The following is a 212,450-nucleotide window of genomic DNA, read 5'->3' on the forward strand; positions in this document are numbered from 1 at the left end:
TTTAAATTATTCTTGATTTTAATATGGTTAGGGATTTTACATTAGAACACACACACACATATATAGAAATGATCCAATATACAATCCTATACTTTGTTAAAATTTGAAAAAAGGTTATTAAATCACGTGATTTTGTAGTATAATAATATTAAATTAATCATATGATTTAAAAGCTTTTCTAAAGTTTCAGGATCAAGTCAGCACTATATACATAAATATTCTATTTTTGAAGATGCGGTTTTGTGACGCAAATCGACGTAGACTGATTTTTCTGATACTCATTTCATCAGCGGATTTGAACCGTATGTACACAAATTTGTTCTCATTATCACCGTTGGTTAATGGCTAATGGAGCATATATATAAAGTTGAAGTACAGACATTTGTATTTAAGAATAAAAATAAAAATAAAAAATGAACAGAGGTAGGTAGTCACTGATGATAAAGATATACAAAGTTCAAGAATCAAAATATATACCGTCCAGTTGCTACAAAGTCAGATGCATGCTCTCTCTCTTCTCTCTCTCTATGTGTCCAATTGGCCCATGGTTTGGTGCTTTCTACACTTGTTTCCACCATGCATTTACTTGTAAAATCTCTCTCGACTGTTGTTTCACGAATTGCAGCACTTGATTGTGGAAAAAAAAGGGCTTTATTATTACTTTTTATATTTAATTAGATTGAAATATGTTCCAAACTTTTATGACAAAATGAAGGGAGTCTGCTGTTTCTCTCTATCAGCTGGATGAAAGCACAGTATTAAGTTGATCAGTTGAATGTGAGTAAAACACTATTAATTAACCAAAACCCTAGGGTTACAAGAGCTTCGGATAAATTTCAAATAAAATCCTTTCCTAAAATTATTATTATTATTTTTGTATGGGTTTTCTCTCTACATATTTTCTGTAATTTCATTTTATGAAGAGTAAACTGTTAAGTGGCTGCATGCCTGATCTCATAAAGAAGAATCCTCATGACATTTTCGTATACCTCCTCGTTATTCTAAATAAACTTATTAATTAAATCCGGCCTCCCACCCACCATAAATTAAAATTAAGTTTCGTTTGATCATCATGATATATATTTTCGATGCTCAATCAAATGCACTAAAGCTTTACACGTTATAACGACAATCTTCTGTATATTCGTTTGAACTGATGATTGAAAAGAAAGTGTATATATATAGACAATTATAACGTACGGAGTCTTCTTGTCTTTGAATTTTTGCATCAATTATAACAAATTCATGTCATGCTGATCCATTTGTATAAAATATTTAATTTAATTTGCATCTTCATTTGTGATGTTTCTTTATACGCTTATGTCTTTATTTTTGTCTTCTGCAGGAGCAGTGTTCTTAAATATGAATACCAATCTGCAGGCTTACTCGTCACATGGATCCCATTTACATTGGCGTGTATTTATTTGTTCATTGCATCAGTATGGCTATTAATTATATTATCCACTTATTGTTGTAACATCTGAAATCAACTGAAATACGTAATAAGAGCAAAAATTTCGTGAATGGCTAAAATCATTTCCCCAAATCATGTTCCAGAGATGACGTGAAAATTTGTTTTTTTGTGGATAACTGTTGATCGATGTGTATGGGTCATCTCAGATCAGTGATGACTGATGAACAATTGATTTATTATTATAAATTATAAACATTTCTGTTCTTTCTCTTTCAGTAAGCATAAGCTATGTTGACATATGTTGATATTATTCCGACAACAAAACAAATAATGCGTTTCATTCATATCTTTATTATATATATATATATATTGATATATTAAGACGATTAGATATGTTTATAATTAAAGATTTCGAAGTAATGTAAGATGAATCTTTTACTACATAAAAAGAACTATGATTTTTCTTGTTGCGTTGATTTAACTGACTTTTCTTTTCTTTTTTTTTTTAACTTTTTTCAAAGAAATAAAATAAACAAACGACATATGATAGATGAAACTTTTTATCATGTCAAATAATAAAAGTAACCACGTCAAATCTGCATATTTATCAAACAATACTAGTCATTGGGGATTGTGAAAACCTGCAGACTCTGGCCTCAGTATAGACCAAACCAGGCTTGCAAAAGTACCCTTTGCTTGGGCTACAATGTCTATCTTCTGAACAAATACACTGCCCCTCCAAGGCACATCCATCGAATTTAGCAGCTTCGGTTCCAAACAATATCTCATCAGACCATTCGCTGGAGAACATATTTTGTGGATCCATTTGATTCTTCGCAGCAAGAAACCTGCTAAAGTTTGCATACTTTTGCTGCACATTCAGGAATGCCAATTTCCTATTCTTAGCCCAATGTGGCCTTGCCCCATACTTGAAGAATGCCATTTGCTCAACTTCTTCCCACACATCTTGATTCAATCTTGGGGTTGAAGCGTCATCGGCCCGATAATAGTTATAATCAACAACTATTGAATCCTCAGATTGCCCTAGATATGCACTTGAAGCTTTGATGAAACGTATCAAGAACCCATTGTAACTATCAACCCCGCAAAAATTTTCCGGTTTAAGGTCTCTCAGCTTCTTTACGTCTCTGATGAAATCTTTAAACTTGTTAGCAGGAAATATTGCAGTTGTTTCGTAAAAGAAGAGGCCATTGATTCTGGGATCCCACGCACAAGAGGTGTCAACTCTTCTTGAGTATAAACAAGCACCTGAAGTTTGCAATTTTCCTTGGCGACCCACTATAGGATAGCCTGTGAAGATTAGAGCATTGTTCTTGAATCCATTTGCTATTAGTTTCTTGAACCCCAGAACCGTAGCTGCTAGTGTGCACTTGCCATTTGCATTTTTGGCTGTCTCCAATGCTTTCTCTGCATTTTCATGATCAAATTAACAGCCAGCACATACACTATATATCAACTTTAATTAAGAGTTCTCCAGTACATTCACACATTTTAAAATGTAGGTCCCTTATAAATAGCCAAATTGATCTATCCTTAAATCTAAATTATAAAACATACATACAAAGGAAAAATTTTAATATTAATTTAAACATAAAATAGGTGCACCACATTATTATCTGTGCACCTATTCAATAAAATTTGGACACTTATACATGCACTTTAGAAATAGATCAATCATGAAACTAAGAAAAAAGAATTTTAGGTCACATGGGTTGACTTGATTAGGTAGTATTATTGAGACAATCTCATGTAAGATAAGCTATTACTTGTGACAGACGTTCCATATCATCTATATATGTGCTCATTTGATAAAATTTGAAGCTTACATATATATTTAAAAAGCGACTAATCATAGGGTAACTAAATTGAATGGTTCAATTTAGACCATCAGACTCTCTTGTACACTGTAAGATATTAAACAGAAGATGAATACTGGAACTTACCTGCAGCCCTAGTTGATTTGGAGATCAAAATAGAAGTGTCTTGAAAGCCAATGAAGTCATTTACTCCATCACCACGTGTATTTAAAGTAACTCTGTCGTCATATCTGTAAACAGCTGTACGTCTAGATGGGTACCACGTGATGTCCCCAAATTCATGTTTCTTTGCATGGTCCATGAATATATCTTCAATGTGAGCATCATCTGTGAAATTAAATGTTATGCTTCTTTTGAATCCCGGTTCCAGTGAGAGCTTTACCTGTAATTTGTTTCACATGCATATTTATTCAATCAATAAATCCACTAGGCAGTATTAATCATAACCATGTTCATTGATTCCTTTTTTTTTTTTTTTTTAACTTGGAAGCAAAGGTGTGTTTTTTAAAAAGCAAACTTTGAACACATGACATTGACTTTCAAAAAAAAAAAAGAAAAAGAAAAGAAAAAAGTATATTTGTAATTGTGGACATTGGTTGATTCCACTTTTAGAATGGTAATTAATTATCCTTTTGCCGGGTTATGCCTCATTTTGATTATTTACTCCCCATATTTTAAACATAATTTGGAAGGTAGGGATACTCCTATTATTAGTTACTTTTTTAAGTGGAAAAAAATAAAAATAAAAAGCCTAACATTCAATGAGGAATGATAAACATTTTGATCATTGCTCACTGTTTTTTTATTTTTAAAAATAACATTTAAATGGTAGAAGGACGGACAAAATATTTTAACATTATTTAAAAAATATAGGACAATATTGTATAAAAAAATTAATTCATTAAATGATAATTTATCCCTTTATAAAGCAACTATAATTATCTATACAATCCATAAAAACAGTATATTATAGTATCATCGTCAAATCCAAAACATAACACAACAAAAAATTTGTAAAAAAAAAAATAATAACTGACCTCAGAGATGACACCTAACAACCCCAACGAAACTTTTGCTGCATCAAGAAGAGGATCGTTAGCTTCAATTCTGATAATCTTGGCATACCCTTCGCTTTCTTTCGCCGGAACAACAAGACTCAGCCCAATAACGTGATCATGAACAGCCCCTCCTTTTCCCCACCACGAGCTTCCATGTGCCCCCGTACTTATCACTCCTCCAACGCTCACACCTTCCCAGTACGGCGCTGCCACTATGCTTAAATTCTCTTCTTCCACTCTATCAATCAATTGCCGCAACGGCACGCCGGCGTCTGCAGTCACGGTCAAATTGGCTACATCGATGTCAATATTGGAATCAAGCTTAGCTGTGCTTATGAGTAACGTGCTTTGTGACTGCGAACAAGGGCAGGCCAGTTTTGGTATTGTGTGCGAGAATTTGCTTACTGTTTTGACCTTAAGCTTGTTTTTATTTGCATGCGCCACGGCCAAACGGAGCTCCTCTTCGGTTGTTGGGTACGTTACATTTGAAACATGGCAATCTTTTCTGTCACCCCATGCACCGTACGCGTTTTTAAGGATGCAGCCGCCGGTTTGGTTGCATTGAACCGGCGGGGGCGGCGGCATGGCCTCGATCGTTGATAGTGAGCCCCATGTGATCACTACGTGCACGACGCCTATGAGGTTCCAGAAATAATTCATCTAGATATCTTTTGCTTTGGACTGTACGTGTTGGTTGTTGAGTTAGATGAATGGAAATTTATGAGACCATGTGTGAAGGCAGCAATGCTTTGAAGCCAAAAATGAGAGTTGCTTTGAACTCTAGAACAAGCTATTGGGGGCCTTGCGAACGACAATAATATTATTTATTTATTTATTTATGATAGTTATGTGTCATGATTGTTGATTTTTAGTGAATGTTTGTTCACATTGTAAAAGATTTACTTATACAAAATCAAATAAGTGGCCGAAACGAGTGGTGGGTTTCGAGAATTACATGCAACTCTTGTTTTTAATGTTGGGGCGGCGATAAAAAAGATTTGAACCAAAATTTCAGAGATCTGCAAAACGAAGCCAGCTAATGGTATCAATATCTCTAATATATCATGATTCTCAATATAATCAAGCCAGCTAATTATACCAATTCATTGTCAAAAGAGTTCTTTATTTGACTTTCAATCAATTAACATAACATAATAACAGCAGAGATACGCAAAAGCAATTTCTGTAATCAAAATTTTTGTATTAAATGGCAGATTATACACAAACATATATATAGTTATTGTTCTTTATAATTTGAATTTTCTATGATTTTATTTGGATTTTCTGCTGTCGTCGGTGCCTCCGAAAAAGACTCATTAGATCCTTACCATACAGAAATACAAAAAGTTCTAGGTGACAACATTACCACCATGTGTTAGCACGTAATGTTACCAAATTACATTCCACCACTTACATATTTATAGATCATTAATTTTAGAATAATGTAATTGAGTGGCCATTATGATGCCACATGAGACCTTTTCAATACCAATATGTTAATGTGATGCTTTCACCAATAATTAAAAAAAAAAGTTACAATTTATATTATACAAAAACAAAAATGACATTAAACAACAAAGAAGTTTTCGATCCTGCCATTCGATTTTTAAAATGTTAAGAAAAATTAAATAAATTTTAAATGATAACACATTTGAAAGGTCGGAGCACAGCATAGGCTCAAGACGAGGTCCGTGTTGCTTTGAGCAGATATTGTTATTGAATATGATGGATTATGCCTGATGCATGCAAGAATCAATGAAAATGACCCAAAAACATAATACATTGAGAAATTATCATACATAGAAATAACATTTTATTCTTAGTAGATAATTTATTTGAAGCACTATAATATGGACAAGAGTAATGATACAAATAATATTATATAAATTGATGTGACATATTATCATTGGTTGAATTAAATACACGATAGAATTCACGTGATTTATTTATATTTTTTTTAAGAAGTTAAATTTCAAAAACCAATAAAAAAATTTTAAAATTTTGGAATGACATTAAAATCTTTAATTAAACAAATAAAATAATGTATGAATAACATAACAAACTTATTAATGATATTATAATCAAGCAATAATATTTTGTAAATTTTGAAGCGGTCCAACAAGCTTGTTATTAAGCACGGCGCGACACAAATAGACTTGGCAAAATCCGGGTCCGGTCCGGGTTTTGGTGTTGCCCGGGACCGGACCGGATGAGAGAAATGCAAGCCCGGACCCGGGTTAAAACCCGGTTTTTCCGGGTGCGGTCCGGGCTTGAGCCCGGCACCTTCCGGGTCCGGGTTTTGATCCGGGTTTTTAAAACCCGCATGTGATAACTTCAATTTTTTTTCAATTTTTTTCTTTAATTTTTTTTTTCATTTCTCTAACAATGTAAATTTTAAAAAAGAAAATAATCAAATAAACTCATTCAATCTCAAACTTTAAAAAAGAAAATAGTCAAATACAAACATATAACACATTAACAATGCAAATTTTGCACAAATGATAAATAAAAATTATTTCAATCTACTTTCTAATACCTAAATTCATCTAATTTCTAACTTAAACTCATTCAATCTATATATAAAATAAATAAATTAAATTCAACAACACAATAAATTTAAATAACATCTAACATATCATAAATTCATAATTATATATTTATATATAATATATTTATTTTTTAAATTTATTAAAAAACCGGGTCCGGTCCGGGTTCCGGGTTTTTTGTGTTGAACCCGGACCCGGGCCCGGAAATGTCCGGGTTTGAGAATTTCAAACCCGGATCCGGTTTTTATATGCATGCGGTCCGGGTTTTGCCCGGACCGGATTGGCCGGGTCCGGGCCGGGTCCGGTCCGGGTGGGCTTTTTTGACACCCCTAGACACAAAGTTAAAAATGTTTTTAGGTCAATATAACCAAATTATTTTAATATTTTCATCTAAATTTTGGTGTGGTGATTCTCATTTATTGGATAATCAAATTATTTTTCTTGTAAAAATGATTAAGATTAAGATGATATTTATAAAATGTATCAAATGTTTATCATTATTAGCAAGAGTAGTTATTTTCTTTTCTCCTAGGCAATTTAAATGGTTTTCTAGGGCCCCGCTACTAATGAATATCCCTAATGTACGATAAACTCATTTTTTAAAAATTAAAACAATGAAAATGAATTCCTAAATTTAGATGATTAAGATTAAGATAATATTTATAAAATGTATCAAATATTTATCATTATTAGCAAGAGTTGCTATTTTCTCCTAGGCAGCTTAAATGGTTGTCTAAGGCCCCGCTACTGATGAATGTCCCTAATGTATGATAAACTCATTTTTTTAAAATTAAAACAATGAAAATGAATTCTTAAATTTAGAGTCAACTCAATTATTATTTTATATTCATTTATTGTATTATTGCATTACAACTATTTTTCCCTAAATGAACTACCCATTTCCTACAAAAATACCTATTTAACATTATAATTCATTGTTTTACTCCAAAAATATCTCAAATTAAAGTTAAAATTAATATTCTTGATCCCACAAAATCTCTATCTACTGTAAATTAATACGTTACAATTAAAACTTTATATATTTCTTTTGAACCTCTAACTTATTCGTTAATAAGTTTACTCCAAAAACAAAAGCACCATACACGTTCAACGCTTTTTTGTGCTTTTGGGGGGGGCGGGCGGGCGGGGGGATCTACATTAATGGTTTTCTCTACTTACTACTTACCAGCAAAAAAAAAAATTATTTCTCTACTGTTCATGATTGGTGGTAATTAAAGTCAAGGTTAATTTTAGGGTTTATTTTTCTCCGTCAATTGTTTAATTTATTCTTATTTTAAAAAAATCAAGTATTCGTAGGTTGTTATCTCTTAATTTTTTAACATGATGGAGTTTTAAATACTCTATTTCAAAAAAAAAATTAAACAGATTAACTATAGTATCGATTAAGATATATTAGTGAAATTCATAATATAAAAGTTATACATATAAAAAAGTTAGAAAAAATTATTTAAAATTAAAAATTTATTATGAAATTAATACATATATTTTTCACCAAATTTTTAAGAAGGTTTAACCTAAAATAATTTGCCCTAAGGCCCGCCTAAATTTGATTGAACTGCCCCTGTCTGTTAGCTGCAAGTGGACCAACAAAAATAATGCAATTGGGTCTCATCACTTCATCGTATGGTCCATCTCACTTTTTTTTTTTTTTTTTTGTAAGAGTAAAGCTTCTAACACTTATTTAAAACTCCTATTTTGATTATTAAAAAAAAAAGGTTACAGGAAAACACGAAAGATTATAATAAAATTTAATTAAATATTAATTTTTTATAATAAGATAAGAGGATTGATGATTTGCAAGTATAATTTTTTTTTAATTTAATTAAACTCATATTTATCTTATTATATTAAAAAAATTCTTATTCATTCCGTTTGTGTAATTTCTCTAGCAATAGAATTATGATTACAAAGGTGAGGTCTTATAAGAATTTTAAATGGGTGTGGAAAGCACTTCTCTCCTTATTAATTCGGCCGATTATGAATCATCATCTTCTTCTCGGGCCCATCAGGCGTCTCCAGTCAGGCTCAGGCAGTCACCGAAATCCTACAAGGCTACAACGATTTGCCCTGCGAATGTCGAACCCCACCACAGGTGAGTCTGTTACGCAACGACAGTTTCTTCAGAGTTCAGACCCACTCCTTTCAATTTTCAAATTTAAATGTCATTGGTGACTTTGATACATTAATAATCTTTTTTCTTGTAAATTGGACCTAGAGCAATAATTTGCTTTTTTTTTTTTGATTTAATGGTGATAATTATGAAGCATGTACTAAAAAGTAATAGAAATTATTATTCGTATACCATAAATTATTTTATTATTAAAAATATTATAATATTTTAAGAGTATATTAATCATTCACTTAAGTTGACAAAAATTACTTACCGACCACTAATTCGTCAGCTACCATTTGTAAGTAGTGACATCATAAGGATAATTTTATTTTTTTAAGATAGAAAAAACTTCTATAAAAAATAATATATTGTCTGCATAAAAACAACATGTCGTCCTATAAATAACTATAAAAACGACATGTCGTTTTTACACTATTATGTCATTTCACTTATGTGAAATTGAAACAAACATAAACTTCTTTCATGAGATAGTGACAATATTTATAAAATGTCCAGATTAATTTAGTTTATAGGAATTCTTTTTTCTGTTGTTTGGAGTTATACTTTATTTTACTTGAAATTCTTATTAAGTTAATGTATTATTGTAATATTTGTTTAATAGAGTAAATTTAAAATATATAAATGATAATTTTTCAAAAAGTAATAATAAGTTTATCAACATAAAAACATAAATAATAACATAACATTGTCTTAATTTTGATAATTTATAAGAGCCCACACAATAATATACGGTCATTAATCATCAACTACGAATCACAGCCGTTCATCTCATCCTGTGTCGTATCTGGTTGTCCGTACTCCTTAAGCGACTTCAGTAACTGGGTCCCTTTCCTCCTCCCTCGAGGAGTACAATTCCCTTGCAACGCCAGCTCAACTGCACGTGCCACCTCCTCCGGCGGTGCTGCCACCACTAGTTGATCGCCTCCGCCGTAAATCACGGCAAGAACGCTAATCGCATACTCCTTCCCCCTCCCCGCCATCTGCCCCATCATCGTGACCATCACGGGAACCGCGAGCGCATGCGCACGCGTCTCCTCCGCCCCTTCAGCCACCGTGCACATCAGCTCAAGCGCCGCCAACGCTCTCTCCCCCGCGGCCCCGTCCAGCTCCGCCACCACCTCAATAACCGCCCCAACGGCCCCCGCCTCCACCGCAACGCGGCGGTTGCTCTCCGCCAAGCATAGCGCTAGTAGAATTTTCGTCGCCGGTTTTGCCCCCGCTTTGTTTTTCAGATTACCAACCACACCGCGCATCAGCTCTGGCTGGCAAGCTTGATCCGACGGCGGGTTGGGTAAGAGCGAGCGTTCGAGTAAATATAGGGCGGCGAGCCGGTCGGAGTCTGAGCCGGAGCTGAGCTGGAGCTCGGCTAGGTGGAAGAGCTCTTGGAGGCTGGTGAAGGGAATGGGAGGTGGTAAAGGTTTAGGCGGGAGGTCAGGTTCGGGTTTCGGGTCGGTTCGGAACCGTGGGTGGAGTGGGGAAGTTGGGAGAGGGAATTTCCATTGGGTGAAGCTTTGGGAGGTGGACGAAGACGAAGACGAGGATTCTGGTTGATGTGGTGGCGGTGGAGGTGGAGGAGGAGGCGGAGGCGGAGGCGGGGGTTCTTCGGGAGTGAGAGGGAGAGGAGGGGAGTGTGAGTTGGTCGGGCTGAGTACGGATTGAGTGCAGTGGCAAAAGAAGCCACAAGAGAAAAGGGGACGTGGCTGGGTTTTGAGCTTCGGGTGGTGACTTTTCATTTGCTTGCCAGATCATTAAAATTATGGAGGTGAAATCTGAGGAGGAGGAGGATATTGTGCGTTTGAAGGTAGGTTAAGGTTATGCGTATGGGGTGCTCGTGACTCTGAAGATGCTGGTGACTGCAGGGTCCTTCAGTGAGACAGTACTACTGCCACTGCAGCAGTTGTTCGTTACAATAATAATTTAAATGGGTTTCATTTTCAATCAATGAAACATGATGTCCCATCCTGCATTCCTCCTCCTGCTGTACCAAGTTGATAATGATGGAGAGGCGATTATAGGCTGGCCACCGAGTAAAATTTACCCGCCGTGACACTGTAACTGTTACTCCAGAATGGCATTAGACTTACATGGCCGGTGGCCCAGTGTCGCAGTCGGGAAGATTGATTGATTGATACTCGCTTTTGAGGCAGCAGCTCATTTTAGTTGTCATGTTTGGCTGTCTGTATACATAATCCTCTGCTTCAGTTTTTAACTTTTCATTGAATTCATAAGGCTCTTAATTATTTTCGACTCATTGGTAATGGCTAGAATGATAGCATTGTTAGCCGAATTAACAGCATCATCAAATTCAAACCATTGCTTTAACAAGTAGGAACTGGCGGATCTAAAATAAATACTGCTTTTAGTCTTTGCAAAGCCAGATTTACAAAAGATTGAGGAAAAGACCTCTGGATTTAAATATTCCATTCCGAAGCTTGTGACCAAAAAAATTGCCTTTTCGAGTAAAATTGCTACAGTTTAAGATAACTTACAAGTCAGGAGTAAATCATCTGATCTAAATCAATTAAAGACCAACGTATGCCCCAAAAAAATAAAAAAGTTAGGGTACAAGGTTTGCTAGTAGTTGCTACAATTGAAACTATCTCACCTCCATTTCTCGCGAAGCTCTTTCTTCTCGGACAAAACCCATGTCACAAAGATCGCCGCAACAAGTGCAACTATTGTAAGGAGAAGTAGGGCATAACTAAAATCCTCTGTGAGTGAATCATAGGTTCTTGAGGGGGCTAGTCGAGTGTAGAAGAGATCCACACCATATGCAAAAACGAGCGTGGTTGATTCCAGCTTGGCAGGCACCGTCAGTATGCCTCGAAGACCTTCCACCTTGAGGGAATGTGTGACATAAGACTGCAGCAGCAATTATGAATCAATATGGATTAACAATCAGTGTTTTGTTGTACCAATCAGCATGTGCAGAATCATGTTATAAGAAGCAAAATTAGCATATCCTTGCAAGCAAAAACCAAACTTCAAAAACTTCCCTACACTTGATGCACGGACAACCGCTTGGTATGTGGTACATTTTCATACATATGATTTGATTCCATTGGATTGGTGCACACACCCCCAATGTACCATACTCTCAATGAAGAATAATTACTAACCTAATTGGGTATTTTCCTAACAAAATAACATGCTGAAGCAAAAAAATATGACGAGCAGGATGACAAACTCAAAAGTAACACAGCCAATCGTAAGCTCCAATTAAACACTCCCCACAGCTTGCAAATGCATCGCAAGGTTCAAGAATTGGTAAACATAGCATACCACAGTTCATTAAAGCAGCAGTGTATTAACTGTCATAACTGCTTCAGAAAAGAATATTGAATCAATAATCTCAAAGAGCTTGATAGTTGATGGGGTAGAACAATATGGCAACTGACCTGAGGAATGATTGGCAATGAATCTGCAAGAGGTATAATTCCTTCTTCTTTCTCAGCTTGAGTAGGGTTAATTGATCGGCGAGGATCCAGGAAACGCTTATCAAGTGCCAGAACCTATAAGATAGTTCAGAAAAGAAACGGAGCATCATTTCAAATATATCTATCAATCTTTGCAAAACAAAATAACAGCAAAAAAGTCTAATTATGTATTGAAAAAACAAAAAAAACCAACAACACAGAAAAATCTGGTTTTGCTAAAAAACTTAACTAACCTGATCACCAATTGTACCAATGAGAAGCTGCTTTGAGGTTATACCCTTGGCAGTTGATGTTACTGCAACTGCTTTCACTGAATGGGTGAAAAAGTAAGTCTGAGACTTAGTAGTAATCTCTGGTCGTGAATATGAAGAAACAGGTGCAGTAAGATTATGCTTCCCAAGAACAAGCTTCAAAACATCTTTGTTTTCCTGTGAGAATACTCAGTTAAAAAAAAGATGAATTCATACAATCAAAGATAACAAAAATGCTATAAGATTAAAGTTCATAGGCATACCGCCCTAGACTGGTCATAAATCTCAGTGACTGACATCTCATATCTGTGGGCTCTAAGATTGAAGTAGTGGTACACAACCCAGTTTTCACTCAAAACCTACACCCCAAAGAAAAAACAATTGAACCAATAAATCGTATACATATGAACAGGTAAATCAGAAAACAGGCAGCGAACTCACAGCATGGACAGGACCCTGTGCCCCATGATGAGTCATACGGTGCAATATTCGACCAGTTATAGTATCTATAAGATATACAACCAGCCATGCCTCGTCTGGATCAGCAGATCCAATATGACCACTGGCTTTTGGAGCAACAGTTGCTACGAAAAGCAAGTTTTTCGATATATATTTATACATTACATCCTGCTCTGATGTAACCTTTGCTTGAGTATGTACAACCTGGAGAACACGAAAATGGCGTTGGCATTTGCACATTTGACAAGAAAACCTTAAAACAAATAAAACAGTTTTAGACAATATACCTCATTCTGCTTTCTTGAAACAGCTGCAATGATCTTTTCTGACTCCATTGGAAATATAATTGACCACAAAACCCTGGTTTCAAAGCAGAAATCATCCAAAACCTCACCAGCGCATTTACTCTTTACTGCATGCCCTTTGATAATGCCATTATCAGCCTCAACAGAGTACCAGTATATATTTGAAAACTCTTGCTGAAAAATACTTATGGCTTCAGATGTTTTCGGGTATAAATGAATCCGCCTGTCATCATCCACCAGTAGGTGTAGACGCTGTTCAGTTGAATCTGTGAACGGCAGTGGCATAACTTGTACTGCCGAATGAACAAGATCGAATGAATTAAGCTCCTTTCCAGTGTAAGTATCAACAAAAGAAAGTATAGCTGGTGCTTTTGAACTAACTCCGCAGCGGCCAACGACAAGAACAGATGGATTCTCATCCATTGCATGATGATGAGGTGTCTGCCACTGATACAGATTCAGCTCAGTTGGAGAATCACATGCTTCTGACTTATGCAACAAGAGAGACCAAACAACCCGTCCATCTCCACTGTGTAAGGCAAAAATTTTCCTAGCTTTAGTGAGCACTATCAGCAACTTTCTAAAACCATTGTGGTCTCGGGTCATTTTGCTCTTCTCAGAACTTTTCAACCTAATAGCTTGTATGGCTGCCACATCCTCAGGGCTTGCAAGCATTAAGGTCCCCTTAAGCTTCAGCATGTGTCCCTTAGAACGACAGAAGAATGTCAAAATCCAAATGCAGAAGGAAATCAAGTCAAAGATATGCATGTTCAATTGGACTGAAGCATGACAGCAGTAAATGTATTATATTTGAAAATTGGACTGAAGCATGACAGCAGTAAGTGTATTATATTTGAAGACAATGATACTGCAAAGCCACTCTTCCAACCAGTTTATGCTTTACCAAGAAGACACATATTGTAGTAAGAATTTTGTCTGCTCCATACTACAATAAATTATGTGATGGCACGGAAATGGTGTACTTATCTTTGAATTGACTGAACAAATTAAAGATCAGATATGAAAACTATTAATTAACAATTTATTTAGAGTAAATGTAATCGGTGCTTCCTTTACCAACATGATCTCAATTTACCATTTCCAGAAACTCATACCTTAAGCCATTCAAAGAGGCTATGCTCCACTTTCGCAACTGATACACCTTCCTTCTCCACGGGGAGCTCTGATGTTGTCACATCTATTATTGAGGCAAGAGCATCTTCCCTATTCCAGACAATCTTACCTTGTTGCACCAGCAAAAGTGAATGATCTTCCATGACAATCAAAGCCCTAAATCCATGAGACCTGTCTGTCCTGAGGTAATTGTTTATGAAGACCTTATGGACAAGCCCTCTTTGGTGATCCATTTCAATGCTTTCTTGAACCAAATTATTGTTCCAGTCCTGACCAGGCTTCACTGTAATGTCAACCTTACTGCCTCCATGTTCAACCACAGCAAATGCTTCTTTACCCTCAGAGAATACAAGAGCATCACTAACAACTGTTTCATGATCAACTTTATGCACAACTTCCAACTTGTCTTCACTGGTCAGTCTTATAAATAGTTTGTAGTTATTGATCTTTACAGTAAACATTCCTGTCAGTGATGAAGGTAATATCTCCACCATCCCCGAAGAATCCTCACCAAGGTTTGATAAGTGTGTTTCTTGAAAGGCAATTTTCCTATTCTTAAAGCTTACTGTTACCAAAATTGACCGCGTGGTATCTAGAGTCACAAGTGTGTCACTTGAAACTAATGCAACATCTCCGACAAAACCACCAGAAAAGGCAGCAGTTTCATGATTCAGCAACTCCCCATTCATAGCATTGATTTGATATGCATGAAACTGAGAAGAACCAGCATATCCTACCACATATATTTGATCACTTTCATCAAGCTGAATTACCTGCTGAACCTCTACACTGCAAAAAGAGAGACCACAATGTATCAATAGCTCTCCGATGTTAAGAAAGTTTGACTAGAAAATAAATTTTTGATAGACAATATTCCAAATTAGACAAACCTTTCAGCTGCAAAATCCCTGGTCCAAAGAATTTCACCATCAATGCTTGAAACAGCATGGAGACACCCTTTACTGGAAACAAGGATCAGACTGTCCTTGTCAACTTTCAAATTTGTCTGCATAATGCAGCTTCAGTTAACCACATATTTAGTCAAAAATTGGCATGAATTGCTATAAAAGTCACAGAGCTGTGTAAATTACCCTGAGGAAGATTCAAGAGAATGAAAGGGAATTTCAAAAAGGGAGGAAATCAAGATAATATGAAAGGTGAAGCAAGACCAGTCCAATATAAGAGCTTTCTGTGATGTGGATAGTATGTAATTTTGTAAATGAAAAAATGATTTCAATTCAAGTTTGGAATTTTTTCTTTAAAAAGAGAGAGAGAGAGAGAGGTTAAAAACAAAACCACAAGCAGAAATTTGAAAGGTGTTCAATGTAGAATATTCCAGTTAATGTAACATGTCACTAGATGTTATTACTCACTGGCACCAATAACAACGGCTTTGAGTGCTTTGAACCCCGAAGAAAAGATTCCCACACCATCTGCCCATCAGGAAGATTCCATGCTCTTAAAGTACTTCCATCCGATGAAAGTGTGATGACATCTGAAAGAATTGAAAGAAACATTCAAGAATACTTCATCAATATATCTCGACTGGCCCCTTCTCTACTTAATGCCAAAAAGGGAAAAATATATGTACATATTCAAGGCTAACGAAATTCAAAAAGGTTAAAAAGGCCAATTACATATGATTATGTTTGTACTATGTAACCGAGTAAAATAAATGGGCACAAGACGGCAATTTCAGTATCATTGTCATTCGAAAAAGAACAAAAACATTTACTATTACGCGGATAATGCCTTATGTTGTCATTAAAAGAAATCCGGCATTAACCGACTAACTATGAGCACAAAAATCAAATTGTATCGACAGTTAATTACCATAAAACAAGAGTAGCAAACATAGATTTATTTTAAGCACATGATAAAAGCAATAATTCCACGTGCCATTACTCACATTTACCCAATGCGATATCAATTCCGTCAACAACATCATTGATCCCAAGAACATGTCTCCAAACTGCACAGCACCAGCCAATCCAATTTCGTTATTGTTAAAACTCAAAAAACACCTCGGTTACAACTCCATTCACGCATCACCAATTAACTCAAATACAATCAGAGGAGGAAAATAAACTAACAAATTTCTCCATGGCGAAGATCGAGCGACGCTATAACGTTCTCTTCAGTGGACACAACCACACGCTTTCTTCCGGTCTTTTGTGTGTGAAACACAGCGTGCTTCACTTTTCCGATGTACTGTTGATGCCTAAATTGATTATTATTGAAAAAAACAAAGAACAAATCAAAACGTCAACGTTTCATCGTTATACGCAATCGTTGAATAAATTTAATAAATAAACGGAGAAGAATTGATAGCTTACCAATCCATGAGACCGACTTGATCTTCGTAAAGCGATAAGCTAGGGATTGTACATGATGATAAAAATAGTAGAGTTAAAATTATGAACCTAATCGCCATGTTTGATGGCAATTGCTAATCTCTCTCTGCGTCTCCAGTGACGAGAGACGGATCTGAGAACACGAGGTGTTTAGTTTGTTATTATTTGAATCTGTAAGAAGAACCTGTGAGTGAACTGTGTTTCCTTTACATCAAAGCCGGCTTCTGGTTAAAAAATTAATAATAATTAAAACTTTAAAAAAAATTAATTCAACTTCTGAGATATTATAATAACCTCCCCTTATGTTTTGATAAACATCACTTATGGTCCAAGTTTCTGCAACGCAACTGAATACAAGCTATTGTTAGTTTGTTAAATAATTTGAATTTTGCTAATGATTCTTGAGAATTTATTCATTTGGGCTTACAAAGGAAACTTTTTTTTTTGTAATGTTAAGAATTCGTTTTTTGGGCTCTTTTTCCTTTTTATGGAAAAATTTAAGATTTTTGAGTTATTATTTTACAAAAAAAAGACGCGCACACACACATATATTTAGACTTTTATACCTAAAAAAAAAAGTGAGCCCAACATTAGTTTATTCATACTATGATAATATGGTAACCTAACATATTTTTGTATGAAACTCGTGTTCGTGCTGTCTATCCTACCACCTAATTTATATATTTTCATGAATGCAACATTCTTTATATGTAGCATTTTATATTCTTTTATAAATGTAGCATTCTTTATGAGTGTAGCGTTCTTTTTGAATTTTTGCTTTTTACAAAATAAGTTATTGTATTATTTCACCGTTCATAACAAAATCAGAAAACTATACATAACAGAAAGAAAATAACAAAAGCATATACAATTAATTGTGATAATTGCATAACTGTTACACAATTACCATTCCCTAATACTTTTTCCAATTATAAGGAAAAAAAAAATTATACTTTTTTTGAATACCTATATAAGAAAAGTATAAATTGTCCCACGTATTTTCATTAAACGTCAACATTATTTCATCAGTCATTATCAATTATAAAACGTATCTTTCATAGATTGCGTTGTATATAAAGGAAAATAAATAAACTCATCATCAGTAGAAGTGGCAACATTAGTGCCATCCAATGACACATTTGTACACTAATGACGAAATTTGACCAAATCAGTATGAGTATAATTCCCAACAATTGTAAATTGAGTCAAAACGTGGCGTTTGCTTTTTTGGTACAAATTTTATGTCGCCTCATCATTACAATCTTGGCTAATTTTGCTTTTTGTGGAAAGTGATTGAACACCAAAATTAAGCCTAATTATTCAAGCAAAATTACAAAATTAATAAATTTAATTATAGTTATTTTTAACGGAGGGAGATTATTAAATAGAGGTGGCCGTGCCGCACAGGTCTCAAAATCTCAACCATTGACCTCGGTTGTATACAAAATTCCATGAAACTGCCGGTGTCATAATCATCCAGACATAAAGCAAAACAAAAATCTACTGTTTTTTTTCTCTGTGTTGTTCGATTTATTGTATGTAAATGGAAGAGACTTTGGTAGTGTTATGAACTGTCACTTTCTCCATATATATATATATATTTTTATTTGTACGCTACTCAAAGACTCGATTTTAGATTCCAATACACTTTTCGAGCTCCTATATTTTTCGCTAGATTTGACAAAAGTTTCTGCCAAACTTTATGGGAAGATAGATCCCCAAACGGCGGCGTTTCTTCTAGGGGACAACACTGCGCTGTAGGTTCTGTCTCGTCCGTGCTGCTTTGCTCACAACGTTAAAAACCCATATGCAGTGCCCGGTAATATGTCTACGCATTTCGTTTGAAGTGGGATCTTTTGAGTGTTTTGCTCCAGAGTCTCGTCGTTTGGTTGATTTGAAGTAGCATTGATGGGTTTGTTTCTAAGTTCACCGTGAATTAAGTAAAAAACTTGACTGTAAGTTCTTCGATTCTTTACACATTGTTAAGATGAGGAGAAATTTGCATTTTTTGAGTATGAGCTTGTTCGAGATTTTGTAGTTATGGAATGCCATTGCATAGTTTTGATTTGATTAATTTATTAAGATAGTGAGAGATATTGAGTATTGAGATTGAATTGGATTTTGTTATAATGGCATCTATTAGACGGACCATGTCTCCAGTTCCGAGAGCAGGAACTTTCTTAAATGGGGAAGCTTGTCAAGTTGCTTCTCCTTTATCCAAGTCTTCATCGTGTACTCAGAACCACCCAGCATCCTCGGGTGGACTGCTATCTTATCTACACAGTTCGTTGGACTCTCAAGCTTTGATTTTTGGTGTTTCATCGCCAAGATCTTCGAGGCCTCTTGAGAGGGCAAGACCAAAGGCTCAAGTTTGGCGGAGAGCTCTATTTCATTTCTTGATTTGTTTTGTGGTTGGGGTGTTCATTGGACTCACACCTTTTGTTTCAATGAATTTGTCAACAAATCTCATGTCAAAGCAACAGGCACTCACCTTTGAGATGGTTTATGCTTTTGGCAATTCTCAAACATATGATGGTATGGCAAGAAACGTAACTGTAGATAATGACGGTATCAAGAATAATGCCACATTAGAGTCACAAGCAGAGATACGTGAATTAAGAGATGTGCTCTCGGATGATTACTCTGCTAACCAGTCACTTCCCCAAGATTCAGATTTGGTATCTCGGAAACTTATCATAATTGTGACCCCGACAGATGCTCAACCATTTCAAGCTTATTATCTAAACCGTTTGGCGCACACTTTAAGAATGGTCCAACCTCCTCTATTGTGGATAGTTGTAGAAATGACATCCCAATCTGAGGAAACTGCTGATGTACTTAGGAGAACAGGGGTTATGTACAGGCACCTTGTATGCAAAAAAAATTTAACTGATGTGAAGGATACAAGAGTCCACCAGAGGAATGTGGCACTGTCTCACATTGAAAATCACCATCTGGATGGGATTGTCTACTTTGCGGATGAAAATAACATCTATTTAACTGATCTTTTTGAGGAACTAAGACAGATCAGGTATGCTGATTTTTACTTGTCAGTGATGGTTAACTGTCTTTGGATTGATTGACTTTAACCTTCAATATAATCATTATTGTTATTGGTAGGTGAAATAATTTTAGAGCTACAATATCTTGGTTCTATATTAATTAGATTCTATAATATGAATACTCAGCTCTAGTGGCAAATCTATCTGAACTCGTTCGACATGTTTGTTTGATTTATAAGTTATCAGAAATGATATGAGTCTTTCCTTTTCATATTCTTCTAATTAATCATGTGTTGTCCACATGTTTCAAAGCCATGGGTCCCTTTTTTGTTTTGTTTTGTTTTTGTTTATGTCTTTTTCTGTCTTTTTTTTTTTATATATATATCTTTATTTTGGCATGGTTCCTAGCTAAGCACACTCCGCTTACGGCACTTGCTTATTGGTTTTAGGTTCTACAGCAATGATATGACAGATGGATTGTTAGTGTGCTTTCAACGCATACACTAGTAATAAATATATTTTCCTCTGTACATCATTTATTTTGGACTTGCAGGCGGTTTGGAACATGGACAGTGGCCAAACTATCAGAAAACAAAATGGATACAATCTTGGAGGGCCCTATTTGTAATGGAACTCGAGTCATTGGATGGCATGTAAATGAACCAAGAGAGAGATTCCGGAGATTCCACGCTGAAATGTCGGGATTCGCCTTCAACAGTACAATACTCTGGGATCCAAAGCGATGGCATCGACCAACCCTTGAACCTATTAGGCAGGTCGTTACAGTCAAGGATGGTTTCCAAGTTAGTGTCTCTTCATTCATCTTTGGCTGCTCATCATCCTCATTGTTTTCGGTAAAATGACACCATTTAATGAGACAAATAAAAAGAGATCAAGCTATAATGATAGACGAGTATTATGTTAAAGCAACAATATCCTTTTTATTACAAGTAATTTATCAAGAAACTCAATAACTTGCTACGACAGTTTCTGGCTCACCAGTTTGATGTCTGTGGCATGAATTAATTCACTAATGACTTAGATTTTATAAGAGGTAACAGATTTCCTTAAAAGGAAAGTTGTGGCCAATTATTCAGTATCATTTCTGTTAATAAACTTTTATCTTGCACTCATCTTTGCGGAAATGAAAAGAGGCAGGGAGTGAGTATATTTCCAAACAATTCTGTTTTTGGAAAGTTGATGAGCTTATCTCCTTAGCTTATTAGTCAGTAGTGTCTAGAAGCTAGAGTGAAACTTTTCCTTCCATGAAAGGAAATATTTAGATTACGGTATCTTTGTAGGCTCTGAAGGGCTACTCTGACACATGTCGCTCTACTTACAGCACCCTTTGGATTGACTCAACTAGTAAGTTAATTAGTTTCATATACAGGCGAGCACATTTGTTGAACAGATAGTGGAAGATGAGAGCCAAATGGAGGGTTTGCTGGAGGAGTGCTCCAGAATCATGGCATGGCTTCTTCCTCTTGAGTCTTCTAATGCCTTCTATCCTCAGAAATGGTTCTTGAAGAATAATCTTGATGTCATGGCCCCACTTGCAAGAAGTTCTTGATGTGAAAGGGATCAATTGAGTGGTAAATGGCAAATTCTTCGACTTTTTTTTTTTTTTTTTGGTTTCTGTTTACTATTACACTATTCTCGAGTAGTTGAATTTCATAATTGTTCATATATTTTCGTTTCCTAGATGTTTAATTGCCAAATGGAAACAAGAAATACTTCATGGACATGTCTATTTATATGCTATATCCCCTATTGCCACCTCTGTGGATTTGCATGTTGATTGCCTTTTAGTTTGTTCTGTAGGAGGAATCAATTGAGAAGCACAGTCATAGCACTGATGATCCAGGTAGTCGTTACAATGTACAACTTACCCCATATTTATGCAGATGCCTTGCTGAGATGTCGCGTTGATGTCAACATTTGGCTAGTTCATTTTCCTTCTTTGCCAAAACATCTGAAAGTGTTTGCAGAAAAAGCACACACATATTTCAGTACAGTTGCAAGGGTGATAGATCCTCTGCATTGACTGGTTTGTTTGAACAAATGAATTTTTGCAGAAGGATAGGGTGGTCGAACTGCAAACCGTCCCCAATTGTAACTTTGCATGGAAACTGTGTAATTGTTCAGTGCCGTCTCATTTTCTTGGTTTTAGCTGTTACTTTGTGTAAAACTGAAAGCGATTTAACCATTTATTTGGTGCTCTCAAGTGTTTACTTAGTAAATACGTATGCTGTCGCGGATGTGTCTTGGCAATGTATAGTGATAAGATTTTAAATCTTCATCAATAACCACAGAATTAGACTAATAATAAGACAGCATGTGTGTCTTGGCAATGTCCTGGCTTGCTCGAGCAACAATCCTGAAATTGCTAATACTAATAAGACATCTCCTTTCCGCGGTTAAGACCGTGTTAGCTACATTGCTTTACTTAGCTTTGACACATGATTATTTTGGTTCCTCTAGTCGTGGCACTGAACTCAAGCCTCAAGTCAAAAGTTTCATTCGCTAGCGATGCCCCATTGAAGAAAATGACACCAGTCGTACTGCATAACCCCTACTTTGAGAGACCAAAATTTGCCCTTAAAATAGTAGGGCCGTTATAAATTTGTCAAAATAACATGATGATAAAAGGTTAACAAAACACCCACTTGAGCGTCGATATGTCCGAGTGGTTAAGGAGACAGACTCGAAATCTGTTGGGCTTTGCCTGCGCAGGTTCGAATCCTGCTGTCGACGTCTTTTTTCTTTTTTTCATTTCCTTCACAGATTCTAATTCTTTGCATAGAATGAGGGCATGCATGTTACTTTATTCTCTTCTCTCCTTCCCATCGAAGTACTTTGATTCTCCACTCCAAGTTAACTAAGCAAAGCGTTTTAATTTCTCTGGTTAAGAAATTGATCATGGCACGGACACCAGCCACCAACTTAGACTTAATTCTTCTGGCGTTTCTTCATGGCACATTCATCGCGTGCGCTCTTCTCGTGGTTGTGCTCCTCCTCTTGATTGCCATGTTATTATCATTCTCTCTGTCAGTCGTCTCCATCGTTGTCATTGATTTGTACAGCCTCTCTTATTCGACACTTTCTTCCTATTTTCAAACCCTGGCGGCCAATCTTGAACTGGGTTTTGTTTTAATTCTCTGCGTGCTGACGAGTCAAGCCATTGCTGTTGTCTCCGCAGCACAGCCATGGTATCAGCGTACGACCTCCAATATTAAAGTAAAGGCCCGACGAGCCATGACCCGCTTCGATGCTCTGCTGCTGGTCATCACTCAACGATGTTGAACCTCTTCGATCGGTTCACGTAGCTTCTCCGTGCTGCCATCAGCTGCAGGTCGCGAGCTCTTTCAACAAAATTGGGAACCAACTGTTATCATTTTCTCTTATGTAACTAACTCTGTATACTTCATTTCTAATACTAATATATTTGCAGGCAAACCACTCCTATTTCGCTTGGTAATAGAATTAGCACGGATAATCGAAATATTTGTCTCTTTTTTACATTTGTTTTCTTCTTACAATGAAAAATGATTTCTCTTAGATGGTTTTAACATAGGGGCGAAGATTGTTGCAGCCCAGTAAATAAAAATAAAAATCTATAGATTTGAGAAAAAGAAGAAAAAAGATTTCTCAATAGTAAAGTTAAATTGTTAGAATAGACCTAAATAAAATGATGTGAAGGGGATGCTTGCCAATCAACTAATGAGTGATTTAGTAATTTACTAAGGGCTCGGATCAGGAGAATTAAAAATACCTTTGAAAAGTTAAAAAATAATTTTGTAAAAACCACTACATCCAAAAATAAATTTTGAAAATTAAGAAATGAGTAACTTTTTAAAAAAATTAATTTTAGATTAATTATAATTTCATATATATCTTCATATTATAAAAAAATTATATATAAATAAATTTTATTTGGTATTATGTTCATTTCAGTCATTTGTATCTTTACAGCAATTTAATAATAAGATTTATCAAACATATACAACTGTTTTTACATCTCAAAATACTTTTAAAAATAAATTTTATCAACCATTTAACTGATTTTCTTCATATATGATTATTTATACAGAATAGTTATAAACAATTATTTTAAAAGATATAACATTACAAAATTGACCCTAAGTTGGAAAAAAGAGAAAAGGAAAAAAATCTTTACAAATAAATGCATGAAATGTCATTTATATATTCAGAATATAAATTGTCTTCATAAAAGTTATAGGACTTGTCATTTAAAAATTCACTAAATAGATGACGTATTGTAAAATTTACAAAACACGTGTGACATGTGGTTCAATAAAATGATAACATGTTGTGCGTGTCTTGCTTCGGGGTGAAAAATGAATGACTTGTCGTTTAACACTTAAACATGTTGATGAAAAATAGAACATTTTAATGAATGTGTATGAAATATTGTTTATAATTGAGCATATCCATAACATCCTCCTCTCAGCTTATTTTTCAAAATAACGATTGAATTATTTTTAAAAATTTTAGTTTAATTATTTTGCATTGGTAAATAATAAATTGGTGTATATATAATACTAAATAATTTAAATTATTTATAGAAATATTTTTATGATACCAATTAAATATAACATTGTTACTTTGTATTTAGATTATTTGATAGATAAAAATAACTAAGTACCTAAATTTAATTTAATTTAATGAATGAAAAATATTCATAAAAAATAATGGAGATAAATAATGTTAATTTGAAGAAAGTAAAAAGATAAGAATAATAATAGCCTACTAGTGTACTGTGTTATCACGGGTTAGAGAGATTGGTAATCATATTAATTATTAAATTTTATTTAGATACGGGTGAAAATTAACTTTTAGATAGAGATATTTTAGACAATATCGTTTAATGATATAATTCAGACTTTTTAAATTAAGAAAAGAGTTAAAAAAAATTGATTTAATAACTTAATGACTGAAAAATATTATTAAGTTGAAAAAACAAAAAGACTTAATAAATTAACTGATTGAAATTAAGTGAAAAAAAAATAGCCCCTTACTATTTTTTACTATGGTTAGTAAGTATGAAAACCTAAAGATAAAATAAATAATTACTTAATGAATAATGATATTTGTAACAACATAAGTATGAAAAATAACACAAAAGTAAATTGTCTTAGAGTAATTTTTTTTTCCTTTTGTCTTATAACAAATTTTCTTTTATCTTCTAACCATAGTAAGTAATCTTTTATACTAATTTTTATATACTTAATAATCACCGTACTCTTTTGAGTGGCTTGCATTTCGAACTTTGGAGAGCAACGGTTTATTAAAAACAAAGTCGGTAGACTTTCAGTGCACACAACCCGGCCCGTATTTGAATGTCGGGTACTGTTCCCGCCACTTAATTATTGACAGATCAGTTAAGGGACCCACTCCCGCAATCGAGTCGAAAACGGGCACGGAGCAAATAGCATCGTCTTCTTTGTGAGGTTGCTCGTCGTCCACGTGACGCCACCTCTGAAGTCTGAACCGATCCACTCGTTTGACACTTGCTTCAATTGCCGCCCGAAATGAAATTCCCTTCTATCTCAATGTGTGTGTAAATATGTTTTTAAGTATTAGATTTGTTATAGAATAAACAGAACCTAATTACTGGGTAAAGAAATAAACACATACGCACTAGCAGCAGCGTACCCGCGGGTTTTTCACTTCACATTTCTCTGTTTTCAGATGGAATCAAATCTTTACTTCTCACAAAACTTAGGGTTCCGAACTGTAGAGCACCCCGACTCTACTCTTAGACCCTTGCTTTATACAAAACGCCGTCATTTCAACAGAGTGTTGGTGTTGGCTTCTTCAGCTCAAACTGTGGGCGGAGTCTCTGTCAATCCTGTTTATAAGCCAACGCCACGCAATCGAGAGCTTCGAACTCCTCACAGCGGGTCATTTTTTTTACCTCACTCTTATTAATTTTCTTTTATATATATATAGTTTAAATTAACTAAAGGCATGTAGTTTTGGAGGAGGTTACGTATTTGATCAATTGAACAATTAGGAACTGGTTTGTTAAAATGTTTTATTTAATTAAAGTTTTATGTGCTTTGATGAATACTTGAATCAGGTACCATTTTGATGGGAGTACTCGTAGGTTTTTTGAGGGTTGGTATTTTAGGGTCTCAATTCCAGAGCGAAAGCAAAGCTTTTGCATTATTTATTCGGTGGAGAATCCTGCATTTAAGAAAAAATTATCGTCATTGGAAGTTGCACAGCATGGACCTAGATTTACAGGAGTTGGGGTTCAAATTCTTGGCGCCGATGACAAGTATATGTGCCATTACTCTGAAGAGTCTTCAAACTTTTGGGGAAGTAAGTTTCTGCCCTTTTTAATGTTTATGTTGAAGAATGGTTGTGCATGACTTGCTATGATTTGAACCAGGGCTTACATTGGATGTAGCTCACCGGTATAGCATTTGGGTTGATGCCGAAGGACTAATCACATTGGTTTCTTATCATCAAAACAATCATTTTACCATAAGTCATTGTGGTCAGTGTTTACTTAACATGTTGTTTGTCCATAGGTAGGCACGAGCTGATGCTGGGGAATACTTTCAGAGCTGATAAAGGTTCACAGCCTCCAACTAAGGAGGTTCCTCCTCAGGTTAACAACATACATTACCCCATTCTGTTCTTTCAACTGCAATGTCAAGACCATTTTCATTTCGCCCTCGTTTTCCTTTTAAATAACCATTTTTGTGTGCAACTGACATTATGCAATTCTCCTGGTATGATTATGATTTATTAAACCCTTATTTGGGATACTAAATGATTTTGATTGCTATATGTGCTGGAAGTTTGCCAAATATATGATATTCATATATGTGATCTGTGGGTTGCTGATAATGTAATGATTCTCCTCGTCTGATTATTATGTGTTGGCCCTTGTTCCTCTCTTGCTTTCTTCTCCATCAAATGAGATTAATTTCTTCACAGTGAAAAGAACACACAGGAAGTGTTGTCGTTCATTGTGTGTTTGCAGGTTAGGGGGTCTTATCTGCTTTTACATGGTTTCTCTTGGCAGGAATTTAAAAGAAGAGTGTCGGAAGGTTTTCAAGTCACCCCACTGTGGCACCAAGGTTGTATTCATGATGATGGAAGGTAACTTCTCCAGTTACACATATCCCATGTTTTTGAAATCTTGTACTAGATCTTTATGATGGCATGTGCTTTTAAGATACAGTCCCTTGTAAACTTCCTGTCAAAAATATAACTTGTATAGTTTTTCTTTATACTTCCCTTTTAGCATGAATCTTTTTTTTTTCTCCACCAGGGTAAATCCCTTCTTCACGCTTCTGAAATCTTGTACTAGATCTTCATGGTGGCATGTATTCTTAAGATACAGGCTCTTGTAAAATTCCTGTCAAAAAATTTACACCTTACAAGCACGAGTCCTTTTTCTCCACCAGGGCAAATCATCCCTTCTTCTGTTATCAGTCCAGTTTTACTTTGACATGACTTTGATTCTGACTACAGGACAAATTTTGCTGAAACTGTGAAATCTGCACGTTGGGAATACAGTACTCGGCCTGTTTATGGATGGGGTAATGTTGGGTCAAAACAAAATTCAACAGCAGGCTGGCTAGCAGCTTTTCCAGTATTCGAACCACATTGGCAAATATGCATGGCAGGCGGACTTTCAACAGGCATTATTGTCTCCTCCTTTTTTTAAACTTATAGATTCTATTAATTGGTTTATTTTCCTGCTTTTAATGATGATTTTGTTAATTTTGGGTTTTAAAAAAAGTAGTAATATAATTGTTAACATATCATTATTTTTCCCAAGCAAACACATTTTGCTGGGTCTTTTATGTACTTTTCCTTAGCTGAAATTTAGAATGGCTTGTATTAGAAATCTCTGTGCTGTGGGATTTGTCTCCAGATTTGACTTTGAATAACAGGTTGGATAGAGTGGGATGGCGAAAGGTTTGAATTTCAAGATGCTCCTTCATATTCAGAAAAGAATTGGGGTGGAGCCTTCCCTAGAAAGTGGTTTTGGGTATGTTTTAGCTCACTATGTGTTAATGTGGTAATGTTAAACTTAGAAACTAATTGAATCATTAGTCACAAGTTTCACCCTTGCATTTTTCTTTTCCGCCTGATAGGATCATTTGAAATTGTGGTTAAGGAGGGCAGGAGGTTTTCAAGCTATTCTGTAACTGATATAACAAGAGACAACAAGAACACTTAGAAGTCCTTTATTATAAGATATATTTTCCATGCATAAGATAACTTTCTTTCTTTTTGTTACCCACGTGCAATTGCAGTGTTTTTTTAGTTAGCCATACCTTCCTCACATGGAAGCCCAATTAGGTTGTTAATTGGGTGAAACCTATTTTTATTTGGTAGATTCACAGTGATAGATTTGTAGATGGATTGCTTAACTACCCGTGTGTTATAATTCTAATTGCCTATGCGATTCTTCAGGTCCAGTGTAATGTCTTTGAAGGTGCCACTGGAGAGGTTGCTCTGACAGCAGGTGGTGGGTTGAGGCAACTACCTGTATTGGACAGCTTTGAAAATGCTGCAATGGTAATTTCCTTGGCAATTTCTGTACCTTTCTTTCTTTGATGCTGTCTATTTATTGTATTCTGAATACGTACGGTCTCCCCTAAGAAGAAGCTAAGGAGCATACATGATATATAAGCACAAACATACGTTTTGATGTGTTAACATTAATGTGGCTGACCTGACTTAATAGTTTACCATACTGTCAAGGGGACTTAGGTGCCTGAACTTAGGTTTGTTGTCAAATTGTAGTTAACTTTGCCTTGATATATTCGGAGCCAGTCATCTGTTCAGTCTCCAACAAGTAGGGACCAATTTCTTCCACACGTATGTTAACATCTTCACTGTGCAGATTGGAATACACTATGATGGAATTTTATATGAGTTTGTGCCATGGAATGGTGTGGTAAGTTGGGAGATTTCGCAATGGGGTTACTGGTACTTTGCTGCTGAGAACCAGACACATATGGTAATTTTATCTCTTGCCTATGTGTTCTTCCTTCTTATATAATTGTCCCAAAGATGACAATACAAACCTATTTTTGGTAGTAGTCTTCCTATGAATTGAGCCTCAGTCTTGATTTAGACAAGTTTATTTATTTATTATTGTCTGTCAGGTTGAGCTAAAGGCAACAACAAAGTATCCAGGCACAACATTGCGTGCTCCAACTTCGGAAGCTGGCCTCGCTCCAGCTTGTAAAGATACTTGTTTTGGTGAGCTAACATTGCAACTATGGGAACGAAGATATGATGGCACCAAGGGAAAGGTGTGTTCTGCTTTCATAGGATTTGGTCTTTGAAATGCAACTTCTTTTCGGCTTATTTTGCAATTCTCTTGTTTAAAACTGTAGATGATATTGGACGTTACAAGTGACATGGCGGCATTAGAAGTTGGAGGAGGACCATGGTTCAATACTTGGAAAGCTAAGACTGCTACACCAGAGCTTCTTAGACGCACTCTTAATGTTCCTGTTGACGTGGACGGCTTGTTTGGTTTTGTTCCGTTCTTTAAACCCCCTGGTCTGTAGCCTGATTCCCGGAGGAGCATTTTGTAAAGCATCTATAGGAGAATGTAATAACAACCATCGCTTAAAATTACAATATAGCAGAATTTCTATTAGGAAAGATGAAGATGAGTATACTATTACAAACCATCAAAGCGCTGGTCCTATAGTGCATTTGACGTACTTGCTATTACTTAAAAAGAGTTCTCAGAGTCCTAGTTATGTGCATGCTACAAACAATTTTAGACTTTGTGGAGAAATGGGGAACTAACATTCCTCCTCCATGCCGTCCTTATCATCGAACGCAGTACCGACTCGTCCTTTAAAAGGACCATAAGCCTTGCAGCAAGCAAGATAATATAAAAAATTAGCCATGCTCAAAGCTGTGAGAAGCCAGTAATAGTAATCATAATGACCCTTGTTGATATTACTAGGAATCCAGCCTCCATTTCCTCCTCTTTTGGTAATATCATCGACTGCATTCATGATCAAACTCGCTACCAAGTTTGCCGCTGACAACCCCGCTCCCGAAAGCGTGGAGGCTATGCTAGACATGCTTTTAGGCAACTCGGTGTAGTAGAACTCCGTCTGCCCAATCATGTTGAAAGCCATGGCCAAGCCGCTGAGCACGAGATAAGGTAGTTGCCACATTGCTGACATTTGCACCACAGCTCGCAGGTCATCTGAAATTCCTTCATTGATTGCAATACTACGGCGAGCGGCCTCTACGATTGCCCATGCTGTCATTGATGCAGTGGAGAAAAGCAGTCCAATCCCCATCCTCAGTTTCAAGCTTAGTTGACAAGGTTTTCCTTTGATTTTTGATGCTAAAGGGAGAACGGCACGATCATAGAGACCGATCCATATGGTCAGAGTTAAAATCGCAAATATATTGAAGGAGCCAGATGGGATCTCAAAGTTGGGAGTAACGTGTCGGTCCATGGAACTTGCCTGGAGCACCAGAAATGAACTTTGGCTGATGGTCACAGCAATCATTATTCCAGTAGACCATATAGGAATTACCTTGATCAATGCTTTTAACTCCTCTACCTGTTCTACGGTACAAAGACTGTTTGGATTTGAGGCTCTTCCATCTGGAGTCAAGTCTTGCTCAGGATGTTTCGCCATGCAAGCTTTGTTCAAAAACCTGGAAACGCATGGCAGCAAATGAGTTGTAGTGTATTATTATATCATTCATTTTCAATAACATCTCGTAGCACTAGATACCTTAAATTTTCACTTGGCATGAGACGCATTGATCCTTTCCCGTGATGGTACATTTCTTCCGTGGCTTGAGTAGGTAACTTTGTCCGTCGATTTTTAAACGATGCCACAAGGACTTGGGTTAATCCGGGTAGCAAGCTCGTGTTAGCTTTCGACTTGACATAAAAGGGAGAAGCCAGAAAAAAAGAAAGAGCTGATAACAGCATTATCACAGCAGGAACTCCAAACCCTACCTTCCAACCCAAGTTATCTTGAATGTAAACAATACAAGTCACGGCAACGATAGATGAAGCGGAGACAAAAACATAGTACCAGCTGAAGTAACTCTGTAAGGCACCTTTACTTTTGGTGCCGTCTCCCTTGTCCAACTGTTCAGCACCAAAGGCTAAAGAGGAAGACCGTATGCCCCCGCTTCCGAGTGACATGAGGCCAAAAGCAAAATACAAGGGCATCAATTGAGACCATGTAGCGGATTCACAACCGTTTCTTAGTTGGTCACAAGCTGGAGGCTTCGCCCCGGGTAGAATTGTAGTCGACCATAGCAAAACCATCCCCTGTTAAGTGTTAATTAGACATTTAGGCTTTCTTTAGTATAGTTTTTCAAATAGAGTTTTTATAAATAGAACTTATAACCAAAAAAAAAAAATTAATTATTTAGTTGTTAATGAAAACTTTTATTAAATATTATAAAATTATTTTAATAGATAAATTTTTTAAAATTATGTTATGAAAATAATGAAATAAAATTATTAAATGAGTAAAAGATATTCTAAACATTATAACATTTAAGAAAAACTTTCAACCAATAAAAACTCAAATTTTATTAATAGAGGCAAAATAATTTATTTAATTTTTAAATTTTGATAAGAATTTATAAAATTAAATAAGTACTTATGATTATTAGATAAGTTATATAAAAAAAAATCACTTATTCCTTTATCTAAATGTTAATCTAACGTACATCAGTAATCTAATCCAATTAAGTGAGTCTTGGGAGTCTAAGAAGGTCAATCCTCTTAAGTAGATGGCACGATTTTGAGCTAGGGGTCCTCGCTAGGTGTGACTACTTGCACACTTCCAGTTAGAAGTGGTTTTGATACCATTTTCAATTAATTTTCTTTTTTATTTTTTGGTGTAATTGCACCTGTCAATAAAAAAGGATTATAATAAAATTTTGATAGCTACTATTCTTTTAATCCTCTTAGTTGATAGCTACCTGATGGAAAAATCCAATAAGTGCGATAATTAATAATTGATATAAGCATAAATATCTAACTATGACAACTTCTGTATTAATTGATGGGAAAAAAACGTAGGCCTTGGACCAATGGGAAGAGAAAGAAAGCAACAAAAGAAACTCAAAGAAAGAGATTGAAAAAGGAAGGTCCACTTGCACATACACACAACACAAGGCAAGATGAGGCCACCAAATACGGATAGTAATGCTAACGTGCAAGTAAGTAGGGAAAGTGATAGATATCGGACTACGGATTACCAACCAAAAGGCAAGTGAAGCAACCGAAGCCGATCATCCGGTAGCGTCCGACGTAAGAATCGGCAAGCAATGCGCCAACAATCGGCAGAAAATTGGTAGCAGCCGTCCAGATGAAGATTATGTTCGTTGCTGCAGTTGTTTCCATGTTGTATTCTCTGCAGAGGTAGAGTATCATGTTTGGCGTGAACCCAACAGTCGCCATCCTCTCAAATGCTTCATTTGCTGTCCCCCGTCAGACACAGATTAGCAAACAAGTTAACATGCATATGTAGTTGTTTGTGGGAACAAATTAAACTTTATTTACTCACCAATGATGAAAGGCAAGGTTCTGAGGCCACCCTTTGGGTTCTTGTTGATCAAGAGTGGTTCTGTGATCATGTTGCTGCTCTTTGATTTGCTTGCAAGTTCCTTTCTTTCTTTCTTTTCTTTCTTTCTGAGTAGGGAGCAGAGATAATCTGCCGTGACAATTAATTCATATCTAGGTCTAGTAGGTAGATATTAATTTATTCTGAAAATGATAGTCAGTCTGCGCCTAGGCCAACCCCCCCACCCCCCCCCCCCCCCCCCCCCCCCGCCCCCCTCAATGGAGTGCTAAAAAAACGTCGTTGTTAACTTCAACCCCTTTTATTTTTCTAAAAAAAAACAGAAAGAAAGTGAAAAAACGATGTCCATCGAAATGAAACCTTATCCGAGACTCTGGAAATAATTATCCCATGCTTTCATTTTCCTAATCTTTTCAAATTTACTCCATAAGTGATAATAATTAGTGTGTTGAAGTTGAATACAATAAACAATCTAACAGTAATAATAGTGTTGAGTTTGTCTTTGCGTACGTGGAGGTATATTCGGAGAGAATCCGAATTATTGGGTAGAGATCAGCTTTGGCACTCAAAACGAGGTGCGAGTGGGAAATGCTGTTTAAGGGTCCATTCGTGGAGAGCACTGACAAAAAAGTTGAACATGGATGATGTCATGCATATGATCTCATGAAAAATATTATTATATTAACGGTAATCGGAAGATTAAAAAATACTGGTAATGCGGCGTAATCACCAACGATAAAGGAAACCCTCAGTTTCAAATGCTCCCCGTTAAAATTTCTGAAAAAGTGAGCTAATTTCGCAATTACTTTGTAAAAATTGATATGTCCATTTTTCTGCCATCTTCTTCCACAAACAATCAGTACTTCAGCTTAGATCTTGAGGTTAGAATAGTAATTATGACCAAAAAAATTGTAAACCAACAGGGGTGTTGTTAAAACTTAAAAAACCCCCCCCAAAAAAAAAATGGGGGAAATATATATCCCCATTTTATGAGTAAATTAACAAACAACATTTATTACTTTTGAACTTATTTAGAATTGAGGTTGGGCAGCTGTGGTTTAAAAGTTACAGTACTGAAATATTTGGTAAAAATTAACTATTGTACTTTGGAAGCTGTATTGATATAAGTTTTTATTTGTATGATAAAACAAAATCTATTATATTTTTATTAATTTTATTAAAATTATTATTTAAAAATTATATTTACTGTATACTATTTATTTTTGTTTCATTATTACAATTTTTTTTTCATAGTTTAAAAGATACACAAAACCTTTTTCTATTTGTCTGAAAAACTAAGCCTCTTATTATATTTTATTGAAACTAGACTGGAATAGAAAGAAAATTTTGAGTCTACACGACGACTAGAACTTGCAACCCCAATTTTATTAATGTAAGGCAAGGACTTGGTGGCGAGCATTATGTAAATTGAATACTAAGATGTTTCGGTCGCTAAATAATTTTAACTAGCTAGGGTTATTTAGTGAAGGAATTTATCAAAATTTGTGGGGAAACAACTGTCTTCTTTTATTTCTTCGCGTTGAAGGAGACTGTGTCTTCGGAGAAAAAGCATGGGGTACCCGTAATAGCTAGAGAGAATGAGAGGTTCGACGGTGGGAGATGCCGACAAGCATGGGGAGAGCACCGGCTGTGATAATATATTATAACATTTTTTTTTTGTTTTTTCACTGAGAAAATTATTAGGTAGGCCCCCAAGCGACACCCACCAAACTCCAATTTGAGCACAAATAAAAGCACGTTGTTAATTTGAACCTTCTTTATATCTCAGCCAAAGAATGCTGTCCCTTGAAAAACTTATCCCAACAAAACAATCAATTGCTCCATTTTCCAACATTTGGAATAGAGATCGGCGATCGGTAACGCCCGTTGCGAATTTGTCATTACCAAATCCACACTTGTAAAAAAATTTAATCAAACTCACTCACAATCCGCAGCTTGCGATAGGTTTTTATTTATTTAAAAAAAAATCCACCCGCTATGGGTTTTAACGATTACTAAATTCACCAGCAACCATCAACAAATTTTTTTAACAGATTTTTTTCATTTAAAATCACAAATATTAAAAAAATACTTTTAATAGTACATAAAAACATAAATTATATAATTCAAACTATAAACTTATAACAATAAACTAAAAAATCTGCATACAATACTCAATTGTATATTTTATCAATGTAAATAAGAAATTAAAATTTCAACATTAAAATGAATACACATAATATATTAATCTAAAACAAAATATTTCTATTGTAGGCAAATCATCATTACTAATATCAATACCTTACTATATCTTTTAATCAACATACAAGTATTATCAACAACATTAACAAGTAAATTAAAAAAAATGAAAACTCAACTTTAATAAGCAATCATCAAGTTCAAATCATTAAATCAACTTAAAATAAAATATAGTAATATTAAACTTGAAAATTATAAAATTTCTATTTATTAAAAAATTATTTTGTGTGTGTACATGCGCGCGTGTGTGTACGTTGCAATGTGATAGGTTAAGTTTAGAAATTAGAAACTCTAACTAACACATATTTATGATTAAATTTTTTATGTAATTTTTGTTATTAAAATTAATAGCATAAATAATTAAAATAATGAATGTGGGTTAGTGGATGCTTACACGGAGTATTCATGAGATATTTTATTGATACCAAACCCACCAATAACTTATAGTAAATTTAAATTTAAAATATCAAACTCGCCACTAATCTACAAAATTACCCACAACAGATGGGTTTGAGCGAATTTACTGATTCACGGTTAATTTCGCTATCCCTACTTTGGAATTGACCCATAAACGGTTGTCGAAGACAATAAACAAATTTAATAGCTAAAGTGGGAAATGCTAACTGATTAACATGCATACGTGGAGAGCACTGCTAATAGAAAAGTAGAAGATGCTACTAATTAAATAATAAATAATTTTTGGCCCAGGAATTATGCTACCATTTAAATAAGGCTAACACTAAGTTACGTGTAACATAACATACATTCAAAAAGAGAAAATATCTATTGGTACCCCTAAACTTAATGGAAACCACATTAATAGAATTAAAAGAAATACTTTTAAATCTCAAAGAAGAAATAAAGGATATAAAACAAGAAATAGGAAAAATAAAGATAGAAATATCTGTAATACAGATGAGCCAAAAGAAAAATAAAAAGGTAGAAAAATTTGAATTATTAAAATCAGGAATAATTGGAATAAGTTTTAAGAAACCCTTACAAAAACCACAAACGGGAAGCTATGATGATTGATTTATAAAAACTCAATATCCGAGAATATTAGAAGAAACAAAAAAAATAAAAGCAGAATTAAAAAATAAAGAAAAGGGAAAAGAAAAATTGGAAATAAAAGAAACAACTCCCAGTGATTCAGATTAATGGAAGATACATTAGAAGAATTAACTGAAAAATTTAGTGATATAAACCTTAGTGATCTAGAAGATTTTGAAAAAGAATACTGTATAAAAATGAATACAGCTGGAGGTCCAGAGATGAAACCTAATGTTGGAGAACCAAGTCATAGATACGAAACAAACAAAAAGAAGAATAGACCATTTTTTGAATATTATCCACCTATTAAAAATACTCCTTGGAAAAAGGAATATCAACCTAATAATGATAAGCTAACACCAATAAGCAATGCAGGAACATTTTTAGATTTAGACTGTAAAATGGATCCCCGAAAAGCTTTAGTAGAATGAGGGATGCAAATGAAGTTATTTTTTATATTTAATGGTTCTAAAGATGATTGGAGTGTAGAATCTGAAGAAGAAAAAATAAATATATTTGCTGATATTTTAATAGCAAGCTTCACAGGGAATGTATTCAATTGGTGGAAAGGACTAAGTGAATATACATAAAAATTAATAAAAGATTCAACTAAAATAGCACTACGCAGAGATAGAGTATTAGGAATTGAAAGAATAATTGAATATATTGCTAGTGAATTCTTAGGGGAAGACTGGCTACAGAATTCTGAAAATGAAGCAAAAAATGACAAATTAGAAGCAAGGATGAAATTAATAAATCTAACAATCTGTAATATGTGTTTTGTAAAAGAATATACCTGTGAATTTAATAAATATTATTATACTCAATTTATGAGTCATGAAGATCAAAATATTTATAAAACTTTATATTATTCCAAACTACCATATCCCTGGAATGGATATTTTATTAATGAATATGAAAAATACAGTACTATTAATAATAGACTCCCAGATACATTAGGATCTAGAATAAGATTTTTAAATACAAGATTAAGTGAAATATGTATTCAAAGAGGTTTAATGAAAAAGAGTAAAAATATAGGGAAAATATATTGTGAAAAGACATAAATGCCAACCTAATGGGGATGTTATACACCTTATAAACAAAAAAGGAAGTTATATAAAAAAGAGAAAAAATATAAAAAATACTGAAATTTTAAAAGAAAATACAGAAAACCAGAAAGGAAGTATTATAAAAGAAAGTATAAAAATCAAAGAAAAATACTAGATAAATTTAAATGTAAATGTTGGAATTGCGGAGAAATGAGACATATTAGTACAGACTGCACACAAAAAAAAGTTAGACTCTTAATAGAAGATTTTGAAAATGTAAGAAATGATTTAGAAGAAATAAGTGATTTATCAGATTATGAAGGAAAAGAAGTTTATATGGAAATAGAATCAAAAGATGAATAAAAATAAAGAAGAAATTATAGAGAAAGAAGAAATTGAAATTGAAGAAAATAAAAGTGGACATAGTCTTGTTGCCACTTTTAATAAGGAAAAATATAATAAACTTTTGAAAATAAATATGGAAAAACCAGAATATGGAATAATACATCGGCTTAGAGATATATTCAAAAGAAAACGAATAGTATTGCATGAATACTATGAATAAGAAAAAGCTGTAACAATCACACAAGCTGAAGGAAATATTAGATTTAGTTTAATAAATAAAAAGTCCATAGATTTAGCATTAAGGAAAATAAAAAATGAATCAACAAAAGAAAAGATTCAATATGTATATCTGGCAGAAATTCCAATCCTAATAAAATCTCTTTTTAAGGAAGGAATAGATAGTCTCATAGTCTTATCACTACATGACCAAAGATTTACTGATCCTAGTATAGGACATTTAGGAACAATAGAAGGAAATTTATGCTATACCAAATTATTATTTATCTGTCACCCTAGATATTGTGTGCACATAAAAGATAAAAATATAGATGAGACACTAAGTTTACACTTTAAACTATTAAAAAAGAACCTAATGAAAGAAGGAAATAGATTAATGATAATACATTACTCTGCATTATATAGCTTTTGTAACTTAAATTACGGAGAAATATATGGAAATAAACCTTATATAGAAATAAATAAAGAATGTGAAGACATAACAACGTTTATAGAACCTACAATCCAAGACTACAAAATCCCTATAAGTTATGAATTAAGTATAGATGATAGAAAATAATTTTTAGATACTAATAATGAAAACTCCATCATACCTATAAGCTTTGCAGGAAGAACTTTAGTTAGAGAAAGTTCATCTAGAAGATTAAGTACCGATAAACAAATAGTGAAATCCATAACAACTAATAATGTAATAAAAATACTTGGACAATATTTTAATGGAATGGATTATACAACAAAAATACCTATATTAGTAGACACTGGTACGAGTCATAATTATATGAATCACACTAAAAATAAAGGACTCTTGGTAAAAGAAAAAGAAATCCCGTATGAATATACTGATTTCAATGGTAATAAACATATTTGTAAACAAGAAGTCAAAGTCCCTATAATTATAGAAGGATTTAGGATAATAGTATCTTGTTACATAGACTCCTTCATGACTACAGATCCAGAAAAACATATAGTACTAGGAAATAGCTTTTTAAATGATTTAGAATATTATAAAATTGAAAAGCATAAAATAACCCTACAAATAGAAGGACGAAAGATAATATGTGAAACATGTTAAAACAAGCTTATATAAAATACCCTATGGCCGTCTATATACAAATAAATATAACAGAAAAAGATATAGATACATGTGCCTTAATAGACACTGGTAGTGAAATAACAATTATGAAATCCTTTTTATCCAATCAATGGAAATCAAATGGAAAATTAAAAATTATTGGAATAACAGGAGATAAACAACGAGTAAATCAATCTTTACTAAATTTTGAAATATTATTAGGAAGTAAAATCGTACGTATTAATTAAATATTCCAATATAACCAAATGGATTGTGATATACTCTTAGGAAATGATTTTATACAACAGTTCCAATATTATCAACAAACAACCTATAAGATCACCCTAAAAACACCTTGCAATCATATTTTTCGTATACCTCGAGAATTTAAACCTTACAGAGTTCAGCCAGCTCAGCGTGGTGATAAGTTTATTTATGAAAAATATTATTTAATCCAAAAAGGACAAAGTTATAATATACAATTAGAAACAATAAAGTCACAACTTGAACAAGTTTATAAAGATAACCCATTAGCATTATGGAAACCAGACCACCCTAGAGCACAAATAGAATTGATTGAAAATAGGATAATAAGACTTAAACCTATGATGTACACCGAAGAAGACAGAGAAGAATTTAAAATCCAAATAAAAGAGTTATTAAATCTAAAATTAATTAGAACTAGTAATAGTCCACACAATAGCCCAGCCTTTATGGTTAGGAAAAGAGCAGAACAAGTAAGAGGAAAAGCAAGAATGGTAATAAATTATACGGAACTAAATCAATATACAAAATTTGATGGATATTTCCTCCCAAATAAATAAGTATTAATAAATCTTGTAAAGAATAAAACATATTATTCAAAATTTAATTGTAAATCAGGATTTTAGCAAATAAAAATGGAAAAACATAGTATTCCTTATACAGCTTTTAGCACCCTACAAGGACATTATGAATGGTTAGTAATGCCCTTTGGACTAAAAAATGCCCCTCAAATTTTCCAAAGCCGAATGGATAAAATATTTAGAGATTATAAATATATCATAGTTTATGTTGATGATATATTAATTGCCTCAGAAACATTAGAAGACCATAGAAACCATTTAAAAGAATTTGTTAATGTATGTATTAGAGAAGGAATAGTGCTATCAGAAAGAAAAGCAGTCATAGAACACAAGAAAATAGAATTTTTAGGAATGATTCTTGATAAAAAAAAAGGAATAAGACTTCAGAGTCATATAGGCAGAAAGATTATAGAATTCCCAAATAAATTGGAAAATAAACAACAACTACAAAAATTTTTAGGATGTTTAAATTATGCAGAAGGATTTATAAAAGACTTAGCAAAAAAGAGAAATATACTTCAAAAATTATTAAGGAAAAATAATACTAGAGGATGGAGTGAAGAACATACGGAAACTGTAAAAAATCTAAAAGAAGAATGTAAAAACCTTCCAGCATTAAGAATACCAGAAGAAAATGATAAGTTAATAATACAAACTGATGCATCTGATTTATATTGGGGAGCAATACTTAAAACTGATATAAATGAAATATGTCGGTATACAAGTGGAACATTTAATCAGGCTCAAGTTAATTACCTTGTTCATGAAAAAGAACTCCTTGGTATATATAAAGGAATAAAAAAGTTCTCATTATTCCTACTCCAAAAACAGTTTATTGTAGAAACAGATAATTTCCAAGTAAGTTCACTTATTAGTAGAATTTTACCAAATGAACCCCAATACAGGAGATTACATAGATGGCAAGCTTATTTATCTTATTATAATTTTAAAATTATACATATAAAAGGAACTAACAATTTCCTTGCAGATTTTTTAAGCAGGAACATAGAATTTGGAGAATGAATACAGAAGTAAATAAAACCATATCTGTAATAAATACATAAATACAAAACCTCAAAGCTGAAGCATTTAACATGCTCGATGTCATAAATTACGTGAAGGAAGCCGCAGAGGCTCATGCGAAGGGAATACATTTGTTGGAGTCGTATATAAACGACCTAACAAAAATGCTTTCAATAAACACTAGCCCAATAAATATAGGAAGCAGTAGTGGACCACTCCCACAACAAGAACCAGTCTCTAACCCATCATTTAGCCGAACCATATCCATAGAAATCGAATCACCAAAATCAACTTCTTCAAAAAAGTTCATCAAAATAAACAATACTCCCTCAGAAGAAGAAAAACCTTCTCCTCTAGATCCAAGAGAAGAAGAGTATAAACAGTTTTCTACTTGGATATATTATACTTGTTCCCATAACAATACCATTTTTAAAGCCCCAGGAAAAAAAATATACCCCAGAATGATAGCCATAAAAGGATCAGATCCTCTCCTCGTTGGAAAAATAGCAAAATACGGATACCTAGATTTAGTATATCCAGACACAGACCTAAGAGAAATAGCCAGTTTAGATGAGTTATTAGTCAAAGAAGTTTCTAAATTTGCCCAAAAAAGATCCATATACCATCAAAATATTGAATACCAAGCATATTATATGATTTCAGTAGGACATATTTCAAAAAATTTCCAACTGGAAGTAGGAACTGAATATACAAATGTTCCCCAAATAACCAGTACATGGATCAGAACTCGTAGAGCTCGAGGAATCAAAGCCATATGGAGTATTGCCAAGGACCTTTATAAAAGGAATTATAGAATAATTATCCGTTTTCAAAATTACATCCTTGTTACTTCAGAAGATAGTCATACACCCTCAAACATCCTTTTGGCATTCATCAACGAAATAAGCACCATGAGATTCCCAAGTAGTAGTGAAACTCTACAACAAGCTTATCAGCTCATGGAGAAAAAGATGCCCGACAGATAAAAGCTCGTGGCAGACATGATAAAAAGAAGATGCCCGAAAAATAAAAGCTAGTGGCAGACATGATAAAAAGAAGATGCCCGATAGATAGAAGCCTGTGACAGATAAGAAGAGACACATGGCTGGCAACAGAAAAAAGGAGAACTCGTGTCAAATATTTTAATAATGTCAATGATGTAAGCAATGACGTTAATGTAGAAATGATGTAAGCACTAATGTCATAGACCAATAATGTAAAAATCCCCGACAAAGATGCCCGACAGATAAAAGCTCGTGGCAGACATGATAAAAAGAAGATGCCCGACAGATAGAAGCCTGTGGCAGATAAGAAGAGACACATGGCTGGCAACAGAAAAAAGGAGAACTCGTGTCAAATATTTTAATAATGCCAATGATGTAAGCAATGACGTTAATGTAGAAATGATGTAAGCACTAACGTCATAGACCAATAATGTAAAACTTTTCTCTTATAAATAAGAAAAGAAAAAAATAAAGCGAGACCGATCTCGCAAACATTCCACATAATTCAAAAACTCTCTCAATAATGAATCTCTAAACACCTATTGCTCAAACTCCTAAATCAGAACATCATCGATCAAAAAACAAACATCATCAGAGAAAAAGAAGAGAAACCTAAATCTATCTAATACTTCTTTACTAAAACGATCAAAATCCACACAGTAAAGCCATCTGAGTCCACAGATCTCGTTGAGGCAGGAGGCCGTTGAGGGAACAGGACAACCAGGCTGAAGGTCACTGGAAGGAGATCAGAAGAGAAAGAAGGAAAGATATTTTAGGTAATAATACTCAACTTTTATCTCTTGGTGGAGGTTGTTGATGGAATGATTTATGGAGGAAAAGCAAATTCTTAATCATGGAACAAACTTTTAATTTATAACATGAATCACAGATTTTATTTAGGAGAATCTAAAAAATATATGATAAATCCAACTACAAAAATAACATATAATGAATACATGATGATAATAGATTTTAATTTTGGATCATTTAAACAGAGCTCGTATTTGTTTAGTAAACAAGAACTTGTTAGGACAGAAGACTTACTAGCAGTAGATTCACTTAAATTACCCCATGAAATAAAAAGAAAAATTATAAACGATATTGAAATAGATAACTTAAAACATAATATAATTATGTTAACAATAGAAGAAGGACTAGATATAGCAAAAGCCTATTTAGAGCAAAAAATTTATAAAGCTGAACCTTCATATATCTATGATTCAGATAACGGAGAATTTGAAATATAACCTCAGAAGTATGAAAAGTATATCGGCTGAAAACCTCTTCGGGTTGCGGGCTACTGGTCCAAAGTGCTACTTTTGATAGTTGTACCTAGAGGTAAAACAACGCCACGTACTTTTCCATAAAAAATTAAAGTACATAAAAACATATTCATAAGACATACTGGATATACACAGATCTGTTAATCATATATATATTAGTTTGTTAAATTAATAATAAAATTTGTACTGCACTCTTAATTTAATTTTAAGCATTGAATTTTATTGTAAATAAAGTATAATATATCTGTGTTTTGTTGAGAATTTGTTATAAACCTGTAATTTTGTTTGTTTTGTTTTTTATACACGGTACACCCGAAAATGGTATCAGAGCCAGTACACTAAAGATAAAACATGGATCCTATACAAGGAATAGTTAACAGTTTATATACACTAAAGGTATATAATAAAGAAGAAATAAAAAATTTGATAAAAGCATTAAAAACTGATAAAAATAATATAAGAAATATAGAACTTGAATTAACCGAGGAACTTAGAGAAAGATTTATAGACACAACAGGTGGTGAAATTTTAATAGAAAAGAAAATGAAATTTATAGATAAACTTATAAACTTTTTAATATATTGGTATAAAACATAAACATTATGAATCAGCAGGCTGTTAATACAATACAAGGACTGGCAAGTTGTATAGATAATTTACTCTTAGGATGGGAAAATACAGTAAATGCATATATAAATTTGATAAACCAGAAAATAGATTTGTTAGAGGATGAAATGATAGGATTGATAAATTTAGGACCAAACATTTATTCCGAATTTATGGACTTATACGAATTTGATAATCATTTATTATTACTTAAAGAAATAAATAAAACTCTAGAAAGAGTAAAAAATAGATGTATAAGAGATGGAAGAAGACAAATGCATCCATAACTATAAAATTTAGAAATAGGTAAAATTAAAAGGATCCATATGAAATTAGCCAAGAAGAATAAAACAAAAATTGTAAGATACATTATATGTAACTTAGGGATTCCTTTAAATAATAATTAATTTGTGGCCACAGAATATTATTATAATAATGGTAATAAAAAAATAGGGGTGGGAAAAAAATCAGTTTTTACAAAAAAAAAAAAAATCGAATCAAACTAGTAATTCAGTTCGATTTAAGAAATTAACAAAGATTGATCGGTTCATTAAAAAATGAAAATAAAAAAAAATCACAAAACACAAAGAATTTTATGGTTTTAAAATAAAAGAAAAACGAACTAAACTGAGAACCAAATCACTTCGGTATGGCTCAGTTTAGTTTCGTTTATATATTTGAATTTAAATAAAAATTGATCATTTTGGTTCTATTCAGAACTGAACCATATCGAATTGATCAGTGCCCCACTTTAATTAAAAGGTGTTTTCCTTTGAAAGGATTAAATATTAGAAACTTAAAAGATTAAGCGCTAGCAAAATGTCATTATAGTAGGGTTGATGCCAAGTTGTTATCTTGAAAAAAAAATAAAGCCAAAAAAAAATAAATGCTGAGTTTTTAAATCTCAAGTCTTATCCATTAGATGGGGAGCCTACTCGGTGGAATGTAGGAAGTTAATGCTGTTAATTGAATAATAATTAATTTGAGGCTTTAGAATTATTTTATTATAATAACAACTGTAATCAAATGGTTTTTTTTTAAGGATTAAATATTAGTAAATAGAAAGACTAATTGTATTAGTAAATAATCTGTCATTAGTGGGGGTGATGCCGAGTTCAGAATAAAACAAGAAAACAAATGCTGAGTTTTTAAATCTTAACCATTTGATGTGGAGTTTACTTTGAGGAATGTAGGAATTTAATATTATAAAAGGAATTTGATTTTTTTTCCAAGTGTTTTTATTTTATTTTAGATTCAACATACTCATCTAAAATGATTTGGGAATGAAAATATAAATTTTAACCTTTTCTTCGTATTATTTAAAGTTAGGGGGCCAAATTAAATTTTTTATTAGGGGAAAAATAAATTTTTAGTTGAAATAAAAAAAAAAGTTTCAGAATCAGATTGTCCTCGTTGCTCCCTATGTGACTCCGTCATTAAATATAAAGCATAAGTTTTTATTTGGACATGTAACCCAACGGTATTCATATATTGAGTCCAATTATCTTAGAACTGCTCTAAGGTAGAGCACCCATTCGTAACCATATAATTAAAGTTATAACGTATATTTTAGTATCTATCACTCTGCGTGTTTGACTATGATTCATGCTCTATCTTAGAACAGCTCCAAGATAATCATGGCCTCATATATTTGACATATATTTAGAGAATGAGTTTGATCTTCATAGGGTTTATTTTCTTTAAATAAAGATGAATTTCTCCGTACATATTAAGTAGACCTCTGTGCTGCCTGTAATATAAATGTCTGAACGTAAAATCTCAAAAGATTTCAGATCGCACAGAACGGATTTTGAAAGAAAAAAAAAAAAAAAAGAGGAAACAACATTTAGATCCCACTACTACTGTTATGTTTTTTAGTCGAAGGTGGTGATGATACCTTGAGAAGCACGAAGGTATATTTGGAATCTGCAGTAAACAAACATGCCAATCAACTATCGTTAGCGTTCTCCTCCAGAAGCAAACACTTCTTTCTGGGCTTTTCAGTTCCTTGACTGAATGTTATTAACCAAAAGGAGCATGTGATTTTTCATATACTTGTTCGATGTATTTCCTTAGATCTCAACGAACCAACAGGCAAGGTGGTAATAGTGTTTCCCAACTTACAAAAATCTTTTGGGCTTAAATGGTTTTTATTTATCTATTCAGTCATCCAAGTTAGCAGGTAGAGTATTAAAGAATCCCCCCATATGGCATATCTTGTAAAAGTAAAAAAAAAACACATTTTAACATTAATGCACAAAAGATGGTACGTTTCCATATGAAAACGATAAGAGAAATATTACTATTTTTATTTTTTATTTTATTTTTAATTGTGGGTCCTTGGTCTGAATGGGTAGGCGAGTACCGTCAATATGTATATTATTCTCAGGTATTTTTATTTTTTAATTATATATTCAGGATTGTATAACGTTGTAAATTATAATTGAAAAATCAGTTTATAATATTGTTAAAACAGTGTTTAAAAATGAAAATACAGTTTTTAAAACAGTATTTAAAATTTTATTAAAACTATATTAAAAATTCAGTTTTTAAAAATGAAAATACCGTAGAATAATATACATATTGACTGTACCCACCTACCCATTGAGACTAAAGACCCACAATTAAAAAGAAAATAATATATATATATATATACACCGTATATTAAATTTGTGTCTTTTTCATTTGTTAGTGACATTTTCACTTTAACAAAGTGTGATGCCTTTATTAAAAAATGACTATATATGAGGTATGTTTAACAGACATACTTTTAAATACAAGTTTAAAAATAATTTTTCAACCATTAGATTAGATTAAAATGAAGGGTCAAAATTAAACGACACGTCATTAATTTCATTAATATTTTTCTCTCTCCTCTCTTTAATGTTTAATTCTCTTTCTTCTTTTCTCTCTCCTATAAATTCGCAAATGAAATAATTAAAATCACCAAAATTATTTTACTTACATAATTTGGTTAGTACTAACATCCACAATTATTGGGGTTCCCCCGATTAATTTGTTCATTTTAAATGGTTATGATCGCTGATGATAAATGAAAAATGTTGATCCATTTGAGGGCTAACAATGACACAATACTTGTTGCCTCGGCTACATTCTTACGTGCATTCCTTAACATGGTTCCTGTTATCGCATTTCTATTGGCTTCGTCGTTTGGGTAAGTATGGCAAGTATAGTCCTTCTGCTTTTGTTTAGACTAAAATTCCAATCCTCTCATAAAACTGGCAGCCTTGAGAAAGTGAACATGAACAGCTTGGCTGGGGCTTGGGAGGACTAAGGTATTACGCACAGTTGGCCCCTATATGGCTGATACAGTGCGCGACGGGCCGCGGTACAGCAGATCAAAATTATATATATATATATATATAGAGAGAGAGAGAGAGACGATTAGTCTTAAACAAGTAGAGGTTTATCTCCTTCATGTGTATATTGACATGTATGCAGTTGCAGATCGGAGTAAACTGAAATCTGAGTACCAGACGGAGCAAAGAGTTTGTTTGAACTTAGAATGAATTAGTTGTTCGACCTATTGTCGATTAACAAATTATCATCATTGAGTCAGATGATGACCTTGGAATGACTAGTATCCTAGCAGGAAGACTGGAAGAGTTGCTGATATGTCAGATGAGTCATCAAGATGAATAAGGAATCATGGGACTGTCCTTCCAAGGGCCATTTGATATGAGCCATTCGATTGAAAGGCTTGTTGCCTTAAGATTTAAGTTTACAGCCGCTGAATAGTTCAAACATTGTCCTGTATTCTGAAGTGCAGCATTGAAAACAGTTCTGCTGTGCATTTTACACGTTTCTCTACATTTATTAGTCCAAGAAGATTAAAGCTTTTCATTTCTGAACTTTATGCCATTTAATGGCATTGTAAGTTGGGAGATTTTTAAATAGGCCGGGGTTACAGCAACGATTATGATGGCACCAAGGATAAAAGAGAATTGCAAGTAGGAAGGTTAAAGATAAAGTCAACTGACTAAACACACACACACACACACACACAAAATTGATTACAAAACATAACAATGCTGGTCCTATTTGCATTTACTCAGTGAGTTTGGGCTCATCCTATTTGTATTTGAACTTACTATAATTTTAGACATTGTCGAGCAATTGTGATTCATGAACTAACATTCCTCCTCCTTGCCGTCCTTTTCATCTAAGGCCTCACTCGCTTCTTCTCTGCATGGACCATAAGCCTTGCAGCAAGCAAGAAAATATATAAAACTAGCCATGTTTAACCCGGCAAGAAGCCAGTAATAGTAATCATAACGACCCTTGTTGATGTTGCTGGGAATCCAGCCCTCCTTTCCTCCTCTTTTTGTAATCTCATCGACTGCATTCATTATAAAACTCGCTACCAAGCTTGCCACTGACATCCCCAATCCGTGAAGTGCGGAGGCTATGCTAGACATGCTTCTCGGCAATTCAGAGTAATAGAACTCAATCTGCCCAATCATGTTGAAAGCCATGGCCAAGCCGCTGAGCACATGATAAGGTAGTACCCACATTGCTGACATTTTAACCACAGCTCGCGGGTCATCTGAAATTCCTTCGTTGATTGCAATGTTGCGGCGAACAGTCTCTGTAATTGCCCATGCTGCCATTGATGCAGTAGAGAAAAGCAGTCCTATCCCCATCCTCTGTTTCAACCTTAGTTGGCACGGTTTTCCTCTGATTTTTGATGCTATAGGTTGAAGGATACGATCATAGAAACCGATCCATAATATTACAGTGATAATCGTAAATATTCCGAATGAGCCCGATGGGATTTCAAAGTTGGGAGTAATGTGTCGGTCCATGGTGCTTGCCTGGAGCACTGGAAATGAACTTTGGCTGATGGTCACAGCAATCATTATCCCAGTAGACCATAGAGGAATTACCTTGATCAATGCTTTTAACTCCTCTACTTGATCAACTGTACAAAGACTCCATGGATTTGAGGCTCTTCTATCTGGAGTCGAGTCTTGTCCAGGATGTTTGATTATACAAGCTTTGTTCAAACACCTAGACAGAAGAAGGGAAAAAAAAGAAAAAAATTGCATGTAAGAATCCTAATTGATTATCTCATTCATTATCAGCAGCACCTGAAAACAACTGATACCTTAAATTCTCACTGGGAACGAGAAGCATTGATCCCTTTCTGGGATGGTACATTTCTTCGGTGGTCTGAGATGATAATTTTATATGTCGATTCTTATATGAGGCCACAAGGACTTGAATTAGTCCAGTTAGCAAACTTGTGTTAGCCTTCGACTGGACATAAAAGGGAGAAGCCAGAAAGAAAGAAAGAGCTGATAACAACGATATCACAGCAGGAACTCCAAACCCTACCTTCCAACCCAAGTTATCTTGAATGTAAACAATACAAGTTACGGCAACCATAGATGAAGCCAAGACAGAAACATAGTACCAGCTGAAGTAACTCTGTAAGGCACCTTTACTTTTGTTTTCGTCTCCCTTCTCCAACTGTTCAGCACCAAAGGCTAAAGAGGAAGACCGTATGCCACCGCCTCCAAGTGACATGAGCCCAAGAGCTGAATACAAGAGCATCAACTGAGACCATGTAGCGGATTCACAATCGCTTCTTAGTTGGTCACAAGCCGGAGGCTGTGCTTGGGATAAAATTGTTGTCAGCCATAACAGAACCACCCCCTGTTAAGTGTTAATCAAACATTTAGTCCTTTTAATCTTTATTCATGTTAATTTGTTAACATACACCAGCTACCTAGTCCAATACTCTTATCAGTTAATATCGAACCCTTGATACTGTAAGGATCTTAGTTCAGGATAGGTTTGGCAAAACCCCGACGCCCGGACTCGGCCTGGATGTAATTTTTAGATGCCCGGGTCGGGTTTTAATTCGGGTACCCGGATTTTATATTTTTTAGTATTATATGTGTATTTTTTTTATTTTTTTGATAATTTTATAAGTTTTAAATTTATTTTAATAAAATTTGACATAAAAATATAAACTTTAAGTGTTTAAAATTTTATATATGTATAATAAATGAGTCAAATAAATATAAATATTTAAAATAATATATATTTTATTATTTTTTTAATAAAATTCAGATTTCGGGTTTATCAAGTGATGCTCAAAACCAGTCCGGCTTCATACCCGAGCCTAGTAATACCCAGCCCACAACGCCTAGGTCCGGACCGGGCGGGTATTTTTGCCACCCTTAGTCCAAGAGTCAAGTGGGTGACGGGCAGAGTACGTAATTGCAGCAGACCATAAGAAAGAATTAAAGTAGTATTTTAATAACGATTAATCAACAAAGCATAATTTAATTAAAGTTGATAGCTACTTGGTGCTATATTACAATGAAGGCAATAAACATAAATTTTACCGCCCCAAATATCTGTCTTATTGAGGATAAGCACATTGAGGGGGTAGGCCTATTGACAAAAACTTAGGAAAGATACGAACAAAAAAACAAAAAACAAAAATGATCCTATTATACAAATAATCATTTCTAGATACAGACGTTATTATTTTTTAAAATATAAATTGGGTGTTTGATAATATTAAATTGTAAAAAATCATTCTACAAGATTATATTGTAAAAAGCTTTAATAATACTTTAAAAGCTCGAATACTTTTATAATATTGTAAAATTTTGAATCTATATTTAAAAAAAATACCAACACCCATAATAAAGAAAGACACGTTATACAAAAATTTATAATCTTTAGGCTAACATCACATCATGGGCCACTAAAATTGAAAGCGCAAGCATGGATGTGAACCGAGAAGGAGAAAGATCACCATACCAAAAGGCAAGTGATGCAACCGAAGCCGATCATTGGGTACCGACCCACACAAGAATCGGCAAGAAATGCCCCAATAATCGGGAGAAAATTAGTAGCAGCTGTCCAGATGAGGAGTACGTTTGTTCCCGCGGTTGTTTCCATGTTGTACTCTCCGCACAGATACAGTATCATGTTTGGCATCAGCCCCATGCTCGCCATCCTCTCAAATGCTTCATTTGCTGTCCACAAAAATTATTCAAAAGAAGGGGAAGAAAAAACACACACACTGTCACTATGGATCAATTAAAGTGTAAGGACATGCATGCATATAGTATACATATTTAGCAAAAATAATTTTTTTTTTTTTTAAAAAAGGGAATGTTTATGTGGGTTTAAATTAAATGAAATACTTACCTATGATGAAAGGCAAGGTTCTGAGGCCACCCTTTGGGTTTTTGTTGATCAAGAGTGGCTCTGTTATCATGTTCTTTTCCTCTGAATGAGTTCCCATTTTGATTCTTTTTTTTTTTTTTTTGGTGTTTGCTTGACTCAGAGAGAAATAATAAGTACTAGTGAGTAGTGAGAGAGTTTTGGCAGTAGTCACCGAAAATGGGAAATGCTAACGTGCATGCGGACGGCACTTACAGAAGAAAGTGAAAGCATATCGGTGATGTTACTGATTTAATAATGAATAATTGAATATGCTTGCGCATGGGGAAAATATCTTCTAATAATAATAATAGCGGTAATAAAAAAGATTAGGAAACAATCTGTGATTAGATGATGAGATGGGGGTGATTTGGGTTGTTAACCGTTAAACGTGGAAGTTATACTGTGGAAAGTGGGAAGTTACATGAAAAAAAAAAAAAAAGTGAAAAAAATCCTAGTGTAGTTGAATAGTTTTCAAGTAAGTTTATTTAGTTGGTTACTGAGTTCGAATGTTAAAAAAATAAAAGATCAAAAATTGAATTTGTACTTTACCGATCCTCTTTATTTTTTTTTAAAAAAGAGAAAAATGGAATAAATGGGATAGAATATTTTTATCCCATAGTTTATGTGGATTCGACACCTTTTAAAAAAAATTATATAACAATTTTACATTATATTTTAAAATAAAGAAAAAATCTGTTCATTATTTGAAATTATTAAAAATAATATAAATTTATTATAATTTGTTTTTTTAAAGTGGGGTGAGTTTACAGTGTCCAAAAATCATCACCCAACATAAAATGAGGAAATAACAATTAGGTCCCTCTAATTTTTGTATTATTCTAGTAAATAATACATTTGGTGTGTTTGTATGAAACATGCTCTTGGTGTCTTGGTAAATGTTACCACACCATTAGCGAAGGAGCCAGTGATTTAACTTACCGGGGCAACTTTCAACGACAATAATTATGTATGATTTCTTTTTTTTTTTTTTTCAATATGTTAGATACAAATGTTCTCAAAGGGTAATTTTTAGAGGGGCAAATTGGTCACTAACTTTAGGATTTATGGGGCAGTGGCTAGAAAGCATTAATTAAAAATGGTGACGTTATTTAAACTCATAAATTCTTCAATAAACCTATTTATTTAATACACACATTACTAAAATTCAAACAATGACATTTTATTTTATAAACCTCTCATAATTTCTAATTAACCATAATTAAATGTTCATTCTCTCGATTTTCATTTTCGTTAAATAAAAAAATCTTATGCAATAATCAAATGAATACTTCTTCTTTCTCTATCATTCTTCACAGCAACATAAAAATCAAACACCAAAATGTTTTTTCCTTCCTTCATTATTTTTATTACTTTCTGTAAATTCGATCTAAACTTGAAAATAAAGAAGACAAAAAATCACTATGAACTAAAAAGGAATTTTCTACATTGATTGCATACTCCCATTGAATCATTAGATAGATATAGTTTCTTTTAGTTTTTTTTTTTCTTTTCTTTCGCACTAATTTTTGGAAAATGAGTTTTATTCCTCTTTTTTTCACTAATAACCTGAATTTAGGTTTTATTAAATTTTTCCAAGATGGATGTTTCCCTTAGATGTGAAAGTTCGAACCCCCTATACCCATTGTTTAAAGGATTCAAACCTTAATCATCCTAAAATCCTTAATGTATATTTATACAAGTTACTCTATGATGCCTTAATTTTTATACGACATCAATAATCTAACAATTCTGTATCATTATTTTTCAATCAATGGTTCACAATATTTATATTAAACAAAGGTAAATTACTTAATAGTTATTCTAAAAGGTTTCTTTACTGAGGTGGATAATTTTTATAAAGTAATTGTAACCACCCTTGTAGTTTGAAATAATTTCACTTGAATAGCATGTTTTATTTAGAAATCATTTTTCAACCCTCTTTTTAATTTGCAATGCTATGTATGTAAGATATGATATCTAATATATTATCTAACCCAAATTAAATATATAAATTGTAAGTGTAAAATTTATATACTGTGTAATATTAATAAAGAACATAACTAATTACATTCATTTAAATGAATGTCATAAATTATTAAAAGTGAATATACAAAAAGCATACCATTACTTTATTAAAAAAAAAAAAGTCAAGAAGAAGAAGAAGAGAGAGGAAGAGAAAAAGATTTGGCTTGAAAGCCTAAACAAATCACAAAAAACAATAAATTACACCAATCAAAACTTGGTGTTTGAATTTCAATTTTTTTTAATTGATTTCTCTTATTCATGGATACGACAAACAAAAATAATTCTAGCTTTGCAGTCATCAACACATATGAAGATAAGAACAAGACAAATTAAAGAAGAACTAACGAGAAAGAAACCAATAATGGAAAAGAAAGGTGCAAACATATTATAGGTTTGTTGGATTATTTTTGTGGAATATTTTTGCGGGTGTAAAAAGAAACAAAGTAATTAATCGAATAGAAGTGTTTGTGAAGGGCCAATTTGGCGTTTGAAAGAATGTTCAAAGTAAAATTTGATTATCTAAATTTTATTAATGAATGGTTAAAGTAAATGAATCCTAAATTATTTTTAGAGTTCAAATAAACCTACCTTCAAAGAAATATTATATAAAAAAAATCTCTGTTCATTTTCATTTTCACTTTCATTACAAAAATATGATTTGGGCTATTTTAACTTAAAATTTTGTCACAAAAGAGCTATTAATCTCTTACAATCTAATGGTTAATATTGAAAATCAAAGTAATATTTTGAACTTAAATCATTCACCATTGAATTACGTGAAATAATACTTTAATTTTTGTACAAAAAATTTAAGTTAAAATAGAATAGCTCTTCCTTAAAAATATATGTCCAAGTCATCATGTAATTATATGCACATATATTTTTTAAATATGGTTGTTGATTAAAAAACTTCTCGCTAACTCTTGACTTATATAATATCATTAATATTATAAATCAAATAATTTATTACACAATGCTTTCTATGATCATTAATGTTTAAGCATTAATGATTTTGCTATTTTATTCGTACAATATAAAACTTTTATAAGACTTAAGGAATATCTTTGCCTAAAGTATTGTTGAAACAGTTAAGTACATTTATTTCAATGTTATTTTTCTTTTTCAAATTAATGAAAAAACTAAAAAAAAAACTACATTTATCTGCAATCAAAAGATTATATGTTACTTTTTAATTAATTATTTATTTATCAAAACACTCAGGTCAGGTCCACAGGCTTAAACAATCCTATTATTAATATTGTAAAAACTCATGCAACATCATCGAGAAATTCTATTTATACATTTTAATTTCATGGGAATCATTAAAAAAGATGGATTTAAAAGATAAATTGTGCATATATTAAATAAATGAAAATTATAGTGATTTATCATGTATCTATTAGTAATTTCGTCCGATTGGTGTATTTGTAATATAAATTTTTAATAAATTATGGGTTTGGTGAGTATATTTATGGTTTCAAATAGCCACGTCTTAAACTAAAATGTCATAATTTTTTAATTCAGAATTTGCCCTGCCCCTGCTTACCAATTGGCATGTGTCGGCTTCTTCCTCTATAAAGTTTTATCATTACGTTACATACAAGTCTTGTAAAAATATTACGAAGAACCCAAGTCATATATATAAATAAAAAGTGAATCGAGATTGCTAAATGGAGATGGAGAAGAATGAGCACGAAAAAACAGAAATCAAAGAAAAAACCTCTACAGAAAGGAGAAGCGTGATATCATGAATTGTTTGAAGAAAAGACAAGAAACAATGCGGGTTCTATTAAGTTGTTATTTTGTGACAGTTGAATTAGTCCAAAAAATAGTTAAGAGTGGTTGAGATAGTTCAATAAGTTGTTAGTATAGGAAATAATCTTAGTCCTAAAAATAATTAAAGAGTTAGTTGAGTTTAAGTTTCAATAAGTTGTTGGTGTAGGCACTAGCCTCAGTCCTAAAATTGGTTAAAGAGTTGTTGAGTTTAAAGTTCAATAAGTTGTTAGGACAGGAACTAATCTTAGTAAACGTTAATTTGTTATGATTTTCCTCCTCAATAGTGATATATGTATAAAAAATAGCACACTACCCAAAAAAAAAACTATGAGACAAAATAAAAATTCATCATAATATAGAATTTTTTAATTTAGTATATATTTTATATTTAATTTTTTGTTATTTTCAATACATAAATATTCATGCAAGGGTTCAGTTATGTTGAAACTATTTTACGGTGAAATACTGTTGATAGTCGCACGATTATAAATATAAATATTAAATCTGTACTTACTAATATAATCTGACAGTCATCGTTATTACTCAACGACGAAGTAGCTCCACCGTAGTGATTGCCTCTGTGAAAAGATACATAACTAGCCAGCAGGACTGCAGGAGTTGCTGGAGTCATAATCATATTCATATATGATACCGCATGCAAATCTGGCTGTTGCTGCAACCGTTGCACCGCACTACATATTTTTTTCTGTATTCGACAAAACCCGTTCGATGTTAGATTGTTTCAATCTAACGGCTGACATTATTTCTTGGGTCACTTACATCCACTGGTAACTTCAATTTTTAGAGAGAGCCTCTAATCTCATATTCTCATTCAACACATTTTTGGTTCTGCAATTTCTATCAATCCAAAATTACTGTTTCGAAATCAATTTCTCATACTATTCTTCCATTACCCATTCTCGGTTCTATCGCTTTCAATTGATAGGAGTGCTTGAGCAAAGTTGTTCCTAACCCTTAAATAATTTCTAACCAGTGTATCGATCGATTCATTTCTACTTTAATCGACCATTATGTTGTTACCAAATACCCTGGCGTTGTTATCATAATGTTTACCTTTTCCTTATGCTTCCGGGAAGGCAAATTAGAATGAAGGCAAAATGTGACAAGCAAGTCGCGACGGAGCGGTCGGAGTAGGAGAGAGGCTCATTGGAACTGTCAGTTTGTCAGCAACGAAATACCTAACTTGCACATTTTGTTACACCTACCCATATTTAATAATTAATTTCTTCTTCTTTTAATATCATTGAGGATAGATGTGAAGATAAATAAATTTATTTGAAATGATATTTTTATTAAAAAAAGAAATAAAGGGGGAAGCTAAAGCAAAATCGGTTGTGAGTTTTATCTAATTGAGATGGTAAAATCTTTTTTATTATGCTATATGAAAATAAGATATAGAAGCATTTAAGAAAAAGGTTAGTTAAGGTGTTATTGAAACAAATTTTATTAAAATAATTAAATCAACTTTTTATTTAATAAATGTTTTTAGATTCAGTATTCAACAACTTGAAAATGGTACAAATCTCGTCAACGACCATGATAATATTATCTCAAAAATATTGACATAAAAATATCGTTGAATACTAATATCCCAAAAATACCGTTGTAAGGATATTATTGTAAAAAAAAAGAAAAATTAAGGGTAGGAACGTAATATATTTAATAATAGGGGCGTCGTAAAGTATGTTTTAAATTAGGGTGAGGCTATTTGAAGCCACTAAATTACTCATTAAACTCATTTACTAAATAAACCCACATTTAAATTTTAACATTTTAAATTTTACTCAATAAACCTATATAAATACCCAATACACTCTTCTTAAACCCTTTTTTTTTATAATAATACTATTTTTACTTATTAAACCCATTAAATTCATTTATAAACCCTTAATAAATGTTTCTTTTTTTCCCATTAAACTGAAGATTTTCTTTATGAATATGATTCTAAAAAAATAGTTACAACACATATTCATCTTTTTTTTTTTTCAAAAAGAAGTTTATTACAGCACAATTAGTAACTACTAGACCTTTTTCAACCTATTTTACACCATTTAACAATGTCTCAACCTTTGATTCAAGATGAAAATTATACAAATTCTTCATGGAGGCAACAAACAAACAATATCTATCATTGCTTGTGCAGTAATCACCAACATAAAAAAGAATTGCTTTATGGCAAAAATAAGAATCGCTTTATGGCTGTATACAACACTATTTGTCTTTTTTTTGTAATTACTCATTACTCTTGTTGTCACACTCCAGTTTTTAGAAATTCAAAAATGATCAATGTTGCCGACTATTGCTTAAAATGTGTAAATACAATCTCTTCAATAGAAATATATGACATTTTATGTACTTTAAATTTCCATTTATTTAAGATCCCTTAGGCTCTGAAAAAGGCATGTCAATGGCAGAAGATACTGGATTCTTCAGAGTCATGTAGGCTTTCTTGTAATTTGGCCTAGCAACCAAGAGACCCTCTCTTTTTTCCTTCTTCCCCTGCATATTCAGCGTTCTTACCTTCTCAATATTTCACTGCAACTTTTGATGGCGACAGGGGCTGAAGTGCATAGAAGTGGTTTAGAGAAGTTTTTCAACAACACTACTTGTCATTGATTGTTGCCCACTGTCAAACGAAAACAAAGATGTAACCACCAACTTTATTATCCTAAATCTAATCACATGAGCCTAATTAACAAAAATATGTAGTTTGGAAGAAAAATCATGTCTCTAGTTGATTAGGGTTTGACAAAAATATGATTAGGGTTTAACAAAATTATGCTGAATGTAAAGATGGGTTCAAAGAGTAAAAATTATCTTTTTTTTTCCTTTTTTTACTAGATTTTAATGTCCATAATTGTAATATTATTTAAGGGTATTTTAATATTTTTTTTAAATGGGTTTAATGAGTAGTTTAGTGGGTTCAAATAGCCACATCCTTTAAATTTTAAAATATAGGGATTAACGTGGATTTCTACCATTTTAACTAAATTCAATTGTAACCACTACAATTCATGATTTAAACAAAAATATCAATGTAAAATAATTTTATAATAAATAAATGTTGTTGTTTATAGATAAATAATAGTTTTTAATTTTAAACTGTAAATTGATCTATTTTTTAGTTCGATTCGATTTTGAACCGCATCGAGTGAGAACCAATTAATTTTTAAATTTCTAAACTATTCAGTTTTTTGTCTTAGAATCAAACCAAACTGAATTGATTAATTTCAGTTCGATTTGGCTTTACCAAAGTAAATGCTCACCCCTATCAAAAATAAAGAAAAGAAAATAAATTAGACAAAAAAAAACTTCTTGGAACTGACCCAAATTTTTTTCTAGTAAAAGCAAAAGAAATTAAAAGTCAAAGAAATGAAAAAAATAAGGGAAAGAAAATAAAAAAAATACACTTTAGTGGCTTAATAACTTTCTTAGACTTTAATAAAGTTGAAGATCCTGAATTAAAATATTTATTTATTTATATATATATATATATATATATATATATATACTTTTATATCCATCCAAGGTTTTTGAGTCATTGACCAGTCTCTAACAACTACCATATTTAAAAATTTACTACATGTTATTGTCAAATTCAACACAGTTTCCTCATCTCTCCTTCTGTGTGTCAAAATTCATATTTTTAAATGATTTTATCTTTGGAATTAATATAGTTATTTTACATATCATTTATTGAGTTTTTCTCATTTTATTTTTTAAGTTGAGAATTCAAACCATCATAGATATCCCGTTGCCGAGTCAGGAGGTAAGAATATAGTTTGAGTTTTCTTTAAATGATTATTATGCAGTTTTGATGTTTGATATGTGTTTCAGATTTTAGAAGTAGGATGGATTAAATTATGAATTTTTGCATACTTTCAATACATGTGAATGAGCTTCTAGCCTTCTATCATAATTTCGCAAATGTCTACCGATGAAGCAGGTCAAATAATGTCAGCTACGATTTTGGAATCGGGTACTTTTGGCAACACCGACTCTAGTATACGCAGTACAATTTTTTCTATCAAAATACACAATTTTCATGTGGCGCAATTCTAGTCAATCTAATCAATAGTGTAAGGACATGTCAATTTGTACATAAAAATTTTATACAAAAGTTTATATTTTTATTATTTTTGTAGAGTTAAACACTTGTTATCCTAAATATAGAGAGAGTAAACTCATGAATTTTTACTTAAAAAGAAAAAAAAATCGAGAAATTTGGTTGAAGTAGAATGTATTTGTGAATAAGTTGCTGTGTGAAATTTGATAATTTTGATGGCGATTTGTGTCAAATTGTATTGATAATTTGTACTAACAATAAAATGATCAAGCAGTGAAAGTGAGTGCAAATATGTGAGCTCGGCAAGTGAGAAAAAAAAGTCATTGTTCAGTTGCAGCCCAAATATTGTTTAACTCCAGTGATTTGCTATATATAGACATTGGTTATAAAGTGTTCAAAGTTCATTAATGAAAGAAAGCAGAGTTTGTGTTTGGTAAACGAGAAAATTAAAATGAAAGAGAAAGAAAATATTGATAAACTGAAAACTTTATTCTTTTTATTTATCAATCAACGTATTTACACATTTATATAACAAGTATCAATTCCTTGTTAATGATTTGTTACACATGCACGTAGTGGCTCTTATAACCAAAATAACAGATAGAGCCACGTCAGCTAGCTAGCTATAACAAACTGAGCCAGGGAGCTAATCTGCTACAGTACAACACACATTAACAATCAGGTGCTCACTTCCTCTGCTTCATCACAATTAATCAGATTCACTATCAACTAGAGAAATAAGAATCAAAGAATTTCCTCTCAAACTCTCTCCGGTGTCTTGGCAAACAAACAGAGACCGAGTTATCAAACATTTGATAAATTTCACAGCCAATCGATACGACCTCGGAGAGCAGCTTTTGCTAAAACTCGCGTGGTTTCTTGAAAACTTGCTTCGGATATAAAACTTTGAGTATTCAGAGACGCTCTCGTTATTCCCAATAAGATAGCTCGATAACAGATCACTTCTTTATATCATGTACACGAGACTAGCTATCATTTGTGAAATTATGTTACACGAATCACCCCTCCTCATCCGTGCCATCCTTCTCACCTAACGGTTTACTGACAAGTCCCTTACAAGGACCATAAGCCTTGCAGCACTCAAGAAAATATATAAAATTAGCCATGTTCAAACCAGCAAGAAGCCAGTAGTAGTAATCATAATGACCCTTGTTGATGTTGCTAGGAATCCAGCCCCCGTTTCCTCCTCTCTTTGTAATATCATCGACTGTGTTCATTACAAAACTCGCTACCAAGCTCGCCACTGACATCCCCACTCCAAGAAGTGTGGAAGCTATGCTAGACATGCTTTTAGGCAATTCAATGTAATAGAATTCTGTCTGCCCAATCGCGTTGAAAGCTGCAGCCAATCCGCAGAGCACGAGATAAGGTAACAGCCACATTGCCGACATTTTCACCACACCTCGCGGGTCATCTGAAATGCCCTCACTGATTGCAGTTTCGCGGCGAATACCCTCTACAATTGCCCATGCTGCCATTGATGCAGTACAACAAAGTAATCCAATCCCCAGTCTCTGTTTCACGGTTAATTGACACGGTTTTCCTTTGATTTTCGAAGCTAAAGGCAGAAGGATACGATCGTAGAAACCAATCCATAATGTTACGGTGATAACTGGAAATATAATGAAGGAGCCTGAAGGGATTTCGAAGTTAGGAGAAATGTGTCGGTCCATGGAGCTTGCCTGGAGTACAAGAAATGAACTCTGACTCATGGTCCCGGCAAGAATTATTCCTGTAGACCACATTGGAATTATCTTGATCAATGCTTTTAACTCCTCCACTTGATCAACCGTACGAAGACTCCAGGGCATTGTGGTCGAGTCTTCTTCGGGATGCCTGATCGATGATACAAGCTGTTGGAAAGTTAAGATTTGCAACTGTAAAGTGTGTTTGGGAACTAAGAAAATGAAAAGAATACTTTGAAGTTTTATTTCATATAATTCTTGATTACAAACCAAAGTAAATCAATATTAGCTTATATACAAAAACTAGAATAAGAGAGCTAAACTTATTAAGTAAGCTTAACTACAAAACAGAATGAAAAGCATGCTACAACAAACTTGCTGAGCTGGCAAAGCTTCTTAACAGACTCTGCTGATTTCTGCTTTGACTCACACGTGCTGACTGAGCTGATCCTTTGACTGCAGCATGAGCTTCCTTAACAGCCCCCCTCAAACTCAAGGGGCATGTTTGCACATTGAGTTTGGCTCGAAAATAATTGAAATGGATAAAAGTGAGTGGCTTAATCAAGATGTCTGCAATCTGTTCTTCACTGGGAATGTATCTGATTTCCAGTTCTTTGGCTAAGACTTTATCTCTAATGAAGTGCATGTCTAATTCAATATGTTTTGTTCTTGAATGATAGACAGGATTCTTAGCTAGTTCTATTGCACTGACATTATCACACCAGATCATAGGAAGGGAGGAACATTCAATACCAAGTTCATCAAACAGTGACTGAATCCATGAGATTTCTGCACTTGCAGCTGCAAGGGCTCTGTACTCACTCTCTGCACTGGACCTAGCAACCACTGACTGTTTCTTGGATGACCAAGATATCAAGTTACTTCCCAAATAAATGCAATAAGCACCTGTTGATTTCCTGTCATCAATGTCACAAGCCCAATCTGCATCAGTGTAACCTGAGAGCTTCATTTCTCCTTCTGTGGAAAACTTTAAACCAAAATCTTCAGTCTCCTTTAGATATCTAAGAACTCTTTTGCATGCAAGGATATGTTGAAGTGTAGGTGATGACACATACTGACTTAGCTTGTGTACTGCATAAGCTATTTCTGGTCTTGTTAGGACTAAATACTGCAACCCTCCAACAAGACTTCTGTAACCAGTAGGATCTTCAACATACTGACCCAAATGACTCTTAGCTTCTTTCTGGAGCTTTACTCCTGTCACCATTGGAGTGTCACACCCTTTACACTCTAACATATCAGCTTTACTCAACAGATCCCTGATATATTTTCTCTGAGACAGGTAAATATTATCTACAGCATAAGAGACTTCTATACCAAGAAAATACGACAGTTTCCCCAAGTCTTTCAGAGCAAACACTTGACTGAATTCCAAAATAAATTGCTCCAGCTCAGCACTATTAGGACCTGTGATCAGTATATCATCAACATATATCAAAACAAAAATTATTGAGCCCTGTTTTCCTTTACAGAACAAGGATGTATCAGCTCTTGATTTTCTGAATCCCCACTTGATAACTAGACTATCTCTCAACTTATCATACCAAGCTCTTGGAGCTTGTTTTAAGCCATATAAAGCCTTCTTAAGTTTGCAGACATAGCTAGGCTTCTGCAGATCAACAAACCCCTCAGGCTGACACATATAAACATCTTCTGTCAACTCCCCATTTAAGAATGCATTATTTACATCCACTTGCCTAATTGTCCATTTATGCATTGCAGCTAAACTCAACATAATTCTCACTGTAGAAGATTTCACAACAGGACTGAATGTTTCAAAATAATCTACACCCTCTGTTTGTTGAAAACCTTTTGCAACTAACCGAGCTTTATACTTAGCTATGCTTCCATCACTGTTTTGTTTGACTCTAAACACCCACTTATTGCCTACAACTTTGTGTTCAGATGAAGATGGAACTAATAACCAAGTCTCATTCCTGATTAGAGCCTCATACTCATCACTCATGGCTTGATGCCAGTTCTTATCACTGAGAGCTTCTTGGACTGTATCAGGTTCTTTATTGACTAAAGCTGCTGTATATAATTTTGGCTTGAAGATACCAGATTTGGATCTGGTAATCATTTGGTGAAAAGGTTTCTGAGTCTGGTTTGTGTTTAAGGCATCAGGGATAGTAATTTGTGGCTCAAACTGTTGTTGGGAAGTTATGTGAGGTGGTGAAGTTTCTATTAAAGAATGATTAGGTATCTCATGATGTAAAATATTTGTATGTAAAGATGATGAAGATACCTGTTCACTGCTTGCTGAGTCTGCTGAGAAATTTTCTTCAAGACTGCTATCAGAGGTAGAAAGTGTTGATAGATGAAAGATTTGTTGCTGAGTGAAAGATGACACAGGAATTTCAGATGAGGATGTATTTTTAGAAGAAAAGTTGTTGTTGGTCAGATAAGGAAATGTAGTTTCATCAAAGATCACATGTCTAAGTATATGAACCTTTCCTGAACTTGTCAAACACTTGTAACCTTTATGAGATGGGCTGTATCCAATAAAGATGCATTTTCTTGTATGAAAATCAAACTTATGCTTGTTAAAATCCCTCAAATATGGATAACAAAGGCAACCAAAACATTTTAAGAAGCTGTAATCTGGTTTGTGTTTAAATAATTTCTCATAAGGAGACACAAACTTTAGCACAGGGGTAGGCAATCTATTTATATGATAAACTGCAGTGTGAATAGCATCCCACCAAAACCTAAAGGGCAGATCAGCTTGAGCTAATAATGTCAATCCCAATTCTACTATATGTCTATGCTTTCTCTCAACCAAACCATTCTGATGGTGAGTATATGGACATGAATGTCGAAATATGATCCCATTTTGATTCAAGAAATCAGTGAACACTCTATATTCTTCCCCCCAGTCAGATTGCAACATCTTGACTTTAGCACTGAACTGGTTTTCTACTTGGAGTTTAAAAAGTTTAAAGACTGCAAAAGCATCTGACTTAAGCTTGAGAGGGTAAATCCAAGTGTATCTACTGTAGTCATCCACAAAACTGATATAATATTTGTACCCATTCCTAGAAACAGTAGGTGAAGGCCCCCAAATGTCAGTATATACCAGTTCCAGAACTTGTGTACTTTTAGTTTCAGTAATGGGAAAATGTTGTTTATGAGTCTTTCCTAATTGACAAGCATCACAGAGAGAAGATGAAAGAGTTTTAGAAGAGACTTTAAATTGCTTACAAGACTTAAGCAAATGCATCAATATTGCTGAATTTGGATGACCAAACCTTCTATGCAATAAGGTCAGATCATCAGGTTTTTGATTACAACCATTTGAGAATGAGTTATTACAAGTTGTAGTAAAAGCACTACAATTTTGATGAACAGAAGAAACATTTGAAATTGACAGCATAGAAACTGGCTTATTTATCTGAGATTGTGACAGATGAGATGTAGGGGAGGAAGACTGAGACTTAGGTTTCAATAGCAGCTTGTAGAGACCTTTCTCAGCAGAACCCTGCAGAAGAACCTGTCCCTTCATGTCCTTTACAAAACAAAAATTTCCACAGAATTCAACAGAGAGAGGATTATCAGAGGTGAGTTTAGAAATGCTTAACAAATTTTTAGTTATTGAAGGAACAAATAACATGTCTTTAAGTGCTATAACAGGATGTGAAGAATGACAGTTTGAAACTCTAAATGATAAGAAAGCATGTCCAACATGATAGATAGATAACCCTTTACCATTTCCAATGATGAGCTGATCATTACCTTTATACTCCTCTCTGAGCTGCAGATTTTCCATATTATTTGTTAAATGGTGAGTAGCTCCACTATCCAAATACCAGCCATCATCAGCAACTCCTTCAAAATTTGCCATATATGCAGCTCCAGAATTGTAAGCATCACCTCCAGAATAAGGATAAGCTCCAGAAGTAGGATGAAAGTTTGGTGGCATATAGTTGAAACAATCATATTCTTCACAGCTGGGATGTGAATTGAAACTCTCAAAATTAGCAAAGTATGCAGATCTTGGCCCTTTTCCTTTATTAAAATTTCTTGGGGTAGGAGTATAGTCTTCTATAAATCTATGCCAGCAGATGTCAGCTGTATGACCAGCTTTGAAACAGATCTGACAAGTGGTTTCTTCCATAGCTCCAGTAGATCCTGTTGATCCATTCATTCCAACAAAACCATTTCTAGTGAATGGAGACATATTTCTTGGTGATTGAGAAGAAAAATTATGAGCACTATTTTGACCAGGAAACTGTCCTCTGCCATTTCCACCCCTGAAGTTTCCATTAAACACTCTTTGTGGACCAAAATTTCCTCTTCCAAATCCATGAGTTCTATTACCAATATTGCCAAAACTACCACCAAAATATCCACCTCTTCTGAAATTACCTCTAGCTTGACCATAGAAAGCTCTAGGATAACATGTGTTAGCATAAGCATAGTTTGCATTAAACATATTCTTATCATCCTGTTCTTGTTCAAGCCTGGTTTCATGTGTTAACAACAATGCATAAGCATCATCAAATTCCATTTTAGAACCAGTTATGAAGGTTGCTATATCACGATAGCCTGATCCTAATCCATTCAGTATTGTTAACATCAGATCTTTCTCTGTTATTGGACTACCAGCACTAGTGAGTTTATCAGCAATGGATTTCATCTTAATACAGTAATCTTCAATGCTTAATGCCTCTTTCTTTATTGTATTCAACTCATATCTAAGCTGAAGTACTCTAGCTTCAAATTGAACTCCAAACTTCTTTTCTAAGGTTTTCCATGCATCAAACGAGCTTACACAATTAATAACAAGACTAAGATTACCTTCATTGATTGCTGATAACAGCCATCCAAGTAAGGTTTGATCCTGTGACCTCCAATTTTGATATTCTGGATTATCGATTTCTTGAGCAGATCCATCAGCTCTAGCGAGTAGTAACTTTTCTTCTGGTGCTGGTTTGGTTCCATCTATGAAGCCTTCCAATCGATTTCCTCTGATCGATGCTAGCACTTGTGATCGCCAAAGCAGATAATTGGATCTATCTAACTTGATCGGAGTGTTGAATGAAAAATTGATCTGACTTATATTTGCTGTTGTTATATTTCTGGAATTCATTTGTTGATTACTAGAGCTTGCTCTGTTTGGCTCTGATACCATGTTTGAAAGTTAAGATTTGCAACTGTAAAGTGTGTTTGGGAACTAAGAAAATGAAAAGAATACTTTGAAGTTTTATTTCATATAATTCTTGATTACAAACCAAAGTAAATCAATATTAGCTTATATACAAAAACTAGAATAAGAGAGCTAAACTTATTAAGTAAGCTTAACGACAAAACAGAATGAAAAGCATGCTACAACAAACTTGCTGAGCTGGCAAAGCTTCTTAACAGACTCTGCTGATTTCTGCTTTGACTCACACGTGCTGACTGAGCTGATCCTTTGACTGCAGCATGAGCTTCCTTAACACAAGCTTTGTTCAAATACCTGGAAATTAAAGAAAATTTAGGTTAGAAATGCACAAAAGAGTTGTGTATTACAAAGTAAATTATTTCACTCACTTTTTAGTAGCACCTCAAAGCAACTGGTACCTTAAATTTTCACTTGGCACGAGAAGCATCGATCCTTTTCTCTTATGGTACATTTCTTCTGTTGCTTGAGATGACAACTTCATATTTCGATTTTTATACGAGGCCACAATGACTTGAATTAATCCAGATATCAAGCTTGTGTTAGCTTTCGGCTTGACATAAAAAGGAGAGGCCGTGAAGAAAGAAAGAGCCGATAACAACATTATCACAGCAGGAATTCCAAACCCTACCTTCTAACCCAAGTTATCTTGAATATAAACAATAAAAGTTGCAGAAAGCATGGAACCAGCGGCGATTGAGACATAATACCAGCTAAAGTAGCTCTGCAAGGCACCTGCATTTTTGGCGCCGTTTCCCTTGTCCAATTGATCGGCACCAAAAACTAAAGAGGATGCCCGTATGCTGCCGCCTCCAAGTGACATGAGACCAAAAGCCGAATACAAAAGCATCAATTGGGACGCTGTAGCGGATTCACAACCGCTTCTCATTTGGTCACAAACAGGAGGCTTTGCTTGTGGGAAAATTGCCGTAAACCACAAAAGAACCATCCCCCGGTATACGACAGCAACACGTCTAATCGATCATTTATTCCTTTAATCTATATTTTATATAAGGATTTTGTATAATTTGGAAGTGAAAGATTACCAAAAGGCTAATGATGCATCCGAAACCGATCATCGGGTACCGACCCATACAAGAATCGGCAAGAAAGGCCCCAAGAATCGGGACAAAATTAGTCGCAGCTGTCCAGATGAAGAGTACGTTTGTTGCTGCAGTTGTTTCCATGTTATATTCTCTACACAGATACAGTATCATGTTTGGCATCAGTCCGTTACTCGCCATGTTCTCAAATGCTTCGTTCGTTGTCCAAGAGGAGAACCCCAAAAAAAAAAACAAAAGAATAATAATAATAATATAATTGATCAAAGAATATAAAAACACTTATGCACAGATAGAAGTGGGTATTGGAGGCTAGCTTATAATTACCAATGATGAAAGGCAAGGTTCCATTTGATTCTTCACTCTCTGTTTGTAGAGACTAGAGACTAGAGACTATTATATATTCGGACTTCGGAGTGATAAGTGCTAACATGTGGTTATCTCTGATACAAAGTTAAAGATTGATGCTACCAATTAACTAATCAAACGTGGAGCTTACGAAGAAACCTGTCTTATCACTTTTTGCCAAATTTTAGCCTAGCGGAAAGGCAGCAGCACTCACGATTATGCGAGATGCGGTTCCAGTATATGGCGACTCTAGTGATATTCGATTTGCCTACTTATCTCAGCAGCAGTCCCTTTCTATTTAAAATCTATTTATTTCTGAAATTACTTTTATTAAAAAAAAATAGTGATTTTTTTATTTTTTATTTTTATATAAACTTCTTTCTCATTTGCTCTCCCTCTCTTATGTTGGATGATTAATTTGATCAAAGAAAGAGGATTAATTAGCCCCTGCCAGTGGTCCTCATTATTGTGTCCAACTCCTAGGTATGCCGATTTGTCACTCAAGATGTACAGCATAGAGAGCTCTTGGAATACTAAAAACATATGACCTTCGTCTGATTAGAAGAAAATGACAGGGAAAAAAGAAAAGAAAAGAAGAATGATGAAGGCAATGCAGTCAAGGTGGAAGTGAGAGGTTCCCAGATGACAGATTTGCCGCAATTCATTCCTAATCCAGGAAATTTAGAAGAGAGCAAATAAGAAAGATTAGGGAAAAGAAGGTTTAATTGTTTTCTAATGAAGGTAATTTGGGAAATAAATGCAGTTAACTAGAAAAAAAAGGCTGATGAGATTTAAAAAGAAGGGGACAACAAATATCGCCACTTCAGACAAATTAATTTGTTTTTGGGCTTTTTAATACATGATGTTGGGCCAAAGAACAGCCCAAGTGGCCCATTTATAAAACGACACCGACCTCCGTAAGACGGTTAACATGCTGCCTGAAGCCCATTTAATTTGGAATCACAAGAGTTCCCCCAGTGGCCGATTATCTTCAGCTTTAATCTGCCCCTCAAACCCTAGAAAATAGAAAGAAGTAGAACCAGAAATACCACTAGATAGCCCTGTCATTTAGATAAATCTTTATAAGGTTTTGTTCCTTTCTTAATTTCACTTCTGCTCTAGTCTTTGAGAAATTAAATCAAGAATCATGGACCCAGAAATCGCGAAGACGCAAGAAGAACGACGACGAATGGAGCAAGAGCTCGCATCACTTACCTCTCTGACCTTCGATCGCGATCTCTACGGCGGGACCGACCGCGATGCTTACGTCAGTTCGATTCCTGTCAACGACGAGGACGATGCCAATGTCGACTCCATGGATTCTGAGGTTGCTCGGAAACTCGCGTCTTACACGGCCCCCAAGTCCCTCTTAAATGAGATGCCACGTGGAGGCGACGACGATGGTAGTAATGATAACTTAGGGTTTAAGAAGCCGGGCAGGATTATTGACCGTGAGGATGAGTATAGGAGACGGAGGTTGCAGCGCGTGATTTCGCCGGAGAGGCATGACGCGTTTGCAGCGGGGGAGAAGACGCCTGATCCGAGTGTGAGGACTTATGTTGAAGTGATGAGAGAGCAAGCTCATATGAGAGAGAGGGAGGAAACTTTGAAACAGATTGCTCAGAAGAAGAAGGAAGAGGAAGAAGCTGCCAAAGCTGAAAGTGGGTCCAAAAGAAGGAATAGGTGGGATCAGTCCCAGGATGAGGCCGTTCCAGCACCTGCCAAGAAGGCTAAACCAGAAGCAGCCTCATCGGATTGGGACTTACCGGATTCGACACCAGGTGTGAGTGGTCGATGGGACGCAACTCCCACGCCTGGAAGAGTGTCTGATGCGACTCCGTCTGCTGGGAGACGAAACAGATGGGATGAGACACCGACACCTGGAAGGGTGGCTGATTCGGATGGTACCCCAGCCGGGGGTGTCACTCCGGGGGCCACTCCTGCTGGTATGACTTGGGACGCTACTCCTAAAGGCTTAGCCACGCCTACGCCAAAGCGGCAGCGTTCTAGGTGGGATGAGACCCCTGCCACCATGGGCAGTGCCACCCCTATGGCTGGAGCCACGCCTGCGGCTGCTTATACTCCTGGTGTCACTCCTGTGGGTGCAGTTGACGTGGCAACTCCAACGCCCAGTGCTATTAATCTTCGTGGAGCACTTACGCCTGAGCAATATAATTTAATGAGATGGGAGAAGGATATTGAAGAAAGAAACCGGCCGTTAACTGATGAAGAGCTTGATGCTATGTTTCCTCAAGAAGGGTATAAGATTTTGGATCCACCACCATCCTATGTGCCAATAAGGACTCCAGCCAGGAAATTGTTAGCAACTCCTACACCATTAGGGACACCGCTGTACCAAATTCCTGAGGAGAATCGTGGGCAGCAGTTTGATGTGCCTAAAGAGGCGCCTGGCGGCTTGCCGTTTATGAAGCCGGAGGATTATCAGTACTTTGGGGCTTTGCTGAATGAGGATGAGGAGGAGGAGTTGTCGCCGGATGAGCAGAAAGAGAGAAAGATTATGAAGCTTTTGTTGAAGGTTAAGAATGGCACTCCTCCACAGAGGAAGACTGCTTTGAGACAGCTTACTGACAAGGCAAGAGAGTTTGGTGCAGGTCCGTTGTTTAATCGTATTCTACCTTTACTTATGCAACCCACTTTAGAAGATCAGGAGAGGCATCTTTTGGTTAAGGTTATTGATAGGGTGCTGTATAAGTTAGATGAGTTGGTCAGGCCTTATGTGCATAAGATTCTTGTCGTTATTGAGCCTTTGTTGATTGATGAGGACTATTATGCCCGTGTGGAGGGAAGAGAAATTATATCCAATCTGAGTAAGGCTGCGGGGTTGGCAACAATGATTGCTGCTATGCGTCCAGATATTGATAATATTGATGAGTATGTTAGGAACACAACTGCTAGGGCTTTCAGTGTTGTTGCTTCGGCTCTTGGGATTCCTGCTCTGTTACCCTTTTTGAAAGCCGTTTGCCAAAGTAAGAAATCTTGGCAAGCACGACACACTGGAATTAAGATTGTTCAGCAGATTGCTATCTTGATTGGCTGTGCTGTCCTTCCGCATCTTAGGTCTCTTGTGGAGATTATAGAACATGGTCTTAATGATGAAAATCAGAAGGTCAGGACGATTACGGCCTTGTCTCTAGCTGCTCTTGCCGAGGCGGCTGCCCCATATGGTATTGAGAGCTTTGACTCAGTCTTGAAGCCATTGTGGAAGGGTATCAGGTCCCACCGTGGTAAGGTCTTGGCTGCATTTTTGAAGGCTATTGGTTTTATCATTCCTCTTATGGATGCACTGTATGCCAGCTACTATACTAAGGAAGTCATGTTTATTCTAATTCGTGAGTTCCAGTCTCCTGATGAAGAAATGAAGAAAATTGTGTTGAAAGTTGTGAAGCAGTGTGTGAGTACTGAGGGTGTGGAAGCGGATTATATTCGAAGTGATATTCTTCCAGAGTTCTTTCGCAATTTCTGGGTTAGAAGGATGGCTTTAGATAGGAGAAATTATAAGCAGCTTGTGGAGACTACTGTGGAGATTGCAAACAAGGTTGGTGTTGCTGATATAGTAGGGAGAATTGTTGAGGATCTGAAAGATGAGAGTGAACCTTACAGGCGAATGGTTATGGAAACAATTGAGAAGGTGGTTGCAAACTTGGGCGCATCTGATATTGATGCTAGGTTGGAAGAGCTCCTTATTGATGGAATTCTGTATGCCTTCCAAGAGCAGACCAGTGATGATGCCAATGTGATGCTTAATGGTTTTGGTGCAGTTGTAAATTCTCTTGGGCAGAGAGTGAAACCTTACCTTCCGCAGATTTGTGGTACCATAAAGTGGCGTTTGAATAACAAAAGTGCTAAGGTGAGGCAGCAGGCAGCTGATCTTATTTCAAGGATTGCTGTGGTAATGAAGCAGTGCCACGAGGAGCAATTGATGGGTCACCTTGGTGTTGTATTGTACGAGTACTTGGGAGAAGAATATCCTGAAGTTCTGGGTTCAATTTTGGGAGCCCTGAAGGCCATTGTTAATGTTATTGGTATGACAAAGATGACCCCACCTATCAAGGATTTGCTTCCTAGATTGACTCCAATTTTGAAGAATAGACATGAGAAAGTCCAGGAGAACTGCATTGATCTTGTTGGTCGGATTGCTGATCGTGGAGCTGAGTTTGTGCCTGCTAGAGAGTGGATGAGGATTTGCTTTGAGCTTCTTGAGATGCTTAAAGCCCACAAGAAGGGTATTCGACGAGCTACTGTGAACACATTTGGGTACATTGCTAAAGCCATTGGGCCACAAGATGTGCTGGCTACTCTTTTGAACAATCTCAAGGTTCAGGAACGTCAAAACCGTGTTTGCACGACCGTGGCAATTGCAATTGTTGCTGAAACATGTTCACCTTTCACCGTTTTGCCAGCCCTAATGAACGAGTACCGTGTGCCAGAGCTTAATGTGCAGAATGGTGTTTTGAAGTCTCTCTCCTTCCTTTTCGAGTATATAGGTGAAATGGGCAAAGACTATATCTATGCAGTGACTCCATTGCTTGAAGATGCCCTGATGGATAGAGATTTGGTTCATAGGCAGACTGCAGCTTCTGCAGTTAAGCACATGGCTTTGGGAGTTGCTGGTTTGGGTTGTGAGGATGCTCTCGTTCACTTGCTGAACTATGTATGGCCTAACATTTTTGAGACTTCCCCTCACGTAATAAATGCAGTCATGGAAGCTATTGAAGGGATGAGGGTTGCCCTGGGTGCTGCTGTTGTGCTAAACTACTGCCTACAGGGGCTTTTCCATCCTGCAAGGAAGGTTAGAGAAGTGTACTGGAAGATTTACAACTCACTGTATATTGGTGCACAAGACGCACTTGTGGCGGCTTATCCTACCCTGGCTGATGAGCAGAGTAACGTATATAGCAGGCCCGAGTTAATGATGTTTGTCTGAAGGGCAATGTGTCTTATGGATTTTTAAGAGCTCATATGTTGGCTTATTTGTAGTTTGTTTAGTTTCCATATCTTACTTTCTAGTCTGAACAGCTGCATTCTTCGATTCCATAATAGCATGTTAGATCGTATCAAATGAAAGCATGGAGTGATGTAATTTCAAATGCCGTCAAAAGGGCACTGAGATCAAAGAACATCAGTCTTGATTTCAGTTAGTTTGCTTTTGATGCAATTTTACTTAAATCTGTTATTGTTTCTTACTACATTGAAAATAAATTGCGCCGTCTTGCTTCCTCTAAATCAATGTAACCGTCTTGATACCCCGTGATTTTTCAAAAAGGCAATCGTGAAATGAGAACTACGAGGTCACGTTAATCTCATTAGATTTTTCATAAATGACAAAAGCCTCCTCACTTTTCTGGAATCTCTAATTTCCCCCCCTTTGCCCCGCTCGTTTTGTCTCTACCAGCAGTGTTCTTCAAAATTACAAAACTTACCCCGCGCTTTCTTCCGTCTTCCCGATTCCTCTCTAACAATCCTCTGTCCATCTAAAATCCTCAGACAGAAACCCTAATTCCTCTCTCAAAATTTCAAGCCAATTTAGATTTTCAGATCAAAGAGAGAAAGAGATGGAGAGAATTATTGGAGTGAAGTATAAGTTAGGTCGCAAAATTGGGAGCGGATCATTTGGTGAAATATTTCTTGGTGCGTATGTAAATTTCTAATTTTTCCACAATCAATGAATATCCATTGGACGATGCTGATACTTTTTCGTTCATTATTTGAAAATTTGTTTCAGCGAGCCACGTCGACACCAATGAAATTGTGGCGGTCAAGATTGTAAGTATGAACAACACAATGGGTTGTGTTAATGTAAATTTTCAAATATTTTACCGCTATTAACCGTTTTATTCTAATTCATAAATGTTTAATTTTGCCGAATTATGCATGCTATTTTATTTTGGATAAAGAGAAATGTATAGTCGTTTTGGAGAAGTTGGATATTGGCTACATTTGTTTTTTCCATTTGGTTCACAGGAAAACAGCGGGACAAAACATCCGCAACTGCTTTATGAAGCCAAGGTTTATAAGATTCTTCAAGGAGGAAGTAAGATAAGACTAGTGGTTTTCCATGTTGACCATGTTATTATTCATGCTTTAACTATCATTTTTTCTTCTACTTTAGGTGGTATTCCGAATATTAAGTGGTATGGTGTAGACGGGGAGGACAATGTTCTCGTACTTGACCTGCTGGGTCCAAGTCTTGAAGATTTATTTGTCTACTGCAGGAGGAAGTTTTCCTTGAAAACTGTCCTGATGTTGGCTGATCAAATGGTATTTAGCTAATATATTCATCATTGCTATCAGTGATTTTTATTTTATTTTATAGGTAATCTATCTTTGACAATTTTTTTGTACATTTTAGTATCGTAGAAAGCGAGATAAAACTTTTTTTCTATTAAAGTTAGATGAAGAGGAGAATAAGAAATAAACGAAAAACAAGGCAAGTATACTGGGGTACTTGAATTTATTGGATTTACTTAATTGCAGATTGCAAGAATAGAATACGTACATTCTAGAGGGTTTCTGCATAGAGACATCAAACCTGATAACTTTCTCATGGGTCTTGGTAGGAAAGCAAATCAGGTAATGATTCTTCCTTGAGGTCCTTCTATATTATCTTAATTACACATGTATTCTATTATCTCCTTTTTTTTCTCTCCTTCTTTATCTGTTATCATTAGGTCTACATTATTGATTTTGGACTTGCAAAAAAGTATCGGGACCCCACAACAAACCGGCATATTCCTTACAGGTATGAATTCAATTACCAAGTTCCTGTGAAATAGTTGGTGGTCTTAGCTTTTAGCTCTTTCTTCTGCATTTTTCTTGTTAATTTAAATATTCATGCCATAATAGGCTAAATATTCTTTGTTTTCCTTCCCTTTATAAATGCATACAGGGAGAACAAAAACTTAACAGGGACTGCTCGTTACGCAAGTTGTAATACGCATCTAGGAATTGGTAAGTAGAGATATTTCTTATTCTGTTTTCATATATTTGATAGATCCCTGTGGCATTTCTAATTTTCTGCTTTGTCTCTCCAGAGCAAAGCCGTCGGGATGATTTAGAGTCTCTTGGCTATGTTCTGTTGTATTTTTTACGAGGAAGGTATGCACTTCTGCATTCATTGCTGTTCCAGTACCAGGAATCCTATCTATTTGTTTCTACCACTGTGATTTAATTAGCTTTGAAGGATTGCGATGTTATAACTGGAATGTGATTCGGACTGTATGACACTAGTTGAATGATTTCTGCATTTAGCCTCCCTTGGCAGGGTCTAAAAGCTGCCACAAAAAAGCAAAAGTATGACAAAATATGTGAGAAGAAGGTATCAACACCTATTGAGGTATGTTGGTTTTTATTTCTGGTTGCAATTCGAGAACTCATATTACTTATTAATAAGATTTTAAACTCTACATTTTCTTTCCTTGAAACTGATCTTTTTTCTTCCAAATTCGCTCAGCAATAATCATCTAGTTGTTATATTCATCAACTCATCAGCTTTAAAATTTATATAAATGTCAAAAAATGCAATAACATGAAGTGATTCCAATAATATTAACAGCTAATGGGTAATATTTTTCACCTTTTTTTCTTTGGAAATGTTGTGTGATTCTTTCTCGAATAAAACTTTATTTGTATTATTAAGAGCAATGTCCCTTTTACGTTGTTATACTCTGAACTGCAATGGTTTCTGGCAATTCTTTTCCTCTACATAGACTTGTGCAATTTCCCATGTGACATCTCATTTATTTCTTCCAGGTCCTTTGCAAGTCTCATCCTGCGGAATTTGCATCTTATTTCCATTATTGCCAATCTTTAACCTTTGACCAGCGGCCTGATTATGGATTCTTGAAGCGTTTGTTCCGTGACTTGTTTTCTCGAGAAGGTAGTCTGCTACTTCAATTTATCATGTCTTATTGTTCTCTTCATTCAATCACTTTTCAAACGAATATTATAAACATAAAAAAAGTTTTTCATTTCAATGTATGTGGAGGAATATGATACATCACTGATGACTTGATGTGTTATACAAATTAATTGACCTTCTTTATATTGCCTTTCTTTCTTTCTTTTTTTTTTTTTTTTTTTGAGAAGCCTCATTGATCTCATTGGAATGGGGCTTCATGCAATTTGAAGCTCAAACTTATTTCCCTTATACATTGTGCTTCAAGAGGATGGTTTTTTATCTAATTGAGTATAAAAGAATTCAACTTGAGTTCCACCTAGGCTGGAGCTAGACCTTTCTTTGTACATATTGAGCAAGCATGTAAATAGTGTTGATGAAAAGTTGAAAACTGAAGCATATGTGGTTATTTTAGTATTTTTTCCTTTTATATATTAGCATAAATATCTTTAGTCATGACCTTGTAGTTACCTAACATCAAGGTACAAATACAAAACCCGAGTTCAACTTAGGCTGTCAGGAGCTTTCTATATACATGTTCAGTGAGTTTGCAAATAATGTTGATGAAAATTGGAGAATTCGTGGTTGTGTTAGCTCTTTTGTCTTCTATACATTAGCATAGATATATATTTTCGTGTTCTTGTAGACCTTTTTAGACTTTATTTCATAGCTCATTGCCATAGATACACTTTTGATTTGTATATTATTCCCATATCTGGCAGGATATGATTTTGATTTTGTGTTTGACTGGACCATTCTCAAGTACCAGCAGACACAAAAGACGAAGTCACAGGTTCTTTAATCTTTTATTATTTCCATTATGATCTGTTTATTAGTTTCCAATCAATTACCTTCTAAGACTTGTATGGATGGATAGCATTCCATCCAAGTTTCTATGATGTTTTCTTCTTAACCCTCTCCTTTTTGTTTTCCCTTTTTAAAAAAAAAAATGATTTTGGATCATTGATAGATGCATAGATCAGACGAAGCATTTATTTAAATCAAGTTGCACTTGCTTGTGTTCTCATGTGATTTTGTTCTTTGCACATGGATTTCTTCAGGATTTGCTGCCAGCTTCTAGAGTGACTAACAGTCGGGTAATGCCAATGCGCACTGATAAGCTTAAAGGTAAGCTTTGGGGTTACTTTGTTAATGGGTCATTTATTTTTCCAATTGGTACTCGCAAAATGCCAATTACTGATCATGATTAACAAAATAAAGATATGAGACTCTTCAATCACGATGAACAAAATAAAGATCGGAGACCCTTCAATTGATCACTTGCTTAAAATTTTATCTCCATTACGCTGGAGTAATTTGCATGTTCTATTTGACAATGATGATGCCCCTAACTGACTAGACCATTGCTTCACTAGGATTTCCCCTGCAGCATAAACCAAACCAATCCAAAACCTAAAGACAACATCTAAAATAAAATTCATTTGTGTAATTCTGGATGTGGGGTTTGATGTGGGGTTTGATGTGAAAAGATTATTTCCTACCTTTGTCCATTAATTTGTATTCATTTCAGTATGGATATAATTTGTTATGTAATTTTTATATTTGGCCGGTATGCATTAATTCTAGGTGACTAAATGCTCTTTTATAAACCACACTATGCCTTATGTTCATTTTTGGATTTTAGGAGTCAATGACGCTTCTTGTTCAGCAGAGGTTCTGGAGTGCAGAGGATCATATAATCGCACTCGCCCAGATGCAGATATGCAGCATAGGCCATCAGTAGCTGAGAAAATGAGTTCTGATCATCATTTTGGGAAACATGTAAGTCATATAGGACAAAGATCTCCACCTAACCTTAATTTTTGGAAGCTAGAATGCATCTTGACATGTGGCATTTATATTATTTTACAGTATTAAGATATATTTTGCATTATATTTTCCCTCATGCTGTGAAAGTCATTGTTTAATAGTGATTTAAAGAAAATTTATTTGAAGATTGTTGTTTGAGGTGATCTTTTTTTCGGTTTTATATTTGAATGAACCAGGAGTTGCTTATAAAGTAGATTAGCCTAAGTCAAAACATTGTTTTTTGATAGTTATCAAGAAAAAAATGATAGAAAACTGAGTAAAATAAGTCTTTGGAATGCCACATGTCATGAGAAGCTTAAAATAAAAGCCTAGGAAAAAGGAGGTTAGGAGAGGATCTAAGTCCAAGTCATAGTACACTGTAGTCATATCATGGTTCATTCGCTTCTACTCTTTACCCTCTCCAACTACTTAGAATCTGCCTATTTGTTTGCATAATATTTTCTTTATGGGTGTGTAAAAGTTTTGTTGTTATTCAGTATCACAGTATAACTGTTCAATGTAAATAACACCAAATGTTATGATTGTTGCAGAGTATGGGCAATGCATCAATTCCGTCTGCTTCATTTGTTCTGCCCAGTACCTTCAATCGAAATTTTCAGAAACCCGAGGGACCAGATGAAGCTGCAAATATTGGTCGTGGACATGGGAATAAAACCGGTGCTTCAAGCAGTTGGATGCCATTGTAACAATGAATTTCTTCTTCTGAACTAGGTATTGGAACTTTACATCTTGCTGAGCAATTCTATGTGTTTCTGTTGTGCTGACATTCTTATTGCCAATGGTTAAGTTCCATTTTGGCTGTAAACTCTGTTATTCATTCATCATTTACTAAGGCTTGCAAGGTATATTTCCAGCTGCAGGTTTTGAAGGAATCTGGAAAATCTATGTTGCAAGTGTCAGGAAGTTTGGCTAGCTTGAATTCTTTGCCGCAAGATTTGCTGGATCATATGATGTAATTTTTTATAAGGTGACTACAAGCACAAGCAGATTGGATGCTGCCATGATCTGGCCCATCAAACCGTGGTTTCATTTATTCAATGGGTTATATGTAGAGTGTTTCTTCCATTCTCATGTTAATCAATGATAAGAAGTCTTTTGTGTTACATGCTGTTCTTGATAAACTGTCTTATCCAATTCAGGATTCTCTAACTCTCATATTGTTGCTTTATGGCTTTTGAAATAAAATCTTGGATGTTTACCTGGATCAGTTTGAATCTAGGTACCCACGTCCTTCAGAATTTGAAAAAAGGACTAATCTAGTGTCTCAGGTACCAGATTATCTTTCTTATGGATTTTTTCACTATTATTGTTATACTGGATAATGAAGAGATGTCTTCTGTTCTGGGCATTATTTACGAGATTTGATATTATATGATACAGATTTTTTGTGAGTGAAGGGTTTAATTGATGAATGAGAAGAGTCACCAGAGTTATTAATGTGAAATCAAGATGGCCTGTAAGCCACCATGTTTACTTGGTGTCTGGATGTAGGGAACCTTATGTTGTAAATACTTTCAGGTATTGCTGTCCTATGCTTTGTTCTTCTTCTTATTGGTATTGCACCTGTGGCATTGTTGTTTTTGTAATAATCAGAAATATGTTACTTGCCATTGTGGAGCATTTAACTGAAAATTGCTCGTCATTTCCCAAAAAATAAAAATAAAAATAAAAATAAAAATACTTGTTTTATTCAACTGATCTTTGCTTGCTTGGTAGATCACTGATTATTAATGAGTATCTTGTGGCCGTATAACTTGTTATTAATTGGAAAGTTTGATCTTTGAAATTGGATGGGATAGATTTCTGATTATTGAGGACATGCAATCCTATGCTCGGTAAAGGTGGTAATTGGTATTCAGGCCTTGATCCTCAAATTCCAGAACACCAGAACTCCAATGGGTTGTTATCTGTTCTGCTTTGTGTTACAGATTTTCTTGGTTTAATTTGACAATTGAAAAACAGTTTGTAACAAGAAGAGGGCGTCTTGTCAATGTAGTGACTTTTTGGGACGAGAAGTTCATTCCTTTCAATTGTAAAGAAGTGTCAGATCCATGTTATTCTGTATTTTGGGAATACTGGTTATGGGAAGTTGTCAATGAAGCCACAGTTGTTATTTGGTAATTGATTCATGTTAGTTTAGTGTAACTTTTAGGGAAAACTGGGTATTGGCAAGTTGTCAATAAACCCTTGACTTCTGTTGATGTTTCATAACACCAAATGAGAAAGGTTTGTGCAAGAAACACTCTTATCGGTTTGAATTGAAGAGCATTTTGATAATGAATGTCTTTTTCTGTTTGTTACCCAGTGTTCATGTTCAGTTTAATTTGCATTAAGCATGATCTGATTTTTCTCTATTTATGAGTTTGCTGCTCATACGAGTCGATGTTTGTCAGTGTTGCAGGGTCAAAGAACTCATAAAAAGAGGCAACAAACAGCTAAGGCATCCAGAGACACTAAATCAAAGCTTATCACGTGCCTTGGCTCTTTGTAGAAGCTTCAGCTTCAAGGAGATTGCTGAAGTAGATCACTGAAGCCATAGTATACTTGCCCTGAGTTACCACTTGGGGACTGGAGAAAAGCCGGCAAGTTTTGATATTACTCCATCTGTTGCAGATCAAGAGGTTACCTTTTTGAACCCCTTTTTGCGCTGTTGGCCTCAGTCAATTCTTTCTGCTTAGCAAAGATGAGAAAACCCTCAAGTTCACACTTGGAAGACAACCTGTGTTATTAGATACCACTGGTCATGGGACATAGTGACTAAAGGTTTTTAATATATCCACATTAAATGCTGATTCACAGTACTCTGGTTGAACGAGTTGTAAGAGACTACCAGAGCCAAGGGGTGTAGTCATCAACGGAATCAGGGATTAATGATGGAGAAATGAAAAATTAAAAGTGACAAAAGAAAAATGGAAAAAAAGATAACAAAATGGTAACTAGCTTTCTATTCTTATTGGGTTGCAGTCTTAGCTTCTGAATAGCATTAAGATTCCTTTCAGCTCAGGTATTTGTGTGTGGATCTATATATAATTGATTAATTTCTCCAATAAAGGATTACTGGAGTTCGTCGATCTCTTATCTTCCAAGCTATCTTTTTTAAGGCGTTAACTACAATGCAGGATGATTTGTGTTCGACTTTGTTATGTTTGTAGTACTTGGCTTTCATGCTGTTGCAGCCCTATTTTCTTAATCTTCATGTATATTATAAGTTGGGGTGGATTCCAGGTACATATATTTATAGAATGACTCAGAAATTTAATTGATACTTGTTCGGAAATTTACTCCCACAAACGACATTTTACTATTCTGGAAAGAGAAAAGAGCCTCAATAGGGGCTGGGGTCTCGAATTGGAGTCTTCAGTCTCCACTTTTCTCTGAACGTCGGATGAACGTTCACGGTGAACCCAATTGTTCGAGCACTAAGCAATGGGTGTAAAAACTTAAACGTTTGAGAATCTTGAGTACGTCTTTGGTGCATTTTGTTGGTAATCATGGCAAAGTGTTATAATAATACACACACCGCTAGTGGAGGGGTGCAGCACATTATGAGCAGACAAGATTTTTTTCTTTTTCTTTGATAAGACTTTGCAGGAGCTTATAAAAATTGTTAATTTTGTTGATGGCCAAGCCAAGCCAACTTATAAAATTATACAAGTCATTATAACTATCGATCGTCGTCTTTCTAGAATCTAGCCTTTGTAAGCTTATAATATTGAGGTAATCAACCTCGGAAGTCTATAAGCTCATCTTTAAGGACTTGGGTTAACTCAATCATTTCATGATTAAATATCTTCAACTGGACTGTGGAAATGGGATCTAGTAGTAAAGATTTGGAGTGCACTCCTTCGGAGGACGATAAAAGAGTTGACGCGAAAAAGACTTTCACTAGAAAAATTCTTCGGAGGCTTTGATTTTCGAGTCCCATGGGGTCATCTCAAAGGAAAACGCTATAAGTGTCCATAAAGAAGAAAGAAGGACTACTCAGTCTCCGTCTCCAGAGGCTTTTTATTCTCGGTGTCCCCCAACAACAGATTTCAATTGAGTGCTATAAAACGCACTAGCGATCATATGTGGCTCCTCAAAGAATTAAATTGCCAATTCTGTTGTAATATTTATCCTCATTTACCATTTAAAAGTTGGGTAAATAGGGATAAATTGATGAAAAAAAAAAAAGAAATTCTTAATGATAAATGAGGATAAACTGATATTTTTATATCTTGTTTTGCGGAGAGTGGAAGTGGGAAGCTTCGCAAATTGCATTTCTTTTTGGTAACTAGTAAAAACTGGCAAAGACCAAAACAGGGCGTTTTGTGGGACAGAGGTGAGCTTCAAAACTTGCCATTGCTTCAGTCTTTTGCATATTTCTTCTGTGCGTACATGTCCCATCTTTTAATGCTTTTTTTTTTTTGACCTTTTTTTTTTCATTAAAAAAAAAAAATCATGAAAAGACGAAAACAAGGGAAAATTTTGAAGCCCTTTAGCTAAAGGTGCAATAATGCAAAGTTAAACTGGAGCTGTACCAACTGCATGCATTGCCAAGACTTCTGACCAAACTCTGCAATCACTCGGAATCAGAAACATGATAAACGTCTTTTCTGGGAAAGAAAATTAAAAATATAAATATATTTTCTCTCATATTTTTCAGAGCACTTAGTGAAAATTCTCTTAAACAGTGTGTCGTGTAGTGAATGGCCCTGAGGATATGCAGCGAGGGCCCCGTGTTCTCGCTTTAGACAGTGTTAATGGTGACAAAGGAGAATCAAAATCATGATGATCCCGCCGCTCAAAAAAGTGGCCTTCAGCACCTTTATGTATAAAGCGCAAATGAAAGCAAAACCAACGCTACATTCTCTGCTTAGTCGAGGACAAAGATAAAAGTCTAAACTGGCTTTAATAAGGGATATTTCCTGTATCATGTTCTTTTCTTTAAATGAATATAATCTAAATCTATCTACAAGCGAGAGTGAGATTCAAGTCCTCAGAATTCTTGTACCGCACCGAAATGTAACTTCACTTTTTTATTTTATTTTATTATTATTTTTTAACATGGACTCATGGAGCTTTCCAGGTTAAATACCGAACTGTTTCTTCTGCTTCGGCAACTCTTTATTGCGTGTTTTGAGATTCCAACTCAACCGAGAGAAAGTTGGGGCAGTTTGAAAGTAAGCTTTTGTGTGATTGTAAGCTTCATCTTTTAAAGAGATTCTTAATAGACTAGAAGAGCAAACTTGAACTAATTTATATGATGTTTTGGTGTTAGCAGTGAGCTCATGCATGATGAAAAGCTCATCGCAAAAGCTGGAAAATATAGACGAAAATGGTCCTGCAAAGTGGCTGCCGTTATCATGTGCTCCACCTGAAACTCCTACAGAGTCCATGGAGTTCCTGGCAAGATCATGGAGCCTCTCGGCTATGGAGCTCTCCACAGCTCTATCAACCACTCATGTATCTTTAAACAGTCTTGACATTGACAAGACACCTCCGTCTTCTGACGTTGAGGCTTGTGGTGCAAGCTCCACAGTCTTGACAGAATCTGTAAGACTAAGACCCATTATGTTCTTCTTCCTGTATTTCAACTTGTTTTTGGTGTTATTCTTGCACGTCTAATACCAAAGATTGTAAAAGCAGCTTGCTTCACATCAGCAGGTAGCTAATGAGGGTAGCGCTCCAATTTCTCCCAGAGACAGTGAAGAAATGAGGGTATCTTGTCTCCTACGCTTTCTTTCTTTGTGCAAGCAGCATGCATTTGCTTGGTAATAAGTTAATCATTAGCATACTCTGTACAGGAAATCTTTGTACTTCACCAAGCACTCCACCCAGAATTCCTTTCCAGTCAACCGCTGCTCAAAAATGGGGTATCTCATCCAACATTATCTTGCTCATCAATTAGCCCATCATCTTAGTAATCCTCATATGTCTCTGTGCTCTCCGGCAGCTATACAAGAGTATAATGAGAGGGCGAACAATGGGCAGATGGTTAAAAGATCAGAAGGAGAGGAAGAAGCAGGAGATCAGAGCCCATAACGCTCAACTACACGCAGCTGTATCTGTGGTGGGGGTTGCTGCTGCCATTGCAGCAATCACTGCCGCCACTACAACCTCACAAGAAATGACAACCGTCCAACAGAAGTCATCTTGCAAAACATCAGCTGCAGTTGCATCAGCAGCAGCTTTGGTAGCATCTCATTGCATCGAGATTGCAGAGGACATGGGGGCTGATCATGATCAAATCCTAACTGTTGTCAACTCAGCAGTTAATGCAAGGACTAACGGGGATATCATGACCCTAACCGCTGGGGCAGCAACAGGTATAAAAATACTTCTTCAGTTGCTTCTAAAGACTTTCTAATTCAATCAATCTAAAGTTGACCAAATAGAAAAAGAATGCTCATTCTCGCTGCAGAAAAGTGCAGCTTCGGAGGGACACCTCTGAAACTTTAAAATGAATTCTTAAATGGTTTTAGAGCACTGTCTAATTAATCAGACGCTTGTTTATGCAGCCTTACGAGGAGCTGCAACCTTAAGAGCAAGGCTGCAGAAAGGGTATGGGATGACAACCATTTCTTTGGCCGAGGAAAAGGGGCATGAAGGCAAAGAATCAAACATTTCAGCAGCATTGAATCTTGTCTCCAAAGGGGGAGAACTTCTCAAACGCACAAGGAAGGGTATACATCCACTAAGATACTAAATTTGCAACCTCATATATTGTAATAATATTTAAAAAACTTATTAACTAAATTATTGTAAAATGTGGTTGGCAGGAGCTTTACACTGGAAGCAAGTTTCTTTCAACATTAATTCAAATCTGCAAGTAAGATTAAGAAGATACCAACAGATCTATGCAATGATATTTAGAGAACTTAAGAAATGAATGTGATGACAGCCAAATCCGACTGAAATTAGGAGCTTTCTATCTAGATTTCACCATGAAGCATTTCTTTCTTTCTTTCTTTCTTTCTTTGTGAATAATATTACTATTTTTCACTAACAAAATGATTTCAATTTTCAAAAAAACAGGTGGTAGCCAAACTGAAAAGCAAGCACATGGCAGGAGCATTCACAAAAAAGAAAAAGTGTAAGCTAAGTCTTATAGCGAATAATTGAACAATTACCCATGCATCTTGTTGATTCAGCTCATCAACAACTTAAGAATTGTTGTCGTTGCAGGTATAGTCTCTGCAGTCATATGTGACATCCCAAGATGGCCTCCAAGGGAGAGTGAAGACGACAGCGAGCAGAGAGCTTACTTTGGGATAAAAACAGCTGATAGGGTAATTGAATTTGAGTGCAGAAACAAAGGTGACAAACAGATGTGGGTTGAGGGAATCCAGCATATTTTGAATTGCTGTGCCAACTTAAGATAATTCTGAGACAAAAGCTAATATTTGGATGGAAGATTATGTTTTGAATCTTGCATACCTGTTGAATTGAATGTGTTTCAGAACTATTGTGCACATATTGACTAAAAGGTAAGAATATACTTACAACAATCTATTACAGAAAGAATTCTATGAATTGGGATTAGTAGCATTCTGTCATGGGGGATTATAAAAATAGAAAGTCTAGCAGAAGGAACTTTCTAATAGACAAAATTATCATGAATCCTTTTAGATTCAACAAGTGGTGTGGGTGCTACAATGATGTCTTGGTCATTCTAGCTCCTTGAGAAAGTCAAGATTATCGACAAAGACCTGCAGGGTGGGGAGAGAAAAATGTAAGCGAAATGAAATATGCAAGATCACATACTGTAAATAAACATAACCTCCAAAACATGTGTTGCTTAAGCTATTGTATCACTATTTCTGCATAAACTTCCAGAATTTCAAGTTCTACAGTTATGGGTTGACACTAAAGTCTAGCACCGTCTATTTATATTGAAACCAATAACAAGAAATCCAGATTAGTTTAGAGTCAGCATAAAGTTTCCAATGAGAAATTCATCAGTGAGACAAAAAACAATTTATGCTAGATTCAAGAAACTAGTTAGTCTGCAAGAAAATTCCTCTACAGACTTGTCTCTATACCACAATATAAGTTTCTTCTCATTACAGTTCCTTTCCTGAATACGACATATCCTTAATCTTCAAAGCACTAATATGCTCAGAGTCATAGTATTTATACATCTCAGTTACTGAATCCTTTTTACTATGAACTCCTAAAAGATCTGAAGGGGAAAAAGAGCCAGATATAAGAAGCCATACAGATTTCCAGCCATCAGGATCCAAGCAAGCAGTAATCTTTGTGTTGATACCAGGCAGGGGCCCAGGTTCACGGGTAATCTTTCCACCACTCAGTTTGATTGCTTCAGCTGTCTTGTAAACATCATCTGTGCCTATTGCAATCTGTTAAAATTTAAAAACTCAGTCTCCCTATAATAATGGTCAAGAAAAACTTTTTAAGGGTCCGAAATGGATTCTGATTAAAACAAGCGAAGTTACCAAGAATTACACGCACACTGCTCGAATTCAAATAGTAAAATACAGCAGTAAATGGTGAAGGAAGAATTTACCTGAGCGTAACCATTTCCTTTGTCATATTCTGTGACTCCATGGTTATATGTCAGTTCCAGCACAGCATTTTTATCTTCAGGACCATAGCCCATCACAGCTATTGTATACTGAAAAGAAAGCACAGAAAAAATCAAACAGATCACCAACTTGTGCACAGCACCTAGAAATGAAGAGATGAAAAGCAGTAATGCTCTTTTTCTGATACGAATTTCTCACGTCAAGAATGCTGAGACTGGGAGCAAGGTTATTGGAAAATGAGGTAATTATTAAAACAGCTATATCATTTTGTCACAGAACTAAATTCCTTGGTTTCAAATAATTAGCTTTATGTATTTAAAAATCATTTACTAACTCAGAGATGACATCAAATTACACAAAAATTATACCTAAAGCAGCCAAGGAATTAGTCTGAATAAAGAAACAAAGGACTGCATCCTAAATCAGGAACTAAGAAACATACTAATACTGAGTCCATCAAAATCAAACAAATCCAAATACATAGAGCATCAGTAACAAATAATTGTGGAAATGAAAGATGTTATATAAGATTCATGTTTTGCAACATCCCTTTATGTCAGCAATAAGCATTGGTCATGATTCATGAAGAGAACAATGCAGTGGGATCAACATATGTACATTTATTCTTATGATAAAGAAACATCTACAGACTAGACAGCTATTGAAGTTTGTTAGGGGGCAGTAGATATGAATTTACCTTGTAATCAGGGTTATCTCTTTTCCGCAGAAGTTCCATGCCAAAAGCCTTTAAGTATGCACGAAACCATGAAGAGAACACCAAGCAATTTACAGTGAAAGGAGATTAATAAGCAGCTAAAACTTTGAACTTTTAATGACAATTTATATGACTGTATTATAAGGAATACTGCTCACCTTCTTGTAGAAATTTATAGCACGATCAAGATCACCCACTCTAAGCATTACTTGACATAGGGGCTCAGGTGTTGGCCCTCTCTCCAAAAGCTCAAACTTGTAACCATCTGGATCTTCAATAAAAGCAATGACGGTATTGCCACCTTTAACAGGACCAGGTTCCCTGGTCACTTTTCCCCCTTTTGCCTTTACAAGATCTACTGTTTTTGCAACCTACACAACAATGTTTGAAATACAGAACTGCAGTATAAAGAAGCATGTATCATATTAAGAAGAGGAAAACTCACATCCTCCACTGCAATGCCAAAATGGCCAAATCCAGTTCCGATGTCATATTTATCGACTCCATAGTCTGCGAAAGTATCACCAAATTAAAATACTGAAAAAAATAAAACAAAAGACTACCATAAAGTTTGCTCACTTTCATTGTCAGACAGGATTCACTTGAACATTAAGACACTGACATCGAAAGATTACTTCCCCCACCCCCACCCCCTTCCTTGCTGAGAAGATTACTTACTGTAAGTAAGTTCAACAACAAAATGGGAATCTTCAGGTCCATATCCAAGAAATGCATTGGTGTATCTATCTTCTGGTATGTCACGTTTTCTTAACAGCTTCATCCCCAAGCATTCAGTGTAAAATCTGCAATATCCACAACCTAATGAACTATTTCTATTCTTCATAAATCCAACATCAGGAAACAGTAAATACTGAAATATAGAATTAAAGCAAGTCGCCATACTTAATAGTTTTATCCAAATCTCCTACACGATAAACAACATGAAGCATTCTTCTCTTATCACTTTTAACCCAATCTAACACATTTTGCTCAGTAACAGTGTTGCTTGTTGGTGCCATATTCCCAGACGTGCTGGCTTCTATTGTACTTCCTTCTGCTCTCAACAACTTCAATGCTTTTGCACCAAAAAAATGTGACTGTGGGATAGCTACACAACCACATAAAGTTCATTAGCAGAGAAGAAAAAATCCAATTTGACACCTTCAATTAACGAATATGTAAAGCAGAAATCAGTGGCAGTCAGCAGGTTTGATTTTCTGATCACCTAAACAATAATACAAGGAATAAAAACTCCTATACAACCTATACAAAAACTCATGTGACAATGTCGTATTATTGCAACATGTCCTACACTATTAATTTTCTTTGACTCTTTTCAAAATGTGACACATATCGCTTATCAACACTGCCAAATCAGTTTCTATAAGAGCTTGCATTCATATTACATTGCCACAAAAACCAAGACCACAAATTTGCCATACTAGAGAGTACTAAACATTAACTAATTTAATTTCTTGTAATTCTATGAACTACTTGTTCTCAAACAATTCTGCACATACCTTGCACTGGTTGCTACTGATTAATAAAAATGCAATTTTGAAACGATAATTAGTCATTAAATGAGAACCCGTTCCTACTACATACATTTTCAAATGCAAAGACAAAAACCCCAAAAGATAAAATCCAAAACTACAAGAAACAATATGACAAGCCATAAAAATAACCAAAATGGGAAACATGGGCATTTTCACTAAAGGGTTATAAGCATGGAAAATAAGATAAAAGAAGTGCGGGGTGCTTACCAGCACCGAGCTGAAAGAGAGCGAGTCTCCGAGAAGTACTGTAACAGTAAGAGATGTTGTTACCGCCATCATTGTTAACGCAGAAAGGAGATAATTTCAATGAGGATTGTGAAGGAAGAGAAGTTTTATTGTACGTGGAAACTGTGAGAGAAGAAGGTGAAGCAATTGGTAATGTTCTCAGCATTTTCTTTGCCTCTCGTGAGTGTCTCTCTCTGTGCCTGAGGTTTATTTGCTTCCTTTGATTCAGTTTATCATCAGGTGTCAATCTGTCAAATGCCATTGGATGATGCAATATGCGTGATTGGATCTCTAATGGGCTGTATGAAAATATCTTATTGGGCTATTGGGCCCATACAACGAAACTATTAGTCTACTAGGCCCATTTATCTATAATAACTGAACCTCTTATTTTACAATGACGCAATCTCTTTATTCTTAAAACAAGTCGAATTTACTTGAGTTGATACAAACCTAGTAATGTACAAGGAGGGAATCGAACACTTACACCAACCCACTAATATGGAAAAAGAGGTTATTTATTATTTGACTATTAGATATTTAAGATGATTTCTTTCAAAAAAAATATGTAAGATCCTCTTATTATGAATTTTAATCTACAATCACAGTCAGATAAAAGTGATTTTTTTTTTAATTTAAACCACGAGGTGGTTCTAAGTGGACCACAACTGTGGGAGGTACATTTAAGCTCGTACCACAACCCATATTAATCCCCGCTCGCACCAGGTCAGCCCGTAAGGAATAAAGTGCTCGCCAAAGTGGTGACTTCATACGAGAGCGAGGCTTGAACTCCCTACCTCTCTTAAGGAGTGAGAGTGCTGAACCACTCACACTAACTAACTTTGGTTTAAAAATAATTTTTTATACTAACACTTTAAATTTAATTTAAAAATTAAGTAAAAATTTAAAAAAACTACAATCTTTTGCTAAGATTTTATCTATTGGACTATAGGTCTTCCGTAATGCAATTTATATTGTGTATGTTCTTGTTGTTGTTGTTATATATATATATATATATAACTAAACATCGTTTTTTTTTGGCGGGGGGGGGATGGTAAATTATTTCCATTTCCACACATGAGTAGAGGTTCAAATTCTTTATGTAGATTTATTTCAATTATTTGGAGATAAGTTTGGTTTATTACGCAACTAGATACTTACATTGCTTCATAACAAATCTGTTTTAATAGAGTCCTGATAAATTTGTCGTCAGATATGTAATATCTATGTTATTCTATGAAAATATAATGATGAGTTGAATTAGATCATAAAAAATTATACAGTATGTAAGTAATATTTTATGAGATTTTATATTAATGATATATCATTTCTTATATTGGATTATAAAATTTTATAATTTGTGAAGTTTTTGCAATATTTAAACATAGCAATATTCTTTCGATTGAATTCTTATTTAAATATCTTAGCTGTATTGTATCCTATTTAAAAAAATAAATTATAACATTATTCACGAATGAATATCGCAATAGTTAAAGACAGAGTATTTTAATATATTTAATTTAGCAATGTAACATTGCTCTTCAATCACTTTTATTGTTGTCGGATTATCTGGTGACCCGAATTCTAATGGGCTGAAAATATCAAAGCGAATATGGGTAGCAATCAGCTTCTAAATTTGAGACTGTTTGAGTTCTATAGATTGACCCGAACCCAAAATAATTTAAGTGAATAGAAGAACGTTTACTACTTTCACAACTTCTATAACAGCCATTAGTTCAACAGAAATTAATACTACTTTAAAAATACCTTTTTTTTTTCAACATCAAATATAATTCATCATCAACAGATTACCTGCGTTTTAATAAATGTCTATCAAGCTCCCAATTGAATCGAATTTTTTTTTAAAAATTCGTTTAAAAAGCATAGCAGCGACCAACCGGTGAAAGCTTCGTTTCAATTGGCAATAATTGAAAGAGTCAAATATGGTGGTGGCAGATAATAATGTAAAAGAGCTAATTGAAGATATTTATTCGGTGAAGCGTAAAATTACAGTAGACCGAATGAGGCTACTGTAAAATATTTTGAAAAAATAATCCTAATTTTTATCGGTATTTAATGTATTATGCACTGCGTAATTGTTAATTAAGGACATTTCTATTTGCTTCAAAGAAAAAAAAAATAATTGCAGTTAGGACGTAATTAATCAAAATAGAAAACCCATGTCTTTATTCGATTAAAAGTAATAATGCAGGGGTCATATGTTATTATCCATAAATAAGCAATTATGGATCCGAGCATCTGTGAGTGAGTACAAAGAATAAATCAGCCAATCGAGCGATTGGAACGTGCATGACTTTGCTTTAAAACTCATTAAATAGTATTCTCTTTTGTCTTCTAAAATTATTGTGTCATACACTATGCACTATAGGGTGGATTCATCATGAACTAGAAAACAAAAGTGCCCACTACTTTCTTACAACGATCAAATAATTCATGAACGATATCTTTTTTTTTTTAATTTTAATGTTCTTCCCTCTTGTTCATCACGAAAGGATTTGAAAAGTAACATAAAGAAAATGAATAAATCATCAATCATCATAGCTCACTATTTTTCGAACGTCAAACTTATTTTTATAAAAGTTGAGCTCAAGTCTAAAGACAAGGTCGAGTTCATTGTAACAAGCATCATTTCAATCTAATTGACCCCCTTTTTTTAATTATAATTTAAAGAGAGTAAAAATAAAAACAGTTTTAAGTATGCAAGAGTCATTTAGATGTTAAGGTTTAGCTCTAATAGTAAGAAATTGTTTTCTTAAAATTTAGGTCTTGAGTTCGATTTTCAATAATCATTTTTGGCTTAGTTCAATTAATTTTTTTAATTTAATTCTCCTATAATATAAATTCAAATAACCAACTAAATAAAGTTATTTAAAAATTACTCGATCATACGAAATTTGGGTTGAATCTACCTCACTCTTAATAGTAGAAAAATAATTAATTTTATTTGAGATTAATGGTTTGACTCTGTCGCAGTCTTAAACTTGGAAAAATGATTAAATTTTATATGGGATGAGATGGAAGGTGGGTGAATATTTTTAAAAACATATCGAGCTCGAGGTTTAGTCAATAACAAAATAATTTGCCGAAACCCTAGCTCGTATTGATCACCTCAATACTCCATAGATATATATACATATACTTAATTTGTTGAGGAACATGATTAAGAATGTGGGCATGGCTACAATAACAACATACACTTCCATCTAAAATTAATCGCGTTCACTGAATTTTCAAGTTGTGTAAAGAGAATCTTTTGCTGGATTAGCCACTATTTTAAAGTCAAATGGACATAAAACATGTACAAAAAAGTTATCCTGGACAGAGGAAATGACAGAGACAACACTAAAGTCCACACTCAAAAGGCCAAGAACACATTCATTTGAATATGACAATTTCTTTAACATCAATTTATATACATCACAAGTTGAAGTATCAAACCCACTCAGCATATCACAAGCAATCAACCATTAATTGATCGGCTAGCGTTTGTACGTAAAAGCATACACGGTGAATGATTAAACCCAAACTATCCACTTTAAAATGGAAAATAAAAGGCGAAAAGAATGAGGAGGAGAAGATTCACAAAGGGTTCGTGCGGCTTGAGTAATTGACCAACAAGTATGACATTTCTATGATCCACGAACGTATTGACAGCTTTTGTTTGTGGCGATCCATTGACATAATTATTGAAGGAGGTTTTATTTTCAATGATTATTTTCTTCCCAATTTAGGGTGTTTGGTTGTTGAGAAAGGTGAAAAGAAAATGTAAGGAAGTAAAGGAGTTAAAAGAGAAAATTATAGAAAACTCTAAAGAAAATTTTATTTGATATGATCATTTACTAAAATGAGTCGTATTAATTTATAGATACAAATTAAATTTAAAGATATCATCCCGTTAATTTATCATAATAAAAAAGTTCACTAATACTACGATGATACCTTCAATAGAATTAAGTTATTAGTAATAGTTGTCATATTTACTCATGAATTATTTACAACATCTTACAACAACCATTATCTTTTAGATTATGTGTATATTACGTAGCCTATTTCAAATAAAAAAAATTAAATTCTTAACCGTAATATTTTCATTCCTAATGTTGATGTAAAATTCATTTATTTAATGATTGATTTCATATATTCTAAACAAATTATTTATTGCTTCATCCCACCTTTACTAGAGATTGGAGAAGTTGAGATACAACTTGAGAAATGTCATTCAAATTTTCACTCCTACAAGTATCTATAAGGAATATCAAGATTAAGATCAATTCATGAGAGGGCCGGCCATACATTTGTTTCTTTATTCACTCTTTTAAATTCCTCGACATATATATATATATATATATTGATTCTTTAATTTTAATTTGGGCAGATACATAGACTTTATCGCAATTGACTCGACGACTGACGTGCATAGCCACGGTTTGCAAAATGATTAATAATATATATAAATTAAAGTTAATATAAAATACCTTAAACATTGCAACTAGTGAGAGGTGACAATAATAAAGACCAATATATCGCCATTTACATTCACAGCTTAACTAATTATTGTACTTAAATTTTGATTTTATATAAACTGACGTTCTTGGACAACCATAGCATACCTAATTTATGCATTCACGGCGCGCGCGCGCGCGTGTATACATGCATGCGGCTTTCCTATTGCGTATTTTTACCATATATCTAAATTAATTTCCAAGACAAGTGTTTCAAATAACACTCATTTTTTATTTATTCATTATTTGTCCGGATCCACCTGTTACATTCAAGTCAACTACTATCATGTATCCAAGTATTATTTTTGGCCCAAAAAAAAAAAAATAAATTATATATATATTACATGCTAAGCTTTTTTTTTTTTTTTTTTTTAACCTTTCTCAAGATTTAAACTCAAAAACTCAGGTATCCAATTAAATATAAATAATTTTAAAACGATTTTACGAAACATGCTAAACTAAGTATAAATAAGTTTTAAGTACAGAAATGTAGTTCATAAATGGTTATAAATATAACACTATAAGGTTCGTTCTAGCCAAGCCAAACCAAGATAGCTGAACATTCGTTCTAGGCAATTAATCGCAGATTAGATACTTATAGTCTCCGAATAATCGTCCGGCGATCATGGCAAAAATAGCCCTAGGGAGCCACCGAGAGGCCACGCAGCCCGACTGCATTAAGGCCCTCGTCGTTGAGTTCATCACCACCTTCCTTTTTGTTTTCGTCGGAGTTGGATCTGCCATGGCTGCAGGTACTCATAATTTATTAGTTTCATTATGTTAAAAAAACTTGCTTCGAAGAAACACGTATAATTATGAGCTTTCTATTGTATGTTTCAATATTTCAACGGACAGATAAGCTAGTGGGAAATGCTCTAGTGGGATTGTTCTTTGTGGCCGTGGCTCATGCTTTTGTGGTGGCCGTCATGATCTCCGCCGGCCACATTTCCGGTGGTCACCTTAACCCGGCAGTTACTCTTGGCCTCCTTTTCGGTGGCCACATCACCTTCTTCCGATCCATCCTTTATTGGATTGATCAATTGTTAGCTTCTTCAGCAGCTTGTTTTCTCCTCAGTTATCTCACTGGTGGATTGGTAAGTCCAAAATATACTTAAACAAGATTTTATTTTTTATCAGTATACTTAAAAGATTTTAAATTAAGAGCCAGTGATAAGATTGTTTCATAATCTAATAGGATGCAAGCAAGTTAAGTGGGAACAAGTGGGCTTTTGGTCATTGTACACAACTTTTCAGTGGTTCTATTTTTTAATTTCTTCTTTGCTTTGTTCAGAGTACACCAGTCCACACTCTGGCTAGCGGCGTAGGCTATTTTCAAGGGATCATATGGGAGATTATTCTGACATTCTCCTTGCTATTCACCGTCTATGCCACTATCGTGGACCCCAAGAAGGGATCAATTGATGGGCTTGGCCCATTACTTACTGGGTTTGTGGTGGGGGCAAACATCTTGGCTGGTGGACCTTTCTCCGGCGCCTCAATGAACCCGGCACGATCCTTCGGACCGGCTTTGGTAAGCGGAGACTGGACCGATCATTGGGTTTACTGGGTTGGGCCTCTCATTGGAGGTGGGCTTGCTGGGTTCATTTATGAACATTTCTTCATCGTCAGGTCTCATGTTCCCATTCCGTACGAGGAAGCCAGATTTTAATTAACTAACCGAATCCAATGGCGTGATGGACCACGGTGTTATCTGTGGGTCACTATTTTGTTAAATTAAGTGAATGATGTACCACGTGTGTCTTATGTGTATGAATACTGTAATATTACAAGCTGCTGTTTCTCTCTTGATGTACTTTTAGTCTCGGTGCAGGTCTTGTTAATTGATCCGAGAACTTTTTTGGCTGCTCTGTTCTAATTTTGTGATTAATCTCCCTCTCCCCAAAAGTTGATTAGATGAAATTGCACTTGATCTTCTAATAGCCCGTTTGGGAGTGTGGTAAGGTAGTTGAGCTGTCAAAGTCCAACTACTAAGGTGTTTGGTAACGCTTGTACCTGAGTTTTGACAGTTTAGCAAATTTTTTTTTTCCAATTTCTACTCTACAGTTGTAGTTTTTACTCCACAGCAGCTGTAACTTAAAAGCTACAGCACCTCACTCCCAAACACATTCTAAATCGATCAACTGCAGGAACCTTCGTAAGGAGCAAGAAGAAAGACGTGACCTTTTAGAAGTGGCATTACATATTCATAATCAGGACAATGAAATTCTTTAATTACAAAAGAAAAAAATGGATAATGAAATTCCTTTGCATCTTTGTAGGTTATATAGCCAATGTGTTTAGTAAACACGTACAGTTTAATTTTGACAGTACGTCTTATTATTTTATATGATTAATTAAAAGCATAATACATTATATTTAGTATTTCAATTTTTAGTTACAACATCTAAATAACCATGGAGCCTAAATTTGCATTTTGGTAGAGTTAGATAGAGCTTCAGAAATCTAATTAGAAATATGCCAATTTGTAAATTATAAGCAATTTGTGAATCAAAATATTAAATCGGTTAGGTTTCAAAATTGAATTGCTCTAACATAGGGGTATTGATGGGCCAACCAAGCATATTGGAGCCGTACTTCGTAAATAACAGAAAATTAATATCAATTCAAGCATGCATTAACAATGTACTCAATTTTAGCTATTAAGAGCCACCAAAGACAGAGATGCCATAATGCCCTAACAAATTGGGGATAATGAGCTGCAACTAACAGTACCATTTCCGTATATTTTTATAAGTAACTAAGATTTTTTTCTTTCTTTAAAAAAAAAAAGCTAAAGATATTGAATGAAGACAGAATAAATTATAACATAGTATTGTGTAATCGTTTTTTTTACATTCATTATATGTTGTTACAGTTAATTCTGTCTTCCTTTTATTTACTCTTTACGTTTAAATTGTTATAATAGTATTCTCAAAAACATAGAGAGGTGAACAAAATTCAAATCAATTTTTTTAATCATCTATCTCTGTTAGGATTTCTTTTCTTTAAAAAGTAATTAAGATATTTTTTTTTTAATTTACAAATATAAATGGGTGGACAAAGTCTACATTAATTTTGTCTTCGGAATTCAAACTTAAGTAACTGGCCAAATAAAACTAGTTGAAAATTAAGCAAGGTCACTAATAACAACTTATTAATTATAAGTAATTAAGATAAATCAAAGATTTAAATGGAGTACTTCAAATAAGCTGAGCAAATAAATGAAACTCAGTTGTTCAATTTTTACAAAGACGTAGCTAATTGGCGAGGAACTGAACTAGATAATGATCGTATTGATTTATTGAAAATAATTACTGGCTTTCATCTTCTTCTCAACCCATGAAGGAGACAACACAGGACTCATCTCGTAGTCCATTTTTGTAGTGGTCGTCTTCGAGTTACTGTGATAGTCGGAATAATCCAAGCACATTGTTTTCTCCTGATCAGGCATAACCTTAACTCTCCATACTTTAAAAGTTTGATCTAAACTTGAACTATAAACTAAAAACCCCATAACAACTTTCTCCATTTCCAAGCTAGCAGCCAAGCACCTCACAGGCCCTCTATGCCCATCTAACACCGCAAGACATTCATGGTAGCAACCTCCTTCAGCTCTCCTCCAAACCCTAATCGTTGTATCCTCTGAGCCGCTGAATATCAACTTCTCAATAGCCACTAAGCACAGAACCGCAAAACGATGGCCTTGTAAGAACCCTCCATGGTTAAATCCACCAGACATTTTGTCTTTCTCCCAAAAGTTTATCGAACCATCTGAAGAACCTGAGTAGAGGAAATAATTGTCGAAAAATGAGCTTAATGCTAAGGCGTTAACTGAGGATTGCTGGAATTTTAGCGTCATTGTGAGCGTATGAGAATTTTCTCTGTACACACGCCTCCATATTTTCACCGACCCATCAGAAGAGCAAGTGAAAACAAACCCATCATCTTGGTTCACTACTATTGCATTGACATTACTTTCATGTGCAACAAATGAGTCGACACATGTACATCTTTTGTCCAAAACCCTCCAAGCTTTCACTGTTTTGTCAAACGAGCCGGTGTATAAGAGCCCCTCTGCGTGGTAAAATGCCATGCAAGATACGCAATCTCTGTGTTGTTGTTGGGTGTTTGATTTGGAGAAGGAAAGAAATGAGCTTCTTCTGGGCAAGGTTGTGACCTTTTTGGTTCGAAAATTGTCCGAAACCGTGAAGTTCCAAATTCGTATTTTGCAATCCTTATTTGTGGTGAAAAGCATGTTATCGTGAGCTAAAATGGCACGAACTTCTCCATGCCTTGCCTTGATGAAGCCACGCTCAACGCAGTCCGGTTGCCTCCATACACGAATACGGGTACTACTGGAGCCAGTGAAGACCATGCCCTTGGCGACTGCGATTGAGTAGATGTTGCCTTCGTGGCGATGAAGCGAGGCAATGCAGCTGTAGAGGATGGAAGGTGATGGGGTTTGTAGAGGAGAAAGCGTCCATGGTGACTCCGGGCTAGGTGGGGGCAATAGCGACACCATGGAAGTACTAGAAGGCCTTGGAGGGCTGAGTACAAGGTCTTGCTCGCACATTTCTTGATGGCTTCTGGTAGAAAGACGAGCGGGTGATTGGATTGAGTTTCTTTCTTCATCCATGAAGCCAAAGAGACTTTTCCTATTGCCATAGAATTCCATGGCAGTTGAGACGAAGAAAAATTCAAAATTAGGAGAATTATGTAGCAAAGCTAGAGTGATGTGTTTAGGCTAGTATAAAATTTCTATATTATAGATTAATTTATATGAAAATTGATTGGATGGATGGTGTCTTTAAGAACACATTGATGCGGTTAGGTTGGCCAGTTATGTAATTGAGAACTCAAATTTGATATGTTGTTTGTTAATTTGCCACATTTAAGGACACACCAGGAATGGAAATGAAAGCTAGCTGCACGGATTTTTTTTTTCATCATAATGTTCCATCAACTACATCACAGTGAGGCAAAACTGATTACGTTACAATTAAAATATCAAGTTTATTTCGTTACTGATTCTATAGTTCTCATTCGTGATTTCTAGTTTATGATATATATATTTCTATAGTATTGTAAAATAAATTTGAGATATCAACAACAATAAAACCTTTGGGGTATAATGAAAAATCAACAATGACAACTTGGTAATATAATAAAAACAGTCAGAGATTTTAATTGGAGAGCTAGAGCTGCTGTTGTATCATCTGTAGATATAATCAAACGCGTAACATATTAACTAGCACATGTGAATCGTCAACAAAATTTTATAAGTTTTAACCCAACAACCTTCTTAAATCTGCATGTGATCAAAATCAGACAGGTTATACTTGGCATAGCAGCAAAGGCACAGCAATCATTAGCGGAAATATTCCATGTGAATTTGTGAAATGTGATTATCAATATACTTACGATACGAAATAACAGATACATAGGGACCATTTTTACGAGTAATTGGTGTATTTTTTCTATAATTATATACATTGTGTTGTAACTACATTTCTATTTTCTAACTAGAAGCTGATTATCTGTATTTAGTACTTGTTTTTGAAACAATTTGATGGTTCCTATGTTGTATGGGTAAAATAATCAAATCTCAATGAATTGAGTGGATCAAAAGACAACGTGAAAACAAAATGTAACCACGTACATGTGTGGAGGTTCTTGGATTCTATATTTATCTCAAGAACAACACTTGGTTGTTGGTATTCTATAAATAGCTAGATAGTGTTACTCTAGGAATAAAAGAGTGAAGGTGCTAAATTGAGGGGGAAAAAAAATGGAGGGTCACATTGATGATGGTGGTTATGGATTAAGTGCAGAATTGATCAGGAAGATCAGCTTCGTGCTTTGTTTAGGGACACTACTTGTGAGCTAATAATAAATTTTAGCTAACCTGCAACTGGGGTGGGTGTAGGCTGATTTGAATTCGGAACAACAGCAAAAGTCTGAGAAATTATGTTTTTACTAATGCTAACCAATTGGGCTCTCAGCAGAGCAAGGTCAGCCCAATAAATAAATAAAGAAAATCGATTAGAGAATTTTTCAAGGGAAATTAAAAAAAAAAAAAAAAAAGGAAGACTCGATGAGTTATGAATGAAGTCAGGTCGTTCGTCATCAAGACTCAAGAGTCAGGTTACGGGCGAATAGCTGTATTTTTCTGACTTTCTTGTTCAATAATATTCAGTTGGGGCCTACTCTTGCTGGTACTCGTAGGCTAGTAGCTTCGTACGCCACGTTTCTTTATTAATTTCATCAGTCCGTAAAAGGTAGTTTCTCATATTCATTCTCGGATGGTGACTGGTGCATTCTTTAATTTAATTATATGAAAATGATATGATGAACCTGGCCTGGGAAATTAAAGGATAAATATGCAAAAGCGTAATCATCTTTAACCAACTATTAGAGGGAGACGATACTTCGACGGGATAATGGAATTAATTATCTCTAGAAAGACGAAAATTCTAAAAATCAAAGAGCAAGTTTCTTATAAGTTTCGGGCTAATTTTTGCTCATATTTCAACATTCATCAAATTCCGAACATTATTTTCGTAACTCATGAAATTGAGGACATTTCGTTAATGCAGCCGTCAAAAGTTAGCAATTAAAGGATAGAATCAGAAATTCGTTTTTTTTTCCTTCCCTTCTCTTTTTCTTTTTTCTTTCTTTTTTTTTTTCCATTTTTTCAAAGGCCAAAATAAAAAAGGAAAGAAAGAAACTTTACATAATTTTAGTTTAAGGGATAATTCCAAGTCGAGGACACTGTTTTTTTTTTTTTTTGGGAGGGGGCAATAGTGAAATTGAGGACATTTTGCTAAGCCGCGTTGCGTCGTCCATCTTCTCCAAGTCCACGACTCCATGTAGCTCCGAGTTTATGGAGCCATTGCAAAAATCTTAAGGCCATTTTTTATTTTGAAGTTGAACAATTGTAATTTAATTAAAAGTTATAGTATTAAATTATTATTTTTTATATAAGTATTAAAATATTTGGTAAACACTAATTAACTTAAAAGTTAAGTTGATTTAATCTTCCATTTATATAAGGAAAAGCTTATAATATTTTATTATTTTTATCAAAATTATTATTCAAAAAATCATATTTACTACACATAATTAACTCTTATTTCATAGTTATTGTCTTTTTCCATAATAACTATAACTCTACAGCAACTCAATATCGAACAACGCCTAACTAGTACAACGACGCAGCATTGTTGCTGCTCCCCCTGCGATTCACAAAGACTTTTGCTGCCGCTACCAGTACCATCCAAATGCCCAACCTTTTAAAGATTTAGTAATGAATGCTATTATACCTATATTTTTACCAACCTCGAGCCCATAATCCAAATCTATAACATATTCTAATCTAAAGAGGAATGAATAGTATAAGTCGTAATCCTCGTCAACTTGAATTTAGCGAGATAATAGATAAGTTTTCCTAATTCAATTATACTCTTGATTATCTCTCTTATATAAAGAGGTCACCACCCAAAAATACAGATATCAAAGTTATACATTTGATATCTTGTCACTCTCGATATTTGACTTCATCATTAGAGTATTTATGCCGATAATACCCCCGACCACCATTGATGGGTCTATTGTTTTTCAGGATTTCGACTATCGAAGTTTTTATTCTAAAGATACCAAGCTCTCTCATGTCCTATTCCCCAAGTAAACGAATTTTTTCTCAACTCCTATTGCCGATGCAAATTTTGGTACCAATTAGAGAAGCGACCTAAAAATTTTCTGTGTCTGCTGATTTTACTAAGAATGGACAAAAAGCTAGTTCCGATAAGTTTTGCAGGGCGAAAGGTAAATCTGAAAATTTTGTACTGGCTTTATTCTTAATGAGGATTAAAAATCCAGGTTGAAATTCTTCCCCATTGCAAACCTAAAAGTTTCCTGGTTTTTTATGCTTCAAAGATTTTAATTTTAATTTGATTTATTTTTCTAAGTTGAGCTCATGACAAATGATTCATAATGAGTCCGCTCTGGCTGATGTTTAGGTCTGCATTTCTTTTAAAACAATAATTGAGTTAAGATTGGGCTTCCATTTTTATTTTTGTGTTGATTTTTCTAATCATGTTGAGTTGGGGTTGACAATCTCTAACTCGTTTCTATCCTTGGACACGACAAGATTATTATGTATGTTCATAAATTTATATTTTAACATGAATAAATACGACCGATTTGACTCCCTCACACAATTAGGGAGGATTACTTTATTTAACTCATTAATCATGAAATCCAATTTGTTTAACCTCAGTCTAAATTTAATTTGAAAATTGAAATACAATACCACCTAAAAACAAATTGAACAATAAAGTAACAAATCAAAACTCTTTTACATCAGCGATAACTACAAAACAGCCTCAACTACACTTCTAAAAGTTAAAAAGAAATAAAACTGTAAAAATAATTTTTTAAAAAATAGATTTGTGTCGCTAACTGGTTGATTTGACATGAATAAAAATGATTAATCATGTGTCACAAATAAAAAAGTGGGTTAAAGAGAATTCAAAACCTGAATACGCTAAAATTGTTATATGGTTAAAGCAAATACAATATGATTATTATTCATGTCAAATGTTTTCTACCTAAGTCATTGAAGGCATTTATATACAATCAGTTAATAGTTTTTTTTTTCATTTAAAAGTTAAGGGTGAACAAATAACATATGTGGCCGCACAATGTGAATGGTATCTCTCAATAATATTCAAGTCTGAAAAAAAAAGTTTGAAATTTTATTATAAGTGGCTCTATTGACACCCCTATTACTTTTATAAAATTTTTATTTTTTATTTTTATTTATTTATCCTTAATTAAGGCATAATCTCTTTCTTATCTAGAACAATTCACACCCTATTTAGATATATCTTCTATGTAATTGTAAAACTTGCATTTGAAAAAATAAAAAATAAAAAAGCTAGCTAATCCTTAATTTTGCATATCCTTATTATAGCCATATTTTTTTTTCAATATTCCCATTTAAGAGAGTGGAAAGTGGAAACCATTAAACTTTCGTATGTTTGGTGTATTTTCAAATTTTAAGAAACTAAATAAAGAAACAATATGAGGTTTTGTTTTTAAAGAAAACAAGCAATAAAAAAAATGGTGGTAGATAAAAAAACCAAATACTTGGAGACAGTGTACAGAGTTTGAGATCTTAGAGATAGAGAGAAAAAAAAAGTTAGAGTGAGAAAGATAAAGAAATATACTATTTGATTGAAAAATTAGGGTCCGCCTATATTGCAACAGTTGCAGTATACAACAACTTTTGTTTTTTATATTTGATTACACTACACTACTTTATATTTTCTATAAAATTCAATAGGCACTAAAAGTTACAGACTTTTACATATAAGTTCATTTTTAGGATAAAATGGCATTTGAAAAGAATTTTAATTTATTATTATTATTATATAAGATTATTGCTATTAAAATTTATTATTTTATTTATTTTAATTATTATTATTTATGTATATTACTGTCATTATTATTATTAAAATTTATTACTTTTATTATTTTAATTGTTATTATACCGTAATTAATTCATTATTATTAATATTTATCTTGTTATGATTAAAATTATTGTTATTTTTAAAATATATTAACTTTATTATTTTAATTATTATTATTTATTGTTGTCATTATTTTTATTAATAATATTATTAAAATACTAACTAGGCAACCCAAGAGGGAGGTGAATTGAGATTTTAAAAATTATGCAATACAATTCGCATAACAAATCAATGTAACGCCTTAATGGAATAGAGAACAATAAATTCAATCATGCACAATATTAAAAGAGTAAGGGAAGAGAAAACAAACATAAGAATGTTTACGTGGTTCGGCAATCCCCTCCTACGTCCACACCTCCAAGCTCACCCGCTTGAGGATTTCACTATCCAAGTCTCCTAAGGCTTTAAGTTTTTACAATTGACTTTCAAGATGTCAATGAACCTTTACAATCAAGAGATTATCTCCCCAATCTCTTCACCCCAAGTGTTTCTCACACTTGTACACTCACAATTTGATGAGAAATAAAAATTACAACAATAAAACTCTCTTTAAGAGTGGATATACAAATGATAGTTCAATGAAGATTTAATCTATGATGATTTTCAAATTTGAAGCTCAATATAAGTTGTGTGCACTTGTTTATGCTTGCAAAGATTACCAAAAATGAATTGGATTTGAGTTTATCTAGTTTGAACTCAAAAACTAGTCGTTATGCACATTTTGGTGATAACCGGTTTACCGTTTATGAAATCCGGTTAGCTACTTTTATGTTACTGTTACAATAAAAATTTGAATTTCAGAATATCTGGCATGCCGCTTTTTATATCCGATTATCCGCTTTTGAAATCCGGTTAGTTGCTTTCGAAATCCAGATAGCCGCTTTCATTCCAGAAGCTTACTGCCCAAAATCTGGCTACCCGTTTGTCACATCCGGTTAACCGCTTGCTACAGTAACCGGTACAGTGCACTATTTTTCAAAATTACAGTTTGATCCTAAAATTTTATAAAACTATATTATGACCCAAAATATTATATTATTTTGTAAATAGGTCCAATTTCAGAATCTCTAAACAATGCTTGCTATTCCTAAAACTTTATGAAATTATGATATAGCCAAAAATGCTATAAAAATTTTTCAACAAGTCCTCCAAAATTTCAAGTAATACTTGTTGATTTCAAAGTTTTCAAAACTCTTTCAATTAAATCATAAACTTGAAAAACAACTAATTTCATAAATCATTTTTCCATTAAATATAAAACCTTTATAATGTAAAAATGATGATTTATTTAAAATGTATAAAAAATAATTTGAGCTTAAAAGATTAATCATTCTTAATCTTGTTTGTTATCATCAAAATCAACATTATGGAAACATATATATTAACAATTATTATTAAAACTTATTAATAATTTTTATTATTTTTATTATTATCATTATTATTATTATTATTATTATTATTATTATTTCAGTTAATTTTGTTGTTGTTGTTATTATTATTATTGTTAAATTTTATTAATTTTTTAATTAACATTATTGTCATAATTATTATTTTTAGTTATTATTATTATTATTATTATTATTGTTTTAGTTATAATATATACAAATAATATTAGGGACACAATTAATAAAGGGTATTTTAATAACTTATAATAGTCTATTTCAATTATAAAATAAAGTAAACACATCAATGGGAATGTTGTTCATTCCGATTCCGATTCCTACAACTCAAGTAAATAACTTATTCTGATTCAAATTTTTTATTACGATTCTAGCTCATTTCGATTCTTATTTAATAAATGCACAATTAGAATGTGTTTGGAACATAATATTGTATATTGTTATAATATTGTTCACATTAATATATTGCTTACCTATGTTTGGAAGTTCTGAAAGATAGATTGTGGTCAATTATATAATTCACTACAATGTGCTAACTTTTGCCTTAATTGAAACATTAAATATATTTAAATTATATTTTTATTTTTACTATAATAATTATAATATTAAAAATAAATTATTTTATAATATGATTTTATTATATCATATTATATTAATAATTAATATAAAAATAATAATTAAATATAATTAATAATAAATTTAAATAATGAGAGTAGATCCAGAAATGATAGTAATAATTAAATAGTTATGAAATATTTGTGAATTTGTGAAATAAATAAACTTATTTATCTTTCTGAAGTTAGGACGCAAACATAAGCTTTATTTTATATATAAGGGGTTGTGGCTCTTATAAACAAGTATTGAATCATGCATTATAATTGCTTAATATCAATAATAAAAGTCCTCTTAAAATTTCCTTCTTTCTTATTCATATCGTTTAACAACTAAGTCAATAAATAAAATAATAATAATTATATTTTTTCCTAACATTTCAGAAAACAAGAGGATTGCAATGAAAATAACCTAAATAAATACATCCCTGCCGTTGGAGTTGTTTTTGTCATTCTTACCTTGGATCTAATGGTTAAATTACAAAATGACAAAAATAGTGGTATGTTGCAACTGTTGCAACATAGGCGGCCCCGAAAAATTAATGTGCATTTTCGAAAATACTCTTAAAAGTGATTTTTTTAAAGGATTTTTTGGGGGTGCTAATTGCAATGCTCTTTTTATTATTCCGGTTCACTGTTGACCATATGTATAGATATATGTAGGACCAGAAGATTCATAAAATTGATATGTAAAATATTACTTTCCGAGGAAATTAAGATGACCCCTAAATTAATACGTGTGCAATCATGGAGAAATTTCATGGTGCCTACACTTTGTGGAAAAACAAAGCCTCCTGTCTCGCTATATCTTCTCTCACATCAATCTTTATATACATCTCTCCATAGCAGCCTCTCCAATTACTATTGCCTTTAGCCATTAATCTAAACATGGAAATCGAAGCCATTAATCCATACATGGAAAGACACCTCTTTGAAACCATTCTTAGAGGAGACACACAAGCATTTCTTAGTCTCATTCAGCAAGATGAAGCTAAAATCAAGCAAACTGTTCCAGGATCTTTGAACACAATCCTTCACTTAACAGCTCGTTTTGGGCACGAAGAGTTGGCCTCAGAGATTTTGAAGCTGTGTCCGGAAATGGTGGCGGCGGAGAATGAAAAAATGGAGACTCCATTGCATGAGGCATGTAGAGAAGGGAGGCTAAACTTTGTGAAGCTGTTTGTGGGGATTGATCCTTCGGTTATTTATAAGTTGAATAGAGACAACGAGAGTGTGCTTTATGTGGCCTGTGAGAGAGGGAGGCTTGATGTTGCGAAGCAGTTGTTGAATTATTCATCGCTTTTGATATTGGAGGTCGATGGATTGACTACTTCTCTTCATGTTTCAGCTATGGCTGGCCATTTAGGTAACTTTAATATTCGCTATCTGCTAAAGCTTGGTAAAATGGTAATGGTAGCTTCTGCAAATTTTGAGAATTTGTGCTATTTATATTTGGCAGTTCCGCACACCAAAGTTGACCGGTTAATTACTAGTCACTGAATAATGACAAGATAATAGTTGTGGGTGTCACTGTATTATTATAATTAAGTCACAAAATCTTAATAATGAGTTAGCTGCTAATTATATAAGTTACAAATACTACTTCACCGTAGGAAAATAGTTGAGCCTAAATTGAAGAGGACTATGACATAGGTAAAGGACTCTTTCGTTTGATTTGGTGATTAGCAGTCAATTTAAGCATCACCGACAGTTTTGCTGCCTGCTCTTTTAATTTAATAGAATATATTAGCGGCTTTTATAAACGTAGTTGACAACCCTAATAAGTACTGTAACATTTGGGGATCCAACAAATTTATTTTTAGAACCTGTCAAACCAATTAATTAAATTAATTAGTAGTTAAAATAAATAATCATATACATAACATATAGAAAGTGGTGTCATCAGTCCATCACTACTACGTCAACACATTACCAGTCACTAATGCCTAGTTGCAATTCAAAATCATAATAATTAATTTTATTCATGGTTTATATATATGGTGAAATGTATTTGGATGGTGGAGTGCTGATGCGATGGTGATGACTCCATCCAACGAAATGATTTAGAAGTTTCTGAACTTTCTTGGTTCAAGTGGCCATGACTGAGTTGTAGGATGCATGTTGCAGATATTGTGAAGGAACTTCTAGAGGCGCGTCAGGAATTCGCATGGAAAAAGGACTTGAATGGGCACACGCCTTTGCACCTGTCCTGCAGCAAAGGCCATCTAGAAATAACCCGAGAGCTGCTAAAGCTGGACCCTGACCTCTCTTCTTTGCCAGACAACGAAGGTCGAACACCACTCCACTGGGCTGCGATTAAAGGCCGAATCAACATTATTGATGAGATACTTTCACTGAACCTCCAGTCAGCTGAGATGAGAACCATACATGGCGAGACAGTTCTCCATCTTACTGTGAAAAATAATCAGTATGAAGCCGTTAAGTACTTGATGGAGACTCTGAACATCACAAAACTGGCCAACATGCCAGATAATGATGGCAACACAATATTGCATCTTGCAACTGCTGGAAAGCTTACTACGGTAAGTTCTTTACGTGTTGATTCTCTTCATTAGTTCTCTTAGGCATTTTTACCCATTGCTGATTTGGGCTAGCCATATTTCGTTGAAGATTAAACTAATTTTCCCTTCCTTTGAGACAGATGGTCATCTACTTACTGAAGCTTGGCGTGGATGTAAATGCAATAAACAGAAAGGGTTACACTGCTCTTGACGTAGTGGAGTCTGATGCAAGTAATTCAGGTGCTCTTCAAATTGTACCTGCATTAGAAGAAGCAGGGGCTAGGAGATGTGACCAGTTGCCCCCAATGTCGCCACACGATATTCAACCCATAGGCGACACTAGCCCAATCAGCGCACAATCTTCAATACCAAGAAGGGCTCCCCGAGAATCTCCATCTCGACATCACCGCCGTCGCAACCGTCGTCGCCGAGAAAAGCAGATTGAGCTCCAAACCGAGGGTTTAAGAAATGCGCGCAAGACCATTATAATTGTAGCGGTTTTGATTGCTACGGTTACGTTTGCTGCTGGCATAAACCCACCTGGGGGCTTTAACCAAGTTAGTGGGAAAAGCCTTGTGGGTAAGCAAACTTCCTTTAAAGTCTTCATGGTTTGCAACATTGTGGCATTGTTCCTGTCACTAGGCATAGTCATCTTCCTAGTCAGCATTATCCCTTTTCAGCGAAAATCAATGATGCAACTATTGGTGGTGACACATAGAGTGATGTGGCTGTCCGTGTCATTTTTGGCGGCAGCCTATATTGCCGCCATATGGACTATTTTGCCACGTGGGAGAGGGATGGTTTGGGTATCTGCGGCAGTGGTGTCTCTTGGGGGAGGGTTCACATTGGCCATTTTCACAGGCCTGGGGGTATTGTTAGCAAGGCATTGGCTTAGAAAATGGGAATGGAGGAAAATGAAAGAGAAAAATAGAAGCCCTAACAGTAGCATTAGCAGGGTTGAAGAGCTGCGGATGATGAAGAAAACCAGTCACGAATCTAGTAATTCGGATCTTGATAGCTCTGATCAAGGAGGTTACCATTTGTATTAGATTTTACAGATTTACATAGCTTTCTGAAATATTTGTATCATTGATGTTATTAATTAGAATATTGGGTAGTCTAATGGACTTTTCATTTCGTTGACGGTCGTTTGTGGAAATTTTTTTAATCTCCCCATAAAGTTTTAAAGCCGTTTGCTGGGGTGAAACAGAGTGCTCTGCTTCTTGAAGGGTGGGTCTCCGGAGGCTGTTCAATAGTTAAAAAGTTGTAATAACTTTTTACGAGATTTTGAATCTGACGGCTTTGATTCTCCTTTCGCTCAACAGTGAAGTATAAGAAAATTTGAGTCGGCTGTGCTTAATGCTTATTGTTGGGCTTCGACATATTTGGGAACTGGGGCTTGTCGTCTTATTCTCACTTAGTTATACAGAAGTCACAAGAGTAGAGATTAAATGGGGAATGATGGATTTTGCTCTAGAAATAAGAAAACATAGGGGAATCACTCTTTGTAAGTGGTAAATTATTTTTTTTAGGTGAACATTTTTTTATTATTTTGGAGGCTTAACAGCTCCTTTTGGGCTTAAACATTGATGTTGTGTTAATATAATATTCAATAAGAAAAAGAATAAATTGCAGATAATTAAGCATATGTAAGAAATTTCTTAAGGAACTTTAAAAAATTGCATGAAAAAATATATTCTTACAGGATGCTTCTAAATATTATAGCAAAGCAAATTGCGTTCAAGGACTCTGATAATTTGGCAAGGAGCTTTTAAATGCACACACTGATGGACAAATATAATATTGCTATTTGCATGCCCTTTAGGCCTCCGGTTTAGTTTTGGAACAACTTCTATTTGTCAACTCTTTTGTCTCTCAAATGGTTATTAACCCCAAAAGAAAGAGAAAAAATTGTTGTTGTTCTCGTCTCAATTGTGAACAGTGACTCCAATGGTCAAGAGATATTAAAATTATGGTTATGGCTGTGTTGGAGTAAATTTACGGTAGAGTATGAATCTCAACCACACACATAAAATAATAAATAATAAATAATTCATTATAACCTTAATCGTGTAGTTACGAAGAAGTGTTATACCTTAGAGCAACTCCAATGTAGCCAAACCCTAAAATTATTTATTTTTTGGAGAAATTTAAAAAGACCCTACTGCTAGTGCCTATGCAATCACAGAGAAATTTCGTAATCTGTTGGAAATTAAAACAAAGCCTTGCTGTCTCTTTATCATTAAATATTTAAATTCCCCTCTTATCAAGCCAATTCCTCGTAGCTTGCTAGCTGCAACTTCAGTTATTGACAAATGGACGAACGCCTGTTTGAGACCATACTCAAAGGGGACGTACCAAATTTTCTGAATCTGGTTCATGAAGATGAAGCAATAATCAAGCAAACTGTTCCAGGATCTTCGAACACAATCCTACACTTAGCATCTCGTTATGAGCACGAAGAGTTGGCGTTGGAGATTTTGAAGCTGTGTCCGGAGATGTTGGCGGCACCCAATGACAAATTTGAGACTCCAGTGCATGAAGCATGAAGAGAAGGGAGGCTACACATTGTGCGGTTCTTTCTGGAGACTGATTCTTGGGTGGTCCATATGATGAATAGAAACAAGGAGAGTGCGCTTTATGTGGCGTATGAGAGAGGGAGGCATGATGTTGTCAAGCAGCTGCTCAACTATCCATCGGTGTCGCTGCTCGAGATGGATGATGGATTGACCACTTCTCTTCATGTTGCAGCTTCAGCAGGGCATTTAGGTACTTTTGCTAACTTGGTGGTGGGTACTTGTTAGGTTTAATAATTTGTATTTTAATACCAAATTTTGACCAATAATAAATCTAAGGGTGGGCCTATATATCTTCCCACGCATTACACTCCTTCACTTTGCCCCCAATTCTTTCTTCAAAATAATAAAGAATCCTAAGGGAGGCATAATGACGATAGAAACAAGGGTAAAATCGTATAATGTTATAGTGTTAATTGAAAAATGATGCTGATTTCGGTTTAAATATTAATACTCTTTTTTCTTTGGATATATTTGAAGAGTATATAGTTTTAATTCAACACTGTTGATATAAGACCTCTTCAATTCATATAAAATTATTTGTTTTTCATTACACATAATATTTCATATATTGGGTCTAGGAATGAAAATTTGGGTGGTCAATAATGAAAAGACTTAAAAAATGGAGATTTTTGAGGGAGGGGAAGCCACGTACTAAACAACATTATATTTAGGCAAACTCTATCTTACATGCATGTAAGATACATGCCTCTCACATAAATAGTGTATATGTGGGACCCACACACTATTCATGTGAGAGGCATGTATCTTATATTTATACCGCAATCATTTACCATTTAAGAAGACGTTGTCCGCAACAATTTTGAGAAAATATGCTTACTATCAAGATGCGTGAAAAGTATTCTATACAAGCATCTATAAACTTCTTTCTCAAGTATGTTACATGATTGTGATCTAAAACGTGAAACAATCCTTCAATCAAACACCATGTAAAGCTAAATTAAGCATAAATTAAACACGACTACTGTTGAAAAGTCATGCACGTGACATTGAAATTCAAAATGAATGCAAAATTTCAAATGGCTACCAAACATTTGAAGAAAAAATGGAAAGTTGGCAAATTTGTCAAATTTGCCAAATGGACACCATTGACTATTGGCTTAGGTTATGTGGAATAGTAAAGGGGTTAGTGTAATAGTACAATTATTTTCCCTATAAATAGATAACACTTCTTCCATTCTAAATCATCCCAAAATTGTTAAGCTTATAAGTTTCTAAGCTTTTGAGAGAAGTGAGAGAAGTGTGTCTGGAGAATTTATCTTTCCTGCAGAGTGTGAGAGTACTGGGTATATTTGGGTTTCTGGAAAGTGAGATTCGTTACTCAAATATTGTATTCTATTAATTGTTAAATAAACAATTATTCTTTCTTACCTTCGTGGATGTAGGTTTAATTACCAACCACGTAAATTCTTGTGTCCTTTATTTTTCAGTAATTATTTGGTGCGCTTGATTCAGCATTCCGCGCACAACAAGTGGTATCAGAGCCGACAGTTCGTACTTGGGGGGATACAGTACTGTTCACATATACGGTACTGTTCACGTATACGGTACTATTCACGAATACGGTGGAGACAGTCATTTGTACTTGGGAGACAGTCTATTGTAAGTAGTGTGTATTTTTGCATGTCTAGGAAAGTTCTGTCAAAAAAGGCGATAAGAGTCTAAGGATTCTGATTTTTAATTGGGATCGAGTTCCCGTCCAGTTTCCTGGGAACTTTCCTGGTGCATTTATTCACGCGAAATTAACATCATAAAGGCTGTTTTTCAAGTGGAAATAGTTCGTTGAGAAAAATAGTAGAATGTGAAACTTCCAGAATTGGGGAGAGATCTACTGAGACTATTTCAGGAGACACTTCAGGTGGGAGGCGAGATTTGTCAAATCACTATTCAGCACCTGTTATAGGAGGCTAGAAGATCGATGTTGAAAAGTTTGATGGGAAAATCAACTTCGGCATGTGGAGGCGCGAAGTTATGGATGCCTTTATTCAAATCGATCTCGATGTTGTTTTGAAAAATAAAAGACACTTGTATGATAAAGAAATTTGGGATCGTATGAACGAGAAAGCCTGTGGTCAGATCAGATCTTGTTTGACCAAGGAGGTGAAATACTTGGTGAAAGATGAGGAGTGTGCAGTGACTTTGTGGCGTACATTGGAAGAGAAGTACCTGGTGAAAAGTCCTGAAAATCATCTTCATGCAATGAGCCAAGTATATGGCTTTCGAATGAAGTCTGGGGTGTCAATGCACGATCATGTTTCAAGATTTGAAAAGTTACTTGCTGATTTGAAGAATCTTGATGAAGATATTAAAGATGAAGTCAAGGCTATGATTCTGTTACACTCACTACCAGAGGAATATAGCCATTTTGTGACTACTTTGATATATGGGAAGAGTGTGATCGTCTTTAAAGATGTTTGCACAGCATTGACTAGTTTGGAGATTCGGAATAATGATAAAAATTCTGAACGAGCATCGTCTGAAGTTTTGGTGAGCAGAGATTGAGCGATGGAGAAATAAAATAAGCGTGGTGGAAAGAATTCTCGATCCAAATCGAGAAGCAGAAATATAGCTCGAGATGAGTGTGCCTTTTGTCATGAAAAGGGCCATTAGAGAAAAAATTATCCAAAGGCTCAAAAGAGAGATGGGAAGAAACCAGCAGCAGCAAATATGGCACGGAAAGATGAGAACTCTGATTATTCACTAAGTATTACTCCTGCAGCATACGTGGCTAGTTCAAGTGAGTGGATACTTGATACTGGAGCAACCTATCATTTGTGTCCTATTAAGGAATGGTTTACGGATTTTCGTAATCTGAAATCCGGTGCAGTTATGATGGGGAATAATCAACATTGTCGCACAATGGGGATAGGAACAATTCGGCTCAAAATGTTTGATGGAATGGTCAGAGAACTCAAAGAGGTTAGATTTGTTCCAGAGATAAAGAAAAATCTAATTTTTGTGGGTGCTTTGGAAGCTAAAGGTTGCAAAGTTACCATTGAAGATGGCACAATGAAGTTTACACATGGGGTTATGGTGATTCTGCAAGAGGTTCGGCGTCACAATCTGTACTATTTGAAGGGAGGTACAACTGATGAAGCAAATATTGTTGAGGCGCACAGTGACACCACCAAGCTATGGCATGTACGACTGGGACATGCAGGAGAGAAGTCTTTACAAATTCTGATGAGGCATGGACTCTTAAAAGGTACCAAAACCTGTAAATTAAATTTCTGTGAGCATTGTGTAGTAGGCAAGAAAACAAGGGTCAAGTTTGGTACAGCTAATCACGATACTCGTGAGATCGTTGAATATGTTCATAGTGATGTATGGGGACCAACTAAGACTACATCAATTGGTGGAAGCCATTATTTTGTTATATTTGTTGATGATTTCTCTAGACGTGTGTGGGTGTACACCATGCGAGTAAAGGATGAGGTTCTAGAGATTTTCGTGAAATGAAAGAAATTGGTGGAGACTCAAACTAGCAAAAAGATCAAAGTATTACGATCTGATAATGGGGGTGAATATACTTCTGATTCATTCTTGCAAGTATGCCAGAACGAGGGTATTAAAAGACATTTCATGGTGAGACATACTCCGCAACAGAACGGTGTGGCTGAGCGTATGAATCGTACTTTACTAGAGAAGGTACGGTGTATATTATCTAATGCTGGTTTAGATAAAAAGTTTTGGGCTGAAACTGTGAGCTACGCAAGTCACTTGGTAAATCGGTTACCTTCTGCTGCAATTGGAGGTAAAACTCCTATGGAAATGTGGTCTGGAAAGCATGCACAAGACTATGATTCCCTTCGTGTATTCGGGTGTCCAGCTTATTATCATGTCAAAGATGGTAAACTGGATCCTCGTGCTAGAAAATCTATCTTTGTGGGATTCAAAGGTGGAGTAAAGGGCTTCAAGCTTTGGGATCTCGAAGACAAAAAGTTTGTGTGTAGCAGAGATGTCACATTTGATGAAGTTTCAATGATAAAAGCTTCAAGTTCTCAGCAGGTGGAGAACAATACCACAGAGGTATTGCAGTGGATGGAGTTTGATGCAACTCCATATGTACCAGTTAGTTCTACATCAATGAATGGTTCAACTATGGATGTGACACCTAGAGTTGAAGAAGAGGTTGTTTCTTCTGATGTCCCACAAAATGAAGAAACAATTGATGATGTAGATAATGATGATTTTATAGCAACAAGGAGGCCAAAAAGAGAGATAAAGAAATCCGGATGGCTTACTAAAAATATGGTGGTAGCCTATGCACTTCCAGTTATTGATGATGACATCCCCAACACTTTCGGTGAAGCATTACGCAGTAGTGAAAGTGATCAGTGGAAGCTAGCCATGGAGGAAGAGATGAAATCTCTCCTTCAAAACCAAACTTGGGAACTTGTAAAGTTACCAAAGGGGAAAAGGGCTATTGGCAATAAATGGGTCTACACCAAAAAGCAAGGATCTCCGAATCAAACAACTCCTCGATACAAGGCAAGGCTCGTGGCAAAATGTTTTACTCAAAAGGAAGGTATTGACTACAATGAAGTTTTCTCTCCAGTTGTAAAACATACTTTCATTCGTATCCTACTTGCCTTAGTTGCAGAATATGTGTTAGAGTTGGCTCAGTTGGATGTTAAGACAGCGTTCTTACATGGAGATTTGGAGGAGAAAATCTATACGATTCAGCCTTGTGGTTTCAGAGTTGCTGGAAAGGAGAATCATGTGTGTAGGTTGATTAAATCTTTGTACGGACTGAAGCAATCGCCAAGGCAGTGGTACAAAAGATTTGATCAATTTATACGATGGCAGAAATTCACCAGAAGTGAACACGATCATTGTGTTTACTTTAGAAGACTACCAGATAAAGCTTTCATCTATTTGCTACTCTATGTCGATGATATGCTTATAGTTTCGAAGAATATAGATGAGATCGAAAGATTAAAGAAGCAGCTGGCTTCTGAGTTCGAGATGAAAGACTTGGGTGATGTATAGAGAATACTTGGGATGGAGATTTGTAGAGACAAGAAGAATGGGAGCGTATGGTTGACTCAAAAGTCTTTTTTGAAGAAAGTGCTAGAAAGATTCGGTATGGATGACAAAACTAAACCGGTATGTACACCTCTAGCTCCTCATTTCAAATTAGGCTCTTCTTCATGTCCTAAATCTCAAGAGAAGCGCGATTACATGGCTCGTGTTCCATATGCTAGTGCTGTAGGTAGTCTTATGTATGCTATGGTATGTACAAGGCCCGATATATCTCAAGCAGTAAGCATGGTTAGTAGATACATGCACGATCCGGGTAAAAGTCACTGGCTTACAGTAAAGTGGATTCTTCGATATCTGTATGGGACAGTTGATGTTGGGTTATTGTTCAAGAAGGATTGTGGTCAACAATGTGTTGGGTATTGTGATTCTGATTTCGCTGGAGACCTTGACAAGCGAAGATCAACAACGGGCTACGTATTCACATTGGGTGGAGGTCCGGTTAGCTGGAGGTCAATTTTGCAATCGACAATTGCTCTGTCCACTACGGAAGCAAAGTACATGGCAGCAACTGAAGCTGTAAAGGAAGTTATCTGGTTGAAAGGCTTGTTAGGTGATTTGGGAGTAATCCAGGAGAACATTACGGTCTTCTGTGATAATCAAAGTGCGATATTCCTTGGGAAGAATCAAACATATCACGCTCGGACGAAGCACATAGATGTGAAATATCATTATGTGAGAGAGATTATCGAGAGCGGTGTTGTGTTGTTGAGAAAGATCGATACCAAAGATAATCCATCAGATATGTTGACGAATGTAGTTTCTGGAGTTAAGTTTCAACATTGCTTGAAATTAATTCAAATCCTTCGATTGTGTTAAAGATATGTCCTTCGGGAATTTTGAACTACGGTTGGCTTGATCCCAAATTTTGGGTACGTAGGCAGTCAAAACGACACAGCCATTCTGGATCCTTATTGAAGGATCACTTTGGGGATGAGGGTTTGTTGGTAGTCGGCTCAGATTTGGACAAATTTTCGCCGAGGTGGAGAATTGTTGAAAAGTCATGCACGCGACATTGAAATTCAAAATGAATGCAAAATTTCAAATGGCTACCAAACATTTGAAGAAAAAATGGAAAGTTGGCAAATTTGTCAAATTTGCCAAATGGACACCATTGACTATTGGCTTAGGTTAGGTGAAATAGTAAAGGGGTTGGTGTAATAGTGCCATTATTTTTCCTATAAATAGATGGCACTTATTCCATTCTAAATCATCCCAAAATTGTTAAGCTTATAAGTTTCTAAGCTTTTGAGAGAAGTGAGAGTCGTGTGTCTGGGAAATTTATCTTTACTGCAGAGTGTGAGAGTACTGGGTATATTTGGGTTTCTAGGAAGTGAGATTCGTTACTCAAATATTGTATTATATTAATTATTAAATAAACAATTATTCTTTTTTACCTTCGTGGATGTAGGTTTAATTACCGAACCACGTAAATTCTTATATCCTTTATTTTTCAGTAATTATTTGGTGCGCTTGATTCCGCATTCCGCGCACAACAACTACACCATAGAAAGAGTCATTCCCTTTGTTAAACATATACCAATTTAGGCGTCACCAACGTTATTTAGCTGTTGTTATACCGTTTTGATATCCGCGTCAACGTCAAAATTTGGCATCTTGGCATTTCTAGTAGCCATGACCGTGTTCCTATCATGCATACCTTGTAGAAATTGTGAACGAACTTCTAGAGGCGCGGCCAGAATTCACATGGAAAAAAGACCCCAACGGCCGTACACCGTTGCACCTGTGTAGCAGCAAAGGCCATCTAGAGATAACCGGAGAGCTGCTAAAGATGGATCCTGACCTTTCTTCTTCGCAGGACAATGAACGTGATCAAAATCTGCATGTGAATCGTCAAACAAATTTTAAAAGTTTTAACCCAACAACCTTCTTAAATCTGCGTGTGATCAAAATCAGACAGTTTATACTTGTAGCAAAGGCATAGCAATATCATTCGCGGAAATATTCCATGTGAATTTGCGAAATGCGATTATCAGCACTTACGATACGAAATAACAGATACATAGGGACCATTTTTACTAGTAATTTTTGTACTCTTTCTATAATTATATACACTGTGTTATGACTTGTGTTTAACTAAAGTTTTCTAATTAACCTGGGAATCTCAGACTTAATTGATTAAAGGTTGGGGTGCGTTGGTTTACGACGACATAAAAAATAAGGGAAAAAAGAGCATTTTACTTTTACAATAGTGTAACTACATTTCTAACTAGAAGCAGATTATATGTATTTAGTGTTTGTTTTTAAAACAATTTGATGGTTCCTATGTTGTATGGGTAAAATAATCAAATCTCAATGAATTGAGTGGATCAAAAGACAACATAAAAACGTTATGTAACCACGTACATGTGTAGAGGTTCTTGGATTCTATATTTATCTCAAGAACAACACTTGGTTGTTGATATTCTATAAATAGCTAGATAATGTTACTGTAGGAATAAAAGAGTGAAGATGCTAAATTGAAAAAAAAAAAAAAAATGGAGGGTATGCATTAAGTGCAAATTGATCAGGAAGGTCAGCTTCGTGCTTTGCTTAGGGATACTGCTTGTGAGCTAATAATGAATTTTAGCTGACCTGCAGCTGGGGTAGGTATAGGCTGATTTGATTTCGGAACGACAACAAAGGTCTGAGAAATTATGCTTTTTCTAATGCCAACAAATTGGGCTCGAAGCAGAGCAAGGTCAGCCCAATAAATAAATAAAGAAAATGGATAGAGAATTTTTTCAAGGGAAATTAAAAAAAAAAAAAAAGACTCGATGAGTTATGAAGTCAGGTCGTTCGTCACCAAGATTCAGGTTACGGGCGAATGGCGTAGCTGTATTTTTCTGACTTTCTTGTTCAATAATATTCACTCGGGGCCTACTCTTGCTACGACTTGTAGGCCAGTTCCTACGTACACCCCGTTTCTTTAGTAATTTAATAAGTCCGCAAAGGTAGTTTCTCATATTCATTCTCGGATGGTGACTGGTGCATTCTCTAATTTAATTATATGAAAATGACATGATGAGCCTAGGAAAGATAAATACGCAAAAGCGTAATCATCTTCAACTAACTATTAGAGGGAGACGATATTTCGATGGGATAGCGGAATTAATTGCCTCCAGAAAGATGGCAATTCTAAAAATCAAAGAGTAAGTTTCTTATAAGTTTCAGGTTAATTTTTGCACGAGGATACATGTTTCAACATTCATCAAATTCCGAACATTATTTTCGTTAGTCATGAAATTAAGGACATTTCGATATATATATATTCCCTTCTCTTTTTCATTTTTCCAATGGCCAAAAAAGAAAAAAAAAAGAAAAAAAGAAACTTTACATAATTTTAGTTTAAGGGTTAATTCCAAGTCGAGGACCCTTTTTTTTTCATCATTTGTCGAATTGAAGACATTTCGCTAAATGGTGTCGTTCATCTTCTCTAAGTCCATGACTTCACAGTGGCTCCGAGTTTGTGGAGTCATAGCAAAAATCTTAAAGTCATATTTGGTTTTAAATTTGAGCAATTGTAATTTAATTAAAAGTTACAGTATTAAAGTATATGATAAGCATTAGTTGGCTTATAAGTTAAGTTAATTTAATTTACTATTTGTATAATAAAAAGCTTGTAAATATTGGTCCCGATCTTATTTAGAATTTTAAAGTGATGGAAATTTTGATAAAACTTTAAAATTATGGTGTTTAAGAAATTTGAAACTTAAAGACCATGCGGTTTATATCTTTTCTTAAACTTTTTTGCACTTTAAAATTCTAAATTAGAGTATATGTATGTATGTACGTATGTGTGTGTGTGTATATATATATATATATATATTTTCTCTTCATTGTCATTATTACTAAGGATGACAAATGATTCCTAACGAGTCAGCTCTGCATGGTGTTTAGGTCTGCATTTCTTTTAAAACACTAATTGAGTTCAAATTGGGCTTCCATTTTTATTTTTGTGTTGATTTTTCCAATCGCGTTGGTTTCGGGTTGACAATCTCTAACTCATTTCTGTCATTAGACATACACGACGTGATTATTATATATGTTTTATATTTTAACCTGAATCATTACAACTAATTTGACTACCTTACAATATTAGAGAGGATTACTTTATTTAACCCATTAATCATTGGATCCAATTCGTTTAACACCAATCTAAATTTAATTTAACAAGTGAAATACAATACCACCTAAAAACAAATTGAACAATAAAATAACAAATAAAAACTCTTTTACATCAGCGATTACTACAAAACAGTCTTAACTACACTTTCAAAAGTTAAACAAGAAATAAAACTATAAAAAATAATTTTTTTAAATAGTTTTGTGTCGTTAACTGGTTGATTTGACATGAATAAAAATGGTGAATCATGAGTCACAAATAAAAAAGTGGCTTAAAGAGATTTCAAAACCTGAATACGCTAAACTTATAATTAACTAGTTGAAGCAAATACAATATGATTGCTATCCATGTCAAATGTTTTCAATCTGAGTCATTGAAGGCATTTATATACAATCAGTTAATAGATTTTTTTTTTCATTTTAAAAGTTAAGAGTGAACAAAAAACATATGTGGCCGCACAATGTGAATGGTGTCTCTCAAGAATATTCAAGTCTGAAATTTTATTATACGTGGTGCTATTGACACCCATAATACTTTATAAAATTATTTTTATTTATTTTTATTTATTTATCCTTAACTAAGGCATAATCTCTTTCTTATCTAAAACTATTTACACCCCATTTAGATATATCTTCTCTGTGATTGTAAAACTTGCATTTGTAAAAAATAAAATAAAAAAGCTAGCTCCTTAATTTTGCATATCCTTATTATAGCCATATTTATTTTCAATATTCCCATTTAAGAGAGTGGAAACCATTAAACTTGTGTATGTTTGGTGAATTTTCAAATCTTAAGAAACTAAATAAAGAAACAATATTAGGTTTTGTTTATAAAGAAAACAAGCAACAAAAAAGATGGTGGTAGATAAAAAACCAAATACTTGTAAATAGTGTACAGAGTTTGAGATCTTAGATATAGAGAGAGAAAAAGAGTTAGAGTGAGAAAGACAAAGAAATATATTATTTGATTGAAAAATTAATGTGCATTTTCGAAAATACCCTTAAAAGTGATTTTTCTGAGGATTTTTAGGGTGCTAATTGCACTACTCTTTTTGTTATTCCGGTTCACTATTGACTATATTATAAATGTAGGACTAGAGATATGTAAAATATTACTTTCTAACGAAATTTGTAACATCCTAGGCAAATTCCACATCGGTAAGGCACGATAGAGATGCTGAGTTTATAAGGGGTGATCCATACCTTAATTGGCAAGACACATTTTGGTGTGTATGGATGCCTTGGAAACAAAACCATGCGGGTCTTATTAAGGCCCAAAGCAGACAATATCTTGCCAGGTTTAGGTTGGGTCATGACATTATGGTATCAAAGCAGCTCCTCGTATTCTCTTGAGCGAAATGTAACATCCTAGGTGAATCCCACATCGGCAAAACATGAGAGAGATGCTGATTTTATAAGGGGTGATCCACACCTTAATTGGCAAGACGCGTTTTGGGATGTATGGACACCTTGAAAACAAAACCATGCAGCTTTTGTTAAGGCCCAAAGTGGATGATATCTTGTCAGGTTTAGGTTGGATCATGACAAAATTAAGATGACTCCTAAATTAAAACGTGTGCAATCATGGAGAAATTTCATGGTGCCTCCTCTCATTTGTTCGCGTCTCAATTGCGAACAGTGACTCAGTAGTCAAGCCTGAAATTTTGATTTTTCCTGTTTAGATATTAAAGTTATTTGTTTTTCGGAGAAATCTAAAAAGACCCCACTACTAGTGCCTATGCAATGACAGGGAAATTTCGTAGTCTGTCGAAGTCAAAACAAAGCCTTGCTGTCTCTTTATAATTAAATATTTAAATTCTCCTCTCATCAACCCAATTCCCGGTAGCTCGCTAGCTGCAACTTCTGTTATTGAGAAATGGACGAACGCCTCTTTGAGACCGTACTCAAAGGGGAGACACCAAATTTTCTGAATCTGGTTCAAAAAGATGAGGAAATAATCAAACAAACTGTTCCTGGATCTTTGAACACAGTCCTACACTTAGCAGCACGTTATGGGCACGAAGAGTTGGCGTTGGAGATTTTGAAGTTGTGTCCAGAGATGTTGGCGGCAACGAATGAAAAATTGGAGACTCCAGTGCATGAAGCATGCAGAGAAGGGAGGCTACACATTGTGAGGCTCTTTCTGGAGACTGATTCTTGGGTGGTTCACAAGATGAATAGAAACAAGGAGAGTGCGCTTTATGTGGCGTGTGAGAGAGGGAGGCTTGATGTTGTCAAGCAGCTGCTCAACTATCCATCGGTGTCGCTGCTCGAGATGGATGATGGATTGACCACTTCTCTTCATGTTGCAGCTTCAGCTGGGCATTTAGGTACTTTTGCTAACTTCGTGGTGGTAACTGTTAGGTTTAATAATTTGTATTTTTATACCAAAGTTTGACCAAATAAATCTAACGGTGGGCCTCTATGTCTTCTCACGTGTTACTCTTCTTCAATCTCCACTCTCTTTCCCCCTCCCCCCCGCCCCCCCCCCCCCCCCCCTCCAAAAAAAAAGAGTCCTAAGGGAGACATAATCGCAATAGAAATAATGGTAAAATCGTATAATGTTGTTAGTGTTAAATGAAAAAGAATGCTGATTTCTAACTTAATCCTATAACCCTATATGATTTTATAGTTGTTTGTTGTTAGCGTGTTAGAATCTTCGATTTAAATATCAATACTCTTTTTCCTTTGGATGTGTTTTAAAGAGTACATAGTTTTAATTCAACATTATTTGATATAAGACCTCTTCAATTCATATTTTTGTTTTTCATTACACAAAGAAAATTTTTCTTACCACAGTATAAGTTTTACACAATATTATACATAATATTTCTTGTATTGGAGTGAGGAATGAAAATTTAGGTTTCAATATTGAAAAGACTTAAAAAATGGAGGAGATTTTTTATGGGGAGGGGAAGCCGCTGTACTAAACAACATTATACTATGATCATTTACCATTTCAGAAGTCGTTGTCCACAACAATTTTAAGAAAATATACTTACTACAAAGATACGTGAAAAGTCTTCTATACAGGCATCCATAAACTTCTCTTTTAACTTCCAAGTATGTTACATGATAGTGATCTAAAATATGAAACGATCCTTTAATCAAACACCATATAAAGCTAAATTAAGTAAAAATTGAACACGATTAAAACATAGAAAGAGTCATTCCCTTTGTTAAACAGTTATCAATTTAGGCATCACCGACGTTATTTAGCTGTTGTTGTACCGTATTGATATCCGCATCGCCGTCAAAATTTGGCATCTTGGCTTTTCTAGTAGCCATGACCGAGTTCCTATCATGCATACCTTGTAGAAATTGTGAACGAACTTCTAGAGGCGCGGCCAGAATTCACATGGAAAAAAGACCCCAACGGCCGTACACCGTTGACCCTGTGTAGCAGCAAAGGCCATCTAGAGATAACCAGAGAGCTGCTAAAGATGGATCCTGACCTTTCTTCTTCGCAAGACAATGAAGGTCGAACACCACTGCATTGGGCTACCATCAAAGGCAGGGTAAACATTATTGACGAAATACTCTCTGTGAACCTTGAGTCCTCTGAGATTAGAACATTACACGGAGAGACAGTTCTGCATCTTGGAGTCAAGAACAATCAATATGAAGCCGTAAAGCACTTGATGGAGACTTTGAACACCACAAAACTTGTGAACACGCCAGATAATGATGGCAACACAATCTTACATCTCGCAACTGCCGGAAAGTTTACTAGTGTAAGTTCTTAGTTCTAGCCGTATTTCATTAATTTGGCATTCAGGTCGACTCTATAGCTGAAATTAATGTTTTCTTTTTCTTTTTTCTCCTCTCTCTCTTTTGCTTCCCTCTGTCTTTTGGCTTGACGTAGATGGTCATATACTTACTGAAGCTTGGCGTACAAGTAAATGCAATAAATCGGAATGGTTTCACTGCTCTAGATATAGTTGAGCGTGATGCAAGTAATAGAGATGCTTTTCTAATAGTATCCGCATTACAAGAAGCAGGAGCTAAGAATTGTGATCAGTTGCCACCAGTGTCCCCAGATATTCAAATTCAACCCCTAGATGATACCAGCCAGAGCATAAGATTTTCAATGCCTAAAAAAGTACCTAAATCTTCGTCCGGAAATCACCCCCACTGGCACCTAAGTAACCTGGAAAAGCAGATTGAAGTCGAAAAGGAGGGTTTAAGAAATGCACGTAAAACAATTATTGTTGTGGCAGTTTTAATAGCCACAGTGACGTTTGCAGCTGGCATAAATCCCCCAGGGGGATATAACCAAGTTACTGGGAAAAGCATTGTGGGTAAGCAAATCTCCTTTAAGGTGTTCATGGTCTGCAACATCTTGGCATTGTTCCTGTCCCTAGGCATAGTGATTTTACTAGTTAGCAATATTCATGTTGGACGAAAATCACTAATGAAATTATTGGCGGTGATGCACAAATTGATGTGGCTGTCTATATCATTAATGGCGGCAGCTTATGTTGCTGCCTTATGGACAATTATGCCACATGGGAGAGGGATGGTTTGGGAGTTGGTGGTTTTAGTTTCCGTAGGGGGAGTGTGCACATTGGCCATATTTGCAGGGCTGATGGCATTGTCAGTGAGGCATTTGCTTAGAATAAGGAAATCAAGGAAAATCTTAGATAAATATGGAATCCCTGATAGTAGCACTAGCCTGGTTGCAGAGAGGCAGATGATGCAGAAAGAGAGCTACGAATCTAGTGATTCGGAATTTGATAACTCTTACGAAGCAGTTTACGCTCTGTACTAGATGTATAAGGGATGTACTGGGATTCAGTGACTTCTCGAGCATTGCTAACTTACGTATCGTTAATATTATCAGATAGCATGCTGGGTAGTCCAGTCCCGTGCACTTTTCAGTCTTTTATGTATTTTAATGTAAGTTATAGCAAAAATGAAAGCCATTTTGTACGGTATCAGTTACGAGTTACAAATGCTACCAAAGGGTACATGACCGCAGTTAAGTACCTGGCACTAATCCATTTTGAAAACAGAGTGCTCTCTTTCTGCAAGGTTGGATTGGATCCAATTCCCAACTGGGAATGTGAATAACAGCTCGGGACTATTTATCCACAAGCACGCATGACCACCTCTCTCCATGTTGCAGCTTCAACTGGGCATTTAGGTACTTTTTGCTAACTTGGTGGTGGTACTTGTTAGGTTTAATAATTTGTATTTTTAAACCGTGATAAGAATCAATTTCAAATCAACCACAATCAAGACAATGACAGCAAGGCAATCATGAACTCTACAAAAGGAAGGAATAAATTTTCCAGCTAAAGGCTTACCAAGTTCAAGACTTAACAACAATGGCTAGTATTAGTTTTAGCCTAAACTTTCTCAAATCACAATCTTCGTGGATATAATAGGAAATTCTCCTATGTCAAGTCCTAACATAGTTCTAAAATACCTCCTTATCATTGTATAAATTGTATAGGATCATCTAAAGAAAAGAAGTGAAGAAGAAATAATATTTTCCTTCAGCTATTTAATCTATATCAAATTATCTTTTATGGTATCAGAGCAGATGGCTGAAAATTTTGCAGAACCAAAACTCACCATTCAATCCTTTCATCAATGTGCCAGTCATGTTTCTATTAAACTCACATCAAATAATTATCTTCTATGGAAGTCTCAAGTCCTTCCTTTAATCAAAAGCCCTGAGATGGAGCATCATATTGCAAAAGACAAGACTCCAACGAAGATGGTTACACAAGATGGGAAAGAAATAATAAATCTGGAATTTATCCAATGGATGAATAATGATGGATTATTGATGACATGGCTTAGAGGGATGATGGTTGAAGATGTTCTGAGCTTGATTGTAGAAGGCCAAACCGCTTGTGAAGTATGGCTCTCCATTGAAGAGCAGATGCTTCCAACCACCAAGGAACAAGAATCTTGGTTGAAGGATAGCCTCTACTCCCTTAAAAAGGGAAATACCAAGCTCGAAGAATTTCTTAAGAAATTCAAATCATTGTGCGACAACTTGACAGCAATTGAGAAACCAATTTCTGATGAAGACAAAGTCTTCCAACTTACACAATCAGGCCTAAGTACGCGGATTTCAAGACTGCCATGCTAACTAAGCCTCCATATCCAACTTTAAAGCACTTCATCCTTGCCCTTCAGAATCATGAACAAACCATAATGGTACAAAAACAAGAAGATGTTACGCTTGTTAATCAAAATCAGGCGTTCTTTGGTGCTAGAGGAAGGGGAAGAAACCAAAGAGGAGGTAGAAACGGTGGTCGTGGATGAGGTTTTGTGCAAAATGGTGGGGGCCCAAACAAAAATGGAAGCCATTCATATCAAAACGAAAACAAAGTCATTAATTCTCGAAAAAGACAAACTGCCTCAAATGCTCAAACTGCTCCAAAAAGCATTGCCAACCATCAAGAAAAAGAAGACATAATTATTTGCCAAATATGTGGAAAAAAGGCCCACAGTGCTGCTGTATGTTGGAGCCGATATGAATATTTGGATCAAGAAGAAGTGCCACAAGCCCTTGCTGCGATGAACTTCAATAAATCAAACAATCAACATTTGTATGTGGACTTGGGGGCTTCTGCACACATGGTCAATGATCCAGGTAAACTCGACAAAATTTTTATTATAAAGGCCATGATAAGATTTTTGTAAGTAACAGACAAAAACTTGATATATAACATATTGGAAACATTTCTATAAAAACTAAATATGGCCCTTTAGTACTAAAAGATGTACTTGTTGTCCCTCAATTGAAAAAGAATTTACTCTCTGTGGCCCAACTTACTAATGATTTTCCTTGTTCTCTTGAATTTGATGCTAACGGCTTTATTGTTAAGAATAAACAGAACAAGGTGCTGGCGAAAGGCAGTAGAAGCAGCAATCTCTAAGTTTTGGAGGAAAGCAATTAGAAAGCATTAAATGCATTAAAAGGAAATTTTAATACAATAGAACTTTGGTACAAACGGCTTGGACATCCAAGTCTTGAAGTTTTACGTATTTTAAAATCAAGGAAGGAGATCAACTTTTTTAGTTTGAATAAAATACCTAGTATTTGTGCTTCATGTCAATTAGGAAAAAGTTGTAAACTTCTATTTAATTTGTCTAATAAAATATCAGAATTTCCATTACAAAAAGTTCATTGTGATTTATGGGGTCTTGCCCTAGTTAATTCCAATCAAAACTTTAGATTTTATGTGCTTTCATTGATTTTTTTTTTTTTTTGTTTTGACCACGAGGTATCCTGGGGAGGGCCCCAACTGTGGGAGGCACCTTTAAGCCCGTACCACAACCCAGACTAGAAGTCTCCGCTCGAACCAAGAGGCACAGGTTCTCCCAACAAAGGCGACTTCCCTACGACTCGAACTGGGGAGCAAAACCAGTCAAGCCACTTAAGGGGACTCCATTGCCAGTGGAGCCAACACTTTGTTGGTTTATATGCTTTCATTGATGATTGCACTAGATTCTCATGACAAAACTTGTGAACACGCCAGATAATGATGGCAACACCATCTTGCATCTCGCAACTTCCGGAAAGTTTACTAGTGTAAGTTCTTAGTTCTAGCCGTATTTCATTGAAGAATTTGGCATTCAGGTCGACTCTATAGCTGAAATTAATGTTTTCTTTTTCTTTTTTCTCATCTCTCTCTTTTGCTTCCCTCTGTCTTTTGGCTTGACGTAGATGGTCATATATTTACTGAAGCTTGGCGTACAAGTAAATGCAATAAATCGAAATGGTTTCACTGCTCTAGATATAGTTGAGCGTGATGCAAGTAATAGAGATGCTTTTCTAATTGTATCCGCATTACAAGAAGCAAGAGCTAAGAATTGTGATCAGTTGCCACCAGTGTCCCCAGATATTCAAATTCAACCCCTAGATGATACCAGCCAGAGCATAAGATTTTCAATGCCTAAAAAAGTACCTAAATCTTCGTCCGGAAATCACCCCCACTGGCACCTAAGTAACCTGGAAAAGCAGATCGAAGTCGAAAAGGAGGATTTAAGAAATGCACTTAAAACAATTATAGTTGTGGCAGTTTTAATAGCCACAGTGACGTTTGCAGCTGGCATAAATGTTGAAAAAATAGCATAACATGCTATTTTGAGGGCACATTTTGAGTGGGTCCCACTTAACGAAAGTGAAAAATATTGTGAGATTCGAATTCTACTCCGTTCATACTTCAAAAGTATAATATTATTTTCTCAAAATGATGCTTGGGTGAATGAGAAATTGTTTCTCAAAGTTCACCCTCGAAGTTGGAAATTTGAAAGGAAATGAGACTTATCCCACATGGAAAAAAGAAGGCTAGGAATTAGTGTTTAAATATAAACATTTAACCATGCATGGGTAAGAATTATAAGGATGGAGGCTCTCTCCACACGCGCGTGCATAAGGGGGGTGCGAATCCAAGACCGATTTGGTTGAACTCGTGTGCGCCCACGCGTCCTGCGTACACGAATGTCAGCCCAAAATCATCCATACAAGCTAGGCCCATTTTTAATTCCTTTTGAATTTTTTTATTGTAACAGTTCATGTGAATTCAAAGAATTAGTAACAGCTTTTACAATTATTCACGTTTTTTTTAATTCAATTTTGAAATCAATTCATTAAATTGATTTGGCTGTTATAACAATTAAATAAAACATATTGAATTCGGAAATTCAATACAAATGAGCTGTTAGATCCTCACATGATTATAAAAAGCATCTCCTCTTCTGTTTTTAGGACACCTGAAAAAACCAGCACAAAGCACACTTATTTTTTCCTTCATCCTTCTTCGTCTTTCTCTAATCGAGTTCGCTGTTGTGGTTCGCCGGAATTTCCAGCATGTGCTTGACTGGAAAATCGTACCCGTTGCAGCCTGGGAAACAGATACCAGCAGACCTTAAGCACTCCGAAGAGGTGGTAAATCTGTTTTAAGAAGATTGTCTTGTGTAGGCCTCGGGTTCCATTTATTTTTATCGTTTTGGTTTCATCTCTCTTCTGATTTTGCTTTCTGTTATTTCATTTGAAATTTCTAAAAGCTGGTTTTCGTTGGTTAGCTACTGTTTAATTTGTTATCTCACTGGTTTGTTTTTCATACAATAAATCCCCCGGGGGGATATGAGCAGGACACTGGGAAAAGCATTATGGGTAAGCAGACATCCTTTAAGGTGTTCATGGTCTGCAACATCTTGTCATTGTTCCTGTCCCTAGGCATAGTGATTTTACTAGTTAGCAATATTCCTGTTGGACGAAAATCGCTAATGAAATTATTGGCAATGATGCACAAATTGATGTGGCTGTCGATATCATTAATGGCGGCAGCTTATATTGCTGCCTTGTGGACAATTTTGCCACATGGGAGAGGGATGGTCTGGGTATTGGTGGTTTTAGTTTCCGTAGGGGGTGTGTGCACATTGGCCATATTTACAGGCCTGATGGTATTGTCAGTGAGGCATTTGCTTAGAATAAGGAAATCAAGGAAAATCTTAGATAAATATAGAAGCCCTGATAGGAGCATTACCCTGATTGCAGGGACGCAGATGATGCAGAAAGAGAGGTACAAATCTAGTGATTCGGAATTTGATAACTCTTACGGAGCAGGTTACCATCTGTACTAGAGAACAAGGGATATACAGGGATTCTGTCACTTCTTGAGCATTGCTAACTTACGTAGCCTTAATATTATCAGATAGCACACTGGGTAGTCCAGTCCCGTGCACTTTTCAGTCTTTTATGTATTTTAATGTAAGTTAATGCAAAAATGAAAGCCATTTTGTACGGTATCAGTTACGAGTTACAAATGTCACCAAAGGGTACAGCCCTGCAGGTAAGTACCTGGCACTAATCCATTTCGAAAACAGAGTGCTCTCTTTCTGCAAGGTCGAATTGGATCCAATTCCCAACTGGGAATGTGGATGACAGCTCCGGACTATTTATCCACAAGCACGCATGTACACATGAAATAAACAGGAATATCAGTGCACTTACCCCCATAAAAATGGTGTATGGATTCTCTCTCTGATGAGGACAAGAATCGATGACGGCATTACGATTAGAAATTAATTTAAAATACATATTATAGCTTATTTAATAGAACAATCAATGGAAAACTGACAGAAAATCATAACTGTAGATGATGCTAGTTGAGAGCAACAAGTATTTGCTTTCTTTAGTAGCGTAAAGTCGGATAATAGAACAAACAACTTGTAAAGATTTTGGAAACGCATAATTGAAGACTAAATAAGTAACTCGGAAATGCATGCAACATGTCTCCAAAAATTTGCTTGGAATACAATTCGGAGTCATTGTCAGCGTCACAATCACACGTTCAGATCTTGTCTTTTGTGCTCTAATTCCTGGAAGTTTCTTTCTCGACCGGAAAACCACTGAACCGTTCTCTGCACCATTGGCAACCAAACCCTCCTTAGCCTCTCCTCCTTTCTACTTTCGTCCCCAGCTGAAGTTTCTCTAATTTTTTTACTTATATTGAATTCTCTAAACCTTGCAAAGTTGGTGATCTCAGACATTGATCTCTTCTCTGTACCATTTAAAAGTTTCGATGAATTTTCATCATTATAATAGGAAGAGCTAATGCTTGAACCTGAGACTGAGTGACTTTTTTCAATTCCACTGAACCTGGACTCATATAATCTCTTCCTCTCTATATCTTCTTTGATCTTGACCATATTATCATTCACGGAGAAAACATTATCAAATCTTCCACTCTTGGAATTCGAAGGTAAGAATCTATTGATTGACATAACACTGAGCATTTCTGAGTTCAAGGACAATAAGTCCGAGGAGTTAACATCACTCCATCGGTTCTTGATAACAACATCAGCCACAATGATCTTGTGCTTGAACTTGTGAAGGAGTTTTTGGTCACCATAACTTCTATTACCTCCTTCAATTAGCAGCTCTTCTTGTTTCTTATTTAGCTCAATCTTTCGAAAGCTGCTTCTGAGGTTAAACCTTGAAGAGCCTTGATGGCTTTGCTCTCTTTGGACGAAAATTTCAAGATTTGGTTCCTCTGTTAGATTTGATGGGATCCTCAAGAATCTCAAGCTGTTCGAGTAAGAGAAGCTTCCGCGGTCTCTCCCGTCGAACTTGTACCTGCAGAGAGGGCAGCTAGCGTGACCTTCAAGCCACTGATCAATGCAGCTCATGTGAAATGCATGCCTACATTTGGGCAATAATCGGAGAATTTCAGTATCTTCAAATTTTGATAAGTAAACAGCACACTCCAGGCCTTCTTTGGATCCCCGCAGTGAAGCAAACCTAAAAAGTGGAAGTGACTCAATCACTGCTTTATCAATACCGGAAAACCTAGATCTTGAACGTACAAGTTCCTGAAGATTTCGATGATGGGGATCGCCGTCGGCAAAATTTGAATGGTTTGATTGACAGAATTTTGCGTAGGCAAGTACAAGAAATAACAAAGAGAACGCAATTGAGAGGACCCCAATAACTACTGCAATATTCGGGTGGAGTGGATGGAGAGAATCTGGCTCAGAATTTGATGTTTCTTGAGCTTTAACATGAAAGAAAAAGCAAAAAAATATCACAATAAGCACACAAAATTGACTCATGCCTAAATGATCACACTTCGTGCTTGAAACTTCTGTTGAATTTCTACACTTCTCTATTGAAGATCCTGCACAAAATTAACTATATGTTAACAATAAACAATATTACAAAAGGGTTTGTCAACATATGCACTCACCGATTTTTTTAAATTTGTTTTTTAAACTTCCAATTGGTCCCCAGAAAGGGATCTTTCTGTTTGTCCTAAATAGATAGATAAACAATGCTGACCTGTAATCTTTATATTCAATTTTTCATATCAAATAGTTTATTTAAATTTAAAGGACTATTTGTCCTGTAAGAACGAAAGATTCTTTAAGCTTCTTTTGTGCTTTACATCAGCTCTTTTAACCGAACCTTATCCCCTGTGCCTAAAATTAGTCCACAAACATGGTGCCTTGTTTGCGAATGGAGGGTTGAAAGTTTTCAGGAAAAAGTTACAAGACTTTCCAAGCCTTGCAGGCCAAATATCGTTGAATCCTTAATTAATTGGTGTAAAATTTTTTGTTGGTTTGAATGACTTGAGTCATTTTCTTTGTCAATGGACAATGTTGTCTTCCTTGAGAAAAAAGTTTGTTATTATTAGCATAAAAGATTCCGAGAACAGAAATACGTTAGTAATTTCATGGCAATCAGGTTGTGAACATGCGGCAAGTAACAAGAAAAATTCAGGACGGCTTGGTTTGCTTTTGAAAATCGGTTTGGTTTGGTTATGATTATCGGGTCAACTTTAACTCTGAAAATCAGTACATGCTTTGATTTGAGTTCGGTTCGGCTAGAAAAATACAAGTGAAAAAAAATCAATGGATGTATTTTGTATTCAGAATGGGTTCGGAAGATTTTGAACTGACTATTTTTTGAGCTAAAATATCAATTGAACCTAACTCAATTTTTTCACTACTAAAAATTAAGGACAACATGCTCAGTACAATTGCTGCCGGTTGCAGTCTACACCCTCTATTAAATGCCTAAAATTCTTAGTTAGTACATAATATATCAATAATTTGGGGTAAGTAACAAAAAAATTGAAATCTAAATGAGAATTTAAAATTTTCAACAGAGAGTGGAAGACACTGGATAATGATTGTTTTGTGAACCAGCCTATTTGAAATTATTTCAGCTGATCAACACTTACAATCTAAATGTCCTCGACATGTTAAGTAGAGAGAAAGCTGAGAGAACATCAAGAGAAATTAATCCATTCTCTCTCTACCCTTTTCTTCACTATTTCTCTTTCTGTACTTAGCACTTTTCTATTCTTTGCATCAATTAAATGAATACGAAATAAAAGAGTCCCTACTAACATAATTTATGAGGATGGCTGAGCTGCTTTGCTTCAAGCAATGACCTTGCCTGAGACACATTAGTATCCTCATTGTGGACAAAAGAAACAAGTGAGCCATCATCTTCTTCAGAACCTCTACCCACAAACACTGATACTGTACAAGTTGTTTTCCGTAAACTTATGGTACTCCGCTTTTATTAGCTGATCGTGTAACGCCCACTTTTATTTATTTTTTTCCTCTTTTACCCTTATTAAATTGAGTAGGATAGTTATTATTGAGTGTTTCTGTGTGAGTAAAATTTATCAAATTGCTTTAAGTAAGTTAACATAAGTTATTAGTTTTTATAAAAAAAAATATTTATTAATTACCAAGTATTTAAGAAGAAGCCATCTTTTTAAGAGGAAGCCGTCTTTTGTTTTCTACACCGTTACAAATCCTAAAACAAAAAAAAAAAAAAAGAAACATAAGTCTTTGGAGAAGGAAAAGAAAGTTTTATAACTTCTTTTCTTAGTGTTTGCCTTAAGATATTAAGTATTTCTTTGACTTATATGATTTATTTTTATGAATTGTTTGCCTTTAATTACTTGTAGTTTGATTTGGGTAATATATGTGTGTTTGTAATGTTGTGATGATATGAACAGTCTCTATTCCTTGCTTGAAATCGTTTTCTTTATTTAGAATCACGTGAATATGCTTACATATCATGGAACTAGACATCCTAAGCTTTCCATTGATAGGTTTTGTGTTGAAATCGTTTGAGTATGCAAATTGTCATGGGTTTTCGAACTTGGGTTACCGGTGCTGGAAAATTCCAATTTTCAGCAGCGGTTCTCAATTCTGGAAATTTTTCTGTAAGGTTACACATCCTTTAAAATTATGGCGATTTTTGTATCAACAGATCTAGGTCTCCTATGCTTGCATGTTTAATTTCGTAGTTTTATTCTTTCTGATTAAATTATTAAAAATCGTAACATGCGGCTGCTGCAGATCTGGAAACTGTTTTCCAGAAATTATAGAAGCTGAAACGTGTAACCGTTTGGGCTAATTTATGGATATTACATGATGTTAGGGTTTTATAATGAAATTTCAATCTTTCCTCTGTCTTTAAAATCTGGAATCTCGATTTTTGGACTTGTAAAATAGAAGATATGAATTTTTGAAATTCTGTTTTAAATTCTGGAATTTTCTGGACAGGTTAGATGTTCTCAGAAATAAAACGTTTTTAAAATAGTTTCAGGCGTCCAAAAATTTTGAATTTTAATTATATGCTTTCTGAATGTGTCTTCTGTAATTAGAAAAAAGAAACATATCATTTCGAGTACTAAAGAATATTTCATGAATTTCGTAAGTGATAAAGGTCTGACTTGGTCAATGCTGGACAGTTTTGTTACTTTGGTGAAAGATTGATATTTTGACTTGATTTTCACTTATGTTGATTTTTGTGAAAATTTTGTATGCAATGCTATGCACGTTCACAATACCTCTGTAAATTTTCATGGTTTTCTGACATGTGTATAGGTTATTAAAAATCAGCATGTGTAAGATACTTGTACTTATGTCTAGAATATGAATAAATATTGAGCAAGTATAAGTGCCTATGAATTAAGGATGATCGGGATTATGTTTAAAGTTAGAGATGATATTAATAAGGATATATTTTATGATGATTATAGAACGTGGGTGAGCTCGTTGGTTTATTCTTAAGGTATTGAGTTGATTACTGCAGATTGAGGTAAGTAGATTCATGCATGATATGCTTTATAATAAATAAATTTTATGTTTCTAAAATATTTAAATGAATTTTGTAAAATAAAAACACTTTTAAATGAATTTATAAAAATGAATTTTCTTAAGAAATTAGTTTTCTTAAAGTAAATGTTTTCTTAAAGAATTTTCTAAAAGAATTAAATGTTCAAAGAAAAGTTCTTAAATGTTTTAAAAGACTTTAAATGCTATTTATGAAAGGATGTAAGGTGTATTTAAAAATGTTTTGGTTCATAGTCCGTAGTAATGTATACAATGCAAATGTGATGATGTTATGTTATGCTATGGCCAGCTTGCTGATATGATGATGATCTTGTGCACAAGAATGTTATGAACAATGTGGGGTACAGTATCCTGAATGAGGAATAAAGCGTGGTATAATACCCTAAATGATGAATGATAAATGAGGAATGATGATGACTACGAGGCATGAGCTACCAATGTTTATGTTTTAATGTTTTTAATGCTTTTACATGAATCCACCCCCTTATGCTAAATGAAGATGTTGTTATAAATGTTTAAAGGTAAAATGACAAAGGTTTTCAAATATTGTACATGGATTTGCTTACCGAGTTGACGGCTCACCCCTCGTCTCCAATATTTTGTAGATTGATTAGAGATGTGGCTTGGGTTCTTAGATGAAGAATTTTTCTTAGTGGATCTTTGGAGTTGTTTTAAAGATTAAATTTGGCTAGACTTTTTATTTTGGATTAGAGATTTTTTTTTGAAGACTTTATTTCAGATGATTTATGTAAGGATTCAAGTGGAATATGAATAATGGTTGTCTATCTTGAGATTTATTAATAAGAATAAATGATATGAGATTTCATTTTAATTTTACCCTTGTGTTTTCATGGATAAATTTTTTGAGTGTTACAAATCACTTTGATTCAAGGAGAAATCAGTATTTATACTCATTTACATATGGACGCAATTTCAGATAATGGGAAAAAGAGACCCAAGCTTCAAAGTTTTATTCTCAATACGTTTATGCTGCATGCACGTGTTCTAGAATTTCTGATAAGAGTAAAATTCATTATGTTCTCTAATTAAGTGTTAATTTGTCTTTATTAATACATTCCCTTGTCTCGCCAACATTAATTGGCTGAAAAAGTGAAAAACAAAAAGTTATTTCCACGTTCAAAGCACATTAAAGGTAATTAGAATATCCCACTTGAGATTTGCTCCAGTGGTGACTATTCTCATAACCACTACTCTCAAAGTTAAGTAGAATTAAGAGAGCAATGGTTTGAGTTTTCGTAAGCTTAATCTCCTTTAATTAAGTAAAAAATTGTGTGGAGTTAATTTGTAAGTCTTTCTCACTTGCGGTGGTTCGAGTCTTCATAAGTTCAGCCTCTCAATTAAGCAAAAAATTGTGTGGAGTTAATTTGTAAGTTTTTTTCTCTTGCAAAATGCGAAGGTTATATGTCTGTACATGTACTTCATAAAATTAATATAATAATGTAAGTTTCAGTTATATCATTATACTGTAATACAGTAATATGATGTGTAATTAGTATAAAAAAGAATAATTACAATATGACACACAAATTCATTAGTTGCACGAGGCTTCATGGCCTGTACTTCTTCTCTGCCAGGGGCCGAGGTACAATAGAACATAATGACAAAGCCTGCACTCCGTTATTTATAGCGTCTCATTTTTACAACTTGTAAATCTATATATACCCAAGTAATAATTAGGAAGAAGAAAATTTCTTTACATTTTAAAAGGGTGAGATTTCTCAACTCTCATTCCGTGATGCTTTCTGAGTTTGCACTGGGATTGACATGAAAGCTCCATGGAAGCCGTATGGTACTCTGTGTGACAGTGTAATTTTGGCAACTGGCTCATCTGTAAACTTCTTTGTATCAATTATATAAACCTGTAATGAATAAGAAAGAACATTCAGGCTCCATCATTTGGTATTTTTGGTTTTGAGGCTTTTATGCTACAACTACTGTAGAACAGAAGCAAATGAGTATTTAGTAAACATCACTGGTTGTCGAGTAAAAATTATTTGTTAACATTGGAAACAACCCAGCTATTGGCTTTGAAAGCTAAGCTGCAAAGGAAAGCTAAAACAAATGCAACCTTAAATACCCATCTCCATTATTATTATTAAAAGTGTTTTCATCAGCAGAGGATGACTCACCTGAGATATGTTGGTATCTTCATTGTGAAGAAAAGTGATGATCCAACCGTCATCTTCTTCAACTCCTCTTCCTTTAGGGACAAAGGCACCTCCTGTGCAAAAAATGTTCTCCTCGAACTTGTGATATTCCACCTTTATCAGCTCTTCAGATTCAGTATTATCAGGCTCTTCAAAGGATAACTTGGCTAGACCTCCATATTTTGGCATGCCTAAAACAATCAAATTCAGAACCACATTACTACTACAGAGAAATAGCCATTTATACCTTATAAGATGAAAGTTTTGAGTGACATCTAGATAGATTCATTCTGTAATTACCTGATGCAGAACTTGCAATGGAATCAACAATCTGTGTGTAGCCATATTTATTTTTGATACCGGTATAGCCTCCATTTATCATAGGAAAATCCATAGAGACTTTAGTTCCAGAGAGATTTGTTTCCTTAACATCTCCATTTTGCATATTTAATCTCCATTCATATACACGAGAGAATAATGGTACGTCGTCAGGGCTTGTATCGACACTTTCATCGGCTAACTCTGCATGCCTAAATTTTTTCGAAAACCACTCAAATTTATTTAAACCCAGATCAGGTCCTGGAATGATTGATTCAAGAGCTCTACATCCCCACACAATGACCTGTTCACTAATATTAGGAATTCTAGAATATATATCAATAATTTGATAGTGAAAGTTCAGCAAAAATTTAAGAAACTATTGTTACAAGCTATACCTCATCACCATCCTCAAAACAGTTGATAATGTGAAACGTACAATTTGGTTCCACATCAAACCACTTGACTGAATCTGCATCACCATACCGAGGCATTATGCCAATCTTAGCATATCCTTCGTGTTCGTACTTTATTAATCTGCATAGTATATGTAGTTTCTCAAGTAAATTTGAAAACCGATTTTGAGAATATTCATGAAACCATCGAGATCAAAAGCTGTCTACACTCGAAGTTAAAGGATGTGCACTCACGGGCCTCCAAATGCAAGTCTGGTTAAGTCTATAGACAGTGGATAATCCAGGAAAACATTATATCTGCTTACAGAAAATCCATGATAGTTTTAATCAGAATTTTGATTCTGAATTACATTTGTAGATATTTACAAGTTAAAATAAGGAGAAAAGATCACTAAATACCTCTGTGTAATGCCGATTTCATGGCAAAGGGAGCACCTACTGAGTTTGAGGTCCACTTTGTGAACTAATTTATCTCCATCAGCTGAAAGCATATACATTAGAATGTTGCATGACTTACAAGATTATGTGCAAATCTTGATCCAAAGTTGTTCATGAAATGAGCAGCTTACCAGATATTACTCCTATTTCAACAAAAGGTTTAGTTGCGTCCACCCCCATTATAACCAGTTCCCCAGTACCCGAAGCTTTCTGTTGAAAGCTAAATTGAAATTAGTGAATTATATAAAACTACAGTAATTAAAACAGAAATGGATAGTAGCTTGTCTGCTGAGATATGAAAAATAACCTTTGGATGACTGGTAAAAGGTCGATTCCAAGCTCCGTTGACATCCCAATTACCTAAGGTTTCTAGTGTGAAGATGTCAATCTCTTGTGGCATGTGATTTTCTGCAACTGAGTAAAACTTTCCCGCATGCTCAAAAATATTGGTATTGCTTATGTATTTGTTTATCTTGCCAAATCTCAGCTGAAGAAATGAAAATAAGAAGAAATACTCAGGTGTTGGGTTATCGTACAAGTTCTAAGGCTTAATTACTACAAAATTTCCTGCCTTTGAGTCTTAAACAGCCCATATCTGAATTTTCAAAGGTATCCAGTTCCTAGCCTTATAATTCTTAATATTTTTGGTCAGAATAATTGCAACGTCTTTTCTTTTGCTCTTGGCTTTTAGAAAAAAATTTGGCTATGAGCTAACTGATTTTGGAATGCCCACCAAATTTAGCAAGTAAGCTGACAGAATGGCCAGCGAATCGCCTTCGATTGCAGGAAGAAAAGAAGACCTGTTTCTTTGTTTTTCTTGCTTGAATGTTTCCGACTCAACATGTCTGTTCATGTAAACAACATTCCAGCTCCCATCAGTTTCTTTTTTAAAATACAAAGCATGAAGCATTCCTTCTCCTTCAACCCAAATGTGATTTGAACTCCCAAACATTGACTTCGTTGACTTCAGTCCTCCGAAAAGAGGATTTGGTCCTGCAGTCACGTTAACATCTACCAGTTAGACCCAGATTCTTTACATAAGTGGACAAACTTGGCATGGTTCTCTAAACAATCAGTTTGTTTCTTGGGAAAAAGTCGTCGTCATCAATTGCTTTGCGTCAGAAAAAGGAACAAGTATAAAATAATCGAAGAGTCGCTGGTCTTTTGGACCTTGCAAAGAATGTTACTCAGTTTAATTTTTTGGATTGTTATGAGAAGAATCCCGCTGATGAAAAGCCAATATGATTCCCCCTGTTGTATTTACACGGGGTGGTTGACTTCTAATGATAAAATTTAACTTAATTTTCTATTCAACGCATGGTTTAAGTCAGTTTGTTGAATATGACAATGATTCTAACCTAAAGATATCATTGAAAATAATCCACCTGAGGATGTTGAGCCGACTGACTATTTTTGTTTTTTGTTTTAAGACTTTGCCAGAAAATGAAATCTGACAATGGTCAATTTGCATCCATGAGACTTTTCTTTGGTTGGTCCTAATCTGTATGTTAATGTATTCAACTTTTATGTCTTGAAGCCTTGAATTAGACAATAATCATACGGACATCTTAACCTATGTCTTGTTCACTGTCTCTTGGAAGTAACCCCCATTACATTGTAAGCCTCTCAATTTTTGTTCTCATCTATTGCCTTTTTGCCTTGCCGGATTAGCAGTGACTAAAGAAGGTTTCAACTTGAAGGCATAAATCACGATCATATAAAAAAGAGAACTCTTCATATCTTTTTCTTTCATAATCACATAGATGATAAATCAATATAAAACAATAAGATTGAAGTACCAACCATTTCTTATATAAACACCTTCTGGAAAATCTTCAGGAATTTCTCCGTCAATGTTGGTGACAAGCACAGCTTCTCTCAATGCATCAACTGGAGCAAAATTTCTCTGTGAAAATGCTCAAAGAACAATTAATAAATAACTCAACTCTTTATACCATACATGCATGTACACAGGCTTGGTGGGAAGAGTGCCCATCAATGGTACCTGAGATGGGAGCAGAGGCTGATCAACAAATTCAAACATCTGATCAACAAACACATCAAGCAACTTCACAAACGAGTTCTTTATGGTTTTGGGAACTGATATCCTCAAGGAAAGTTGCTGCAACTCTCCCAGCAATGGCTACTCATAGTGAGGGATCCGTGTTAAACGGCAGTACAACTTTAAGCAGTAAGTTGTCTAAAGAGAGAGAGATATGAAAACTTACCTTGAAAGCAGAGGAGAGTCTGCTCTTGAAATGATCAAAGTTGTGTGAGATGGAAGGTTTCTGAAGACTGCAATTAACTTGCAGCTTCAAATATGAAGATTGCATCTCTCTTTTCAAATAATAATGGCAAATTTTCAAATGCTATATATGCATACAAAGTAGATTGAGGCTAAGTGCTTGTACCAGTATGTATCTTTATCTCAGTTTCAGGGTTGCTTATGGCTACACTAGGTCTGTGAGACCAAAAATGGAAAAAGAAAGAGCTAAGGTTAATATTTATTGCCCACTTAAGCGTGGACTGATGCCAGCAAAGAGATGATAAAAATTTCGGATGATGTTAAGAAGATTTATGGCAAACAACTGGACAGAAGATCTAATGAGAGTGAAGATTTGTTGTACTAAAAAAGGCATCTTTTTATGCTGTCGCTGGAGAAATGCTATGGGTTACTGAAACCTGATTTGGCTTTGTTAATATGTGCCTTTATTTAATTACTTGAACTGAGAAATTGAAATGGACTTTATTCTCATTTATGATTTTAATTTATTTAAGAATTTGAATAAAATGTATTCCTCTTTTTTATTTTAATAATTAAATACTATTAATTATTTTTATTTTAGATTCCGATTCTATCCCATACGTAAACACGCCATGAAAGTATTGAAAGCTTTCGAATATTGATTTGATGATCAAAATTGCACACTTGCAGACCAAGTAGACCTCCAGAAACAAAAAAAAAAAAAAAAAAGCAGCCTCGACGGTTAGCAACGTCAAGTAGTGTTGACTTTAAAATGCGGAAAGGCTGTTTTAATAATTCAACATTATATACACCTAATGTGGACTTCGAATGAGCTAAAATGAAATAAAATATTTATTTAAACTGTAAGAATCAAAATCAGGCTGAAATGAGAATCAGAATAAAATATTTACTTAAATTGTAAGAATCAGAATGCAATATGTGTTTTTATTTTTTCCTTGAAATTGGAAAGAATTGTATTAAATTATTAAAATATCCTTAATGAATTATTATTATTTATCATGATAATTATGATTATTATAAGAACTTTTAATCACAAAAATTTTAATAAAAATAACAGTAACAACAACAAAAACAATACTCAATCACATCATCATCGGCAGCAAGAACCGGTAGTAGTGAAGCAACAGCACAGACAATTGGCATGAGCAGCGACAATAGCAATCAATAGTAACAATGACAAGTAGCAATAATAGTGACGACGACCAGCGGATGCTCAGCGACGACATCGGTGAGCAACAACAGCAATAAGATCGATTGTGTGCAGTGCTCGGTCTGATTTTGTTTATCTTTCAAATATTTAATGAAGGATAAAATGAGAATTATAAAATTTAAATGTGTCATTTGGTTATTCCTAAGAATAGAGTTTTGATTCTTAAACTCCCTTAGAAATCAAATACCAATCAGAAGTCTAGAAGTCATTCCCAAATTAATGGATCCCACACTATTTTGATTCTCATTCCCTCTCCCTATTTTGGAAGTAGACAAATTACTGATTCCAATCCTTAATTCTCATTCTCGTTACTCAAAGTGGACACACAATTAGAACTTCCATCAAATAGGAAAACAATATAGCACAACCTCGACATTGGTAAGAGACGTTGAATGCCATGCAATTTTGAGCTTTTAGGAACTATGGTCCTTAACAGAAGCCAATTCTGAAATTATCACTCCATGGTTGAATGCATTCAAGTTTCAATACAACGTAAAAGTTACTGAAAAGTTTTTCCAAATCTTTCTGAGCCTACCTGTTTATCAATAATTAAATATGAAAAAGTAGAAAACACAAGAAGAAAAGAAATGATTTCCATTCGGCAACAAACAGGGCCGAGAATGAAAGCTGTGCAATATATCAAAAAGTGCTTCCTAATACAATTTAATGAGACCAGCTATTTGTAGGATCAAAATCTACAGTGTACAACAGGTTTTGGTACCATCTGATGTTACATTACTCTCTACATACAATCCACCAGCTAATCCAACTAGATGGAATATTAAGGGCAATATTCCCAAATATATAACTTTGAAATCATCCTGCTTTGGATAAATCTCCTGGTAATTTTGACTGCAAGCTCCTCCTCAGAAAATCAGACAATTTAGCACTTGCAGCTCGGCCCCTTTCTAGACAGTGAAAATAGTCGTCCACTAGAGTGGAAGTTTATACAAGAAACATTATTAAAATAATAACCAGCGCTATGACCTTAGGTCTCAATATAAAAAGTTACAATAAAATTTCAGTGCCAATAGCTACTACATATATATATGAAATTTACTGTGCCAACACAAGATTCAACTTGCTTTATAAGGGAAAGTAAGTACAAAATATTGCTTCAAGAAAAAGAGATATTAATCTAGCAGCTCAGCTTATAAACTCTTAATCAAGAAGATTTCAGATGAAAGTTCGACTCATAGCAAAGAGATCAGAGAGTAAATGAATCTCATCTGATGTTACGCATAAACCATATCTATTAGATCATTTACGACAATCATGCAGGGTGTATTTGTAAAGGCTCTAGTACAGGCTGTAACTTTATTTGATGGTGAGAAATAGTATGTTTCTTGGCTGTGGGATATATGTAAGCAGATATCACAAACAAGGGAAAACAATACATTGCATCCAATGGCTACCCTAATTTCTAGAAGTATTAAACTTTTGAAATCATATATACTTCCCCAGAGGCAAGAATCAAAAGGCATGTCACAGAAATCAGAGATGAGATACAGATACTCGTAGAGTTGACAGATTACCTGACATTGCACCATGGGTAACAGATGTAATGATCCCATGTTCCATGGGTTCACCTTGCACAAGTGATGACCCTTCCGGAAGGACCGAGAGTATTGAGTTTGGAAAGACTAAATAAGCGAAGGCCTTCATTTTCTGCCATTAGGAGACATCATGTTAAGTGATAGAAATTTTATACCTTCTACAATGCACAATGTACCAGTACATTTCTTATCACTTTTGAAAACAATGACTGTACCAAACGATTTATCTCTCTACATGGGTAAGGTTTGACAGTTTTGTAAAACTTAGATTTTCCATCTTTTTTTTCCCCCCTTCAAATTCTGCATGCCTTCTGAGTAAGCTGATTAATGTAAAGCAGACTATGAAATTACATAAAACTTCGCTCAGTTTAACAAAGATAATTCCGTAGCCTCACTCATGCCCGCAAAAAGACATTATAATCATAAGAAAAGAAATTATTATTACCTGCTCTTCTAACTTAGTGGGATCCAGTATACAATATCCACTCTCTGCCGAGCAACAACATATTGCAACTGCACAAACCAGTATTAGAAAGTCTGCGATCAATTATCAAGTGTAAACATATTGCAAAATTACCATAAGTCTTCATAATAAACTACCAGCAAGATGCTTCATAGGAATTCCAGCATCCACAAGGGCAGCACATGCTGCATTTATGGCACAAGGTAGAAGCTATACAAGGTGCAGTCAAGAAACAACCATTGCGGGTCAAAGTAAAACCAAAGAAGTAAAGTCATTTCCATAGGATACATAATCAATTCACATTGCATTTTATTGGTGGAAGCAAAAAAAAAAAATGTTATACAAAAATGCATTTATTATCAAGGATACAGCACCGTCATCATGGACGACCTGCAAAAAAACCATTAAAATATCCATTTATAAAATTACAAGCTGCAAGACACAGATAAGAGGCCACAACCCATAAGGTATTTACAATTAAAAAGAAATTCCCACACCTGAATTATAAATGAGGTTGTGGTATTTGGATTGATAGTCAAAATGCATATGCTCTGCAAAGTCCGCTTCAATATTATCTCGTACTCTTTTTCTGGTTTCCCTAATATAAAGGGGCAATTTTGCAAATTTAGCTAGCAAAAATTTCATACAAAGCCGTTGCTTGGACCAAACAGTACAATAATGTAGAATTCATATGGTCTCACTGGGAAATACTTAAAAGGAAAAATGAAAAGAAAATTACCAATCTGTCCAGTTCTAGGTTTCCAAATGACTTCAATGCTAGCCTTCTCAGGATTTTCATTCTTCTTTGTTCCAGCTTTGGGTCCGTAAACAGCAGCCAGCACTTTTGTGTCTCCTGAACCAACCCAATAACAAAAATAGCATTTTGAAGTGAAAACAAATAAATTAAAATGGTAAAAATGAGAGGTTTGAATGAAGCGGAAACCTTGAGACCAACTGGCAGAGCCATGCGCACGGTGAAGGATGCTGCAAGAGCAAGCAAGTGGTCTCAATTGATTAGGGTTACGCCCATCAGCTCTATCGACCTCCATTTCTCCTGCTCTTACCCAATGCACAGTATTTAATGATAATTAACTTCAAATTTTGCAAAATCGAGGAAGCTGTGTGTAAAACTGATTTCAGGGTTTTGCAATTAGGGTTCAGCTGCCATTCCCGATAAATCAAAAGATCACAATGAAGCAAGGAGAATCCCAATCCACCTAATCTTTGGCGAATCAACATTATCTCAACTTGTTAGTTTCAATCGTTTCAAAGGGTCGAGGAAATTGATTGAATCCAATTTTCCTTCAAAACTGCTTCATCATACCAACAATCGCATCGAAAATACTAATAAAAAACTTTAAAAAGACAAAAATATACATATGGTGTTTCCACTAACCTGTTATCCTCGGATTGTTTTGTTAGCTTAGGGTTAGAGAAACTAGACCGTAGGCTCGGGAGTCGGCGTCGGCGTTAGTTAGCGACGGCGGCAGCGGCTGCAGCGTGGGCGCAGGTGTGTGTCGTTCTCTCTTTCACGATAAAGAAGTCAAGAAAGAGGAAGGGGAACTAGGGACTGCGTTCTGGTTTTTGCAAAATTCTTTTTGTGTTCTTTTTATGTTCGGGTCGGGTTAGGGGACCCGAAAAAACCTCCAAATCCAGACCTGACAACTTTTTGGAGCTTAGACCTATACCCGAAACTGACCCGAATTGATTTTTAGATTTTTTTGGGGTCCTATACCCGCCCCAAATTAATCGGGGCCCCACGGATTTGGCGGCCCGCGGGTATTGCAGCCAACTCTAGTTCGGCAGTCTCTTTTTGTTCTATTTTCTCCTTTGATGTTAAAAGAAAACGGTTGTCGTGGGTTGGTAAAATCCAGATCCGAATCCGCAAATCCATTATCATATCTGGATCCGTAAATTTTTTGTGGATCCAGATACGTAAAATCCGCACTGGATCGGGCGGATATCTGGATCCGCAAACTTAAATTTAAATACTTAAAAATATAATTTAAAAATTCAACAATTTAATTAATAATATCAAATAAAATTAATTATAATCCAACGATTAACAATTTAACATAAATAACATACAACATCATTATAAAATATAAATCCACAAAATAAAAATATCACAACATAAATCAAACATAAAAAATTAAATTAAATTCAAGTGCATAACCATTAAAATACATAAATAAAAAACATAACTAAATTCAAGTATACAACCATTAAATTAAGCCAGTAACATTTTCAAATTTAAACAAATTTTCAGTAGATTACACTAATAACTCATTAAATATAATAAAAAATTAAACACAATACTAAGTTATTAACCAGAAAAAAATTCAATCAACAATAAAATTAAATTAAGCTAACAATATTTTCAAGTTTAAACAATTTACATTAAATTAAAGTCATTAAATAAATAAATAATCAAATAATTGGTGCAACTAGCTGCCCTTAGGTACTGTAATCCACAATTTGTTAGTTTTAGATGATTTTTTAAAAAAAAAAATCAATATATTTTGATTATTTGACGGTAACTCATATTATGGGGGTACCGTTGTCACATTCTATATAATGACGTGCTTGTAATAATGAAGAGATTTGTTAATTAATGTAAATACGATGTAATTTGCATGTAGCATTATTGATCATTAGATTACGAGAATAAAGCCGTCAATAGCTTCGTATCATGATTTTTGATTTACCATGCACGATATCTCTTTCATTAATGGGATGCATGATGGTGCATCTTTCTTGTATCCTTTCGAAAAGAGCAAAAATATTTCAATGAAAGTCGTAGGAGTAGAAGCTGCAAAAATAGAACCAGCCATAACCTCACTCTATAGGCTTTGGCCAGAATGTCTTCGTCGGTCCCCGGCATGAGAGTTTGGACATTAGCCAAAAAATTGTAAATCTGCTGTGGGAGGGTCTAGACAAAGGTTTAAGAAAAAAAAAATTATAATTAAGTCCAACCTTTTATATATTTTTTTAAAAAATGAATTTAAACGTATAAATTAAAATAATAAATCAATTTACAATCATTTTGCATTTTTCTATCAGGTTTAATTATTTAAAAATCAATTAATTTAAGATCTTTAGACTTTATTTAGTTTATTTTATTATTATTATTTAGGAGGCAGTATTAATTAATTAAAAGGATGTTTGAACTGAAATCACTTCTAGAAAATTAAATCGATAAGCTTTTATTTATTTCATTTTGAGACAATTTTTAAAATTTGTTGTTGATTATTCCCGATTACAAATTTATAACAATATTTAAAAAAAAAAACTATTGAAGCCTATGCTCGGGATGGGCACGGTCTGTGCTTAGCCTCCAAACTTGGATGAGCTTCTAGAGGGCCTGGATCTATTTCCCCTAACATGGACTTAAGCTTGGGCTTGAAAAAGTTTGGCTTGACCCATTAATTTGTCGCCATTATCACTGCCACATATACACCCAAAAATAAGAAAAAATTATAAATACAAAGAAACAGATCACACACACTTTATGAGATCCAGTATATATACGGCATGTCAATGTCCACTCTCTTTCTATTCTGAGAAATTTTAAAATACATCAGAGATAATATAATTAATTGACGCATGTATAATATATGTAATTGAATTTAATATAACTACCACTTACATGATAATTCTTTAAAATAAATACGCATATATCGTATTATCATTTATTTATTATATGACTGACACATTATTTTAATATATTACAAAATTTCTCCTTTATGTCAGCAACAACATTCTGCAACTCCACACATTCACAAGTATTTTATATTTTGTAGTCAATTATCCAGTGTACACATATTGAAAAATTACCGTAAGTATCTAAAATTTTCATCTCAAAATTATGATTAAAAATTAAAAAAAAAAATTGATAAGTGAACTGTATTTTTACAGATTGGTCACCCCAAACAAAAAAGAAGCTACTTTCACCCAAAAATCTTTTTCCTTCCAAAATAAAAATAATTCATTATTTAATGCTAATTTATTTCAAAACTCAATGAGACCCGTGATTGTGATTGAATTTGCATGCTGCTGGACTCTGTCTGTCCCAATGCATAAGAAAAAGGGCGTAATTAAAACAAAATTTACATATAATAAATGCATTATAAATGAGTTCAGCCACGGCCCACCGGTTCAGTCCTTTTAAGACATTATGACAAAAAGTCCAAGTCTTCAAGTCTGTCGTCAGAGTTTTACACGTGTAATTTGCCAATAGCATCAGTGGCATCATCGGTCATTTGATTGATCTACGAGAAGAATAAAGCTATTACATAGCTTTGTGCGTCATCATTTTGATTTGATCCTTTGCTCTTTTCCCTAATTGAATAAAGCAAGAGCTCACGCTCTTCGTTTCGCGTGGGGTACATGATGGTTTTCATTAAATTAGATTTAATTATTTAAACATTAATTTTTTTATGCTTAAGAAGAATTTAACTACCTTTTAAATATTTTTTTATAATACTTTTTAAAAATATTTGTAATAAAATCACTCTGAAGATGCACACTACTTAAACTTATGTCCACTTGAATGGAATAGAAATAATTTACCATCACATTGTTGAATGGTTTTTGTCTTTTTACTTTGTGATTTGTTCTAACATTAATTTAACTCTTAAAATATTTAGTAAGCTCAGTACACATTTAAGTTTGGTAATATCTAACTTTGAGTAATAAGAAAAATTCATGCATTATTGTTTGAATGTCGCATCATTTATAATAAAATTTTAGAATATAATAATTTTATTGGATCTAGTATTACTTACTCAAATATGTTTCAATGTGTGTTTGCTTATGTAGAAACAATAAAAAAAAAATTATCAGTTATATACTCTTAAATTTTTGTGCTATAAAAAATATTACAGTACTTTTAAGTTGTATCATTAATCTACAGTAAATTTATAATTTGTATCATTTATCTAGTAAATCGTTAGCTTTCAGCCTTCCATTAAGAAATTAACTAATTGTAGTAATTTAACCAATTTGCGTTTGTCGTTATAAAAGTACTACGAAAGTTTAAATTTACTTACTTCTTCATCTAAATTTTGTAATTGTATCAATCACCTATCAAAATGTTAAGAATATTTTAATGGAATTTAAGTATATTGGTCATTTTACCTTGTGACATCATTGATTATAAAAATCAGTTAATATTTTAGTTAACGATGGATGTAAATTACAAACTTAAGATTAAAGTTTGAAAAAATTCAATTTCTATAATATTTCTAATAACATAGTAAATTTAAAGTGGATAGTAGATAATTTCTCAAACAAAAACCTGAAATACCAAATACACATAGTTGAGAATATACACTCGCCGAAGTGCGCGTGAGTAACTTAGGAATTGGCCATTTCATAATTGATGAACTAGTGAACAATATAATTAAATAAAATAATACACAGGTTCCTACATCTGAGTCAAGCCCAAAAACAGTCAATAAACACCAAACAGGCAAACAGAACAGAAGTGCGTGGAAGCTACCATATAGGATAGAACGAGCTCCGGTGCTCATCTTAATTTTGATAATTATATTTCATTAAAGCAAATGACTGTCTGGTTGCTCAGAATCTTTAAAACGACTAAATAAGGGAAAGAATCGTTTCCCTTGTAGTGGTTTCGTATATTTTCGTGGCAACCAACAGCAAGAAGGCCCTTCACGTTATTTCTTGGTAATTTTTCAATAGCATTTAGAGTTGGTTGTTGGTTTCTGAATTGCATGTCTGTTTTGATTTTAATTCATTCTGCTAGAAATTTGATTACTGCAGTGCTTATTTCTTGATCACATGAGATCTTGCTTCTATAAATTTGCATGCTATTGATGGTTGAAGATCCTGCTTTTGGCTTTTTTTTTCTTCTTCTTTTTTTGTGTTGTTTATATTTCTTGGTTGTTTGTTTGTTTGAGTGTTGTTAATCAATGCAGTTGCATGTGAAACTTTGAGCATAAATAATGAGTTATGCTTTTATTAAAAATTGGATTCATAACATTAAGTGACTGGAGGGAATTTTTGGCTGAATTTGGATTTTGGCAACAACCGTGTGCAGGGATGATTATTTTGGTTGGAAGTCAGCCGACAGTCCAATTATCTGAATGGGTTATGAAATTCGATCCTTGTTTCAAGGGGAAACGAAGAGATTACTATGGCTTATGGGAATTATGCTTACGGTGATTGTGGCGTTCCAATATTTTGAACTTCCCTATGACCATGTTTTATCATCGGTATTTTCTACTGGTAAGGTTCCAGCACCGGCAGTGGAAAATAATAGCTTGGTGACTGGCGGTCTGGAATCTAAGTCTGAGATAGCCAGTGATGCTGTAAATGGCTTGAATTCTACTGGTACACATAATGTGCATGAGATGGCTAATGATACTAGAACCTCCAAAGCAGAGGATGCAAATCTACAAGCTGATTTTGATGATGGCGAAGATATTCACGAGGAGCCTACGAATGAGAAACTGGAGGGGCTAAATAAAAATTCCACTGTGGATACTGTCCAGAATGCAGGTAATGTGCCTGGACCAGAAAAGGGCAGAGAATCAGAACAGAGCTTTATTCAAAGAAATGATATAATGGGTGGTGATTCAGGCGGGGTTGGTCTTTCACCTATTCCTGTGTCCCCAGTGATGGATTTATCATCTAATATTACCCTACAAGGTGCAAATATTAGCACTCCTATTACAATTCATTCTAACTCATCTTCGACGGACAAGGATGCAACACCTGCTTTAGACAAGATTGAAAAACCAGCACAAAGTAGTTTGAACACATTGGGGGAGAATTCTTCTGGGGTCGATGTTCCTAAGGAGAATAAAAAGCCTGAGATTCCAACCCCTGCAGTAATCACTATCGCTGAGATGAAAAATATGCTGCTACAAAATCGTGCTTCATATCGTTCAATGGTATGCGTAAAGCTTCTGATTTTATGTTTGGAGATTTAAGTTCTGTATTGTAGTTGCTTTTACCTACATTTATGTTTCTCTGTTGTTTTATAGAGACCAAGATGGTCCTCAGCTGTTGACCAAGAGATGTTATATGCTAGATCACAGATTGAGAATGCACCCTTATTAAAGAATGATCATGAACTTTATGCTCCTCTTTATCGGAATGTTTCCAGGTTCAAAAGGTACCACAAAATCCACTGAAATCTTATCACCATTCTTTTTTACTTACCTGTTATTGCATAATTCTGTTTCCATTGATTATTTATCTTATATTTGATATACTTATTATTGCAAATTAATGCGTTAATACCTGCTATTAATTATTGTTTATAATTGGTGATATTCGTTTTATTTCTTCAAAGATACACAATCTCCTCTGTTCTTTGATTTCCAAATAATTTGCGCTGCTAAAGTTTAATGCAGAGTATAAATATCCATTACAACTTCAATGTGTAGGACTAATTAATTAGTTTAGATTTTATAATGCAATTTGCAGGAGCTATGAATTGATGGAAGAAACACTCAAAGTTTATGTTTACAAAGAAGGACAAAGACCCATATTACATGAGCCAGTGCTGAAGGGAATATATGCTTCAGAGGGATGGTTCATGAAGCAGCTAGAAGCTAACAAACAATTTGTTACTAAAGATTCGAGAAAAGCTCACCTGTTTTACTTACCTTTTAGTTCTCGGATGTTAGAAGAAACCTTATATGTGCAAAATTCTCATAATCATAAGAACCTTATTCAATATTTGAGGAACTATGTCAACCTGATTTCAGCCAAACATAATTTCTGGAATAGAACTGAAGGAGCAGATCATTTCCTCGTTGCTTGCCATGATTGGGTATGTTTTTCGTGTTTGAATTGTACTAAGTATACGTTGGTTAGGTGCATCTGGGATCTTCATGAATTTCAAAATTTTACATTTCATTATTTGTGATGATAATTTATCAGTTTAGTTTGCAATTGCATTCAATATGACTTAATTAAACGAGAAAATTTGTAACTAGGATAAGTGAATGATGCTTACTTCTTGGGTTGTGAGTAATGACTTTATTCAAAAGATGAACATGTAACTTCAAATGCTTCGCATATTTAAATGAAATGATGTTTATTTTAGTGTTTCCAGGACTCATTCCCCTTAACTTGCTTTTTCTAATAATTGCATATTTGCAGGCCCCAGCTGAAACAAGGATAATCATGGCCAACTGCATTAGAGCCCTCTGCAACTCCGATGTTAAAGAAGGCTTTGTATTTGGCAAGGATGTAGCTCTTCCGGAGACATACGTGCTCTCACCTCAGAACCCTCTTAGGGCGATTGGCGGAAAACCTGCTTCACAGAGATCGATCCTGGCTTTCTTTGCTGGAAGAATGCATGGCTATCTACGCCCCATTCTATTACACCACTGGGAAAATAAAGATCCTGACATGAAAATATTTGGTCAAATGCCCATGGTTAAGGGCAAGGGCAAGGGCAAGGGTAAGGGCAAGCGGAAGGGCAAAATGGATTACATCCAGCATATGAAGAGCAGTAAATATTGTATCTGTGCAAAAGGTTATGAAGTCAATAGTCCCCGAGTAGTGGAGGCCATTTTCTACGAATGTGTTCCAGTAATCATATCTGACAATTTTGTGCCTCCATTTTTCGAGATACTGAACTGGGAATCCTTTGCTGTTTTTGTCTTGGAGAAGGATATTCCAAATTTGAAGAACATACTCCTTTCCATCTCAGAGAAGAGATACCGTAGGATGCAGATGAGGGTCAAAAAGGTACAGCAGCATTTTCTTTGGCATCCTCAGCCTGTTAAATATGATATCTTTCATATGTTACTCCATTCAATTTGGTATAATAGAGTTTTCCTAGCAAGAGCCAGGTAACGACAATAAGTTGCAAGTTAAACAAATTTGTATAGTTGGAGGTATTTTGAAAGAAGCCTTAATTGGGGAAGTGAAAGAAGATGAAATGAATGGATTAATATTAGGAAATTTTGTTGTAATAATAGTTGCTACAGATATTTGTTGTTTATGGATTGAATGAAAGAATGAGTTATTTTTGCTGTATGCATATGCCTTTCAGTTCGTGTCTTGTTAAAAGCCTATAATTTTGAAGTTATTAAATTCTTGTGGCTAATTTTTTATTCGATTCATGTGGTGAACGTGTCTTGTGTGCGACTCTTTTAAGTTCCATAGCTTTTCTCTTTTTTTTTTTCCAAGGAAGAAAAAAAAAAAAAAAAACAGTCGTGGGGTTAAACTCCTAACGAAACTATTTGTATAGTTACATTTGAAATTGAGATTGGACAGTTATAACTTTTAAGATACAACACTAAAATATTTGATAAATACTAACTGTTGTATCTTGAAAACTATGTTAATATGATTTTTTATTTTTATAATAAAAAAATATTACATCTTTAATAATTTTGTCAAAATTATTATTTAAAATTTATATTTACTATATATTATTAATTTCAGAGTTACACTTTTTTTTTTTCACAGCAGTTGTATCTTAAAAATTACAGCACGCAATTTCGAACAGGACCTCAGTTTATTAGTTTTTGTAGGGGCGCTTTTGTGACTACTGATGTGAATATGTAGTAGCTTTTAATCGTTTAAGGGAAGAACAATTGCAAAAAGATATATAAATAAGAAAGAAAATTATAGAAAAATAAGTTAAAATGGGGCGTGGGTGTTTAGTACCTTTATTTTGAGTTAAGTATTTGTTTAATCATTATATTTTGAAAAATATTTAAAAACACACTTATTATTAAATATATGATATTCTTTTTTTAATAATAATTCCCTTACAATTGACATTAAGAAAAAATGATAACATCAAATTTGAAGTAAATCTTTTGATTATTATTTAACACCAAAAATAAAATAAGAAATAAAGTAAATTTTTTAATTATTATTTTAATTTTAGGGTTAATTTAGTAACTTAAATTTTTATAGATAGTTATTAGCAAGACAACAAATTATTAAATGTAGCTTTAAGTTGACTGGTACTAATTTATTTATAAATAATAATTAGAAAGATTATTGCAGGGATATGAAAAATACTAGTCCTTTTAGATTAACTATTATTAGTCAATTTGCTTATTATTTTTTTAATGGATAAATCAATTAATACTCTCAAGATTGAAGCAAAGGTATTATTAGTGTAACAGTAAGGAAAAAGTAAGGGTAGCATATCACATGTTTTACTAAAAAGGGTGTCCTGATATATTTTTTTAAAATATAAGAACTAAACTGATATTTAATTTAAAATATAGAAATTGAATGAGCATTTACTCATGAAAGTGTATATATATATGATGAAGGGACTACGCTCAAAAGAGTATAATATGGGAGCCGAGGGACTTTTCATAACAAAGAGCTATTCTAATCAGAGGCGGATGCAGCACATGACTAGTGGGGGCTCAAGCCTCCACTGGCCAAAAAAAAATTTTAAAAATAAAAGAAAAAAATATTTTAATTTTTTAATTAGCTCCATTAAATTTATTAAAATAGTCACTATAAAATGTAAAACCCATAAAGTTTAAACTTTGACTTTTAAAAGATATAAAAACATATATTTTAATTAAAAATAATGATAACCCACTACTCAAAATATTTTATATTCTAAAAAATATGGTTAATTCTTTCAGTTTATATAATAATAGTAGAACGAACATTTTCAGTAATAAAACTCATGAAGGATCATCTTTGGAATCGGATGGGATAAGTGATAATTTGGTTGTCTATATAAGAAACAATAAATTTAATAATATTGATAATGAGTCTATTACATAAAATTTTTAAAATATAAAAATGCGTAGAGACTAATTATAAATATTTTATATATTCAAAATTTTAATTTTTTATATTTTACTATTATCTAATTTAGCCCCCGGTAAATTATTTTTTTCGATGCGCCACTGATTCTAATTACTATTTCTCTCTCTATCCTCTCTGCAATGTATGTTGTCTTTGCTTTAATAGTCCTAAAAGTTATAGATTTTTTTTTTTAATTTAAAAACAAAAAGATGGTTGGGAAATAAGGGAAATCCTTATCTATAATATAAATCAGAAAATGAAGCAAATAGGATATAAATCAAAACCACCTAAAATAAGAAAATTGATAACGAATTAAGGACGTTTTTGGAATTAAAAGGGTTTGTACAGTAAAACTATAATTTTATAATGGATTACTAAAAAATTAAGTGTAGCGAGTGAAATAGTCCCGCCCATCTTTTCCACATTTTTCACTAAAAGTTACGTGAAAATCAGTGTAGGAGAAATGCAAAGTTAAAATAAACAAGAAGAGGAAGCAAGCCCTTATCACGTGAAAGATCATAATAACTAATAAGCGGCTAAGCTCTCTCTTTCAACCGTCAGATTATACGCTTCCTTAAAAAGGTTACAATCATCTTCCTTAAAATATCAGTGTAAAATTTACAAGTGATGCTCGACACAGGCAAGAGGCCATAACCCTTAAGGTATTTGCACTCGAAAGAAATTACCACACCTGAATTATAACTGAGGTTGTGGTATTTGGATTGATAGTCAAAATGCATATGCTCTGCAAAGTCCGCTTCAGTATCATCTCGTACTCTTTTTCCTGTTTCCCTAATATAAATGGGCAATTTTGCAAGTTTAGCTAGCAAAAGTTTCATACAAAGCCATAGCTTGGACCAAACAATACAATAATGTAGAATTCATATAGTCTCAGTGGGAAATACTTAAAAGGAAAAATGAAAAGAAGATTACCAATCTGTCCAGTTTTAGATTTCCAAATGACTTCAATGCTAACCTTCTCAGGATTTTCATTCTTCTTTCAGTTCCAGCTTTGGGTCCGTAAACAGCAGCCAGCACTTTCGTGTCTCCTGAACCAAACCCAATAACAAAAATAGCATTTTGAAGTGAAAACAAATAAATTAAAAAGGTAAAAATGAGAGGTCTGAATGAAGCGGAAGCCTTGAGACCAACTGGCAGAGCCATGTGCACGGTGAAGGATGCTGCAATAGCAAGCAAGTGGTCTCAATTGATTAGGGTTACGCCCATCAGCCCTGTCGATCTCCATTTCTATTTCTCTTACCCAATGCACAGTGTTTAAATAAATAATCAAATAATTGGTGCAGCTAGGTGCCCTTAGGTACCGTACTCCACAATTTGTTAGTTTTAGATGATTAAAAAAAAAAATCAATATATTTTGATTAGTTGACGGTAACTCATATTATGGGGTACCGTTGTCACAATCTATATAATGACGTGCTTATAATAATGAAGGGGTTTGTTAATTAATATATAAATACAATGTAATTTGCATGTAGCATTATTAATCCTTAGATTACGAGAATAAAGCCGTCAATAGCTTCGTATCATGATTTTTGATTTACCATACACGATGTTCTCTTTCATTAATGGGATGCATGATGGTGCATCTTTCTTGTATCCTTTCGAAAAGAGCAAAAATATTTCAATGAAAGTCGTAGGAGTAGAAGCTACAAAAATAGAACCAGCCATAACCTCACTCTATAGGCTTGGCCAAAATGTCATCGTCCGACCAGGCGGGGTCCCCTGCATGAGAGTTTAGACATAAGCCAAAAAAATTTTAAATCTGCTATGAGGACGTTTGGACAAAAGGCTTAAATAAAAAAAATTTCTACCCACCTTCAATATATTTTTAAATAATTGAATTTAAATTTATAAATTAAAATAATAAATCAATTTACAATCATTTCAGATTTTCTTATCAAATTTAATTATTTAAAAGTCAATTAATTTAAAGTCTTCAGGCTTTAGGTAGTTTATTTATTATTATTATTATTATTATGACGACGACGACGACGACGACGATGATGATGTAGGAGGCATCATTAATTAATTAAAATGATGTTTGAACTAAAATCACTTCTAAGAAATTAAGTCGATAAACTTTTATTTTCTTTATTTATTATTTTATTTTGAGACAATTTTTTTTAATTTGTTGTTGATTATTCCTTGTTACAGATTTATAACAATTTAAAAAAATATTTAAAAAAAATATTGAAGTCTACACTCGGAATGGGCACGGTCTAGGCTTAGCCCTCCAAACTTAAATGAGCTTCTAGAGGGCTTGGATCTATTTCCTCTAACACGGACTTAAGTTTGAGCTTAAAAAAGTCTAGCTTGACCCATCAATTTGTCACTAATATTACTATCACATATACACCAAAAAAAAAAAAAAATTATAAATGCAAAGAAACAGATCACATACACTTTGTAAGATCCAGTATATATACGGTATGTTAATATCCACTCTCTATGCTGAGAAATTCTATAATACATTAGAGATAATACAATCAATTGATGCATGTATAATATATGTAATTGAATTTAATGTAACCGCCAATTGTATTATGATCTTTCAAAATAAATACACATATGTTATAATATCATTTATTTATTATATGACTGAAATAGTACATTGATGTACTGTAGAATTTCTCTTTTATGCCAGCAACAACATTCTGCAACTACGTGCATTCATAAATATTTTATATTTTGTAGTCAATTATCAAGTGCAACCATATTGGAAAATCACCATAAGTATCTAATGTTTTCATCTCAAGATTATGATTAAAATTAAAAAAAAAAAGATAAGTGAACTATATTTTTATGAGTAATGATACAGCCACAAACTCTTGTACAAACTGATGTGGCATGATAAGATTGGTTGAATTAAATATCACTTGGCCCACATGATTTGTTTTTATTAATTTATGTTTTCATTCAACTAATGAATTAATGACACGTTAGTTTGTAGAAAATAAGTTTGTACAAGAGTTTGTGGTTGTATCATTACTCTATTTTTATAGATTGGTCACCCAAAAAAAACGTTATTTTAACCCAAAAATAATTTTCCTTTCAAAATAAAAACAATTTATTATTTAATGCCAATTTAGTTGAAAACTTAATGAGACCCGGTGATTGTGATTGAATTTGCATGCTGCGGGACTCCGATCCGAATGCATAAGAAAAAGGGCGTAATTAAAACAAAATTTACATATATAGTAAATGCATTATTAATGAGTTCAGCCACGGCCCAGTGCCCACGGCTTCAGTAGCATCATCGGTCATTTGATTGATCTACAAGAAGAATAAAGCTATTAAATAGCTTTGCACATCGACATTTTGATGGCAAAGCTTACACTACATTGCCTGTAGGTCACAGCTAAAAGTTTTTATATCTTTAGAAAAGTTGATAATTATAAAAAAGTCAATAAATTTTAAATATGTATTATAAATTCTAGGCTGCCTGTAAAAATCTTCTAAATTTTTCGGGAGGGACATTAGCCACCCTTTAGTCAACATCAATGGCAAAACCCATGCCCCCTCAAGTCTTTATTATTTTGGACAGTACCTGAAATTCTATCGACATTTGCCTCATAGGTTAATTTGTGCCTCTTCTTCTTCTTCTTTTATCACGTTCTTGATTGGTTTTTCATTTGGTATATTGATTTTGATCGTATTTGGTCTCATCAAACCAACTCATGGCTATTAAAGATATTAAACAAATTTTTACAAACCTAAAAAAAAAAGGCAAAGGCAAAGAGAACATACCTTAAATAAAATGAAGTATCTTGTAAATTACAAAAGGTAAGAAAGTACGTCATCACCAAGTTCTAGTGATTGTTCTATTTACTTTGGAAACTTTTGCAGATGATGAAACCAACCTCTCGACTTGTTGAAGTTTTCCTGTATGCAATCAAATCTTTCATTTAAATTGCATCGATGGCTGGCTGGAAATCAATTTAACTTGCCCTCTTTGTCCTAATTGTATCTTAGAACTTTAATTTTCTTAAATTTTTCTATTTATATTTTATAGCAAATTTAGTTCTAAGTTGCTCAACAATTTTTTTTCTATTTTATCTAATTGAATCTTTAACTTGTTTAATCTTACATTTATTGAGTTTTTATTAATTATATTAATGATATCTTTCTTTAATATATATCGATCTTCAATGTTGGAGTATTTTGTTAATTGTTTAACTTTATAAAATTCTTTACTCATTTGATCTCCTAACTCTTTAATTGTTTTATATTTTCTTCATTGAAATTATTAATGTCTAATTTTTTGTTTGCACTTTCTATATCATTTTATAGATAAATTTGGGTTTCCTAATTTATTTAATAGATATAGTGAAATTCAATTTAATTGATTATTTCCTCACATGTTTGAATCATTGATCCGATCAAAAAATTGAAATCTTTCATATAAAAATTCTCTTTGCCTGTAACTAGAATGTGGTAAGTTATTGGTTTTTATATTTTGTGAAATTATTGGAGATTCTGGTAATTTATTCATTGTACCATTTTTCTAATAATTCATTAGATTTATAAGATATTTATGATATATAACATCTCTTATAATTCAGGATGCTAAATTTAGATTTCAAAATCTATGTGAAAGCATTGATGGTGTGTGTGTGTGTGTGTATAAAATTCATGTCTTAAGAGAGACAATAAATTATAAATACAAGTAAAAATATATATTCAGAATTTGTAAATCTTTATGAACATGATAAGCATTTAGGTCCTTATAAAAATATAGTAAAAAATTTAAAAATAAATGTAGAAGAGATGATAGACAAAACTATTTAGTTATACAAAATTAATAAGAACTAATTTGAAAAAATAAGTAGATATTCAACTAAAAATAAATTTTGCTTTAAATTGTTGTTGCATCCGTACCTTATTTTATGTTAAAGTTACTTTCATCCATTGGATTTAAGAAATATAAAAATCAATGATCCATATCCATTGGATTTAAGAAATATAAAAATCAATGATCCATATCTATTGGCTGTTTGTTACAATACTTGTAACATAAGCTTTGCCCATTTTGATTTGCCCTAATAGAATAAAGCGAGAGCTCACGCTCTTTGTTTCGCGTGGGATACATGATGATTTTTATTAAATTAGACTTGATTATTGAAACATGCATTTTTTTATGCTTAAGAAGAATTTAAATACCTTTTAAATATTCTTTTATAATACCATTTAAATATTTGTAATAAAATCACTCTGAAGATGCACACTACTTAAACTTATGTCCACTTGAATGGAACAGAAATAGTTTACCATCGTGTGTATTGAATTGTTTTTATCTTTTTACTTTGTGATGTGTTCTAACATTAATTTAACTCTTAAATATTTAGTAAGCTCACCACACACTTAAGTTTGGTAATATCTAACTTTGAGTAATAAGAAAAATTCACGCATTATTGTTTGAATGTCACATCATTTATAATAAAATTTTAGAATAAAATAATTTTATTGAATCTAATATTACGTACTCAAATCGGTTTCAATATGTGCTTGCTTATGTAGAAATAAAAAAAATTAAAAAAAAATTATTAGTCATATACTTTTAAATTTTTGTGTTACAAAAAAATATTATAACACTTTTAAGTTGTATCATTCATCTACAATAAAATTTACAAATTTTATTATTTATCTACTACATCATTAGCTTCAGCCTTCGATTAAGAAATTAACCAATTGTAGTAATTTAACGATTTTGCGCTTGTTGTTATAAAAATACTAAAAAAGCTTAAATTTCTTTACTTTTTTAGCTTAAGCTTGTAATTCTTATCAATCACCGATAGAATATTTTAACAAAATTTAGGTATATTGGTCATTTTACTCTTGAATTTAAGGACCTTCTTTACTATGCATGATAAATAATAAAATAAAATAAGGTTTTTTTTAAAATATGAAATTAAATTTAAGGATTGAATTGATAATGTGTTTATGAATTAGGGTTTAGAATAATTTGTGGGTTAATTTTGATTATGTAATTTTGAAGATAAATTGACAAGACAAATTAGATTTTTTTAAAATTCAAAATCGAGTTCTAAGTATGTTTAATTGAATAATAGTTATAGAAAAATATTTTTTATTTTTATATTTTAAGCTATTACTTTATTTTGTATTTAACATAACAGATGTCGGAATTATCCTTGCAACATCATTAATTATAAAAGTTAGTTAACATAAGTATGCTTAATTGAATAATAGTTATAGAAAAATATTTTTTATTTTTATATTTTAAGCTATTACTTTATTTTGTATTTAACATAACAGATGTCGGAATTATCCTTGCAACATCATTAATTATAAAAGTTAGTTAATATTTTGATGAACGATTGATACAAATTAAAAAAATTTAATATTAAAGTTTGAACAAATTCAAATTTCTATAATATTTCTAATAACTGAGTAAACCTAAAGTGGATGGTAGATAATTTCTAAAAAAAAAACCTTAAATACCAAATAGACATGGTAGAGAATATACACTCGCCGAGGTGCGCGTGAGTAACTCGGGAATTTGACATTTCATAATTGACGAACTGGTGAACAGCCTATATTTAAATGAAACAATACATCTTAGTCAAGCCCAAAAACAGTCACTAAACGCCAAACAGGCAAACAGAGCAGAAGTACGTGGACTGGAAGCTACCAAATAGGATTGAACGAGCTCCAGTACTCTTCTTAATTTTAATAATTATATTTCATTAAAGAAAATGACTATTTGGTTGCTCAGAATTTTTAAAACGACTAAATAAGGGAAAGAATCGTTTCCCTTTTAGTGGTTTCGTATATTTTCGTGGCAACCAACAACAAGAAGGCCCTTCACGTTATTTCTTGGTAAATTTTCAATAGCATTTAGAGTTGGTTGTTGGTTTCTGAATTGCATGTCTGTTTGATTTTAATTCATTCTGCTGGAAATTTGATTACTGCAGTGTTTGTTTCATGATCACATGAGATCTTGCTTCTATAAATTTGCATGCTATTGATGGTTGAAGATCCTGCTTTTGGCTTTTTTTTCTTTTTCTTTTTTTGTTGTTTATGTTTCTTGTTTGTTTGAGTGTTGTTAATCAATGTAGTTGCATGTGAAACTTTGAGCATAAATAATGAGTTATACTTTTATTTAAAATTGGATTCATAACACCAAGTGACTAGAAGGCATTTTTGGCTGAAATTGGATTTTGGCTGTGCAGTGATGAGAATTTTGGTTGGAAGTCAACCGACAGTCCAATTATCTGAATGGGTTATGAAATTCGATCCTTGTGTCAAGGGGAAACGAAGAGATTACTATGGCCTATGGGAATCATGCTTACAGTGATTGTGGCGTTCCAATATTTTGAACTTCCCTATGATCATGTTTTATCATCGGTATTTTCTACTGGTAAGGTTCCAGCACCCGCAGTGGAAAACAATAGCTTGGTGACTGGCGGTCCGGAATCTAAGTCTGAGATAGCCAGTGATACTGCAAATGGCTTGAATTCTACTGGTACACATAATGTGCACGAGATGGCTAATGATACTAGAACCTCCAAAGCAGAGGATGCAAATCTACAAGATGATTTTTATGATGGGGAAGATAATCATGAGGAGCCTATGACTGAGAAATTGGAGGAGCTAAATAAAAATTCCACTGTGGATACTGTCCAGAATGCAGGTAATGGGCCTGGACCAGAAAAGGGCAGAGAATCAGAACAGAGCTTTATTCAAAGAAATGATTCAGGCGGGGCTGGTCTTTCACCTATTCCTGTGTCCCCAGTGATGGATTTATCATCTAATATTACCCTACAAGGTGCAAATATTAGCACTCCTCCTATTACAATTGATTCTAACACATCTTCAATGGACATGGATGCAACACCCGCTTTAGTCAAGATCGAAAAACCAGCACAAAGTAGTTTGAACACATTGGGGGAGAATTCTTCCGGGGTCGATGTTCCTAAGGAGAATAAAAAGCCTGAGATTCCAACCCCTGCAGTAATCACTATCGCTGAGATGAAAAATATGCTGCTACAAAATCGTGCTTCATATCGATCAATGGTATGCGTAAAGCTTCTAATTTTATGTTTGGAGATTTAAGTTCTGTATCAATTTACTTTTACCTACGTTTATGTTTCTCTGTTGTTTATAGAGACCAAGATTGTCCTCAGCCGTTGACCAAGAGATGTTATATGCTAGATCACAGATTGAGAATGCACCCCTATTAAAGAATGATCATGAACTTTATGCTCCTCTTTATCGGAGTGTTTCCAGGTTCAAAAGGTACCACAAAATCCACCGAAATCTTATCACCATTCTTTTTTACTTACCTGTTAGCGCATAATTCTGTTTCCATTTGATTATTTATCTTATAATTGATATACTTTTATTGCAAATTAATGCTTTAATACCTGCTATTAACTGGTGTCTATAATTGGTGATATTTGATTATTTCATCAAAGATACACAATCTCCTCTGTTCTTTGATTTCCAAATAATTTGCGCTGCTAAAGTTTAATGCAGAGTATAAATATCCATTACAACTTCGATTTGTAGGACTAATTAATTAGTTTAGATTTTATAATGCAATTTGCAGGAGCTATGAATTGATGGAAGAAACACTCAAAGTTTATGTTTACAAAGAGGGACAAAGACCCATATTACATGAGCCAGTGCTGAAGGGAATATATGCTTCAGAGGGATGGTTCATGAAGCAGCTAGAAGCTAACAAACAATTTGTTACTAGAGATTCAAGAAAAGCTCACCTGTTTTACTTACCTTTTAGTTCTCGGATGTTAGAAGAAACCTTATATGTGCAAAATTCTCATAATCATAAGGACCTTATTCAATATTTGAGGAACTATGTCAACATGATTTCAGCCAAACATAATTTCTGGAATAGAACTGAAGGAGCAGATCATTTCCTCGTTGCTTGCCATGATTGGGTATGTTTTTCTTGTTTGAATTGTACTAAGTATACATTGGTTAGGTGCATCTGGGATCTTCATGAATTTCAAAATATTCCATTTCATTACTTGTGTTGATAATTTATCAGTTTAGTTTGCAATTGCATTCAATGACTTAATTAAACGAGAAAATTTGTAACTAGGATAAGTGAATGACGCTTACTTCTTGGGTAGTGAGTAATGACTTTATTCAAAAGATGAACATGTAACTTCAAATGCTTCGCATATTTAAATGAAATGATGTTTATTTTAGTGTTTCCAGGACTCATTCCCCTTAACTTGCTTTTTCTAGTAATTGCCTATTTGCAGGCCCCAGCAGAAACAAGGATAATCATGGCCAACTGCATTAGAGCACTCTGCAACTCCGATGTAAAACAAGGCTTTGTATTTGGCAAGGATGTATCTCTTCCGGAGACAAATGTGCTCTCACCTCAGAACCCTCTTTGGGCGATTGGCGGAAAACCTGCTTCACAGAGATCGATCCTGGCTTTCTTTGCTGGAAGCATGCACGGCTATCTTCGCCCCATTCTATTACACCACTGGGAAAATAAAGATCCTGACATGAAAATATTTGGTCAAATGCCCAAGGCTAAGGGTAGGGGCAAGCGGAAGGGCAAAACGGATTACATCCAACATATGAAGAGCAGCAAATATTGTATATGTGCAAAAGGTTATGAAGTCCATAGTCCCCGAGTAGTGGAGGCCATTTTCTACGAATGCGTTCCAGTAATCATATCCGACAATTTTGTGCCTCCATTTTTCGAGATACTGAACTGGGAATCCTTTGCTGTTTTTGTCTTGGAGAGGGATATTCCAAATTTGAAGAACATACTCCTTTCCATCTCAGAGAAGAGATACCTTAAGATGCAGATGATGGTCAAAAAGGTACAACAGCATTTTCTTTGGCATCCTCGGCCTGTTAAATATGATATCTTTCATATGATACTCCATTCAATTTGGTATAATAGAGTTTTCCTAGCAAGAGCCAGGTAACGACGATAAGTTGCAAGTTGAACAAATTTTGTACATTTGGAGGTATTTTGAAAGAAGCCTTAGTTGGGGAAGTGAAAGAAGATGAAATGAATGGGTTAATATTAGGAAATTTTGTTGTAATATTAGCTACAGCAGATATTTGTTGCATATAGATTGAATGAAAGGAGTTATTTTTGCTGTATGCATGTGCCTTTCTGTTCGTGTCTTGTTAAAAGCCTATAATTTTGAAGTTATTAAATTCTTATGGCTAATTTTTTATTTGATTCATGTGGTGAACGTGACTTGTGTCCAACTGTTTTAAGCTTCATAGCTTTTCTCTTTTTTTCCAAGGAAGAAAAAAAAAAGATTCATCGTGTTGAACAGCTAACGAAACTATTTGTATGGTTCGGTTTATTTGTGATGTGGATGTGAATATGTAGTAGCTTTTTATCGTTTAAGGGAAGAACAACTGCAGAAAGATAAATAAAATAAGAAAGAAAATTATAGAAAAATAAGTTAAAATGGGGTAAATGATTGTTTAGTACTTTTATTTTAAGTTAAGTATTTGTTTAATCGTTATATTTTTAAAAATATTTAAAAACACACTTATTATTAATTATATGAGATTCTAGTCTTTTTTTATTGTTTTTATAATAATTCCCTACAACTGTCATTAAGAAAAAGAGTGGGACTATTGGCACCCTTCTAAATACCTCTTAACACCCCTTTAATTATTTTACAATTTTAATCTTTATTAAAATTACATAATAAGACAATTTTTAATTAAACCCCCACTCAAAATCAAATAATTTTTCCCCTTAAAAATTCCTTATTACTATTGGATTTGTTAATAGAATCATTGCTATTATCATTGACATAAAATCATCATTCCTCTTAGATTTGTTCCATTATCATGCTCTTCACATAAAATCATTACTATTAGATTTGTTAATAGAAGTCATTTCATATAAATATGTAAAACTTTGGAAATTCAAATTATGCTGCAATATCTTTATTATTGGACTAATTTTTCTATGGCTTTTTTCTGCAGGTGTTTATGCTTCTAGCTTCACCTATTCCTCCTATTGCGAATGGTTGGATCAAGTATTATGAACCATGTGGCTTGGCAACACCATACGAAACTAGTATAAGCGCTTTTAAGGATTTAGTGTTTGAAGTTACCACATAAGAAACAATTGATCTAGCTAGTCAATAATAGTATTAGACAATTTTATACTAATAAATTAAACAAGGGATCAAAAATTAAATTTTATCCACAATCAAGGGATCAAAAATTAAACAATGGGGTCTATACTAATAAATTTAAATTAAGCGTATTTTTGTCATTAAAGGGATGTGAAAAGAATTTTATAATATTTTTAAATATTTTAATGAAGTTAATAAAGAAAAGAGGTGTTGAGAGATATTTAGAGGGGTGTCAATAGTCCCACTCTAAGAAAAAATGTTAATATCAAAATTTGAAGTAAATCTTCTTCTTATTATTTAACACTAAAAATAAAATAAGAATTAAAGTAAATTTTTTAATTATTATTTTGATTTTAGGGTTAATTTGGTACCTTAAATTTTGATTGATAGTTATTAACAAGACAACAAATTATTAAATGTAGCTTTAAGTTAACTGGTACTAATTTATTTATAAATAATAATTAGAAAGATTATTGCAAGAGTATGAAAAATACTAGTACTTTTAGATTAATTATTATTAGTCAATTTGCTAATTAAACTTTTTTATGGATAAATCAATTAATGCTCTCAAGATTGAAGTAAGGGTATTATTATTGTAATGGTAAAGAAAAATAAAGATAACGTATTACATGTTTTAACAACAAAAGTGTCTTGAGTTATTTTTTAAAATATAGAAACTAAACTAACATTTCACTTAAAATATAGGAATCGAACAAACATTTACTCATCAAAGTATGTATACATAACGAAGGGACTACGCTCAAAGGAGTATAATGTGAGAACCGAGGAACTTTTCATAACAAAGGACTATTCTAATTACTATTTCTCTTTCTCTTATTTTTATATAAATCCCTATCCTCTCTGCAATGCATGTTGTATTTGTTTTAATAGTCCTAAAAGTTATAGATTTTTTTTTTAATTTGAAACCATAAAGATAGTTGGGAAATAAGCAAAATCCTTATCTATAATATAAATAAAAAATAAAGTAAATACATAAAGAGGGTATAAAAGGGTTTGTACAGTAAAACTATAATTTTAAATTTTTATAATGGATTAATAAAAAATTAAGTGTAGCGAGTGAAATAGGCCCGCCCATCTTTTTCACATTTTTCACTGAAGTTACGTGAAAATCAGTGTAGGAGAAATACAATGTTAAAATAAACAAGAAGAGGAAGCAAGCCCTTATCACGCGAAAGATCACAATAAGTGGCTAAAGCTCTCTCTTTCAACCGTCAGATTATATGCTTCCTTATAAAGTTACAATCATCTTCCTTTGGAGTAATCCAATTACACTATCATTCTCCTAGAAGAAATCCAATAATAAGCTTACTGTGAGGGTGCTCGTACCATAACCATTCTCGTCCGAGCACCTAACAGTTTGCTCCTATTCTATCCTCCATCTTCAATTTACGTCCACGTCAGATCGCAAGGTCAAATCTGTACTTTCCTGCACAAACTTCAAGATGCATTCAGCCTATTACATTAAACAAGACAACCTTAGTTAAAAGCCGTTAAACGGTAGTAACCAGCATCTTAAAAATTTTAAAACATTAATTTCTATATTTTGTTGGAAATTAGAAAAATTAAGAAGAAAAATTACAGATTAATAGCAAAGGTTTGATTTGAAGGATAGAGGTTAAGAGAGTGATGGCTACAGAGAGCAAGGCCAGTGTAGGGAAGGTGAAGTCAAGCAATCAAGCTAGTTCTTCAAAGGGGAAGCCTGATTCTTCTTCTTTGAACAAGAAGAAGATTGATAGCTCGATCAAACAGCCGCCAAAATCTTCATCTGCGCTCACAAAAACAGAGGTACCCATCTCAAATTTGGTAGCTTTTTTCTCATTTATAACAAAAAAAGTTACTTTTTTTTTTTTGGTTTGGTTTGACAATTTGGTGATTTTGGTAGGTGGTATATTGTTTTTAGAATGTGAATTAAGTGGCTAATTTTGAATTGGCTAATTTAGATTTGATAATAGTGATAGTTGATATGAATGTTTTGCGCTGTATTGATTGATCTGGGTTTGTGATTAACGAAGTTTGTCTAATTGCTACGATTGATCTGGGTTCTTTCTCTTTGCGATGAATTCCGTTTTGTTTTGCTCATCTGTGAAGGTAAAGTCGAAAACGACTTCAAGCTCATCAAAAACTATTACAAAAACAACCACAAAAGTGAGAGAGAAGAAAGTGTTCACATTGCCCGGACAGAAATTTGATCCTCCCGAAGAGGTTGTGGTTATGGATGAATAATAGTTTTTGTCTTTCTTCTTTTTAAACATGAATAAGGTAATTTAGTTTACCGTTATTCATTTGCTCATAATTTTATTTTGACAGAGAGAGCCCTTGAGGATATTCTATGAATCGTTGTCAAAACAGATACCAACAAGTGAAATGGCAGAATTTTGGTTAGTTTTTCTTCTAATTTTACAGCTTTCCTTACCTTCATTTGTCTCTAATGCAAGCAGAAGGAAGAAATTACTTTTAAGAAATTGTCCGATTATCAATTTTAAACTTGTCCAAGTTACTTATGTTGCTCAAGGGCAGAAGTAATTAGAGTCCTCTGGCCCTTCCTCTTAACGTCTTATGAATTCTATCACCTAGAAAGAGCTCCTGTAGTTTTTTCGTCTGAAAATGCAGGTGGTGATAATTCTACTTTTTGGAAGTAGATATCTGGGTCAGTGTGTTCAAGCCTAAATGAGTCCTTAGATGCATTAGGTTACACATCATGGCAGGTTATAAATACTGGCTTCTTGCAACTAGCTAACATTTAGCCCGTTTGGGAGTGTGGTGAGGTATTTAGGCTGTCAAAACCCAGCTACTAAGGTGTTTGGAAATACTTATAGCTGGACTTTGGCAACATAGCAAATTTTTTTTTCCAACTTCTATTCCACAGCTGTAGCTTTTACTCCACAGCAGTTGCAGCTTAAAAGCTACAACACCTCACTCCCAAACACACCCATTATCTTCTTGCTGTGGGCATAAGCCAAAATTTTTCCGTTTCAGTGGATTGGTAATGTTATGAATGTTTATGTACGAAGATGCTGAGCATGTGACTAAGCTGCCCCTTGTTCAATAAATAATCTGCCCCCTGTTCAATAAATGCTTCAACCCAGTATGATACAGGAAAAACAATGAGTTATCTTTGTCTCTGTGTGTGTGGCATGTGTTTGTGTTTTGCTTTGTCTTGGTTGCTTAAAGCTGAGAGAAAAAGAAAATGTTGATGGGTGTTATACTACCCTGATAATGTGGTCTTCCAAGAACAGGTCTTCACATGGTGGCCATATGTTGATAATCTTGTTAAACTATTTAACAAATCTACTAATTTAAAAGAAAATAACTTTCCTTAACCAGTGATTCATAAGATATTTATAATAAGAGACTAATTCTGTCTGGATTATGAAGATTTGGTTATTCTTTTGGCTAGGGAAGGGATGGGCCAATACTCATTGGGGTTCATGAATAGGTTGTGTGCCAATTGCCCTCCTGCTTTCCATTTCCTTGTTTTCGTCCATCTCTGCATCTATTTTATTTTTCATTTAATAAATTTTTCTTAGTTTCTTGTCAAGGAAAGAATGACTTTATGATAACAATGGAGGAGTAGTCTATAATTTGATAGCTAGTTTAGATTGAAAAAAATGGCGAACAGAGTTTACTGTTACCAGACTTTGATGAGGCATGCACAGCCATCCAATTTACTGCAAAACAGCCCCTTGAAGGAATCCCTCTCGTAGTTTTGGATTAATGGATTATGCAAAATTATCTTTCATGTGGTCGCAAAAGTGTTTATTCTTTTTTCCTTTTTGGTGACAAGGAATATTTGTGAAAAACTATTCAATTTTATTTTCTGATTTTCCAACTTGGTGGCTTTTGCTGACAAATAATGGTAAAGGTGTTAACATTTGTCATTTTTTAGGATGATGGAACATGGCTTGTTATCCCCTGAGAGAGCCAAAAAGGCATACGAGAAGAAACAGAGAAAGCAAAAGCAAGTTCGGATGGGGACACCAAACAAATCTCCACACCCACTCAGCAACAAACCTGAGAGTTCACAGAAACAGCAGCAGGGATCAAAGAATGGAGATATCAAAGCCAAGAGAAGAGTAAGCAATGACGCTGATGATGATGATGATTTCATTTTAAGTCCCAAGAGAAGGAAAGGGTAAGAAAGATAAGCCCCTGGTCTACTTGGAGCGGTGTATTTCTAGAAATTGCTTCATGTAGACTTCTTTATTATTAACTGCAAAAAGGCAGGATTGTAAAACAACCAAGAAATGATAGATCGTGACATTCTTCAGATTATTAACTTAATGGAAACAATAAGCAGAAATATTTTTCTGAATTCATGTTCTTCTACTTAGTGACAAGAATATTAATTTCTATGCGATATGCATGCATGCCTTGGATTTAGGAACCTACCCACCCTAGCATCTGTTACAATGTTATCCTTTTACTATAGGAGAGAACATGTTGTTCTAGAACTTATTTTCTTGATTGGATTCAGCCAAGGTATTCTCTGCTAGCCAATTGCCTGCTGTAGCTGAGTCGTATGTCAGGCTCTGGATTGGCACATCAATCTAAGACTGAAAAGCTAGACATATGCACTTAGGTGAAAAATTGCTAGGTTAGAATTTTGAGCCCATGATGGGGCTCAAAATGTGCCGACATTGGGGTTGAGAAATTCCAAGACCTCGTGATGGAACGAGAATTTCTAGCTCACATTGGGGCGAGATATTTGAGTTCATGACATGTTCTTGAAATTATTCTCTTGATTGGATAGACATTTGCCTTCTCTGATTAAGTCTTTTGTCAGGCTTCGGATTGGTTCATCAACCTAGGACAGAACAAGCTAGACCTACACGCTTAGATGAGAATTTTGAGTCTATGATAGGGCTCAAAATTGTGCTCGCATTGTGGCAAAGAACTCAAAGACCTAATCATGGGACAAGAATTTTGAGTTCACATTGAGGCATGATATTTGAGTTCATGATGGGACGAGAATTTCCTCTCATTAAGACTAGCAATTAAGTTGCACACCTGTAAGCCATCCCTCACATGTCTCTTTCCAGTAACATTTTTCTTATAACCATTCACTATCATAAAGAGCGGAATGCTTTTTATCTTCTGGATTGGCACATCAAACTAAGACCGAAAAAGCTGAAACTGTATGAATTCTATCTAGAGATAGAATTGAAGGATTTAGAGTGGGATTAGTGCATTCTTTTTTGGTGCATGTGCCGTTAATTCAATGTTTGCATAAATAACCCATAACTCCCCATGTGTTTGCAGTAATCAGAATTTCTGCCTGATCATGCATAAAACTGGATTATCTTGTCTCTGCCCTGTAGATATAAATTCATAAGAGACATGGTACAATTTTGGACATAAGAGGATGAAACTTCATAGTTACTGATCATTTTCAGACTCAGGTTTTTAGGAAAGAATTCTTAAACCCCTCTGTCATTAGCCATAATTAGCTAGACGGTTTTGATTTCATCATCCTTTTTGTTGAGATTTCATCTCATACTAACTGCATTCAAAAGGTATGTATTTTCCATAATTGCATAAGACTAATGGTTGCAATAAATGTGACTAGATTATAAAAATTTTGAATTGTTGACACCAATAATTTTCCCAGACTCACTTTTTCACTGAAGGATGATACATTGAATGAGAGGTCCCTACTCCAGGTATGTTGAATATTGTGATATTTTAAGTTTCATCTCCTGCATTTAATTCTCACAGCCATAGATAGCAATGGCATTCTGAGAAAGACAAAGAAAACTCTAGTTCATCTTGACAATGTTCTGGAGTTGGAGAGAAAAGGAGAGTTTCTGAATGAAAATATATTAAGGAACTACACGTGAATCAAAAGTGAAAGCCACAGTTTACTTGGCTTTGGACTATCGGAAGGAAAATATATACTTGATAATGCATGATTCAGGCCCCACTTACTGTACATGCAAGTAACGTATGTGTATGGGCTGGCTGTGATGTGTAGCATATTTTTATATTCAAATTTAGGGGAAAAAAACACGAGCATGCTTTCACATGAACTGCATGTGAAAGAAGCACAGGAAGATGGCATGTTCTTTCAATGTAAAGAAGATTAAATAGTGTAACAATCTGCTATTTTGGTCCCTCATACTATCCCTGAAATAAATGTTTGTTTGAACCAAGATAATGAGATATAGCGTCTAATGTATGGGCAATGCATGTGAGCAAAAAGCAGTGAAGCGTCATTTTTCAAATTCTGCTCTATTTGAATTGCAGCCGCAAAAAACAGATAGCTTTCAGCTTTGACTGTTTGATACATATAGCGGGAACCTTTTCTCAGTTTATGTATGCTAGCTTTTATGGTGAAAATGATCATGCATGTTGCACTGTATTTAAAGTCTTGCAGTGCAATAACTGAAGGTGAATTTGTGAAAAAAATCATCAACACAATTTAATGCTTTCAGTTTCACCAAACAAGAATTTGGTGGATTTGACATGGTGGTGGGTAAGGGTAAAGTGATCCCACTGATCACATGCCAATGAAGTTGTATTATTTTAGATTTGATAATATCAGAGGCTACAGGAAATATATAACAGATGGTGCAAATAGGCCAAAAGCATATCAGCAATATTGAAGTGAACGTTGATGAAAATATATTATATAAATTAAATTCGCCTGCATCATTTCACAACTTGGGTCGATTTGAATCGTCTGTATATGTTGGTAGACCCAAAGCCTTCATAAATTGGACAGGTGAGAGAGGTTGAACGTGCATAGATTTTGGACAAGAAATTTTTGCTTTATATCTACTAGAAGAAATTAATGCAGTAGGGCATTGCTTTTGATTCTTCAAAGGCCTTCCCATAATCACAAGGAACATATTGTGCTATTATTCTCAAGCATAGGCCACATTTGTAAAGGGCTTACCCCATGTTTCATTTATATAGGGTTGCCTTTTTATTTTTTAAATTTAATGGTAGCAAGAATTCAACTCTTTAAAGTTGTAAGGTGAGCCGCACAGCACAAGCATGGTATGGCAAAAATATCTCTTTGGGAGTGAACATATAATTTCCACCATCGACATAAAAAGAATGTTTGAAGCTGGTGGTAAAATTGTGTTTTAACAGTTTACCGATAGATCCTAGTCCTTTGATAATGTTTACTATGATCTCCCGCCAATGGCAACAGGATTTACAGCACTATGGAATTGGAAGCATGAAATCATTACTCCTAATACTGACCTGAGTAATACGACGAGCATTAGTTGCTTCGCTTGCTCCCATTAAATTTGGAGTTTGGGGTAGTTTGAAAACAAGTCAATTAATTATTATATGGGTAAAGGAAAATTAATGAAATTTGAAATGATCCTGATATATACCATGCATTTGGCTTGCTCCAAAGAAGGTACCATAATGACAGTTCCCGCGGCTGTCATTCCAGTAGCTTGAATGAGCTTTTACAAGGTTTTTAACTTTATATTTGAGGACTTTGCTAGCATGAAGAATCTGTAAGCTGCAGACTGCAGCATCAGCCGTTGGATGTGGTTGGATGTGGAGTGAGAAATTAAACAATAGAAAATGGGATGGTGGGAGATGTTAGTTACAGAGGCTGCACCGTAGACAGGTCCTATATTTGACTGACTCCATTACTATTACCGCCGTCAAGCACTAAAAAATTACACTGTTTTACTACTTGCAGAGCGTTAACCAGTAGCCGTACTGTGAAAGCAACCTTTCATGGTGAAATCAATGTCTGTGGTACAATCGGTACATCTGAGAAACTAAATAAACAAAAAAATGAAAAGAAAAATAGAGCAGAGCTGGCATTAATGGTCAAATTGAAACTTGACCTCACTGTTTGGTGTCAGAACAGCAGCTAGAGGCTAAGTAATTTATGTACGCCGTGGGGGCACTCGTGGGTTCATTTGGATTTTCACTACATCTTTTATCAGGTTCACTTGGCATTTTTCTTTTCTGTTTCAAGGTCAGAATTATTTACAATTACATTACAGGACGTCAGGACCCTTCACAATTCATGGCCTTGCTGAGCTAATTAAGCAATGCAATTTTAATTTTAACCTCATTAACTGTTGGATCTGCTCTGGTGACTAACCGTATATGTACCTGATGAAGGTTAGTTTGGATGCACTCTGGCCTAAAATATTTATCAGTAAATGTACTTTAGATTTTTTCACAATGCATTATCTTGCCCTTATTTCTAGTATAATAAAGGATATTATAGCGAACCTCTTTGTTCAAGGGTGGGCATGTATCTGGCAATCTCTTTTCATCAATCATCATCTTAGTGAAAACCCTGTAGCTGTTGAAAGTAGTTGCAACTCTTATAATTGAAAGCGAAGCACTATAAATTTGTATCTTGATTGTTTGTTTCCCGTCTTTAATTTATTATTCTATGTAAAATAATTAGGGTTTTAATCCATAGCACAAGGTGTAGTTATTAGACATATACATGGCTTGCTCCCATGAGTCATGCGGGGTAATTTTTTGAGCATTTTTATCATTAAGCACTTTTTCACCCTGCAGATATTTGATTACTAACTTAGAAATCTTGCTATAATGTGATTAATACAGGAAATATACCTCAAGTGAGATATGTGATTAGGTAGAGTAGTCAAGTAATCCTACGTGTTGAAATAAATGGAATGGGCAGCGCTGTTTGGTCATTTGTCATATGCAATTTATTTTCCGGGGAGACATGTTTCCCAACACCACCGGCCCTATAATCTGGAAGTTTTGAATCGAGTAATCTAGCTACGATATAGCCTTTTTTTTTTTAGGAACCCAAACAATTTCTTATCTTCTACATATACATTATTGTGACAAAGAGAAGAACAAATTTCAATGTATCTTCGGGGATGATGATAGGAGTTGAATTCTCATAAATAGATTATTTTGCATCCATGGAATTAATATTTGCTTATCAACTATAAATTAGGATTAAGAAGATTTCTATAAATACCTTTTCAAGTGATTTGTCAATCAGCATTAATCTTTTCGGATGCATTCACTTTAAAGATTTCCCAAAGGTGATTGATGACTCAAGTTAAAATTTGTATTTACCACCAAATCTGAAACTCCACACTCAGATCTTCAATTGATTTTATTAATGTCCAGGGTGGCCTGATTTTATTAGAAATGACCCTTCTCTGTCCTGAAATAAACGTCAATGATTCTTTCCCTTAATTGAAATGAGTGATTCAAATTCCAAGCCAAGTCTTATCACCAACAAATTCAGTCATACGGATTGATAATTTTAGCATTGCAGCTTGAAAAGATCCATGGAAACAGCTCACGTGTAGAGGTACAGCTTTAACTTGTTCTGCAAGTACTACATCATGTGCAGGGTTCATAAAGAAAGATAAATGGATTAATCATCACTTCATTTATTACGGCATAATATGAATTGACTCGGGCCGCGTTTGGTAGCTGCCATGGTTTCTTGATCATTGATTGATCAAGAAACCAATTTCGAAACTCGACGAAATTCCAATGGCGGGTAGCAGAAATCATGCAATGTTGAGGTACAATTAAGCTGCTTTCAGCCAAAAGCCGATGTGGCATAAAAATGGAGTACATTCTGTAGAGAATGCTATTCACTATATTTATGTCAGAACAGCTAAGTCGAATTTGTGGGGAGGACGAAGCTTCTTCTTATATGATTTACAATCATACAACTTATAACGTACAATAATAAGGATGGGATTTTCATAAGAGATCCGTAAAAATACCAAAAAAAAAAAAAAAAAGGTGGGGTTATTTGTACCATACAATTTTTTTTTAGGATGGGACTATTTAATCTCATTAAATAATTTTCTACACCCATTAATAAAACTTTAAAATTGAAAATTTTCTCTTTAAACCTTGATAATTCCATATCTCAATATTTCATTTCTACACCTACAAAATTTTGTCTGCAAATATCAAAATCAAACTTTATCCTTTTCATTTCACTATCTCCTTTTATGTTATTATGATTCCTTCCTTCCTTTCTTTTCTTTTTTTTTCCCCCATATGTTCCTTTCTATAACACTAATCATTAAAAAGAAATCACCTTTACTACACACAATATGTAGGTTATATAATGTATTTCCAGAAATGACAACATCATCTTGATTTATTTGGTGGACTTTTTGATTTTGACAGTATTTATGAGAATTAAATTTTGTTTAATCTTTGGATTGTTTGTGAATATGGAATTTTTTAATTTCATTATTAGAATATTTGTTGATTTTTTTTTTCCTACTAGAACAATGAGAAAGGTTGAACTCAATGATCAAGTAAATTGTATTGCCTTCGGTAATTTTTGTGAGTCTCCATAAGTCCATTTATATTGTTGTTCTTTTCAGGCTTTAGTTGCCATAAATGATTAACATATTACTTAAGTATACAAGATAGCATGGATGAGGACAATATGAAAAAAGGGAAGAAGAAGAAGAGTGTTAAAAGACTTATCTTTGTCTTAAATGGTAATTTTAATAATGGTTTTTATATTTTATGTAATATAAATTTTTATTAAAAGTGGGTGTAAAGATATATTTATTGGTCCAAATAGCCTGATCCTTTATTTTAAACACTTTGATTTAATAGAAAATTTTATTATAAATATATGCGAATTACTATTAAGGATGATTTATTGTAAATCAATATTCTATAATTACTTTAAATATCTGACACTCTTTATTTAATGTATAATTTTTATTCCTTAAACCATAAAACCTTTATTACTAATATCTTGCTTAATATTTAGATAAGTAGTGGGGAAATAAGTATTTTAAAAAATTTTGACAACAAAATATATGTGATATTTTCTTAAAAAATAAAGTAAAACAAAATAACTTTAAACGACCATTTTTTGTTGGCTCTCATTCATTTTTGTGTGTGGTCTTTTTCTTCTCATCCTTTTTCTTTCCTTTTTTTTAATATTTACAAAATATTTTTTATTACGGTGTTCTCATTACAAGTAATTTTGAGTGGAAAATCTAACATTGTATATAAATAAACAAAAAATTAATAACTAAAGTTGTGTTAAATAATTTCTTTGTAACTTCACTTGATTATATTGTTGTATGTATGTGTTAAATATCTTAAAATTGGGTGTGTTAAATAGCTTAATTGATGTTTTAAGTAAATAAAATTAATTAATTTATATAGTTTGAATAAAGATTTTTTTGAATTTAAAATGAATATATAAAATAAAACTTAATCTTTTAAAATAAATATACGTGCGTACAAGATAATAGAGTATTTAAAGTAAATTTTATAGCCTAAATAAACTAACTTACTTAGAAATTAACCGACCATACATGAGGAAGGGGCCCTTGATTTTGTCAAAGGGTACTAGTCATTTTTAACATGTGTACATTAATTAAAATTTAAGAACAGCTACGTTTTGAGCCACTATTGCGCCATGAGTGCGACCCCGATTGGAATTTGGTTGGGACCCCGATGAGTTGTTGCTCATCTATTGTCTCTGATGAGAGTGAGAGAGTACTCATCCGAGATCGATAAGTTGCAATTTGTCAACAAACTACGTGCGTGAAATTGGCCCATCTCTGATGCAAACCCACACAAATTAAATTAATGATTTCAGTGCTTTGAGATAAGAGGGAAAATAGTGAAATTCATTATCGTCATAACAGAAGACATTCTAAAACTTTATCATAGATTTTATCTCAAATTATATAATTTATCATTTGTCAAGTGATTAATAATTTTCATAAATTCTTACCCAATTAATCATCTTATTTTACAATCAACTTGATAAATGTCACACTATTTGAGACCAAATAAAATTTTAGGACAAAAAATTCGAAAATACTCAATCAAGTTATGTGAATCCACGCAAAACTCTAGAAAAATTAGATTGTTTTGGAATATTTTATAACCCCAGATCTTAACGATGAAATCTTCTTTGATACCATCCTGGGAAGTCACTCTTAGTACTAAATGCCTAAGTTTTCGAATATGTCAAACATTTACTCAGCACTAGCAGTAAAAAGATTATGCATGTAATGAATGAAAAGTTATTTATTGTGGTGGAATCGAACAAATTAAGAAATGATCGGAGGTTACTGTTACGAATCGTTCATTAGGTAGAGAATAGCATTCATTCTTAAATTGGCGAGCTGATCGGACCCATTGATGATATTTCTTTGGCAGTTCCTCAAGCTGGTTCCGAATTTGGGACCAAATCAGGATGGGCCTCAAGTTCTCAAGCAATTGTTGACATTGTAATTCCCTAGTTTCTAGTGCGCCTCAAAATATCTATTTATATATCGAAATAACTATAGAATCCAAAAAACAATACAATGCGAAGATCCATATTATATGGCCAAGTGCCACTGTAAGCCCTAACTTGCTACCTCATTCTGTATATTATATACACATTAAAATAACTATATGTCGCGACCAAACGATATTGGAAAAACTTGTGATTGAAAGATATGCAACAAACAGTGCACGGATCTTATATATAATACAATAAGAGCCAAATGTTGAGATATGTATTGCGTGGGGAGGGCCGGTAGGGGGGGTTAAATGAACAGTGCAAAATGGTGAAACTGGAAAAAATCGATGAAAGTTGAAAAAAATAAAAAAATAAAATTAATGGAGGGTTGCGTGGTACTAATGAAAAGGGTCCCCACTGTACATAGAGTCGAGCAGGGTGACCCGTTTCTTTTGTGGGTCCTTCGTCTTTTATCTCAAAGCTTTATTAAGTGTTGTATGACGATTCATTGGGAAATGATAGGAGAGCTAGCAAAATCTCAAAATTAAACTTACTAAAAACAAACAAATAATAATAATAATAATAATAATAATAATAATAATAAAGGCCCCTTCCTGCAGTATATAAACTCAGCTCTCAAAGCTGCATGTCCCTCCTCAATCCCCTTTCCTTCCTCTGCTGAGCGACTCTGCTTTGCTATCTCCATTGAATAGTATTTATGTACGCATATCAATTCGTCATCAATCCTTTTGACGAAACACAAAAAACAGGTACTTGCTTTCATTGGCCATCTCTTTCCTCTAATTTGTTTCTAAACAACAAATTACAAGCCCCTTCTCCCTCTCAGTTAACCTCCCTCCGAAACTTGACCTCCTCAGCTCTCCCATTTATTCTTTGCTCTATTTTGCTTTCAAACAAAAATTTCCACTTCGCCCCAAACTTTCTTCCTTGTCTTCATTTTAGTCCCTTTATTTTTTTTTAATGAACTGAATCCAAATAATAATCACCATCTTGTTAATAATCAGTTTCGTCAAGAGTAGCGACATCAACAACGACTACAAGATGAGTGAACCGCAAAACTCATCGGAAGCAGAAAGCAGCTCGTCAAACTCATCATTGTCGCCAACAAATGCTCATCAAGACTCCAAAAAGATCAAAAGAATGAGAGATCAATCAAGCAAGCACCCCGTTTATCGGGGCGTCCGGATGAGGAACTGGGGCAAATGGGTCTCCGAAATCCGTGAGCCCCGCAAAAAATCCCGTATCTGGCTCGGCACTTTCCCCACGCCCGAAATGGCCGCACGTGCGCATGACGTGGCTGCCTTGAGCATCAAGGGCAACTCAGCAATCCTCAACTTCCCAGAACTCGCTGACTCGCTCCCACGTCCTAACTCTCTCGCCCCACGTGACGTCCAAGCCGCCGCTGCTAAGGCTGCTCAAATGGACAAGTTTGACTCCTCGTCTTCATCTTCTCTGTCATCTTTGGTTTCTGCTATGGATTTGTCAACTGGGTCAGAAGAGTTGAGTGAGATCGTTGAGCTGCCGAGTTTGGGGTCGAGTTATGATTACAAATCGTCCGAGTTGAGAAACGAGTTTGTGTTTGTTGACTCGGTCGATGGTTGGATGTACACGCCGCCTTGGTTTCAAAGCGTTGAAGTTGAAGATTATCAATTCGGAGTGTTGCCAGAGTCTAGTGTTTTTTCATCAACTAACTTTGGACTTGGAGAAGGTTTGTTGTGGGATTCCTGAAATGTTGTTCATCTGTCTATGTTTTGTGAAAATTGTAAATGTGAATTGTGTCTGTGAATGTGTGCATGTCAAGTATTCAATTTTCAATTCGCTTCTTTTTTTGTTTTTCGTTTCTGGCTTAATTTTGAGCTTTAGTAGCCCTTTTGGTTTTTCTTTGAAGGGCTATAGCTAGAACATTGTCTATTGTCGTGCCCTCTCTGTTTCTAGAGTTTTAATTAATTATGTAACCTTCTTCAATAAATAATCTAACTGTACAATTTAAAACTGTCATAAATTCGTCTACCATGTTTGGTATGAGCTCATTAAGACCTCCCTCTTCTTCAAGCAACAAACTTCTTTGAAATTGTAGTTATATGAGTAGGACACTGTACCAGTTAAAATTCTCTCCTTTTGATCGGTTATTATCATAAGCGTTGAAGCTGACCGAATATGGGTTCTTCAAATTGCACAATGTGTAACTACAGTTTGGTATTAGAATATAAAAGAAACCGGGGAATTGTGCTGAAATCTCAAATTCTATTCAAGAATTCTGTGGACTGCTTTTGGATTTTGGCAGGTGCAAGATGATATACGAAACATGGTGAGCTGGTGACACTGACAATTTCCCCATTGGGTAAACAGTATCTATTCTCAGCTACTATGAACTCTCTCTATCTCTAAATTTGCCAAAAGCAAAATTAAATAAACTAATGAACAGTTTAGTTTCAGTCCGTTGGATTTTTGTCACTTTTTAGCAACAAAAGATTTGTGAATACCGAAGCTAGCCCTGGTGTAAAAGATTTAAAAAAAAAAAGGTATATTATTATAATATTATTAATTATTATTATCATCTTTCCCTAACAACCCTAATTTTGCACATGAGACAAATGGATCTCAGCGAAGTTCATTTCTTCGGCAGCCTATAGGCTATGGCCAAACGTGCCTTATCTTAATTCATATTCACTGACTCTGTTCTTTCACTCTCTATTTTCAAAATAATTATGTCGTTGAAAGGTCAGCGATTCTCTAACTCTAATGATGATAAAAGCAATTTTTTTTTAAAAAATAAATTACTCTTGATCGATAAAGATATGTTTGATATGAACACAAGGGCTGTGTCAGGAATTTTCTCGTGTACGTCCTTGTTATATGTGCGGTTTTAGAAAAAGTGTCTTCTCCCTGTTATATGTCCTCGTTTATTTTATTTTATTTTGTTTCTTAAAGCAAAGAGTACGAAGTGAGCTTTTTGTTTTGTCTCAAAATCGGTAAAAAAAAAAAAAAAAAAAAAGAAGCCCTAATCCGCTATGAGCATATCTCAGGTGAGAAATATTACATATTAAACATCAATATTTGCTTTTTATTAATCAGAATTCGTGTGATCATACGATTTTTTTTTCCCCCCTTTTTTCAGTGTTGATGATTTTTGAGTGTGCTCAGATCAATTCTTTTATGTAGCACATCGATATTGAGTTGGCGAATGACTTTAAAACCTTTGGTTAATAATTTGATTGGTGGATGGCATTATCAGCAGTCCCATAAAGGTCACTGATTCCACATTTCCATTTATTGCCTGGTTATTTATTATTATTATTTATTTTTTTTTGAAGAGGAGGGGGGCAAGAAAAAAAAGATGCATGGTTTATGGCTTACGTTGTAAGGCTGAAGACACTATTGAATTTTCTAGGCAAAGGAAAAGAATCCGTTTATTTCAGCAACAGTAGCTTCCAATAATTAGAAAACTTGTCTCTTCTAATCATTGTTAACGACATTTCGATGCTTCAATTTTCATTATTGTTTTTCATGGAAAGCTGTGAGGAAGTATGTTTCCTTCTCTTTTTTTTTTTTTTTTTTTTTCTCCTTCTTTTCAATAAGTATGGTCCCAAAAGTTTAGCCTTTTTAGTACACGTGATTTGCACGTTTAGAAAAAGCTTTGTAGCTAATTAATTTTGCTAGTGGAAGAAAAAAATTAATTAATTGCTCTAGGGTACTAAAAAAATTAAGTTTGAGGACGTGGATACACCCTACAATAAGGTCAGCAATGACGTAACATCTTTACTGCTCACACAGCATACCAAAGTGGGAAGATTTGAATATTTCATTGGGCTCGGATCATGTGAGAATTTCACTTTACATGCCATCTTCCCCATCTCTTATGGATTTATTTAACGAAATTCAACAATGAATTCGCTATCTTATGCTTTAAAAATGCAAATGGAAGCAAATTCTCGGCCAATGAAAAATTTTGCCAAAAAATTAAGTCTACAAATACCTTGAATTCTTATTAAATAAATTAGGTTCGCATTATAAAAAATGTATGACATGTGTGCAACGGTACAAGGACATTTTGAGCTTCCATCACATCAAAATTAATCCAGCCTTTTGTATTATTGAGAATACTTCTTCAATCATGGACCATACCAGAAATTTTAGTGTGAAGTCTTTATATAAGGGACAGCTAATTTTTTATTGTTAGACGTTATCTGGTTGGTTTGCATTTTTAGCTTTCTCATATTGAGGCATGGTACTGTATTTGAATATTGATATAGCTTATTATGTAATGTTCGCCAATTTTAGCCCAAGATTAATTTAACGGTAATAAGAGGGATTTAAAGTACTAATTTGAGTCCTAAGTGTTATATATCATTCATTTATTGGATAGTGAATTAATATTTTATCGTCTAATTGCTAAATACCATATCAGTTGGGACTTATTTGTTTGGATTCTTAAATTATTCTTAATGCAATATTTAAAAAAAGCTTTCCATGACGAAAGAAAAATTTAATGTAATTTTAAGCAAGCTTTTTATTCAGTGATGAGATGTAATATGACAAAAGAAAATTTCACTGTAACTTTTTTGTCTCTTCTATATTTTGTACTAATTATTGTACATATATCATTGTTTCTTTTCAAAAGAATGAGGACACTTTTCTCTTATATATTTTGTACTAATTATTGTACATATATTATTACTTCTTTTGAAAAGAATGAGAGCACTATAATCTACCTCTCTAGATTCTTTAATAGTGAGGTAAAATTTATCATCACAAAATTGGGCGATTAAATAGGAAAGCAAATCCCATCGGCCATCACCATATCCGAAATCTGTCATAAAACTTTCAAGTTACCAACTTCTCTGGCGATGGTAGCTGCTAATTCTCCAAATGACCTCATTCATTCACAATATCGAATTCTTTCCTATAAGTAAATGATATGTACTTCCTGAGTATACATTACTATCTCATTTTAATTTTATGTGTTATTTAGTTACATTGAGGTCATATCAAGTTTTGTGCGAGTGATGTCCCTGGATTGTCTCCTCATGCATGCTTGGTGCAAGTCAAACCCAAAATTTTCTAATTTTCAAATGTGTGTGTGTGTCTAAATATTCTATATTTCTGTTAAATTATTCATTTGACTTACACTTTTTTATTCTTCATATTATTTTTAACGGTTTTTTTGAATAATTAATGCATATATTAAAATAGTCACCAAATTGACTATAAGCCCAAGAAAATAATTTTTTTTTTATTAATAATGTTTGGGATCCCAACATTTGAATATTAACTAGAGTTTCAGTGATATATGTCACACATTTATTGAATAATAGATTTAATAACTAGTAAAATTACTTAATCACCATTTAATAGATGAATGACACATCAGTTAAGATTCAAATTGAGACTTATAATGAGGGATACCTAGCATTGCTCTTTTTTTTATATTACTTTTATTCAAAAAATAGACGGATGGACAAAACAAATTAATTTTTTAATCCCTAGCTCTCCCTAAGGATTCGAATTTGTCTAGACAGTTAAAAATCGCTCGATCAGATTTCTAAGGATAGGCTAATAACCGGTCGTGTTAAGTAGGTTTTTGTTGTGTTCTTATCATGTTGGACTTAGTTATACTTACCCGAATCCAAAAATTAATTAATTGGGTCAAAAATAAAAACTCAAACCCATTGGTTACGAATCGATCTAGTTACCTCGTTCTTTTTGGCAATTTAAATATTTCTAAATAATTGTTAAATGTTTTTATTTTAAAATATAAATAACAGTTTATAGAGGTCTGCTCTTTTTTTTTTTTTTTTACTTATTATATATTTATATATATATTTTCGGAGAATACATGTGCCTCTTGCATATTTGCATCTTATAATGACTAGCTATAACACTTGTCATGTTTACATATCATGATGGCATTGTGTTTACATATCACGATGACAATGATTGTTACCACGTATGAATGTCACGCTGGCTTTAATTTTGAGTACACAACGGTCTTGATTATCTTCGTTCACATCATTCTTATCAATATTTGTACATAATGTACAAATATGACTTTTAAATTATTTGATAAAGAGATTCTAAAGAATTTTCTGGCAGAGAAATAATTTATATGTTTATAATTAATAAAATCTATAAAATTATAATAAAGACAAAATCCCCTTTATCAACTTGCGAGTCTCTCCATTTTCAAAGCTCTAGCCAATGCCCCATATGGAGTATCTAGCAATGATCAATCACTCAATAATATAATATTTGAATCCTAGCAAAAGCAATTTTCTGGTATATATATGTGCGAATATTTCTTTTGTTGTATCTCTATTTCACAAAATTAAGTATAATTGAACAAAAATGCACCAGCACCCGGCACCACCCCTTTTGATGTTTCGTTTTTGTTCATTTCGCCTCAGACAATTACCTGACTTTCTTTCTCATGACCTCAAATAATTGATAGATAAAGATGGAAAAAAAACATTTTTTTTTTCTTTTTAATTTTGAATCCTTTTTGACGATCCTGGAATGAAACCCACTTCCCATTTCTCTTTCTCTTCTATTGAACGCCGTTTCTTCATCCGTAGAGATTTTTTTTTGTACGAGAGAAACCATATCCAGTGTGACCCCATTGCATTGGGTTCATTTTATTGCTCTTTCAAAGCAAAATCCAATGATAAAAAAAAAAAGAAGGGGAGGGGCCCTGGTTGTAAAAAAACAGCAAATCTAATCAGAGGACCCCATTCAAAAATAGTTTATTCACAGGATTTTGTAACAAGGGCCTTATTAATAAATAGTAAATACCATATAATAATCAAGGACAGTACTAATTTCTTTTCACACTTTTTTGTCTTTTCATTTATTCTTTATTTTTTGTTTCCATGTCTGTTTCACATCTTTTTCTTACCTTTATTTTTTTTTCTTTTATTCGATAAATTAAGGTCTTCATTGTTTTTGCCATGGATCGGTATATTTTGCGTGCGGTAATTTATAAATAATCGCATAAATACAGATATTAAAATCTATAAAAAGGTTGAAAAAGCACATAATATTGAATACTTGTTTCCAATATAAAATTGATTTATACAACATGTGCTTTGTTAACGTTAATAACGTGGTGTTCACTCATCAGAGCTTAATCAATAGACAGGTTGTGCGTGATATAATAATATTGTTAAGAATATTGTATCAACTATAGTTTCTTGTAATTGTCGTGGACTAAGATATATAAAGCAACTAATCATTCTCTCCAACATTTATTTTTGTGAAAACAATTACGTCACTTACCGCATTGAGCTAGATGGACCACTAATTAAACAAAAATCTAACCAAAGCACAGAACTTTATCCCACTTTTCTTAAATGCATGATGCCCCAAGCCTCTTGTTACCATTCGTCCATTCGTGTGGAAGCTAGCTAGATTCTTGCTGCCTAACGAATCAGTGTTTAATTCTATATTATAATTTTGTTAATTCTTCTAATGATTATAATCGACAAATATATTATTATCTGGTGTCTATTAGAACTCTCAATACCGACATATATATTACACTATGACCATAATCTGCATGAGACCAATACTTTTGGCTAAGACCCATTTGAGATTACTTTTAGGAGGCTTAAAAGTGATTTTAAAAATTTAAAAGTTAATTTTAGTGTTTGGTAAAAATCAAAATCATTTTTGTCAAAATTAGTCCCTCCTACAGCTGATTTTGAAAATTTAAAAGTTAATTTTAGTGTTTGGTAAAAATCAAAATCATTTTTGTCAAAATTAGTCCCTCCTACAGCTGATTTTGAAAAGTAGGGAAGGTGTAGCTTTTATATTCTGATTTTGAGAATCAATTTTATCCTTTAATACAATTTCATAAATATCCTTAAACTTATTACCTAAACCCAAAATTATTCTTATTCAAATTTAAAACAAAATCAATATTTTAATAAATTTTTATTATAATTCATCAATATAATTTATTAATATCAATTCGTTGGTCAAATTATTGTTAAATTTGTTTCACTATTTTATAAATTTAAATATCAACTGTTTTAAGATAAAAAATAATATATTGTAAATTTTACTTTTAGTAAAAATTATTATAATACACAATTAAAAATATTATATGTACAAGTAAATTTTATCCTACATTATGTACATTTTAATTATTTGTCTTCTCTTAGCAGTTTAATAGTAAAATTTGCCAAACGTTCATAACTGTTTTCAAAACACACAGTACTTTTGAAAAACAAAATTTACCAAACACTTAACTTATTCTCTTCACAGCTAATTATTTTTACAGCACAACTAATAATAATTATTTTAAAAATTACAGCGTTCTCAAAATGACCCGAACACCATTTAAGAAAAAATTATGCTTGTTCCATATGTTTTACGAAAAGAGGAAAGAGAATACCCATGGGCAGCCCCAACATTAAGCTACAAGCCCAACGGCTACTATTTTGTTATTAATAAATATTTGAATAAAAAAGTATTATCCAATCTACATTTTGTAAAATGCATGTGCCTGCACAGAAAAATTTCAAATGTACCTGATCATCCCGTGCCATCAACTATGCGTTACATTTTCTTAAATGTTCTTGATGAATATGGAAAGGTGGACATTCCATATACTAATATTATGTGGATGAGAGCAGTAGCCGTGCTATTTGCATATATTCTCTCCTTGTCATGTTAGGTTGACTATTTAGATAACTTGGCATAATGTTTACTATAATTGTATAATTGATATTTTATGAGTATCAATGTTTCAACCTTCAATAATATATGAATCAACACGCAAAATAATCATATTAACTTTTTTTTTGATATTCTATAATATAATCTTTTAATTAATTTATCAATATAATCTTTCACATTCTATGCATTTATATACGTACACGTATATGTGTATAACAACAGATCATGTGTGTATATAAACAATTATTTTTTAAAAATTCACAACATGATAAATGCAGAGGTTCCTGCTGGTTGCATGATAAGGTCGTTGGATTTGATGGTACATGATAAATTGATCATTGGTTTCGCCAATTAAAAAGCAATCGAGTCCTGGAAGGCTCACCGTTTCATCCACCAATGAGAAGTCTCCATTCGGCCAAAGGACATGTCTTTCAATGCCTGCCTCTTTGATTTGCATCGAGTTTGGAGTTTGGACCCATTATTTTGGTTGCAAAGAGCCGAAGCTAGAGACAAGAAGTGTGACAGCGATTGGTCACAGCTTGGGTCTATTCAAGTAAATATCGAAAACACAATTGGGCATTTTTTTTAATAATAAAATGTGTACAAATTAAATGAAAATAAAACCTGCAACTTTCTGTGATTTTCTTTCAAAAATTAATTGCTAATTTTATCTAAGCTTTACGTGCATTAATATTTTTGATGCGTTGGCAAAACTGCCTACAGAATCGTCACATGGGGGTGTGACATAACGAAGGTGATTTCTTCTATCTCGCTTAGTGGTCATTAAATATACAACAAACTAACGTTTCCCCATTAGCTAGCTGTGTGTTCCCTATTCGTCAGGGATGCCAAGATTATCTTTCAATTTAAGCTTCTTTTTTTTTAACAAATTGCAAAAGCGATAATTGAATGCAAATTCAGGAAATTGAGTTTATTCATTCAGCAGATTGATTGGGGGCATGTGTATGTGTATGATCAATCAAATATATAAAAAGTTGGAACATCATTTTCCGGGAAGACAAATGGAATATTCGGTGGAGGATTGGCTACGTAAGTGCAGAAACCAATTGATGAATGACTACGATTAAATTTCTACGCCAACCACTATGAAAAATTGTGTGGCTGAGTCGCTGCTGCAGAGCAAAAAATTGAAAAAATCTTAATTATATTTAAATGTATAATATTTAAAAATATTTTAATTAATTTATATTCTAGTTTAATTTGGTTTTCTATTTAGAGTCTTATTGTTTAGGTATTGCTTATTTGGGTAATATTTCTAATTTAGGCATAAGTCTTATTAAAATAGGTTTTCTAATCATATTAGGATAAGTCTTACTTAGTATAAATAAGTGTCTTTTGTAGTTTTTACAAGCAGAGATTTTTGAGTTTAATAATATTTCAATTTTCAAATCTCTTTGTGAGTATTTGAACAGTTAATTCTCGGTATTCTGCGGAATCAACGAGTCTTAATCCCTAAATTCACGGTATTCTTTTGAATCAACGTGAATTTAGTTGTTCTTTTGTTCCAGTATTCTCTAAAATCAACGGAATATTTTGAACATTAAACTTCCGCTGCATCAGCTTGGTATCAGAGCCAAAACCTGGTCTCACTAATCTAACTCCATCTACCACCAAACCTTTCCTTTTTTGCTTTTTTTGTTTTTTTCCGTTTAGTTTAAATAAAAAAAAAAACCAAACAACACCAAAAAAGCATAGGAAAAAAAAAGAAAAAAAATTATATCATGAAATCACAACACCGACGTGAAGATTTCATCTTGAGAGATGTTTTAGTTAAGATGTTGAGGATTTTGCATTCAATTTCTCAAGATTTAGAGAAAATTCGAGATAGAAAATCTTTACACATAAAGCATGCATATGGATTTGATGAAGTTGTTCGTGATGATGTTTGTTATGAGGATAATGAGGAAAATGGTAACTTTGTTTCTCTCGACAATATTATTCCTTCCGAGGAGAATACTAATTGGCCATTCGTGTCTACAACAAATCCTCAATACAAAGACATTGATTTGGATCAATTGCCAAAATTTGATGCGTATCTTGATATTGTGGGACGAGAAGAGGTAATGGTTCATCCATCTTTTGATCTTGTGGAGGAAAGAGAGATAGTTGTTGATATAATCTCTTGTTGTTCTCTTGATTTGCCAAAAGAAGACAAAAAGAGTTGTGATATTTTTCAACAATTATTGGATTATGAAAAGAAATTGTTTTTCCTCAACTATGTTGAAGTTCGACACGAACAATATGAGAAGACATTATTAGAGAAGTTGTTGATAAAAGAATTTATTTTACGCTATTGGAGTGATTGGATGGACGTTATTACAAAAGTTGGAAAATTTAAAGTTCGTTGTCTATGTCAAAGCTCTGTTTTAAAAATTAATCCTTATACACATGAAGATGTTCTTGAAGACTACAACATACAAAATTCGAGGACGAATTTTCTCCAACCTGGCGGAAATGATGCAGAGCAAGAAATTGAAAAAATCCTAATTATATTTAAATGTATAATATTTAGGAATATTTTAATTAATTTGTATTCTAGTTTAATTTGGTTTCCTATTTAGAGTCTTATTGTTTAGGTATTGCTTATTTGGGTAATATTCCTAATTTAGGCATAAGTCTTATTAAAATAGGTTTTCTAATCATATTAGGATAAGTCTTACTTAGTATAAATAAGTGTCTTTTGTAGCTTTTACAAGCAGAAATTTTTGAGTTTAATAATATTTCAATTTTCAAATCTCTTTGTGAGTATTTGAACAGTTAATTCTCGGTATTCTGCGGAATCAACGAGTCTTAATCCCTAAATTCGCGGTATTCTTTTGAATCAACGTGAATTTAGTTGTTCTTTTGTTCCAGTATTCTCTAAAATCAACGGAATATTTTGAACATTAAACTTCCGCTGCATCAGTCGCATACGATAGCACGAAAGTGCCATGATGTGCTCCCTAGAAACCTCCAGAAGCCTGATTATGCTTCTCCAATCGAGCATGAACAGATCATGCATGATTTCCATCACTTTTCCCTGTTTCGTGACACTAGATCCCAATTTTGTTATGATCCTCTTTATATCTCACAATATAAGAGAAAGTGATTGTGGTGCGTATTACTTCTATTGGGCAATGCCCCTTTAGTTTCCACGATCTGAGTCGAGTCAATTATTCAATATGTCTTTTTAAGAACCACTTTTTTCAATTGTTCTTTTCTTTTTATTATTAGCTGTGTTGAATTTGACTTTCATTTACAGTGAGAGGCTCGCCGTCCCTGTATCGTCTGTTCTTTTCTTAAGAGACTTCGATGATTTTTATTTTTCTGATGTGAGGTTTCAATGTTAAATTAAAATGTTTAAATTGAAATGTTCAAGGAAAGGGAAATGATATAGATGTCAGCAAAGTCACTGCTAAATGGGGATGGGGCTGGAGACAACTAAGGATTAATGGTGGCAGGCTTTGACATAATTTGGTGAACACATGTAAGCATATAACTAGAATTCTAACTGTATGGGGAACTATACATATATATATGACAACGGAGATGCTTTTTAATTATTTGAGATTAAGGCTCCACATGAATTATTAAGATGGTGATTGGTGATGACTCTTCCCTTATTGTACTTTTTTAAGTCGACATTTGAGTACCTGTGCTTCACATAAGTTCAAGAAATTAGGAGATGGAATATTGAGGCAATCGTGCCATCATTTTCAGATACCAGATTTTTCAACAAGTTGCTTTAATTATATTTTCTAATCCGTCGACAATTTACAAGATAATTGGAAACTTTCCTGATCGGATCATGGTAAATTAAAAAAGTTGAATTGACCTTAATACTGAGCTACGATGTTTTTGGGGGCCACGTACATATGCATTGTTTTGAAGAGCCTTAACTATTTAATAATGCACAGACATGACCCCATTTAAGAGCTACTGGAAATCTAAAAAGCTTTTGGAAGACTTCGACAACATCCAAAGAAACAACTTCTTAGTTTGTTGCAAGATATTCATTTGAAAGGAAAAAAAAAGATTTACAATTTAAAAGCAAGGTGAGATTTCACAAAATATTCCTTCCTGGCTTGAGGAAGGTCGACGAAATAATGACAGAAATAAAATAATAAATCAAAATAGTTGATTATCTTCGTCTTGCATAATAATTAAGAAAAGTTTATTATCAATTGAAATATAAATTAATTTACGGGTTTCTTTCAAGTGTCATGCAACAAATTAAGAAGCCATCAGCAAGCTAGTAGTCATCAAATCAACCAATAAGAGATCACAATTAAAAAAAGAAAAAAGATTTGTCAAAGTATGATCAATATGTAATTTTATATACTTGTCTCTTGCTTTACTCACAGTAAGATGCTTCATTATGCATTATTGAGCTTCCGACCTTGCTAGCTCACCAAACCCTTTCACATGTTCCCATCTTTCTAACCCAAGGTTTTTAGTTTTCAATTACGTTATTAGTATTACTGCTTATCTTTCAGGTGAGTGCCTCCAAATAAACAACTGCAACACACTAAAATTTGGCCTCTTCCTTCAATTATTCCTTGTTTTGATTGACGTGAAAAGCAGAATTAAATATAAAAATCTAGTTTAGTGCAGTTTAAAAAAAAAAAGGCAATCCCTATCTTAAATGCATGTAAGATAGAGGAATCCAAAAAATTAAACCCAAATAAAGAGTATACTTTGGAACAAAATTGATTGATTTGAGGTGCTATTTGACTGAAATACAGAGTACTGAGAATAGGAAGTAGGATTTTGATTTGACAGAGCTTGTTATATGAGGATAATAAATCTATAATTAAGGGTCAAATAATATTTTAGTTATTATATTTTTATTTAAATTTCCATTTAATTTTTATATTTTAAAAATTATCAAGACATTCTTTTTTATAATTTTATTACAATCCTATCCTTACTTTTTCTTTACTTTTACAAAAATATCATTCAACAATATTCTTGAAGATATTAAAGAAAAGAAAAAAGTGAATTTAATTAGCCTTGAAAATAAAATAAATAAGTAAAATATAAATTAGTTGTATTATTTTAATTTTAGGATTAATTGGTAAATTAATTTTTGACAAATAATTAATAATAAGATTATTGCATGGATATTAAACATTGCTTGAAATTGACTTGTACTAATTAGTAAGATTATTTCAAGCATATGAAAAAAATTAGTTGTTTCGTACTAATATTTACTTATTAATTTGCTAATAAGTAATTATTAGTTAATTTAATAATTAATTTTTTTATAGATTAAAAGATTAATGTAAAAAAAATTGTTGTCAGGGTATTATCGTAAAAGTAATGAAAAAATAAGGATAAGAGTGTAACACATTTAATAGTAGGAGTATGTTGAGATATTTTTCAAAATATAGAGATTAAGTAGACACTAAAGTTTAACTATAAGGACTAAAACGAAGATTAACCTTTTAAGGTCATATAAATAAGAACAGTGAGACAAAATGGTAAATTTATACATTAATTAAATTATGTCGTAACTTGTGGGGTAAATTGAAATTCCCCTTCAATAAATTTCAGTTTGGCCTCTTACCTATTTTCAATTGATTTTGGTGAAGGGGCTAGATCTTAACATAATTCCACCGCCATTCAATTGGCCCATATAAAAGTTGAGGAAGAATTCATTTTTAATTCCAATAAAATTTGTCCGTTTATATTTTTAAAATTACTGGCACCAATAACAAATTGAGCCATGATCCTATTTATAGTTTTTATTTTTTTTTAAAAGCTCGACCACAAAAGGGAATTATATTAAAATACAATATTGTATCCTCTCGGAGACAATGTAAATGAGACATGTCTAAGGATGTCAATTCGTTAATCGTGTCTTATTTATATTGTGTCAAATTTAAGTAAACAAAAATATAATATATTTATTAATCATATTAAAACATCAAGGATACGACTTGTTTATTAATCGTATTGACATGTTTGACATATTTACTAAAAAAGTTTAAAATTAATTGTAAAATAAAAAAATGTTAATATTATTCTTAAAAATAGGTCATAAGTATGTTAACATGATATAAATATGGTATGAATAAGTTTATAACACAATATCAATATAATACAAATAATTAATTTAGTGCGTGTATAAGTTAATTTTTCAATAATATTTCCATATATTAATTGATATATGTGTCATAAACATGTAATCATATTAAGGTGGTCCAACACATGTATAATATAGTTATTTATCTTGTCATATCGTGGCATTTATTATTCGTATTAATATTTGTTTATACGACAAACATATTAATTGATATCTGTGTCGTAAACGTGTAATCATATTGAGGTGGTCCAACACTGGTTTAACACAATTATTTATCTTGTCATATCATAATATTTATTAATTATGTTCATATTTATTTATACGATGAAAAATCATGTTATTTTCATGTCATGTAATCGTGTCTTAACCTTCGTTGTTACCTCTAGTCTTACCCTCGAAATTATTATGAAATTGGAAAATTAAAAATTTATAAAGCATGGGTCCTAGTTAGATTACATTGGATTCATTACAGGAGATTTTTTTAGTTCATTTTTAAGTAGAGTTATAGTCTAATGGCAAGTTGGCAGCCGGCGGATTCCCTCGAATTAGATATTTATTATATACTTATTCCAAAAAAAGAAAATGTTCCAAATTTAGAAAAACAAAATGCTATCGTGTCTGACACTGATCGATTGTCTCGTATGAGATTACTTGACAAAATACTGAAAATTAATCGGGGCAAGTAACTACAGGATCAATTCATAGTCACGCAGATGGATAATTCATTGTCACAGGTGTCAAATCAAGTAAATTTGTTCCATTAAATCAATTAATTTCTGATAAATTTGTAACAATTTCATTAGTACATGTTTTATGAGATGAATAGACAGGCATTGGCTGAGCTGGAAGCAGACATCAAGGAGATGGACGCACGGCTCAGCTGTACCACCAGCGAGGAAACCGGGCTCGGGTCACAATCGTTGTTCCCCTGATAACGACTGTCGGCATCGCCATTTCCTGTCACGTGTCCGACGTCCCACCACTGACATTGTTTGTCGTTCGTTAGCCTGTTGCTCCCCCACCGCCGGGACCTACTCTAATCCATTTACTTTACGTGGACGTTCCAATTTCAATCACAGAGACAGCATAACTCTTTAACGGCGAATGTATTTGAGACTTTTGTCTTAAGAAGAATAAAGAAAAAGAAATTATATTTAATTTAATTCGTAAAAGGACTGCATGGGCTTGTAACGTTTCCGGATTCAAATATTGCGGCTGTCGGAAAGTGTTAAAAATAATGTATTACAACAAGCTGCAGGTGAAAAATTATTACACCATCCAAACGTTGCCTTTTCCGTATTCAAAAGAGCTTTCTGATGTGAGCTCCAGCTGACAATGAACGTGCTTCTTTTGTTGGGGTTAGGATAGTTAAAGATCAATTGCTCTTGTTAAAACTATAGAAAAGAGTTATTTGGTTAACTAGAAAGCTTAAGAAAATGAAAAGAAAGTGAAACAAATCTGTGATTTTATTGATATTTCTTCAACATAATATCTGAGTACAAAATACACGTTTATATAGCAAGCTAAAACAGACTCAACAATTCACTAAGTTCGTTACATTTTAACCGTGTGAGATGAGCTGGATAACCAACTTGCCATGTCAGCTTTCATGAACTAATCAGCTGCAGTCAGTCATACTCTGCTTCTGTGCTCTGCTTTCGATATCACTAACATCCCCCCTCAAGCTGAAGTGTCTAGGATAGGCATTCAGCTTGTGTCGCAGATAATCAAACTGCTTGAATGAAAGTGCTTTAGTTAATATATCAGCTGACTGATCATCACTAGGCACATAGCTAACTTCAATACTCTTAGCTGCAACCTTGTCTCGGATGAAGTGAATATCCAGCTCAACATGCTTTGTTTTTGCATGATAGACAGGATTGTATGCGAGAGCAATAGCCCCCTGATTATCACACCACATCATGGGAGTCGTACTAAGTTTAATTTGCAGCTCTTGAAGAAGAGATTGTATCCATATCACTTCTGAAGTAGCATGGGCCAAAGCTCTGTATTCTGCTTTTGTGCTCGACCTTGATACCACTGCTTGCTTCTTGGATGACCAAGAGACTAAGTTTGGACCGAGATAGACTGCATAACCAGCTACTGACTTCTTGTCATCTCGATTAAAAGCCCAATCAGAGTCTGTGAAGCAATGTAGTTAAAGTGCTCCAGTCATGTGAAAATGCAGACCAAGATGTAAGGTTCCTTTCAAGTATCTCAACAGTCTTTTACAAGCATCCCAATGTGAAGTGCGTGGATTGATAGGAATTGACTGAGCTTATTAACTGAATAGGCTATATCAAGTCGTGTAAGGGTAACATATTGTAAGGCACCTACAATACTTCTGTATTGAGACACATTTTGAATGATGTCACATGAATCATTTGTAAGCTATTGATTGGTAGACATAGGTGTAGAGACTAGACTGCTATAAACCATATCATGTTTTGCCAAAATATCAGCAATGTACTTTGCTTGAGACAGATAAAGACCAGTTGCTGGCTTAACTACTTCAATTCCAAGAAAATAATTGAGATCCCTCAAATCCTTTAAAGCAAAAGTGTGATGCATGTCTTGAATCACTTGCTGAATTAGCTGAGGATTGGAACCAGTGAGAATGATATCATCAATATAAACCAGAACCAAGATTACATGATCATTTATCCATTTATAGAAGAGAGAGCTATCTGATTTGGAGTGCTGACAATGCCACTGAGTTGTCATTGCATCTTTGAACCTATCAAACCAAGCCCTAGGAGCTTGTTTCAGACCATATATAACTTTCTTTAACTTGCAAATGTGATGAGGTTTAGCAGAGTTCACAAAACCCTCAGGTTGTGCCATGTACACTTCTTCAACTAAAATGCCATTGAGAAAGGCATTGTTGACATCCACTTATCGAATCGCCCATTTTTTAAGAATTGCTAAACTGAGAATTACCCTTACTGTTGAGGCTTTAACCACTGGACTAAAAGTTTCAGTGTAATCAACTCCTTGGGTTTGATGAAACCCCTTAACAACCAACCGAGCTTTATATCTTGAAAGAGATCCATCAGAGTTGTATTTGATTCTGAAAACCCACTTATTTCCAACTATTTTAACAGGTGTATCAGGCAATACCAATTCCCATGTCTTGCTATTTTGAAGAGCCTGAAATTCTTCTTGCATAGCTTGGAACCACATAGGATCAGCAAGTGCTTGAGATATTGAAAGAGGTTCAAAAGGCTGAGCTAATAGAGTTGACAAATAAGTTTTTGGTTTGAAGCTTTTGACCTGGTTATCATCTGATGACCAGTGGGTTGAGATAAAGGTAGTGTATGAGCTGGTGAATGATGTGTGGAAGGACTGAATGATTCATTATGTAAGGAAGGAGAAGAATTTTGGTTTATGTATGTTTGTGAAGCATCAGGAATACATGTTGATGATGTTGCTAAAGGAACCTGTAGATGAACAAAGGAAGGAACAGAAGAAGAAGAAGAGAAAGATGACTCTGATAAAGAAACTGGAGACTGACATTTATCTGGAGATGAAAAATCTAAACCAGAGACATAAGGGAAGGAACTTTCATAAAAAATAACATGGTTGGATGTGTATATTCTTCCTGAAGAATGAAGACACAGATAACCCTTATGATAAGAGCTATAACCAAGGAATATACATCTGCAAGTTTTGAAATCCAACTTGTGTTTATTGTATGGTCTCAAGGCTGGATAACAAGCACAGCCAAAGGTTCTGAGAAAGGAATAGTTTGGTATTTGATTAAACAATTTTTGAAAAGGTGAAATGTTATTCAAAACTGGAGTAGGAAGTCTATTGATTAGGTAGACAGCTGTGTGAAAAGCATTCCACCAAAACTTAAGAGGCAAGTGAGCTTGAGCTAGTAAGGTTAAGCCAATGTCAACTATGTGTCTGTGTTTCCTTTCAATTCTCTCATTTTGATGATGTATATGTGGGCAGGGGTGTCTAAAATGTATGCCAGAAGCTTTGAGTAAAGAGGTAAAGGTTCTGAATTCCCCTCCCCAGTCACTTTGAACAGTTTTAATTTTGTGCTGCAAATGGTTTTCTATGAAGAGTTTAAAGTTTGAGAAAACTTCAATGGCATATGATTTTGCAGATAAGGGAAATATCCATGTAAATCTACTAAAGTCATCAAGGATGGAAAGATAATATTTGTATCCCTGAGTAGAAAAAATGTGAGAAGGCCCCTAAAGATCAGCATAGATCAGCTGTAGAGGTAATGTTGTTTTGGTTTTTACTGAATTAAAGTGAAGCATGTGATTTTTGCCATATTGACAAGCATTACAGACAGACAATTTTTCAATCTTATTAAAAACAGCAGAATCATTACAAGCTTTGAATATTGTTTTGAGAACATAAGGTGTTGGATGCCCAAGTCTCCTATGAAAAACATCCATACTGACTGATTGCAGTGCAACTGCAGAAAAAACAGACTGAAGACTTGGTTCAGAGACTTTTACAACTTCTGGTTTATTGACATGAGACATAGCACAAGAAGCAAAAAGAGATTCAGGTTTATTGAAACTGTCTGAGTTGAAAAGAGTAGACTGAGCTGACTGAGATGACTGAGGAAACTGAGAAAAAGATGTTTTTGACTTGATACAAGCCACCCTTAGCAACACCTTCAAGTAAAGTTATTCATGTGTCCCTGGCCTTGACAAAGCATGAATTATCAAGAAATTCAACAACAACAAAATTATCAGCCACAAGTTTTGAAATACGAAGCAAGTTTTTGGTTATGTTTGGTACATAAAGGACATGATTAAGCAATAAAGGTTTTGAAGTTGAAGTTGTAAGCATTGCTGATCCTATATGATTAATAACCAATGCATTTCCATTGCCAACAAATAATTTTTCCTCACCAGTATAAGCTTGTGAATGAAGAAGCTTACCTAAATCATTGGTGATGTGGTTTGTTGCTCCACTGTCAAAGTACCATGAAGGATCTTCAACAAGCTCTGGGGACACATTTGGATTTGATGGAGGCAGAGATGATGAAGTAGAGGCATTGTATTGACCACTATTGTCAGGGGTTTCAGTTGGAGCATATATTGATGAATCATGAGTAAAAGAGTAAAATGCAGATGGAGTGCCAAAGGAATTTTCTGCATGCACTATGTTACCTTGAAAACCAGGACCACCTTGAAAACCAAAAACTCTTGGCGAATTATAATTGTTGTTAAATTGTCCAGGGCCTCTACCACCACCATTAAAAAATCTTCCTCTTCCAAATTGTCCAGGAGGTCTAAAACCACTATTAAAGTTGCCTCTACCATAGTTTTTCTGAGGAACAAATGATGAGTTGTATTTGTTTCTGCACTTATAAGCTACATGTCCAGGTATGTAGCATATTTGACAAACAACATTAGAAAAGTTATTTCTATTGCTGAATTGTCCAGAACTATTACCAGAAGCACCACCATTAAAACCACTAAACCCTGAACTGTTTTCATTTCCAAAATTTCCTCCATAATTCTTTTGAAAACCACCATTATTTTTACCAGAATATGTGTTTCTTTGAGCAACATTAGCTGTCATATTATGCATTACATCACTAGTAATTTTCCATTTCTTCTGTTCAATTCTAATTTCATGATTCAACAACAAGGAATATAATTCATCCAGTGTTATCTTATCATCTCTAGCCAAGACAGCAGTCACTAAGGATTCATAGTCAGATGAGTCAAGACCAGTCAAGACATGCATAATCAAATCACCTAACTCTACTGGTTTACCAGCTAAAGCTAAAGTATCTGCTATTCTTTTGACTTTAGCAAAATAGTCAGCCATATGCATTGAACCTTTTTTAATGGTTTGGATTTGCATTCTCAGTGTTTGGATTCGAGCCTGAGATTGGGAGATAAACATACCAGTAAGAGTCTCCCAGAGTTACTTAAATGTTGTACAATCGATCACTGTAGAGAGCAGATTTTGCTGGATTGATGACATCATCCAACTCAGCAGTAGCTGATCAGTCTTCATCCATGCTACAAACTCAGAATTTATAGATCTTGAGCTTCCAGTTGATACTACACTCTCAATATCATTCTCAGAGATGAGAAATTATTCTGGACATTTGTTATCGCCATTAATGAAACCTTCCAACCCATTTCCTTTCACAGTTGTAAGAACTTGCGTGTGCCACAGAATGAAATTATTCTGATCCAGCTTTACTGGTGTAACAAAGCTGAAGGAAAGATTGTTTTGACTTATATTCGTCATTCGCGGCTCTGATACCATGTTAAAACTATAGAAAAGAGTTGTTTGGTTAACTAGAAAGCTTAAGAAAAAGAAAAAGAAAGTGAAACAAATATGTGATTTTATTGATATTTCTTCAACATAATATCTGAGTACAAAATACACGTTTATATAGCAAGTTAAAATAGACTCAACAATTCACTCAGTTCGTTACATTTCAAATGTGTGAGATGAGCTGGATAACCAACTTGCCATGTCAGCTTTCATGAGCTAATCAGCTGCAGTCAGTCATTCTCTGCTTTCGATATCACTAACAGCACTGATTAGAACTGTTTGGTTTCTAAGAAAGTTGAGAGAAAATCATAACCAGAGAGAAAGAAAAATTAGATAAACTCAAGATATTTTGTATATTATGAATCTGATTTTACAAGACTAATTTATATTGATATATGGAACTTTCTAAACACACGAAATGCATGAGCTAAGATTAACTTTGCTAATAACAAACTTGTTGACTCAACAACCACATCACCAAAATCTGTTATTTAACCAACGTAACAAACATTGCTGAGCTAATATTGAAACTTATTCTTAACATCCCCCCTTAAGCTTAAGGTCGGGGAAAGACATTAAGCTTGCTGTGAAGAAAAGCAAATTGATCAAATGAAAGAGGTTTAGTGAGAATATTAGCTAGTTGATTCGAACAAGAAACATGATGAACAATAAGTTGCTGCTGTGCAATGTGCTCTCTCAAAAAATGGAGATTCAATTCAATAGGCTTTGTACGAGAATGGAACTTTGGATTACTAGCTAATGCTTCTGCACTTTTATTATCACAAAGTAGAACTGGAGTCTGAGTAAGAGACACTTTAAGGTCTTGCAGCAAATAAGTAATCCATAAGATCTTTGATGTTGTCAACGCCAAAGCACGATACTCAAATTAGGCTGAAGATGTAGATACTATAGGCTACTTTTTGGACAACCAGAAAATGAGATTATTACTTAAGAACACACAATAGCCACCAACAAACCTTCTATCCTTAGGATTTGACCCATAATCTGCATCAGAATATGTAGTCAAAGTTAAGGAACCTGAATGAAAGAATTGGATTCCAAAATGAGTTGTGCTTTGCAAATATCTAAGAACCCTCTTGTAGGCTTGCCAATAAAGAATTGTTGGGGCTTGTAAAAATTAGCTGTCTTATTAACAGTGTAAGCTGTATCAGGTCTTGTTAGAAGAAGATATTGTAGAGAACTAACAATGCTTCGATATAAAGAAGGATTCTCAAAGGCAGCACATTTATCCTTATAGAGCTTATCACTGGTACTCATAGAAGTGGAATATCCTTTACTATCCAACATGTTGGCCTTTTTTAGAATATCACCAATATATTTAGTTTGAGAGAGATGAAAACCTTCCACAGATGGAGTGACTTCAAGGCCAAGAAAGTAATTAAATTCACCAAGATCTTTAAGAGCAAAGTTTGAGTTTAGATGTTGAATAACAGCTTCAAGAAGCTTAGAGTTTGAGCCAGTAATCAAGATGTCATCACCATAAACAAGTATGAGCAAAATATCTCCACCAACATGTTTGATAAACAAAAAAGTATCTGACTTGGATGCTTGAAAACCCCAATCTATCATAGAACACTTCAATCGGCCATACCAGGCTCTTAGAGCCTGCTTTAACCCATATAAAGCTTTGTTTAGTTTGCAAATATAAGAGGGATATTGAGGATCTAGAAAACCCTCATGTTGGTGCATAAAAACATCCTATGTAAGTATGCCATTGAGGCATGCATTAATCACATCCAATTGTCTTATAGGCCAGTGGTGCATAACAGCCAAGCTCAGAACTATTCTGACTGTACAAGGTTTCATTACAGAACTGAAGGTTTCAAATAAATCAATTCCATGGGTCTAATGATAGCCTTTAGCTACTAAATGAGCTTTGTATTTAGAGATACTTTCATCTAGATTATATTTGACTCTATAAACCCATTTATTGCCAACTATTTTAGCAGCTGCATATGGAGGTACCAGTGTCCAAGTACTGTTCCTTTGTACTGCCTTAAATTCCTCATTCATTGCTAGATACCATTTGGAGTCTTGTAATATAGCCTTAACACTGGTTGGTTCAAGATTTTGAGTGACAGCAATGTAGGTTTTGGGCTTGAAAATTCCAGCTTTTGCTTGGTAATCATTAGATGTGTGGGCTGTAGAGGTTGCAAAGGCCGTATAAGTTAGGAAAATTCTATAGAAGAAAGTGAATAAATAAAATGGTTGGATGATGAATTTGAAGAAGATTGTTGTGCTGAAAAATAGGTTGATGCAGGGGACAATATTGGAGTAAAGGTAACAGCTGGTCATCCTCCATTACTACTATAAAAAAGAGTAGAATTTAGATAGAAGGGAATTTGAACAGGAGATATTGAACTAAACTCATGTAAAGTAGAGGGTGACTATTTTGAGAACAACTCAGTATATGGAAATTATATTTCATTAAATGTAACATGCCTAGCAATAAAGACTCTTCCAGATCTATCTAAACATTTATATCCTTTATGAAGTGTATTGTAGCTAATAAAAACACATTTTTGACTATGAAAGTCAAGTTTATGCTGATTATATAGCTTGAGCAGAGGGAAATAAAAGCAACCAAACACTCTAAGAAATGTATGATCACGCAATTGATTGTGTAATTTCTTAAAATGAGAGATATTGCCTAAAACTTGTGTAGGCATTCTATTGATTAAGTAAGAGGCTGTATGAAATGCTTCTCACTAAAAAGATAAAGGCAAATGTGACTGAGCAAGAAGAATAAGACCAGTCTCAACAATATGTCTGTGTTTTCTTTCAACAATGCCATTTTGATGGTGAGTGTATGGACAACTGAATCTAAATTGAATACCTTCTTGTTGAAAAAAAGGTTTGAAACTTATAAATTCACTCCTCATATCTAATTGCAGTGCTTTTATAGGCAAGAAAAATTATTTTTCAATAAGAGTTTTGAAATGTTTAAAGGTATCAAATCTTCTGATTTAAGAGTAAGAGGAAATATCCAGCTATATCTAGTAAAGTCATCAACAAAAGAAATGTAGTATTTATAACAATCCATAGAACATTCAGAAGCTAGACCCCATAAATCAGTGTGTAACAGTTCAAGTGGAAATCTGGATTTTGTTTCAGTAACAAGAAAATGAAAATGATGCAGTTTTCCACATTAACATACATTACAGAAATCAAGAGATTGTTTTGAAATATAATGCAAATGAAGCTTTCTTATTATTGTTTGTAAAGCATGTTTGTTTGGATGCCCAAACTTGTTATATAACAACTGAATTGAAGTAAGAAAACTTGTAGGACTAGAATTACTTGACCCTAGATTACTGGAATGAAAAGAAGTTGGACTGATAGACACAAGACTGCTTGAATTTTGCAAAGAGTTTACAATTCCTTTATTTTGAAGAAATGACAACATTGAGCTAGGCTTTAAACTAAGACTTTCATAATTGAAGATAGTATCAGAATCATCTTGAGACAGTAGTTTGTAGAGGCCACCTTTAGCAATCCCATGTGCCAGTAATATCCATCCATCTTGTCCTTAACAAAGCACATATTAGAGGAAAACTCAATGGTTATATTGTTATCTAATAGGAGTTTAGAAATGCTAACGAGATTCTTAGTAATTTTGGGCACACATAAGACATTATTCAGGTTTAAAAAGGTTCCAAAAGAAGTATGAAAGCATGTGCAGCCAATATGTGTAATGTTAAGCCCTTCACCATTACCAACTAGTGACAACTGAGAACCAATATAGGGTTTACCTTCAGCTAGATTCTTCACATTATTTATAAGATGATGAGTTGCTCCACTGTCAAGTACCATCCTTGATCAGCAATGCCTTCTGAAGTAACCATATAAGCAGTTATGGAAGCTTGATTCTGATTAGGATAATGACCATTCACTGGAAAATTTAGAACAAAGTTTCTATTGAACTTGTACCTACACTTAGCTGCATAAGGGTTATACTTAAAACAAATCTGACAGATTATAAATCCTCTGCCACCTCTTCTTCCAAAACCAGGAAAGACACCAGTAAAACCACCATTACGAGTGAAGCCACCTCTGCCCTAACTACGATTCCATCCTCTTCCAGAGTTTTGTCCCATATATGCATCTCTCCCTGATCTATAACCTCTTATGTTACCATTCTAGTCACTATTTCCATTCTTATTTGCATAATTTCCATTCAAGTTCCCTTGATTATTATTATTCCAATTTGCATTATTGTTTGGTTTCTTCTGAGTATTTCCAGTATGAGCTATGTTAGCTACATAGTTCAATTTTGCCTCTTTACTAGCACTAGATTGTGCATTCTCTAGCCTAGCTTCATGAGTAAAGAGCATGGAATAGGCTTCATTAATGATCATCTTAAGGATATTTGCTTCAATATACACCACAACAAGATAATAAGGTTATCCTAGGCTAGAAATCAAGTGTGTGATGAAATCTAAAGAGTCAACTGGACTACCAGCAACAACTAACTCATTTGTCACTGATATTAATTTGCTAAATTAATCGATAACAGACAGGACCCTTTCTTCAGATTATTTAACATCATTTTTAAACGAACTTTTCTAGCAGCAGTTTCAGAACTAAACTATTGTTCTAGGTTAGTCTAGAGTTCATGAGAAGTTTTAGAGGTTACCACAAGACTCAGAATCTCAACACTGATGGAAGACAATAGCCAGTTCAATAGCATCTGATCTTGCTTCTTCTATATAGCATAAGCAGGATTCTCTTGTGCAACAACATCAGCATTTGTTGGATCAATAGCAAGAAACTGATATGGACAAGTTCGTGAACCATCAAGGAGGCTTTCAAGCTCATTAGCTCTCACTGAAGAGAGAATTTGTGATTTCCAGATTGTATAGTTGGAACGATCAAGTTTGATTGGTGTTGTAAATGTAAATGACGAGATCGAGGATGAAATGTTTGTATTCAAGCTTAATGCAGCCATGAGAGTATGTATTCTTGTCTCTAATACCAAATTAAAAATCAAATTCTCTTATCAAAACTGTTTGGTTTCTAAGAAAGTTGAGAGAAAATCATAACCAGAGAGAAAGAAAAATTTAATGAACTCAAGATATTTTGTATATTATGAATCTGATTTTACAAGACTAATTTATATTGATATTTGGAACTTTCTAAACACACGAAATGCATGTGTTAATATTAACTTTGCTAATAACAAACTTGCTGACTCAACAACCACATCACCAAAATCTGTTATTTAATTGACGTAACAAACATTGTTGAGCTAATACTGAAACTTATTCTTAACAAGGATTAAGGTTACCATGACTCCGTATTTGTGTCTTTTTTTTCCCTTTTAAATGATTCGATATCCTGTTAGTTTGCGTAACATCTTCACATGTAAGGCTCTTTGGCTCTGTCGAATTTCATTCGTGTAAGGGGTTCGACACAAAACCTTCAGGTTAAATTGGCTTTGGCATTATCCTAGTTACAACTTAATCTCAAAGCTTAGACTTGAAGGTATAGATAAAACAATTGCTTTTTAAGCTTGTTAAATAAATTGCTATGATCATGTAGTACCTTCTTGCCTGCTTGAATTGATTGACTTATTTATGAGGATATAAAATTATGAACCCGTCTAAGTGACAAAGAAAAAATGTTCAGCTTTCTAAGAGAAAGGGTGTTTTATGTCTATATGATTTTTTTCTTTTTCTTTTTGTTTTTTCTGTTATGAGTCGGAAAGGGTTTTTGAACGGTTTCCAAAAGACCACGCATCCCAAAAGGAAACCAGACCTTACCTATATAAAATTATTACAAGTATTTGTCATAAGATTCCTATACGTGCTTGATTTGAAGATTGACCAAGTTTTGAGCTACGTAAGTGGCAATTATATTTAACAACTCTTTATGATAATAATCAATATATGTATCAACTCTACTGTCTTTTCCGTAGGCCCTTGGATTTAACTATGGATTGCAAAGAGCCAAAAGCAAAGTTATTGATTCATCAGAATTTATATTAATTCCAAAAATTATTCATTACCTACATCGCAATTATATATATTTAACAAGTCATTATGATAACCGGTATGAATCAATTGTTGATTCATTTGGTTGGGCCCTTCCATATAATTATAGATTGCAAAGAACCATAATCGAAGATGGTGATTCATTAGAGCTTTATTGATAGTCCCAAAAGCTTGTCATCTCGATTGTGTATAGTATCAGAATCAGTGGACATGCTTGAAAATCAGAATTAAAAGTTCGGCTTGCTAATAATGATAATATTTGTAGCGTAGGATAATACATGAAATTGTCAAGTTGTTGACTTGTAGGTTAGTATACAAACTTTCTTTTTCGAATATAATATTTAATTGAATTCAGGCAAGTGAAGCTTCGTGGCACGGCCAAGTAGAAAAGAGGGCAACGGTTCAAATCTCCTCTAAGGAATTTTACCATTCATTTTGTTAGGGATGGTGTCAAAAATCTATTTCATAGGACAAGCATAAGAATGAATTTAATATAAGCAATAACTTCAACTTAAAGTGGCATTTCAACAAAGTTCACAAAGGTAGGTTTATAAATTCTTCAATTCATAAGGGCATTTCAATTTAAATTCACAGGGAAAAAATGGTTACATAATGGATGCAATTTAAGAGTTTTATTAATCAAATGGGAGAAGCCCTAGTCAGCCTAGCTCCTTCCTTACCTCCCACACTTATAATTGGGTGAAGGCAGACATTCTCCCACGTTTGTCGGGTGGAATATTAGATATTCAGGGCGGAACTCAGAGTTTAGTTCTTTGGGGTCAAATTAAAATCTTTCAAAACTAATTATATGATTTTTTTTTTCAATTGTACAAGCTGTAACATGTAAAAGTTTTATTTTCATAGTGTTAAAATTTTATTTTAATAGTGGAAAAAAGTATAAATATGAATAAAAAATAGATTATAAAACATCAACAAAAAAGTAGGCTCACTTGTTTCAAATAAAGGGAAGTTGTTAAAAATATATCAATAATTGTAAATGTAGAAGTTGTTATTAGAATTAATATCTGTGGGATCACGTAACTAAAATGATATTTTTCTCTAAAATTTAAACATTGTGAGAGAATATGTAGTTTTGTAGGGACCAAAATGAAAATTTTACACATAAAACTCACGATATTATTATATTTTATTGAGAAATTTATTAATTTTATAAAAGTCTGCATGTACTGTAACACCCTCTAGTTTGAATGGAGCTCCGCCTGATAAATATCCTTATGATACTAGTAAGAATAAAAATTTAAGTTATGTCATAATAAACTTGTTCTCTGATATATGAATTTTAATAAATTTATAATTATGAACAGTATTAGTCTTGTCATTATCCATGCTATTGCTAAATAAGAATAATAATAATAATAATAATGAAACGATCGAGCACGTCACATTTGGCATGCTAACGGAAAAGTATGTTCTGGAATGATTATATAATAACAAATATTTAACATATATACGTGTCTTTTTTCAGTTAAATAAGAAGCTGGCCCAGTTTCTTGATTTTTTTTTTTTTCTCGATCAAAATAAAATAAAATAAAAGAGGTAATGGTGTCATAATCATGAATTATGAGTAAGGAAAGTGCGATGGCCCACTCTCCATTTTGACCGACATGGCATTGTAATATTTTTAAACGATTAAAGGCGCAAAAGACTGAATGCCTTTAACCATCCACTTATGGTTTCTACTGAAAGCTTTTTGTTCCTAGATGCATGCGTCCCCAAAGCCAAATCTATATAGAAGATGCTAAAGAATCAAGACATTCCTGACAAAATCAAATCTTCAGGATCTTATCAGCTTGTTAGTCTAATACTTTGTTAATTAAATATGGGTAAACTTTAATTTAGCATCTACTTAGAATGAAAATCTTTAATTAATTTATGATCATTTACTGTTATATATATATATATATATATAACAGTAAGTATATGATTAAATTGAAGTTTTTGTTCTTTTAGAAATAAATTGAAGATTACCATTTTATTTGGGGAGATGTATTGAAGTTTACCCACAAAAATATTAGCATCGTTAAAATAACAAGATAGCATAATTAGATGAATAATGGCAAATAATGATGTATGTACAACAATTAGTTGAGATAAGAAAAATTGTCTTATTGTGAAATTTTCTTTTGTCATATAGTTAATTTTTTTTGTCTTGTAGTGGTGGTATAATAACTTTAGTATTAACTGTAGTAATTATATGATTGCCAAATAATGGCAATTAACAATCGATTAAAACATTGATTGCACTACACAATAATCAGTTGAGTTCTTTCACTAGTCCATGCGTTCTCATGCAACTTGCCAAAGAAAAAAAGAAAACTCATCTCAACTAATGTTGAATATTAAGCTTCTACTTCAACTCATTGGACCCACGTGGCGTTATCTAACCAGACATATTGGGAGCCAAAATTTTCTCGAGAAATTAATTGAAGAATAGAAACTTTAGAGGGCAGGGGAACAATTCTAGAATCATGAAAGTGAAAGAAATAAAATATAGGATTATGTATAGTTAGATAAAAATAATATCCATAATCTAGTTGGTTAATAAGATTATCAAATTTCCTTGTCAAATACGTCAATCGTGAAAATCAAATTAGCAACCATGAAATAAAATTGTTTAGTTTATGGAAGGAAATGATACAAGTGTGGTCTAATGTTGTCTCCTTGTTCCATAATATCTATGTCAAGACCAATTCAGTTTATGTAATTGTAAAGCACTTTGTATTTGCCAAATTTCAAGCCAAACAAAATTTAACTGCATAAAATTTATGGTTCTTAGGGTGCGTTTGAAATCGAGGTTGGGCAGCTGTAACTTAAAAGTTACAACATTAAAGTATTTGATAAACACTAGCTGCTGTAGCTTGAAAGCTATGTTGATATAATTTTTTACTTGTCTTTAATAATTTTATCAAAATTATTATTTAAAATTTACATTTACTGTATATTATTAACTTTTATTTCATAATTACAGTTTTTTTCCACAGCAGTTATACCTTAAAAGTTACAGCACCTCAATCCCAAAGCACCCTTACTATTTTATTTTATTTTTTATTTCAACAAAGTCTATTTAGTAGCACCAAAAGTTGAACACCATAATTTAGGCACGGTTCTTTTATCTGTTGGTGTAATTCATAAATTCATTTACATTTTTTTTTTTAAACCCTTCTTCAAACATTTGCATATATGCTTAGATACCACTTGTTTTCGTACATGTAGTACGAGTTTCAGTCCCTCTATATGTATCTGAGGGAGAATATTTTATTTAAATTATTTGAAAAGCAACCCCAATTGAATCTTCACTGCATTATCACAGAACTGTCTATACAAAAATCCCAGATAAATTTGTGGTGCAAATATTACTTAAATTATAACGCAAAAGTATCGCAGGCGAACCCACAACTTTTGCAAACCTCATTTTCAAGTTGGGCCTGTGCTCGGGCCCTGACCACCCCGCAGGAAAGGGATGTAGACAAATAATAGAACAGAAACTCTTATGATTTTTCTTGGCATCCAAACTTTTGAAAATTACCTTCAGACCCAAAGCTGTAGAAACTTTGCACTTTGACTTCCATCGAGTCCAAACAAAAGACCTCCGATCAAAGTCGAAGGTCCACTTAAAAAAGCTGACATGATATCGCTCCTGCCCAACAGGATCGTGCGAGTAGATTTCATGCATGTCGGCCAACCACTTGCTGCTACGTGTACCATTAAGGGTAAGATTATTGGCCATCCAATCAAAACAGTCACATCCACTGCCGGCTTTTTTGTTGTTTTTGATTTGTCCTTTTCACGTAAATGACCGTACGCAGTGGGCCCCACCGTAAGACAATACTAGAATTTGTTGTGGTCCTATTGAGTCGGCCGAAACACAGTTTAAAACAGAAGCACAAAATTAAAAATAAAATTCAGTCTTAGACGGGTATGGGAATTTGCGGCTGCGGTTACTTACCATTTTATTGGTGGCCGGCGAATTTTGTCAACGACATTTTCACGTGACCGGTAAGTGTACCTATTGTGCATAGAGTTTGACGTTTTAAAAAAGAATGTATGTGTGTCTGTGTGTGTGTGTGTTTTTTTTCTCTTTGAGTGCATTTGTATTTTATTGAGAACATCAAACACATCATCAGATTGCATACATGTAGATCTACCCAATGATGAGATCTGATTAATGAAATGAACAATAGAGAAGCTGCATGCGATGTTGATCCCTAATACAAAAATCAGAAGAAGTGTGTGTTCTCAAAGTCCAGGGTGTCATTTTCCCCTTGCCTGCGGCTTGGTAATTGGACTTTTGGTGTGTGCCCTGTCTCTGTCTCTGTCTAAAAGTAAGAACTAAAACGACAGAACAGAAATGCAAAAAAGAATCTACGAGCATTTTTATCCTCATTATCAGTTAAAAAAATGAAAAAGAAAACATGCCCAGGTGAGTTTAAATTTACTGGGAGCTGATTGCTGAGGCCCAGAAATGACACGTATACATCACTTTGCAATGAGATGGGGTTCATATGATCTGTCGGAGTAACGGTGAAAAAAACAGGAAGATAAAACTGGGGGACAAGAAGACAAATGTAATCTACTTCTTGGGGATTACGAGTTGAAAGAGAAGAAAAAGAAATGAAAAGCTGATAACAAGTTTCAACTTGCTGTCACTTAAAAGCTACGTATGTATATATATATGCTACATCTTTTTTCCCCTTTTCCCCCTTCTTTGGTGTCTTGTAGTAACTTGTATATATCATCAGTTATCAGTTATCACCATATATGTCAGTCTGTGGTTCAGCTTCAGTCAATTTGAATCTCTGAGGCAGAAATCATGGACTTTGTTGTATGGAGAGATGCGAGCAATGAAACAATTTTACAGTGAGATATGATGAAGTGATAGGGAAATGTCATCAAACTTTTCGACTTTGGTATAGCCAAAGAAGCGAATTTTGCTACCTAGCATTATTAGCAGACAGATAAAATTACCCACCTATCACCCATGTGAAGGCCAGTGAAGTTTTTTAGACCTTATTGTTTTGATTTGCCACCAAAGACTTCACAAGTCATGCATCACTGGAGCAAATTTTTGGACCACAGGCAGAACCGCCAGCTCGGAAAATTTCAGTCAAGCACAGGTTACAGATATGGGATTATTTAGATTTTGGCTAGCTCTCCTGTCATTCCAATACTTTTCGGATGCAGAAAAAATTAATGGCTTTACATGTGTGCTACAATTACCAATAATTACATGTCCATGGAGCTGTAGTTGTGCAAAAAATTGCCTTTGTTTCTATGTGAAATGCGAATGTGACCTCCCATACGCGTTCTGGCGCAGCCACATGTTGTTGACAACTTGAAAAGACTCTCTCACGAGATGTAGAAAAATCTTTATTGTATTGTATGGTACCTAACATAACTTCAAGAGACAGGGATAATGAATAATGAATCCTTTCTGTTATCAATTTTTTTTCTTGAATATTTATTTAAAAAAAGAATAAGGAAAAGCGGGCGGCCTGAAAATCAGAAGAGATTGAAATAATTCATTCTCTGTCTCTTGAAGAGTTGACGTTATTGATATGATTTTTATGTTTTTATTTTTTACTTTTTGAAAAGTTCTGGTCGGTAGTGTGCGGCAACTTTAGTGACAGGCGAATTAAACAGTTGTCTAGGTCCCGTATTTAGAAAGTGCAATTTTTGAGTATCTATTTATTAATTAATATGATTAATATTTTTTTAATATTAGAAAGAATTAAGTTACGTATATATTTTTTTTTACAATAAAAAAGCCTACTTCTTAGACTTTACCCTATCATTACTCTCATTCATAATTATCTCTCTTATTTGATAATCTTTACCTTAAATATAAGATATATTTTTATGATATAATAATTAGGGAAATTATCGTATACCTTAAATTTGTACTTTTATAAAAAATATTACAACACTTTAAAGGTGTATCAATCGGCCACCTTAAATTGACAAAAGTTATATGCCGACCACTAAACTGTTAGCTGTCGTTTGAAAATTAACAGAATTGTAGTGAATTGACTATTTTATCCTTGAAAATTATCACTTATATACCCTTAAAATCTCTTATTATCACTTATATACCATTAAATTATCACTTGTAGCACATGAAAAGACTAGATTACCCCTCTGATGTAATCATATTTAAACGGAAACTAACGGTTTGGTGGACCGCAAATACATTTTGTCAACTTATGGTGGACACCTGATATACCCTGAAAGTGTTGTAGTAAATTTGATAACAGAGTAAATAAAGGGTATACGATTGATAATTTCCTTAATAATTATTTTGAACATTACTTCTTTATTTTCTTTTACTATTTCCCAAAAAAAAAATCAATGCTTTCCCTTTAAAAAAAAAAACTCTTATTAAAATTAATAACGTTAGATTTTTAGAGCTAACTTTTAGTATTCTATTAAAATATATTTAAAAACTCATTATCTATAAATGATACACATTAAATCAAAGTTACTTTCAGCAAAACGTTTTTGTGCTCTCTTCTCTTTCTCGACAAAATTCATTGTCATCATCCATATTCATCTCAACTAGTCAATTAACTCAATTCTAGGTACTATCATTCTTTTTTTTTCTATTTTTTATTATTATTGTTCTTATCCTTTTAAATTTAATTTATTTTTTATTTTTTGTATTGATTTCAGCTTAAATAATTTAGAAAAAAAATTGTGTTTGTTTATTTATTTGAAAAGCATGTCAACTAGAAATATGCATCAAGATCATAGCAAGTAGGAGCAATGATTTAAAGTTCACATGAAGATTATGGCTGTGGTTGATGAAGTTTTAGAGCATCTTAAGGAGATAGAATTTGTGGAAGACAAAATTAGTTAATATTCATGTGGAAATAAATAGATATTTTTTCGACTATCTTTTTTTTTTTTTGGATCTTGTTAATAATTGTTGTAATTCAAGATATTATTGAATATAGTTGAATTTTGAGCTACTTGATGTTGTTGTGAGAGTTTTTTGAACTATTTAATATTCTTGTGAGAGTTGATATTTTAACATCAGTAGGCCCAAAATAAAATTTCGCCTAAGACCCCCAATTGGTTAAAGCCGGCCCTGTGTGTGTGTAATTAAATTTTAATCACGTATTATTATAAGGGGAAACTTATGGTGCAACTGTGGTACCGTGCCACAGTTGCATCTAGCCGTTGGATGTCAGTGGATCTCACCAATCCAAGTGTATCCAACGGCTGGATGTAACTGTGGCACAGTACCACAGTTGCACCGTAGCCAGATCCTTATTATAAATATATGCGTGATGTAAAATTTTTCAAAAGTTAAGCACAATTTAGATTTTATAAATTCTTGTACAAATTATTTTTATACAAATTAATGTGATATTTAATAAAATTTAATAAAATATATATATATATATATATATATATATATATATATATATATATATATATATATATATATGAGTCAAGTGATATCTTCATTCAATAACCCATGCGATGCCATGTCAATTTATTCAAATTACATCACTGCTCTTCGGTCATACTTATTATACAACTTTTACCCTATGATATCGTATTGACTAAAAATTTGTATAAAAAAAATTTGTTGTAGTACATTTTATTGAACTCGGTGAACAATTCGGCATTATCTGATCATTCTCAGGGTTATGATTGAGAGCATTTGTGTAGGCCAGGACTGACCGATAAGATTTAAAAAGCCGAGGCCCATTATACTGATTAAAAGCTAGGTTCAGGAAGTTTATTATGATGTAGAAGCATATTTGCACATGAATGATATGGATAGATTCTCTCATTTTTCGCAGGAAAAAATGAAAATGAAACCCAAATTTCAAACATTAACCTCTTTTGGTCTGCCAATAAGTACCTGGACCCATGCATGAAAATTGAGGTGCCATGTTGGACACATGATTCATTTTGGACACTGTTCAGTCGTCGGTTGGTAATTTTTTTTTAAAAAACTAGTTACATACTTTTATGAAACTTGGGCATGAAAAAAAAAATTATCAGGACCATAAATCCACATTTAGGAGTCTATACATATATATACACACATACACACCCACAAATGTTCCAACCAAACATTTTTTATTTATATTAAAATTAAGAATAAATTAAAAAATAAAAATAATATTTTTTTGTAGTGTATTAAAAATTATATTTTTTTCCTTTTAATTTATCTCTAACTTTAATAAAGTCAGAGGATTCTGATTCAGGATTTTAAATTTGTTAAAGTTTAAAAAAACTATTAAACCATGCGGTTAATGATGTAATGACCATATACTTTCAAGGTCATTACACTATTAAATCCCATAGTTTAATAGCTTTCTCAAACTTTAAGAAAGTCTAGACTCTTGACCAAATCAGCGCTGTATTATTATTATTATTATTATTATTATTATTTATCTAATCAAGATATTCTCATTTTAATAAAATGAAAATGCCACTAATAGACAAAAAAAATATAGTTTCTAATGTATTGAAATATGTTTTTTTTTAGCGGGATTTCCTCATTAAGTGTGTGTAGATATATATATATATATATATATGATATAATCATTATTCTCATTTACGGAACTACATCTTTTAAAATATGGATTCACTATATACTTTATATGATGTATTAGTTAAATGAACAAAAGATTGTAAAAGCGTTAATATATCCCATAGGTGTATACAGTGAATCTATATTTTTTTAAAATGTGGACATTTACACTAGAAAACCACTATATATAGAGAGAATAAATATTACTTATTCTAGGCGAGTCTAAGTTCTTTTGCTCTTTTTTTTTTTTTTTTGAGACTGATTAATCATCAGATTACTGCATTACACAGATATTTACAACAACTGCTTATTGTAGCAGAGGTATTACACTGATATTTACAATCAGATATACATGATTGGGACTTACATTATTACAATGAATTCTATGAAGTACATGCCCAATACAAATAACCCCTCACAGGAGAGGATGTCCATACTCCACTTGCATTTCGCAAGGGAGAAGGATATAAAGAATATTTAGCCCCCACAATGCTTTTGTGGGGGCTAGAACCGCTGCCCTCACAATGCTTGTGAGGGCAGCAGCCCACCACTTCGGCCAAGGCCGAAGTGGCCTTTTGCTCTTTCTTTGAAACAGAATAACGGGGAAAGAAAAGACACGGCCAACCTGTACAGGGCTCGAGGGCAAACTTTTTTTAAAAGAGAATGGAGAGTAAATCGAAAGGCTTCTGTTTCCGTTCTTGGTTTATATACTGCTTGGGTCTTTTGGCACCTCTCTATTTTTCTTACAAAACTCGTTTTATTTTGTATTTATAAATTTATTCTTTATATTTTAAATTTTTTTAGAAATAGAAACTTATCTAATTGAACCCATTCATTTTCATCAGTCATTTTCTCCACTACAAACTCTTTAAACCTACAAAAATTAAAAGAAAAAAAATTAATTTTTAAAGAATAAGATTTTTATCCAATTATAAACTAAGCTTTTTTCAGTTTATAATTTTTTTAATTTCTTTTCGAAATAAACACCCAGATAAATTAAAAAATATAAACCTTGAGTTGACCATCTTCTTTATTAGTTTTGGAGATCGATAATGATGAAAGAGAAACCAAATTAAACCTGAGATAGGTAACTCACATTGATTATTTTTAGGTAACTCACATTGATTCTTTTTCTTTCTTAAAAAGCATATAAACTTGGCAGGCATATTTTTACATCACAAGAAAAACAAATGCACCTCTTCACTCAATCAGCAAGAATTTTAGAGGGCACCACCAATAGCCCAACTCTAAAATTAATTCAACATTGGGCCTATTTTCGAGATATGAACTACGCCTAGCACATGTGTTCTGTCCTCAAACTTAACCAACCCATCAATCCTACTGGACCCTTG

At 33.9% G+C, this 212,450-nt stretch overlaps 23 protein-coding genes, 1 non-coding gene and 1 pseudogene across 41 annotated transcripts; 14 read left to right on the forward strand and 11 right to left on the reverse strand.

Moving 5' to 3' along the window:
- Nucleotides 1-1,958: 1,958 nt before the first annotated feature.
- Nucleotides 1,959-5,181, reverse strand: LOC102613738 (L-gulonolactone oxidase 3). Its single transcript, XM_006476073.3, has 3 exons — nt 4,290-5,181; nt 3,379-3,634; nt 1,959-2,842 (listed from the first exon to the last, which is right to left on the reverse strand). Exons 1-3 carry the CDS (start codon nt 4,968-4,970, stop codon nt 2,022-2,024), a joined length of 1,758 nt encoding a protein of 585 aa, XP_006476136.1. The 5' UTR covers nt 4,971-5,181; the 3' UTR covers nt 1,959-2,021.
- A 4,419-nt stretch (nt 5,182-9,600) lies between these two features.
- On the reverse strand, nt 9,601-11,044 carry LOC102616782 (U-box domain-containing protein 26). Its single transcript, XM_006476006.4, has one exon. It carries the CDS (start codon nt 10,742-10,744, stop codon nt 9,758-9,760), a length of 987 nt encoding a protein of 328 aa, XP_006476069.1. The 5' UTR covers nt 10,745-11,044; the 3' UTR covers nt 9,601-9,757.
- A 284-nt stretch (nt 11,045-11,328) lies between these two features.
- LOC102616493 (uncharacterized) lies at nt 11,329-17,174 on the reverse strand. Its single transcript, XM_006476005.4, has 12 exons — nt 16,934-17,174; nt 16,691-16,818; nt 16,507-16,569; nt 15,971-16,092; nt 15,488-15,603; nt 14,579-15,386; nt 13,446-14,168; nt 13,141-13,362; nt 12,963-13,058; nt 12,682-12,876; nt 12,410-12,523; nt 11,329-11,873 (listed from the first exon to the last, which is right to left on the reverse strand). The coding sequence occupies exons 1-12, from the start codon at nt 17,029-17,031 to the stop codon at nt 11,613-11,615; spliced, it is 2,946 nt and encodes a 981-aa protein (XP_006476068.1). The 5' UTR covers nt 17,032-17,174; the 3' UTR covers nt 11,329-11,612.
- A 1,166-nt stretch (nt 17,175-18,340) lies between these two features.
- Nucleotides 18,341-22,177, forward strand: LOC102615799 (probable beta-1,4-xylosyltransferase IRX9H). 4 transcript variants are annotated; one of them, XM_025097955.2, is made up of 5 exons: nt 18,341-18,906; nt 19,095-19,982; nt 20,507-20,756; nt 21,344-21,545; nt 21,763-22,177. In XM_025097955.2, exons 2-4 carry the CDS (start codon nt 19,102-19,104, stop codon nt 21,521-21,523), a joined length of 1,311 nt encoding a protein of 436 aa, XP_024953723.1. In that variant the 5' UTR covers nt 18,341-18,906; nt 19,095-19,101; the 3' UTR covers nt 21,524-21,545; nt 21,763-22,177. The 4 variants fall into 4 exon arrangements, with proteins under 4 accessions (XP_024953723.1, XP_006476065.1, XP_006476066.1 ...); XM_006476002.4 differs by having other exon boundaries at nt 18,341-19,982; XM_006476003.4 differs by having other exon boundaries at nt 18,341-19,982; nt 21,775-22,177.
- A 448-nt stretch (nt 22,178-22,625) lies between these two features.
- TRNAS-CGA (transfer RNA serine (anticodon CGA)) lies at nt 22,626-22,707 on the forward strand. The gene has a single exon. It is a non-coding gene; the product is annotated as a tRNA-Ser (tRNA).
- Nucleotides 22,708-25,318: 2,611 nt separating this feature from the next.
- LOC102615028 (tocopherol cyclase, chloroplastic) lies at nt 25,319-29,719 on the forward strand. Its single transcript, XM_006475999.4, has 11 exons — nt 25,319-25,528; nt 25,666-25,877; nt 26,057-26,301; nt 26,514-26,593; nt 27,014-27,090; nt 27,466-27,635; nt 27,891-27,988; nt 28,417-28,521; nt 28,850-28,966; nt 29,115-29,264; nt 29,349-29,719. Exons 2-11 carry the CDS (start codon nt 25,666-25,668, stop codon nt 29,523-29,525), a joined length of 1,431 nt encoding a protein of 476 aa, XP_006476062.1. The 5' UTR covers nt 25,319-25,528; the 3' UTR covers nt 29,526-29,719.
- Nucleotides 29,587-32,768, reverse strand: LOC102615319 (protein NRT1/ PTR FAMILY 1.2). 3 transcript variants are annotated; one of them, XM_006476001.3, is made up of 5 exons: nt 32,529-32,768; nt 32,225-32,442; nt 30,729-31,279; nt 30,552-30,648; nt 29,587-30,452 (listed from the first exon to the last, which is right to left on the reverse strand). In XM_006476001.3, the coding sequence occupies exons 1-5, from the start codon at nt 32,596-32,598 to the stop codon at nt 29,769-29,771; spliced, it is 1,620 nt and encodes a 539-aa protein (XP_006476064.1). In that variant the 5' UTR covers nt 32,599-32,768; the 3' UTR covers nt 29,587-29,768. The 3 variants fall into 3 exon arrangements, with proteins under 3 accessions (XP_006476064.1, XP_052291412.1, XP_006476063.1); XM_052435452.1 differs by having other exon boundaries at nt 30,525-30,648; XM_006476000.3 differs by having other exon boundaries at nt 29,587-30,648.
- A 14,523-nt stretch (nt 32,769-47,291) lies between these two features.
- Nucleotides 47,292-50,732, reverse strand: LOC102614726 (protein NRT1/ PTR FAMILY 1.2-like). The gene is made up of 4 exons (XM_006475998.4): nt 50,514-50,732; nt 50,121-50,338; nt 48,448-48,998; nt 47,292-48,350 (listed from the first exon to the last, which is right to left on the reverse strand). Exons 1-4 carry the CDS (start codon nt 50,608-50,610, stop codon nt 47,471-47,473), a joined length of 1,746 nt encoding a protein of 581 aa, XP_006476061.1. The 5' UTR covers nt 50,611-50,732; the 3' UTR covers nt 47,292-47,470.
- An 8,217-nt stretch (nt 50,733-58,949) lies between these two features.
- LOC102614442 (protein NRT1/ PTR FAMILY 1.2-like) lies at nt 58,950-66,681 on the reverse strand (annotated as a pseudogene).
- A 991-nt stretch (nt 66,682-67,672) lies between these two features.
- LOC102613662 (uncharacterized) lies at nt 67,673-71,963 on the forward strand. The gene has a single exon (XM_006475995.4). It carries the CDS (start codon nt 67,867-67,869, stop codon nt 71,662-71,664), a length of 3,798 nt encoding a protein of 1,265 aa, XP_006476058.1. The 5' UTR covers nt 67,673-67,866; the 3' UTR covers nt 71,665-71,963.
- Nucleotides 71,964-72,108: 145 nt separating this feature from the next.
- Nucleotides 72,109-79,535, forward strand: LOC102613955 (casein kinase 1-like protein 3). 6 transcript variants are annotated; one of them, XM_015529561.3, is made up of 18 exons: nt 72,109-72,368; nt 72,463-72,503; nt 72,702-72,771; nt 72,850-72,998; nt 73,215-73,310; nt 73,409-73,479; nt 73,627-73,688; nt 73,772-73,835; nt 73,989-74,073; nt 74,490-74,616; nt 75,357-75,427; nt 75,696-75,762; nt 76,280-76,416; nt 76,995-77,175; nt 77,319-77,431; nt 77,673-77,732; nt 77,845-77,982; nt 78,858-79,535. In XM_015529561.3, the coding sequence occupies exons 1-14, from the start codon at nt 72,293-72,295 to the stop codon at nt 77,148-77,150; spliced, it is 1,272 nt and encodes a 423-aa protein (XP_015385047.1). In that variant the 5' UTR covers nt 72,109-72,292; the 3' UTR covers nt 77,151-77,175; nt 77,319-77,431; nt 77,673-77,732; nt 77,845-77,982; nt 78,858-79,535. The 6 variants fall into 6 exon arrangements, with proteins under 6 accessions (XP_015385047.1, XP_015385045.1, XP_015385046.1 ...); XM_015529559.3 differs by having other exon boundaries at nt 77,862-77,982; XM_015529560.3 differs by having other exon boundaries at nt 77,684-77,732.
- A 1,626-nt stretch (nt 79,536-81,161) lies between these two features.
- LOC102612057 (VAN3-binding protein) lies at nt 81,162-84,024 on the forward strand. Of its 3 annotated transcripts, none has more exons than XM_006475989.4 (9): nt 81,162-81,626; nt 81,728-81,999; nt 82,093-82,164; nt 82,251-82,319; nt 82,400-82,772; nt 82,965-83,129; nt 83,226-83,275; nt 83,482-83,539; nt 83,632-84,024. In XM_006475989.4, coding segments are annotated over exons 1-9 (1,257 nt in total). In that variant the 5' UTR covers nt 81,162-81,625; the 3' UTR covers nt 83,829-84,024. The 3 variants fall into 3 exon arrangements, with proteins under 3 accessions (XP_006476052.1, XP_006476055.1, XP_052294406.1); XM_006475992.4 differs by having other exon boundaries at nt 82,108-82,164; XM_052438446.1 differs by having other exon boundaries at nt 82,111-82,164.
- LOC102613371 (probable lactoylglutathione lyase, chloroplastic) lies at nt 83,862-87,765 on the reverse strand. Its single transcript, XM_006475994.3, has 9 exons — nt 87,471-87,765; nt 86,611-86,815; nt 86,386-86,510; nt 86,153-86,217; nt 85,866-86,078; nt 85,690-85,737; nt 84,974-85,081; nt 84,666-84,806; nt 83,862-84,155 (listed from the first exon to the last, which is right to left on the reverse strand). The coding sequence occupies exons 1-9, from the start codon at nt 87,748-87,750 to the stop codon at nt 84,114-84,116; spliced, it is 1,227 nt and encodes a 408-aa protein (XP_006476057.2). The 5' UTR covers nt 87,751-87,765; the 3' UTR covers nt 83,862-84,113.
- A 4,739-nt stretch (nt 87,766-92,504) lies between these two features.
- LOC102611770 (aquaporin TIP4-1) lies at nt 92,505-93,899 on the forward strand. The gene is made up of 3 exons (XM_006475987.4): nt 92,505-92,763; nt 92,867-93,105; nt 93,303-93,899. Exons 1-3 carry the CDS (start codon nt 92,637-92,639, stop codon nt 93,678-93,680), a joined length of 744 nt encoding a protein of 247 aa, XP_006476050.1. The 5' UTR covers nt 92,505-92,636; the 3' UTR covers nt 93,681-93,899.
- Nucleotides 93,900-95,183: 1,284 nt separating this feature from the next.
- On the reverse strand, nt 95,184-96,996 carry LOC102613450 (protein JINGUBANG-like). The gene has a single exon (XM_006476072.3). The coding sequence runs from the start codon at nt 96,684-96,686 to the stop codon at nt 95,310-95,312; it is 1,377 nt and encodes a 458-aa protein (XP_006476135.1). The 5' UTR covers nt 96,687-96,996; the 3' UTR covers nt 95,184-95,309.
- A 7,248-nt stretch (nt 96,997-104,244) lies between these two features.
- On the forward strand, nt 104,245-107,220 carry LOC102611478 (ankyrin repeat-containing protein At5g02620). Its single transcript, XM_006475986.4, has 3 exons — nt 104,245-104,921; nt 105,683-106,098; nt 106,218-107,220. The coding sequence occupies exons 1-3, from the start codon at nt 104,444-104,446 to the stop codon at nt 107,124-107,126; spliced, it is 1,803 nt and encodes a 600-aa protein (XP_006476049.1). The 5' UTR covers nt 104,245-104,443; the 3' UTR covers nt 107,127-107,220.
- Nucleotides 107,221-119,662: 12,442 nt separating this feature from the next.
- LOC102610890 (ankyrin repeat-containing protein At5g02620-like) lies at nt 119,663-122,779 on the forward strand. Its single transcript, XM_006475984.3, has 3 exons — nt 119,663-120,172; nt 121,161-121,576; nt 121,708-122,779. The coding sequence occupies exons 1-3, from the start codon at nt 119,719-119,721 to the stop codon at nt 122,611-122,613; spliced, it is 1,776 nt and encodes a 591-aa protein (XP_006476047.1). The 5' UTR covers nt 119,663-119,718; the 3' UTR covers nt 122,614-122,779.
- Nucleotides 122,780-125,532: 2,753 nt separating this feature from the next.
- LOC127901280 (uncharacterized) lies at nt 125,533-127,454 on the forward strand. Its single transcript, XM_052438279.1, has 2 exons — nt 125,533-125,769; nt 126,963-127,454. Exons 1-2 carry the CDS (start codon nt 125,533-125,535, stop codon nt 127,452-127,454), a joined length of 729 nt encoding a protein of 242 aa, XP_052294239.1.
- Nucleotides 127,455-127,932: 478 nt separating this feature from the next.
- Nucleotides 127,933-129,465, reverse strand: LOC102613165 (putative RING-H2 finger protein ATL12). Its single transcript, XM_006476071.4, has one exon. The coding sequence runs from the start codon at nt 129,423-129,425 to the stop codon at nt 128,157-128,159; it is 1,269 nt and encodes a 422-aa protein (XP_006476134.1). The 5' UTR covers nt 129,426-129,465; the 3' UTR covers nt 127,933-128,156.
- Nucleotides 129,466-134,021: 4,556 nt separating this feature from the next.
- On the reverse strand, nt 134,022-138,146 carry LOC102612868 (carotenoid 9,10(9',10')-cleavage dioxygenase 1-like). Its single transcript, XM_052438288.1, has 12 exons — nt 138,042-138,146; nt 137,819-137,956; nt 137,617-137,719; nt 136,547-136,806; nt 136,121-136,300; nt 135,945-136,023; nt 135,775-135,856; nt 135,610-135,672; nt 135,358-135,496; nt 134,942-135,263; nt 134,624-134,832; nt 134,022-134,353 (listed from the first exon to the last, which is right to left on the reverse strand). Exons 1-12 carry the CDS (start codon nt 138,144-138,146, stop codon nt 134,213-134,215), a joined length of 1,821 nt encoding a protein of 606 aa, XP_052294248.1. The 3' UTR covers nt 134,022-134,212.
- Nucleotides 138,147-139,869: 1,723 nt separating this feature from the next.
- On the reverse strand, nt 139,870-142,887 carry LOC102609391 (exosome complex exonuclease RRP46 homolog). 4 transcript variants are annotated; one of them, XM_052433231.1, is made up of 9 exons: nt 142,705-142,887; nt 142,252-142,362; nt 142,048-142,161; nt 141,806-141,897; nt 141,678-141,698; nt 141,446-141,518; nt 141,291-141,358; nt 140,825-140,957; nt 139,870-140,221 (listed from the first exon to the last, which is right to left on the reverse strand). In XM_052433231.1, exons 2-9 carry the CDS (start codon nt 142,355-142,357, stop codon nt 140,106-140,108), a joined length of 723 nt encoding a protein of 240 aa, XP_052289191.1. In that variant the 5' UTR covers nt 142,358-142,362; nt 142,705-142,887; the 3' UTR covers nt 139,870-140,105. The 4 variants fall into 4 exon arrangements, with proteins under 4 accessions (XP_052289191.1, XP_006476043.1, XP_006476042.1 ...); XM_006475980.4 differs by having other exon boundaries at nt 141,806-141,906; nt 142,252-142,525; XM_006475979.4 differs by having other exon boundaries at nt 141,806-141,906; nt 142,252-142,530.
- A 3,861-nt stretch (nt 142,888-146,748) lies between these two features.
- On the forward strand, nt 146,749-150,332 carry LOC102610067 (probable glycosyltransferase At3g07620). Of its 2 annotated transcripts, none has more exons than XM_006475981.4 (5): nt 146,749-146,999; nt 147,373-148,228; nt 148,322-148,452; nt 148,746-149,115; nt 149,448-150,332. In XM_006475981.4, exons 2-5 carry the CDS (start codon nt 147,419-147,421, stop codon nt 150,147-150,149), a joined length of 2,013 nt encoding a protein of 670 aa, XP_006476044.1. In that variant the 5' UTR covers nt 146,749-146,999; nt 147,373-147,418; the 3' UTR covers nt 150,150-150,332. The 2 variants fall into 2 exon arrangements, with proteins under 2 accessions (XP_006476044.1, XP_006476045.1); XM_006475982.4 differs by having other exon boundaries at nt 146,751-146,999; nt 148,767-149,115.
- Nucleotides 150,333-158,710: 8,378 nt separating this feature from the next.
- Nucleotides 158,711-162,221, forward strand: LOC102610580 (probable glycosyltransferase At5g03795). 2 transcript variants are annotated; one of them, XM_025097913.2, is made up of 5 exons: nt 158,711-158,945; nt 159,299-160,142; nt 160,234-160,364; nt 160,657-161,026; nt 161,357-162,221. In XM_025097913.2, the coding sequence occupies exons 2-5, from the start codon at nt 159,345-159,347 to the stop codon at nt 162,038-162,040; spliced, it is 1,983 nt and encodes a 660-aa protein (XP_024953681.1). In that variant the 5' UTR covers nt 158,711-158,945; nt 159,299-159,344; the 3' UTR covers nt 162,041-162,221. The 2 variants fall into 2 exon arrangements, with proteins under 2 accessions (XP_024953681.1, XP_006476046.1); XM_006475983.4 differs by having other exon boundaries at nt 158,712-158,945; nt 160,678-161,026.
- Nucleotides 162,222-164,724: 2,503 nt separating this feature from the next.
- On the forward strand, nt 164,725-167,558 carry LOC102609102 (hypothetical protein). The gene is made up of 4 exons (XM_006475977.4): nt 164,725-165,031; nt 165,335-165,448; nt 165,554-165,624; nt 167,133-167,558. Exons 1-4 carry the CDS (start codon nt 164,873-164,875, stop codon nt 167,380-167,382), a joined length of 594 nt encoding a protein of 197 aa, XP_006476040.1. The 5' UTR covers nt 164,725-164,872; the 3' UTR covers nt 167,383-167,558.
- Nucleotides 167,559-176,065: 8,507 nt separating this feature from the next.
- LOC102608812 (dehydration-responsive element-binding protein 3) lies at nt 176,066-177,483 on the forward strand. Its single transcript, XM_006475976.4, has 2 exons — nt 176,066-176,230; nt 176,486-177,483. The coding sequence occupies exon 2, from the start codon at nt 176,523-176,525 to the stop codon at nt 177,207-177,209; it is 687 nt and encodes a 228-aa protein (XP_006476039.1). The 5' UTR covers nt 176,066-176,230; nt 176,486-176,522; the 3' UTR covers nt 177,210-177,483.
- The last annotated feature ends 34,967 nt before the right edge of the window (nt 177,484-212,450 follow it).

This window comes from Citrus sinensis, chromosome 1, assembly GCF_022201045.2.
Source record: "Citrus sinensis cultivar Valencia sweet orange chromosome 1, DVS_A1.0, whole genome shotgun sequence".
NCBI classification, from domain to species: domain Eukaryota; kingdom Viridiplantae; phylum Streptophyta; class Magnoliopsida; order Sapindales; family Rutaceae; genus Citrus; species Citrus sinensis.

What these genes read in the sequence shown, in the direction of transcription:
- LOC102610890 (XM_006475984.3), top strand. Translation starts at nt 119,719, where the DNA reads ATGGACGAACGCCTCTTTGAGACCGTACTCAAAGGGGAGACACCAAAT. An exon ending in AGCTTCAGCTGGGCATTTAG is followed by an intron (nt 120,173 to 121,160) that starts GTACTTTTGCTA and finishes CATACCTTGTAG; the next exon opens with AAATTGTGAACGAACTTCTA. An exon ending in CTGCCGGAAAGTTTACTAGT is followed by an intron (nt 121,577 to 121,707) that starts GTAAGTTCTTAG and finishes GGCTTGACGTAG; the next exon opens with ATGGTCATATACTTACTGAA.
- LOC102608812 (XM_006475976.4), top strand. Translation starts at nt 176,523, where the DNA reads ATGAGTGAACCGCAAAACTCATCGGAAGCAGAAAGCAGCTCGTCAAAC.
- LOC102613450 (XM_006476072.3), bottom strand. Translation starts at nt 96,686, where the DNA reads ATGGAATTCTATGGCAATAGGAAAAGTCTCTTTGGCTTCATGGATGAA.
- LOC102615319 (XM_006476000.3), bottom strand. Translation starts at nt 32,598, where the DNA reads ATGATCACAGAACCACTCTTGATCAACAAGAACCCAAAGGGTGGCCTC. An exon ending in AACCTTGCCTTTCATCATTG is followed by an intron (nt 32,443 to 32,528) that starts GTGAGTAAATAA and finishes GACGGGGGACAG; the next exon opens with CAAATGAAGCATTTGAGAGG. An exon ending in GTTGCTTCACTTGCCTTTTG is followed by an intron (nt 31,280 to 32,224) that starts GTTGGTAATCCG and finishes AACACTTAACAG; the next exon opens with GGGATGGTTTTGCTATGGTC.
- LOC102611770 (XM_006475987.4), top strand. Translation starts at nt 92,637, where the DNA reads ATGGCAAAAATAGCCCTAGGGAGCCACCGAGAGGCCACGCAGCCCGAC. An exon ending in TGGATCTGCCATGGCTGCAG is followed by an intron (nt 92,764 to 92,866) that starts GTACTCATAATT and finishes TTCAACGGACAG; the next exon opens with ATAAGCTAGTGGGAAATGCT. An exon ending in GTTATCTCACTGGTGGATTG is followed by an intron (nt 93,106 to 93,302) that starts GTAAGTCCAAAA and finishes TGCTTTGTTCAG; the next exon opens with AGTACACCAGTCCACACTCT.
- LOC102615028 (XM_006475999.4), top strand. Translation starts at nt 25,666, where the DNA reads ATGGAATCAAATCTTTACTTCTCACAAAACTTAGGGTTCCGAACTGTA. An exon ending in TCCCTAGAAAGTGGTTTTGG is followed by an intron (nt 27,989 to 28,416) that starts GTATGTTTTAGC and finishes GCGATTCTTCAG; the next exon opens with GTCCAGTGTAATGTCTTTGA. An exon ending in GCTTTGAAAATGCTGCAATG is followed by an intron (nt 28,522 to 28,849) that starts GTAATTTCCTTG and finishes TTCACTGTGCAG; the next exon opens with ATTGGAATACACTATGATGG.
- LOC102614726 (XM_006475998.4), bottom strand. Translation starts at nt 50,610, where the DNA reads ATGGGAACTCATTCAGAGGAAAAGAACATGATAACAGAGCCACTCTTG. An exon ending in GTTGCATCACTTGCCTTTTG is followed by an intron (nt 48,999 to 50,120) that starts GTATGGTGATCT and finishes AACACTTAACAG; the next exon opens with GGGGTGGTTCTGTTATGGCT. An exon ending in GTTCCCAGTGAGAATTTAAG is followed by an intron (nt 48,351 to 48,447) that starts GTATCAGTTGTT and finishes TCTTCTGTCTAG; the next exon opens with GTGTTTGAACAAAGCTTGTA.
- LOC102612868 (XM_052438288.1), bottom strand. Translation starts at nt 138,146, where the DNA reads ATGCAATCTTCATATTTGAAGCTGCAAGTTAATTGCAGTCTTCAGAAA. An exon ending in CAGCTTACTTGCTAAATTTG is followed by an intron (nt 136,301 to 136,546) that starts GTGGGCATTCCA and finishes TCATTTCTTCAG; the next exon opens with CTGAGATTTGGCAAGATAAA. An exon ending in CTTTTACCAGTCATCCAAAG is followed by an intron (nt 136,024 to 136,120) that starts GTTATTTTTCAT and finishes AGCTTTCAACAG; the next exon opens with AAAGCTTCGGGTACTGGGGA.
- LOC102610580 (XM_025097913.2), top strand. Translation starts at nt 159,345, where the DNA reads ATGGGTTATGAAATTCGATCCTTGTGTCAAGGGGAAACGAAGAGATTA. An exon ending in GTGCTTCATATCGATCAATG is followed by an intron (nt 160,143 to 160,233) that starts GTATGCGTAAAG and finishes TGTTGTTTATAG; the next exon opens with AGACCAAGATTGTCCTCAGC. An exon ending in AGTGTTTCCAGGTTCAAAAG is followed by an intron (nt 160,365 to 160,656) that starts GTACCACAAAAT and finishes TAATTAGTTTAG; the next exon opens with ATTTTATAATGCAATTTGCA.
- LOC102611478 (XM_006475986.4), top strand. Translation starts at nt 104,444, where the DNA reads ATGGAAATCGAAGCCATTAATCCATACATGGAAAGACACCTCTTTGAA. An exon ending in AGCTATGGCTGGCCATTTAG is followed by an intron (nt 104,922 to 105,682) that starts GTAACTTTAATA and finishes TGCATGTTGCAG; the next exon opens with ATATTGTGAAGGAACTTCTA. An exon ending in CTGCTGGAAAGCTTACTACG is followed by an intron (nt 106,099 to 106,217) that starts GTAAGTTCTTTA and finishes CCTTTGAGACAG; the next exon opens with ATGGTCATCTACTTACTGAA.
- LOC102615799 (XM_006476002.4), top strand. Translation starts at nt 19,081, where the DNA reads ATGGCATCTATTAGACGGACCATGTCTCCAGTTCCGAGAGCAGGAACT. An exon ending in GAGGAACTAAGACAGATCAG is followed by an intron (nt 19,983 to 20,506) that starts GTATGCTGATTT and finishes TTGGACTTGCAG; the next exon opens with GCGGTTTGGAACATGGACAG. An exon ending in CAGTCAAGGATGGTTTCCAA is followed by an intron (nt 20,757 to 21,343) that starts GTTAGTGTCTCT and finishes TTTCATATACAG; the next exon opens with GCGAGCACATTTGTTGAACA.
- LOC102610067 (XM_006475981.4), top strand. Translation starts at nt 147,419, where the DNA reads ATGGGTTATGAAATTCGATCCTTGTTTCAAGGGGAAACGAAGAGATTA. An exon ending in GTGCTTCATATCGTTCAATG is followed by an intron (nt 148,229 to 148,321) that starts GTATGCGTAAAG and finishes GTTGTTTTATAG; the next exon opens with AGACCAAGATGGTCCTCAGC. An exon ending in AATGTTTCCAGGTTCAAAAG is followed by an intron (nt 148,453 to 148,745) that starts GTACCACAAAAT and finishes TAATTAGTTTAG; the next exon opens with ATTTTATAATGCAATTTGCA.
- LOC102616782 (XM_006476006.4), bottom strand. Translation starts at nt 10,744, where the DNA reads ATGAAAAGTCACCACCCGAAGCTCAAAACCCAGCCACGTCCCCTTTTC.
- LOC102612057 (XM_006475989.4), top strand. An exon ending in GAGACAGTGAAGAAATGAGG is followed by an intron (nt 82,165 to 82,250) that starts GTATCTTGTCTC and finishes TACTCTGTACAG; the next exon opens with GAAATCTTTGTACTTCACCA. An exon ending in TCTCAAACGCACAAGGAAGG is followed by an intron (nt 83,130 to 83,225) that starts GTATACATCCAC and finishes TGTGGTTGGCAG; the next exon opens with GAGCTTTACACTGGAAGCAA.
- LOC102609391 (XM_006475980.4), bottom strand. Translation starts at nt 142,357, where the DNA reads ATGGAGGTCGATAGAGCTGATGGGCGTAACCCTAATCAATTGAGACCA. An exon ending in CTCTGCCAGTTGGTCTCAAG is followed by an intron (nt 142,162 to 142,251) that starts GTTTCCGCTTCA and finishes GGGTTGGTTCAG; the next exon opens with GAGACACAAAAGTGCTGGCT. An exon ending in CCACTAAGTTAGAAGAGCAG is followed by an intron (nt 140,958 to 141,290) that starts GTAATAATAATT and finishes TCCTAATGGCAG; the next exon opens with AAAATGAAGGCCTTCGCTTA.
- LOC102613955 (XM_006475996.4), top strand. Translation starts at nt 72,293, where the DNA reads ATGGAGAGAATTATTGGAGTGAAGTATAAGTTAGGTCGCAAAATTGGG. An exon ending in TAATACGCATCTAGGAATTG is followed by an intron (nt 73,689 to 73,771) that starts GTAAGTAGAGAT and finishes TTGTCTCTCCAG; the next exon opens with AGCAAAGCCGTCGGGATGAT. An exon ending in ATCATCATTTTGGGAAACAT is followed by an intron (nt 76,417 to 76,994) that starts GTAAGTCATATA and finishes TGATTGTTGCAG; the next exon opens with AGTATGGGCAATGCATCAAT.
- LOC102616493 (XM_006476005.4), bottom strand. Translation starts at nt 17,031, where the DNA reads ATGGCGATTAGGTTCATAATTTTAACTCTACTATTTTTATCATCATGT. An exon ending in AGCCGTTGTTATTGGTGCCA is followed by an intron (nt 15,604 to 15,970) that starts GTGAGTAATAAC and finishes TGCATTATGCAG; the next exon opens with ACAAATTTGAAAGTTGACAA. An exon ending in CACAGGGTCCTGTCCATGCT is followed by an intron (nt 13,059 to 13,140) that starts GTGAGTTCGCTG and finishes TTTGGGGTGTAG; the next exon opens with GTTTTGAGTGAAAACTGGGT.
- LOC102613165 (XM_006476071.4), bottom strand. Translation starts at nt 129,425, where the DNA reads ATGAGTCAATTTTGTGTGCTTATTGTGATATTTTTTTGCTTTTTCTTT.
- LOC102613371 (XM_006475994.3), bottom strand. Translation starts at nt 87,750, where the DNA reads ATGGCATTTGACAGATTGACACCTGATGATAAACTGAATCAAAGGAAG. An exon ending in TCTCTTTCAGCTCGGTGCTG is followed by an intron (nt 86,816 to 87,470) that starts GTAAGCACCCCG and finishes GTGGTTGTGTAG; the next exon opens with CTATCCCACAGTCACATTTT. An exon ending in AAGGAAATGGTTACGCTCAG is followed by an intron (nt 84,807 to 84,973) that starts GTAAATTCTTCC and finishes AAATTTTAACAG; the next exon opens with ATTGCAATAGGCACAGATGA.
- LOC102613662 (XM_006475995.4), top strand. Translation starts at nt 67,867, where the DNA reads ATGGACCCAGAAATCGCGAAGACGCAAGAAGAACGACGACGAATGGAG.
- LOC102609102 (XM_006475977.4), top strand. Translation starts at nt 164,873, where the DNA reads ATGGCTACAGAGAGCAAGGCCAGTGTAGGGAAGGTGAAGTCAAGCAAT. An exon ending in AATTTGATCCTCCCGAAGAG is followed by an intron (nt 165,449 to 165,553) that starts GTTGTGGTTATG and finishes TTATTTTGACAG; the next exon opens with AGAGAGCCCTTGAGGATATT. An exon ending in AGTGAAATGGCAGAATTTTG is followed by an intron (nt 165,625 to 167,132) that starts GTTAGTTTTTCT and finishes GTCATTTTTTAG; the next exon opens with GATGATGGAACATGGCTTGT.
- LOC127901280 (XM_052438279.1), top strand. Translation starts at nt 125,533, where the DNA reads ATGGTCATATATTTACTGAAGCTTGGCGTACAAGTAAATGCAATAAAT. An exon ending in GATTTTCAATGCCTAAAAAA is followed by an intron (nt 125,770 to 126,962) that starts GTACCTAAATCT and finishes GGATATGAGCAG; the next exon opens with GACACTGGGAAAAGCATTAT.
- LOC102613738 (XM_006476073.3), bottom strand. Translation starts at nt 4,970, where the DNA reads ATGAATTATTTCTGGAACCTCATAGGCGTCGTGCACGTAGTGATCACA. An exon ending in TGTTAGGTGTCATCTCTGAG is followed by an intron (nt 3,635 to 4,289) that starts GTCAGTTATTAT and finishes AACAAATTACAG; the next exon opens with GTAAAGCTCTCACTGGAACC. An exon ending in CAAATCAACTAGGGCTGCAG is followed by an intron (nt 2,843 to 3,378) that starts GTAAGTTCCAGT and finishes ATGAAAATGCAG; the next exon opens with AGAAAGCATTGGAGACAGCC.